The sequence below is a fragment of the Saccopteryx leptura genome, chromosome 3 (assembly GCF_036850995.1).
Source record: "Saccopteryx leptura isolate mSacLep1 chromosome 3, mSacLep1_pri_phased_curated, whole genome shotgun sequence".
In the NCBI taxonomy this organism is placed as follows: domain Eukaryota; kingdom Metazoa; phylum Chordata; class Mammalia; order Chiroptera; family Emballonuridae; genus Saccopteryx; species Saccopteryx leptura.
Window position 1 is genome coordinate 246,424,924 of NC_089505.1, and position 243,793 is coordinate 246,668,716.

Genomic DNA, 243,793 nt, shown 5'->3' on the forward strand with positions numbered 1-243,793 from the left:
TGTGTTCACTTCCCCAACCTATATAATTTTATTAACCAATGTCACCCTAATAAATTCATTTAAAAAAAGAGTTAAACATATATTGGGTACTTACTATAGAATATGGTGATCACACCCCTGGGCATTTATCCTAGAGAAACAAATCTTAGGTTCACATCAAAACCTGCACACGAACGTTCATAGCAGCTTTAGTTGTAATAGCCTTACATGGAAAAATCCCAGATGTCCTTCAGGGCGGGAGTGGTTAAGCAAACTGCAGTGTAGCTACACTATGGGACACTACAGTTTGGACAAGTCTCCAGGTCATTATGCTAAGTGAAAGACAAAACAAAACAATAACAGAAACAAAATGTCAGCCCCCAGATTCTTTACTGTATGATTTCATTTACACAACCTTATTAGAATGACAAACTTATACAGGTGGAGCAGAGACCTGCTGTTGCCAGGGGTGAGGTGAGGGAGGGTGTGACAATAAAGGGGTAGTGTGAGGAAGCTCCTTGATGGTGACAGAACGGTTCTGTGTCCTGATTGCACTGGTGGTTACATGGATCCATTAATGTGATAGAATATCATAGGACTGTATATAAAGACAAAATATAAGTGCATGCAAAACTGAGTAAAGTCTGAGGACGGGCTGTAGTCTAGTCAGTTATATTGTGCCAGTGTCAATTTCCTGAGCTTGATAACATAAATATGTAAGATGTCACCATTGGGAGAAGCAAGGTGATGGATACACAAAACCTCTCTGTACTGTTTTCACCATCTTGTCTGAAATCATTTCAAAAGTAACAGCGACAAAACATAAAGCTAGAATGATGTTCTGTCACAGAAATGGACAAATCCCTTGGTGGAAAGAATGCAATAGTGTTTCCCCCAAAGTTTCTCTGCATTTCACTTGTGGTTTTTAAGGTGATTTAAAATAACACATAAATAGTCATTTGTCATTTCAATAGTTAAGCACTTATTTTAATGTTTACGAGAAAAAAAGTTAAATCTGTGGTTTTATGTGCTTAGAATGAGGCCAACGTAGTATTTAATTTTAAAATGTACTAAGCTAAAATATTAAAAAAATAAATAGAACATGGATATAGTAGAAATGATGAAGATAGTATTCAGATGACTGGATTTTGAGAAACAATAGAATCAAAAGTACTACACAATTAGACACATGTACATATAATGATAGAGTTTATGATCAAGGGAGTATTCTAAATGAGGAAAGTTCGATCTAGTCAATAAATGGAGTTAAGTAGATTGATGTAGTTCTCTGGGGTAAAATTAAATTATATTCCTGTCTCATATAATAGATGACAATAAGTTTTAAATGAATTAGAAAGCAAATCACAGACTTTGAAATGATAAAGACACTAAAAGATATCTAGAGAATAGTTTTATAATCGTAAGCTTGAGAAGAGCTTTCTAAGCAAGATACAGAACTGGAGCTGAAAAGGAAAAACAATGGATGTATGTGACGATGGTATTAAAGCTAAAAGCTTTCACATGACAAAAGCACCAAAATCTAGATAAAATACAAAAAAAAAAACCAAAACCAGAATTGAAAAAAATACTTTTTAAAAAAGGCAACGAAGTACTATCCAGAATATATAAAATGCAATTACAGATAAATGGTTGTTTAAAGAGAGAAATAATAAAGTAGAAAAAAAATGCTTGCCTGTGGTGGTGCAGTGGATAAAGAAAGCATCAGCTCAGAATACTGAGGTTGCTGGTTCGAAACCCCGGGCTTGCCCGGTCAAGGCACATATGAGAAGCAACTATGACTTGATGCTTTGTGCTCCTCCCCCACCCTCTGCCTTTCTCTCTCTCATTCTATCTCTAAAATCAATAAATAAAATCTAAAAGATAATTTTTTAAAAAAAGAAAAAATGCTCAAGTAACTTATTTCGGTCATTCACAGAAAGATGCCAAATGGCCAACAAACATGTGGAGAGATGATCATAGCTTCACAGAAATCAGGATAATCCAAGTTCAAGCAGCAATGGAAAGTCATTTATCCCCCATAAGGTTGGAAAAACATCAAAAGATGATTAATAAGGCAGTGAAGCACCGTAGGAAAATACACACTCCCATTCACCATTGGTAGCACCATAAATTGTCACAAGGCTGCACTTGTTAAGATTAAAAATATAAAGGTGGCTATAACTTTTGTCCTGGCAAATTTATTTTAGTAGCTACTTATTCAGAAAATCACGGGTTCATGTGCTCTGAGGTATAGATAAAGATGTCTGCTGCAGCTCTGTTCAAAATATTAAAAATTTGAAAGCATCCTCAATCTTCCCTTCAAGGGAAATGGCTGAACAAGTTATGGTAAGTCATACTATAAAATGCCATGTAATTAAAAAGAATGAGGCAATATCTATATAAACTGACAGTAAGTGAAACAAAGTTATAGAGTCATATTTGTAATACAAACCATTTATTTACAACTATATATAGCCAACAATTTTACATATATTTCATAAGCACATACTCTGTCCCAAATACTATGATAAGGTCGGGGGATATAGAAATGAACAAAATAAACAAGATCTGTGTTTCCATAGACCTTGTACTGGGGAGAAAGACAGATAATATTATACATTTAAAAAACTAACATGTAGCCCTGGCCGGTTTGCTCAGTGGTAGGTAGAGCGTTGGCCTGGTGTGCGGGAGTCCCGGGTTTGATTTCCGGCCAGGGCACACAGGAGAAGCACCCATCTGCTTCTCCACCCCTCCCCCTCTCCTTCCTCTCTGTCTCTCTCTTCCCCTCCCACAGCCAAGGCTCCTTTGGAGCAAAGTTGGCCCGGGCACTGAGGATGGCTCTGTGGCCTCTGCCTCAGGCGTTAGAATGGCTCTGGTCACAGCAAAGCAACGGCCCGGATAGGCGGAGCATGCCCCCTGGTGGGCATGCCGGGTGGATCCCAGCCGGTCACATGCGGGAGTCTGTCTGACTGCCTCTCTGTTTCCAATTTCAGAAAAATACAAAAAAACAAAACAAAACAAAAACTAACAGGTAAAGCAGGGGTCGGGAAACTTTTTGGCTGAGAGAGCCATGAACGCCACATATTTTAAAATGTAATTCTATGAGAACCATAGAACGGCCCATGTACATTACGCATTATCCAATAAAAATTTGGTGTTGTCCCAGAGGACAGCTGTGATTGGCTCCAGCCACCTGCAACCATGAACATGAGCAGTAGGAAATGAATGGATTGTAATACCTGGGAATGTTTTATATTTTTAATGTTATTAATTTTTTTATTAAAGATTTGTCTGCAAGCCAGATGCAGCCATCAAAAGAGCCATATCTGGTTTGCAAGCCATAGGTTCCCAACCCCTGATGTAAAGTAATGATAAATGCTGGAAAGAAATTAAAACAAGATAAGGAGATATTTCTGAGCTTCTCCAAATAACCAAAATTCAATAGTCCTAGTGTTTATGTATGTTTGTGCATGTGCACATGTGAGTGGAGCTAGGATGATCAGAGAAGGCCATTCATCAAAGTCAAGTTAGCGGGTAAATCATGAATGCTGTTCAATGTTTCTTCCTCTTCCTGGCACATGGCAGGGTTGCACTAATTTTATGCCCTTTGAAATGAGACATGATGTGTGTCATCCAAGAGAAAAGAATGTGGGCACTTTCAGATGAGCACTTTAACAGCCGGTTTATAACATGCCACAGCCTCTTCCCACTATTGTGACGGTCCTTGAAGCAGAAGGGGAAGGAGCCTCATCAGCCTGGGTTTCTGAGTCCCAAGGTGAGGCCTTGCTCCCTTGTGATGGGCTTACCATAGGAGTGAGAAACACAATTGTGTGTTTTTTAAACCTCTGAGACTCTAGGTTGTCTCTGCAGCAAATTCTAGCCCATCCTTAGTGGCACAGCCTCCTTCCCAGAACCGTTCCCTTTCTGGGTAGAGTTTGGGGGAAGCACCAGGAAGTAGGAATAGCTTTTAATTCCAGGGCCTTTTTGCAGGTAGTTGCTTGTTAGGGTGAAATGCACCAGTCTAAATGGAACGAGTCTTGAGTTTTTCTGCCCCCCCCCCCCAGTCAACTCTCCTCAAAAAGGGGCGACCCCTGCCTATAATGGTTAACTAATGTCCTGACCACCAGGATCAATAACACCCCCTTTTGGAGCCTCTCCCAAGAGACACCCTCAAAGTCCTACCCAACATCATCCCCTAGCACCCAGGAAATTCTTTTGCATGACAAGCTGTTAATGTGTTGATTTTTAAAGTGTGACAAGGTCCTTCTTGCCTTAATCAGCAAATACAATGTGATTACTATAAAAATTCCTTATGAGAAAATTATTTTCAAGTTTATTGGGGAACATTGAAAATGAAAGAATAGTTACAAAAAAGTGTTAAAAATGAGGAGAAAATACTTGCTTATCACAGCAAAATACATTACAAATCTAAAGGCACTAAAATGATATGATGCCGGCCCAGGAGTGAAGAGTCAAATGCATGCACAGATGAGGATCTGGTATGCTCTACAGATGCCATCTCAAATTAGTGGGGGGGAATACAGAATTATTAAAGATGTGGCTTCTGGGCAATTAGCTCATTCATGGAATAAAGTAATTTGTCTCACACTGTAAACAAAAATAAACACAAGATGGATTAAAATTTTTAATGTAAAACATAAAGCTGTAAAAATTGAAAAACACTTTTAAAGAATTTTTTAAAAATGAAAGCCAATGATAGTTTTGAGTACCTAGAAATAGAAGCTGCAGGATGAGAGACAGTTAAAAGACAAATGACAGCTCGGTATAAAATATTCATGATACGTGCATAACAGAGTCTTAATTTCTAGTACACACACAGTCTCAATAGACCAATGAGTGAAGCCAAGCAGGCAGTGAGAAACTGAGCAAATGACCTGATGGGTTACTCAGAGAAGGGAAATGCAAGCAGCTAATAAATATAAAAGAAATACCCAAGCTCAGAGGGAATTGGAGAAAATGAAAGTTAGAACAACAATGAGATACAATTTTTTTTTCAGATGCCATATTTTATCTATCAGGCTGGAAAAAATGTGCTGGCACAGTTGAGGGAAAATACAGGTTCTCTCAAGCTCTGTTAGTAAGAATACAGCTTAATGCAATATGAGGGGTTTTTTTTTTGGAGGGCAATTTCACAATGTCTAGCTCAATTAAAAATGCATAAACTCTTTGTCCTGGAAATTTTATAGACATTTCTACCCCTGGGAAATATTAGTATATGTTGATAAAGACAGATCCACTGTTTGTAGCATAGATCATAAGGGGGAAAAAAAGCTAGATGTTTATCAGTAGAAATATACTGATTAAATCAGAACATAATCATGCTTTCGGCTATTATGTAGACATTAACAAGAAAGAGGTGCATCTCCATATACTGACCTGCACTTGATCTTAGCCAAAAGGCCAAGACAAGCAATCCACTGACCTGGATGAATGTCCATTATATACTTCTACATAAAAACAGCAAGTATGTATAAATCAATTTTTACAAAGAACAAAAAGTAAAACTAATAACTGTGTGTGTGAGTGTGTGTGTGTGTGTGTGTGTGTGTGTGTACTTATACCTACTTAGGATCAAGTCCAGCAGGATAAACTCTTCTTTCTTCTGTTTGCTTTGGGGAGTGGAAGCTGGTCAGGGAGAAATGATTTCTCCCTTCTTACTCTGTGTACTTCTTTATGATATGGTTTGTGGCAAAGACTGACAAAAGATAATTTTGTAACAAAAAATTTAAATCTATAACATTTAATATATAACATATACTATATAATGTTTATCTTTGGTTGGAGAAAACTTTGTAACTGAGAACTAAAATGTGGAGGCCCAAAAGGAAATGACTATTAGATATGATTACAGTTTACATTTTAAGTCAGAAAAAATTCATAGCAAAGGTGAAAAAAGAGAGAGATCTGCAAAATATCACAGAAGAAGAGATCATTTCCTTAGTATACAAACAGTGTTTACAACTATGAGGAAACAATGAGCAAACCAGTGCAGAAATGGCTAAGTTCATGAGTAGAAAATTCACAGACTGGGAAGTAAAAGTAAAGAATAAATATAGGAAAATATGCTTAACTTCACTAGTAATTTGAAATGCTAATAAAAATGAGAGTTTTTTCACTTGAAAAGATTTTACTCTAAAAGACTGGGATGGGAGGAGGTGGAGAAATGGCACATTCATACACAATTGCTGGGAGTATAAATTAGTATGTTTTTGGCATTTAGAAATATCTATCACAATTTTAAGTAAATTTCAAATTTTACTTCTAAGATTTTATCCTGTAATTATACTCATATCAGATATATGTGAAATGATGTTTACTTAAGACATTTTAGTATAAGAAATTTTAAACGTATGCAAAATTAGAGAGAATAGTATAATGAGCCCTGACGTACCTATCTCCTGACTTCAGCAATTATAAACTCAGAAACAATTGTACTTCTTCTATATCTCATAAATTTAAGCAAATCCCAGATATTGTATCATATCATCTAGAAAATTTCTATATGTATATATTTTAAAAATAAGGTTTCTTAAAATCAACAACCACAATACAATTATCACAACCCCAAAATTAACAATAATTTCTTAATATAAAATGTCCCACCTGTTTTCACATTTTTCAGATTGTCTCATAAGTATGACTTTTAACAACCATCTATTCAAATTAGGACACAAAAGTGTTCACTGAAGCATTGTTTGTAGTAGTGAATGAGTAGAACCAACCTAAATATCCATCAATAGCAAACTGTTTAAATAAATTATATTGCATCTGTATAATATAATACGGTGCAGGTGTTTTTTTTTAATGAGGCAGTTATATGTAGAAAGATTTCCACAAATGTTTATGAAATAAAAAAGCAGTTTGCAAAAAAAAAAAAAAATCCCACTTCTGTAATATATAACTTTCATATATATGTTTTTCAGTCACTAGGGAAAGTTGGGTTGGTTACAGTTTGGGAGTGGAAGTGTATTATATGAAGAAAATAAAAATCTTTAACTTTTACATGATATAGCAAAACAACATGAGGACTGGTTTTATAATTATAAAATTACTTTATACTCCAGAAAACAAAAGACATCATAAACAAAATTAAAAGACAAACTACAAACAAAAAAATTGCAACACGTATTGAAAGCAAGAAGCTACTATCCATAATACAGAGTTTCTACAAATCAATAAAGGGATATTTGAACATTAAAACTGGTCAAAGGAAATAAATCATAGATAACAGCAGAAGAAATACAACTAGACAATAAACATGAAAAGAAAACAGAGAAACTTCATTAATAATCAAAGAAATAAAAATTAAAATGCCAGTGAGCTACTACTTATCACCTATAAGATTGGTAAAGGTTATATATGTATGTCCAATGTGCAGAGCGGGCAAAGGTGGGGGTATAAATTGCTAAACTTGCTTTTTCTGAAGAACAATTTGACAATAGGTACCAAGAGATAAAGTGTAAACTGCGATAGCCAGATTTGGAGATACAGGCGCCGCTTGGGGGGAGGGGGCGTACTATCTATGGAGGGCAATTTGGCCTTGTGTAACAAATTACAAATATGGATACTCTTAGACCCTGTAATCTACTTAGAGGACTTTCTCTGACGGATAAATCTACAAAGGTGGAAAAGACCAAGGAACAAATTTATTTATTACAGCATTGTACATAACAGCAACAGATCAGAAAAAACCCACAAAAACTACATGACTGCCAGTAGGGCGTCGGTTCTACAACATACATTATGGTTCAGCCAATCCATAGAAATGGAATACTATGCATCCTGCATCAAGGAGCAGGAAATTTACATCCCAAGATATACTGGTAAGAGAAAATAGTAAGGTGCAGAAAAATATAGAGATGTTACCATATGATTAAAAAATAAAAGTAAGAAAAAAAGACTGGCTGCGCTGACTTGCTTAAGAATAACAAGTATTTGGAATGACATATTAGAACGCGTTAAAAAAAAAAAAAGGTTGCCTTTGAGTCTGGTGAAACCTGAGGGCGGCGGACAAGGCTGAGCGAGAGATTTTTCACTATGTACTTAAAACGACAACTTTTTGATGTTTGAATCATATGAGTTACTATTTTTTAATGAAACACGTTTTTAATTTTTAAAAACATTTTAGTGTGTGTAAACCTTTTCAAACAGCAATTTCACTGCTAGGAATTTATCCCTTGGAAATTCTCAAAGAAGTGCACAAAGACCCGTGGCTTGAGAATTTATTTCAGGGCTTATGTTTTGGAAAAACAACTGGAACGTCCACCGGGGGTAAGGAGAATTTAGCTTTCCTCAACCAAAGGGACAATGGGAAATGGTTGAGCCCGGCTGATGACATTTTTTAGAAAGGTAAGCTGCAAAAACCGATTATATAAAATGATTCCACTTTTGCTCATGTTTGTATATGAAAATGGGGACATCTGTAAAAACACACCTGAAACTAAAACAGGGCCCATTTGTAGAAGCCTTCTCCCCCTTAGGGTTTTACTCTTTGTTTTTTTTAATCCTCTCCACCTGTAAGCGTGGCCCTGGCCGGAGGCTGGGACCTCGGGAGTGTCCTCCACCCGCCCGGCTCCGGCTCTCCGCAGCTTCTGCGTGGACGGCGTGGGTAGCAGGAGTAGCAAAATTCAGAACAGATGCAGGCTTTATTTACCCGGTAATTTTAAGTTCGAGCGAAGGCCTGGCGGCGTGTGAACTCCGCGGGGAGGAGCGACGCGGATCGCTCTGGTTATTCTGTCGCCGCGCCGGTCGGCGTGGCCTGCGGAGCCGCGCCTTGAGCAGCCACAGAAGGCCGGAGACTCGCCGCCGATCTTGCTCTGCACCTTCTGCTCCAGCCCGCGGCCCCAGGCGGCCTTTTAGGCCCTGGAGAGCCAGCTACAGTAAAAGAACCATTTTTGAGGTTTTTCAGGTTTTAGATTTTAGTGGTTTCCGAAGTTGAGGATGGCAGAAAATTCCAAAAATATGGTGTTATCAAATTTACATTTTTAACAATTAGTCTGTGTTCTGGTATCATCGCCATTTCCTATTGGGAAGGACATTTTGATGTAAAAAAATAAGGTCATCTCAGAGCAGACGTTCCTCCCGGGGAAGGGAATTGCAGCCTTCTGCAGTACTTAGCGAAATACGCGACGTTGCTGGCCTCGACTCCTCTCACTCATATGACAAACATTCACTGAGCGCCTACTGTGTGCTAGGAACACATCTGAGCCATTGCATGGATTTAGTGAGCGCAGTGACGGCCTCCTACGAGGTCCCTGCGCCTCATCAAGGGCTCCGGGCACCTGCCCACCTCGGACTTTGCGCAGACAGGGCTCCCTGGACACCGGCTGACGCAGGAGCTGCAAGAACTCCGCGATTTCCCGCGTGCGAGTCCGTCCGTCTCGGGTTGGCAAGCCAAGCGGAGTATCCCCAGCCAGGTGCGTCTGGCTCACAGTGCCTACTCGTTAATGTTTGTGGAATGAACCAAAGAGCAAGGGGAGAACTTGGGAGAGATGGTTGGAGGGCCTTGTGCACCCAGGGAGCACCCCCACCCAGCCAGGGAGCACCCCCCCATCCCTCTCGCCTGCAGAGCCCGGCCTGCTGCTCTCGGCCTGCCCACGCCTCAACTTTGTTGGCCAGACGCAACACTGACGCTGCCACCTCTTCCAGTAGCGTCGGATGCCACGCTGTCCCCACCTTCCTCCCGGATTGGGGGAGGGCAGACCAGGCGCCTAGACCGCTCTGGGCCCAGGGTTCCTGGTGGACCAGCTCCGCCTCCGTGTCTTCTTTCCGAGTTTCTCAAACTGGAGGACGAACTCGCCCCACACACTGCCGCGGTCCCCTACAGGTCTCCCGAGCGGAGCCGGGCCAATCTTTATTTTATGTTAAGCAAACAGAAAATATTGTAGAAGGCAAAATTCATATGCTTACTCTGCTCCCACCCATTTAAAATATAAATCAGGGAAATTTGGCAAACAGAGCGGGGAGCTTAGGGCGACGAAGGCCCCAGGCTCGAGTGAAGGGTAACTGAGAGAATGGCGTAGAGCCAAGAAGATGCTCAGACGCCCTCTCTTCCTCCAGGGAAAGCGGGCGGGGGGCGCAGACTGGAATCCGGGGCAGCCGAGGCCCCGGGACACGCGTCGCCGTCACCCTCGCCACTCCCAAGTACTCACCGTCCCAGCGATCGACTCGACCTCCCGCTCTGCCGGTTCACCGGGGGTCACACCCAGAAGACCCGGTCCTGCCGGGGTGCGCGCCCGGGCACGCGGTGCAGCGGGTCCGCGGCCACCCCCGTCCGAGCGCCCGCCCGGGCCGCAGACCAGCACGGGGACGCAGAAAGCCGCCCAGGGCTCTGCACGGCTCCCTGAAATGAAAACGCTCCACACAGACAGCAGCAAGAGGACGCGTTTGGCTGCCGGTCTGCTCCTGTGTGTGTTGGGGGCGGCGGGCGGCGGGGCTGGGTGTGGGAACAACAGCGTGTATATCTGTATAAAGGGGAAAATAAGGACCAGTACGATAGGGACCCACCATAAACTCGCGTGAGAATATGCAACCTGACAAAGCGAGCAAAGCAAAAGGAGAAACAAACATAAAACAACAATCTCACGAAAATAAAGAAGAAACTTAAGACTCCCACAAACCCCCAAATGAAATAAAAATTAAAAATCTCACAGTGCAGTCTCCTGCATGAATATGTAACCCTTTCAGCCGCTGTCTGGGGCGCTGGCCCTGGGTTATCGCGGCGATTTACAAACTCAGATGTCGCGGCTGCGGTCCCGCCACGCGCCGAGGGCAGAAGAGCGCGGCTCGAACTCCCGCGCATTCCCGCACCGCACTGCGCCCGCCCTCTCGTTGCCAACGTGCCCGCCGGCTGTGCCCTTGCTGGGCTACTGCGACGGCAGGGTGAGGCTGCGAGGTCTGGGCCGAGCCCGCTGGGCCCGGTGGCGGCTGTAAGTCCGAGCAGAAGGCCAGGGGATGCCAGCAGTCTCAGCGCGAGGTCCCGCTGCTGGAGGGGGTCCGTGCGCGCAGGCCGCTCCCAGTCCGGGCCCCGCAGCCGCGGCACCTCGCAGACGGCTTCAGGCCCGCCTGTGGAGCCAGGGTCCCGCTCGGGTGTCTGACATTGTGGCGGCCAGGGTCCCGCTCGGGGGTCTGCCATTGGGGCAGCCAGGGTCCCACTCGGTGTCTGCCATTGGGGCAGCCAGGGTCCCGCTCGGGTGTCTGCCATTGTGGCGGCCAGGGTCCCGCTCGGTGTCTGCCATTGTGGCGGCCAGGGTCCCGCTCGGGTGTCTGACATTGTGGCGGCCAGGGTCCCGCTCGGTGTCTGACATTGTGGCGGCCAGGGTCCCGCTCGGGTGTCTGCCATTGGGGCAGCCAGGGTCCCGCTCGGTGTCTGCCATTGGGGCAGCCAGGGTCCCACTCGGTGTCTGCCATTGGGGCAGCCAGGGTCCCACTCGGTGTCTGCCATTGGGGCAGCCAGGGTCCCACTCGGTGTCTGCCATTGGGGCAGCCAGGGTCCCACTCGGTGTCTGCCATTGGGGCAGCCAGGGTCCCGCTCGGTGTCTGCCATTGGGGCAGCCAGGGTCCCACTCGGTGTCTGACATTGTGGCGGCCAGGGTCCCGCTCGGTGTCTGCCATTGTGCTGTCCGTAGTGTTCCGACGTGCGTGTTTCTGGAGCGCAGGTCCAGCACTGCCCCGTGGTTCTCAGGGAGGCTGGGCCCCACTAAATTCAACACTCCCTCCCTCACTCTCACAGCCACAGCGGGAGTTGTTCAGCCGCCGCCGCCAAAGGCCCTGGCCTGTTTGTGTCCTACCACGTCCCCAGATAGGAGCACATCCATCGGGGTCCCTAGTAAAGACATTCCGGCTAGCGGGCGGCGGTGTGGGGGGAGGGCGGGCCCTTCGCTCAGCCCAGGGACCCAGCACTGCGGTACCCCCGCTGCAGACGGGGTGCGGAGCCAGGCGGGAGCGCGGGTCTCAGCCGGAGGAGCGCTCCGAGGACGCGAGTCCTACCCTCGCTAGGCCCAGGTGGCCGCACGGAGACGGGGCAGAGGTTGCAGCCCGAACGGGCTTTTCAGACCCACAGAACCGAAGGACCAGTTCGGGTGAGTAAGGACGGGAACACCGCCCATTGTTTGGGCGACGCCGGCGAAGGCCGCTCCGTGCTATCCAGACATGCTGCTGAATTCGAGTCAGAACTGATCTGGGAATCATGTGGGTGCATCTGAGTGTGCTGGTGCAACGTAGATTGTGAGGTTGCAGGGAGTTTTGGGTAAAGGTTGCCCCACGTCTTGTGACCCCGGGGATCCCGGGTCCACCGAAAAGGCCTTTGCACTGCGGCTGCCCCGAGCGGTAAAGCCACGGCAGGGAGGCGGCCAGTTCCTTCCGCCATCCCAGCTCTCACAGCTGGAGGGTCGAGCGCGCAGAGGTGTGGAGAGGCCCGCCCGTGCAGGGTCTCTGAGGAAGCCTAGCTACGTCTGGGGGTGCGGGGTTCCTGCGGTGTGCACAGGCCTGTTATCCCAGCAACCTTGCCAGCCGAGTGTGGCAGAAAGCAGCCTCTGTTTGGGGGGAGGGAGGGGCAGCAAGGTCCTGCTCTCTGGTTCCCTGACCGGCATTCGCAGAGGCAGCCAGAACGAGTGATTGGGTGAGCGCGGTTCCTGAAAGGGATGGGAGGAGGCCGCAAGAGTGGTCTGCAAGGTGTCCCAGATCCTCTTCTCATCAGCCAGTTCTTGATCCTGTGGCTGTTCGCCTCCAAACCCTGTTGGGCCCAGGGCCCAAAGGAGACCCAGTGCCCAGTAGAGGGGGTGAGCTGCGGAGGCCTCTGAAGAATTAGGTCCTCTCCCACAAGTGTGGGTCACCTCGGAACTCCCACTTTTTCATTCAGTGGAATATTTTTGAAGATTCTGCTGGGTATTTGCAGAATCACTTCTGACCTGCAACACAATTCTTTGAGGTAGGAACTATGTTTTTGGTTTTTTGTTTTTGTTTTTTCTGTACAGACGAGGAAACTGAAGCATGGAGGGGCAGAGAAACTGGTTCAAGGTCAAACAGCTGTAAGACTAGTATTTCAAGCTAACTTCACTTAATTCCAGCACCCAGGCTTTCCTCTTACTTCCCTGTGCCATGGGACTACCCCAAAAGGTCTGCTACCTTGGGATCGGGCCCACAGGGGAGCAAGTGCAGAGTGGAAAAGAGGCAGAAAGAAGGGCAAAGACTCAGAGTTAATGGGATTCTTTCATAGAACCCTCACCCCCCCCCCCCCCAGCATCCTGAAGGTTAGAATGGCAAACATCTTCGTTCCACCTTTTTGTTTCTTCCAAAGATACTTAGGCTGCCTCCGCAGAGGTCAAGGGCCAATGTACTCCCTGCTTAGATTGTACTGGAGGGACATTTATCTTGGGGATAAGCACTGCTGATTGTCCTTCACCAATGCTGGGCCTTTCATTTGTCAGAGCCTCTGCCCTGAGCTCTGGTGGGGCCTGCAGTGACCCAGGTGACCTGGGCTAGGAGGGATTAGTGGTAAATGATGTCCTGAGTATTTCAGGCCTATAATAACCTCCTTGTCATTAAATGGGAAGCGATAGAGGGATTCATGAGGGCCCTGTTTACCTTGCATTTCTTTTAGGTGAGTAAATACACCTTCTGTGCTATATTTCCATTACATGTACAAATATAATGGCATCACTGTATGCACATATATACATGCATTTATAAAAGTACGCCTCCTAACAACGCACACAAGTCCACCTGGCTGTGTATTTTTCCTACCACGGGTGTCTTGCCACCCAACAAAATTCATGATTGTCAAGGAAGAGGGCAAAACCCGCCCATAGATGGGGTGTAAGGTGGTGAATGTCACAAGCAGTTGAGAGTCGTAATCTGGTAGTATGGGTTTAGCTCACTAATTTCTCCTTTTCTGTAAGCTCTGTAGATTTCCTTAACGGAACTCCAAGCTGGCTGGTAAGGCTTGTGTCCAGGACGCCCCACAGTCTATGGAACGGTATCTAACATAACCCCGCATACCCAACAGGTCCACACACCTGCTGGAATCCCTGCTGGGTGGAGACGGTTCTCCATGCTCCGTCCTGGAACTCAAGCCTGACCCTAGCGCAGCACTGGGTACCCCCTCTCCAGGTGACTAATTTGAAACCAGGAGTATTCCCCCAAGACCAGGGTCCCTGGTCTATGTCCAAGACAGTTATTAGTCAACTTCACCTGGGGCTGCCTCCATGCCCTACCCGAGCTCTGCTCCAGCCCAGCAGCTGTGGGGAGACTGTTTCGCCAGGCCGAGCTGTCTCAGTCTGTGTATGGGTAGCCCAGCTCAAATCAGGCAAACTGGGGATCCTGGCGCCGGAGCGGCCTCTAGCCAGCGTCAGGCCTGTTCCTGTTTCCCTTCCCCAGGCCTCGGCCCAGGACACTCCCGAGGACCGCAGCGGGTAGCACGGCGCTTGCGGAAGAGGAGGATGGAAAAAGGCAGCGAGAGGCAGCTGGGCGGGGAGTTGGAGGAGACCCGGGGAACGCGACGCGCGAGTGGCCTCTTCTGGGCTCTGGGTGTCCCGGTCCCGGGTTCTGGTCTCCGGGTCCGGGTTCTGGGGTGCTGGGGGAAACAGATCTCAGGCTCTGGCCGCGGCCTAGAAGCGGGGTGAGCACAGGACGCCAGAATCCCCTCTCTGCCCTCCTGTCTCTGGGCGAGACCCGGATCCAGCGAAAACAGCCCAGCGCTTCGCTTGGGGCTGGCTCGGGGGAGGGGGCAGAACAGCCTCACTCTCCAGAGGAGACGGGGGGAGCCGGGTGCTCGGGGCCCGTCCGGGGGGAGCCGGGTGCTCGGGGCCCGTCCGGGGGGAGCCGGGTGCTCGGGGCCGTCCGGGGAGAGCCGGGTGCTCGGGGCCGTCCGGGGGGAGCCGGGTGCTCGGGGCCCGTCCGGGGGGAGCCGGGTGCTCGGGGCCCGTCCGGGGGGAGCCGGGTGCTCGGGGCCGTCCGGGGAGAGCCGGGTGCTCGGGGCCGTCCGGGGGGAGCCGGGCGCACGGGGCCGTCCGGGGGCGTCGGCAGAGGGAACGCAGAGAAGCGAGCCCGACGAAGAGAAACGGTCAGGAACACAGAGAGGAGGGAGAAGGGCGAGGAAGGCGGGGAGGCGCGGAAGGCCAGGCCGGAGAAGGCCTCGCGGACAGCGGCTGGGCCGAGGCGCCGCGAGGAAGTGGGAGCCGAGAGCGAGGCGCCGGCGGGAGAGCGCCGCGCGATCCCCGCGCCCCCGTCCTCTCCCGGGCGCGTCCGGCGGGGCCCGCGTCGCTGGGAACGGGAACGAGGTGCGCGGGAGGCGGGGCGCTCCCGGCGGCGGAGCGGGAGCCCGGGCCTTCCCCGCACTGAGGTTCCGGCTCCGGTCCCGCCTCGTCCTGACCCCGCTGAGCGAAGCCTGTCTCCGAACCGGCCGCGAGGGCCGCGGGGCGGACGGCACGCCCACCTCGGCCTCCGCCGCCGCCACCCGCCGGGACGAGCCCGGAGGCTGCGAACTGTGAGACCCTGAGATGGGGGCGCTTCGGTCCCCTCGCCGCTTTGTTCTTTGCACTCAAGTCAAGGTCCAGCAAGAAATAGACGCTCAGAATATTTACTAAATGGTAACTGACCAGATACACGAATTGGGCGGTGGAGCCGGCGGGAAGGTCGGAGACCCAGCCGGGACACGGTGGGGCCCGCGGTCGGGACGCGAGCTGTGCGCTTACCTCGCACCAGGATGCGGCGGCAGTGGTCTGCCTCTCCCGCCCCGGGCTGCCCGTCGCTGTCCGCGCCGCTCTCCTTGGAGCCCGCGGGGCTGGAGGCGGAGGTCCTGGCCGCCTCGCCCGGGCTGCAGCCGCCGGCACCAGCGCTCGAGTCCTCCGCTCCGCCGCTGTCCGCGCGGCGCCCGCCTCGCGACTCCCGCCGTGCGGGGCCCCGGTCGCGCTCCGCGCCCCCATCGCCCATGCCCGCCGCCAGCACCGCCTTCGCCACCGCCTGGCCAGCCTGGGTCGGCCGAGCCGCGGGCTAGCCGGCCTCCGGCCCCCGCGGGTCTCGGGTCCTCCTCCGGCCCCGCCCGCGCCGGCCGCTCGGCCCCTCTCCGCTGATTGGGCCTGCGGCGCGGGGCTGCGACCTCCAGCCGCGAGCGGGACGGCGGCGCGCGTCCTCGGCGGGCGGAGGCGCGGGCGCCTCTCTCCTCCACGCGCAGGGGAGCCTCACTCCCTCCTGCAGACGGAGGCGGGGAGGCCCTGGGGGTGACGAGGAACGCCCTACTGCGTCTCCAGGAGTTTACCGACTCCCTCCCCCAACGCCGGCCCACGCTCCTCCCCGCTCGCCTCGTCCCCGGGGAAGCACACAGCTTCAGAGCCCCGGCTTTTCTGCTAATCAATAACCAAAACGCTCATGGAAGGCGACTCGGCGAGACCCAGCAGAAAGCTGGAGGCTGGCCGTGCTCGCGCGCTGGACGGTGGGGGCTGGGGGCTGGAGGCGGCTCCGGCCGAGAGCGCAGCCCGCTCCACTTCGCCCCCATATCCGACCCCCAGCCACACACTTCATCTCAGACCCAGGGCCCTTCCCGGCGCTCCGGGGAGAACGAGACTGAGAGGGTAGTCAGGGGGTCGGAGACAGTGAGGCGAGGAGCTGACGGAATGACCGCGCTCGCCGGAGGGGGAGGGGGTGGGTGGGCGGAACGACGGTGTGGACGGATAACCGGGTCCAGAAGCGGAGAGGGTCGAGTGAGGCCGAGAGTGATGGGCAGTAACCGCCTGGTTCCCCTGCTACTCTGAGCCCTTCACACCGGGATGGGAGCGGGGCGCCTCCTCGTGTCACGCCCCCACCGCTGACAGAACCTGGTCCCAGGTCTTTCCTTTGCGGGGCTGGGGAGCGGAGAGTGCGCCGTGAGAGCGCTGTGCAGCTGAGCAGTGGGTGTCCCTGGGCACTGTTCCGCCGTTCTAGGCGTCCAGGTTCCCGGCACTTTCTGAGGATCCGTGTTCTCCCGAGTTTAGCTTCTCCTTCGACAGCGCCAGTAGAGGCCAGATCCGGATTTCCCTTACTTTGATTCAGAAAGGAGCTTAGAAGATTGAGTCAAGCAAAGATGTGTGTGCGCAGGACGGCCCATGACCCTTTTCTCTAAAGCGCTATAAGAGCAGACGTTGTATTCCTTCTTTGGCTCTAGTTAGGGTGAGTGAAGACCCTTCTGTCCGAGGATCTGGGGCAAGGCCCATGGATGTGTGGGTCTAAATGGCTGTGGCATGGCTGAGTGCCATTGGTGGTGCTCCATGACTCTAATAAGCACGTGAGCAAGTATATGAGTGTGCGTGTGTCAATACCTTCGTGTGTGTCTGGTGTGCACGGGAGCAGTTGAGTGTATGTGTGCAATCTCAAACGTCCCGGCCTAAGGAGGGGCACACCAATTATTTAATTGAGTGACTGTGACTCAGTGCAGGGAAGGAAGGAAGGAAGGAAGGAAGGAAGGAAGGAAGGAAGGAAGGAAGGAAGGAAAGGAGGAAGAAAAGAAGGAAGGAAGGAAGGAAAGAGGGAAGGAAGAAAGAAAGGAAGGGAGGGAGGAAGGAAAGAAGGAAGGAAGAAAAGAAGGAAGGAAGGAAGGAAAGAAGGAAAGGAGGAAGAAAAGAAGGAAGGAAGGAAAGAGGGAAGGAAGAAAGAAGGGAAGGAAGAAAAGAAGGAAGGAAGGAAGGAAGGAAGGAAGGAAAGGAAGGGAGGGAGGAAGGAAAGAAGGAAGGAAGAAAAGAAGGAAGGAAGGAAGGAAGGAAGGAAGAAAAGAAGGAAGGAGGAAGAAAAGAAGGAAGGAAGGAAAGAGGGAAGGAAGAAAGGAAGGAAGGAAAGAGGGAAGGAAGAAAAGAAGGAAGGAAGAAAAGAAGGAAGGAAGGAAGGAAGGAAGGGAGGAAGGAGACTTGCCCACACAGTAATTTGTTTATTTATTATTTATTCATTTTAGAGAGGAGAGAGAGAGAAAGGGGGGAGGAGCAGGAAGCATCAACTCCCATATGTGCCTTGACCAGGCAAGCCCAGGGTTTTGAACCAGCGACCTCAGTGTTCCTAGGTCGATGCTTTATCCACTGTGCCACCACAGGTCAGGCCCACACAGTAATTTGGATATGAGACGGCAGCAAGCAGTTTTTCGCCAGGAGTTGGGGCAGAGTGTGCCAGGGTAGAGTAACCGGACACACTGCTGGTGCTGAGAGTTCGTGGCACCCGGAGTCTTGAGAGAAAGGGTGTTTAATGAAATAAGAGGACTCTTACCCTCTCCTGGGTAGTGTGACTCAGAGGGACCCAGCTTTGCTGGAAGGTTCCATGCTGCGTGTGAGTCCTGCATATGGACCCTTGGAGCCTGGCCCAGGGGGAACAACTGAACTGCTCAGCGACCTCCGCAGGAACCAGTGTGCCCTATATCCTGCCCAGCAGGACTCTGGTCTAACCTATCATCTTCACTTTGCACTTGATTCTTCTCTCTGGCTCTCTGAAGTTTATTTTTATTTCAGGCAAGACATGTCTAGTATAGAAAAATTCTTAAAGCGTCGACCTGGAACGTTGAGGTCGCCGGTTCGAAACCCTGGTCTTGCCTGGTCAAGGAACATATGGGAGTTGATGCTTCCTGCTCCTCCCCACCTTTTCTCTCTCTCCTCTCTTAAATGAATAAATAAAATCTTTTAAAAAAAAAGAAAAGAAAATTTCTAAGCAAAACACTCGACTCAAAACTTTGCAGCCCCTTCTTGCCATAGGAGAGGCAGTAGTTTCTATTCAAAGAAAATTAGAATGGCATCTGGATCCTGCTGGATTTTGTTTTCACCCTTTAAATTTTTTCAGTTCATGATTGACTTCCTTCTGTGTGGGTAACTCAGGTTTCTGTCCCGGTGTCCTCTTCTAAGTCCATGGATGGCTTTCCTGGTGGATACACACTCACTGTGAGCCGGCATTCTGCGAGGAGAGGCGAGTGGCTCCCCGCAGAGTCCCGCAGAGCCAGGATGGTACGTGGGGCTGCCTCCTCCCCTCCCTGGGCTGCGGCAGGGGGGTCCTGCAGGGAACTTCGGAAGAGACTGCAGGTCAGCCCCGCTTTACTCTTGGAAGTTGGCAGTAGTCTCCTTTCTCCTGCGCCCTTTTCTCTCTCCTCATATACTCTATGGGCTATGTGGGAATTGGCGGACTGAAGGAGTGGAGTACTGGAGCTCTCTTCACTGCAGGCCTGAGAAATGGGGCTCCGGACTCAGGAACAGTGCGCAGGGATGCAGTGAGGAGCTCAAAATTTCTGCGTGGGGAGGCGGAGAGTGGTGTGTGTGTATGTGTAGGGGTGTGTGTGTGTGTGTGTGTGTGTGTGTGTGTATTGGGGTGTTGGATCACCTCACCAAGCCCTCCATTCCTCCTCCCAGGGCACACTGTCAGGGTGACCTAGCTCTCCCCCACTCCCTGCCCCAGGAAGCAGGTCATGCGGGGCCACTGGGCTCCCACTCGTGTCCTGCTGGGCTACTTCACCTCGTATGCATGCTGGATGAAGAAGAGCGGCTGTGCCTGTACCCAGATATGGGCATGTGACAGGGATTCTGCCTTGCTGTGTGTGTGTGCACACGCATGGACAGGTTGGGAGGCCGTTTGACTCTGGGGGACCCTCCCGCCCAGGGTAACCTGGATGCAGAGCTCCAGACGGTTTGAGTTTGCCTGACACGAATTCTCTAGAATGTGGGATTTCTCACTTGGCAGCGGGTGGGAAGGCCAGAGTCATATGCCTGCTGCCTTTGCTCCCACAGTCTCACTGTCACCTGCACCCGGCCAGATCCTCAGACCTAGGATGTCCTCGGCTTCTCTATGCCCCTTTCTCTTTGTAAAGAGATTCAGGAATTTAGCCTGAGAGATGGTGGGGGATCCCAGCCTCCAGGGGGAAGTAGAAAACCTAAATTGCTTTCTCAGTGGCACATACAGGCCCCATCCCATGGGGGTTTCCCCTGCAGTTGAAGGGCACTGGGGGTTTGGGGTGAAGAGGGAAGGACACCCCTCAAAGGCTAGGCTAAGGAGTACAAGATCCAGTTGCAAAAACAATCCATGCATCACTTTTTCCCTGACCTACCTGTGCCCTCCCTCCCCGTCCTGGGCCTGGAAGACACTGTCCCACCCCCTGTAGGGAGGGATTGGCATTTTAGAACAGGTGTCCCCAAACTTTTTACACAGGGGGCCAGTTCACTGTCCCTCAGACCACTGGAGGGCTGGACTATAAAAAAACTATGAACAAATCCCTATGCACACCGCATATATCTTATTTTAAAGTAAAAAAAACAAAATGGGAACAAATACAATATTTAAAATAAAGAACAAGTAAATTTAAATCAACAAACTGACCAGTATTTCAATGGGAACTATGGGCCTGCTTTTGGCTAATGAGATGGTCAATGTGCTCCTCTCACTGACCACCAATGAAAGAGGTGCCCCTTCCAGAAGTGTGGTGGGGGCCGGATAAATGGCCTCAGGGGGCCGCATGTGGCCAGGGCTGTAGTTTGAGGACCCCTGTTTTAGAAGATAGGATCCTGTTAGAGAGGTTTTTGGTGTTTTTTACAGTGAACATTATTATTTCTGCAAATCACAATAAAATATTTATTTCTGAAAAGAGTAGCAGTGCTGAAGGAGGGCAGCGCTGACAGTGAGGCAGGTGGTTCCTTGGGGTGGCAGGAGAGGTGCTGGGGGCAGAAGGAGGCTCCTCAAATTCAGTGTTTGGGCCCCTACTAATCACCAGCTTCAGTCACCCAGTCACCTCAGTCACTGACTCATTTCAGGCCTATTTGCCAGATGCGAGTGTCTGGGAATGCTGTGGGGACAGGACCCTCCAGGCTCTAGGGGTGCCCCATCATGAGGGTGGAGGTCCCTGCTGGGGGACAGAGCAAGATGGCTGGGCTGGAGTGCCAGTGCAGGAGACAGGGGAGGCTGCCAGTCCTACGAGTTGGCATTTACCCTCTGGCATCCAGGTGCCTCCAGTTTGCTTGGGCCTCTGGGCTCAGGACAGGTAGCCTCAGCTGCCATTGAATCCTTCCCCCCACACTCACCTCAGTTCAGTTTAGTGTCCTACCGGTGGGAGCCTGGAATCCTGAAGCCACCTCCTAGGTACAGCCTGAACTCCCCTTCCCCCAGGCAGCATACCCCTCCTTGGCTTTGTCCCCTCCTCCGCTTGGACAGAGATCCTAGCCAGGCTGTGGAGCTCTAGGGCCATTAAGATCTGCCACTAGAGCCAGGTCTGTTACAACCTGCTGCTGTCTCTTGAGCCTGTGAGTCTTGGGGTCCAAAGGGGGAATGTCCAAGGGAGGCTGTAGGAGGGCCTCACTGTAATGAGGGCCACACAGAAATGACTCACCAGCAGGCCCCTGGGACCTCTCCATGGCAGTGTCCCTCCATCCCCATCCCTCATCTTCTCTCTCCTCCTCTGCCCTCACTCATACTCATACCCTTTCCCCCTCTTCTCCCAGCCCTCTTCCCATGGGGCAGGAGTGCCTGCTTTTATTTGTCTTTCTTGGGAAATTATAGTCCAATTCAGGTGTGCTGTTTAAACTAAGGGAAGGATGCTAGAGATCCAAAATCATCTAAACAATTTCCTTCTTTCTTAACAAAATTTGTTCACTCCTACCACATTTTGATTTAGATCACCCGCTGAAGTTTATTTGTTTTCTAACAAGGAATATGTGGTTAATTGCCCGAAGCCATGCAGAACTCATACACATGAAATAGTCACCATAATCCTTAGGGCAGGACTCAGCTGCCTCCTGTGCAGAGGAAGAAAGAGACCCAAGTCATACAGCTAGTTTGTGTGGAGTTAAACCCGGGCGCTGGATCACGAGTCCCAGCCAAGGCAACGATCTCTTCCTTTCCCTCTCCTTTCACTCTTAGTGTTGGGCTCCCTCCCAAATTGCAATGGATGCCCTGGCCTGGCTCTCTGTGGCAGCTCCTGGCACAGCAGCCTGGGCAGGGCTTTTGGCTTGAGAGATGCCACACCCTTTGTGGAGGGGAAGTTTCTCCATGGAGAGGGAAAGTAACCTGGTCTGAGGACCCAGGTACTCACAGAAAAGAATCTGCATTGATAGTTGCTGGGCATTGGCCTCACCTTTTAGAACTATGTATGTCTTGTTTTTGCTGTTTGATTACAGCTTTATTGAAATATAATTCATATATCATGCAACTCACCCATTTACAGTGTACAATTCAATGGTTTTTTAATATACTCATAGGTACACTAAAATATACAGCATATGCGCAGATACATTGCAACCATCACCACAGTAAATGTTAGGACACATTTATCATCTCAAAAAGAAACCTATACCCTTTGTCACCCCCCATTTCCAGTTCCTAATCAGCCCTAAGCAAGCACCAATCTACTTTCTATTTCTATAGGTTTGCCTATTTTGGCTATTTCACATAAGTGGAACCACACAATCTGCTTCTTTCACTGAGCATAACGTTTCCCAGTTTATTCATGTAGCATGTATCAGCACTTCATTCCTTTCTATGGTAAAATAACATTCATTGTAGGGTTATGCCACATTTATCTATTTAGCATTGATAGACATCTAGATTGTTTCCATCTTACCTGTCTGAGGGTGTGAGTGTGCCTCTGGTTCCGGGTGCCCCATGGGCAATTTAGCCAGAAGAGGGGAAGTTTTCTGGAAGTAGCTGGAGGAGCCTGGTGTGGTTCAGGAAAGGACAGTCCCCTGGCTGTGTGCCCCAGCTAATCGTTCACCTCTCAGAAGCCTCCTTTCTGCTTCTGTATAATGAGGAGGGGCCTTCTGGACTGGGGGCTTTTAAGAATTACAGGCTCATGAGTAAAGATTCAGAGCCTTGACTCTTAGCTAGATTGGTTACGCCTCAGCGTCTCCATCCATTAAATGGGGATAATATTGGTGCCACACTTCTAGTGTTGTTTTGAAGTTAATTTGTTTAGAGTACTTTATCTGGTATCTAGCACGTGGTGGGCGCTGAAAAAGGGAAATGTAAGCTTGTATCATTTGATTTAAAGCTGCGAGTGCACAGCTAGCACTAGTTTGTCAGGTCAGCGACCCTAAGAGGACAGGAGGCTGGCCTGTGGATTGCAAGCCTGGATTCTGGGCCCTCAACAACAGCTGCCTGGGGTGGAGTCTGGGGGTACTGAAGAAACGACTCACTGCCAAAGCCTGGAGACAGCAAATCTGCTGGTCTCCTCAACCTCCTGCTTCTCAAAAGTGGATGGACATTGAGCTCAGAGAAGACACTGAGCTGTAGGGTCCGGGTCCAACTCTGCTTCCAGTCACCCATTCAGAGCTTTCCGTGTTTAGTCCCACGCGTTCCTTTGCCCCCAAGCCAGATTCACCTGTTCCCAGTTCCAGACCCCCAGTCGCCTGCGGCCTTTCCTGAGGTCCAGGGAAGGATGACTCAGGGATGTGGACAGGCAGCAACGTGAGCCCAAGAAAGCTCCGTCCACCCCCGGGATTCCTGCGGGAGTGTCCAGGCCCGCACTTTCCTACGGGGCACCCTGGGAGCGCAGCCCCTGCCACCCCCTGCTTTGGGGAGCAGCCTACAGGCCAGCACCCGGGGCTTGTATGTTCTTTAAAACCTTTTAAATTTGTGAGGTGTCACAATTCAAATGAACCTAGTAAAATAAAATTTTAAATGTTGGAATATATTTGAAGAGGCGTTTTGTTTCGATGCTCCCACCAAGGGCTGCTGCTGGACTTTCCTCCCTGACGCTGTGCCCCAGAGAGCTTACCCAGAGACTTCCCGCGTGTACGCGGCTCCTTTCCGTCTTTGTGGCACCTACCGCAACACTGCACATTCAAGGTCACCCAGCCACTCCTGTCCTTAGTCCCCAGGGCCAGGGAACCCTCTAGTCTTGGGCCGGTTGTCCCTAGAAGTGATCAGTTGAGATCAGCATAACCGAAGGCGGGTTCCAGGCTGAGGCAGCGGAGGCAGCGCGGTGGTTGGAACTCCTCCAGCCGTCTCCCTGCCTCTAGCTCTAGGGTCTCTCCTACCTCACTTGGCTGAGGCTTTCTTTTGCTCTAGGTCAGGTTGGCCCAGATTCCAGAGTGAGGCCTCTCCATGGGTGGTCTAGGGCCAGCGGTGAAAGAAAGGAAACGTTACCCAGAAACGAAGGTTGGGTGAGCCTGGAGGAATTCTCTATCTCCTGACCTTGGAAAAAGACTTTCGAAATGGAAGGGCGAGGAGACGCAAGGCAAGCCAGTGAACGTCTCTTGGGCCTCTGTTGTGATGCTGGAAATGCCCTGACCACTAGCCAAGGCACCTTGGAGAGCTTCGTTTAAGGAGCCTATCCCCTAACCCCAGACGTAGCCAGGAATTTGTATCTACTGGATGGAAATGATTCTCCAGGAGCTGGTGGACACTTTGGAATGATCCTCACCCAACAAATATTTATTGAGCTAATACTATATGCTGGAAACCGGGCCAGGCATTGGGGGACAGTTGTGAACCAAACAGACTTAAACCCCTAAGTGGAGGAGCCTACATCGCAGGGATAGCTAGCTTCCCCTTGGAAAATGAAAAGCGACGTGGGGTCAAGGCAGGGGACCGCTGAAGTTGATCTCTCGGGCCGCTCCACCTGGTGGCTCACAGAGATGCACGCGCCAGCTGGAGACCGAGGGAAGACGCTTTCCTGGCTAGAAAACCGCCTTTGAAAATAACTCCCCTTTAAAGCGGTTTTCCCGCAGCCTCAGGGCGCTGTAATAAACGAAAAGACGAGAAGGGGAATCACAATGCTTCCTGTTCGGTTGGCTGACAAAACAATACCACAGTATAAACAAAAACTCTCAACAAACATGCAAATCCATACAATGAGTGTTTGCGGCAGGAGGGAGGGGCTTTAATTTGTAAATTCTTGTGGTGTTCACTAATTTCATTTACTTTAAAAACAATTTAGTGTTTAAAAAGGAAAACGTATCTGGGGGATAAGTTCTAAACAGCACAAAGGATTATAAAAATGACAAGTACCGTAGATGTTTCTTCAAACTCTTAGTCCTTTCCTTAGAAGCTCCAAGTTCTTGCCCCATCCCGGACGTACACACACACGCACACACACACACACACCCTTTAAAAAAGAGGAATTAAGTCATCCTGTCCCGTGGTTTCCGGCCTACCTTTTTCGCCTTCCCCAGCGTCTTGGTCTTTGGTTTATCCCTTCCGCGCCCTCACTGCGCCCTGTGCGCCCTCATTGCGTCCTGTGCGCCCTCATTGCCGGCTTCAGCACAGCGTCGCCAGCTTAGTCTGTTGTCCAAGATTTTGTTCTTCGTAAGGAAAAACAAGAGAAAGCAAGAAATGATGTTTACAGCACGGGCTGTCTGGGTCCGAGCGCTTTTGAGCGCGGGCTGGAGCGTGGCCGGGCGGTCCCAGCCCGCGCACCAGACGGCTTGGCCCTCGGAGGCCCGAAGGCCAGCCCTTCAAAGCCCGGCGGTGGAGAGCGGCCGCCGGGCAGCAGGGTCAGCGGGAATTAGCGCGCGGGGCCGAGGAGAGGGGTTGCCGCGGGCGACAGTTCGAGGCAGGATTAGCAGGTTTAAAAGCAGGTCAGGGAGGGCTAAGCGGGGAGACCGGTCTGAGGGCGAGGTCAAGGTTCTCGCGGAGGCGGGCTTCGGGCTGGGCGCGGAAACGGCGGCGGGGGTTCCGGTCGCAGGGAGGCTGGCTACGCTGGAGAGCCGAGCTCCCCGCGCGGAGGGGCCGGCAGGCTCCACAGAGAGGGCCACGTTCTCTGACCGCCTCGGGACCAGGACGCCGCCGTCTGGGTCCCGCCACGGAGAACGAGGGGGCGGCGAGTGAGCCCGGAAACTAGTCCGGGACGAACTCAATGAATAAAGAGCAAGTGTGTCTGCGCTCCGATACGCGCGCCTGTATCTGCGAAACAGGATTTACTGACTTCTTTTAGATTTTAATCCTATTTCATTTTCTTAAATAATTCTTTTTCCTTCTGGCAAGGTAGAACATTACTTAGGCAAACAGTTCAGTAAACTGCACCTAACAGTGAAAAGGCATTTCTTGTCCAGAGCCAGTGTCTTTTTCCCTTCCCGCCGCAGACAGTCACGGCCTCCGCTGCGAAACAGTCGCTGAGCGTCACACAGTTTGTGTAAAAATAATTACGACCCACACCCCACCCTCTGAGTCCTGTACTTGTGTGGAAGGAGAGCTGTAAGGACTGCTTAGCGAGAGTTCTTCCCCAAAAGAAGTGAGTTATAGCGGGGTGGGGAGGTGTCATTCTGTGAGCCCCCACCTGGTGTTTTTTCTAATAAGAATGGATCACATTTTACTTGAGTGGTCCTCCCCGCCCCGCCCCTCCCCCACACTCTTGGAGAACAAACTTGGGCAGACTGAGAAATGAGAAGTGGGCGCTCCACTCTGAGATCCAGGTCCTAGTGGACGACTCCAAAACCCCAATTTCAGACCGGCGGAGAGACGACAGACAGAGCTCGGGCCCCGCCCGGGTCCGGCTTCAGGGCCCCACCTCGGTGATTTCTGCCCCAGGGACGTGCATCGCCCTTCCCCGCCTCGGCCTCTCGCGCCCCTTCCCCGTGGGCGAGGCCGGGGACGCTCAGGCACGCGTCTTCACATCCACGAAGGACGGCCCTTCCGGAGTGGGCCGCTGGTTTTCCGCGGAGACCCCTCCGGGAGAGTGCGCTCCTTTGAGGAAAGTTTGCAAACCCTCGGGGTGACGGTGGTGGTGAGGCTGCCGGGCGGGGTGGGGCGGTGGGCGTGTGTGAGGTGGCAGAAGCGGAAGGGAAGGGGGCCTGCGCAGGGGAAACCGCGGAAGCCGGGTCTCGGGGGCCCCGAGCTGGAACTGGGGCGGTGGGGGAGGGGAGCGGGGCCGGAAACCCGGAGGCCGCGCGCGACTTCAACAAAGCCCGGCGCGTCTCCGCCGAGCGTGATCGCTTTCCCCTAATTTCTCTCGGGGTCTTTGATTTCGTCAGCAGGCCGCTAGACTCGGCGGGACTTGCAGGTTCAAAGGGGAGCCAGTGTGAAGGAACCGAGCGCCGGAAAGCTCCCCTTCACTCCACCAAACCGCCCTCAGCTCCTCCCGGCCCGGCTCGAGCGGGAGCCCGTGGCGAGTCCCAGAGTCGTGGGCGAGGGGCCCTTTCCCACCGGTTCTTCCAGGTGCAACTGGTGGCTGCAGCTTTGTTCTGGGCGACCCTGGGAATCTCACTCCGGACCCTCGTCCCCACCGGAGGGGCCCGGTCCCGGAATCCCTTCATTAGAAACGCATTCCTCTGGTTGAAAACACCTCTGTTCTCAGCTTTTAAATGGTATAAACAAGGTCAAGACTCTTCCTAACGCCGCTTCCAACCTCTGCACACTGTCCATAGGCTGGAGCAGCGACAATAGAATTGAAAGGGGGAAAACCCACTACCGGCCGTGGCTGGCTGCGCAATCGCTTGGAGCGTAGTTCCGGAGCAGCAAGGTGGAGGGTTCGATCCCCGGTGGGGACAGGAGGAGACCGTTGAATGCACAACTAGTGGTACAACGGATGAATGCTTCTCTCTTTCTCTCCTTCCCTTCCTCTCTTTAAAATCAGTCAGTTAAAACAAACAAGCAACCCAGCACCCAAGCCTAAATTCATGACTCTTTCCTTAAAAAAAAAAAAAAAGAGGCATTCTTTTTTTCCACTGCAAATTTGCATAATTTTAATCATGGTGAACATGCAGTTTGTGTTCAAACTTTTCTATTTGAGGTCTAAATATTTGCCATGCGCTATGGTCCTTATAATTATATTTTGGCCGAATAATATTCTATTATGTTACTATGTAATTTTCTTAACCATTCAATTATTAGATATTCCAGCGTGTCCAGTTTTTCAGCGTTAAAAAACAAAAATGGTCAAATATATAGCTTTCTATTTTGGAGATGATTATTTATTCTAGGTCCTTATTGAGTCAACAGGATAGGGTCATTTTCACTGCTCTTAACATACAGGGATGGGCAAACATAGGTTTACAATTGTGAGAATGCGAAACAGTTTATTCTTGTATTATTATTTATTAATTATTGTATTATTACTATTAACCTACTTTTGCTCACCCCTGTATTGCCGAACTGCTTTCCAAAGCAGTTCGGCAATACAGGGGTGGACAATTTGTACAGGCATTTATTTTAGGGCCAGTACGGGCTGGGCTTGGTACACCTGTCAGGCTCTGAAACTTCCTCACTCTCCGCGTCCCCCACCCCCGCAACCCCCCAGGCTTCCACCTCGCCTCGCCTCAGGACTCTGCTGAAACAGGTCCTGGGGCAAGACTTACTGCGCAAAGTGGTACGCCCTCTGGGAAGAGGGAAGACCAGGCAATGCGAGCACTAGGGGTGGGGGAAGGCCAGGCTTTCTTTACCCTGCCTGGAGACAGTCCAGTGAGGCTTTACAGTGGAAGTGACGCCGAACAATTTCAGACAGTGGTTTGTCAAATAGAAACCGAGATAGGGACAGGCTGGACAGCTGAGAACTTTCTAGGTTTGGAGAGGCATTAATAGCTTATACTTGGCGAGAATGTTGGTGTGGGTGGGAAAGCTGGGGACGGAAAGTCAACATTCAGTCCAAGAAAATTTGAAACTGACAACCTCACCTTTAGGGATTTGCGCCATATTAGCCCATTGTTTTGTTAAGAGAGGGAGAATTACATAATCATTTTTTTTAAAACTGTGCTTTGTCAAAGGGAGCTTACATCTTCTTATTTAAAATATTAACTGTCCTGGGGTTGCTCAGTTGGTTAGAGCATCGTCCGGATTGCCAAGGCTGCAGGTTGGATCCCTGGTCAGGGCATAACCAAGAATCAATCAATAAATGCATAAATAAATGGATCAAAAAATCGTTTTTCTCTCTCTGTCTTTCTCCTTCTCTAAAATTAATAAATAAAAAAATCAGTTTTCCTCTAAGAAACAATTCCTCCTCTTAGCTACAATAATATATATCTTAAATCATAACAGCTCTATCTCATCTTTAATAGCTGTCTAGGTAACATCATATGGATGTTCCACCATTTCCCCCCTCTATTTTAAAAGTTACATAAATAGTACATGAATGTATTTTATTTATATCATAAAACCATTCAAACAATTCCAAAATATAAAGATTAAACATGAAGCCATGGGCTTGTCTGATGTTCCCCCTCTATGTTTGCCTCTACCTACTCCTATCCCATCCCATTCCTTGGAAGTGTGAGGTGAGAAATCTGGCGGTTATTCCTCTAGCCTGCTCTCCAGTCTTTATATATATATATATATATATATAAAATTCATTTCAGAGAGGGGAAAGAAAGAGAGAAAGAAGTGTGTGTGTGTGTGTGTGGGGGGGAGCAGGAAGAATCAACTCCCATATATGCCATGACCAGGCAAGCCCAGGGTTTCGAACCTGTGACCTCAGTGTTCCAGGTCGAGGCTTTATCCATTGTGCCACCACAGGTCGGCCCCACTCTCCAGTCTTTAAACAAATTGTTTTATTTATTCTTTTTAGCCCACACATTCCCATTCAACTCCCCTGACCCAATGAGAACTACTGGGCTGTGTTCATGGTGTAAATCTTGCTGTCATAAGTTTTCACAAAGTATGCATTGTTGTTTGTGTGTGTATTTTTTATTCATGTACATTGAGTTTTATATTTCATTTTGTTTTTTACATTTTTAAAAACAATTTTACAATTATTTCAAATTTATGGAAAGGTTAAATAATAGTACAACTGACTTCAATATATCCATTTTTAGTTGCATTTGTTTCATTGTTCTCTTCCCTATGTATTTATAAAATTGTTATTGAAGCATTTGATAATTAGTGACAGACACTATGCTCTTTTACTCTTAAATACTTGAGTTTATAGTCCCTAAGAAGGCAGACCTTCACCCACATAACCAAGGTACAATGATCAAAATCAGGAAATTTAACACTGACACAATGGTATAATATAATCTTCAGGTCTTGTTCAAAATTTGCCAGTTGTTCCAATAATGTTCTTTACAGTACATGTATTTTTCCTAGTCTAGGATCTAATCCAGTGATTTTCAATCTTTTTCATCTCATGGCACATATAAACTAATTACTAAAATTCCGTGGCACATCCACATAAAAAATATTTTTTGCAGATCTGACAAAAATGGGTATAATTTTGAAGTTGTTTTTTTTTTAAAAATTTTATCTATTGATTTTATAGGGTTGGGGTTGGGGGTGGAGAATAAGAAGTAGTTGTTTCACTCTAGCTGCTCATTGGTTGTTTGTCATATGTGCCTTGACCTGGCAAGCCTAGGGTTTCCAACCAGTGACCTCAGCATTCTAGATCTGGTGCTCTATGCACTGCGCCACCACAGGCCAGGCGGTATAGATTTGATTTATTCACACTGGATGGCTATTGTTGTGTTGTCTATTGTCATTTTCAAATTTGAGAATCTAAGGGAAAAATTGTCAGGTATTGCATGTTTTAAAAATTCTTGAGCACATGGGAGAAAATAGATGATCTAATCCAATACCATTGATTGCATTTAGTTTTAAATTAATCTCCTCTAGCTAGAAACAGTTCATCAACTTTTCTTTGCCTTAAAAAAAAACCCGTTTATTGATTGATTAATTTATTGATTTTAGAGAGAGAAAGGGAGAGAGTTGGAGATATCGATTTGTTGTTCTGCTTATTTATGCATTCATTGGTTGATTCTTGTATGTGCCCTGACCAGGAATGGAGCTCATAACCTTGGTGTATCAGGACAAAGCTCTAACCAACTGAGCTATTTGGCCAGGGTTTCTCTGCCTTTTTAATACAGACATTTTTGAAGAATATGGGCCAGTTGTTTTATATTACAGAAAAGTTTTCAAGTATAAAGAACTCACCCTACTACAAACCCATTTGAGCATATCTTGTTGATATTATTACATTATTTTGTATTTCTAACAAACAAAGATATTCTCCTTCATAATTACAATGATAAAAATCATAAAATTTCTTGACCAGGTGATGGTGCAGTAGATAGAACATTGGCCTGGGATGCTGATGATCCATGTTCAAAACCCTCAGGTGGTCGCCGGCTTGAGTACAGGCTCATCTGGCTTGAGCGTGGGCTCACCCAACTTGAGTGTGGGGTCACCGACCTGAGTGTGGGATCATAGACATGACCCCATGGTTGCTGGCTTGAGCCCAAAGGTCATTGGCTTGAAGCCCAAGGTCACTAGTTGAGTCCAAGGTCACTAGTTTGAGCAAGGGGTCACTCGCTCTGCTGGAACACCTCAGTCAAGACACACATGAGAAAGCAATCAATGAACAACTAAGGCACCTGAACGAAGAATTGATGCTTCTCATCTTTCTCCCTTCCTGTCTGTCTCTCTCCCTAAAAACAAAAACAAAAACATAAAGTTAGCATTACTGCCCTCAACTACTTAGACCTCATTAAGTTGTTTCAATTGTCCTGACACTATCTCTGTGGCAAAAGAGCTCAGTTGAGATTGCATTACATTGAGTTGTCATTGTCTCTTTGGTCTCTTTCAATATGTAACAGTTTCAGCCTTTCCTTGACTTCCATGGCCAGTTATTATGTAGAATGTCCATGGTGTGAGTTTGTCTGATGTTTCCTCATGATTCAATTCAGATTATGCATCAGATTTGGCTGAAGTGATGGTGAACTCTTCTCATTCCTATTAGGTGGGGCATGATTCTGATTTATCCCATTACTGTGATGTGAACTTTAATCATTTCAGTAAGGTGGTGTCTCCTAAGTTTCTTCCTTTCAAGTTATAATTTTTCTTTTTGTTATTAATAATTATTTTGGAGAGGAACTTTTAGACTGTGTGCATTTCCTATTACTCATAAAATACTATATGAATTGTTTATATCAATACATGCAATGGATTCCTATTGTCTCAATGGGTTATTTGTTACTGTCATTATTTACTTAATTTGCAAAATGTCCCAAATGTAGTCAGTGGGAGTCCCTTCAAGCTGGCCTTAATGTAATTTCTTTCTTTCCTTTTCTATTATTTTTTTTTAGAAACAACTTTATGTAGATATAATTTATATACCGTACAATTCAACCTATTTAAAGTATACAATTCAATGGTTTATAGTATAGTCACAAAATTGTGCAGCCACTCCTACAATCAATTTGAGATCATTTTCATCACTCAAAAAGAAACCTCATAATCATTAGCTGTCTACTTGCAATGCTTCCTGCTCCAGGCCCTAGGCAACTATTAATCTATATACTTCTGTCTCTATAGCTTTGCCTATTCTGGACATTTCATATAAATAGAATTGTAAAAATAAGTACTGTCTTTTGTGACTGGTTTCTTTCAATTAGCAGTGTTTTCAAGGTTTATCCATGTTGTAGCGTGTAGCAGTACTTCATTCCTGTTTAATGTTGAATAATATCCTCTTGTGTGAACATACCACATTTTGTTGTTTCCACTTTTTGGCTGTTATAAATAATGTTGTTATAAATGTTCTTGTAAAAGTGTGGCATACAACTTCCCTTGTGTAGATGCTTGCTTTGGTGGGCCCCAACTAATAGCTTTTGGATGGAATTTTCAAGAAGAAAGAGCTAAAATATGTTTTTAAGATGCTTCCCTGTTGCTCTGTGCATATCTAATCTGTTTGCTTCAGACTGTGTATAAGACTCCGTTGTGTGACTATCTCATTTCACTTGCTTGCTTTTCCAGAGAAATTCATCCAGATGGCTCCAACTCCCCTGCCACTTCAAATAATGCCACAACAAACATTCTTGTACAGGTTTACTTAAGCATCTATAAGAATATCTTTGGGAGCTATACCCAGGAGTGGAATTTCTGGGTCACATGGAATAAAAACATCTGACTTGCCTAAACACTGCTAGTTTGCTGTTCGGAATGACTGCTCCAATCCACACTCACCAGCAGTGCACTGCAAGTTTCTGTATCCACATATCCCCTCTGCCCCAACTTTGTATTTCCCACTTTCTGGTTTTAGCCAGTTACAAGACATCAAGGGACATTTTGTTGTTTTACTTCTCATATCTCTGATTACCAATGATCTTCAGTATCTTCCCAAGTGCTTGTTGGCCTTTTGGTTTGTTCCTCTACATTTTGTTATATGTTAGTAGTATATTTTCTTTAAGCCTAAAAATGGATCTGACTGTTCATATTGTTCTCTAATTTTCTCCCCTCACTGAAAATGTACTGAATTGTTTCCTCAGGTCAGGATGCTCGGGTAGAGCAAAGCCATTGGACTCTATGGGACTGCAGCCTGGGGGTCTGAGTGGCTGATTGGAACTTAGGTCTGAGCAGTGATTGTAGGGATCTGTGTGGAACCCCCATAAGCTCATCTCAGCTCAGCTCCATGGAGTCTCGTGCGCTCCCTGAACAGCTCTTTGTCAGGGCTGCTGCTGGGCACTAGTAAATGCCAAGATGAGTTCCTGTGGTGGGTTAGCATTGGGGGAAAGCAGAGAGACGTACAGACAGGCAGTTATGATGAGATAAGCAAAGCACTAATAAGGGTTAACATTTATTAACCACTTACTTGTGTGCTTGTGAGCTCCATACTGACCAATGAAGTGGATCCTACTTACCCTCATTTAATAGATGGGGAAGCAAAGCTCAGACATGTTCAAAAACTTGCCCAAAGTCACACAGTAAACGGCGAGACTAAATTCTTTGTCTCAGGGCAAAGCCTGTTTCCTCCACCACTGCACCCCACGACCTCTTGCCATCCAACGCTTACAGTGGAGCAAGCATCTAACTACTCTGTTCCTGTCTCCAGTATCAGGGACCACGGGATGTGAGCCAGGCATGCGCACTAATGCCTCGTCCCTGTCTTTCCGCTAATTTCAACCCGAGGTTCGGCCTCCTTTCTCTCCACCAAGCGCCTTCCAACTGGTGCCAGCCCGCCCTCAGCAGTGACACCGCTAGTTTCCGGGCTGCCTCCACCGAAGCGGCCTCATGCTGCTCCCTGCTGGTCGCGACCTTACAGCGACGAAGGGGCTTGGCCCAGTGCCGACCTCCCTGCGCATGCGCCCTGGGCGAAGGGGGGCTGATGCGCTTGGTACCCCAGGCCTCTCCTTCCCGCCCAGGATCGAGGGTCGAGGTGTTATTGGGCAGGTGGGATATCTCTAACAGAGTCCAGGCTCGAGAAGTTGGTTGCGTGTCTCATTTCTCTGCTTTACCTGTCTGCTCCCAGTGCAGAAGTCCATTCTCCTAACGCGGCATCTCCGGAGGTGGTGCTGCTGGGGGGCGGGGGGGGCGGGGGGGGGGGAGCGGGGAAGCGGGCAGAGGAGGGTCCCTCTAGGGCTGAGAGCCCAGAACCAAGGGAAGTCCTAAATTCGTTCCTGAAGTACGAACTGAGTACTGAGGATACAAGATGATGGAAACACCGATCCTGATGAAGTAGTGAACACTGGCAGCCCACCCACAATAGAGCAGGGGAGCTATGACAGATATACAAATAACTAAATTATATGTAGAAGGTGGTCAGGGTTTTAAAATAATTGTCCCCAAAGTGAGCTGAGAATTTAGAGGAGAGAACAGCTTCTTATTGTGGTGCTCAGAGAAGGCTTAATCAAGGAAGTCATGTTTTTGATGGGTTGTGAAAAATGGGGAGAATTGCAACAGCCTGAGCTGACATGGACAGGGTTGTACCCATTGAGACATTAGGGTCACAGGTTGGGAGAGGTTCCCAGAACATGAAGGTAAGACACTGTGCACTGTGTGTGTGTTTGAGATGTTTATTAACTCTAAAAAATCATGTGGTTTAAAAATCAAGAATTACAAAAAAACCATAAACTTGAATTCCGTACTCTAGTCTCTAGCTACTCAAGTACGCTCCGCAGAGGCATTCAGCAGTGTTAGTTTCCTGTGTAAATTTTCGGATGTGTCCTGTACATATACAAGAAGATAGACATATACTCACACATGCCACCTTCTTCATGCAAACAGCAGCATAGTGCACTGTTCTGTACCCGGCTTTTCACTTGTCATATTTTGAAAATGGTCCTGTATCAGTTCGTGAAGAGCTTCTTTGAGCTTACTGGGGGAAACAGGGAAGCATTCCCATTGAAACCAAGAACAGGATCCTATGACTTTTTAATTTTTATTTATTTATTTTTTTTTACAGAGACAGAGAGAGAGTCAGAGAAAGGGATAGATAGGGACAGACAGACAGGAATGGAGAGAGATGAGAAGCATCAATCATTAGTTTTTCGTTGCGACATCTTAGTTGTTCATTGATTGCTTTCTCATATGTGCCTTGACCGTGGGGCTACAGCAGACTGAGTAACCCCTTGCTTGAGCCAGCGACCTTAGGTCCAAGATGGTGAGTTTTGCTCAAACCAGATGAACCCGCGCTCAAGCTGGCGACCTCGAGGTCTCAAACCTGGTTCCTTCACATCCCAGTCCGATGCTCTATCCACTGCGCCACTGCCTGGTCAGGCAGATCCTGTGATTTTTAAAATGTACCTGGAACCCTGCTATTAAAATGCTGCAAAGAGGTGGAGATGTCAGTTTAACCTTGGGAAGACTATTATTTTAATTTTGATTTGCCCACCCCATTGCTCTGGGACAACCATAGTGTGCTCTCTCAGTCTGTGAAAATGGCCCAGAATGCTTGGCCAGGTGTCCATGGGGTACTATTAGAGAAGAACACAGGCCTTGCTGGGGTATTTGGGGAAAATCACTCAGAACTGACTGGCCTTATACATTTATCATCTATTTCTCCTCCTCCACATTCCCAAGGCTGGTGAGTCACACTGCAAGGAGACCAGCTCTGCCCAGTGCTTCTTCTAGTTGAAGCCTTGACTTGAGAGGTTGTCTAGTGGGTTTGACCTGCAGGTCTGACCTGCAGTTCTGGTGCTCATACCTAGGGCTCATTTCCTTCCTTTCTGTGCTCACAGGGCTGACATGGAGAGTAAACTTGATAAATTATATTTATGGAGACAAGGGAAGATATTAGTAATATGAAGTAAGAATAAAGAATTGTAAAAAGCAATTGAGAATATTGAATGTGAATATAATATTTGAAATAAAGAATGCAAAAGATTGGATAAATAGTAGAAATGGGCACAGTTGTTAAAAAAAATTAGTAAGTTGAGCCCTGGCTTAGTTGTCTAGAGCGTTGTCCCAATATGCCAAGGTTTTGGGTTCAATCCTTGGTCAGCGGCACATATAACAATCAAACAAAGAATGCATAAATAAGTGGAACAATCAAAAAATTTAAGAAGTTAGTGAGCTTGAAGATCAAATTAAGGAAGTCTCTTAGAAGGAAGCAGCAAAGGATAAATATTTAGAATAAAAGTTAAGAGGTATGGTAGTAAATATTTAAATATCAGGATCCAGATAACAGGAATCATAAAAGTGAGAAAGTTATGTAGAAGAGGAAATCTTTGAAGAAGTAATACAGGTAAGTTTCTTCACATGTCCGAAAGGTGAACAACCTCAAATTGAAAGGATTTGCAGAATATCGAACAGGAAAGATAAGGAAAAACTAGCCCCTAGAAATGTTATAATGAAAATTAAGAATATCTAAGACAAAGAAAAATTTTAAAAGCTTCCAAAATTAAAAGTAGATCACCTCCAAAGAAAGAAGTCAGGTTTACATTAGATTTCTCTATTGTAACACTGGATGTAAACAACAATTCAGCAATATTTCTAAAATATTGAAGAGAAAGAATTTTGAAATTAGAATTTTATAACCAAGCAGATTGTTGTTCAGAAGGAGGTTATAATAAAGATTTTTCTCAATATATGTTGTGGAATTACCTATACTGAAAGCACTTTTGAGGAAAGAACTAAAAAAAGAGATAAGAAACAAACCTAGCCATATGTTACTTAATATATATTCATAAAGAATAAAGACATAGCTAAACTGAAAGTAAAAGGATAGAAAAAGATGTATCAGGCAAACACCAAATGAGTAGCTGGTGTGGCCATATTAATATCCTAACAAAGGGACTTTAAGACAAAAAGCATCATTAGGGAAGGAGAGAGACACTAGATAATGACAAAATATTCACCAAGAATATATATCTATATATCTATATCTATATATAGATATATAGATATATATATCAGTTCTAAACATGTATGCATTTAACAACATAGCTTCTAGTAATAAAGATAAAACTGATAAAATTACAGGGAGAAATGTACATATTTATCATTCTTAGTGGGGAATTTTAACACACTTCTAGATTATTGATAGGCAAAACAGAAAAAAATGTGGTATCTTCATGGCAGATCTGAAATCACAATCAGATCCCAAGCTTTATGCAAGTCAGGAATGTAGTTTCTCGCCTTCCACCCCCTGTGATATAGGAGAGAACATAGCAGACAGGGAAATGGATGCTGAAAACCAATAAATAACGTTTGGCCCATCAATTCAGTATTTATATTAGTATAAATATATAAACACTATTCATGAGTGACAAAGTATATTTTTCTTTCCAGCATAATGTTTTTTAAAAAAATTAGTAATTGCTTTCTCTTACTTGTTTGTTTAGTTTTTTATGTACATAGATAGAATTAAACCTCAAACTCTGCCAACCCTCCAAAATACCCCTTAATGCCTTCAGAAAACTCTACCAGTTTTATTGCCTAGGAGATAGTTTTCCTGGGCTGGCTGGATTCTCCAGACAAGGCCGTTGGGTTCTTTCCTGGTTCACAACCTCCTTTCTAGGATTACCATACACCAGCCATAGTTGAGCTAAGAATACTTATCCTTAATCTCAGCTCTGGTTGACTGTGACTACCTGCTGCTTTATACTGGGGACTATTTTTTTTAACCCTTTTATTTTGCATTTTAAAGCAAATACAAAAGTGGAGAGAATAGTATTGTCTCATATGTGACTTTTTATAGGTGGCTTGTTTCAATCAGCATTCAAACTCCACACATTGTGTTTGTTTGATACATCTTTATGGCTTTTAAAATCTGTTACTCTTTCTCACCCTACCTCTCTCTCTCTTATCTCCCGCTCCCTCTCCTTCTCTCCCTCTTTTCTTTCTTATTCTCTCAGGTTGTGATGTAAGGAGCCCGGTTTGACCTGTTCTGGAACAGTTACCCTGACTGCTGTGTGGGGAGTGGATAAAAGACAAGGCTGGAAGCCTGGACACCTGGACCAAGTGCCATGTGACCCAGGACATGATGGCCTTATTGTGTGGATGGAGAGGTCTGAGTGGTTCCAATGTGTTAAGCAAGGAGAATTGGTTAAGGCTGAAGGAAGAAAAGGAGTTGTGATGAGTTGAATAATGTCCTCTCCAAATGTATGTCCACCCAGAACCTCAGATTATGACTTTCTTTGGAAATAGAGTCTTTGAAAATGTAACTAAGGTAATAAACCAGATAACATTCTGGATTTAAGGTAGGCCCTAAATCCAATGAGAATATGTGTAAGAGAAAGCAACACAGGGACACAGAGAAGAAGGCTGTGAGAAGATGGGGGCAGAGACTGAAGTTGTGTTGCCACAAGCCAAGGAACACCTGAAGCCACAAGAAGCTGGAAAAGATAAGGAATGACCCTCTCCTAGATCCTTGGAAGGGAGAGGCCTTGCCAACCCCCTGATTTCAGACTTCTGGCCTCTAGAACTATGAGAGAAAAAAATTCTGTTGTTTTAAGCTACCCTCATTGTGGTACTTATTAGGAAACTAATATGGGAGACAAGGATAATACTCAAATTTCTAGCTTAGGTGGCTCTGGATATAGGGCCAGGGACAGACTTGTTGGCATGGGTGGGGATAGGAATAGTGGTGGACAGATGTTGAGGTTTGCTTCAGATTTACAAACACTGCATTTGAAGGGTCTATGTGATAAGCAAGGGAAGAGGATGTGGCAGCTGGATTCATGAGTTTGGCTGACTGATATAGAGTTAAATAGAATCAGGGAGGGAGGTGGGAAGAAGAAGATTATTCAGGGAGAGTTTGTGTGGAGAGGAGGAAGGAGCATCAAGAATAGACCTATAGCCTGACCAGGCGGTGGCACAGTGGATAGAGCGTCGGACTGGGATGCAGAAGACCCAGGTTTGAGACCCTGAGCTCACCAGTTTGAGCCCGGGCTCATCTGGTGTGAGCAAAGCTCAGCAGCTTAGACCCAAGGTCGCTGGTTACTCTGTCTGCTGAAGGCCCACGGTCAAGGCACATATGAGAAAGCAATCAATGAACAACTAAGGTGTCGCAATGAAAAAACAGATGATTGATGCTTCTCATCTCTCTCCGTTCCTGTCTATCTGTCCCTGTCTATCCCTCTCTCTAACTCTCTCTCTGTCTCTGTAAAAAAAAAAAAAAAAAAAAAAAAAAAGAATAGACCTATAGCCTGGCCTATCGTGCACAGTGGATAGGGTGTTGGCCTGGAATGCTGATGTTGCAGGTCCGAAACCCTGGGCTTGCCTGGTCAAGGCACATATGACAAAGCAAGCAATGAACTAAATGAAGCAACTATGAGTTGATACTTCTTGCTCCTCCCCCATCTGGAAAATCAATAAATAAAAATCTTGGAAAAACTGACCTGTGGTGGTGCAGTGGATAAAGCGTCGACCTGGAAATGCTGAGGTCGCCGGTTCGAAACCCTGGGCTTGCCTGGTCAAGGCACATATGGGAGGGAGTTGATGCTTCCAGCTCCTCCCCCCCTTCTCTCTCTCTGTCTCTCCTCTCTGTCTCTCTCTGTCTCTCCCTTTCCTTTCTAAAAAATGAATAAATAAAAAAAAATTAAAAAAAATTAAAAAAAAAATCTTGGAAAAAAAGAAAAAAGGCCGTGGCTGTTGGCTCAGTGATAGAGCATAAGCCTGGCACATGGATATCCTGGTTCGATTTCCAGTCAGGGCACACAGGGAAAGTGCCCATCTGGTTTCTCCACCCCTCCCCCTCTTGCTTCTCTCTCTCTCTCTCTCTCTCTCTCTCTTCTCCTCCTGCAGCCATGGCTTGATTGGAGTGAGTTGGCCCCAGGTGCTGAGGATGGCTCCATAGCCCCTGCCTCAGGCGCCTCAGGAGCAATGAAGCAACACCCCAGATGGGCAGAGCATCACCCCCTAGTGGGCTTGCAGAGTGGATCCTGGTTGGAGTGCATGTGGGAGTCTGTCTCTCTGCCTCCCTTCCTCTCACTGAATAAAACAAACAAACAAATAAACAAATAAAGTGCTCACTTCTCTTAAAAAAAAAAAGGAATATATCTGCAAGGAAGACCAACACCAGAGAACAGGGGAAAAGAGGAACTCATGAAGGTTTCTGAGTGGGAGCAGTTAGACAAATAGAAAACCAGGAGCATGTGGGGCCACAAAAGCCAAGGGCATAGGGAGTTTCAAGGGAGTGGGGGTGGGAAGGAATGCTGCAAAAAGTTAAAAAAAGACAAAGGAGGAAAGTGCCTGCTGGATTTGGAAACTGCCATAGTTTGGGCTTCTATAATAAAATACAACAAACATTTATTTCTCACAGTTCTGTAGGCTGGAAGTCATAGGTCAGGGTGCCTGCGTGGTTGAGCTCTGGCAAAGGCCCTCTGACTGGTTTACAGGAAGCTATCCTTTTTGTATTTGTCCTCCCATGGTGGAGAGGGAAACCATCTCTCTTATATTTCTTCTTATAAGGACTCCACCCTCATGACCTAAACACCATTCCAAAGGCCCCACACCTAATACCATTCCATAGTATTTCAACATATGATTTTTTTTTTTTTTTTTTTTTTTTTTGTGGGAGAAAGAGAAAGAGAAAGAGAGAGAGAGATAGACAGGAAGGGAGAAAGATGAGAAGCATCAATTCTTTGTTGCGGCACCTTAGTTGTTCATTGGTTGCTTTTTCATGTGTACCTTGATTGGAGGGCTATAGCCGAGTCAGAGACCTCTTGATCAAGCCAGTGACCTTAGGCTCAAGCCAGCGACCATGGGGTCATGTCTATGACCCCATGCTCAAGCCAGTGACCCCGTGCTCAAGCTGGTGAGCCTGTACTCAACCCAGATAAGCCCACACTCAAGTCAGCAACCTCAGGGTTCTGGACCTGGGTCCTCAGCATCCCAGGCCAATGCTATGTCCACTGTGCAACTGCCTGGTCAGGCAACATATGAATTTTGGGGGATATAGACATTCATACCAGAAACAAAAAGCTCATTTCACCATGACCTTGTCAAGACCAGCCATGGTGGAGATGGACACATGGAGCTGTACTACTGCCTGACTCCTGTTTTGGGGATCTCCTCATATCAGGGAACCCTGGCATTTCTAGAGGTTATAGACTCTCAGGACTAAACTTGTCAGGGTTTGGTATATTGATCACTTACCAGCTGGTGGGAGAGAGGCCACTTCCACTCCGCCTAGGTCCTGAAGCCCAAGACTGATCGTCTGTGTCAGCTCCTTGGGGATAAGGCCCCCAGTAGTCTGCCTTCCATGAAGCCATTGCCTGTCTCTGTTCAGAGAATCTGGCAACTTCATACATTTTCTGGTCTCATGGGCCCTGGCCCAGGGATTGAGGGATAGGGATGAGATTACTAGGATGACTAGCTTCATTTATCGAGAGCATCTGGAGTCTCTGGAACCCAGGATTCTATTATAACTATCACCCAGTCCTACAGATTTCAAGGAGGACCAGACTCACACACATAGTAAAAACATTAAGCCATGGAAGGTCTGTGCCCAGCCAGGGGAAATGGTGCCATCTATGGGTCACCGAAGGAGAGAGCATGGGTGCCAGTGTGGTAACAGCAGCGACAGGGCTTTCAGGAAAGGGATCCATGCTTTTCTTGTTGCTTAATGAGAAGTGAACTTGATCTTTGTTTAATGACCAGGTATTTGAAAGTAACCCGAGAGAGATGGATGGACCAATGTGTGAGCCTGGCTGTGAATTAGGAGGGGGAAGATCAAGTATGCAAAGATGTCTGTGTCCCACAGAAGCAGTGCTAAAGGCTTCCTTTCTGGAATGGGACAAAATGAGTGGAGGTGCGGGGCTATGTGTTTGTGTGGGGAGGGGCAGTGGATCACAGCTTGGAGACAAACTTAGGGCTTCATGCAATTAAATATAGTTTGGAAAATTAAGTCTGTGTTTATATTTATTTATTAATTTAATAAGTATATAAATTTTACTTATTAATGCTTAATACTTGCTTACCAGGTGCCAGACATTCTCCTAAGCAATTCAAAACACTCATTAGTCATCACAAGGTAGAGACTTAGCCCCCATTTTGTATGTAAGGGCACCAAGGCACAGGGAGGTTAGGTAACTTGCCCAAGGGCATACAGCATGTGGAAACCAAGACTGCAACTCAGGCAGTCTGGCTCGAGGCCAGGTCTGAACCACTGCACTGTCCTGCTTCTGTGACACCAGCTGCCAACATCAACACCTCCTTCTAAAATGCATGACACGTCCCCTGCCTTTTAAATGGAGCATGAGGAACATAAATAAACATTTACTACTGGTTATGATGAAAGTGTTCATCGCCCCTGACCACACTGACCCAGGCTCAACTATACTTTTAGTAGACTTTACTCCACAGGGGATGGAAAGCTCTGGAAACATTTTAAGCAGGGAAGAGACATGGCTCAATTTAGGTTTTACTCATTTTAGAGAGAAGAGAGAGAGAGAAGGGGGGAGGAGCAGGAAGCATCAACTCCCATATGTTTCTTGACCAGGCAAGCCCAGGGTTTGGAACTGATGACCTCAGCATTCCAGGTCGACACTTTATCCACTGCGCCATCACAAGTCAGACTGATTTAGGTTTTAGAAACTGATTTAGGTCTTCTCCAAGGGTAATGGACATGGAGACCTGGCAATGACCCCACCACTGTGGTCTCCTGGCCTGGCTCCTGGGGGCTGGTTCAGAGGGATCTGTGAGTGGGGAGGAGAGGCTTGGAAGGCCCAGGGGAGTTGGGTCAGATATCTTCTCTCCTACCCTCTGTTCTCTGCCCTCAGTGCCTCCTGAGGTGACTATATGCTCAGAAGGCAGAGCCACATGTCCTGTCCTGACCTTGGCCTTGGTTCCAGCTTGCTTCACTGGAAGAAGGGCTGAGTACGAAGCGAGGGGGGATGGGAAACTATGGTGACATCCTACTCAGTGGGACACCACATTCTGCCTGTTATCCTGGCACTGCTGACTGGAGCTGTAGGGTGGGGCTGTGCCTGCCTGATGGGGTCCTGGTGGTCCGGCTGCTGACCCTGGAGAGTGCCCTGCCTCTGAGTCCTCAGGTACTGCGCCCAGGCCTTTTAGAGAGTGCAGAGCCCCAGGCACAGAGCCCTGCTGGTTCCTCCAGCAGTCTTGGGATGAGAACTAGGACAGGGGACTCCTCAGACCAGGCCGGCCCAATGCCCAGCACCAGGGAGGGACCACCCTCGAGAGGGGGAGTCTGGTCAGGCATTGCCTCTTTCCCCTCCTTCCTTAGAGTGTTCTCAAGGCATGGTCCTCTCTTGGGGTGCCTTCTGGACACAGCTTTCCTCTCCCAGGCCCCTTTGGCTCTGGCAGTTGTCTTTAACCCTGCAGTTCTAGGAATTCCACAGGGGAGGACTTGGGCCTTGTGCTTAAGCATCTTAGTGCCTGCCCTTCTAGCACTGGGTCCAGCTGGGGATGTGGAAGAAGAGGAAGGCAGGAGTTTGAAAGAGTGCAAGGAGGGGAGGATTCACAACATACATGTTTCTATGTGTGTCTTTTTTGCTTTCTTTTGAGGTACAGTAAAGTTCCTGGGCAACAGTTAGGTCCTTGCAAACCTTGCGTTATGATTTGTGAGGCAGGTCCACAGCAGTGCCCAGTCTACGGCTAACTCTCCTCCATGGTTGAGATAATACCTATCCCTTCTCAAGTGCCTGTTTGTTTGCTTTTCCTTCTTTTCCAAGTGAGAGGAGGGGAGATAAGGAGGCCGACTCCCACATCCATTCTGACTGGAATCTACCTAGCAACTCTCTTCTGGGACTGATGCTCTGCCCATCTGGGACCATGCTTGCAACTGAGCTATTTTTATCATCTGAGATGGAGGCTCCACAGAGCCATCCTCAGCACCTGGGCCAATGCGCTAAAATCAATCAAGCCATGGTTGCAGGAGGGGAAGAGAGGGGGAGAGAGAGAGTGAGAGAGAGAAGAGGGAGGGGGAGGGGTGGAAAAGCAGATGGTCACTCCTCCTGTGTGCCCGGACTGGCATTCGAACCCAGGACATCCACATGCCAGGCGGATGCTCTACCACTGAGCCAAATGGCCAGGGCTCCACTGCCTTGTTAGTTACACATGTTTCTGGCCTGGCAATTAGGAATAGGGCCCATTCTCAGCTTCATATGAGCGCCAGCCACTGTTCCTCCTGATCCCTCACACACGTACACCATCAGTACTCTGCTGGGGCCTTGAGGGGATCTTCTGCAGATCTCTGGGGTTCTGCATTGGGCAGCTCTCTCCTCCTGGGGCTCTGTCCTGCTCCCTCTATCTGCCTCAGTCTCCCTAGACTCTCAGCTCTGTTTCCTCAACTCAGGGAATCTGCCTGGATCTGCCTGTCCTTTCAACCTTCACAGTAGGAACTCCCCAGATAGTAAGCTGGGGCAGTGGCAGCGCATACCTCACTGTTTCCTTGGTTTCAGGAAGCATGCCCTTCATTGTCTGACGTTCAGTGTCTTAAGGACCATTATTTCCAGAATGTTATCTTTGTTTCCTCTCTGCATGGAGGTAAACATGGTTTTCATTACTTCATCTTGGCCAGAAGTGGAAGTCTTAATTTGACCACTTTAATGTTAAATTACTAGGCCAAGCCAAATTTACTGATATTTTGTGAGTGTGTGTGTGTGTGTACATATACATGCGTGTATGTATGTGTTTCTTTGGAGAAACCACCAGGGCAGTCTGCATGCATCTCAGTAGATTTGGGCCCAGGCCCTGTTCACAGGGTTTACATAGCAAATGCATTGCTGGTCCTCACACCTGCTGTGTGTGGTTGGTATCAGAGGTGTGTGATGTATCTGATTCCATGGTCCCATAGTGAAGTGCTCAGGGATATATTTTGAACACTGGCAAGAAATAGTCTACCTGCCTAGTGGGGCATCTTCTTGTCCTTGTTCAGGAGACCCTGGGATATGGGTTTCTGAGTGGTTACTTCCAAGTTTCTTTGTTTTTCACCAAGACATGTTTGCCCCAAGAGTTCAGGTATCGTTGTCAGAAGGCAACAAACGCTTAGTCTTAGGAGCTCCAGAGCACCTGCTGGCCCAGGAAGTTCTTTATTATGGTTCCAACTGGGGAGGGCTTAAGACCTGAGCAGCATCAGGGCTGTGGCACCCAGGGGACACGGGAGCCAGGCTGGGCCATGGTTGGTGCATACCTGCTGGGTTCCCCGCTTAGTCACTACTCCATCCCAGACCACAAGGGGCCATCAAGTTGTACTAACAGTACTTTCTTTTTTTTCTTTTTAAAAATTTTTTTTTACAAGGACAGAGAGAGAGTCAGATAGAGGGATAGATAGGGACAGACAGACAGGAATGAAGAGAGATGAGAAGCATCAATCATCAGTTTTTCGTTGCGACACCGTGGTTGTTCATTGATTGCTTTCTCATATGTGCCATGACCACGGGCCTTCAGCAGACTGAGTAACCCTTTGCTCGAGCCAGTGACCTTGGGTCCATGCTAGTGAGCTTTTTTTGCTGAACCCAGATGAGTCCGTGCTCAAGCTGGCAACCCCGGGGTCTCGAAACTGGGTCCTTCCGCATCCCAGTCCGACGCTCTATCCACTGCACCACCACCTGGTCAGGCAGTATTTTCTTTTTTAAAAATAAAAACGTAACTTGAGTGTAATCCTGAGGAAGCATTCAGATGAATCCAGAACTGGGAGCGTTCTACAACTGGCCTGGACTCTCTAAAATGTCAGTGAGGTGTGCGTGGTAGTGATGGTGGAGGAGGTAAGGCTGTTCTAGGTTATAGGACACTATGGAGTCATGCCAGTCAAATGCAATGTACACATTTTAATTAGATCCTAGAGTCAGGAAACACCTATCCCAAATACAAGGGACTTTTTTTTTAGACATTTATATAAAGTTTAGAAACTGTATCCACATTAAATTTCTTGGGTGTTGTAATGGTGTGATTATGGAGGAGAATGTCCTTGCTTTTAGGAGGTAAATGCAGAAATATCAAATAATCAACTATGCTACAATTTACTTTCAAATGGTTCAGCAATAAAAAATAGGTCTATGTACATACATATATATGAATACATATATACATTTGCAAGTGCTAAGAGCCGGAGAAAGAAACAGGCTTGGCATATTTCCAAATGTAAAGAAAGCCAGTGAGAAGGAGTGTGGTGATAGACGGGAATGCATAGATAGGCGGCTGCCAGACCCCAAAGAGTTTATTATAGATGACAAATGTTTTTATTTTCTTTTAAGAGTAATGAGAATCCTTTGAAACAAGGGACTGACATGATCAGGTGTTTGGTTTAACATCCCATTATGCATCTCATTTCTTCCCATGTACCCAGGAAATGTCCTTAGGCCCCTGGAGTTGCCACACCCATGGAAAACCTTTTTGTTCCTTGTAAACGTGTTGCTGTTTCCCCCACTCATCTCTCTGGTGGCCAAACATGGGGACTTTGTGGTTCTGGTGGTTGCGGCTCCAGGGAAAGCACCCAGGAGCAGAAGCCACCAGGGGGATTCCCGGTCAGGTCCTCTACTCTGAGTAAGTGCCAATAATACCACATCCAGGAAAAGGAGCCATGCTCACGTCAGAGAGTTGTGGCTTTGGGGGCAGCCAGGCCTTTTGTGGCCAGGGAAGAGGAACAGTTCATTCTGAAACTTACAGAGTAAACTTAAAGCAAGCAATGTTGTTGGTGAAAACTGGTGGAAATGGACAAATAAGTTCTCCAAACGAAGAATCCCCAGGAGAGGTGAAGGTTCTTTCCTTCCATTTTATACTGGTCTTTTCAACTTTTCCCCACTCTGGGTCTTCCAATAGCATTTAACAGTCCCCCCGTCTCTCCATCTCAAACCTGCAGCCTCCTTTCCTTCCTGGAGTGCCAGGCTGGAGAAAAGCCACACGATTGGATAGATTGGGTCCAAAGCAGGGAAACATTGCTGGCCCCTTAGTGGTGGGCAGAAACTGGCACTTTCAATCTCTCAATTCTGCACTCAATGACCTCATATTGGTAACTTAATGGCCATGATGGGAATATTTACACAAGGTTAATGGCATATTACAAAACAGGGTTTCCTCTCTAGGACTCCAGGGCCAGTTGTTTCCACTGTATATTCCACTTGTTTAAGATTCTCTTCTACCCTTTGTGCACCATATTGAAGTTTCTTAGGACTATTCTTTTCTTCTGGACTAATAGGCTTAACCTTGAGAATAGGCTTCAACCTTGAGCATGGCGTTCATAAAAAGGATCTTAGAAACATAAGGAGAAAATGTTTTCTGTCACCAAACTATAGGAAAGCAGACTGTTTAAAGTGAATTCTGATAAAGAGTTGTATTGAGATATTTACAAAGAGCATCATTTTACTCTCCTGCTCAGTGGGAAGACTTGTTGAAAGTGTATAATCCTGTTCTGTTTTCATATAACAAAGGAGTCTTTTAAGATGCCTAGACTTCAAAGATTGATGTTATGTACTGTGAAGTGTAACCTTTAACCCTTAAAAGTCCCATATTCTTATTAATTTTTTTTCAGTAAGTTGAAGCCCTGATAACAATATTTACATTGAAAATATATATATATTTTCCACCCTGAGGGAATAATTTGCAAGGTTTTAAGTTAGTCCAGAAAAGGAGCTTTGGCATTTCCTGTGCCCACTTCCATGGATACTTATTCAAAGGGTCTGAGAGCCTTTGAAAGGTATAGGGCCACTCTGAATTACAGGGCCACTGCGTGGTCTTGGAGGTGCCTGTCCATTTCTTTGTCTTTGGTGAGTTTCCTCTTCCTTTCTCCTCTACCATTGTTCTGTATCTTCACTCTTCTTTCCAGTACGCAACTCCAGACGATTGTTCCTCCTACTACATCAAACAACCGGAAATGGGGGAGGGGAAACAGTCACACAAACCTCACAGGCAGATTTCTGGGAATAATGGTAAGTAAGGTAGGAGCTGACTAGCTAACCAAATCCAGTTCCAACCACCTGAAAAAAAAAAAAGAAAAAAAAATGAATCAAAGACACCCCAGCAGTGCTAAAATTAGGAATGTCAAAAACTTGGAAAAGTGTCAGCTCTTCTAGAGGCAGAAATTTGGACTTTAACATTGAAATGAGATTATATAATCCAACACGGTTCTTCTGGAGAGTGATGGTGGGGCAAAAGGAGGCCACCCAAAATTCTGTCAGATTTAATTGATAGTGCCGCCTCAACATATTCTACCACAACCGTCACCAAGTCCTGCTAACTCTGTGCTTAAAGATATCTGGAATCCTCCCAACTTCTCTGCATAGCCATATTTCTAATGGTTATTTTTGGTATATGGAAAAGTTATTCATGGGGGTTATTTTTGTTCATATGATTAATTATTAAACTCTCTTATCAATCTAAATGACACTTCTAGATATCTTTTCAGATTTTACAGATAAAAATTAATATCTACAAATAACAATAACTTTGTCTTCTTTACTTAAAAAAAAGGGTTGGGAGTTACATGAAAAAAATAAAAAATGTTACTGACAGATATAAAAAAAGAAGACATCATGTGTATCTAGGTAGACAGACTGTTTTAAGGACATCAAATCTTCCTAAATTATTTTACAGCTTTACTGAAATTACTAGAATTAAGCTTTAAAGAAAACTAGATAAAAGGTGACGGAGGACAATCTGACTTTGAGTGATGGGTATGCAACATAATTGAATGACAAGATAATCTGGACATGTTTTCTTTGAATATATGTACCCTGATTTATTGATGTCACCCCATTAACATTAAAAAAATAAAATCTCAATAAGACTTTTGTTTTTGTAACTTGTCAGAAGATAATTTAAAAGCACAGGCTAAGAAAATTTTAATTAAATAAAAAGGTTAAAACGGTGACCTGTCATATTTTAAGATGTTTTGTAAAGCAATTATTACATTGGTAATATTAAAAAAATTTAAAGATCAAAGAAACAGAATAAACACACCTTTATCAGATGCCAGAATAAAACACTTTATTAATGTCAAGGTAAGCATCTGAAATTAATGGGGAAAGTACAGATTACTCAGCAGAATGGTGCTGATGTTCTGCGGGAAGAATGGACACACTCAAAGGGGTGATGATTCTTTGTGTGATTCAGCGGGGGAAGCGGCAAGACCTCATAGAGTAAACGGGAACTTGGGGGAAGTGGCAGTCTTTCTCTGAATTCTTTTTTTGTTTCAAGCCAGTGTTACTCAGAGGGAGAAGTGTCATTCATTAAGTAAGCATAAAAGAAAAATGGTAAAGGAAACTCTGGTATAAACAATGTTAAACAGATTCTCTCAATACAGGACTTCGCAGACTCTTTAATATGGCTATAGTTTCCATGAACCTGTAAAAAAGGCATACAGCATTGAGCATTCACCAAACTTACTTAATCTTGGAACTGTTTTGGGCAGAGCATATTTCTGGACTAGTGTGCCATGCAACAGACACACTTTGGCTAAACTGGGTAAGTCTAAATAGGAAAGGAGATTCCTTGGTGGGTACATCATTCAGGGTTCTTGATTAGAAACAAGCCCGTGTCTGTATAATTTAAGCACCAAAGGAACTCATTGAGAAGGTAACCACTAGCTCTCAGATTCAATGAGAAGGTTTAGAAAATGGGCAGGACCAAGGAAGGGTGGGCATCAGAGAGGACTCCCAAGATGTCCCTTGAAGAATCTTGGGTATCTTCAACATTGTATTTTTATCGCAATCACACAGGTGGTGGCATCTGATCGCCTGAGCCTGGGTAATATGCCTAAGAATCACCTGCCAGGGAGTTGGGAAGAAAAAATGTTTGATCCTCCCTTTGTCTTTTGACTTGGAATTGGGATCCTGTCTACCACTGATTTTGAGATTTCCTTTTATTAAGAAGGGTATACATATTCTGGACAGCCAAAAAAGCTGACTATCTCTACAGCCCAACACCCGTATATACTCTTTTCCTCATACTGACACTTCCCCAAATTTCTGTCGCCTGAGCTAGTGCAGCTATATCTTATCCAACTGAAACACACACTCTTTACAAGGATAACCCACTGCCATAAATTACTGCACCCAGCTCCAAATGCAGGGTTACTGTGCAGTGCATTTCCCTCGTTAACTCTTTCATAATCCCATCTGGATATTGGACAGTTGCATCCAATAGTAAGTGAGAGGAAGAAGGAAAAATGAATTGAAATTTAAAAATATAAAAATACACATGACACAGCAAAGAGGGTATATAAATAGTGGCTTTAATCTTTGTTCCTACTATGCTCATGAGTCCTTATGACTTCCTTCCATAACCATTTATTCTGTTTTCCTTTTCCTTTTAACAAGCACATTAACTGCCTGTATGTTTTACTTGGTGGAATGAACCAAACCTGACTATCATGTTGCTCACCAAGTTTGTCAAGAGTTCCAGAAGAACTCCAAATTTTATAGTACTAGAAGATACCCAGGTATCTATTCTTGGGCTCCAGTCATAATCTTCCCTGTCCTATATTAGTCATCTATTTCTGTGTAATGAATTACCACAAAATTTAGTGACTTTAACAACAAACATTTATCATCCACAGGTTTGAGGGCCAGGAATCCAGACATGGTTTAGCTGTGCACCTGTGGCTCAAGGTCTCTCATGAGGTTGCAGTCAAGGTGCTGGCTGGCACTGTGGTTTCACATGAAGAATCAACTGGTGGGGTGGGTCATACTTCCTAACTCTCAAGGGAATAATACCAGGAGGCAGATCACTGTGGGGCAGGGTGGGGGCATCTTAGATGCTACCTATGGGAGTCCATTTGTGTGTCAGTAGACCTTCTTCCCTTAATTGTCAGAGTCAATCATCCTATGTGATTCATATGGATATACAATTCCCAGATCTCCCTTCAAAAAAGAACCTGTTGTCTCAGCTGTTGGAAGGGTTGTCAGCCAATGGTCTCCAGCTGTCAGCTCCTCGAGGAGCCTCAGTTACAGAGATCCCTGCACCCAAGGGTGTGTCTTTCCCTGGGTGGCCTATGTCCAATGAAACATTGAGCCAAGGCTAATCCTAGCTATTCTGGCCCAACATAGGACAAGTCTGGTAGGTCATATATATACTCCAGAGCTCCTCATGGTGCTGATCATGATTCCACAATAAAGTACCCATATGATACTGTTTTGAATGAGGATTTCAAGGCCACTGGGCAGCTGGGAAGGTGTTCCCCTGCCCAAGCACTTTTAAAAAAATGTCTTCAGACCTAACATAATAAAATCATTTGTTAGAATTACTTTTTCCTCTAGAGTGTGACCTTAGCCATATATTACCACATAAACAACAGGTGTGTTTTAAAACCTGTCTTGTTATTCTATCTAATAAATTTATAAGATACCAAATTTTATGTTAGGTAATAACTAGAGACATAATTGGAGTGAGCTATACAGTGCTTCTATTACATTATTGAAGTGAATTATTTGTGTTTATTTTATATTTTTTTAAAAAATTGATTTTAGAGAGAGGAAAGAGAGAGAGAGAGTGGAGTGGAGGAGTGGAAAGCATCAACTCGTAGTAGTTGCTTCTCACAGATGCCTTGAGCAGGCAAGCCCAGGGTTTCAAACCTGCCAACCTCAGCGTTCCAGGCTGACTCTTTATTCACTGTGCCACCACAGGTCAGGGCATGAATTATTTGTTTTTGTCTAAGAATTCTTAATGCTTAAGTTATTGAGGATTCCAAAAGTATTTGTTTATGATTATATTGATATTTACTGTATTAGAAATTAAAATAGAAAATTTAAAAATAAGTCCATTCTATGCTAAAACAGGGTTTTTACTGAAATTTTGAACAAGATAATTCTTGGTAGTGGTGAACTGCCTTGTGCATTACAGGGTATTGAGCAGCATTCCTGGCCTCTACTTACTAGATGCCAATAGACCCTCTCCCCCTCCCACACTGTCACAACAACAAATGCCTCCAATCATGGCCAGATGTCCCCTGGGGGACAAAATCACCCCTGACTGAAAACCATAGTATTAACATAATTTTTGTGAAAAAATAATTATTTTCCACAACAGAAAAGTTGAAAAAATAGTGTGTCATTTATTTACAATTTTGCACATCTCTTTAACGTCTGGCTTACGAGGAGACAGCTGGTTCTCATGTATACTTGCAGTTCAATCATTTCAACTCTTTGTTTCAAAGATACAGTATAAAGAGGACTCAGTCTCATGTAGCTATATCGCTAAACACAAATGGATTTCAAAAGCCTTCAGATGATTGTAGATATTCTTTTTTTGTTTGTTTGTTTTTTGTATTTTTTTGAAGTGAGAAGCAGGGAGGCAGAGAGACAGACTCCCATATGCTCCTGACCGGGATCCACCTGGCAAGCCTGCTAGGGGGTGATGCTCTACCGGTTGCAACTGGAGCCATTCTAGTGCCTGAAGCAGAGGCCATGGAGCCATCCTCAGCGCCCAGACCAACTTTGCTCCAATGGAGCCTTGGCTGTGGGAGGGGAAGAGAGAGATAGAAAGAAGGGAGACAGGGAGGGGTGGAGAAGCAGATGGGCACTTCTTCTGTGTGCCCTGGCCAGGAATCAAACCCAGGACTTCCACATGCCGAGCCAACACTCTACCAGTGAGCCAACCGGCCAGCGCCTGTAGATATTCTTTAATACTGTACCAAAAGTCCACAAGTGCTGATTTCTTAAATTAGTTACAATGAACTTTTAAATCATATCCATGAACTTGTAGTAAGTACTCTGTTAATACCACTGATCTATCTTGTACTCTGAATCTTTTATGATAATATTATGCATCAATCATTTGGAAAGTATTGGTTCACATTTCTTTATACAGTCTCAAAAGCTCACTTTTGTGAGTATCACTACCAATCCTACCAGAAAATCTTTAAGTATTGAAAAGCTGTCAATACTCGAAGGTACACATTTTCCCAAATCCTGATTGTTAGCTTAATAGCTTGAATTATGTCTTTGGTAACAAATATACATTCTATTTTCTTTGCAGTGACAAGCTCACTTTTTTTTTGAGAGAGTGACAGTTGTGCTACCCAATAAAAATGTTACTCAATGAAAAAATTGGCTTGTTCAGCTTACAACTAAGTCACAAGTGCTTTTCCTTAGCACGACCACGCTTCTGGGTATAGAAGTGCTTCCTGCAGACTTTCCATTTATTCAGAATGTAAAAGGCAGGACCCAAGTTTAATACCACGATTAATTTTTACTGCTTTATCAAAGATGTTAAATAAAGCAGAGTTTCTTTATCAGCCGCAAGTGGCAGTGAAGAACAGAACGCTTGCTAGTGCAGTTTGTGCCTCGGCCTTGATGCAGGCACAGAAACCAGGTTTACTCACTTTTGCTTTTACACGATCATTGCAAATGTCAGGGTAAAAGCAGGCAATGCCTTAATATCCCTAACACTAGGACACTTGACTTCTGCTAGAGACGTTCCAAACTGCAGCCTGGTGACTGAGCCCACACTTATCTGATTCTATGTGACGTCTGGCTTGAAACCGCGCTTCACCTAATAAAATATGACATTGAAATAAGCGATTCTAACTTGATAGATAATAAAGACACTCAGATTATAAAGTGCTACATCAAAATGATAAGGGTGAGACAAAGTTGAATGTAGTTTTTCTAATTTTAGGAGCAACGGCAAGTGAAATCAGCATGATGAACAAGTTTGTTGATGTTATAGACATTGTTTAATTATTTAGCCAGGGGTCACCTAATGAACTACAATTTAATGAGGAAGTTATTTACAGGGTTTGATATGATTTCCAAAGTCAAATATGGCTCAGAGGGCATTTGTTTAGCCACAGATAACCATGAAAGTTAAATATTACACCAACATTTTAAAATGATGTGGAAAGTCTTAGGAATAATTTGTTGAATGACTTGTTCTACAGTTTTATTAATAGTTAGATAAAAACTAAGATTTTATAGAACCAAAAGATGTGGGTATTGTAATTTATATCTTGAATTAAATATGAATTTATGTTATGATAGGAGTTGCTATTTTTAAAAATTATCACTCTTGATTGAAATTCTTTCATCTGAGAAGCAATTTTATTGAAAATGATTTAAAATTTATATCTGCTTATGTAATATGCAATTCTGTGATTAATATAAGAATAAAGAAAATGCAGAAAATATAAAAGCAGCTATGATGCAATGGTCAGACAAGTCCCCAGTGCTGGGCAGGGCCCTGCAGGACCCCACAGCACAATGGGGATGAGGCACCTGGAACCCCAGTGCCAAGGAGCTGACCAGGCTGCCTCCCGGGACCATGGGGTAGGCTAGAAGAGGGGGTGGCACCCATGGGACCTGGTCAGGAGGATGCCTGGCACTGCTGCCACTGCTGGGCTCTGGCTTCTGGCGCTGAGCTCACTGCAGGCACTGTGGGGGGGGGGGCAGGCTCTTGCTCTGCAGACCAAGCTGTCAGAATCCTGGACCCCAAAGACCCAATCGCACAGCGCCAGCCTGGCAGGGAAGAGTGATAAATTTAATTTAAAACTATATCATGGTGTTTTTATCTTCTAAACCTGATTCATGAGTTCTACTTGCTAAAATCACATGACAAATTAGGAAGTTCCCTTGATTTTATTGTATTTTATTTACCGTATTTCCCCATGTACAAGATGCACACTTTTTCAAAAAATTTGGGGTCTAAAAACTGGGTGCATCTTATACAGTGGTTGTCAAGTCATTTAAGAAGTGTGGCATTTCAGATGCCATAGATAGAACTGAATACAAGGCAATATATGAAGACAGTGATTCATCATCAGACAGATGAGAACAAGCTAATAGATGGGAGTTTTGACAGTGATGAGTTTTATGAATTTTATGATGAATAAAACTTGAGTTAATAACTTTATGTAATACATTTTCTTCAAATTTTGGGCCCCAAAATTAAGGTGCGTCTTATACATGGGAGCGTCATATACATGAGGAAATATGGTAAATGGATTCACAGAGTGGAACAGCAAAGGACATATTAGTAAGCTGAAACTAATTTCAAAATAAAATATTCATCACTTGTTCATGAAGGTATGTCAAACATGGTAATCATCTGTTTAGAGATGAGAAAAACTAGAAAGGCATATTAAAATATTATAGATAAGCCTTGGGCCAAGCTGTGGCACCACTGGAAAGGAGCAGTTCCAAAATTTTAACCTTACCTTCTTCACTGTGTCTATATATGTGTTCCCCTCTATCTAAAACATAATGCAATATTTACCCATAAACAATTCTGAGCCCAAAGGAAATAATACGGGATGCTGTGAATTCAATGTTTAAGCCAGGGGTCCCCAAACTTTTTACAAAGGGGGCCAGTTCACTGCCCCTCAGACCATTGGAGGGCCAGCTATAAAAAAAAAACTATGAACAAATCCCTATGCACACTGCACATATCTTATTTTAAAGTAAAAAAAACAAATCAGGAACAAATACAATATTTAAAGTAAAGAACAAGTAAATTTAAATCAATAAACTGACCAGTATTTCAATGGGAACTACTGGCCTGCTTTTGGCTAATGAGATGGTCAATGTCCGGTTCCATATTTGTCACTGCTAGATGTAACAAGTGATATGACGTGCTTCTGGAGCCGTGAGGCGTGCATCCCACGTCACTGGAAGTAGTACTGTATGTGAGCGATGCCATGCTTTGCGTCTCTCACTGACCACAATGAAAGAGATACCCCTTCTGGAAGCGTGGCGGGGGCCAGATAAATGGCCTCAGGGGGCCGCATGTGGCCCGTGGGCCGTAGTTTGGGGACCCCTGGTTTAAGCCCTCGTAAATTGATTATTTTGCAAATTAATTCTTGCTGTAATATTCGATGAGAAAGGTGTTGAAAGAAGAGCAAGAGGGGTGACGGGGATGTCACGATGACGAATATAACTGGCGTTACTGTGTGCTATGTATGGATATTGAATCCTAAATATGCTGTCCACCTGAACTATTTAAAATCTCAGAGATGCATATTATCATAATAATAATCAATCAGTATACTAACACACTACACGAGAGAGTAAAGTATAGAGCAGGAGAAATGCTTCTAGACCAATGGTTTTCAACCAGTGTGCCGTGAGACATGGTCAGGTGTGCCATGGGGAAATTAAGCATGGGTCCCCAAACTATGGCCCGCGAAGCCTATTTATCCAGCCCGCTGCCAGCCGCCTCCATCCGAACATAAACATTCCCCTCACAATCCCTCCAGCTATCAGCAACAGGAGAGTGGAGGCACAGGGAACGCTCACTGACCAATCACCTTCTAGGATTCATCCCGACCACTAGCGATGAACCAATAGTAGGCCACCTCTCATCCACACCCAGGAAGGTCCCCACTCGGGCTGCCACGCACTCGTCATTGTGTGGCCGCAGCCAGTAGTTGAAGCTGCTACTCCTCCCCATGGTCCCGATTTCTAATCCTGGTCAGGACTGGAGGTAAATGTTGCCACCACTAGATGAAGCCTCAGCCTCAGCTGGTTATGTCTATCCTGATGGTGTATATAGATATTTGACCTTTTTTTTTTTTAAAAGAGGCCCCCGCAGAGGGTGATATACAATGCATCATAATGCATCACAATGTTATCTAACTTTAAAGCTAAAGTTTGCTGATCTTCCTTTGGACAGTTTTTGGTTATCTGTTGCCAAGGAGTTCCCCATTCTGGCCAATAAAGCTATTTTGACATTGCTACTGTTTTCAACCACATATCTATGTGAGCTGAGCTTCTCAAGCTTGACTGCGATAAAAACTAAAAACAGAGAGAGACTGAGAACTGTTGAGGAAGAGCTTCGTGTGTGTCTTTCTACCATTCCTGCCAGGATATCCCTTTTGTGTTCATCGAAACAGGCCCAGGTTTCACACTAAGTGAGTATAAATACATTTAGGAACTATATTATTAACTGTATGTATAATATGTACTGTGTTAGAGTGTCATTTTGTGTCATTTTGGTAGGTGGTGTGCCCCAGGATTTTGTAAATGTAAAAAATGTGCCGCGGCTCAAAAGGTTGAAAATCACTGTTTTAGACAATAAAATGTTCTATACTCATTATTTGGGACAAGCTGGAAAAGTGGCAGGAAAGCCCCTTCCTCATACTACAGAGCTCTGGATAGGTAACTTATCCCTCCGGTGTGCCTGACCTCAACTTGTCCTGAAGCCCTGGCAGTGCTTCCTCCTCCCGAGGAAAGGAAGCTCTTGTCATCCCTATGGATTCTGCACTCTGCTGGTTCTGACTTGTGCAGGCTGTACTGGTTCTAGGAATGACAGGCTGTGCGCCCCTGATGGCCATGCAGTGCATTGTGGGAAGCTCAAATCTGAGTTGTTTTCTAATTGTGGCTGATTTTTTTTTCAAATTGAGAAAAATTAATTTACTTTATTTAAGTATAGTTGATGTACAATAGTATATTAGTTTCATAAACACAATACAGTATTCCTATATTTACACACCTTATAATGGGATCACCACACCAAGTCTAGTAATCAACTGTTACCTTGCCAACATGGACACAATTATTGCCTGGATTCCCCTTTACCTTCATCACTGGTACCCCTACCTGCCCCACACAAACAAATATTTACAGATCTCTGGGGACCAAAATATATGAAAAACTCCTGAATGTGAGGTAAGAAAAACAAATTAACTGAGATGTATTTCTTGTAAGTGATCAAAAGACATATTGTTAAATAGTCAATTCTTTTAAAAGTTTTATAAAGGTCCTGTGAAAACCCAATAAAAATATCACCAAGCTATTTTATAGATATCAAAAAACTGATTTTAAACCTTGAGTAGTGTAGACAAGACTGTTGAAGAATATGGTGAGGGACTCACAATTTTCCAGTTCAAAATGAATTACAAGACTAAAATCATCAAGAGAGCATGGTATTGGAAAACAAACAGACATACAGATAAATGGAACACAATAGGGAGTCCACACATAGACCTAAGAAGATATAGACAACTGCCCTTGGTCACAGGCATAGAAACACTTCAGATAAAACTGTGGATAAAGCGTCGACCTGGAAATGCTGAGGTCGCCGGTTCGAAACCCTGGGCTTGCCTGGCAAGGCACATATGGGAGTTGATGCTTCCAGCTCCTCCCCCTTCTCTCTCTCTGTCTCTCTCTCCTCTCTCTCCCTCTCTGTCTCTCTCCTCTCTAAAAAAAAAAAAAAAGAAAGAAAAAAAAAGAAACACTTCAGCACAGAAAGAAGTTTTGTAGTCTTTAGTCATTACTGACAAATGTGATGGTACACATGCTTATTTGATGCAAATTATCAAATGTCTCTTATGCATCTTAGAAATAATAAGTCTAAAGAAAAATTTTTATTTTTATCCCATGCTGAAAACTCTTCCTACTTTAGTTCTTTCCATTATAATAAATGTCACTGTATTAGTGTCCTATGGCTAGCTGTAACAATTACCACAAACTTGGAGGTTCAACAGAGTAGAAATGTATTCTCTCACAGTTCTGGAAGCTATATCAGTTTCAATGAATCAAAATTCAAGGTGGCTGCCAAGTCATGCTCTCTCTGGAGGCTCTCAGGGAATATCTGTTCCTTGCCCCTTCTAGCTTCTGGTGAGCACCAGCATTCTTTTGCTTGTGACCACATCATTCCAATATCTGTCTCCCTAGTGTCATTGCTTTTACCTCTATTTCTGTGTTCAAACCTCCCTTTTCTTACTTCTCATAAGGATACATGCTGATTGCATTTCAGGTCCACTTGGATAATCTAGGACAATCCCCCCATCTCAAGATTCTTAATTTAGTCAGAGCTGCCAAACTATTTATTTATTTGCCATATAAAGTAGTATTCTAGGTTCCAGCAATTCAGACATGGATATCCCTTTTTCCTTCAAGAACCCTTTTAGAAAAATTGTGGTAAAATACACATAAAGGTTACCATCTATGACGTATAAAGTTCATTGACATCGAGTACATTCTTCTCTTTATTATGCAACCACCAGCACCACTGTCCATATCCAGAAGTCTTTTTGTCCTACAAAACTGAAACTTTATACACATTAACAATAACTTCCCATTCTCCCCTTCTCCCACCCCTTGCCAACCACCATTTTACTTTCTAGCTCTATGAATTTTACCCTCTACATACCTCAGATTCATATAGTAACTGGAATCATATAGTATCTGCCCTTTTGTGACTGACCTATATTACTTACAATAATGTCCCCAAAGTTTATCCATGCTGTAACATGTGTCAAAATTTTCTTCATTTTTTTTTTCTTTTTTCTTTTTTTTTCCTGAAGCTGGAAATGGGGAGAGACAGTCAGACAGACTCCCACATGCGCCCGACCGGGATCCACCCGGCACGCCCACCAGGGGCGACCCTCTGCCCACCAGGGGGCGATGCTCTGCCCCTCCGGGGCGTCGCTCTGCCGCGACCAGAGCCACTCTAGCGCCTGGGGCAGAGGCCAAGGAGCCATCCCCAGTGCCCGGGCCATCCTTGCTCCAATGGAGCCTTGGCTGCGGGAGGGGAAGAGAGAGACAGAGAGGAAGGAGGGGGGGGGTGGAGAAGCAAATAGGCGCCTCTCCTATGTGCCCTGGCCAGGAATCGAACCCGGGTCCCCTGCACACCAGGCCGACCCTCCACCGCTGAGCCAACCGGCCAGGGCCAAAATTTTCTTCATTTTTAAGTCTGACTAATAGTCTATTGTTTGTATGTATCACATTTTGCTTATCTATTCCTTCATCTAACACAGACTGCCCCTCTTGGAATAATTATTTGAGACTTTCCCACCCTCAAAATACACTCACTCTTGCCCTAGACACCCAATCAGACTATCAAGCTCAGAATCTCGTATTCTACATCAGATATGGACACATCTCCTCTTCTGCTGGAGACTTGTGGAACAAAGGGGAAACTGTGCCCCTTCCCTCCAACATGATCCCCAACCTGTAGAACAGGGAAAGGGTCACCCAACAAACAGTCTCGTTCAAAAAGAGAGCAGGAGACCCCAAATAGCCACTGTTGCCATAAAAGTTTAAAATACTTAGAAACAAACTTACCAAAGATGTAAAAGACCCATACACTGAAAACTACAAGATATTGTTGAAAGAAATTGAAGAAGACACCAAGAAATGAATGATATTCAGTGTTCATGGACTGGAAGAATCAATATAGCTAAATGGCTATAATATCTAAAGCATCATACTAATTTTTTTCTGTATTTTTCTGAAGTTGGAAACAGGGAGGCAGTCAGACAGACTCCCGCATGCGCCTGACCGGGATCTACCCGGCACACCCACCAGGGGGCGATGCTCTGTTCATCTGGGGCATTGCTTTGTTGCAACCAGGGCCATTCTAGCGCCTGAGGCAGAGGCCATGGAGCCATCCTCAGTGCCCGGGCCAACTTTGCTCCAATGGAGCCTTGGCTGCGGGAGGGGAAGAGAGAGACAGAGAGGAAAGAGATGGGGAGGGGTGGAGAAGCAGATGGGCACTTCTCCTGTGTGCCCTGTCCGGGAATCAAACCTGGGACTTCTGCACGCCAGGCAGACGCTCTACCACTGAGCCAACTGGCCAGGGCCGCACCATACTAATTTAATGAAATACCCTTTCTCCTTTTTCCTGGGGCACACATCCAGAGTGTGGCATGAAATCTTTTACTTATCAGGGGATGCTGGCCAAATCTCCATCACATTATATGCAGGAGTCCTCTCTGAGATCTGTGCACCTGCCTGGCCAGCTGTATAGGCTCCTTTCACATAGTTATTCTTCCCTCTCTTCTTGGACCCTCCCCACCTACTCCCTGGTTTGTTATCCACTCCAGTTGCTTGGTGTCTTTTTCACTCCCATTGACTATGTCCGTGGTCCACCTTGGTGGGTCCCAACCAGAGAGGGGGGAAAGTGGCCAAACTGCTTCCTTCCTCCACCCTTACCGAGAGAAGGTCTTAGAACCTCAGGAGCATGGCCAGTGGGGAAACAGAAAAATGAGCATGGACTTTCCTTTCTCTCCTTACAGCAGTGATCTTTGGCCAGTCCCGGTCAGTTTGAAAGGGCTGACATCTCCTGAGTGTCCAGAAGAACTGTCCATGTGGCTGGCTGGCAAGCATGGCTGAGGCACCTGTCTTCTGCTGTCTTTCCTTCTTCCAGGCTGTCAGGTCAGGGGCCAAGTAGAGCACCCAGCGGGCCACACAGGAGAGGTGCTTGTGATCTGGGAACACCTGCGGATGAGCATAGTCATAGGAAATAGCATGTGACTCACTCTTGCCCTGCAAGTGGGAAATGAAACTCCGTACGGGACTTTACACCCACAGTCCCTGAAATCCCATAGGGCCCACAGACCAGGATTCCGGTTGCTTCATGTTTAACTTCCTCATGCTGGATCAGCCTTTTGTCCAGTGATCAGTAGAATAGCTATCTGAGGTCTCCATGTCTATCATTTGGATAAATGCTCCCCGACCCCAGCCCCTTCTTCCACAGTGGATGCCAGGATGTGAAGCTTCTGGATCCTTTTTGGGACCACTCAGAGGATATCCGAATGTTCCATGAATGGCTCCTGCTACCAACCAGCAGAGGTTTGGGAAAAGCCAACTTATTGACAGGGAAGGAAAGGGCCCGATGCTCCCAAGATGTGTTGTGTGTCAACTTCTCTTCCTCAAATGTCTCAGGAGGAGACCTGGATCCCAAGGGCACCTTCTACCAGGTTCTTGAGCACCTGGGGTTCTTTTCCACCCTGGATGACCCTGTACTATGACAGGTTGTGAATGTGGGGCCAGGATTCAGGAGCAGAAGGGCTGTCCTGACTCTGAGGTTAGACTGAGTGCCATGCATGAGAGTTCAGGAGCAGAACATTCTAACCGAGGCTCTGCAGCTAGATGAGAAACCTGAAGATAATGGGTATGGTTGTAAGTGTTCAGAGACAGGTGGTGAGCTAAAGTGAGGCCTTCAGTTTGTGCAGTTAGCTAATGTCAAAGGGTAGAACGGGTAGCAGTTCTGAAAGCTATAGACAGAATGTGGGCTGGAAGGAGACAAGAAAGGATGAAGGGGACACCATCCTGTGACACAGCTTCCTTCCCAGCATTTGGGAAGTGTGGTGTGGAGTTCCCTCCTCCAGTCGGAGAAGCAACTCCAGTCTGAGGCCTAGTCAACCAGACAGAGAGCGGCAAGCGGCCTGTAAGAACAATGAACTGGCCAGACAAGACTGGGCTGAGCAGGGAGGTAGCATCCTCTCAAATATCCCTTGAAAGTGGAGGTAGCTCTTTCCTTGGCCCTGCTAATTTAGCTTCCAACCCTGGTCCCTGACCCACTCTGTTGTCCAGCTCCATTGGCTCACCTCAGCAAGGCTTTCTAGTCCTACGGTGAGAGGTTTTTCGCATTTTGGAAAAGGTGTCAGCCACACTTGCCTTGTGGCTTTGCTGTGGAAATGAATGAGGACTTCCAGAGGCAGTGGGAAGAAGCAGTACCTCTGGAAGACAGATCCCAGTCCACAGACTATAGATTTCAGACTTGAGGAACGATCATTTATCAATTCTTTCATTCATTTATCTTTCATGTACCCATCATTGATCGGTATATAATCATTGGATGGATATATCCATCCATCCACACATTCATCTACCCATTGATCATCCGTCTATAATCTATTAATTCATTAGTCATCCATCTATCCACGCATCCAGCCAGCCAATTATTTGAACTGACTTTTCTTTTTTATTCCCTCTCTCCCTTCTTCTCTTCCCTTATCTCTTTCCTATCTTCCAAGAAATATTTGTTTCAAATCTGTTATATATAAAGTTTCTCAGATTTGACTGACTTCTTCAAAACACGAGAAGCTGCGCCAGGAGAAACCTTAGTTCTTCGCTGAGCCGGAAATGAGCTCCTCTCTGTGCCGAGGAACCCCTACATATGAGAGGACAGTTCCTGTCTGATGTTGCTGAGCCGCCCCAGCTGGAGAAGCTCACCAGTGCAGGAAGCAGGGAGGAAAACCCAAGTCTCACATCTACATTTTGCATCTCCAAGCCCCATTTCATAAAGAAATACTCTATCGTTTAAGATGTCTTAATAACAGAAACTAGAATATTTTATTGTGGTGGCTTCCTTACTGATCTCTCTGCTTCCAGGCTTGTCACACCCTAATTTATGCTTCTCACCATGACCAGAGTGGTCTTACTACAATGTCCCTGTCCTCTCTCTCCTGCCTGAAGTTTTTCATTGGCCCCATAACACCCATAAGCCAGAATTCAAGCTTCTTAACATGATGGAGAAAGATCTTCATGATCTGACCCCTGACCTCCTGCTCCTGTCATATGCCTCACACTCCAACACCACTGAACTACTCACAGTTTGCTTGGCATTCCAAGCTGTCCTGTGCCCCTATATTTCCCCCTTTTTTTGTTGAATTTATGGGGGTGACACTGGTTAACAAAATTATACAGGTTTTACATGCACAATTCCACAACAGCCCCTACACATTTAAGATATGCTTATCTCTGTACCTGGAACTTTTGATCATTAGTCCATTCTCTGTGCTTCCTTACCACTGTACATATTCTTCTATTGTTAGAACCATCTCCCTGTATTCGCATTTGTTTGCCTGGGTCTGTCTTTCCTCCCAGACTGTGAGGAGTTTGAGCGCAAAGACTCTGAGTTACTCATCCTTGTGTCCTGGTCCTAGTGCAGCGCCTGGTGCACAGAAGGCAGTCAGTATGTATTTGTGGGATGAACAGATGGGTGGATGAATGATGGGCGAGGGGATTAAAGAAGTAGGTTAGCCTTGGGACAAGATGGTTAAAGTGTCACTGTGACACCTCTCCCTTCCCCCAGAGGAAGGGGACAAATGGCTCTTCCTGAGAGCTCAGGTCTTTGAGGAGAGCATGGAGTTGTGGCATAGGCCAGGCAAGGTGTCTAAGTCAGGCATGGGGAACTTGAGGATTACATGTGACCTTTGTGGAACTTGCTTCCCCTTTCCTCTAGATAAAAGTCCCTGGGAGACAAGCAGCCAGAAGCACCTGTGCCGCAGGGCGAGTGTGCAGGATGAAGGCTGCAGAGACCGAGGCCCCTGATGCGCACTTCACTGTAGATAAACAGAACATCTCCCTCTGGCCCCGAGGTAAAGACCAGTCCCAGCTCAGAACCTGCTCAGTGCTCTGGGCCCAAACCCGCCACCTGCGGGTCCTTCAGCAAACGTTTCTCTTCTTCCAACAGAGCCTCCTCCCCAGATGGGTCCCTCTCCTGTTCTGAGGAAAACGTGCACAGCCCGTGCTGCAGCGGTCATCCTGATGCTGGTCCTGCTCGCCTCCGTCCTGCTGCAGGCCATTCTCTGTGAGTCCTCTGGCTTGGTCATCTGGGCCTGTCCTTCTCCAGGGCAGTCAGCCTCCTCTACATGCAGACCCTCTCCTTCCGGCTCATGGTGGTCTCTGCCGCCGATGCCTTCTTCATTTGCCTCATTTCATTTGCCTTCTCTCATGTGCAGTCACAGGGTTCCTGTCCTCGGTAAAGTGAGCTGCTGCTCTTTCCTTCTCAGTTCCGGGGAGATTCTTCTGAATGGGGTTAGCACTTGCATGCTTGTGCGCAAAGATACACTCTCCTGTTCCCAGGAAACGTTCACCTGTTTCTTTATCCTGTGTCATTTTTCTCCTCCCCTCTGAGCTCTGTGTCCCTTCGATCCACAGCCTTGTGGGAAGCCCCCGACAGTGAGTGAGATGTTTCCTGACCCAACAAGGGATAGAGTCCCAACTGTATTTTCAGCCCCAGTAGACTAGATGGAGAATGTGACCAACAAGCCAGCAAATCTCATGGCTCCTCCCCTCACCAGGACCCCTTTGCACTCTCTTCTTCTGTTCCCATGAAGATCATATCAAGGGAGCCTTCCTACTTCTCCATTAGATGTGTGGCTGATCTTTCTTCTCCTCCCAGCTTTGCTGGGGCCCAGGCCTCTGCTACTGGCAGAGCCTTCATCTCCCTCCGGGTCTACAGAAAGCAGAGGGAGGGAATGTCTTTCTTCTTTCTTCATGGCTTTGGCACATATTTGATCCCAGACTTGGAGCAGAGTCTCCCTGCTTGGAGTCTTCTTGGTTTACTTTTTTTTTTTCTGGCTCCAAACATGAGGCCTGATCAGAGTGTGATGGTGAGAGGGACAAAGGAAGGGGAGAAATGGGTCTATAATTCTCCCTTCCCACGTTCTGTGGAGAAGTCACTTCCAGATAAAATGTCTGCATGGCTGGCTCCCACCATGGTCACGAAGTGCCTGTGGACAGATGTGGGTGGATGGTGCTGCCCTTGCTGATGGTCACTGCAGGAGTCTTTGAAAGGAGAGGGCTGGGAATCAAGTGATATGGCACAGAGGGATGTGGGAGGGTGCCAAAGGGGTGGTTAAAGGCATCCCTTCACCAAATGTGCCCTGAAAACTCAAAATATAGGATCCTTTCCCTTTTTTTTTTCCTTTAAGTGAGAGGAGGAGAGATAGAGAGACAGACTCCTGCATGCGTCCTGACCAAGATCCACCTGGCAACCCCTGCCTGGGGTCAATACTCGAATCAATCGAGCTTTTGTCAGTGCCAGAGCCAATGCTCAGAGCAATCGAACCACTGGCTGCAGGAGGGAAAGAGGGAGAGAAAAGGAAGAAGGAGGGGAAGAGAAGCTGATGGTCTATGCTCATGTGTGATGGTCTATTCTCTGACTGGGGGTAGAACTTGGGGTGTTCACATGCTGGACACTCTGTCCACTGAGCCAACTGGCCAGGGCCAAAATTTAGGATTCTAATCCCTGCTTCTGTTTGCCCGTGAGGTCCTCTAATAGAGAACCTGCATTTGTCCATCTTTGCATTACTTGCACCTACCAGAGCTTCTGACATATTGTACATGCCATCAACATCTGTTGAATACCTAGATTATGAATGAATGTAAGGTAAGCAACAGCTCCTTGGGTTGGGCCCTTGGAAAGCTGGAGCCTGCCCCTTCTCTTTCTTTCCCTTCCCTTCCCTTTCTTTCCTTTTATCATGCTGATAACACCCCTACTCCTTTTGATTGCCCTCTTGACTTTCTTAAATCCAGATCCCTGGTTTATGGGCACACTATCAGATGTAAAGACCAATGCCCAGTTGCTGAAAGGTCGTGTGGACAACATCAGCACCCTGAGTTCTGAAATTAAGAGGAACAGAGGCGATGTGGAAGCAGCTGGTATTCAGGTCCAGATGGTGAATGCTAGCCTAGATCATGTGCATTCTCAGATCCGGAAGTTGGAAATTGGTGTAAAGGAAGCCAATGCACAGATCCAGATGTTAACAAGCAGCTGGGGAGAAGTCTATAATTTAGAAGCCCAAATCCCAGAGTTAAAAAGAGATTTGGATAAAGCCAGTGCTTTAAATGCAAAAGTCCAGGGACTCCAGAGTGGATTGGAGAATATCAGCAAGCTGCTCAAAAAGCAAAGTAAGTGACTCAGAAAAGAATGTTGCAAGCTGATCATTGGCCCATGGGACCTTGTCGGTCTCAGACATGAGGCCATTGGGCTGGTGCATGTGGAGGAAAATTGAAGAGGGGTAGCATGGCTGAAAAACTAAGAAGAGAGGGCCCAGCATTGGGGTTGGAGAGGACTTAGGGGCTTTTCAGAAGAAAAGGGATGAGGAACCAGTTTGGGCCCTCACACAAAGGCATAGAATATAAAAGCATTGGGGAAACTCTGTCCTGGCCCAAACCTAGCCACTTCCCGTTAAGTTCCTTACCTAGAACCCAGGGTCTCAGCCACCTGTGATGGCCAGTGGGGAATGGCTTCTCACTCATGGGAGACCGATTCTTGATCCATCATCTCTCACTCTCCCCTCTCTGAGCCCAGAGACTCTACTAATCTCAGTCACATTTTCAGGATCTGGGAGTGTCCCCCAAACCCTACACAAAAGCCCAAGGACCCCAGAGCCCAGCCCAGTTCACTTTTGTCTCTGGGGTCCCATTCAAATGTCCCCACCTAGCCAGCACCCAGAGAAAACAGAAACACCAGTGTTTACTTTTCACCCTGTTCTCCAGATGACATTCTACAGACAGTTTCTCAAGGCTGGAAGTACTTCGGGGGGAATTTCTATTACTTTTCTCGCATCTCAAAGACCTGGTACAGTGCCCAGCAGTTCTGTGTGTCCAGGAATTCACACTTGACCTCAGTGACCTCAGAGAGCGAACAGGTGAGTGTTTTCCTATGGGATCTAGGAAGGAGGTATATTATTAGTAGCTGTATTAGGCAGGATGGGCAAGATTATGCTGCAGTGACAAAAATCCCCAAATATCAATGACTTAACAATGAAAGACTTCTTCTCACTTGCACTACATGTCCAACAACAGCCAATAAGGGTTTTTGCTCTTTGTGGTTACTCAAAGATCTAGGCCAAAGAAGACTTCATCTCATGTCTGTTTCCACAATTGCTGAGGCAGGAACAGGAAACATAAATTGTGTGTTGTTTCTTCCTGGAAATAACAGATACCTCCTCTACTTACATTTCATTTGCAAAGCAAATGATGTAATACTCCTGGCTTCAAAAAGAGCATCTTCCTAGGTGCCCAGAAAACAGAAATACAGTGGTCCCTCGTATATCGCTGTGATTAGATTCCAGAACCCCCCTGCCCCGCAATAGGTGAAAATCTGTGAAGTAGGGACCTTATGTTTATTTTATTATTTATCTATAGAGAGCACAGAGCTCTGGTTAGTCACCTCCCATCCATCAGCCAATAGTGTGCCATGTACGATCTCAGTGGGCAAACTAGCTAAAGCGGAAGCGGCCCTAGCTGCGTTTTCCATATGTACAAGTCTTTGTCTACTCTTCTGCTGCACGCTATGTATTTTATTTCAATTTAATATGCTTTTCATATATTTTAATTAATATTTTATGTCGTTTTCATTTTTTTAGGCTAGAAAATGCTTATTTTACTGTAAAAATAATTAAAATAATAAATATATAAAAATACTTGTTTACCACAAAATCCCGCGATATAGGGAAAAATCCATGATACAAAATTAGGTATATACAATTTAAAAATTCACAATACAGTGAGACCACGAAAAGAGAACCAGGATATGGCAAGGGACGATTGTATTAAATAGAAATAAGATAAGTAGCCTACAGCAGATGAGTAGACAAAGACTCACGAATGAAAAACGCAGTTACGGCCGCTTCCGTTTTAGCTAGTTTGCCCACGTGAGATCGTACATGGCACACTATTGGCTGATGGATGGGAGGCGACAAGCCAGAACACTGTGTTCTATATATATATATAAATAATAAAATAAATATTAGGTCACTACCTCGAGGATTTTCGCCTATCGCGGGAGGGGGTTTCAGGAACCTAACTCCCGTGATAGAGAGGGGACACTGTACATAATACCTTGTACATATTAAGTGCTCACTAAGTTGAGATATTATTATCGGGGCCAGCCAGGCTCCTGGCGTCTCTGCTCTGGGGTTTAGCAGATTCTTTCTTGTGCTCCAGCCCCTGCTTCCTGAGGGGCAGAAGCCCCTGAGTCTGTGAGTTGCAGGCCAAAGTCAAATCAGAATTTGGAAGATGGACTCTGGGCGCTGAGCAGGGACAGGACGAAGCTTGAGAAAGGTCAACGTGCATGGTGTGTCTGTGGGGTTAGAGCTCTCGCTGAGGACAGGTGAAGAACACCCAGAGAGACAGATGCTCCGCTGAGTGAGGCAGCGTTTCAGCTCATTCTGTCTCCCTGCAGGAGTTTCTGTACAAGACAGCAGGAGGACTTCCCCACTGGATCGGCCTGACCAAAGCAGGGAGTGAGGGGAACTGGCACTGGGTAGATGACACTCCATTCAACAAGGTCCAGAGTTTAAGGTGAGGCCCCAGAACCCTCCTTCCCAGCCTGCGTTTTTTGGCTCAGGGTCAAGGTCAGGGAAGAAAGGTGGGGTGATATTTTCCCCTGACTACAAGGTTTGTGATTCTTCCCTGTCCATGGGTGGCAGGAGCACTGAACCAAGACCTAGCTCACGTCTGCCACTGATTCGCTGTGGGATCAGTGACCAGTCTGTGGCCTCTTTGTACTCTCTGGGTTATGACTGCATGGCTGTCCAGCTAGCCTTGGCAGGGGGGCCAGTCTAAGTCCAGGTGTCAGGACTGTGGCTGTGTATAGAATATTAAGAAAGGGGGGCTGGTTTGGTCCTAATTTGGGGTAATTACAGGCTTAGAGGTTGACGGTTCACAAACTCCCTTTTTCTCAGGCTTGGGTGCAAAAATTTGTGACGGTATCACCTTGGACCAAAGCTGAGATGGAAGTTATTCATTTCTTCATTGGAAATAAGTTTTTCTTTATTTTTTTACCTTGGTAGGTTCTGGATTCCAGGTGAGCCCAACAATACTGGGAACAATGAACACTGTGTCACTTTAAGGGTGTCCTCACTTCAGTCATGGAATGATGCCTCCTGTGACAGAGCAGTGCTTTTCATCTGTAAACGTCCTTACATCCCATCAGAACCATGACAGAACTGGCCCCCAAACTGGCATTTTGAGCTGCAGTGTTTGTCGAACTCAAGGATGTGCCACTTCATCCTCCACTCTCCAGAGTGACTTTGCACCTTAATTGTCCTGGCTTCAAAATGGCCCCAGAGGCGCCTGGAGTCCGGCTGCCTTGGCCGGAACCCCTGCGATCCCACGGAGGCAGCGGGATGGAAAGAAGATCTTGGGTTAAAGTGAGAGGGGGAGCTGGAGAGGATTTAGAAGTTCAAACTGCCTCACTAAGATGGGTCAGGATCCATAATTTGGGGCAACATTCTGGGCTTTTGCCAACATCAGGGTACTGCTGCTATTGGCGTGTTGTTGCTTCTTTTTGGCTGAGCAATCTAAGTAATATGTGTGTGCTTACCTGAAAAGACCATTATGCCTACAATATGGTGATAGACTTGAGTGAGCTCAGACTAAAGGCAAGGAGAAGACCAATGGTGTCCCTTCAAAGAAGCCTCAGGTTCAACATATGAAGGTTGCTTTAGACACCCAAACAATTCTACTGAAAATCCTGATACTGATACTCAGTGCTTCTCTGATTGGTCCCCCTCCCTTCCCCCATTCCCAGTTGCCTGCTGAGATGGCCATGTTGTCTGGGAAGAACTCTGCTTTTGTTGACCCTGTCCATGCCATGCCCCCATCTTCCTCTTCCTCCACATCCTCTGAGGTCTGGACCTCCTCTTCCCTGGAACAGGCTCAACTGGGTCAGATCAGGGGCTGACATGGAACCATGTTTCCTTTAGAGCTGGGCCGGCATCTGCTGGTCTCTCCCTCCCCCTCACTCGTTAAGCTCTGAGGCCCAACCACTCTGCCTCTCCGTCCTGTGCCTCCTTTTTCTTCTGCATCTCCTCTCTTCCCGGGCCCAGTGGAGAGGAAGTGGCCCTTCGTGCCTGACGAGTTCACCTCCAAGTGTTGTTAGAATAAAGAACCGTCTGGGAAAAGGCCTCCCTCTGTGTGCAGATTCATTCCCAGTTGTACAGGTGTGTGTGTGCAGGAAAGGCCATGCACTTTGCTAGACGTGAAGTTCTGGGATGTCCTCAGGAACCAGATGGGGGTTCAAAATTAATAAGAAGTAGGAAAATTCCAGCTCCAGAAGTGCTACAAAACGTTATCAGTGCTTACCCTGGTTTTATCAAAATGAAGGAGAGTGAGGTCTGCAGTGTAATGACCCTCTTGGTAGTCCCTTTTCTCAGATGTTCACTGGAATGTCTACCGTTCCCTGGCTTTATTCCAAAGAGGGAGACACCTCAGGTTTCCCACTTTTTACAGAGACCCTGTTCACAAGAATCGAGTTCAGATTCCAGTCCAATGGCTCAGGCCAGAATCCAGGCAGCACTAGACAGGAGGAAAGCGGAGCGTGAGCACAGGGGCAGGCTCAGCAGAGTGGCCCAGCCCTTCGTAGGATCCAACAGAGGGGACATTTTTTTTCAATGCAATGGGCTGTCTTCTAGGTTGTAGACTTCTTATTGTGTCCTCACCTGGTGGCAGGGGCAAGCAAGTTCTCTGGGGCCCTTTTTATAAGGATACTAATCCCCTTCATGAGACCACCACCCTCATGACCTCATCATCACCTCCCAAAGGTCTCACTTCCAAATACTATCAAGTTGAGGGTTAGGATTTCAGCGTATGAACTTGGACGGGGACACAAACATTCAGACCGTAGCAGTCGCTGTGTGCAGCCCACACTTAAGGAGTGAGAGTTGTGTTCAACATTTCTGAGAATGAAATATCTACAGAAATTACTTGGAATTTTTCTGCATGGGAGATTTCTCTATTTGTTTATTCAAACATTTATTTATATCAACATGAATTCATAGGTTTTATACTTTGGGTTATAATCCCATATTACTTTGTATATTTCCTTGATCAAGTTGTTCCTGTTTTGGCCATTGGGAGTTCTTTCATTTGGTTCTTCTGTACTGTTGACATATTTTCATCATTTTAAAAAAGCATCTCTTTACTTTTTGACAGTACTAGTAACTCCAGGCTCATTTTGTAGAGTTCTTGCTCCAGTCATAGAATCAGAAATTTCTCCAAAAGCCTTTCCTCTCTTTTTTGAGAATGGTGTTAGAAACAAGATGTGGGTGTGGGGTATAAAGTCGGGACATTTTGTGCAGCTGGGTGCAGGTGCTCACATCAGACCACAGGGCAGCCTCTCCCCCGCCCTGCCTCTGGGTTGGCTTTAGTACCAGCCAGACTCCCCAGGGTGGCCTTGGTCACTCTGAGCCTACAGCCTCACAGCTCTGCAACTTCAAAGGAAAGAACGTCCCTTTTCCGACAGTTCCAACAAAAACCCAGCACTGGGTCACATGCTCACCCTGAAGTAATAATGGAGGTCAGGGAGATCGTTATATTGTTGGAGCCCCAAGCTCATCCCTGGGGCTGAGAATTGGGTATGGGCTCAACCTCATCCCTACAGGACAGCCTGAGCATGAGAAGGGTGAGAGAAGGGTGGCTCTCCGCTCCAGTCCCAGGAGGGATACCTGAGGAAGGGAGACTGTCCGGCTCTCAGCTGCTCCGGGCTGCTGCTTGCCAGCTGTGGGCCTCCGCTTCCCATCAAAACTGCTGGATCTAGCCTCTGGAAGACAGTGACCACCCTGTGTTGTAGGGGTTGATACAATGACTGGAAAACTTCGGGAGTGACTAAGGTTAGGGTCCACATCTCTAGGAGCATGGCCCTGTACCCTTTGGTAGGGACAGGAACATCCAATGTATAAGAGTTCCCGGGTGATGAGTGGTTTTGATATTAATGTATAAAATGTCCATTTGATTTTTTCTGACCAGAGAACAGATATACCTCTTGGCAAGGATGCAGCAGCCTCCTGTCATCTTTCCTGCTGGCAGGTGATGCTCTCGTGGGGAGCTAGGAGTTGGGTGGGATGGGAGCAGGGAAGAGGGGCTGGAAGAGTCCTGCTGATCACACTTCTGAGGTCACCATGTCTGGAGGATTCTGCCTCTCTCCTGGCCAGGCTCTGCCTTTTCAGCTGAGCAAGGGATTCCCCAAGTTCTGTTTTGAGGCTCCCTCAGCTTCTCAGGCCCTAGGAGGAAGCAGCTCCTAAGTGGACCTAACCTTCCTACAAGTGTGGGGAAATAGAAACAAAGCATGCCCTTTCTTCTCTGTCACTACCCCCTGCACCTCTTATGACCTCTGGGGAGTTACCTCCGGCAGCTCCCCTCCCGTGCAGAGGGAAAGGGGCGTGGCCGACGCTCTGGGCTCTCAGGCAGAGCTGTTGACTGCTCCAGCAATGGGTGCCTTCACATTCCTCCTGTGTCCTTTCCTCTCAGGTCAGCTTTAATGCACCAGAGGTGACTGGTCAATGGATGGTGGCTCTGCAATCTACCTGCACATACACACACAACACACACACAAACACACACAATCAAAGCCATGGCATCATAAACGGAGTATAGGCAACCACTCCCTTCCTCACCCTGCAGACCAACCGTGTACTTGACTAGTTGCTGGCTGAGGTGGCGGTGGCCAGCCGGACACTGGCTTCCGGAGTGCAGCTGCCCTTCTGGCCCAGCGTCAGGGGGACACACTTTCAGTATGGCTTCTCCACTGCTGGGGTGGGCTGCAGGCTTCTCGGGTAGCTCTCAGGAGACTGAGGGAAGGCTGTCTCCAGGGTTCGAGAAAAAGCTCTGGGAATAGGATATAGGAACTGAAAGTGAAAATAAGAAAAAACAGTACAATATGAATAGAGCAAACCATTTGCAAAGTTGTAACTGGCATCTTATAAGTCGGTTGCTGGTGAAATGGGGGACAAATATGCAATTAGGTTTTTATGAGTTAAAGAAAATGTGATCTATGTTGATAAGATTGTAATGATTCGATGTAATGGGGGACCAAGGAACAAGAATTTGCTATATCCTCAGAACTGACTTTGGGAGAGGTGCCTTGACCAGTCAGTGGGAATAGTGATTCTGTTTAGCTGATTAGCGCCCCCCCGGGGGATGGGGACTTCAGGCTCACACAGCTCCTGTGGGATGCCTCACTTCCCTGTCTCCTTGGTCTAGGTCCACAAGCAGCAGGAAGCAGTATTTGTTCCTCCTGGAAGCTCTAGATCTCAATGAAACCAGCACATTGGTTTATCCATCAGTTCCTTTTGAGTTTGGCTGAATCTGACAAATGCAGAAGCTCACGAAGCCAATCAAGGTGGATCTTATTTGGTGTTTTCTGGCATCACTTCTGACACAAATCATGTGCTGTTATCTGACACCAGCCAGTTCTCTGACACTAGCTGTGTGTCCTACAGTTCGATTTGATTCTGACTCTAACTCCAGGAGCTCGTGCAGACCTCACAGGTTAAGGGCTCAGTCACACAAGACTGGCCTAACTTCAGATGCCACGTGCATATTGGGTCTCTACGAGACCCACACTTCTGCCTGGATGACTGCAAATATGGGGGCTCTCATGACTCCTCTCAGGTTCAATAAGTCATTAGAAAGACTCACAGAACTCTGGAAAACACTGTTGTTACGATTATAATTTACAATAAAGGATAAAACAGACACAGAGGTGCAGAGGGCATGTTCAGGTGTGTCTACAGCACAGAAGCCGTGGACCTGGAGAGCAATACTCTCCTGGCACATGATGTGCTCACCAACCTGGACACAGTCCTTGAAAGCTCCTCGAATCTCTCTCATTATGAGCTTTTATAACTCAGTCCTCAGGCCCTTCTCCTACCTGGAGGCTGGAGGCAGGGCTGGGGTTGGAGAGGTGGGAGTTTGGTCTTTCTGGGACCAACTCCCATCTTGAAGCCAGGTAGGGGTCCACTCTGTGTCACCTCATTAGCATAAACTCAAGTGTAGTTGAAAGGGGCTTGTGATGAATAACAAAAAACACTCCTATTTCTCAGGACATTTCATGGGTTTTAGAAGCTCTGTTCCATAAATTGGGACAGAGACCAATGTATTTTTTATTCTACCACAGACCCTTTCTTGTGATGCAGTTGTGAGGTCCTGAGTGGGAGTGAGACCCTGGAAGGTCTGGGGCTAGGATTAAGTCAGCCATGGGTCGTAGGACTTTTTTGGCAATGCTGACATGGATCCTCTGACTTCTTTGTCTCGAGTTGCTGGTGAAAGGTATTCGCGATTTGGGGGCAGAGGCTGGTGTTTGGGGGCTATGCTGGAGTGCAGGTGTTGGCGTGATGAGCCTGAGGGGAGGGCGAGGGCTGGCGTTCATGGGAAGAGGAAGAGGATAGGGCCCAGGCAGCCTGGCGCCTGGGTGTGCTGGGGGGAGGGCCGCACTAGGGTGCTTCTGCAGAGTCAGCAGGGGAGGGAGGCAGAGCTTAAGTGTGGCCAGGACTCACTCAGAGCATAAAAGTCCAGAGTACCTCAGCCTCTGCCCCACCACGGCTGGCCCACAGCGCAACCTTCAGGGGCCAAGCGCGAGGAGCAGCATTGGAAGATGAAGGAAGCAGAGATGAATGGTGACAAGGCCCACTTCTCCACAGACAACCAAACTGTCTTCCTACAGCCCCAAGGTGAGAAAACTGGGGGTTCAGGCCATCCTCCGTCAGGACCTGGCCTGCCGGGCTCCCAGCCTCCCACCATTCTTCTCAGGCCGCCCTTAGCAGGCCAGAGCTCACTGGGCTCATTGCTGTCCCAGCCTCCAGAACAAACAGGCAAGGGCAGAAGGTGGGTTGGGCGAAGACAGAGAGCCTGGGCGTACCCCCAGTCTCTGCATAAAATGTCCCCAGACCCTTTTCTTGAGGATGGCAACCTGGAAAGAGAAAGGGTGAACGTTGAATTCAAAGGGACCTGGTTTTGAATTCCATTTCCATCCACTGGGCTGATTCCAGGAGCCTCAGACACTCCAGGCTGACGTCTCTCCACCTTTGAATGGACTTCCCTGTACACTCTTTATCTCAGCCGCACCCTCAGGCTTCCAGGCACAGCTCTTCCTAGGACACCGACAGGGGACCTTCTGACCCCAGCAGAGGGAGTCTCCAGGACTGACCCATGTCAGCTTGTGGAAGGGGCAGCCGCCCCAAAGTGCTGTGGGTCTTGCTCTGGTCAGGACTCATGAGCAAAACTGGCCCTGGGACTCCAAAGCCAGCCCTGCTCTGTCCCTCCTTCTGTCCCCCCCCTTCCTCTCCTCTCTCTTCTTTCATTCAAACCACACTTCTGTTGCCCCCTTGTCTAGGCCAGGCTCTATGTATCTTCTTCAGCCTTTGTGTTGCTACCATGTCTCCCCACTCAAAGGGCTTCATTTCCTTTTTCTGTGGTGAGTGTGGCAGGTGTTCTCATCTCCGTCAAACAAGCCAGGAGGCTGAGCCCAACAGGAGGACTCTGTCTAGCCTGTACTCTCCTGCTCACCGGTCTCTCCATCTCTCCCCCACAGGCCTGGACTCCTCGGCAGCAGTCCCCACAGCCCCCAAGACACCGAGGCTTGTTCAGGCCACCCTGGCATTGTCAGTTGTGACCTTTGTCATCTCTCTTACAGCTCTCTGTGTTGCAGGTAAGGTCCTAGGTAATCTGAATCCCACCCACTCGCTCTTTTCCTGCATAAAAGCCACTGACCAAGGGGAGCTTCCCAAGAGCAGAGGCCCATGAGGGAAACTCGGAGGGACCCTTGGTGCCATCTCCCTCCCCTGACCTCTGACTCAGCATGGGGCTGCCTGTCCCCTAGGCTCAATGCTGAGGGATTGTGCTGACCCAGAAATGGGGTATCTCAGTTCTACAGAACCGAAGACCTACATGGGAGGCCCAACCCTACTTCCAAGAATTTCTGGGAGACAACGCTCCTGGGCAACCTGTGGAACCTGACAGTGAGTAGGCACAGTGAAGTGGGTGGGTGGGAGGGAGCCGGGGCAGCTGGGGGCCCAGACCGAGGATGAGCCTCTCCCCTAACGCTCCCGTGCCCTTGAATGAGTTCCACCATCCTCACACAAAGGCATGATTTTTAAAAGAAAACAGCTTATTGAGTATAACTGACACGTAATAAAGTACACATATTTAAAGTGTATAATCAAATAACATTTTATTTTTTTATTTTTGAAGAGTCAGAGAGAGGCACAGATAGGGACAGACAGACAGGAGGGAGAGAGATGAGAAGCATCAATTCTTCATTGCAGGTCCTTAGTTGTTCACTGATTACTTTCTCATATGTGTCTTGACGGGGTGGCTACAGCAGAGCAAGTGATGCCTTGCTCAAGCCAGAGACCTTGGGCTCAAGCCAGCGACCTGCGCTCAAGCTGGTGAGCCTGTGCTCAAGCCGGAGACCTCGGGGTTTCAAACCTGGGTCCTCCAGTCTGACACTCTATCCACTGCCCCACCACCTGGTCAGGTTCTGATAACTTTTGACATATGTATATACCCATGAAACTATCACTACAATCAAGATAATGAACATATTCATCATTTCCCCCCAAAGTTTACTTGTGCCCTTTGACATCCTTCCCTCTTCCCTCCTCCTTTCATTCCCAGGCAACTCCTGACCACTTGCTGTCATGTAGATCACTTGGCTTTTTCTAGAGTTTTACATGTAAAGGATCATAAATGAGTATGTATTCTTTTTTGTCCTTTCTTTGTCATATGATTTCTAATTATTTTCTCTCAGTCCATGACTTGTCTTTTTATCTCTTAACAAAATTTGAATTTTAATAAAGCCTAGTTTATCAATATTTTACTTTTATAGGTCATGCCTTTTGTCTCGTATCTGAGAAATCTTTGCCTATCTCCAGGTCACAAGGACATTCTTCTATGTACCCTTTGGGACATTTTATAGTTTTGGGTTCTACATTTAGGTCTATGATGCATTTGCTTTTATTTAGGTATTCTACATTTAGGTATATTGCACCATTTGTTGAAAAGATTATTCTTTTTCTATGAATTACCTTTGTATCTTCATTGAAATCAATTGTTAATATGTGTGTGGTTTTATTTTTGTATTCTGTTCCATTAATCTCTTTGTCTATCTTTATAAGGCAGAATATTTGACTTGCCACACCTCCAAAGGCCACCTGGCCCCACCTGACCTTACTTTAGCACAGTGGCCAAGGCCTCATACACCCACACAGGGAGGGCATGAAGAATAGAGCAGGACTCTTCCAGAAATGGTCCCTCCCTACTTGGAGTCTTCTTTCTTTTCCTGAGGGGAAGCTGGAATCAGGAGCTGTAGACCATAAATATCTGAGATTAGATCTTAGCTCAGGAGGTGAAAAAAGGGGGCTAGTAGACCAGAGGCAGCTGCAGGTGGGTCTGGTGGGAAATACTACCAGGAGGCTACAGAGTTTTCTTGAATGACCCAGCAACCAAGGCCTTATACTCAGGTTTCTAGTAGCTTCAAACTGTTCTGCACAGACCCTTGTCCTATGTAATATTGAGCATGCCAGCCCCCCCCTTAAATGGCTTTTTAGAGGTACCTGAAGAGAGAGAGATAGAGAGGGAGAGAGAAAGAGAGAGAGAGAGAGGGAGAAACATCAATTTGTTGTTCTACTTATTCATGCCATCGTTGGTTGATTCTTGTATGTGCCCTGACCTGGGATCAAATCTGCAACCTTGGCATGTTAGAATGAAGCTTTAACCAACGAGTTACCCAGCCAGGGCTGTGTGCCAGCTCTTTAAAAGGCCATTTTAGTTCTAGGTTCCACCTGGAAGGCCACCAATATAGCCCTGTGGCTTGAACAGAGTGCTTCCTTCTCAGGCATCATTTTTTCTTTTGGTTTGGTTTCTGTTTTGTCCTCCCCCCCCCCATGGAATTTGTAATCAGCAAATTTCTGTTTGTGGCCTCCATGGCTTTTAGGAAGTAACAACCGTAAGTCAAGAGGTCTCATGCTTGATGTACTAAGCATGAGAGAGAGAGAGAGAGGTGTGGGGGGACATCCGACAGGACGGGAGAGAGATGAGAAACATCAACTCATAGTTGTGGGGCTTTAGTTGTTTATTGATTGCTTCTCATATGTGCTTTGACTGGGGGGCTTCAGCCTAGACAGTGACCCCTGCCTCAAGCCAGCAACCTTGGACTTCAAGCCAGTAATCATGGGATCATGTCAATGATCCCACGCTCAAGCTGGTGAGCCTGCATTCAAGCCTGATGAGCCCTCACTCAAGCAGGTGACCTCAGGCTTTCAAACCTGGGACCTCAGCAACCCAGGTCAACATTTTGTCCATTTTACCCCCATTGGTCAGACTTAATAGTAAAATTTTAATGAAATTAAACTTCAACAGCTTTGAATGACATAATCAGTTACTTTCAAGTTCAATTACAACGGTAAAACAACCCAAGCTTAACCAGCATGACTCTCGACGGTAGCTAGATTACAGTAGCCATATATTTCAATCCCTCTCCCCCGCTGTTCATGTGTGATAGGCCTTTATATATTTCATTTTTGGGCCCACATTCTCAGGTGGCCCAAATCCTGGGTCTCTGTGGCTGCAGTGAGCGGCAGGTTGCTTGAGAAGCACTCAGAGATGTGTAATAGACATTCCCTTTTGGAATTTTAAGAACACTTTGGTTGACTCATATAATTAATGTTTCCCTATGTAATGGACCTCTTCAACTGCCTGCTCCATCTCCTCCCTCCAGATTCCTACCACTTTGACAGGGCATCAGAGTTGCAAGAGACTATCCAGATGTTTAAAGACCATGTGGAGAATTCAAGCACCTGGAACGTGGAGATCCAGATGCTGATGCACAGCGTGAACAATGTCAGTTCTCAGATCCAGATGCTCAGCAGTCATCTGAAAAGTGCCAGTACTGACATCCAGATGGTAAAAGGTGTTCTAAAGGATGTCAATACCTTGAGTTCCCAGACACAGATTTTAAAAAGTTCCTTGGAGGGGGCTAGTGCTGAGATCCAGAGACAAAAGAGAGATCTAGAAAAAGCAAATGCTTTAAATTCCCAGACCCAGAGTTTCTTAAAAACCAGTTTAAAAAACACCAGCTTTGAGCTCCAGATGTTAAGCACAGGCTTAGAAAATACCAACACTGAAATTCAGGTATTGAAGGCAGGGTTGGAAATGGCAAATGCCCAGGCTCAGTTGGCAAACAGTAGTTTAAGGGATGCTAATGATCAGATCCTTGTTTTAAGAGGCGGTCTGGATAGTGTCAGTGATTTAAAGGCCCAAAATCAGGGTTTAAGAAATAGTTTGGAAGGTACCAATTCTGAGATTCAGAAGCTAAAGAGAAGCCTGCAAAATGCAAATGATTTAAATTCCCAGACCCAGACCCTTGTAAAAGGCAGTTTAGACAACACCAGTGCTGAGATCCAGTCATTAAGAAGTCATTTGGAAAGGGCTGGCAATGAGATTCATTTGTTAAAAAGAGATGTGGAAACAGCCACTGCCCAGATCCAAAGAGCAAACGGTCGCCTGGAGCAGACAAATGCTCAGATCCAAGGAGTAAAAACAGAGCTGGAAAAGACCAATGCCTTAAACTCTAATATTCAAGTGTTACATGATCATTTGAGAAATGTCAGCGGAGATATACAGATCCTAAAAGGAGGAATGAAGGATACCGCAGCCTTAAAATCCAAGACCCAGGTATTAGAAAACAATCTGCAGGCGGTCAAGGCTGAGGTCCAGAGGTTAAAAGGGGATTTAAGGAACACTGAAACACTACGTGCCAAAGTCCAGGAGCAGCAGAGTAGCCTGGAGGCCCTCCGTGCAGCCTCTGATTCGAAGGAACAGCAATGGAGGTCCCTAAGTAAGTGGGAAGGGAGGGTTGGCCTGGGGATGGCACGGTCTCTTGGGAGGGCGGAGTCTCTTGTCTCTTGGGCCTTTTGCTTACTTCACCCTGCATCCCTCTGGGAAGGAGTGTAGGTGCTGGAAAGGGGCCAAATACAAGCAAATAGGCTCAATGTGCCTAGGCAGTGGTGGAGGTGGCACAGGCTGTATAATCCCTGCCCTCAAGTTGCTTATTATCTGGCCAGAGTGACACTTGGGAAACAAACTATATATGGTGATAGTGTGTATCAGGACAGTGTGCTAGTGGGGCGAGACTCTTTTTTTTTTTTTTGTATTGTTCTGAAGTGAGAAGGGGGGAGGCAGACAGACAGATTCCCACATGCACCCGACTGGGATCCACATGGCATGCCCACTAGGGGGCGGTGCTCTGCCCATCTGGGCCACTGCTCCTTTGCAACTGGAACCATTCTAGCACCTTGAGGCAGAGGCCATGGAGCCATTCTCAGCGCCCGGGCCAACTTTGCTCCAATGGAGCCTTGGCTGTGGGAGGGGAAGAGAGAGACAGAGAGGAAGGAGAGGGGGAAGGGTGGAGAAGCAGATGGGCACTTCTGTGTGCCCTGGCCAGGAATCGAACCTGGGACTTCCACACGCCGGGCCAACGCTCTACCACTGAGGCAACCGGCCAGGGCCAACACTCTTATTTTTTACTTCATGCTATCACAAATGCCGTGATTTTGATCAAGTTGCTTATCTTCACTTTTCTCATCTCCAAAGTGGGGACAGTAATATTTGCTTCACAGCAAGGATCAAATGAGTTCATATGTATAAAGCACTAAACACAGCACCCAGCATTCATCTGACAAAAATGTTTGAGGCCCTGTTATGTGTCAGGGGCATAAAGATGAATAAGGTGCAATGCCGGCCCTTGAAGCTTACAGGCTAGGAGAGCAGCCTTGCATGAAAGGCATGTGGAGAGGTCGAGAGGAGAGAAGGTAAGAGAGGTTACGTTAGGAGCAGGTTAAGGAACTGCAGGTGGGTGGGAGGAAAAGAAGAGAAAGAAGAAATCTTCTGGGGGTCCATACCTTCTGGTATAGAGAAGGAATCTTTTGGGGCAGGGGATAGCTTTTGGGGAAAGAAAAGTTCAAAAGATGCTTTGTTGAGAAGATGGTCCTTGAACTAAGTCTTGGGAGACTAGAAGGTGTTTGTCAAGCAAATAGGGCAAGAAAGCCACAGCTTCCCAGGCGTGAAGATGTAAAACCCTGAGGTTCAGGAAACTTCAAGCAGTTCTGTCTGACTGGACTGTGGCCAAGAGGGCAGTTGGTAAGGTGCAGACTGAAAGGATGTGGGCGGGGGCCAGAATGGTAGCTTTCAGACTTTTTACAATGCAACGATGGCATGAATTCATTTTACATTGTGACCAGTATAATTACGTGTGTCATACACACACACTCACACACATTTCAAAACACAAAACTTTTACTGCATAGATGCACTCTTCTATTTTATAATTTATTCTTAAAAAACAAAGAACACCTTGACACAACCCACTAATGAGTTGATTAATGTAGTTTGAAAAACACTATGTTAGAAAGGCAGGCATACCTGGAGAGATACTGTCTAGACATGAAACTCCCAGGAGCTGGGGTTTTATCCTTCAGGAAATGAGTATCAACCTAAGGGCTTCAGGGAGGCTGCCTAGATGGGCCTCCCGCTGAGATAGGGCATCAAATAGGCAGAAGAGCAGCAGGATTAGGACATGCCGAGTCAGAGATGCTGTATTCAAGGGGATGTCACCTGCAGGCCACCTGAAGCACAGGAGAGAGGCCTCGGCTGCAGACATCAATGGGGGAGCCTTGGGCATGTTGGCTTGGGTTATGACAATGAAAGTGGAGGTGGGGGTGCATGAGATGAAATGCTTCATGAGAAGAAAGTTGAGGGTGGAAATAGGAAGTCAACCTTCATGTGTCAAGGAAAGAAAGAGGTCTGGAGAAGACAGTCTTAGAGGGAGGAGGAGAACCAGGAGAGGTTTAGTTAGAAGCTGAGGAAGGACAAAATTTCAAGAAGGGAGTGGCTTGTCCTGGAAAATGCCTTAGGCCAGGTAAAATAATCAACGAACTTCCACCAATTCTGGCCAGTTAGTAAGTTCATGGAATGGAGTTTCAGTGGAGAGTTGTATGTGGCCTGGAGGCCAGACCATGGTCAGTGGGTCAGAGTGTCATGGCGGCAAGGGCTGAGAGAGCCGAGATGATTCCTGGAGTGATGGAGCCAGGTGTTCTGGGCTGCAGCTTCCTGGCATATTGGGTAGTAGGCTGGGTGTGCAGCCTCTGGGCCTTACCCCTGGGGCATTGGGCAACAAGCACTGCATGGGCTTGTGACTTTCAGTGGTCAGTTCCTGGAGAGGATGGCAAGGCCAGCCCTAGGACATCCACTACCAGCCCCGGTTCTCTCTCTCCAACCTTTGCTCTAGGAAATTTTTTCCAGCTGACCCTACAAGGCTGGAAGGTCTATGGCAGAAACTTGTACTACTTTTCTCGTGAAAAGAAGTTTTGGCAAGATGCTGAGCAGTCCTGTGTATCCCAGGGAGCCCACCTGGCCTCGGTGACTTCTGCAGAGGAGCAGGTAGAGCTTTGGGCTTGAAGTGGTGCTGATGGGGTGGGTGTGGGATAAGGGACTTTGTATTTTTTTATTAACTGAGAGGAGGGGAGGCAGAGAGACAGACTTCTGCATGTGCCCCAACCAGGATCCACCTGGCAAGCCCACTAGGGGACAATGCTCTGCCCATCTGGGGCCACAGCTCCGTTGCTTGGCAACAGAGCTATTTTAGTGCCTGAAGCTGAGGCCGTGGAGCCATCCTCAGCAGCTGGGGCCAACTTTGCTCAAATCATTTGAGCCATGACTGCAGGAGGGGTAGAGAGAGAGAGAGAGAGAGAGAGAGAGAGAGAGAGAGAAGGAGAGAAAGAAATGGGGAGAGGGGGAGAGAAGCAGATGGTTGCTTCTCCTGTGTGCCCTGACCGGAAATTGAACTCGGGACTTTCACATACCAGGCTGATGCTCTACCACTGAACCAACTAGCAACTAGCCAGGGCTGGGATAAGGGACTTTGATGCTTTGGCTTTCCCTTTTCAGAACGGGCATGGCAGAAACTTTTATGTCACTTCTGCCAGTTAGGGAGCAAATATTTATTGAGTTCCAATAAGCATCTTGCTGTGGAGGTAGAAGCGCTGACAGCAAACTCCAATGTCCTCAGTGCATAGGAGCAACACCTAGAGGCCCACAGACATCAGCAGTGAGGAAGGGCAAAAGGAGGTGGCACCAGGTGATTGCCCGTAAAGTGTTGGAAACATACTTCTCTCCACATTACCTCATTAAGCCACTTAGCCTCCTCTCTGGTTATCAATCATGATTTTAACATCAATTAACCCAGTGGCTATGCGGGTGTGTGTGCATGAACAGGAGGCCCAGGCTTTTTGGCAAGGTGAGAAACACACAGGAGTTTGAGGACCACTGAAAGTATTATAGTCTCTGGGTGGCGCATCTGCCAAAGGTACTTATCACAATTTACTAGGGTTATTGACAAAGGACCACAGTAGGTTTGACCCAATTTAACTGATAAAACTGCCCATCCTGTAGTTCTTCTGAAACTGTTCTGGTATGTCTGTCAAAGGACATCAATATTTTGTAAAAAGATCTTTCTAATAAACTGTGGGCAGATCTTTTTGGCTCCGTAAAGCCACACTCCTCATCAAATCAACATGAGAAGCTGAACTTCCCTTGAGGGGACCTGGCTGCTGCTCTCAATCCTGGACAAATGATGGGAGGTTCAGGGAGGGACCCAGCTCCTTCAGATGAGTGGCTGCATGCTCCAGGACGAGGAGGGGACGCCCTGGACTCCTCTCCTACATGGCTGGGAGAACCAGCTCCTCACTCAGGGTCAAACAACACTGCTTTTTCTTTATAGGCGTTTCTGGTGGAGTTCACACGTAACACATACTACTGGATCGGACTCAATGATAGGGTTAATGAGGGCCATTGGCAATGGACTGATGGGACATCATTCAATTTTCAGCGGAGCAGATCGTGAGTTCAGCCACTGGCTGGTGTTGTCCCAGAAGCTGTCTTGGGCAAGCCTGGGTAGAGATTCCCTGTCCTGTGTGTACACCTGCCCAGTGTTAGTGCTATGCATGTGATATGTGTGTGATGTGTGTATGATGTACGCAATGTATATGTATAGCGTGTGTATAACTGTTTACGATATGTGTTTACAGTGTATGTAGATGATTGTATGTGGTGTGTTTGTACATGTGTGATGTGTACAATGTGTATGCTATGTGTTTGTGTGCCATATTTGTACACACGGGCATATGTGTGATCTTTGCCTGGACTCCTCCACAAAACAGGTCTTGGGGTTGGCAGGAGGCTTCTGAATGGATCTTCCTGTTTTTTGTTTGTTTGTTTGTTTGTTTTTGTCTGTCTATATCCTATATAGTCCTGGTCCCAAGAAGACTTGCCCCCATCACCAGGTGTCTGAAGATGAATTCTGGGGTGGAGGCTTATAGCTGTAGACACCCTTTCTGTCCCTTGATCTTCAATAGCTAAGGACTACCTCAGCAGAGACTCTGGACCCAGTTTTGTTCCCATCCTGCAACCACCAGGGGATTAGGGATCCATGGCACTTCAGCTCCTTTACCACAGTGGTGGGGGGGGGACCCTTCTAGCAAAATAAAGCCTTCTTCTTTCTAGGTTTTGGTTCGAAAATCAGCCAGACAACTGGAATAATGAAGATTGTATTCAAACTCAGCAGAAGTGGAATGACATAAAATGTAACACCCTCCATCAGTGGATCTGCAAGAAGCCCATCAATCAGGTGTGGCCTGAAGTAGTCCCAAGCTGAGAGGTCACTGCCACTGCCAGCTCTGGATCCTGTCCACCATGATGTCCTGTGAGCCTCTGAACTTGACTTGTTCTCTGGGCCTTCTATTTGGCCTTTTGTGTTTCCTGTTCTCTCCTTTTATTCAACCCTTCAGACATACTTATCTCGTGTGACCCTATGGGACCAATGGTTCCTCAAGAGAAGAACCTTGCTGTGCTTCTGTAACCCCTCATCAGTCCGCACAGGCCTGCCAGACAGTGGTCTTGAATAAAGGCTCTTCGGATGAACAAAGGCTTTGTACTTGCCTCTGGGACAGCCACCTCTCTTGGACTGGTCCCCCTTTCTCCGTGTCCCTTCTGTCCTGAAACAAGGATGGTTTTATAGCTAGAAACATTTAGTTAGTTTGTTGAAGAAACAGCAGAGGTTTAGGACAAATAACAGGGACACCACAGAAAGTCCAAGTTACCAGGAAGTCATAGCCTCCGGGTGTCCCTGCATTTCCTTTGTTGCAGATGGGGCTGGAGCTGGACTTTCCAGGCCATCAAACCATTCCAAAAATGTATTTCTCTCCTGTGGCTGGCCTCATCTCGTCTTCAGACTGTCAATTCTTAGAGCCGAATATCTCTGGCTTTGGTCTCGTCTTGTGACCCCATTCACCCTTCCAGGGACTCAGCTTTCTGCCAGCTCTTTAGAGTAAGAATTTCTAGAGCAGTTCTTTGCCCCACTTTGTGGAGTCTCCGCCTGTGCATGCACAGGGAACCTTAAGATTCCTGGAGCTCTTCCACTGCACAGCTCCCTCCGCTTCATACTCATTCCCAAATTCAAGCACTCTCTTTCTCCCCAGACTCCCATCTTCCTCTCTCCAGCTTAGTGAGACTGTCATGCCCCATGTGAGCCCTCTTCCCTGCATTGTGGTCTGAAAAGAGCCTCCAGGAAGAAAACCAGGAGGGCTGTGGGCTCATCCGGTCTGCTTCCCTATCCAGGAGCTTGAATCACAGTTTTGTTCTGCCTATTGTTCAGCATCTGAAAAGTATTGTTTCATATACTTTGTCTAGTTTTCTAGTTGCTTACAATGAAAGGGCTGGTCCAGCTACTCTGTTATGGTCAGAAGTGGAAATCTGTTCTATCTTTTGTGATATCATTGGCTGAACAAGACTTTAATATGTCCGTATTCATATTTTCTTTTGGGTTTTCCTTTGGCCTTTCTTTCCATGGATTATTAGCTTTTATTAATCTTAGAAACTTCTCTTCTCCCACCCAAGTACTAACCAGACCCAACCCTGCTTAGCTTCCGAGATCAGACGAGATCGGGCGCATTCAGGGTGGTATGGCCGTAGATTTAGAAACTCCTCTTCTATCCCAGGATTAAAACAACATTTTTCTATATTTCTTCTAGTACTTTTATTTATTTTTTTTATTTATTTTTTTTTTTTCATTTTTCTGAAGCTGGAAACAGGGAGAGACAGTCAGACAGACTCCCGCATGCGCCCGACCGGGATCCACCCGGCACACCCACCAGGGGCGGTGCTCTGCCCCCCAGGGGGCGATGCTCTGCCCATCCTGGGCGTCGCCATATTGCGACCAGAGCCACTCTAGCGCCTGAGGCAGAGGCCACAGAGCCATGCCCAGCGCCCGGGCCATCTTTGCTCCATTGGAGCCTTGGCTGCGGGAGGGGAAGAGAGAGACAGAGAGGAAAGCGCGGCGGAGGGGTGGAGAAGCAAATGGGCGCTTCTCCTATGTGCCCTGGCCGGGAATCGAACCCGGGTCCTCCGCACGCTAGGCCGACGCTCTACCGCTGAGCCAACTGGCCAGGGCTATTTATTTTTTAAAATATTTTTCTGAAGTAAGAAGTGGGGAGGCAGAGAGAGAGAGAGAGAGAGAGAGAGAGAGGGAGGGAGGGAGGGAGAGAGAGACTCCTGCATGTGCTCAACTGGGGTCCACTCAGTATGCCCACCAGGGGGTGATGCTTGCCCATCTGAGGTGTTGCTCTGTTGTGACTGAAGCCATTCTAGTGCCTGAGGCGGAGGCCATGGAGCCATCCTCAGTACCCGGGCCAACTTTGCTCCAATGGAGCCTTGCTGTGGTAGGGGAAGAGAGAGACAGAGAGGAAGGAGAGGGGAAAGGAGATGGGCGCTTCTCCTGCATGCCCTGGCTGGGAATCGAACGCAGGACTTTCACATGCCGAGCTGATGCTCCACAGCTGAGCCATCTGGCCAGGGCATCTTCTAGTACTTTCATATAGCTTTATTTTTAATATTTACATTAGTAAGCCTTCTGGAATTTTCTCAAGTAGCATTAAATCGTAGCATACTCTTTTTCACTCACTTGAAAAGCTAACTTTTTCAAACACTAAATTCATGAGTTCATTTCTGGACTACTGACTGCATTCTAATGAGTTCCCTTTTCTTTTACTGGAAACGCATTGTTTTAATCATTGCAGTTTCATATGTTTGGTTTCATAATATGTTTGTTTATCCAAGAGGGAAAGGTCCTTTTTTAAAAAAATATTTTTTTCTTTATTAGTTGTTGTTCTTTTTAAAGAATTGAATATATTGGGTGACATTGGTTCACAAAACCATACAGATTTCAAATGTACAACTCAATAAAACATCATCTACACACTGCACTGTGTGCCCATCACCCCAATAAAGTCTCTTCCCACCCCCACTTTCCTCCTCTTTGCCCTCCTCCGTCTGCCCCACCCCCTTTCTTCTGGCCAGCACCACTCTGTTGTCTGTGTCTATGTGTTATCTATATTTTTTGGCTAATCCCTTTGCCTTCTTTCATCCAGTCCCCCAGCACCCCCTTCCTCTGACAGCTGTCAATCTGATCTACGTATCCATGCCTCTGTTTCTCTTTTATTTATCAGTTTATTTTATTCATTAAATTTCACCTATAAGTGAGATCATATGGTATCTATCTTTCTCTGACTGGTTTATTTCACTTAGTTTAATAATCTCCAGGTTAATTCATGTTGTTGCAAAAGGTAAGATTTCCTTCTTTTTTATGGCTGAGTAGTATTCCATTGTGTAAATGTACCACAGCTTTTTAATCCTCTCATCTACTGATGGGCACTTGGGCTGTTTCCAGACCCGGGCTATTGTAAATAATGCTGCAATGAACATAGAGGTGCATAAATTCTTTTGAATTAGAGTTTGAGGTTTCATAGGATATACTCCCAGAAGTGGGATCACTGGGTGAAAAGGCAGTTCCATTTTTAATTTTTTGAGGGAACTCCATACTGTTTTTCACAGTGGCTGCACCAGTCTGCATTCCCACCAGCAGTGCAGGAGGCTCCCTTTTCTCCACATCCTTGCCAACATTTGTTTGTTGATTTATTGATGATAGCTATTTTGGCAGGTATGAGGTGATATCTCATTGGGTTTTAATTTGCATCTCTTTGATGATTAGTGACATGAGTATTTTTTATATGTCTACTGGTCATCTATATATATATATTTTTTATTATTCATTTTAAAGAGGAGAGAGAGAGGGAGAGAGAGAGACAGAGACAGAGAGGAGAGAGAGACAGGGGGGAGGAGCTGGAAGCATCAACTCCCATATGTGCCTTGACCAGGCAAGCCCAGGGTTTCGAACCGGCGACCTCAGCATTTCCAGGTCGATGCTTTATCCACTGCGCCACCACAGGTCTATATGTTTTTTTTGAAGAACAAACAGTTCAAAAGTTTATATGGAACCGAAAAAGACCCCAAATAGCTTCAGCAGGTCATTTGCCTATTTTTTTATTGTGTTGTTTGTTTTCCTGGTTATAAGTTGTATAAGTCCTTTATATATTTTGGAAATTAACCCCCTATCCAATATATTATTGGAAAATATGTTCTTCCATTCAGTGGGTTCCCGTTTCATTTTGTTGTTGGTATCTTTTGCTGTGAAAAAGCTTTTCAGTTTTATGTAGACCCATTTCTTTATTTTTTTCTTTGTTTCCTTTGCCCAAGGAAATATATCAGCAAAAAATCTATATGAGAGCTATCTGAGATTTCACTACCTATGTTTTCTTCTAGGATTTTTATTGTTTTGCAACTTACATTTAAGTCTTTTATCCATTTTGAGTTTATTCTTGTGTATGGTGTAATTTGTAATCTAGTTTCATTTTCTTTTTGCATGTACTTCTCCAATTTCCCCAATACTATTTATTGAAGAGATTGTCTTTACTCTGTTGTATGCTCTTGCCTCCTTTGTGTAATAATAATTGACCATATAGGCATGGGTTTATGTCTGAGCTCTCTGTTCTCTGTTCTTATGCCAGTACCAGGCTGTTTTGATTACTATGACCTTGTAGTATAATTTGACATCAGGTACTGTAATACCTCCAACTTTGTTCTTCTTTGTCAAGATTGCTGAAGCTATTTGGGGTCTTTTTTGGTTCCATATAAATTTTTGAAATGTTTGTTCTAGATCTGTGAAATTTGACATTGGTATTTTAATAGAAATTACATTGAATCTATAGATTGTTTTGTGTAATAAAGTAATTTTAATGATATCAAGCACATAGTATATGCTTCCACTTATTTGTATTTTCCTCAATTTCTTCCTTCAGTGTCCTGTAATTTTCCAAGTACAAGTCTTTAACCTCCTTGGTTAAATTTATTCAATAGGGGTATTGGCCTATAATTTTCTTTCTTTGTAGTATTTTTACCTGGTTTTGGAATTAGGATAATGTTGGCCTCATAAAATGATCTTGGGAGTCTTCCCTCCTCTTGAATTTTTTGGAATAGTTTGAGAAGGATAGGAGTTAGCTCTTCTATGAATGCTTGGTAAAATTTGCCTGTGAAGCCATCTGGCCCAGGACTTTTGTTAGCTGGGAGTTTTTGATTACTGCTTCAATTTCATTAGTTGTAATTGGTCTATTCAAGTTTTATGATTCTCCCTGATTCAGCTTTGGAAGATATACTTCTAGGAATTGATCTGTTTCATCCAGGTTGTTTAATTTGTTGGCATATCACTGTTCAGAATATTTTCTTATAATCCTTTGTATTTCTGTGATGTCAGTTGTTATTTCTCCTCTTCCATTTCTGACTTTATTTATTGTGATCCTCTTTTTTTCATCCTTGATGAGTCTGGTTAAAGGTTCATCAATCTTGTTTTTCTTTTCAAAGAACCAGTTCTCAGTTTCTTTGAGCTTTTGTATTTTTTTAGACTATTTCATTTGTTTCTGCTATGATTTCTTTATTTCTTTCCTTCTACTTACTCTTGGCTTTGTTTGTTATTCTTCTTCTAGTTCTTGTAGGTGTAGTTTAGATTATTTATTTGAGATTTTTCTTACTTTTAAGGTATGCCTGTGAAGCTATGAACTTACTTCTCAGGACCACTTTTGCTATGTCCTGTAGATTTTGGGTTGTTGTCTTCATTTTCATTTGTTTCTAGATAATTTTTTATTTCTTCTTTCATCTTATGTTAACCCATTCATTGTTTAATAACACATTATTTAGCCTCCCCATATGTTTGAATGTTTGTCAGTTTTGTTTTTTTTATTAAGTGAGAAGCGGGGAGGCAGAGAGGCAGAGAAACAGACTTCTGCATGTGCCGCAACTGGGATTCACCTGGCACGCCCCCTATAGGGCAATGTCCTGCCCATCTGGGGCTACTGCTCCATTGCTTGGCAACCAAGCTATTTCAGCACCTGAGGCAAGGCCATGGAGCCACCCTCAGTTCCCGGGGCCAACTTACTCAAGCCATTCAAGCCATGGCAGCAGGAGGGGAAGAGAGAGAGAGAGAGAGACAGAGAAAGAGAAATAGAGAGAGAGAAAGGGAAGGTAGAGGGGTAGATAAACAGAGGGTCACTTCTCCTGTGTGCCCTGCCTGGGAATCAAACCTAGGACTTCCACATGCTGGATCGATGCTCTACCACTGAGCAAACCAAACAGGGACTATTGGTTTTTAAAAAAAATTATAAAAGCTTAGCAAAGTGGAGCCATTGGGCTCAGGATGTTGGATAAAAGGAGTCCTGTTGGGGGTGATGCTGGCCACAGGAGGGGGCCAGACACTTTATCCCAGTCCTTGACAACAGCCTCTGAGGGATTCACACTCTGAATATCCAAGCTCTGAGCAGCAATCCCTTTCCCCTGCGGACTGAGCTAAGTGGGGTGCGGTATCCAGGACTTGGAGGGGCAGATCCAGTCTCCCAGTGTGGGTGGTGCCCATAAGCCTGTAGGAGAGGGTGGGTACTTCTTCCCCTTCCTGGGGTAGCATGAGCTGAGCTCACAGGGAAGATAGGAGTGCCCCCCACAATGTAGCCACACAACCCAACATCTGCCTGTCTGATTCCCGGACAAAGCTCCCTGGGAGACATGCTCCAAAAGACCCAGCTCTGTATGGCATTCTGGTCCCCTTGCATGGCTGTGCTCAACAGGATGGGGCTGACCAAGGGTATGTATAGGGGTGGCACTGGCTGTGTGCTCAAGGTGGGGGAGACCAGTCCCCTTTCCAATGCCACACAATTTAGTCACTGTCTGAGTCTCTGCCAAGAGCTTCCCCAGAAAAAGAGAACCCCAAAGGTCACTGCCAATATGGCCAGCAGACTCCTCAGTAGGACACGGTATGGCAGGGTGGCTGCAACAGCAGGCAGCTACTGGGCATTGCACGCCCCAGGCCGGTGCTGTAGTAACAGTAGGAGTGCTCGTCCCTGGGAAGGTGGTATCTGGGTCTATAGTGGACTCCCTTGTCTCCCAGGCAGACTGAATCCCCACTGATTTTCACCATCAGATGCGATGCAGGCTCTTCTTCCTGTCTCTGTTACTCTGGGGTGGGGAATCTCTGTGGGGAGGGAGTTTAGCAGCTGAGGCATCCCTCAGACTTCTCCGCCTTTGCACCTGGTGCAGGGGCTAGCCCTTTCCTGTCTCTGTCCTTCCTACCAGTCTTTATGTGGCAACAGGGACAAATAAACAATGAAGAACTCTTTCTTGCTTACACTCCAGGGTCAATTCTCATGCCCTGGCTGGCCCTTTGTCTCCTCGGGAGGAGGTTCCGAAAGCTGCAATTTCCCTAAGAAGGTTTCAGAAGGGCAGAGGAATTACTGTTGTCTACAGATAGAGTGGAGCCATCTGAGGAGACAGAGTGGAGTCCTCAGATGTCCTGGGGGTGGGGGTGGGGTGGTCAGCTTGTCACCCTGGAGAGCCTGCCCCACCCTGTCTCTGCTGCGGAAACCTTGTACAGCTGACCCTCTTGGTGACCATTGATTGTGTTGGTGGCAGTAGCAGGCTGTGACAGACAACTGTCACCACATGGGGTGTGCTCTTGGCACCTTGATGTTCATAGCCTTTTGTCCCAGAGCCATGGTTTCCAGTCTTTCTGGAGATGAGGGCCCAACCTGACAGAGGCTGGGGTCTACGCTGGCTTTAGGGGAGAGCCTGACTCTAGTGTAGGGAGAGGAAAGCACAGTCTTCTTTGTTGTCACGAAACGACCTCCCAGGCCTGGTTTTCTAGGGGCAGGGGACAATTTCTTAGTCAGGAGAGTTAACATATTCTGAAAGAAGATGACACATCATTTTGAGGATAACGAAAGTCACTAGTTTAGAGAAAACTGTATTGATGCTCACAGTCAGCAACTCTGAGTATCCTCTCCTAACGCCCAGCCCTTCATGTTCCTGATTTCTTACAACACTGGCTTCCATATACTGTACCCACATCTGGGCCCGGGCCAGGGCCCAATCCCCCCAGTATGCTTACACTGTGCCTACAGAAAGCCCCTCTCCTTTTGTATTGCTCTCACTTCTAAGGGCCACTTATAAGTGGTTCAACCTCTATTTGCTGCTAGCTATTCCTGCAGCTCAAAACCAGCCAACCCCAAGGACCCCTGCATCAACGAAAGCCCCTGGCCCTAGGGAATTTCACAGAAGAGCAAGGAAGCCTTGATTGCTCTTGGGAAGGGTGATTTAGGATAGAAAAGGGACATGCCACCTGAGTCTCAATAAGCTTCCTCCTTCAAGACAAGGGCCCATGCAGCAGGGTACTCACAGTACAGATGTGCCTCTTAGCTCCCATTATCCAATCCAAAGCAGCCTGTACCCTACTTCTTTTTGAATCTCACCTACACCCCTGCTTTTGTTGTAATCTTACCTTTCTTATTATGTCTGACAAGCACTTCCCATTCCCAGCTATCAGCTATCCCAATCCCAGGACTGGGATTCTAGGCCCTCTTCAAGGTGGCCCCAGAGCTTTCCTTAATAAATCTGCTACCAGGTTGTGGGGACTGAGCCCCGTCCCCCAGTGTCCTCTCAACTGGCTCCGACTGCAGCTTTTGCACTGTTGCTCAGGACATCCCTCTTTACGAGTCACTTAGGATGTGTCTGCACAATAGCCGAGTTTCTGGATATTCTATCTGGTTTGTAAATCGTCTCTGCTATCTAGCCATCCTTACAGTATAGTGGGGGTTACACGAGGCAGGAGAGATCAGTGATTCTAGACCCAGGCTCTGTGGCCAAACTGTCTGGGCCCAATTCCAGTTTTGCCCCTTCCTAGCTGTGAAAAACAGTTACCTGATTTTGTGTCTCATTTCTCCTTCTGTGAAAAAATTAGAGTACCTTCCTCTTGAGGGCATTGTGTGGCTTAATAAAGTTATTGCATATAACAAGGTTAGAATGGTGTGTGGCACACAGATCCCTCTAGACAAGTGTTAGCTGTTACTCTTATGCCAATAGCCTGACTCCTCACTACAACTCCAAGGAAGGTTCTACTATAATCTCCACTTTACAGATGGTAAGATGAGGCCTAGAGTCCGAATGACTTGCCCAAAGTTTCCATGAACCCTTGTGCTATAGAAGTTCCTCCCTCTGACTCACAACTAACCATGGGACCTTGTCTAAGTCTCAGCTTTTCTGGGAGACTCATAGTCCATGGGGCTCTAAGTTTCCACCTACCCCTTCGTGAGGCTGCCAGGCACCTTTCAGCATTGAAACACGGTGGCATACACTAGAAGGAGTTGAGCTGAGGGTCCCTGTGAGGAAATGACCTTTCTAGCTTCCTGGGGACAAAGCCTGGGGGTCTGTTCCTCTTCTCTCCTCTAAGCCAAGAAGCACTTCTGACCCACTGTTAATCCTGCTGGTGATGTGGCCAGGATTGACCCCAGCTCGTGTCCAGTGGGGGTGGGGGAGGAAGAGCCTCAAGGGAAGTGAGGCACGGGACATGGCAAGGAGAACCTTGAGAGAGAAGCCGGGTCTGTGCTCCAGGGGACCGGGTCAACCGGAAGTGTGGGGCCGAGCCCAGTGTCCTAAGGAGGGAGTGCACTCAGACCTTGAGAGAAAAGAACTACAGTGGAGACAGCAAACCTGAGTTCTGGGCTTGGCTCTGCCACTGACCAGCAGCATGATCCTGGCTAGTCACTCAACTTCTCTGGCACCAATGTTCTCATCTGTACAATGGGAGTTAAAGCTAATTCCCAGAAATATAGTGAGATAAAATACTCATACTGTGTAATAAGTCATTTATAATAATAATACTACAAATTTATGTGAATATGAATAATAGTACTGCCAAGCTAATTTTGATAGGAGTTCTGGGCAGTACAGACATGTCTCTTTGAAGTCTTTGATCCCTTTTAAAAATGTCATTTCTTTCATTCTCTTACAAAAGCTGTTGTTTAGCAACTCTTCTGTGTCTTGACTGAGCTAAGGAGAGGAAAGGAGCCTGAGCCTCAATCTGGTTGGTGTGATGGAGGGCTGCCGAGCGCACCCAGGATGGCAGATGTAGGAGGGAGCGCTCCTCCAGTGGGACCTCAGGGTAAGGAACAGGCAAAGGTTTATGAAGTGAACCTACTGGGGTGTGAGATGGAGCAAGGAGCAATTTCTCTGTGTCTCAGGGTGGAAGATAACATGGATTGGCTCTCCCAACCTCCATCCCTGCTCCTTTATTCCATGGTGCCTTTCTGCGTTGCAGAGGCCCAGGCTTCTGGATGCCAATTAAGGTGAATTAAATAGAAACAGTTGTGTGAGGTGGCTATTTGGAAGTGAGGCAGAGCACACCTTTCTGTCCTCTTGTCTATTTCCTATGGACAAGCCAGGAGGTGGGAGCTTTCTCTGCAGCGCTGTTCCAGGGCCCCTTCCCAGCTTTGCAGGGCTGAGTGGCAGCTGCAGGAGCATTGGGTCCTTGCTCTCTGGTCTGCAGGTTTGGTGGTGTGTTCTTGACCTCAGAGCTCCCCTGTTCCTCCAGTCCTCCCAATGCTTGTGTAAGCTCCTAAATCTCAGAACTAAATTCTTTGGCATCTACATGGTATACCTAGAAGAGTTTCTGATCCTGCTCCAAGGTCTAGGGTGAATGGTCTTGTTGCTGCCAAGACTTGGACCCTCCTGGACACCAGCTCCATTTTTGGAAATGATACCGGGAACAATGATGGAGGAGCATGATTTGGAAAGAAGCTATGTCCCTAAGAGACCATGAGGGGCAGAGTTGCAATGCTGACTTACGCCATTCACTCTGTTAGAGGAAGGAGAAATAAGCTTTTTTGTTCGTTACACCATTGAATTTTTGGGTGATGGCAAGGTATTGGCACGAAATCCCTATCAGATGTAACAACTCACTTCCAACTCCTTCAGAACAGATAGTTCAATGGAGGAATCTAACAGCCAAAAGTTATAGTTGGAGTTGATGGAGGGAAGCAAATCTGAAAGAATAAAGTCTGAAGTTTTCACCCTAGGTTCCTGATGCACACCAGCTGGTCCACTCAAGTGTTTGGCAATAAAACAGAATAATGTTAATAATGTTCTTTTTGATTCTTAAGGAAAGTTAAGTAAATGAGTAAATGATTTCCATTTTTAGCTTCAGTCCTACACATTAGGCTCCTGTTGCCTTCCCTCTTCTTCCCAACAGACAATACCAAAATAGCTTAGAGCAAACAAAAATACATTTTAAAGTGGACTTTAAAACTATATAAGATATACAGTATATTAAAATAAAATATCCATCTTAAAAACCAATACATTTAGTAAAACTATATATTTATATTTCATAAAGTATAGATGTGACTCATGCCTGATATGAAAAATGCAAGCAATATAGTAGAAGGGGTGTGTGGACCACCCCTCGCATTCCCAGGCCCGCCATGACGCCATGATGCAGAGGCGGTGCCATGATGCACGGTGGGGGCTGAGGAGGAGGGGATAGGGGCCAAGCAGGTGGCTGATGTGGCTAGGAAATAGTTTATGTAATGAAATTCAGCAAGTATATAAGTAAACAGAGGATACTCAAAGTCAGGTTTCTCACTATTAGAGAGGGAGTTACAAATAAGGAAAGGGGGAAACTAGGGAGAAACTAGTGTTGGACTGGAATTGGAAGTATTAGTGTGAACTCACACTTTTTACATACATCTACCTATCTATAGACACAGAGAGATAGATACAGCTGTATGTGTATGTATGCTTTTGTGAATATGTTTTTGTTTGTTGTTGTTTTTTTTTTTTTGGTCTGCAAAATAACTTAGAAGCAATGGCTTCCCAAAAGGAGTAAACAAGCAAGCATCCAATCTTGGTTTTTAAATCCTATATTCCAGTAAATGGAGAATTGACTATTTCCAGGCTGGGGCTAAAAAAACTCAGGAAGTGTCTGGCACGAGTAAAAAAGTGCTCAGAGAGTGGTGGGGTCATGTCAAAAGGGCCGAGGAGCCAGCCTGAAGGGCCTCCCACAGGCCAAATCTGTGACAATTTAAGCATTAAAATAAGTAATAATATGAATGCATTACAGTTTATTGAATAAAATAGAAATCCATGAGACCATGCTGATGAATTCAAAATGAATAAATGGGAAGAATGGAAAGCTCTCCCCAACAGTAAGATGCTAACCATTTGGCAATTATCAGAATGGTGGTTAATTAGGCAGGAGTCAGCAATGTATGCTAAGGAACCTGCCTCACAAAATATTTATCCTATCAATTTAAAGGAAAAGTATTTAATTTATGGTGACAGAACCCAGCAGGCACCACCTTAACCAGGTGATCAAGGTAACATTACCAGTGGTGGGACATCATGCCACCATCATGTATGCCCTGATATGATGTGCTGAGAAAAGCCCACCATCTTTTCTGTGGAGTTCTTGCCAAGAGGGCACAATCTGGGTCTGGACATGAGTAAACATTGTCCCTCATGTTGAGGGGCAGCCTACAGAATGAAAGGCTTCTATTCTTTTTTTCCCCTCCCATTGACTTGAGAGAGAGAGAGACAGAAAAGAAGGAGGAGGAGGAGGTGGAAGAGAACAGAAAAGGGGAGGAGGAGGGAGAGTGGCAGGGGGAGGAGGAGAACGAGAGAGAGAGAGAGAGAGAGAGAGAGAGAAGCATCAACTGGTCATTCCACTTAGTTGTTCCATTAGTTGTATGCTCATGGTTGCTTCTGATACATGCTCTGACTTGGAATGAAAGCCATGACCTTATCACGCCTGAAAGACGATTTAACCATTGAGCAACCCAGTCAGGGACTGAAAGGCTTCTATTCTTCGCCACTGTCAAGGTCATTAACACAGGGCAAGACAGAGAAAATGCTCTAGGGAAAGAATAATGCAAATAGGAATGTTTGTAGAGAGAAAGGGTAGAAAGAGGGTAATGGAATTATCAAAGAGATTCTAGGGGACCTCTTCATTACTGCTCTTGCAACTTTTACTTCCTAATGAAGTTTTTAAAACTTTTATGTGTAGCCACGAATTTTTTCTCGTAAATGTTGTAAGGCAGGTGGCAGAGGCCAGGTAGGTCCACATTGGATTGGGGAGACAGTAAAAAAACTGCGGAGCCAGAAAGGTTTGAGCCATTCCGTTTAATAAAGTCTCATAACAGAGGGCAAGCACACAGGCAGGGGGAAACCCTCTCTTAGGCACACAAACAGCAAAATGGTCCCTCACAATGGCGGGCAGGGAATCGCGCGCATCTGCAATCCCCCACCTCTCTGAGCGCAAGCACCCATAGCCTAATATAGGCGGTACAGACCTGGCGCTGCTACGCACCCATTCCCCAATCAGGAAAAGTGCTTACAGCCCGTAACTCTCTGAGCCAGCCTAACACAGCTGCCCCACAAAGGTACACTGCTCACAAAAATTAAGGGATCAGGGAATGTGCAGATGCTCCAGTACTTTCAGCCTTTTGTACAGTTCATTTTCATCAATGAAATAAAAGTTGGTTTTTATCTCATTTGCATAATCGAACTTTCTTTGACTTGTTTGCTTTTCTGATGTTCTTGTTTAATAAAAAAAATCAAATGCTTCTTTTTTTATCGCTTCATATTCATTTTGAGATATCCTCTAATTTTTGTGAGCAGTATATATGTATATATGTGCATTACATACATGTGAATGCATTTATTAGAGCTCAGGTCCCAACCCAAGCAAGTGGATTAAAACAAGCAAGTAAGCAAACAAACAAAACTAAGTAGGCGATTCCAGAGTGCAGCTAAATTTGAGAACCTGTAATCCACTGCATAACATAATCACCGGTGCAGCTTGTTACCGGCTTCCAGAGAGCGGGACCGGTTTGTAGTGAGTGAGCGGAACGGGCGCAGGTGGTCCAGGCCCCGCCCCCACGGCCTCGCGGCCTCGTGTGGCCCCAGGTGCCCCCGATGAAAGGCCCGCGAGGCTCCTGGGCCCGCTGCACCGCCATGGACGCCGTGCCCAGCTCCCTCGCCACCCCGGCGGCCGAAGTGCTGGAGGACGTGCTGCGGGAGCAGTTCGGGCCACTGCCGCAGCTGGCCGCTATTTGCCGGCTCAAGCGCCTGCCCTCCGGCCGCTACTCGTCTACCGAGGACCTCCAGTTGGTGCTGGAGCGGCGGCGCGTGGCCAACGCCAAGGAGCGCGAGCGGGTGAGCGCCCTGTCCCGCGCGGGTCCCCAAGGCCACGTGGCTCGGCCCCACGACCTCGCATCTGGACGGGAATGACTTCCTCCCCACTCCTACCATACAGGCTACCCACCTCCGAATTTCTGGTCAGGCCCCGGGGCACCCACTCGCCGCCCACCCTCAGGCCCGGAGGCGACTTTGGTCTCCTGAGGGCCGGCTGGTGTCTTGCTACTCTCCACCCTGTGGCTCCTGGGATGGGCACCTAACCTACCTGGATTTGCACTTGCGCAATAACACGTCTGGGGAGAGCTGAGGGGCTCCTGACAACTTAGAAAAGGTCCCGCCTTGGCAAGTGCTTTTAAAAGCTTATATAGAGCACGGGAATTGAGCTTAAATCTCACAACCAAGCATGCTGGGTGGGTGCTTGGGGCGCAGGGCTCTCACCACTCCTTTCCCCTGTGCTCTGCATCTCTGCCTCGAAGCACAAATGGGGTGAGCGGGCCTAATGGAAGTTACTCTTTACTTTAAGCAAACAAACAAAAACAACGCCCCAGTGTGCATCCAGATTCCCAGTCGACCCCCTGCCGAGAGAGAAAAGGTGCCCATTTCCCCAGTCGGGCTGGGCTCCGGCTAAATCGCCAACGCGAATGGTCTGTGGGCCTTAGTAGGAGCGGCATCTGCTGGTAGTTTTTAGTATTTCTAACTAGGCTCAGGCCCCAAACTTGTCAGATCTGGTCTCCTCTGGTTCCTTTGCAGTCTTTGAATTGGGTTGCAGCAGAGGAGAATCCCAGAGAGGGGAGGGAAGTGGTGTAAAAGTCAGGGGCTTACATTTAGGCTGGTATTTGAGGAGGAAGTTTTGCTGGGACCTGTTCCTCCACACCTGGCCCCTTGGAAGTGTACCCCCCTTGAATCAACTAGGAGCTTAGTGCAGGAAAGGGTGTGTTAAGAATGGACCAAGGGAGAGTAGACTTAAGGGAAAGTTGGGAAAATTGCCAGAGTGGAGAAGCATGATTTTACCAGGCACTAGACTCTTCATGAAAATAACCCTGTGATCTGATGTGATGGTGTGGCCCTTAAACAAGATTCTGAACCAGTATTTTGCATTTTATGTGGGCCTTCCTACCAGGAAGGAATCACTTTCTGCAGAGAATTGGTCCTGATGTTATCCACTATTTTAAAACTAATGACCTTTATTTTTTATAATGATACAATTCATACACCCAGAAAATATAGAAATGACTAAATAGGGAACAGAAATACCCAGAACACAAATCTAATGACTGTGAACAATCATTCTTATGTATATGCTCCTAGTCTTTTCTCTAGTTATGTGTGTGTATATATAATTTTACAAAATTGTGATCATCTAGTACATATCTTTTTTTTTTTTTTCACTTAACATTATCAAAAGCATTTCCTCATATTCTTAAACGTTCTTTCAAAGAGCAGTTTTTGACTGCATAGACTGACTTAGAAATGGACCATACCTTGTCCAGTCTTCCATTGTGGGGCATGTATGCTTTCTGCAGTTTCTTACCGGTACATAAATCTATGTGCGTGTCTGTTCATTGCTTTAGGATAAAATGCTAGATGTAGAATTATGGTGATATATACAACCTCAACTTTTGATTCAAGTTGTCCAACTGCAATAACTTCTAGAGAAGTTACTTATTTTATCCCATTTTTTATCCTCCATACTGGGTAACAGCAACAAAACAAAACAAATGTTACCAGCTTGGTACAAGAAAAAATGGTATCTAATTTTTGTTATAATTTGTATTTTTTTGATTACTAAAGTTCAGTATTTTCATATGTTTCTTGGTCATTGTATTCTGCTGTGAATAGGCTATGTCCATAGTCCACTTTGATGTGGGGTGGAAGAGGGCTTGCTACATAAGTGAGTATATTGGCTTTAGGGTATAGTGGGAGCCAGGTCTTTCAGGGGTGTCCCCTACAGGGTGATCATCAGAGTTTTGGGCTTTGGAGCTAAAGAATTAGAGCCTGCAGATTAAAAAAAAAAAAGGCATCTCATTTTACCATTCAAGTATCACCATCATGCAGACTTTCCTATGGACTCTTAACACTCTAAATCAACAACTCAGCCGGGCAAGAAGTTGAAAAGTAATAACAAAAAAGCTACAGGTGGATATTTTTCACTGTGCATAAAAACAAGCCAAGGCTCGGTGATATGAAGTATCCTACATACTCTTGTAAAGCTAAATGGTAGCACCAGGCTTTAAATCTCCCTGTATTGACTCAGAGCTTTTGGCCACGCCCCCTAGTGCCTATATGACAGTGCAGTGGGTATGTTCTCAGAGGAAGAGGAGGAGATCAAGTGAACACAGACATCCCTTCCAGCCTGTTCACTCACAGTGTTGAGTTTATGTCATTCCCTCTCCTCTTTGCCAGGGACTACTGCCAAGGAGCTGTGACTCTGGCATGGGCCTACTTAGCTTCCCTACTGGACAAGCTGTGGAAATGAGTCTTCAAAACCTTCTGTGGTTTTGGGGGATGTCTGTACAAATTAGCTCCCCTGTGCCTCACTGTGCCTTTTTGTTTTCCAGATAAAAAATCTCAACCGAGGTTTTGCCAAACTGAAGGCACTGGTGCCATTTCTTCCTCAAAGCAGGAAGCCTAGCAAAGTTGATATCCTTAAAGGTGCAACTGAATACATACAAGTTCTCAGTGATGTTTTGGAAGGAGCCAAAGACTCTGAGGTAAAGGTTTATGAAGTTAGAACAAGGATATCCATCATTTACTTGAGCCCTTTGTATATGCCAGGCAATTTATATGTTCTAGTTAGTTTATAACAATCTTCTGAGTTATTTGTGGTCTTTATTTTACCGATGAAGAAAACAAAGTATAGTTAAAGGCCACACAGTTAAGAAATGTCAGGAGTAGGGATGGAGTCCGGTGTATGTGAGATTTGCAGCCAAGTTCCTGACCATCTGTGTACTTACCTCCTGTTACTGTCCAGGGCCCTGAGCTGAGTCTTTAATAGGACCTTGACAGCTGGGTCATGATAAGCGGTTCTGTAATCTACAGTATGGTAGTGGCTTCTCTTCAGCAGGAAAAACATCAGACAGGACACAGGAAGAGGCATTTCTGTCCATAAAGGCCCTACCTGAGGGACAACCCTGCTGGAGAACACAGCAATAGCACGGTGATACCCATCTTGTGGGATGTTCTGATCATTCAGTGGAATGACATAAATGAACCTTCTCTGCAAACTGAAGCAACATAGTATCACCACTGTTATCAGGGTACCTAGCTCAGGAGTGTCCCTTACAGCTGGAGGCACAGGCTGGTTTTATGGGCTGGTCCCATGGAGAGGCATAGTCATCAGAGTAGGTAAATATGAAGAGTGGAAAGGCCTTAGAAGTGAGCCCTAGGTAACATCAGTGATAGGAGGAAGGAGGAGCTATCCGAGAGAATGTGGCAGAAAAGTAGTGGAGAAGCCAGATAGGTCCTAAAGTCAGGGAAGGAGGGAATCTTGAAAATCTGGGGTAGGAGGTAGTGGGAGAAGCTACGGAGAGGCCGGGAAAGGCAGCCCCGCCCAGCATTAGAAATGTGGAAGAGGAGTGGGCTGAACGCCGGCTGGTAGGGGGTTGAGGGTGTGTTATTGCTAAAAATCTGGAGTCTAAGCAGAGGGAAGTGGCAAACTTCCAAGTCCATTCAACCTGGAAGTCTGAGACTGGAAAGAAAGATTTAAAAAATAGGAAGAAGGAAAGCTGTTAGAGCCAGTAAAGGTCTTTTTCAAGTAGCAGTGGGACCATGGTTAGGGACAGAAGAGGACATATACTAGAAGAGAAACACTCATTCTAGAAACTTAGGGCAGAAATAGCCAGGTGAATAATTATACTTTAGGGGTTTTTTTTTCCTTGTCTACTAGTCCTACTTAGGTGACTACTGAAGGGTCCATTCTGCAGTGGTGGGAATGGATTGTCCTATTAGACAAATTGGATGGTTGGGTTGTAACATGGTCATAGTGTTTGCAAATGTGCAGGTGGCTGCCTTAGTTTTTTCTTCCATGTTTATTGTGTAACGGAAGTGTTTTGTTTTGTAGTCATTAACATACAAGATCTGTTCCATAATATTTTTAATGCAGTTGCCCATTGCACAACATTTTAAGGTTATAGAAGAACAAAATAGTCTACTGAGCAATGATTTTTATCTCCATAGTAACTTCAGTGTTGCCCTTATCATTTAAGTGAAACTTGATCCATTAAAACTTTGAAATATATTGATTTAAATCTTCAAAACCTGACTGTCATACTGTTTGACAACTAAATATGATTTCTAGAAACAAGACCCAGCTCATCAGAACTATATCAACAATACTTCTGAACCACATATATCCTTGGCTAAAGAGCTATTGAGAAACAACACCCAGCATGCTAGCTGTGTGGGCTTGAAGAATGAGGAGGAAGGGCCCTGGGCAGATGGTGGCCGCGGTGAGTCGGCATACGCTTATTGCCAGTGCGTGATGGCTACAATTGGAGTTATCTCCCCAACCAGGAGTCTGGTAAAGTGTTTCTTCTTAAATTGCAATATACATGTCAAAACACTCAAAATGTTTCCCTTGACGTGTGTGGTGTTTTCCACACTGAACTGTGATTGGAACAGGATCATTTTGTAAAAGCTCCTAGGCGGGACGTGGAGCTTGTTCGTTTGAAAGCTCTATTATTATGTCCCCAAATTAACTGGTAAGCAGCTCAAGGGGAAAGCAGCTCCTCCAGAATCAGTTAATGGAGGCCTAAGCTTATTTTTATGACCCTAATTAGTATACCAAAAGGTTTTCTAGATCCTGAGGTCTCTAGAAAAAGAAAGAAATACTAGATTGCCATACATAAAGCTGCATGGTGATAGCATAAACAAACGTGTACACACATATATCACTTGTGTGTGCATGCACACACACTTAAAATAATTGGCCCTGTTAGAAGGCAGCCTTTTATATATACCAGGTCTACCGGAAAGTTCTGTCTGTTTCTATCACAAGTTTCGACACGTAAGCACGTTTATTTGGTGCATGTGTGCCTCTCTATTTTTATCATTTAATGTATACATACTGATGTAGCAAATTAACTAAAAGTTGATTCATGTTAGTCTTATGTGTGAAGCGATAGTGTACCCATGGCTACTGATAAAGTTTATTTACGCCACTGTAATTTTTATGAATTTCAACAAGGAAGAAATGCTACAGAAGCATGTAGAAATTTATTGAAAGTGTTTGGTGAAGATACAGTTTCTGATAGGACATGCAGAAGATGGTTTGAAAAATTCGAAACAGGTGTTTTTGACCTTTCTGATAAGCCACGTTCTGGGCGACCATCTTTGATCGATGATGATGTTGTTAAGACCATGTTGGAGCAAGATCCTTTTCTGACAACATCGGAGATCGTAGAAAGACTTAATTCAGCTCAGCAAACCATTTCGGATCATATTCGGAAGATTGGATTGGTGTGGAAATATTCAAGATGGGTGCCACATGAATTAAGTCAGAAGAATTTGGATGATCAAGTCGTCATATGCACATCTCTGCTTGCTCGGAACAAAATCAAGCCCTTCTTGAACCGGATAACGGGATGAAAAGTGGATTACCTACGAAAACAGCATAAGGAAAAGGGCATATTGTGAACCTGGAAAACCTAGCCCTTCCACCTCTAAACCAAATTTGATTCTGAATAAGAGAATGTTGTGTATATGGTGGGACATTTGAGGACCAATACGTTATGAGCTTTTAAAACTGAATGAAAAGCTCAATTCAGAGAAGTATTGTCAGCAACTGGATAATTTAAAGACAGCAGTCCAAGAAAAGAGGCTGGCGATGTTCAATAGGAAGAACACCATACTGCATTATGATAATGCCAGGCCACATGCTACTTTGGGGTCTCGTCAAAAAATTGCAGAACTAGGCTGGGAAATTCTGTCCCATCCACCATATTCCCTGGACTTAGCACCTTCCGACTATCACTTGTTTTTGTCCTTACAAAAAATTTTTTTGATTAATTTTAATGGGGTGACATTGATAAATCAGGGTACATATGTTCAGAGAAAACATCTCTAGGTTATTTTGACATTTGATTATGCTGCATTCCCATCACCTAAAGTCCAATTGTCTTCTGTCACCTTCTAACTGGTTTTCTTTGTGCCCCTCCTCTCCCCCAACCCTATCCCTCTCCTTCCCCCCACCCTGCAACCCCCACACTCTTGTCCATGTCTCTGAGTCTCATTTTTATGTCCCACCTATGTATGGAACATAAAAGTTCTTAGTTTTTTCTGATTTACTTATTTCACTCAGTATAATGTTATCAAGGTCCATCCATGTTGTTGTAAATGATCCGATGTCACCATTTCTTATGGCTGAGTAGTATTTCATAGTATATATGTACCAAAGCTTTTTAATCCACTCGTCCACTGACGGACACTTGGGCTGTTTCCAGATCTTCACATTGTGGACAATGCTGCCATAAACATAGGGATGCATTTCTTCTTTTCAAACAGTGCTATGGTATTCTTGGGATATATTCCTAACAGTGGTATAGCTGAGTCAAAAGACAGTTCGATTTTTAATTTCTTGAGGAATCTTCATACTGTTTTCCACAGTGGCTGTACCAATCTGCATTCCCACCAGCAGTGCAGGACGGTTCCCTTTTCTCCACATCCTCGCCAGCACTTAGTGTGTGTTGTTTTATGATGAATGCCATTCTGACTGGTGTGAGGTGATATCTCATTGTGATTTTAATTTGCATTTCTCTAATGATAAGTGATATTGAGCATTTTTTCATATGCCTATTGGCCATCTGTATGTCCTCTTTGGAGAAGTATTTATTCACTTCTTTTGCCCATTTTTGGATTGGATTGTTTGTCTTCCTGGTATTAAGTTTTATAAGTTCTTTATAAATTTTGGTTATTAACCCCTTATCAGACGTATTGTCAAATATATTCTCCCATTGTGTAGTTTGTCTTTTTATTCTGTTCTTATTGTCGTGAGCTGTGCAGAAGCTTTTTAGTTTGATAAAGTCCCATTTGTTTATCCTGTCTTTTATTTCACTTGGCTGTGGAGACAAAACAGCAAATATATTGCTGCGAGAGATGTCAGAGAGCTTACTGCCTATGTTTTTTCTAAGATGCTTATGATTTCATGGCTTACATTTAAGTCTTTTATACATTTTGAGTTTATTTTTGTGAATGGTGTAAGTTGGTGGTCTAGTTTCATTTTTTTGCAGGTAGCTGTCCAATTTTCCCACCACCATTTGTTGAAGAGGCTGTCTTTACTCCAATGTATGCTCTTACCTCCTTTGTCAAATATCAGTTGTCCATAAAAGTGTGGGTTTATTTCTGGGTTCTCTGTTCTGTTCCATTGATCTATATGCCTGTTCTTATGCCAGTACCAGGCTGTTTTGAGTACAATGGACTTGTAGTATAACTTGATATCAGGAAGTGTGATACCTCCCACTTTATTCTTCCTTTTCAAGATTGCTAAGGCTATTCGTGTTCTCTTTTGGTTCCATATAAATGTTTGGAATATGTGTTCTATATCTTTGAAGTAAGTCATTGGTATTTTAATTGGTATTGCATTGAATTTATAAATTGCTCAGGGTAATATAGACATTTTAATGATGTTTATTCTTCTTAACCATGAGCACAATATATGCTTCCACTTGTTTGTATCTTCCCTGATTTCTTTTATCAATGTTTTATAATTTTCTGAGTACAAGTCTTTAATCTCCCTGGTTAAATTTATTCCTAGGTACTTTATTTTTTTGGTTGCAGTGGTGAAGGGGATTGCTTCCTTAATTTCTCTTTCTGACAGTTCATTGTTAGTGTATAAAAATGCCTCTGATTTCTGAGTATTAATTTTATATCCTGCCACCTTGCTGAATTCATTTATCAGGTCTAGTAGTTTTTTGACTGCAACTTTAGGGTTTTCTATATACGATATCATATCATATGCAAATAATGATAGTTTTACTTCTTCTTTTCCAATTTGGATGCCTTTTATTTCTTTTTCTTGTCTGATTGCTGTGGCTAGGACTTCCAGAACTATGTTGAATAAGAGTGGTGATAGGGGGCACCCCTGCCTTGTTCCTGATCTTAAGGGAATTGCTTTTAATTTTTGCCCATTGAGTATGATGTTGGCTGTGGGTTTGTCATAGATGGCCTTTATCATGTTGAGGTATGTTCCCTGTATTCACACTTTGCTGAGAGATTTGATCATGAATGGGTGCTGGATTTTATCAAATGCTTTTTCTGCATCTATTGATATTATCATGTGGTTTTTCTCCTTCCTTTTGTTTATGTGATGAATCACATTGATTGATTTGTGAATATTGTTCTAGCCTTGCCTCCCAAGAATAAATCCCACTTGATCATGGTGTATGATTTTTTTCATGTATTGCTGGATCCGGTTTGCTAATATTTTGTTGAGGATTTTAGCATCTAAATTCATCAGGGATATTGGCCTATAATTTTCTTTCTTTGTGTTGTCATTGCCTGGTTTTGGAATCAGAATTATGTTTGCCTCATAAAAGGAGGTTGGAAGTCTTCCTTCCTCTTGAATTTTTTGAAATAGCTTGAGAAGGATAGGAGTTAGTTCTTCTTTGAATATTTGGTAGAATTCACTTGTGAAGCCATCAGGCCCAGGACTTTTCTTTTTTGGGAGTTTTTTGATAACTGTTTCAATCTCATTTGTTGTAATTGGTCTGTTTAGGTTTTCTGATTCTCCCAGATTAATTTTTGGAAGATTATATGTTTCAAGGAATTTTTCCATTTCATCTAGATTGTCTAGTTTTTTGGCGTACAGTTCTTCCTAGTATTTTCTTACAATATTTTGTATTTCTGTTGTGTCAGTTGTTATTTCTCCACTCTCGTTTCTAATTTTATTTATTTGAGTCCTCTCTCTTTTTTTCGTCGTGAGTCTGGTGACAGGTTCATCGATCTTGTTTACCTTTTCAAAGAACCAGCTCTGCATTTCATTGATCCTCTGTATTATTTCTTTAGCCTCTATGTCATTTATTTCTGCTCTGATCTTTATTATTTCCTTCCTTCTACTAGCTCTGGGCTTTACTTGCTGTTCTTTTTCTAGTTCTTTTAGATGCAGAGTCAAGTTGTTTATTTGAGCTTTTTTAGCTTTTTGAGGTATGCCTGTAATGCTATGGACTTCCCTCTCAGGACTACTTTTGCTGTGTCCCATAAATTTTGAGTTGGTGTATGCTCATTATCGTTTGTTTCTAGGAATTTTTAAATTTCTTCTTTCATCTCATTGTTTACCCATTCGTTATTTAATAACATGCTATTTAGTTTCCAAGTGTTTGAGTATTTTTCAGTTTTTCTGTTGTGGTTGATTTCTAGTTTCATGCCATTGTGATCAGAGAAAGTGCTCGATATGATTTCAATCTTCTTAAATTTGTTAAGACCGCTTTTGTGCCCTAACATATGGTCTATTCTAGAGAATGTACCATGAGCACTTGAAAAGAATGTCTATTCTGCTGCCTTAGGGTGAAAGGTTCTGAAGATATATATTAAATCAAGTTGATCTAGTATGTCCTTTAAGTCTGCTGTTTCTTTGTTAAGTTTCTTTCTTGAGGATCTATCTAGCGATGTTAGTGGGGTATTGAAATGCCCTACTATTATAGTATTGCTGTTGATCTTGCCCTTTAAATCCATCAAAGTCTGTTTTATATATTTAGGTGCTCCTATATTAGGTGCGTAGATATTTATAATGGTTATATCTTCCTGTTGGATTGCTCCCTTTATCATTATGTAGTGACCTTCTTTATCTCTAACTATAGTCTTTGTTTTAAAGTCCATTTTGTCTGATATAAGTATTGCTACCCCAGCTTTTTCATTTCCATTTGCGTGAAATATTTTTTTCCATCCCTTTATCTTCAGTCTATGTACATCTTTTGTTTTAAGGTGTGTCTCTTGTAGACAGCATATGTATGGGTCCTGTTTTCTTATCCATGCAGCTACCCTATGTCTTTTGATCAGATCATTTAATCCATTTACATTTAAGGTTATTATTGATATGTAATTGTTTATTGCCATTTTATTCTTTAAAACTGTATTCCTCTTTTGCTATATTCTTTTTCTCCTTTGATGTGTTTACAACAGGCCCCTTAGCATTTCTTGCAGCCTTGGTTTGGTTATAGTGAATTCCTTGAGTTTTTTTTTTTGTCTGGAAAGCTTTTTATTTCTCCTTCAATTTTAAACGATAGCCTTGCTGGATAAAGTAGTCTTGGTTGTAGGCTCTTGTTCTGCATTACTTTGAATATTTCTTGCCATTCCCTTCTGGCCTCAAGTTTTTCTGTTGAGAAGTCGGAAGTCATCCTTATGGGGGCTCCTTTGTAGAAGATAGTCCTTTTTTCTCTAGCAGCTTTTAATATTTTCTCTTTATCACTTAGCTTTGGTATTTTAATTATGATGTGTCTTGGTGTTGATTTCTTTGGGTTTCTCTTTAATGGAGTTTTCTGTGCTTCCTGAACATGTAAGATGTTTTCCTGCCTTAATTAAGGGAAGTTTTCAGCTATGATATGCTTGAACAAAGTCTCTATCCCTTGTTCTTTTTCTTCTTCTTCAGGAACCCATATGATGCCAATGTTATTTCTCTTCATGTTGTCACAGAGCTCTCTTAGAGTTTCCTCAGACTTTTTGAGTCTCTTTTCTTTTTTCTGCTCTGCTTCCATGCCTTTATTTATCTTGTCCTCTAACTTGCTGATTCGATTCTCAGCTTCATCCATCCTGCTTTTAATTCCTTCCATTGTGTTCTTCATTTATGATATTGTATTTGTCATTTCTGACTGATTCTTTTTTATTATTTCAATGTCCTTTTTTATATTTGCTATATCTTTATTTAGGTGTTCATATGACTATCTATTGTTGTTCTAATATGTTTGAGCATCCTAACAATCATTATTTTAAACTCTGCATCTGGTAATTTGGTTGTATCTGATTCATTCAGGTCCTTTTCTGGGGATTTCTCTTGATTCCTTTGTGTTGCACATCTCTGCCTTCTCATTTTCTCTGTGTAAAGGAAGATTTTGGCCACTGGAGTCCACTGGGTGTGGCCTTTGTTTCCTAGGTATGGTCTGTCTTTAGGCCTGCCACCCCCTCTTCTGTTGCTGCCTAGGGCATTTGGGTTTCGGCGTTGCCGGTGCCTGCCCACTGGGGCTGTTGCTGTGGTTTCTGCCTCTCCTTCACGGGAATGGCTGTAATCACGTGCTTGGGTGTACAAGCCTTGGTGGCCTTGGCCTTTGCCCCGCCCCTTTGGGTGGCGTTATGCTCGGCCCTGAGGGCAGGGGTGAGCACCTTTGCTCAGCTGCTGGTCTCCAACTGTTTCTGGGCTTTTGCCCCACCCTTGCAGGAGGAGCCTGCCTGTGGGATGGCTGCAAGCCTTGGCTCCACAGGCCAGGTGGGACTGCGTGCCCATGGTCAGTAGCAGGACTCCGCCTGTTCTGGGTTTTTGGCTCCACCCCCGTGGGAGGGGCTGGCTCCCAAGTCAGGCTATAAGCCTTGATTCCGCGGGTGGCCCAAGGCTGTGCTCCTGAGCCCTTGCTCAAGGGCTGGTCTCCACCACTTCCAGGGTTCCCACCCTCCCCCCCCACAGGCTGTATTGCAGGCTGCCCACAGTTGGGCTTGACCACTTTTGCACGCCCCCTCCTCCCCTACCAGGCAAGACTGAGCTCACACCTGGGCTCAGTGGTGGCCACCCGGCTTCCACCCTTGCCGACAGAACCGTGCTTCTGCGTCCCTCCGCCGCTCACTCTCTGGCGAGGCCTCAGAGATGGGGATGGGGGCGCTGCAGCTCAGACCCTAACACTCACTACTGTAGTCCCGAAAGCTCCCTCCTTCTAAGCTCTGAGTGCCGCAGGAGAGCTTGTTTGGCTGGTGTCCTGCTTCCCTTTGCTGGTATTGCTATTTCCAGGGGAAATATTCACTTCAGATTTGGGGAGTGACTCGTCCCAGGGGTTAGGGTGGCTGTCTCCCAAAATGTTTCTCCCTGTGCCTCCTAGTTTACACTTTCTTCCTGCTACTTCAGTCCTCTCCTCTCTCCCCATTCCCTGGAGCCCCGGGTGAGTGGTTGTGAGAGAGGTGTTCTGCGCAGTCCCTTTAAGAAGAATCCTGGTTCTGAGAAATCGGTCTCTTTCTCACAAACAGTATCCTGACTTGTTTCTAGCTAAATACTGTCCATACGCCTCTTCTAGGCTCTGGGGCTGCAGGCTGGGGCTTTGTTCCTGGGATTCAGGACCCTCCCCTCTCTGCTAAACTCACTTCCTGCCACGCGAGTCTCTCCTGGCTGCTGTTCACTCCGGGGAGCTGGGCAGCCCTCTTCGCGTTTCTGCTTTTCCTACCAGTCTCGGTGTAGCTTCTTCGGTGTTCCTTGGTTGAAAAGTCCTCTTAGTTTAGTCCAAAGTTGGTTTTTCCAGATGATAGTTCTTAAAATTAGTTTGTAATTCACTTTGGTTCTGGGAGGTGGGTGTTGGTACGTCCGCCTACTCCAGTGACATCTTGTCTTCCCCTTACAAAATTTTTTGAAGGGCAAAAAATTCAAAAATGAAGAAGATATCAAACAAGCACTGGTTAAATTTTTCACATCAAAAGATAAAACATTTTTCAAAAATGGGATATAGAAATTGCCCTCATGCTTGCAAGAAATCATTTATAATAATGGCAATTATATTATTTAATAAAGTTTATTGATGGTAAGAAAAATTTGTATTTTGTTTTATTCCAAAAACAGACAGAACTTTCCGGTAGACCGTATAGTAACAAAGGAGTTTATTGTAACAGTTCTTATTTCTCTGCCAAGCCAATGAAGCCACTCAAAGTAGCAGCCTGCTCCCCCAAGTCTAGAAAGTGGACTTTTGGCCCTTGCTGTATCTCAGTGTTACACAAACGAGACTCCTTTCTCCACCCTACAACATGATTGCTATTGAAATAAACACTTGTCAGAATCTGGAACTCAAGGAGCTGTAATAAGCAAGTTGCTTAGTCTAATGTAAGGGACAGTGGGGGCTGTGGAGTCACAAATGATGGTTGGTGGGGGGACAGTTTCGAATAGCAGCTGAGTGCAGGTTTTGGAGATAGAATGCTGAGGTTCAAACCCAGGTTCTACCACTGGCTAGCTGTGTGACCTTGGGTGAGCTACTTAATCTGAATCTCTCCAGTGCTTAGCTTCCTTGTCTGCAGAATGGGAATGGTAATTTTACTTACCCTGTACATAAGATAACTGTGAGGTGCGGATGACATCCTGTCAGTGAAGCATCTAGTACAGTATTGTCATGTCAGTGTTCAATCGGACATACATTATTAAGTCTGCTTGACTCACCGTGAGCAATCAGTATTGATTGGTGATCAATCAACAGTGAGCCACAGGCACTCTGACTCTGTAGCAAGTATTTGCATTTTCTCACTTGGCTCTGGTTGGAGGTCTCACAGGCTTCCTGCTGACTGGCTGGCCTTGGTTACCATTTCTGATTTGATTACTCTTTTCTAAGGATTCCATTTGTGCACATGATCCATCTAGATCTGCAAATTCTGGGCCATTTGAGACATAAACCTTGCTTGCCAGTCAGCCCTTAGGAGATAGAATTCCCGTTGCTACTACAGGAGATGACAGTATATGACTGAAGACAAAAGAAAAGAGTGCAGATACAACCTGAACTGAAACTTGAACTTGGCTATCTAAGTCAATAACAGTAATGTTGTTACAAATGTAAGTTTTAAATATGTACTAGGTATTAAGGCAAGAATCTCACCGTGCGTGTTTAATCCCCACTGATCCTTATCAGGTAGGCATCACCATGTCATTCCTAGGGGGGAGCTACCAGCTGTTCATTTCTGCCAGTCAGCGGAGCAAGCCTGCACTGGCAACACCAGTAGCAAGGATCCATTGGAGACCTATATTCTCCAGGGATAGGTGATCCTGGAAATAGGTCATTTGTAGTAAATTGATTAAAAGTGGGGATTAACATTTTCTAGTAGGGAAACAAAAGTTGATTGGAAATTCCTTTTAAAAAGGGAATGGGACACTTAACTTTTAGTCTTTTAGCTAACCAAGTTTAAGTTGTTAATTGGAAGAGTGTGTTAGTTCTTAGAACAAACAAAGAATTAATCAATACATTTGAGATTTTAAAAAATATATGCATGTAATTTCTGTCAAGTGTGCCTTGGAAGGCCTGAATGTAAAGAGTGTCATTTTTATTTATTTATTTTTTTTTGCAGAGGTATTATACTATTTCACCAGCTGTGCCAAGGGTTTCTTATTTTTTGATATTTGAATCATTTTTTTAAAATAAAAACATTTATTCTGAAACAATAATCCACTTGTAGAAAGGTTGCCAGTGCAGTACAAAGAACTTTTTTCCTGACCCATTTGAGAGTAAATTGCCAACCTGATGCCCCATTTACCCCTTCTTCTGGCCCTTGCAGAGGACCTGAAGAGTGCGATCCTGGCACTGGCAGAGATGGTCATATTTGGGGATCTGGGATTGGGGTAAAAAATGGGCTGTGTAGAGTCAGCAACATTCCTGAGTGGCTAAATCCCAAACGCAGTCCACAAGAATCTGCTGATGACAGGGATGGAGATTAACTTCTCAGCGGGAGTAGGTTCACTTGTGGACTGAATCAGCGAGAATGTGTGTGGATGGAGAGGGCGGTGGCCCATGGGAAGCCACAGCCTCTGGCTTTGGTGGGGATAGAGATTAATGCCAAGGTCCAGGCGAGGCTCATTTAGAATTGGACTTTAGGCATAAGATTTTGCTCTTTTGGGATTGGGCATTGGTGGGTGGCAAGATGTTCAATAACCCACCATTGTTTACTTCTATTTGTCACCCGTGGCTATGGCTTGGGCATTTCACATCACACATGACTCTAAATTCTGTTCCGAATATCCTGTGATCCTGTGGAGGCTGTGTCTCTGAGCAAAGACCACTCTCAGTGTTGGAGTGAGGTGCCAATTGTGCTGGATTAGAGGGGCTCTGGAAAGAGATACACAGATGGACATACTGTCTATTACGAGGCCAGGGAGTGTCGCCACCATACACTCCTGAATTTTGGCTTGTCCTGGCAGTGTTCCTTGGAAAGAGTTTCTGAGAGAAGGAGTCTTTGTGGGTGGTAGATTTCTAGTCACTCCTCTGCAGGTTGTGGTAATCTCTGTGACATTAATCTAATGGCATTTTAAACTCTGAAATGAGATGGTCTGGCTAGGTGGGATGAATTTATAAGCACCCAAGGAAAGCCCGGAACCATCTATCTCTATCTTCCCTCTCACATTTCTCCCAGGTAATGGTAATGTGTTTTAGCAAAACTTCCACAGCAGTGGGTGGGTCTAGGCTTGTCCTTGGGGAGCACTTTGGTCTGCCTTAGTGTTCACTGGTCACTTAGGGGCCACATTCTGATAGGTTTAGCCAGCACAGTGTTTTTAAAACTTGAACTTCCCTTTTTATGATAGGGTGGGCGTTCTCTGGTTTGCCAGTCCCACCACCCCTTATTACCTCACCAGTTTAGGCATTTAACTTTGCAGCCCCAGACCAAGGGCACTGAGGCTCAGAGGGAATGTTCCTGTGATTGCATTTGGCTCTGAGACATTATGGTGACTTCTAAACTGAGGGTTTATGCTTTGTAACTGTGATGACATGGATGCTCGTTGTCCTCTCTGGAACTTTAGAAGGGTGAGGTCTGGGACATGCAGGGCAGGACCCATTCACTCTGGAGTGATGCCACCTCCGATGGAGGATTCCCCAGGCTGCAGCTACTCAGGAAGGGATCCAATTAGCCCCCAAGGAAGACTCTTAAGGCCAAATCTGATTAAGATTAAAAAAAAAAAAACACAAAAAAACACACAAAAAAAAACAAGGCCTGACCTATGGTGGAGCAGTGGATAAAGCGTGGACCTGGAACCCTGAGGTCACCAGTTTGAAACCCCTGGCTTGATGGGTCAAGGTACATATGGGAGTGGATGCTTCCTGCTCCTCCCCCCTTTCTCTCTCTCTCTGTCTTCCTTTCCCTCTCTCTCTCCCTCTCCCCCTCAAAATGAATAAATAGATAAAAATTAAAACTAGATTGTCATTTAAAAAAATGTTCAAGGAAAGACAGATTTCTATTTCTCTGTGAAATAGGAGAGGGAGAGTTCTTTTGTTGGAACTTTAATTTTCCTGGGGGGACAGAAGGTCAAATCAATCATGGAAGTGGGTTTTCATGTGTTGTGTGTACATGTGTGAAGTTTGGTGTGTTTGGCAAGCTCTCTACCTGGTTTGTGCTCCTACCCCTGTCACTGAGCATAATTTGAGAACGCCAATAATTTCTATTTCTCTGACATATAATGGACCTGATGGTTACATTAACTGAAGTAAGTCCTCATCTATTCTAGTGGACTTCTTGAAGAACTTATGTTTGAGTTTTAGAAAAGGCTCCATATGCATATAGAGGAGAATGGCAAGAATTGGATAGAAGGTGCCCTCAAGGGTGGGGCAGGACTTTACTGATGTGCTGCTGACCTTCCTTGGGCAGACAGCTCTTTGGGTTCATGGAAAAACCTAATGTGAGGTCCACCACTCATGCTAGCCCCTGAGGGAGGTCAGTGTGTCTTTCCAACCTCCACCCTCCACCTTCCACCCTCCACTTTTCCTTTCATTCTAACCTGGGGTTGTCCAGAAAGATCAGGGATGAAATGGATTCCAAAGATACAGTATTAAGGGTAGATCTTCTAATGGAAGGGCAAAGGGATTTAAATACAACTCAATTATTTTTAGGAACTCTTCTGATCCTCTTTAATCACTCTCTTCCTTTTGGAAGATTTTTCCTTCCAGGAATGTGTCCTTCCAACAATTCTGTTGTAGAAGACGAGTTGGGGCACCTGCCTCATGGGGCGGGGGGCTCCAAGATGAGAGGAACCAAGTTCCCCTGCATCATGTAATTTGGACTGATCCCCAAGGGAAGAGACGGACTACATGGGGCTTGGTGGCCAAAGCCTAGCCCATTATAAAGGAGCTCAGTTTGCTGAAAGATGATCTGAATGGCTCTTCCTCCAGACATGAGATGGCGAGATTGTGTCCACAATGCTGGGCTCTGATCTCTGGGTCCTGGCTGGACTTTCACACCCTAAGGATGAACTGACATTTATGAGCACAATTTAGGTGGGAAGAAATGTAACTTCACTTTCTACAATGTACTCCACTTGTTCTTGAGAACCCAGTAAGACAGTTATGACTCAGGTGGTGGGAAAACTTTATCTTGTCCCATAAAGGTCCATCTTCTTTGAGTAAATACAGAATTAGTTCAAGGTTAAGAATACCTCTGGGGGCTCTTTGCTTCTTAAGTGAGGAGGAATTTTCCAGGTAACTCTTAAGATAAAAACAAACTAAGACAATGATCTATAATATACTAGACTATAGGCTGATAAGATGAAATTATCCTTTAACCTAGGGGTCGGGAACTGTTTTGGCTGAGAGAGCCATGAACGCCACATATTTTAAAATGTAATTTCGTGAGAGCAATACAATATGTTTAACACTAAATACAAGTAAATGTGTGCATTTTATGTAAGACCAACACTTTTAAAGTACAATAAGTCTCTGAATTCTTTTTAATAACGTTGTTATGCTGTTGCTAACCAATGATAAATAAAGTACTTCTTTTTTTTTTTTTATTTTTTTTAATTTTTATTTTATTTTATTTTATTTTTTTTTAAATAAATTTTTATTAATGGTAATGGGATGACATTAATAAATCAGGGTACATATATTCAAAGAAAACATGTCTAGGTTATTTTGTCATTAAATTATGTTGCATACCCCTCGCCCAAAGTCAGATTGTCCTTCGCCACCCTCTATCTAGTTCTCTGTGCCCCTCCCCCTCCCCCTAACTCTCCCCCTGTCTTCCCTCCCCCCACCCCTGGTAACCACCACACTCTTGTCCATGTCTCTTAGTCTCATTTTTATGTTCCACCAATGTATGGAATCATGTAGTTCTTGTTTTTTTCTGATTTACTTATTTCACTCCTTATAATGTTATCAAGATCCCACCATTTTGCTGTAAATGATCTGATGTCATCGTTTCTTATGGCTGAGTAGTATTCCATAGTGTATATGTGCCACATCTTCTTTATCCAGTCTTCTATTGAAGGGCTTTTTGGTTGTTTCCATGTCTTGGCCACTGTGAACAGTGCTGCAATGAACATGGGGCTACATGTGTCTTCACGTATCAATGTTTCTGAGGTTTTGGGGTATATACCCAGTAGAGGGATTGCTGGGTCATAAGGTAGTTCTATTTGCAGTTTTTTGAGGAACCACCATACTTTCCTCCATAATGGTTGTACTACTTTACAGTCCCACCAACAGTGAATGAGGGTTCCTTTTTCTCCACAGCCTCTCCAACATTTGCTATTACCCGTCTTGTTGATCATAGCTAATCTAACAGGGGTGAGGTGGTATCTCATTGTAGTTTTGATTTGCATTTCCCTAATAACTAATGAAGCTGAGCATTTTTTCATATATCTGTTGGCCATTTGTATCTCTTCCTGGGAGAAGTGTCTATTCATGTCTTCTTCCCATTTTTTTATTGGATTGTTTGTTTGTTTGTTGTTGAATTTTATGAGTTCTTTGTAAATTTTGGAAATTAGGCCCTTATCTGAGCTGTTGTTTGAAAATATCATTTCCCATTTAGTTGGCTGTCTGTTTATTTTTATATCAGTTTCTCTTGCTGAGCAAAAACTTTTTATTCTGATGTAGTCCCATTCATTTATCTTTGCCTTCACTTCTCTTGCCATTGGAGTCAAGTTCATAAAATGTTCTTTAAAACCCAGGTCCATGAGTTTAGTACCTATGTCTTCTTCTATGTACTAAATAAAGTACTTCTTACCATTAACGCAACTTCTGGTGCTGCATGGTTTTGCTGATGGCTTTGTAGTCAGGTTGATATGTGGTGAGGTTAAGCTTCATGCAGGTGTTGAGACTTCCTTCTGTTAAACGTGATTGTAGGTTGGTTTTAACGTTCTTTAGACATGAAAAAGACTGCTCACATGCATATGTTGAGCCAAACATTGTCAGTATAGCAATACTCACACGCTGCAGTGTGTGGTATGTGACGGGAAGCACGTTCCAAGTTTTGACAATCAGCTGGTCCATGGGTTGAAGGTTTTTAATTTCTCCTCACTTGTGTTTGCTCGCCAACTCTGCTTGCTGTAGTGCAAGTCTTTCCAAATCTTCATTCAGTGACTTGAACTTATTCACTCACATGTCTGAGGCCTTCAGGTCAGCAGCTTGTAGCTCAAAATCTCTGACAGAGACACCGGGGATGTAACTCAGGTCCACGCTGTCCACTGCACACTCGTGTGGATGGGTGATGAACTTAAAAAGACAAGTGCGCTCACGAAATTCTCCAAAGCGTGCTTTGGATGACTGCAGGAGATTAGATGTGAAGCCCGCTAGCTGCTGGAGATCAAGATGTTGAGCAGGGTCACTTGCTGTGCATGCATCTTTAAACCCTCCCAGTTTTTCAAAGTGTAGTAAATGACTTGTTTCAGTGTCGGAGATGAAGAGTTCTAGCTTGTTTTCAAATGCAAACACTGTTCGTTGAAGGGATAAGACTGTATTTCCAATGCCTTGCATTTCCACATTGAGCTGGTTCAGATGTTCAGTCATGTCCACGAGATAGTAGAACTTCAGGAGCCACTCAGTGTTAGCTAACTCAGGATACTTGACATTTTTCATTTCAAGAAAAGTCCGGATTTCGCTCAGACAAGCCACGAAATGGCTGAGCACCTTCCCTCTTGACAACCAACGCATATTGCTGTGCAGAAGCAGACCAGGATAATTATTCCCAACTTCATCCAGCAGTGTTTTAAACTGGCGATCATTTAAAGCTCAGGCAACAATAAAGTTGGCCACTCAAATGACCAGAGACATCACCTCACCTCACCAAGCTGCTTGCCACACATATGAGCACAAAGCACTCTTGATGTAGGATGCAGTAAAAACTTAGGATGAGTCTCTTTTCATGTTCATGAAGAAGCACTACGAATCCTCTATTTTCCCCCACCATGCACGGAGCACTATCAATACACACGGAAATAAGTTTATCCATCGGTAGATTTTTTTCTTTAGTGAACTCAGTGAAAGACTTGAATAAAACCTCCCCTCTTGTTGTCTCTTTCATAGGCAAAACAGCAAGACTTTCCTCACTTAGTGTATCACTGACAGCATACCTTGCAATCACACTGAACTGGGATAAATGGATTACGTCTGTTTACTCATCCAAAGCTAGAGAAAAGAACAGTGCTGCATTTATGTCCTTCACTTGTGTTGCCTCAATTTGATTTGCCATCCTGATAGTACGATCGTGAACAGTTCTTGCTGACAGAGGCATGTCTTTTATTCATTTGATTATCTTGTCTTTATTTGAAAAGTTGTCAAAAAGTTTATTGGCAACATCAAGCATGAATGTTTTGGCATACTCCCCATCTGTGAATGGCTTTCCGTTTCTCACAATTGTGAAAGCACCAGCAAAGCTAGCCAAATTCCACTTACCTTGTTGGGTCCAAACACGGAGTTGCTGCTGACTAGCTTGCACTCTGCACAGTAGCTCTTGACATGCTTTCTTCCTGCTGTCCCCCGCTGGATATTTTGATGCAAATGTAGTATGTGTGTGTCGAAGTGCCGCTTTGTATTTGACCGTTTCATCGATGCAATTTTATTATTTCATATTAGACACTGCAGAACCTGCTCTCTCCACAAAGGCAAATTCCTCTGTCCATTCCTGCTGAAAAGTACGATACTCCTCATCTTTTTTTCTTTTAGCCATCTTTGTCAAAAGGGTTTCTGCAATTAGCTAGCTGACTACTTGATTAAAAGGAGGGAAGTTTACTTCCTGACTTCACAATGACCTGTGTACTTTACGCACTATCCAATAAAAAGTTGATGTCCTGGAGGACAGCTGTGATTGGCTCCAGCTACCCGCAACCATGAACATGAGCAGTAGGAAATGAATGGATTGTAATACATGAGAATGTTTTATATTTTTAATGTTATTATTTTTTTATTAAAGATTTGTCTGCGAGCCAGATGCAGCCACCAAAAGAGCCACATCTGGCTCACGAGCCCTAGGTTCCCGACCCCTGCTTTAACCTTTCAGTAAACACAGCAATACATGAATTTGTCTCTTAAGTTTGAAGCATTCTAGATATGTTAAAATGTTTAAAAACTTTTAAACATAAAATGTCTAAAGCTCAATTTGAGCTAAGAAAAGAAAGCTTGATCGCATATATAGTGAAAAGGCTTGATCAAGATCAGGGAAAAGAAATTATTGATACTTATGTTGTGCCAGGCACTGTTCCTGGCAGATTGTCCCTATTAATGTATTAGTTTTTATAACCAGCCAATGATATACAATTATATCCATTTTACATATCAGAAAACTAAGGAACAGAAATTTAAGTAACTTGCCCCATATACAGTGAATCAATGGGATGTGGGTAATAGTGTAAAATCCTTTAACTGCCCTTCATTTTAACAAAACTCACCCTGGAAATGTGAGTGAGTGAGGGCTAGCAAATACATAACTTCTTTTTTGTTGTTTAAGTGAGAAGAGCGGAGATAGAGAGACAACATCCCAAATGTGCCCCCATCAGGATCCACCCAGCAACCCCTGTCTGTGGTTGATGCTTGAATAAACTGAGCCACTGGCTATGGGGTGAAGAGTGAAAGAAGCAGATGGTCCCTTCTCTTATGTGCCCTGACCAGGAATCAAACTCAGGACGTCCATATGCTGGGCCAACACTCCATCCACTGAGCCAACCGGCCAGGGCCCATAAAAAACACTAAATTAAAGCATTTGGTATTTTATTATCTTTGGTGATATACATGTGGGTTCCATTATATAAACTTCTGGACCATGATTTGAGTGTTTTTATTTTTTAGTCATGCATTTGGTTTTTTCTTCAAGTTGAGATTTCAGAAAATTGAGAAAATACAAAATGATCTTAGGGAAACCACTTATGGAAATACTAAAATGCTTCTAAATATTTTTTCTACACAACTAAATTAGGAAATTAGCATGAGGTCGATACCGTTGTGTGTTCTGTTTTTTCTTATTCTATCATTGGCATGTTTAGAGGTTAATATATAGTCTTTATAGCAAGTTTTAATGGCCCATTAAATGGGACAGTTTTCTAATTGTTGGACATTAAATTGTTTTCAGGATTTTGTTCTCATAAACATGGTTAATAACCAGGTGTGTTTCTCTTTCTGTATTTTTCTTTTTGAAGGATAGATTCCCAGAAGTAGAACTCCTGAGTCCACGGTAGGTACAATCTATGACTTGATGCATGGTGCTAATTTATAATACTGTCAGGTATGTGAGAGTGCTGGTTTCATCAAATCCTTGCCAACAGTGAGATCAAGTAAAATGATAGGATTTTAGTGGGTAAAAAATAGTGTCTTTAAATTCAAACATCTTTGACTACTAATGAAATCAGTGACTTTTTAGATATTTCTTTTGTTAACTGTCTGTTCTTACCTTTAGCCATTTATAATAAATTCTCTTCTATGTTTCAGGCTCCCCCAAGTATGAAAAGTGAAAAAGCTGGTCCAGGTCTATATTCTAGAAAAAAAATAAATGTAGTTTTTGAAGTTTTGGAGTCTTAAAAAAAATTTTTTTTTTGGTGATAACTCCAAGTCTACGATTACCCTTTAAACAGCCTTGCTTGTTACAAGTACACTCAACTCTACTTCCTTCTTAATTTCATGCTTTGAAGAGAAATAGATGTCTGGGCCCTCAGCCGTCACTCTTGTTTCTCAACCCCTCTGGGGGGTTTTGTCTTCATCTGCTCAGTTCATATACCTAACATCTTTCATTCCATCTTGTTTTCATCACTTGAGCAATAAGTGACTGTTACCCTTCCTGGAGAAATTAAGCTTTAAGAGGAATACAAATTAAAGCTAGAAGAATGTGGAGTTGTAACTTTTGGCCCAAGGAAGTGAGAATTTTCAGAGTTATCTCAATACCTAGCTAAGGCCATAGGGCACCTTTGTGCAAGTTAGACACCCAGGCACCTTGAGCAGAGACAGCATTCATCTTTATAACAGTTGCAACAAGACACAGCACTTAATATATGCTGGGCTCTGTTCTCCATATTTTACTTATGTCAACTTTTCTCACAGCTATAGATAGCCATGATTATCCCTGTTTTACCAATGGGGAAACAGAGGCACAAAAGATGTATTAATCATCTTGGGCTGCCATAAAAATACCAAAGCCTGAGTGGCTTAAACAACAGAAATCTATTTCTTGAAGTTCTGAGCCTGGGAAGTCAAAGATCAAGGCTGTCTTCTCCCAGTGTCTTTTTTTTATTTTTATTTTAAATTTATTTATTAGAATGAGAGGAGGGGAGGCAGCAACAGACTCCTGCATGCTTCCCTCCTGGGATCCACCTGGCAAGCCCAGTAGGGGGCGATGCTCTGCCCATCTGGGGCCCTTGCTCCATTGCAACTGGAATCACTTTTTAGCACCTGAGGTGGAGGCCATGATGTCATCCTCAGAGTCCTAGGCCAACTCTTTCCAATTGAGCCATGGCTTCAGGAGGGGAGAAGAGAGGGTGAGAGAAGTGAGAGGGAGAGGGGTGGAGAAACAGATGGGTGCTTCTCCTGTGTGCCCTGACCGGGAATCGAACCTGGGACATCCACAAGCCAGGGTGATGCTCTGCCACTGGGCCAACTGGCCAGGACCTCTCCCAGTGTCTTTACATGGTCTTCCCTTTGTGCCAGTTGGTGTCCACATTTCCTCCTCTTATTATATAAAGACACCCATTCTATTGAATTAGGGCCCAATTTTTAAAATTTCTAAATTATCTCATTAATTATATCTCTGAAGACTCTACCTCCAAATAACGTCACATTTTGAGGTACTAGGGGTTCAGACTTCAACATAGAGATTGTGGGGGGATTCGATTCAGCTCATAATAGAAGGTAAGCACTTTTGCCTTAGCTTTACAGCTGGGAAGTGAGACCTCAGGGTCAGTGTCTTTGCTGAGGCCACACAGTCACTGGCACAGACCACAGCCCCAGGCCTTGGACTTCCTGTTCTCTTTCCCTAGCAGGCCTCCACCCCAGGGTTGGCTGAACTTCCACTTGTTGGGAGAGTGCGGTCTTCAGGAGATCTAGACTTAGAATTTATCATTGGTCTTGCTTTGAAAGCACTGTGTTTCCCCATCTCCTGTCTTAAATTGGAGTCCCCTAAAAGGAGGCCATCGTTTGTAGTCTACTTGAGGAAAGGAAACACTAACAGGGGAGTGGGAAAAGGGATGCAGGGAAGAAGGCAGCCTTGGAAGATGCACGACTGAGCTGGTTACTGCTGCAGGCAGCGGGGCTCGGGCCTGCCGAGGCATGCTGGGAGACTACGACATGCCACAGAGGTGTCCTCCCAACACCTTGGATGAGGGACCCAGACTGTTTATCCACTAACTCCTGATGGTCATGGGTGAGAGCTGCTTCCTTGGAGTGTCGATTCCTCCAGCACCCCCTCCCCTCGCCCAGCACACCCTGGGGAAGGCCGTGATCAATATGCCTGGGCCTGGAGTGATAAGGCACTCTATTATCTACTGCTGTGTAACACATTACTACAAATTTAGCAACTTAATACATTTATTACCTCACAGTTTCTATGGGGCAGGAGTTGAGCTGAGTAGGGTTTAGTTGGGTCCTCTGCTTCAAGGTCTCTTCAAGGCAGAAATCAAAGTGACGGTCTGGGCTGGGGTCTCAGCTGAAAGCTTGGTCAGGAAAGGATCTGGTCAGTTGTTGCCCTTAGTTCCTTGACACCTAAGTTTTCCTAACATGATATATGCTTACTCAAAGCATTCAACCCAAGAATGCAGTCAAGAGAGTCAGCGAGCATGGTAAAGAATTTTATGTAATGAAATCACAGAAATGACCTCCTATCTCCTTTGCTGTATTCTATTAGTTAGGAGCAAGTCCCAGTTCCTGCCAGCATGTAAGAGAAGGGAATTACATAGGTCATGAACTGTGGGTGTCTGTTACACTGCCATTTGCTCTCTTTACAAATTAGTGCTGACCAGAAACATTTTTGTCAAGAGATTTAGAGGTTAGAAATAATTTTATTGCAAATCAGTCAGAAAATCTAATTTTAAACTGGCCACTGGCCAAATGTGATTTTCTGGATCTGACCTGGAGTCTCCTATGCTTTCTGGCCCCCAGTTAAGGGCCAGGTATCTCGGACTTCCTGCAGTGAGGACTCGGAATCCTGAGGCTCTTCACAGCACAGCCTGTGGGCCAACTACAGTGATGATTACTTTCCTTGGATTTCAAAGTAACTTTGGACTTGAACGAGAGAGAACTTCAGGAACTTGAGCTAAAACTCCATTTAGGCTATTAATATGAAAATTAAGACAATAAAGTCTTGTTTTCTTCTAGTATTTGAACAATTCCTAAAGCCACAGGATGGTGCTACTCTTATCAGCACTCAGAATATTCAGATGTCACTTTCAGATCGCATCTGGGAGAAGCTGGAGCGATTTTTAAAAAAAGACTAATGGCTGGACAAGCAGAACAATATATTAGCTGTATCAACTTTTTCAGTGCTTTGAGCTAGTTCTGCCTTTTAAAGTCAGTATTTTGTCTCCTCAGAGATGCCATGTGCAGGGTAGTGGTTAGGGTCCACAAGCTCTGAAGCCATAGTACTTGAGTTTGAATCCTGGCTCAGTTACCTGCTAGCTGTGCAATCTTAAGCAAGTTACCAAACCTCTCAGTGCTGTAGCCTCTTCACCTGTAAAACTGGGTAACAATAGTATCACCCTCACAGAGTTCTTGTGAAGATTAAATGAATAAAATGCATGTAAAGCTCTCAGAACAGTGGCAGGAGCCAATAAGAACTTGCTATTATTTGACTGAGAAAGCTAAAAAATACACAAGGAAAAGAAATTTTTGAGTGATGGAAATAACCAAGGGAATTTATGAAACCTGCTTTTTTTTTTTAGAGAAAGAGAGAAGCATCAACTTGCAGTTGCAGCGCCTTAGTTGTTCATTGATTGCTTTCTCATACATGCCTTGGTTGGGGAGGGGGCGTTCCAGCTGAGCCAGTGACCCCTTGCTCAAGCCAGCTATCTTTGGGATTTCAAACCTGGGTCCTCGGCATCCCAGGTTGATGCTCTTTCTGCTGCGCCACCACCTGGTCAGGTGAAACCTGTTTCTGGAGTAAACAGAAACCCTCTACTCCCTTGTTGGGTTCTATATCAGAAGAGCATCTACCATACCTGTGATTTCAGGGCTCTGTAGAAGGTGTTCCCAACTTTCCAGATATTATCAGCCCATAATGATAATGCACAGATCTGTTTCTGGCCAGACAGACCTAGGGTCCTGGTAGTTGAGCTGCTTGTAATTCTAGCAGGTTTTGACATGAGAATGGGGGGAGAGCTTGAGGACTCCGTGATTCTAAAGGTGAAATGAGAAGGAATGAGAAGCTCTGTAGAGATGGGGGGTGTTGGTGGTGAAGGGATAGAAGGAGCTAGAGTAGAAAGACACAATTGATTCTGGCATTTGGAATGGGATGCCTGCCAGTTCTAGAGTTGCTGCGCTGGCCATTTTCTCTCTCTTTTTTCCATCAGTAGTAGCTTGCACAGAGTGGCGTTTCTTAAATGTTAGCATGCAAAGAAGTCCCTAGGGATGCTTGTCACTAATACCAATTTCTGGGCTCACTTCCAGAGATTCTGATTCTGCAGCAGCACTGTGATGGGGTCTGGTTTTTATGGGGGTGTCCAAGGCTGTGGTGCCCCAGAACCTAAAAGGAACAGAGGGGCCGTAATCTTGTTGGGGGGCAATGACCAGGGGCTTTTCTAGAAGTTATACTTGCTCTGAAATCATATTTTTAGAAACACTTGAAGTGAATGTTGATTTAGGGGAGCTTTGGGGAGCTAGTGGAGATATTTGGGGTCTAAAGTCCCAAGCTGCTGCTTGATGTCCGTGTTCTCTGAGAAACACTGCCAGCGAGTATTAGATATGGGAGGCGCCTTACGTGCTGTCATTTTACAGAGGAAGATATTAAGGCTCAGAGAAGTTAAGTGACTTCATCAAAGTCACAGAGATAGTTAATGGTTGGTTTGAGACTGTGACCAAGTATTTTGGTTCTCCATCCAGTTCTCCACTCACTAAACACCTGTTCCCTCTGGGGTGGGGAGGAGACAGGGGTGAGAAGCGGAGGTAGTGAGGATGAGAGGGAGCTGCACCCATAGCCCCACAGAGGGTAGGACAACAACAAAAATGTTCTGTTTGAAAATGGAGTCAGAAATAGTATAGGGGTAATTTTGGCTTGGAATTCAAATGGTCAGACAAATGCTGTTAAAATCACTAATAGAGTTACAGTATCTTCTAAACACAAGATATCTCTCCCAGACAAGAAGTATTCCGAATGTAAGACTTTTTTTCTTTTTCTCCCCCCCTCCCCCCAATCCCAGGGAGATATCTTCTAAGGGAGCTCACGTTTCAGATTTCCTTCCTAGTAACAAAAGCCTCAACCTGGCTCTTGGCAGTTCTGGCAGTTTGTGGTGCGGGTGTAGACGTGGGCAGAGGCCCGGGGTGGCGGGACTGCGGCAGCGCGGGTGGCGGGCACTGCGGGCGGGGGCACTGCAGCATCGCGGCCCCGGGCGGCCCGGCAGCTGCCCGCTGGAGGGGGCGCTGTGGGCACCGCCAAGCGTCCTTTTGTCAGCGCGCAACGCCAGGAGAGCTCTCATTTCCTGCCAGCCTCGTGCGGGAAATGGATTTAATTCTGACGGCAGGGCTGTAAGGGACTAGCGGGAACGAACGCCTTTTGTCAAGGAGTGGCAGCCTCTGTTGTCTGTAATCACCAGTGACGCCAGAAGCTGCATTGCTGGTGGGATTCCAGGCAGCTCTGACAAGTGCAGGGCTGCAGGATGGGGAGAAAACATTGCTCTGCAGATTAGCTGGGTGCATTTATCAAGCAGATCCAAAAAGGAAAAAAAATCAACTAAACAAATCAGAAAACAACAACAGTCGACACTGGAAGCCCAGAGATGGAAAAAAAGCCGTGCATAAGGTAAGCTCGTCTCGGGAATGGGCACCGTGGGCGTGCCTTGGTTTTGTTTATTTTAATGGAATTTAAGACTCGTACAGCATCCTTTCACCGTGCCGAACCTGGCCGTCTAGATCCATGAACGTCTGCTAGTGAGTGCGTCTGCGATGCAGCCCGTCAGCGGGCTGTGTTTTAAGCCTAAAGGTTTCTGTTGATGATGTAACAAGGGAGGTATTTTGAAAAGCGGGACTGTGGAGTGCTGGCCTCTGCGAGGGGACGGTAGGACCTGCTTGTCCTGAGCGCAACGCCTGACAGGTGGGGCTTTCTCCTACGCTGGGCGGGCGGGTGCCAGCCTTGATTTGCGAGCCATCCCCCCTCCTTTTCCGGCTCAGCCGCCGCCCTCGGTAGCCGTGCGTGCGGGGCGCACACAGCGAAGCTGGGCGCGCTCCCCGGGCCTCGCCATCTCCCGGGCGCCTCGCTCCGCCTCGCTCTGCCGCAGCTGCGGAGAGAGCAGGTGGGGCGTCGGTAGCCACCTGCATTTGGAGCAGGGAAGCTGGCAAGTGAGCAGGCCCGGGTAGGCTGGGATTTTTGTGCTACTCCATCACTTTGGAGCGGAAAAGGCTTCTGTCCCCAAGGAGGTCTTGCCAGCCCATTCATCTCTTAGCTTCCATTTTCCTTACCCACTCTTCCCCTGCCTCCCCTCCCCTCCTGCACCCCGGGTGGAGGCCATCGTCTGCTTGTTTTGAAATCGCGACCACAGCCTACCTGGTGCTGGGGGAAGGGTGGGAGGGGCAGACTGCTTTAGGATGCTGGTCAGGCGCTCCGTCTAGCCTATTGTCTTGCCTTGACTCCCCCTTTCTTTTCTTCTCCAATCTCCACCCCTGCCTCTCTCCTCCAAAAAAGGAGGGGGAGGAGGAAGAAAAAAGCTCCAGCCCACACCCTATCAAATTCTGTTAAAAATTGTCATTATTCTGTGACACATGATTATTACCGGTCTGTTTCTTTACACCCACTCTTCCCTCCTTTTGCAGTTTGTCATCCAAAATTCAACTGACTCAAATGGGCCTTTAAAAAAAAAACAAACCAAATCTCAGTTTCCGAAATGGACATTTTATGTTTTGTGAATAACTTCAAAGGAGGGGAGCAGATGACTGGAGAGGGACGGACTCCTGTTCTTTCACCTCTGTGTGAGGGTCCAGCTGGGCTGCATGAGATGTTGAACTTGGGCAGTGAGGGGTGGCCTTATGAATGGGATTAGAAAATGATGTTTTAATCATTTTAAGAGAAAAATAGTTGATCAACATATGAAGTGAAAGTGCTTTAAATAAAGTTTCAGACTTGCAAGCCATCCACTCACTAGCATATGAATAATAAATGTTAGTTTTTAAAAGGTGGTCAGACCATTTAATATGTTCACTTTATAATGTACCTTCATTCTGCAATGTGATCAAACATTTCTCAATGCCTATGAACCAGGATCTTGCCAAAAGCCCCAACCCCAATAGGGCACAGTGAAAGCACATTTTTCAGTCTTAATATGCTGTCAATACATTTTGGAGCACCACTGCCTTTATTCTGATCCAGAGGGACAGCAGTCAGAGGGAAGGGGGATGAGGAAATGGGACCAGAGAAGGTGAAGGGATTAGTGAAACTATAGATACATAACACAGAGATACAGATACCTGTAACAGGACAGGAAATCCCAGAGGGAAGAGGGGAGGGCGGTAGGGGGAGGGGGGCAGAGGGGGTATAAAAAGAGACATGGGTGGGGGTGAGGGAGTTATATTCAGTGGTACACTTGAATCCATGTAAACACAATAAATTAAAAATATACAATAGAAATGATAAAAAAATAAAACCATTTTGGAGCACCACTAACAAGAAATCATCTTTTGATCCCAAACCCATAACATTTCTGTAGCAAGCTCTATGTTTTTTCTTGTTCACCAAATTGCTTAGCCCCTGTTAAAAATGTACTTGTCACATACACACTACACAGTGCTGCCTGAAATGACACACCACATGTAGTTTCTAGGCTTGGGCTGAATTTGCTTTAAATATTAGTATAATGCTGGAATTAGCAAGCCTCAGCTGTTCTTAAGAGTTTACAGGTAATTTTTTGGCAGAGAGTTAAGATTTATATGTATATATAGGTTTTGATAAAATTTTTTATTATCTACCTTGTTCCACAAGGGATTTAAGACAGTTTACAGGAATTCATAAAATATAGCAAGGCAGACCAACTAAGAAGTAGATGGGAAAGAAATAAAGGAACCTAAAGATAGAGATGTAAATGGTATTAAGAATGAGACTAATATAAAAATACAAGTATAATATCTTCAATACCTTTGATGGGGGGAGGGATCCAGCTCTCAACTTTCTAGTAACTCATGTAAAAACAGAAATTGACCAGTTATATTTGTTGACTCATTCACTCGTTCACTCAACATTCACTGAAGACCTACTATGTGCCATGTTTTGTGAGACACAGACACGGTCTCTGTCCTGATGGCATTTATAGGCAAAAACAAGAAACATATTCATGAAGCAGTCTGTCCAATGAATATATAATTATAAAATTATGTTAAGAGCTATGCAGGAAAAGCACAAACACAAAACATCACATGTTCAGAACATAAAAAAACAAAAAATTTAAGGGAAGCACAACAATTTTTAACTCTAAGAGCAGAAAGGAATTATTTTCAAATATGATACAGTGTTTGGAATGATGTCTTCAGTCACATCCTCATCACACAAGGCTGGGTTGCTTTCTGCTGTTTTTTATAGTGTCCCTCATATGAACTTGTAATATCCTACCACAGGTCTCTCGGACTCCTAGGGTTCTGAGGATATTTGTCTTTAGAGGGATCTGTGTTGTCTCTAAAAATTAGTGGTTTCATTTCAATGATAATTTCAAATAATGAATAATAAAAATGTGTTTGCCCTGGCCAGCTAGCTTAATTTGTTAGAGCATCACCCTATATGCCAATGTTGGAGATTTGATCCCCAGTCAGCGCACATATGGGAACAGATTGATGTTTCTGTCTCTCTTTCTCTCCCCCTTCCTCTCTCTCTAAAATCAATCGATCAAAAAAATAAAAATATGTTCTGGTTAATCTTGATGGTCATCCCCAAACCAATGCTGGTCCTAACCTTTTGTCTCATTCTATGTGAGCCAGGGGCAGGTCTGGTGGCTCTGGTCACAGCACAAATGAAGGGAGAGGAATCAAAATGGGGGATGTGGAGAGAGGTGAGCCCATATAGGGCACAGGCTTGCCAAACTCAAAAGAACAGCTCCTGGAGACCACTGCTGCATTGCAAGGAATATAGCTCTCGTGACAGATCTACCCACATATATGGACCAAGTCTCAGCAGTTTTTCATTGGTAGGAGTTGCAGTGAAAATTCAATGAAAAAGCTGCTGTTGTTGGTTTGAGCAGGAATTAGACTAGATCTCTTTTGAATGCAGTTAGAAGTCTCTGATAACTACGCTATGTCCAAAGCAATGACTTAGGTAAGTTTGGTGCAAAGATTAAGTGGAGTCAGTCTGTTTGACTTCAAATCCACTTTTTACTTACTAGCTATGAGTCTTTGGGCAAGTTAGTCGACCTCTCTGTTCCTCAATTTCCCCTTCTGATAATATGTGGATAAATATGTGGTATTGATTTCATAGAGTGTTACATATGAAAGCCTTGGAGCAGATAGTAAGGTTCAAGAATGTTAGAGATTATTTTTATTAGTATGAAATGGCCCCTCATTTATGTAGGCACTCCAGGATGCTTCTGATAGTAGATTCTTACATCAGACACATTTTTGATGTTATTAATATTGCTTTGCATAGCATGCTTGATGCATTGTCTGCATTCTGATCATTGAAGTCAAAATTCACAAAATGATAACGTAGAGTAAATAGACCCAAGGCTACATCTTTCTATTGTTAAACCCCAAATGGTGTTTTAGTTTCAGCAAAACAAAATGTTGCAGTAAATTCATTTTATAAATTGACATTTTAAAATTTGATAGTTGTATTTATTTGTATCTTTGTATTGGCATTTTAGCTATGTGAAAGCTATAGTGTAAGTGATTAGAATGGGCTTTTATCAGTGTTAATATTTAAGTTATATTTTAATAAAAGTGACTTAGGTCAACCCTGGGTCCATGAGAAATTCTTTTCTTTCAAAAGGGATTTCTGTGCTGTTTTTGCATTTTGAACTGTGTACGAGGACACACCCAAGATCCTTGGAATAGAATTTTGAATCTCTAGGAGAAAAGCTGCAGCCACAATAATTGAGTCCATATACCTTAACTGCCATAGCTTTAGCCTAAAAGAATTATAAGGCAGATACCAAAAACTGCCTCTGTCTTCAACAGATAAACTGCACATAAAAGTTTAGCCAGTGTTATGAAAAGAGGTAAAAAGAAAAGTCTATTTTCTATGGAATACAATGTTTAATTGTATGGATTAAAACACGTTTATTGATTATATTGTTCAAATCTATTTAAAAATTTTCTTTGTACCTAAGTGCTCTAAGATTATAAGAAATATCATACATTAGTCTCCCATTATAATCATGGTTTTGGTAGCTTTCCTTTTGATATATATGTATCATAGACATATACATAAGTATATCACACACACACACACACACACACACACACACACACACACACACACACAGAGTTATATTTGATGCTGAGTTAATGGGGCCCTGACTGCCCAGGACTGATAGGTTTCCTAGAGTGAGGGACTTTCAGGGCTAAAACCAAAACAGTGCCAGGCAAAGCAAAACCATGACAGAGCCATTTTAGTTTTCAAGAACAGGGAGAGAACTATGGGCCCAGATTATTATTATTATTATTATTTTTTGAGAGAGAGAGAGACGGGGACATTGAACTGCTCCTGTATGTGCCCTGACCTGGGAATGGAATCGGCAACCTCTGCACTTGGAGACAACACTACAATCAGCTGAGCTATCCAGCTAGGGCTTAATTTTTTGTTGAGTTTTAGAGAGAGAGAGGAAGGGAGAGAGAGGGGAGGGGAAAGGAAGCATTTGTTCTTTCACTCAGTCATGCATTTTTTGGTTGCTTCCTGTGTGTGCCCTGATTGGGGAGCAAACCCGCAACATTGTTGTTTTGAAAAGACACTCTTCACCAACTGAGCTAACTGGCCAGGTCTGGGCCCAGATTCTTTAAGGACTCTCTAGAAGATATGGTACACATGGTGCCAACCACATCAGCCAGCCCATGACTGGATAACGGTTCCTCCTGGGAAAAAGCAAGAATGTTTTCCTGGTCGAGTCCTAGAATATTCCTCAGGCTCACTGCACCAGGCCTGGACGGTTGTGCATGGTTGGGGAGAAGGGGACGGGGGCGGGGCGGGGGGGAGGGCTCTAGGAACTCTGTCAGCAGCTTCCGCCTTGAGTATCTGAACCCCAACTCTGGACATGTACTGAGGGAGCCCCCAGGAAAGTGGGGCTTGAGCATAGCTGTTAAGCCTAATCCGGAGGGACTCGAAACATTGAAGACACAAACAAAATCCATCGATCCCACACCAAAGCTTTATTGTCTAGCTTGGCCAAGCGGCGGCAACTCGGACAGAAATCTGAGGGAGAGCACGCTGGCCCTTTGTTCTACCTAGTTTTTATAGTATTGTAAGTGGGAAGTATAGAAGCAAAAATTGCAGTTAGGTGCCCTTTACCATTATTGGTTATAGTCATATGCCCTTTAACATGATAGGACCATGTTCAATTTGCAAGCCATACATCATTTTGGAGAAAACAAAATTTACAAGTCAACACAATGATAGAAAGATGTCTCTTTACATATTAAAAGACATTCCTATATTTTCTAGTGTTTATCTGCCATCTCTCTGTCCAGAGTCACACACATTAACTATATGCATTCATATGGGAGAGGTAGTTTCCATGGGGACAAATGCCCGCAAATGGCTCATTACTATAAGAAAAGGTTTATTTTGGCTTTTCTCTTCCTGCACCTGGCCAGCCATTCACCCCTTTCCCCACAGGCATGGTGGAATGTCAGGGAATCCATGTTTTCCTTCCCTTTGCATTTACAATACAATGCCAAGGGCCATCCTGGTTTTATGCCAATCATACAGTACAGAAATTATTCACAAAATTTCTCTGCACACCTTAACCCAAATTAATAAAATGTTCTTTCAGCTTCTTAAAATATTAGTATCGATTCTGCAGCTTTTGGTACGTTACAACACCTGCGGGTGAGGTGGCGCAGTGGCTCCTCAGGGCTCCTCATAGCCAGCTTCAAGCCAGGCCAGCTCTGATCACCCCAACCATTGCAATTACAAGTAAAGACACATAAATACACAAATAAGTGCCACTTGGCCCAGCAGTAAATGTTCCTAATATATTTGATGAGGGACTTTCCCCCACAAGCAACCCAAGCAGGATCAAGGAGCCAGGGAGTTTAGGATGTGGTTGTCAGACAACAGATTTCAGTACCCAGCTGGTATTTGAGATGGCCTTCCCTAGGCCCAGCCTTGAAGTGAAAACCCCAAGACAAGTAGCAAATCCCTTTGGTTTCTATGAGTGGCGGTTCTAAGGACCATTTGACATCCTCCACCCCATCCCCACACATACTGACAGCTGACTGGAACAAGCATGGACCTGTGAGGACTTGGAATTTCAGGGCTGGTGGCCATATTAGACCGAACAGGGAAGGGGAACAGGGTAAGGAGACCAAACAACAGAAGAACAAAACCTAAACCAGAAAACAGACATAAGGGAAAACTCAGGACAAAGCCCAAACTCCTTACCGACCTCTAAGCTCACATCATCTTTCTTCACAGTCCACCCCGAGGTAGACTGAACCACCATCTTCCGGTCATTAGTTACCGCTCATCCCCCGCCCGCTTCCATGCCTCTCATGGGCTCTTCATCTCATATGCCCTCCCCTGCTTTTTGTCTGGCAAGTTGCTTCTTTGAGAAAGCCAACTAAATAGACAAACTGCTAGGAAGCCAAAATAAAATTTCAAAAACTTAACAGTACTAGAAATATGTAGGACAAAGGGGAGAAAAAGAGATTTGAAATCATAAGAACACTGCATTATCATATCCTAACATATGTGAAAATCTTGATGAAATGGACAATTTTCGCAGAAAACATGACCTACCAATGCTTACCAATGCCAGAAATCAAATGTCATGTTCCTGGATGGGAAGGATTGATGTTGCAGAGCTGTCGACTCCTCACAGACCCTGCGCATGGATGGCAGCTTTCCTGGCCACCAGCAGTGATGCAAATTTGTTTTTATTTTTCTGTTCCTTTGGTAATCTTCTGTGGAACTGTTGAAAGGGGTAGTTAAATGCTTGTGCTAAATTGTGAATCAGTTAATTGAAGGGAAAGTCAATACATGTGCACTTGAATGTCACTTGTAAATTGTTTTTTTATCAAAGAACAAATGACATTATTAAATTTTGGAATGCATGGGGCCTTAATGAAGATAGCATTTCATTTAACAACGGATATGATTTTCCGCCCATGTTATATTATTGGGTATGAATTTCATCGTGGGTGCTTTTTTTGCTTAGCATGGACTCTATATAAGAATCTCTTGACTTTTACTTTTAAAAATCTGTGGTGAAAAGACACCAGTAAAGTGAGGGTGGTGGTGGTTCAGTTCTTTCCTCCTCTACTTGTGTCAGATGGCAGAGCATCCAAACTGTTTATCTTAGCATTCCTGTATTTAGAACTTATTCTCCTTCCCTCTTAGCACTACGTTCTCTTAGAACCTTCCAACACCCTCATTTGTGCCCTAAATTAGCTACATCTGTTACCAGAGTTATGCAGTATCCAGCTTAACCCATTCCACGCTGTTCCAGTGGTACTGTGCATGAGACTTCCTTTCTCGTGTTTCATTAAACCATTATTTTGCTTTATTCTTCTCCTGCTCCCAATCTGTATTCTTTTAAAGGCAATATATATGCATAGCTAATAATGCACATAGGAAGAAGGGCTGCTAACAAAAAGTAACAATTCCTACCCCACCCCAAATCCTTTACCACAGAAAACCACTTTTATCGGAGGAGTTTTCTATTAGGCTATTGTTCCCCTCTGTATCTCAAAATAATATGCAGATACTATTGCTGTTGTGAATTTATCACCTTTGATCATCATCTAGGGACTTTTCTGCCATGAAAGTCAAGGATGTAGCTTATTTATACCTCTCTTACGTCTCCTCACTACCTCCTATCCCTGCTACTCCAGACAATGTGTTTATTAAAACCAGATTTTCCGCTCTGTTGATTGGGTCATCTAACTCTCAACTCTGTAAGATAGGGTTATTATCACCACCTCTCCTTGCCTTCTTCCTCCTCCCCTTTAGCTGAAAATTTACTTTTGCATTATCAAAGTTGATAAAAGATTCATTCCATCCCATAGCCGTAGTGGTTTTAATGATTTGTCTGTAAGCTAAATCTAAAAACTGAAAACTCCTACAATGTTCATTATCTGACGGGATTGATATTTGTTTACTGCATGATAAGTAACAGACCAGGATTTTATATCCTTCTCAGGGGCTTCACTATCTCATCCCTTGGGCACTCGATGAAAAATAATCCTGGAGGAAGTTCAAAGGGGTTCTGTTTCACTGGGGGCACCCGCATCATCACAGCTGTTCCCGTTCACCCTTATAATGTGTGTAGCTGCCCTAAGGGGACCCATCCAGTGGTCAAGTTGATAAATTCAGAACCAGCTCATTGGAGATGCAGATACAGAGGTAATGGCATCTGAGTGCTTGGCTGTGGAGCACTGTATGTGGAGGTGGGAGAGCGAGTGGGAAGGTTCTACTGCCCCATAGAGAGACCTGCATTAGTGCCCTTATGTTCAGTCTTTTTGTTCCCTGTCCTCCACAGTACCTGCCATCTCGGAGTCTGGGACATTGTTAGGGCTCTGTCGGAAAGATCATCTGCCTTCTTGGCTCCCACATCCTCTGCCTAAAATCTAGGCTGAGGCTTCAAGTGTTAGTCACCAGCTCCTCATCTGCTTTCTGTCCTTCAGGAACATGTTGAAATCTCCCTCCTTTGGTAATGAACTACTTTAATTTGTTATTGTGGGATTATATATTTGTATTCTCTTATCAATTTCATGGGGCTTACAGAGAGTTAAGGATAGGTGAAGTAGGCCTGTCATCTTGAATTAGACGCCAAGGGCATTACGTTTCAATCAAGCCTAGCACAGTAGTGATAAAACAAACTGCTTGCATGGCCATGATTTAAATTCAAACCCCTTTCTTATGAAAATGGCTTCAACTTGCTGCAGTAACTATCAACCCAAGTGCAATATCTTCTCCTAGCCAGAGAAGTCCAGGATCTTTGAAACATTCTTCTACCCCACTCAGAGATGTGGACTTTTTAATTTACATACAGTTCCGACAAGCTCCGTAGTGTCTCTTTGGAGACTCCAGAGAAGTGGAAGGGGCAAGTTAGAAGGAAGAGTTTGGGATAAAAATGAGGATTAAGGGAAGATAAAAACTGCTCCTAGGGACCTGGGTCACCATTGTTGCCCAAATCCTATGGATGATCATTTGTCAGAGTTGCCACTATTTGATTTAGGCCTAGAAAATAAGAACCTAACAGAGAAAGTAAGTGAACTAACAGAGTGTGTGCTCACAGGGGAAGGACTGCTGGCTTCATTTCCTTGGATGAGAAGGAGGGATAGGAGGGGGCTACAGGCCCTTGGTTCAGAAAGTAAATCTGCACAAGAAATCTCATTTGCCTCTGTGTTTCCATCTAATTTGGAGATTATTGCTTCATTTTTCAGTGTTAACAATCACCAAAACTGAAAACAGTTTTGGGAACCTGCTATATATATCTTTAACTCTGTTAAAATCTCAGGCTGAAAAACTGTTGTCAGCTTTGAAGCCTGTACTTGCTATATTTAGTTCTGAACTGGAGATCTGTCAAAATTAAAGGTATCAAAGAATTTAAAAAATATCCTTTTAAAAGTCTATTATATTTATGGATGAAGTGATAGAATGGTGTAGGATTTATCTCAAAATCATCTGTTTTTAAATTAAGGGATAAGTAGGGTTAGAGGTGAATTAAGATAAGACCATAAATTGATAATTATTGAGGATGGGTATTATCTGTCATTGAAACTGGCACTTTTCAGAGTGAAAGGAGATGCAGTGAACTAGTACACTAGAACGAGAGGCATAACCTAGACTCTCTCGGCAAACTGCAGTCTATTCTGGAGCTGGGTCCTTAGGGTCCATTCTAGTGTGCTCTCTAATTTTGCATACTTTCAAATTTTTCCGTAGTTAAGAAATGTCTTCTGTTTTGTTCTGTTTACTGTTTGATTAATTTTGGAGGTTTTCATCTTAATCATGATGTTAAACATTAGTCAACTTCAAACCCCAAATGAAAATACCCTAGAGAATATTGTCAAAGGACAAATCTATTAGGTTGATTTATAATAATACGACAAAAATTCATATTTTCTGCAACTGGGACATCCAGGAAGCAATACTTCTTTAAATCGACAGTGTTATAAAGCAGATAGATCCCTAGCTGTACTTTTGCAAAGAAACCTTGTTTTTATCGTTGTGAATTGGGATCCTCAGGAGTTCACCGATGGGCAGATGCAGCCCCAGGAAGACCACGTCTGCTGGGAAATGAGGAGAGGCCAAGAGCGGGGCTTCTACTGGCGCAGCCAGTCCCCACGCTGATCTGAAACCACGTGGGTGTCTCTGCTATTTGAAACTCCCCGTTTCTTTTTCCCTGCTCAGATATTCTTTCAGCTAGTCAGATTTTGAAGAGAAGGTCTCCATTCCCACGTTGTAGTTCCTGTCGTCAGTCCTTGCACAGTTTAGTGATGTTTATGCCAGCCGTACCTGTGTGGTGTGGGCAAGGATCTCAGACAAGGCAGCAAGGGTGGGCTCTTCCTTTCAGGATGTCAGTCATTCTGATTCTGCCAGTCAGAGGGCTCAGGTGGCTGTGGATTTGGAGTAAGGTCCTTTGCGCCCTGTTCCAGGAGGCGCTGAGATGGATGGCCGCCCAGTTCCGAGATGGCATCTTGAAAGGAGCCTGGGTTCACCAGGCAGGGTACTGAATTGTACCTGGGGTCTTTTAAGGCTAGAATGCTACTGCAGGATCAGAAACCAGGTTTTTAAAAAGGATTTATTCTCAATACAATACCCTCAAACCCCCGCATCAGTGTTATATTGAGTGGGACACTTGAAACCATGTTAACAGAATAAATTAAAGATTATAAAATAAAATAAAAATGATTTATTCTTATGCTCTTTGTGTTGCTGCTATATTTACTATTGTGTTTCCCCCAGTATTATGCAGAAGGGCATTCTTTTTGAACAGCCTTGTATAAAAACTATGCGGTGACCATAGCTGGAGCTGGGTCCTCTACACAGAGACTCTGGTGTGGGTCTGGAAGGTCATTTTAAAATTTATTTATTGTGGTTTTCTTTAAAGTCAAAGTTATTGAGATATAATATACATATAGTAAAATTCACCTTTATTAGATGTATATAGTTCTGTGAATCCTGACAGATATATATAGTCGTGTAACCTCCACCACAATCAAGATAGAAAAAGTTCCCTCATGCCCCTTTTTAGTAAACCTCCTCCATTCATCTCCAACCCCTGAAAACTACCCATCTGTCTTTGGTTTTGCTTTTTCTAGAATGTCATATAAATGTGATCATACAGTGTAGGCTTTTGTGTCTGACTTCTTTCAGATCACGTAATGTTTTGAGATTTGTCCATGTTGTTATAATACTACTAGTTCATTTCTTTTGCTTGCTGAGTAATATTCCTTTGGATGGCTGTACCACAGTTTGTTTAACTAGTCATCCATTAAATCTAGGACATCTAGGTTGTTTACAGTTTTGACAGTTATGAGTAAAGGCACTGTATATACTGGCATGCAGGTTTTTGTGTAAACACAGGATTACAATTCTCTTCCTTGTATATGCTTAACTTTATAAGGAACTGCCAAATGGTTTCCAAAATGACCGTTTTTGCATTTCCACCAGCCCTGGATGAGCGTCATAATTGCTCTGCATGTGGGATTGCTTGTTTTAATTTTTAAAAATTTTAACCATTATGATAGGTGTGGGGTATTATCTCATTGTGGTTTTAATTTACATCTCCCCAATGATCAATGACACTGATCATCTTTTCATGTGCTTGAATGTCACAGTATCTTTTCTTTGGTTGTTTCTTTTCTCTTCAATGTCAGGAAGGGTCTGCCAGTCTAAGGCAAACAGCCGAAGCATGTTTTATTAGTCTCAAAGGCGGAGCCAAGGCGTAACAGAGGGTAGGGAGGGAGAGCAGAAGGAAGGGGTGTGTGGAGAGATGCCCAGAGGAAGGTGATGTCAGAAGGGGTAGAGTCAGGAGCTGGGGGATCTGATCCTTCCCTCCCGCACGGGCTGCTTCTGGATTTGTCTCTGGAGGATTTTGTGGTTTGTATTGTAAGAGGCTTCTCCTTAGGGAGGGAGGGAGGGAGGGAGGAAGACAGCTGTAATTTTGATTCGGTTATTTTTTATTTGCTTACACCAAGTTCTGGTCTTTATACTTTTAGTTCAGTAATATCTATTTTTAATAGATAAATTTGGCCACGATAGCAGCTTTACTGGTAATTTTTTGAGGGGTGGGGGAGTGAAAGGGAGTGTAAATAAAAGATGTTTTAAAAAATGTATATTTAAATTTGACGTAGGGAATTGCATTGATGAGATATTTGTACAGCCATATTAACAGCAGCACTAGTCACAATAGTTAAAACAGGGGTCCCCAAACTTTTTACACAGGGGCTAGTTCACTGTCCCTCAGACCGTTGGAGGGCCGGACTATAAAAAAAACTAGGAACAAATCCCTATGCACACTGCACATATCTTATTTTAAAGTAAAAAAACAAAACGGGAACAAATACAATATTTAAAATAAAGAACAAGTAAATTTAAATCAACAAACTGACCAGTATTTCAATGGAACAATGGGCCTGCTTTTGGCTAATGAGATGGTCAATGTCTGGTACCATAATTGTCACTGCTAGCCGTAACTAACAGCTTCCGGAGCTGTGAGGCATGTGTCCTGCGTCACCGGAAGTAGTGCTGTATGTGAGTGATGCTGACCACCAATGAAAGAGATGCCCCTTCAGGAAGTGCAGCAGGGGCCGGATAAATGGCCCCAGGGGGCTGCATGTGGCCCGCGGGCTGTAGTTTGGGGACCCCTGAGTTAAAACATGGAAGGAGCTCAGGTGCGGAAAAGGAAAATGTGGTGGTATACATACAAAGGATTATCATTCAGGATTAAGAAGGAAGGAAATTCTGACATATACTACAGCCTGAATGAACCTTGAGGACATGCACTATGGGAAATAAATCAGTCACAGAAAGATAAATACTGTATGATTCCACTAATATGAGATCCTTCAAGTAGTCAAATTCATAGGACAGAAAGAATGGTGGTGGCAGGGGTTGGGGTGGGGTGCATGTGGAATTATGTTTAATAGGTGTAGGACTTCAGTTTTACGAATGAAAAGAGCTATGGAGATGGATGGAGATGATGGTTGGACAGATTATGATTGTATTTAATATTACTAAACTGTACACAGAGAAAAGGATTAAAATGATAAATTTTATGCTATGTGTATTTTACAGCAATAAAAAATTTAAAAATATGATTGAGATGTATGTACTAGCAATGATGAGTATTTTATCACAGTGACAGTTAAATTTGTAAGGTTTGACTATGCACATCAGTCAGTTAGTCAGACAACAAGTGTTTACTAACACCCTCTCTGAGCAGCTGCTGTTCCAGGTGTTGGGGATGCCATGGTGAAGCAGGAGGTCATGGTCTCGTAAGAAGAGAAGATGCCAAACATGCAAACAAACAGTGCCAGGCACTAATACTTGTTATGCAAAAGGAAAGTTCAGGTAACAAGAGGGAGAGTGACCAGAGGAGGCTGCTTTAGCCAGAGGGGCCAGGGAAGTCTTCTCTGGGGAAGTGACCTACAGCTGACACAGGTGGGCTAGTGGAACTGGGTCGGAGGATGAGCTAGTGCTGGCTGATCTCGGCATTTCATTACACCATTTGAGACAACATCATTAGCAGAGAGTTGGGGTGAGCGGTGTGTGGGCGATTTGAGGAGAGATGAGAAGGTGGGAACTGATCTTCTTGAAGACTCTATACCAAGAAAAGGCTGATTGCCTGGTAATGGTAAGAAATCATTTGAAAGATGTGCAGTGAATTTTGAAATGAGTCCTGTCTGCACAGTTGTGTTCAGGGGTCAGCTGCTTAGATGCTCACACAGCTGGAGCAAGGTCACGTAGCATTTAATCAAAGGTGGGGGCTCGGTGAGGTGAAAACATGGAGGGTCCAAGGAGTCAGCGGTGTTTTGCAAAGGAATGGTTACCCAGTGGGACTGGTTAATTTAAGCTAGAAATGTGAAGAGTAAAGTTTGGAGGTAGAGTAGGTGGGCTGGAAGGGGATGGTCAAGGAATAGGACCTGTGAAATTCAGATGTTGGAAGTAGTGATCTTACAGATAGCGTCAAAATCTAGGGTACATGTCCAGGGAGTGGGTGGCTAAGGCTGGGGCAAATGGAGAGATGATTGGTGCTAGAAGCCAAGGAAATGTGCGACTGGTGTTGGGTGGATCACTGTGTGGGTGTGTATTTCAGGTCATCAGGAATGAGAAAGGATAGTGATGGAGGGGAAGATGGTGGAGTCATCAGTGCATGAGCTGAGTGCCGGGAGAGGGGTACAGGAGCCACAGGGGGAGGGGGTGATAGGAAATCTATCTTGGAAGATGCGTGCTCCCAAGACAATGAAGTTTTTGAAGCAGTGGAAATAGATGGAGGTGGACAGAGGGCAGAAGGAGGCTGTCTATGCTGCACCCCGGCCCTGAGTGTGTGGGATGTGTGCTGCGAGAGAACAGTGCACTCAGGGGAGAGTCAGGCTTCAGATTTTTGATTTGGGGATCACAGAAATGAGCTTTCTATATTGGGATCAGGTAATGCTGTGAAGAATCATGTGATTATTCAATGACATTGGTTTCTAAACCAGAAAGAAGGTAACCCAGGAGGCATTATTGACTTTGGGTTTCCTCAAAACTCACTGAAAGGCAATTAACAGTATGTGGTGTTGTTTATCCAAGTACTTGTCTCACAAGAGACCTCCTAACAGTTCTTGTGAATTGTGAGAAGAGAAGGAAAAACTTCCTCTCTTGAGACATTTTGTGTTTTCATGTCATTAAAAGTCCTGCATCACCCCAGTCATAAATCTCATGGAGGTGACAAAAGGCGTTGTCCCTTTGTACCACCCTCTGGCTGTGGTCTGCAGTGGCTCCCTTGTCTAGCCTCTAACACAGGGGTCCCCAAACTTTTTACACAGGGGGCCAGTTCACTGTCCCTCAGACCATTGGAGGGCCGGACTATAAAAAAAAACTATGAACAAATCCCTATGCACACTGCACATATCTTATTTTAAAGTAAAAATAACAAAATGGAAACCAATACAATATTTAAAATAAAGAACAAGTAAATTTAAATCAACAAACTGACCAGTATTCCAATGGGAACTATGCTCCTCTCAATGACCACCAATGAAAGAGGTACCCCTTCCAGAAGTGCGGCAGGGGCCGGATAAACGGCCTCAGGAGGCCACATGCGGCCCATGGGCCGTAGTTTGGGGACCCCTGCTCTAACATAATAACTGTACAGGGAGAGTGAGGATTGATGGAGAAGATGCACTTTCTCACAATTCATGGCGCAGGCCTTAGAACAGGGCTTTTTGGAGAAATGAAGTATGTGACGGGGAAGCCTGGGGTTTCTCAAATGCTGGGCAAAAAATCTCAAGAAAGTACCATATACTACCTGTCAATCCTTAGGTGTTTACTTTCCCACACTCAACTCTTTCTATAAATCTTCTTCTCTCCCCACCAACACCCACCGTGCTGCTGCCTTGTACTCACTGAGGAACAGAAGCAATGAGCCGAGTGGGCTCCACTTCCATCAGGGGTTGCCCTTTGGTTTCCGGGCCCCCTTCCTTCTTATCTTCTCAAAAACTCCTCTTCAGCAATGCACTTTCTCTGTTTCGGTCTTTTTTTTGCATCGTCAGTCTCTCTCTTCTCTCTCTTCCTCTCTCTCTTTTTTGAACTCCCTCTCTCAACTACAACATTCCCATTGCATTCAGGCATGCACCAGTCTCCTCCCTAAGCATCTCAGGTACTACCTACCCCATTTCTCTCTGTTCAGAGCAAAACTCCTTGCCAGAGTTGCCTCTGCTCACACTCTCACGTCTTCTTCCCCGCCCACTACACTTGATCTTCACTTTCTATGCTGCTGAGACTGCTCTCGTCAAGGTCATTGATGATTTCCATGTTGTCACATCTGATGGTCTCTTCTCTGTTCCTTTTTTTTTTTTTTTTAAATTCAGTGAGAGGAGAGGAGGCAGAGAGAGACTCCAGCATGCCCCCCACCCAAGATCCACAAAGTAAGACCATTAGTGGGCGATGCTCTGCTCATCTGGGGCATTGCTCCATTGCTCAGTAACTGAGCTCTTAGTGCCTGAGGTGGAAGCCACGCAGCCATCCTCAGCACCAATGGCCCAACTCGCTCCAATCCAGTTGAGCCATGACTGCGGGAGGGGAAGAGAGAGAGAGAGAAAGAGAGAGAGAAGCGAGAGGAGGAGGGGTGGAGAAGCAGATGGTTGCTCCTCCTGTGTGCCCTGACCAGAGTCAAACCTGGGACTTCCACAGACCAAACCAAGGCTCTATCACTGAGCCAACCGGCCAAGGCCTCTTTTCTCTGTTCTTATTTTAATTAACCCATCAGCAGCATTTATCACAGGAATGGTGGGGGAGGGGCGGTGTCACTTTTTGAAACATTCTCTCACCTGGCTTCTGGGACCCTTCACTCTCCTGCTTTTTCCTTTGCTTCACTGGATGTTCCTTTTCTTCCTCTGTGGGGCTCCCTTTCCTCAATCAGACCTGTATATGTGGGAGACCCCACCCCATGACTCCGCCCTGGGCCACATCCTCTCCCTGGGGGGACTCATCCAGGCCTAAGCTTTAACTTCATTTATATGCTGAGGAGTATAACGCCTCTATGTCCCCAGAACTCTAGCTTAGTGCTTCTCAAACTTGAACTTGCAAACAGATCACATGGGGGCCTTGTTAGGATACAGATTTTGATTCCATTGGTCTGTGGTGGAGTCTAAGAGTCTGCGTTTCCGACAAGTTTCTTGGTGACACTGCTGCTGCTGATCTTGGGATCTTACTCTGAGCAGTGTTGGGTGGTTAGGCTGCAGACTTGTCTCCCCACCTGTCTCGACGTTACCACGTGTATGTTTTACAGGGACCTCTGACCAAACCTACCATGACCCTATTAGAGTTCTTGACTTTCTTTCTTCGAACCCACTTTCCTCTGCATTACATCATCCTCCCTGTTGCTCCACCAAAAATCTTGGAATTGCCTTTGGTTTCCCTCTTTCCTTTGCTTTCCCATGCAACCCATCAATGAAGTCTATTGGCTCAGTCCTCCCAAATATATCCCAAATCTTTCTGCTTCTCTCCATAATGATAGTAGTCCCCAACATTTACTACATGTCAGACTGTGTTAATGATTGCTATAGACTGAATGTTTGTATCCCCCCAAATTCATATCTTGAAACCTGTCCCCATTGTGATGGTATTTGGAATTAGTGCCTGTTGGGCAAATAAGTTTGTAAAATCTGTGTTATTTGATTTTTCTTACTTTTATTGTTAAAAATGGTCACTGCCCACGTGATGATGCTGTCAGGTGATATTGCTAATTACCTTCCTGCTTGGGAAGGGGCTTGGCTATGCTGTTTGCTGAGGGAGGGAAGAAAAGACCATGTTGTTGCAGGGAAGAAGCAGCCAAGATGGTGGGGTGCTGAAGGAGAAGCCAGTTTGTGCAGAACTTGTGCAGAGACGAGAAGGGAGATAAGGAACAGAGGTGAGGGGCTTTGTGAGCTCCACTGGACCTAGTGGGGGCCTTTGATTCTAGGAAACCCTGGATGTGTCAGTAGCTTTGTGAGCACTGAATGAGTGGGTTTTGGTGCCCTGTGTGTTTTTTTTTACTTGCCTGCCGGGTGCAAGGCTAGAATAAAAGACATGGCCCACCATTTCTTGGCTCTGCAGTTTTATTACTGTCTATCTGAATCTAATGGGAACCTGCACCTGCCTGGCCAGCTGTGGTGGCCGCGACTACTGGCCATACAGTGCCCTGCTAAGAGGCCTCAGGAGCTCCCTGCAGTGAGGACGCAGTGAGAAGATGGCTTTCTATGAAGCCAGCCTCACCAGACACTGCATCGGTCAGCTCCTCGACCTTGGATCTTCAGCTGCCAGAACTGTGGAAAATAAATTTCTGTTGTTTGTAAGCCGGAAATGTAGTTTGTTATAGCAGCCCAAGCTGATTAAGACTATAATGTACATTTGTATATTATGTATTTAAAGTCTAAATATTACATCAACCCTATAAGATAGATGATATTGATTTAACTTTTGGGATTAGAAAAGTGGTCACATAATAGGCAATAAATAAATTTTTGTGGCTCAAGTAAACAAACTTTATAACATAACCCTATGTAGCTTATGTCTTTAAAAAAATCTAATTCATTCTTTTGGCTTGTTTTTCTCCTTTGTTTTAAATATAATAGTCAATAGTGCTATTGATATACATAGAGAACTAGAGAGATAGTATCTTCTTTTAAGGTCCCTGTGTTCTTGTAGAGCACTAATTACTTGAGAATGTCCTCAGGGTGTGCATATAACAGAATTTATAGACTCTTGGGCTTCCTCAAAGCACCTTTGACAAGGCGTATAAGCATTTAAAAGGTTAGAGTTACTTGTGTCTGATAATTACAACATTGTGATGTACTTTATAAAGACATTGTGTCCACCATGTCCTTACAAAAAGCAGGGATGCTTTTATTTCTCATTATATCCCTGCATTTCCTGCAACCTGCGGGAGATGTTGAGATAATGACATTTAAGCTCCATGGTATATTCCTTTCCTAGGCTTCCTTTGTGTGCGTTGATTTTGAGAGTATGTGCTCTGTGTTAGACATCACACTCACAAAGTACGCTGAAAGGAGACTGGGGTTCAGGAAAAAGCCACCTACATGGTCAGGTCGGTGGATGCTAGTTCATACAAAGACGTCTGAAGGAACTGGGTTGTTTAGATTGGAGAAGAGCAGGTTAAGCCACGAGTTTGCTATGTTATTTACATTAAAGTAAATCTTTTGTGATGTGAGTAATTGACTTATAGTTTTATAAGTATGAGTTTCTCTTAAGGATGGGAAGGGGAGACACACATTTATTATCATCCTCCTGATTTCCAGTACAGAATTCTCTTAAAATCAGTTGTCTCGCCTGACCAGGCTGTGGCGCAGTGGATAGAGCATTGGACTGGGATGCAGGGCCACCCTCACTCTGAAGGCTCTCGGGAAGAACCCTGCCTGGCCCCGGCCTGCCTCCTGGGGCTCCGGCAAGCCTTGGTGTTCCCTGGCTTGCAGCGGCACCACTCCAGTCGGCCTCCATCATCACCAGCCTTCTCCCCCATGCCTGTGTGTCCTCTGTGCCTGCATGTCTCCGAGTCTCCTTCACCTTATAAGGACTGTTGCCACTGGATTTAGGGCCCATCCCAATCTACTATAACTTCATCTTAACTTTCTGCAAAGACCCTGTTTCTAAATAAGGTCATGTTTCACAGGTTCCAATTGGACGTGAATTTTTGGGAGACACTATTCAGCACAGTATGCAAAGTTACAATGATTTTATATTGTGACTTTTGCTAAGAATTTATACTTGTATATGCTAGAAAGGCATGTTGTTTCCTGGGTCCGAGAGAGAGAGAAAGAGACAGAGAGAGAGAGAGAGAAAGAAAGAGATGCTTCCCAAAGTATGTTTGGCAGAACACTATTCTCAAGGGATGTAACATGAAATAGAAGGTTCTGAGGTCAATAGGATTTGGGAGACACTTATCCATCTTCCTCTTGAAGCATCATCAAGCAGCTATAATATAAAAGGTCCTGTAACGGGACCTATGTTTACCCTACCAATTCCAAAGTTTATTGACAGGGAGCTCTTGCTTTGTTAACACTCTATATTGATTAAGAATTGCCTCCAGCTTCATGAAACAGAAACCCAGTCACAGTAGCTTAGTCCAATAGGAGTTTATTTTCCTATTTTCACCTAGAAAGTTCAGCGGTCAGCAGTCCGGGGCTGGTCATGATGGCAACAATGTGCTAGGCTCTTTCTGTCTCTCTGCTCTACTATGCTTAGCAGGTTGTGTTCTTTGTCTTGAAAGACCAGCTACTTCATTTTCAATCTCCAACTCCCTTCTAGACAGAGAGAAGGAGAGGATGTGGTAAAGGAGAATGGATAGCATTTCTATCAGGAAATTAGACTTTCCCAGAAATTCCCAAAAGATTTCTGCTTACACATTACTGCCTAGGACTGTATCAAATGGTTCTTCTAACTCCAGGGAAGGCTGCAAAATCCAGGGTTGTTTGTTGTTGTTGGGCACATTATACCTGGGACAAAACTGAGGTTCTTTTAGGAAGAAGATTATTGTCCAGGTTGCTAGCAGTGACTGCCACACACGTAATTTCCCATAGCATTTAGTGATGGGGAGATCACCCGTGTTAAAAATTTGTTCCAATTGTCCTTCACAAGAGTGCTTCCTCTAGAATTGCAGGTGTTTAGCATTAGCCTCTAAGTTTAATGCTGCCAAGCACTTTAGCTCAGTATGCCCCAAGCAGTTTGAGTGTCCGTACTTGTATGGCACCATACTACACTAAGTGCCCTTTAAATGATTTAATGACTTACTGTGTGTTTGCACTCCTAAGCTAATTTCATTTTCTTTAATGTGCTCTAATGGAGTTTGGAGCTTCCCTCTCTACAACACCAATTCCTTAAATATAGTGTTGCCATGTTTACAGTAATACACTCAGAATGCATTGTAGAAGCATCCCTGTTTCTTCTGGCCAACATGTAAAGCAATAAAAAGGCAGAGGCTTCCACCGTCTCAGAGACGATAGGCGGTGCCGGTGGCTCCGGAGGCCTTGTCAGTGGAGGGGTCTTCAGTGATCACTGCTGTGGTCACACATTCTAATCACCAGGGGAGCCAAAGCATATGTCTCTGTTTCCTGGCGAGGACCTGCAGTGAGGCCCCTATTGTAGGAGAAGGGGCCCAAAAGGTCTCCTTCTCTTTTTGGCTCTCCCTCTTTTACTTTGTTTGGTCAGGGAGAGCACAGAAGCTGGGAGAAAGGAGGCTAGTTAGTCAGTGCAGCACAACACGAGCTTCGTCTGACAAACACAGCAGACAGTAATGTCAAAGGAACGGAGATGTATGACATATTCCAAAAAAGTTTTCCTTTTGATCTTCGCTTGAATTATGTGACATTGCTAATCTTACCACTGGAGATGGGTGAGGAGGAGGAGGAAAGGACCCACGTGATAAGGCAATCGGGTCATCAAACCCGAGGACAGGAATGTTCTTCACACGTGAGGGCCTAGTGGCCTGGGCCCTGGGAGAAGGACAGTCATGGAGATGGTGCCATTCGCCACTCTCTGCTCTGAATGTGAGCTCTTTCCTTAGTTCTGAGTGGAGGTAACCAACCCAGGATGTCAAAACACCTGTTTTTCCTATCAGCAATGCATGTTGGTATTTTTGGGGGGAAAACCATTATAAGTTTCTAAGGAAGCATAGGTCACACTGGCCTCACACCCAAAGGCAGCAGCTGAAAGGAGCAGATGTCTTGGTATCATTTTGATAGTTGACCTGCTGTACAAAGCAAAATTGAATTCCAAATTGTAATCCCCCTCATTGTAAAGGAAATGATCTGTCACTGAGTGATGTTTCAGAAAGGTCAGTACGAAATTGTAAGTGGTTCCCAACCCACTGACCCGTAAAGAGATGCTGTCCCTGGAACACAAAATATATGCAGGAAGTGTAAGGCAAAGGATAATGAAGCAGAAGACAAGCTTCCCTTACCCAAGTGACTGTGTTGTGGCGTGACGGGAGAGCATGTGGCATGATGGGAGGGCTCGTTCATAGAGCTACGGATTGTCATCTCCAGACTTGGCTTCCTAGATTGAACCTGTTATTGGACTCTTCATTCACTAGGGTGCAGGGACCATTTGCTAAATCTTTGCTGTCTCTAAGCCCATACCCCAGTTCTCCATTCAGTCTTTACATGCTATAACATCAGTAGAGACATCAGGAATGATGCCCAAGTAAATCCAGCCAAAGACATTTATCTCATCAAAAACATTTGACTCAAATGCTAATCCCCCAGCCTCAGCAGTGGTCAGTGGTATGAAGCCCAGCCCAGCCAGGGGACAGTTGTTGTCTTGCAAGTGATTGTGGATGAGACCCGGAACTCTGGGATCACAGGGAAATCCCAGAGGCCAGGGGGCTCAGTGAGTATTCTAAGGCTACAGCTAGCAATCTGCCAAGTCAGTACTTGACCCCAGGTATTTTGACTCCCAGGCCAGTGACTTCCCATCTCACCCGAACTGGGAGATGGCAGAGTCAGACTGCCTGAAGTAGAATGCTGACAGTGCCCACTTACTAGCAATGTGACCATGGACACATCTCTTTGCCTCTCTTGCTCAGTTTCCTCCTCTTGGTGGTCCCTACCTTAGTAAGGCATGGTGAGGATGAAAGGAATGAGTGCATGGAGTTACTGTCTGGCCCCATGAATTTTTCCATAAGTGTTAGCAGCTGCTACCTCTATAACAATGGACACTTTTCATATTTGCATCTTCCTTAAGGCCCCAGAATGGGAAGGAAGAGAAGCAGTGTGCTAGGTGCTGAAATTGACAAAACCATCAGAGAGACCCAGGATGATAAATAATTCCACTACCCTCCACTCAGTACTGTGAGGGCTCAGAGGACAGGCCTATTAATTCAGTCTGAGAGATCAGAGAAAACTTTACAAAGGGGCTGACATTTCAGTGGGGCTTTACAAAGCAACTTGGAATATTCCTGCTTAATTTGATTCCTTCTTGAAAGAATCCTTTTAAGCACAACAGCTTTAAAAAAAAATTATTGGGTGCTACTCTATAAGTGCTAATCACAGTTGCAGGCTCACTAGCTCATTATGTGACTCCTGTCAAGGAGATATGTATTATTTACAACTTTTCCCCACCGTTTACATAACCTGTCGGTTTAAATTTTTTTTGTTTGTTTGTTTCATGGTGAATTTAGATGAAAATAGTCCTTGTTTTGGCAGTCATCTGCATGGAGAGATATTTTTGTAATATATATAAAATCAGTCTGTTTCTCTATCAGCTACAGGGGTTGGACTCAATTTATCTCCTCTCTGCAGTGCCTTTTGTTGTCCTTGGATACTCACCTCACATATGTCCCTGAGAATATGCAACTGATTAATCATAAAAATGATGACATTCCTTGGAGTAATTGGGCATTATGGAAGAGCATCTGCTGTTTTCTCAGGAGGGTGGGGCAGGCGATCCTCCAGCCCGCGGACAGCTGCTCTTCCTGGGGGTGGGTTTTGAGGCCAGTCTGGCTGTGGAAGGGGACCTGGCACCCAGCACATGACACTTTTTCCCTGCTTTGTGCTGGGACCTTAGAAACCCATGTCAGAGATGTAGCCTGTGTCCCAGGAGGTGACCAACCCCCTTTACGCCTAAGTGCCATTTCCACACGCCCACGGCCTCCCCTGGCTTTGTCTCTGGTTCTGTATTTTGAGGCATTGTCTGGAAAAGGGGTGTGGGCATAAGAAGCAAAACAAAACACAAACCTTCAGCAAGGAGGGGGTTGGATAATTCACCTTGAAATCTTAGGTTCAGTTCCATTAACTGATCAAAGCTTGAAAGGAGAGAGCCAGAGGCATATTCAAGTCACCACCAAGTTCTATTTCATTTTTTGTCGCCTAAACATCCTCAAACCATGCACTTTCACCATCTCCCTCATTCCCTGAATCCAAGCCCCATCACCCCCATCAGGACATCTGCATTGGCCTCTAATTGGTCTCCCCCCACCCACTTGTGCCCCACCCCCTGCCCTTTTGTTTAAGCTGCAGCCAATGTAGGTTTTCAATATGCAAACTGGACCTAGCTATCCTCCTTTTTAAAACTGATTATTTCTTCCTGTTATTCTTAGGAAAAAGGCAAAATTCCTCTCTGCTCAAATCTCATATACCTGCTTCCTTGTCCACTGAGCTTCAGCCACACTGGACTTCTTTCTGCTCTTTATACCCACCAAATGTTTTCTAGCCCCAGGCCCTTTGCACTCACAGTTCCTCTACCTAAACTGCCCTTTCTTGTCATTTGTAGCTCAACCTAAGTATTACTTCTTCAGAGGGTATTTTTCTCTCTCTCTCTCTTTTTCTCTCAATATATATATATTTTTTGCATTCATAATATAGATACGTAATATACATCTAACACACACATATATAATTTGTGTGTGTGTGTATTTTTCTGAAGTTGGAAACGGGGAGGCAGTCAGACAGACTCCCGCATGCGCCCGACCGGGATCCACCCGGCATGCCCACCAGGGGGCAATGCTCTGCCCATCTGGGGCATTGCTCTGTTGCAACCAGGGCCATTCTAACGCCTGAGGCAGAGGCCATAGAGCCATTCTCAGTGCCCGGGCCAACTTTGCTCCAATGGAGCCTCGGCTGTGGGAAGGGAAGAGAGAGACAGAAAGGAAGGAGAGGGGGAGGGGGTAGAGAAGCAGATGGGCGCTTCTCCTGTGTGCCCTGGCCAGGAATCGAACCCAGGACTCCTGCAGGCCAGGCTGACACTCTACCACTAAGCCAACCGGCCAGGGCCTGTTTGAGGGTAGAGTACAGACATAATGCTGCCCATTTCCCCCTAAATACTCTAGTGTTTCCTAAAAACAAAGGTATTCTCTTACATGACCAAATATTAATGATCATAGCGAGACAATTAACATTAGTACAACACAATTATCTAATCTAGTTCATTCAAAGTTTGCTAGTTGTTCCACTAATATTCTCTATAGCAAAATAGAACAATTTTTTTTCTGGTCCAGTTTATTTATCCAGAATCATGTTTTTGGATTCTTTTAGTCTGGAACTGTTCCTCAGTTTTCTTTCATAACCTTGACATTTTAAAAGGATCCAGGCCTGTTATTTTGCTGCATGTTCTTCTGTTTGGATTTGTCTGATGTGTTCTCATGACTAGGTTCGGACTGTGCATTCTTGGCAGGAATACCAGAGTGGAGACGCTGTGTTCTCCATGTGTCCTTTCAGGTGGCGCACGCTGACTTCACTTCTTTAAGATGGTGTCTGAGAAGTTACTGTTTATCTCGTAATTACTAAGTATCTTGTGGGGACACACTTTGAGACTGCGTAAACATCCTGTTTCTCTTCCTAGTTTTGCCCAATAGTTTTAGCATCCAATGATGTCTCTTGCTTGAAATAATTATTAGTAAGTCGTTTGCCAAATGGTGAATTTATTGTGGGAAAATGCACATGACACACCATCTTAACCATTTTTTAAGTGTACAGTGTAGTGCTTACCCTTTTAAAATTCTCTTCATAGCTCCTATGAACTCTGAATTTTTATTTATTTATTTATTTTTTAGCTAGAGGCGGGGAGCGACAGACAGACAGGGAGAGAGATGAGAAGCATCAAGTCATTGTTGCGTCACTTTTAGTTGTTCATTGATTGCTTTCTCATATGTGCCTTGGCCGGGGGGCTCCAGCCAAGCCAGTGATTCCTTGCTTAAGCCAGCAACCTTGGGCTCAAGCCAGTAACCTTTGGTCCCAAGCCAGGGCCCATGGGGTCATGTCTGTGATCCCACGCTCAAGCCAAGGAACCCATGCTTAAGCTGGTGAGCCTATGCTCAAGCCAGTGACCTCAGGGTTTTGAATCTGGGACTTCAGCATCCCACATCGATGTTCTATCCACTGTGCTACCATCTGGTCAAGCTCAACTCTAAGTTCTTAAAAGTATGTTATTTATTATCCATCTAGGATGCAAACCCCATAAAAACAGGATCTTTACCTATCTTGTTCACTCTTCTATCTCTGCTGGTACCTGGAGCAATATCTGACACATAGAGGACTCCCATCTTAGTAAATGTTTGACTAATGAATGAGTGAGTAATAGCTGAATGGATGAATAGGACCCAGCACTGATTGGCTCCCACGTGTCACTCCCACTGGTTACTCTAGGCTTCTCAGCACTGCTCTGGCCACACTGGTCTTCCTTTGATTCCTCTTGCTCACCATGCTCTGCTGTACCACTGTGCCTTTGTACATGCTAGTACCCTGGCCTGGAACACTTTCTCTTTCCTGCTTCATGTTGACACTTACTCTTCCCTACAATGTCAGCTCAAATGTCACTTCCTCAAGAAAGCTGTTTCTGACCTGCTTTACCAAGAGCCCAAATTCTCCAGCTATAGCCATACGCTGTTTTCTCGTGCTTTGCTTTATTGCATTTCACAGATGTTGCATTCTTTTACAAATTGAAGGCATGGCTTTCCATCAGCGAAAGGATTACTAACTTTATGGCAGTCCTCATTTTATTGTGGCCGTCTGGAACTGAACCCACAGTATCTTCGAGGTCTGCCTATATAGGTAGGTATTCTTGGCATAGGGCTGTGATCACAGGGACAAGTACAACAATTTTTGTGATGATTGGTCTATGCTTGCTTCCTGTACCAAACTGTAGCTTCCATGCTTGCTGGCATGTTGCCTGGTTTTTCTTACATTTTACATTCTACATAGCATTTGTCAGCATTTGCCAAATGCTTTTCTTCCTCAGTTGAACCACTGGCAAGATCTAACAACAGCATTTGTTTCTTTTCTTCATCCAAATTGAACAACTGGATGAAGCTGATTGAAATGAGCAACTCAGCAATTTAAATCTTCAATGTTTGGTAGAAAATTATTCTCAATGTGTTTTTAGTTCTACAAAATGTTGAACAGTGCCATTAAATTTTTCTATAGCCATTATTTCTCTCAGATTTTACTGAGTTTTAAAATTGTCAAGTGCATTTTGTTTGAAATGTTAAGTCCAAATGCTTGCATCTTCAATTTTGAATGATTTGTAAGCAGGTAATATTGTGATCCTAAGTTGCTAAATTGAGCTCACTTTGACTTATTAAAAATATTAACATGAGGAGAAGACAAGATGGCGATGGAGTAGGCGGACATACCAACTTCCATCTCCCAGAACCAAAGTGAACTACAAACTAATTTTAAGAACCATCATCTGGAAAGACCAACTTTGGACTAAACTAAGAGGACTCTTCAACCAAGGAACACTGAAGAAGTCCCAGTGAGACTGGTAGGAAAAGCGGAAATGTGGAGAGGGCTGCCCAGCTCCCTGGAGCGGAGCGAATGGCAGCCAGGAGAGACCCCCATGGTGGGAAGTGAATTTAGCAGAGAGGGGAGGGTCCTGAGTCCCAGGAAAAAAAGCCCCAGCCTGCAGCCCCAGAACCTAGAAGAGGCGTATGGACAATATTTAGCTGGAAAAAAGACAGCATACTGTTTGTGAGAAAGACACTGATTTCTCAGACCCATGATTCTTCTGAAAGGGACCGCGCAGGAAACCTCTCTCACAATCACTCACCCAGAGCTCCGGAGGACGGGGAGAGAGGAGAGGACTGGAGCAGCAGGAGGAGAGTGTAATCTAGGAGACACAGGGAGAAACATTTTGAGAGACAGCCACCCTAACCCCTGGGACGAGTCACTCCCCAAATCTGAAGTGAATATTTCCTCTGGAAACAGCAATACCAGCAAAGGGAAGCAGGGCATCAGCCAAACAAGCTTCCCCTGGCACTCAGAGCAGAGTCGCTTAGAAGGAGGGAGCTTTCGGGACTACAGTAGTGAGTGTTAGGGTCTGAGCTGCAGCGCCCCCACCCACACACCTAAGGGCTCACCTGAGGGCGGGTGGCTGAATGCGGAAGCGCGGTTCTGTCGGCAAGGGCAGAAGCCAGCTGGCCACCACTGAGGCCCAGGTGTGAGCTCAGTCTTGACTGACTGGGGAGGAGAGGACGTGCAAAAGTGGTCAAGCCCAGCTGCAGGCTGCCTTCAGTCCAGCCTGCAGGAGAAGGGCAGGAGCCCTGGAAGGGGCGGAGACCCGCCCCTGAGCAAGGGTGCAGGAGTGCAGCCTTGCCCCCCAGGGGCAGAACCCAGGCTTGTGGCCTGACTTGGGAGCTGGCTCCTCCCACGAGGGTGGAGCCAAAAGCCCAGAACAGGTGGAGTTCCGCAACTGAGTGTGGGCACACAGTCCCGCCTGGCCTGTGGAGCCACGGCTTGCAGCCGCCCCACAAGCAGGCTACTCCTGCAGGGGCAGGGTGAAAGCCCGGAATCAGGTGGAGAACCGCAGCTGACAAAGGTGCTCACCCCTGCCCTCAGGGTGGAACTTAACACCACCATGGGGGCGGGCAAAGGCCAAGGCCGCCGAGGCTTGTCCACCTGAGCATGTGATCAGAGCCCCTCTGGTGAAGGAGAGGCAGAAACCACAGCAACAGCCCCAGTGGGCAGGCACTGGCAACGCCCAAACCCAAATGCCCTAGGCAGCAACAGCAGAGGGGGTGGCGGGCCTGCAGACAGACCATACCTAGGGAACAGAGGCCACACCCAGTGGATTCCAGTGGCCAAAATCTTCCTTTACACAGAGAAAATGAGAAGGCAGAGATGTGCAACACAAATGAATCAAGAGAAATCCCCAGAAAAGGACCTGAATGAATCAGATACAACCAAATTACCAGATGCAGAGTTTAAAATAATGATTGGTAGGATGCTCAAAGATATTAGGACAACAATAGATGGTCATATGAACACCTAAATAAAGAGATAGCAAATATAAAAAAGGACATTGAAATAATAAAAAAGAATTATTAGTCAGAAATGACAAATACAATATCAGAAATGAAGAACACAATGGAAGGAATTAATAGCAGAATGGATGAAGCTGAGAATCAAATCAACGAGTTAGAGGACAAGATAAATGAAGGCACAGAAACAGAACAGAAAAAAAAAGAGACTCAAAAAGTCTGAGGAAACTCTAAGAGAGCTCTGTGACAACATGAAGAGAAATAACATCTGCATTATAGGGGTTCCTGAAGAAGAAGAGAAAGAACAAGGGATAGAGACTTTGTTCACACATATCATAGCTGAAAACTTCCCCCAATTAAGGCAGGAAAACGTCTCACAAGTTCAAGAAGCACAGAGAACTCCATTAAAGAGAAACCCAAAGAAATCAACACCAAGATACATCATAATTAAAATACCAAAGCTAAGTGATAAAGAGAAAATATTAAAAGCTGCTAGAGAAAAAAAGACTATCACCTACAAAGGAGCCCCCATAGGATGACTTCCGACTTCTCAACAGAAACACTTGAGGCCAGAAGGAAATGGCAAGAAATATTCAAAGTAATGCAGAACAAGAGCCTACAACCAAGACTACTTTATCCAGCAAGGCTATCATTTAAAATTGAAGGAGAAATTAAAAGCTTTCCAGACAAAAAAAGAACCTCAAGAAATTCACTACAACCAAACCAATGCTGCAAGAAATGCTAAGGGGCCTGTTGTAAACAGATCAAAGGAGAAAAAGAATATAGCAAAAGAGAAATACAGTTTTAAAGAATAAAATGGCAATAAACAACTACATATCAATAATAACCTTAAATGTAAATGGATTAAATATCCAATCAAAAGACACAGGATAGCTGCGTGGATATGAGAACAGGACCCATACATATACTGTCTACAAGAGACACACCTTAAAACAAAAGATGCACACAGACTGAAGATAAAAGGATGAAAAAAAATACTTCATGCAAATGGAAATGAAAAAAAAGGTGGGGTAGCAATACTTATATCAGACAAAATGGACTTTAAAACAAAGGCTATAGTAAGAGATAAAGAAGGTCACTACATAATGATAAAGGGAGCAATCCAACAGGAAGATATAACTGTTATAAATATCTATGTACCTCTTATAAGAGCACCTAAATATATAAAGCAGACTTTGATGGATTTAAAGGGCGAGATCAACAGTAATAGTATAATAGTAGGGGATTTCAATACCCCACTAACATCACTAGATAGATACTCAAGAAAGAAACTTAACAAAGAAACAGCAAACTTAAAGGACATACTATATCAACTCGACTTAATAGATATCTTTAGAACCTTTCACCCTAAAACAGCAGAATATACATTCCTTTCAAGTGCTCATGGTACATTCTTTAGAATAGACCACATGTTGGGGCACAAAAGCAGTCTCAACAAATTTAAGAAGATTGAAACCATATCGAGCACTTTCTCTGATCACAATGGCATGAAACTAGAAATCAACCACAACAGAAAAACTGAAAAATACTCAAACACTTGGAAACTAAATAGCATGTTATTAAATAATGAATGGGTTAACAATGATATCAAAGAAGAAATAAAAAAATTCCTAGAAACGAACGATAACAGCATACATCAACTCAAAATTTATGGGACACAGCAAAAGCAGTCCTGAGAGGAAAGTTCATAGCATTACAAGCATACCTCAAGAAGCTAGAAAAAGCTCAAATAAACAACTTGACCCTGCATCTAAAAGAACTAGAAAAAGAACAGCAAGTAAAGCCGAGAGCTAGTAGAAAGAAGGAAATAATAAAGATCAGAGCAGAAATAAATGACATAGAGGCTAAAGAAACAATACAGAGGATCAATGAAACCAGGAGCTGGTTCTTTGAAAAGGCAAACAAGATCGATGAACCAAGAAAAAAAGAGAGAGGACTCAAATAAATAAAATTAGAAATGAGAGTGGTGAAATAACAACTGACACAACAGAAATACAAAATATTGTAAGAAAATACTATGAAGAACTGTACGCCAAAAAACTAGACAACCCTGTACGCCAAAAAACTAGACAACCTAGATGAAATGGACAAATTCCTTGAAACATATAATCCTCCAAATATTAATCTGGAAGAATCAGAAAACCTAAACAGACCAATTACAACAAATGAGATTGAAACAGTTATCAAAAAACTCCGAAAAAAGAAAAGTCCTGGGCCTGATGACTTCACAAGTGAATTTTACCAAATATTCAAAGAAGAACTAACTCATATCCTTCTCAAGCTATTTCAAAAACTTCAAGAGGAAGGAAGACTTCCAAGCTCCTTTTATAAGAGACGAGTATAATTCTGATTCCAAAACCAGGCAAAGACAACACAAAGAAAGAAAATTATAGGCCAATATCCCTGATGAATTTAGATGCTAAAATCCTCAACAAAATATTAGCAAACCGGATCCAGCAATACATGAAAAAAATCATACACCATGATCAAGTGGGATTTCTTCTTGGGAGGCAGGCTGGTACAATATTCACAAATCAATCAATGTGATTCATCACATAAACAAAAGGAAAGAGAAAAACCACATGATAATTTCAATAGATGCAGAAAAAGTATTTGATAAAATCCAGCACCCATTCATAATCAAAACTCTCAGCAAAGTGGGAATACAGGGAACATACCTCAACATGATAAAGGCCATCTATGACAAACCCACAGCCAACATTATACTCAATGGCAAAAATTAAAAGCAATCCCCTTAAGATCAGGAACAAGGCAGGGGTGCCCCCTATCACCACTCTTATTCAACATAGTTCTGGAAGTCCTAGCCACAGCAATCAGACAAGAAAAAGAAATAAAAGGCATCCAAATTGGAAAAGAATAAGTAAAACTATCCTTATTTGCAGATGATATGATATTGTATATAGAAAACCCTAAAGTCTCAGTCATAAAAGTACTGGACCAGATACATGAATTCAGCAAGGTGGCAGGATATAAAATCAATACTCAGAAATCAGAGGCATTTTTATACACTAACAATGAACTGTCAGAAAGAGAAATTAAGGAAGCAATCCCCTTCACCATTGCAACCAAAAAAATAAAGTACCTAGGAATAAATTTAACCAGGGAGATTAAAGACTTGTACTCGGAAAATTATAAAACATTGATAAAAGAAATTAGGGAAGATAAAAACAAGTGGAAGCATATACCGTGCTCATGGTTAGGAAGAATAAACATCATTAAAATGTCTATATTACCCAAAGCAATTTATAAATTCAATACAATACTGATTTAAAAATCGCCTGACCTGTGATGGCGCAGTGGATAAACGTCGACCTGGAATGCTGAGGTTGCCGGTTCAAAACCCTGGCCTTGCCCGGTCAAGGCACATATGGGAGTTGAAGCTTCCTGCTCCTCCTCCCCTTCTCTCTCTCTCTCTCTCTCTCCCCTCTAAAATGAATAAATAAATAAATAATTTAAAAAAATCAATGACTTACTTCAAAGATATAGAACACATATTCCAAACATTTATATGGAACCAAAAGAGAACACGAATAGCCTCAACAATCTTGAAAAGGAAGAATAAAGTCGGAGGTATCACACTTCAGGATATCAAGTTATACTACAAGTCCATTGTACTCAAAACAGCCTGGTACTGGCATAAGAACAGGCATATAGATCAGTGGAACAGAACTGACAACCCAGAAATAAACCCATACTTTTATGGACAACTGATATTTGACAAAGGAGGTAAGAGCATACATTGGAGTAAAGACAGCCTCTTCAACAAATGGTGTTGGGGAAATTGGACAGCTATCTGCAAAAAAATGAAACTGGACCACCAACTTACACCATTCACAAAAATAAACTCAAAATGGATAAAAGACTTAAATGTAAGCTGTAAAACCATAAGCATCTTAGAAGAAAACATAGGCAGTAAGCTCTCCGACATTTCTCGCAGCAATATATTTGTCGATTTATCTCCACGGGCAAGTGAAATAAAAGACAGGATAAACAAATGGGACTTTATCAAACTAAAAAGCTTTTGCACAGCTAAAGACAATAAGAACAGAATAAAAAGACAAACTACACAATGGGAGAATATATTTGACAGTACGTCTGATAAGGGGTTAATAACCAAAATTTATAAAGAACTTGTAAAACTCAATACCAGGAAGACAATCCAATAAAAAAATGAGTGAAAGAAATGAATAGACACTTCTTTAAAGAGGACATACAAATGGCCAATAGGCATATGAAAAAATGCTCAACATCACTAATCATTAGAGAAATGCAAATTAAAACCACAATGAGATACCACCTCACACCAGTCAGAATGGCGCTCATCAACAAAACAACACAGAATAAGTGCTGGCGAGGATGTGGAGAAAAGGGAACCCTCCTGCACTGCTGGTGGAAATGCAGACTGGTGCAGCCACTGTGGAAAACAGTATAGAGATTCCTCAAGAAATTGAAAATCGAACTGCCTTTTGACCCAGGTATACCACTTTTAGGACTATATCCCAAGAACAGCATAACACTGTTTGAAAAGAAGAAATGCAACCCCATGTTTAAGGCAGCATTGTTCACAATAGCGAAGATCTGGAAACAGCCCAAGTGTCTGTCATAGGACGGGTGGATTAAAAAGCTTTGGTACATATATACTATGGAATACTACTCAGCCATAAGAAATGATGACATCGGATCATTTACAACAACATGGGTGGACCTTAATAACATTATACTGAGCGAAATAAGTAAATCAGAAAAAACTAAGAACTATATGATTCCATACATAGGTGGGACATAAAAATGAGACTCAGAGACATGGACAAGAGTGTGGGGGTTACGGGGTGGGAGGGGAGGAGAGGGAGGAGGTTGAGGGAAGGGAGGGGCACAAAGAAAACCAGTTAGAAGGTGACAGAAGATGATTGGACTTTGGGTGATGGGAATGCAGCATAATCAAATGTCAAAATAACCTAGAGATGTTTTCTCTGAACATATGTATCCTGATTTATCAATGTCACCCCATTAAAATTAATTTTAAAAATATTAACATGATATGCAAGCTAGGTGCTCACGTTGTGTTTTTGAGGTATTTAGCTAAGTTTCTTACCAGAAAAATAAACTCAAATTAATTTCCACTTCATTTGATATATTTATACCAGCCCCTTGCCTTGGAACAGGCAATAAACTTTGTAATAAAACAGAATATTCTGAAATTCAATGCCCCCAAAGTATTACCGGTAATTCTGAGATAGGAGTATTTAAAGACAATGTCTTAATTTGCTTGGCAAATTAAAACCTTGCTTTGAAAGGTGTTGTCCCCTTCTTAATAGCCCGTGCCTGCCTTTGCCACATACAGGGATGGTTTAAATACATTCAAACCATGGCTTCCGGGACACCTCTGCTCCTGGTTTGTTTGTCTTTTTTAACCAGGTTAATTAAAAAAAAAAAGTCTGACAAGTCATTAAGAATTTTACAAACTTATTTGTAATAAAAATTTGAGACTTTACACACTTATTAAGAAGAAAATATACAACAGCATTTTTTTTGCTCTTGCTATACGTGCATTGAGTTTTGGGGGGACCCTGTCCTGTGTCTTCCTCACTCAGAGGCTGTGACTGATGGAGTTGCTACCATCTGGAAAATGCTAGTGGCTGCAGCAGCAGGAAGGGTTGTAAGATGCTTTTTCCCGGGTGAACTCCTGTTCGTATTTCATTGATCACATAAGGATACATGGTGATGCTGAACTGGAAGAGGGTGCAAAGTTATCATCCTCTTCTATCCCCAAATGTAGACTCCAGGCAGATACTGGTGAACAATGGCGTCCCATGTACTCGACAGCTTGCCTCCCAGAGGAGCTGCCCTCTGTTAATACATTTGCCCTCACTCAACACTGTCCTTCCTCCTTTATTCTCCCAAAGCACCACTAACACAGGGCTCTTCTGCACGTCCACCTTTTAATCAAAGGATTAGGCAAGCAGAAGGTATTAATAGTGTAGTGCCAGAAACAACTTTTAAATTCGACGTCAGATGTCAAGTATTCTCAAAGTGGATTGGTCAGTCTCTCCATTCCTGGAGATTTCTCACTGGCTGTTTCTTCAGCCCGGGCGCCCCTGCCTGTCCTAGCACCCCCCATCTTTCCCCATTGCTGTCGGTGCCCCACTTTGGATTTGTTGTTCCTGCCTCTGCAGGGCAATTTATCCCTTTGTTTCACCCTCCTTTCTACAGCAAGGCTTGTGAGGATTGGCAAGTAAAGGGAAAACACGTTTTATTTATTCTACTCAATGTTTCTGATGCAAATGTGTGGATTATTTTTCATACCAACCAGTTCTGTAACACTGGCTACTATCTGGGCACTCTATAGTTAGAGTTTGCATCAGATCCTATAAGTTTAAGGCTCAGTCCCACAAGACTGCCCTCACCTCAGATACCATTGGCAAGTCTGGGCTTCCCATGCTTCTGACTGGCCGTGAATTGGTGATTCCCACAATCCCCTCCTTGGGTTCAATAATTTGCTAGGACAGCTCACTGAACTCAGGGAATCCACTGAGTTATTATTAATAAAGAATGGTTTAAAAACTATAGATGAACAGCTGATGAAAAGGTACTTGAATACAGAGTGAGGTCCAGAGTAGCCTCAAGCACCAGGACGTCTGTCCCCCTGGAGTTAAGGTGTGCTACCCTCCTGACACCAACCTGAAAGTACTTCAAACCCTGTACTTGAAGGATTTTTATGAAGACCTCATCACATGAGATGATCAGTGAACTCAATCTCCAGCTCTTCTCTAGAAGATGGGGTTGCAACAGAAAGTTCTAAGCTTCTAATCATAGCTGGGTCTTTCTGGTGACTATCCCCCATCCAGGATCCCAAGAGTTACCTCATTTGAACAAAAGATGCTCCTATAACTCAGGAAACTCCAAGGGATTTAGGAACTCTGTGATAATGCTCCTCTCACCCCCATCACTCCAGAAACTATAAGGGTTTTAGGAGCTCTGTGTCAGGAGCAATGTGGGTCAGAGACCAAATATTAGACAAAAAACATTCTTAGAACTCCTATTATGCAGGCAATTAGAAGGGTATTAGGAGTTCTGAGTCGGGAACTGGGGACAGAGACTAATATATATATTAGTTATATATATATATAATTCTTTGTATTTCACACAAGGGAGGCAGAAATTCACACACACACAATGCCACTATCTCCCTCAGGATAAATGATGCTTTTCTTAGAATAAAGAAATGTGGTGCTGAAGTGTTAAATTGGCATTTTACCCTGCTTTTGATGCTTGCAATGAAATTACTTTCTATAATGTAAATGTTTAATATACATCATGCCACCCAAATCTATCTGGTTCTTGAATTTGTCCTGTGAGAATAAATAGCAAGGGATGCCTTTCAGTCTAATTAATCAACTTATCTAGGTTCTTTATATTCTCCTTCATCATTTCTTCTTCTTTATTTTTTTAGTTTTTCCATTGATTTGAAAGAGAGAGAAAGTAGGTGGGGGGGTGTAGGAGAGAGAGAGAGAGAGAGACAAGCATCAACTTATTGTTCCCTTTAGTTGTACACTCATTGGTTGTTCCTTGCATATGCCCTGACTGGGGATTGAACCCACGACCTTCACGCTCTGGGATGATGCTTTATTCACTAAACTGCCTGGCCAGGGCCCCTCCTCTTTTACCCTCTTTAATTTGTATGTTCTGAGAAGCAAGTTAATGCCATTCTTTATTATTGGGATCCTGTTATTTTCTCACCAATTCTCAATAGTATTTTTCTTTATATATACAGTCCACTACTATGTTATTTGATGCATGATTGCTCAATATATTTTCTATGTAGTAATTACTCTTTTCAAATATAAAAATAATTGAATCATCTAGAGGTTTTTAATCTTGAATTTTACTGTTTTGATATAAACATTGTAACTTATAGTTTGTTTACATTTATTTTCTCCCGGTACATATTTATCCAGCTAATAATTTTTAATCATGTTGCATGCCTTCATCTTAGATATATCTCTTTATAAGTAGCCTAGAGGTGGAAGTGTCTCACTCCCACACCTGTCCTGTCACAGCCACTCTACAGTGGCCTCAACTTTCTGGCTGCAACATAGCATTGGAATCTCTGTCTGTCCCTGGCCATGCTGCACGGCTGTCACGGTGACCTTGGTGCAGTGGTAGCACGAGAGGTACCTGCGGGCGGATGTATGTGTGCAATGACCTGGCCACTCAGCAGCGGCTTCCATGTCAATGGGATGGCTGCTGAATGTTCTGGAGGGTACAGAGCCTGAGCCAGGACACAGGCAGAGGGGAGCAATAAGGCCTCTCTTTCCAGCTGATGAGTGACAAAGACATGTGCCTGTGTCAGTCACTATTTGTGCCTCTCCTTTCGATCTCCTGTGTCTTATGATGAGTGAATGCTTACTTATTCTGGCTCTGGTCTAATTTACAGTCTTCATTTCTGGAGCTCTTATGAGTTATGATCTGATTTTGTCTGTGAGTTGACATTGGTTTATGGTGAAAAGTTGGGGGAGGGGGAGTTATAAATTGCTAGCCCGACTCTGTCCTGAACTACAATTTCTTATGATATTTGTAATCATTTAAAAAGTTCTGGTCATTACTTTCTGGATTTTGGTTTTCATTTTAAATAAGTCTCTCAAGTTTATTTTTTTTTTTAATCTACAAGCTACAGAAACAACTGTAGGCCTCATAGTACACTGGACTTTGGAATCAGATGAACCCAGGTTCAGTGTTCAGTTCTGCCACTTATTAGCTCTGTATTCCAAGCAAGTTACTTAACCTCTCTGGGCCTCAGTTCCCTTTTCTGTAAAATGGGGGTAATAATTTTCACTCTGAGGAATATAAGTGAAGATCAGAGGCAGTCTGTGGTGTATTTGCCAGGCTTGCTCCCTTTTGGCCTCACGTGGATGTGAGAAGCTGAATCCCAATCTGATTTCTGAGGCTCTGGCTAGCTGGCTCAGTGGATAGAGCATTGGCCCAGCATGTGGTTGTCCTGGGTTCAATCCCCAGTCAGGGCACTCAGGAGAAGCAACTATCTGCTTCTCTTCCTCTCTCTCTCCCCCTTCTCTTCCTCTTCCCCTCTTGTAGCCAGTGGCTTGGTTGGTCCCAGCGACGGCCTCAGGCACTGAGGATAGCTCAAATGATTTGAGCATTGGTCCCAGATGGGGGTTGCTGGGTGAATTCTGGTTGGGATTCTTTCTGTCTCCTCTTCTTTCAAAAAAAAGAAAAAGGGGAAAAAAAAGAATTCTGAGGAACATGGAATCTGAACAGGGGACTTGATGAATTGAATATTTCAAAACAGTAGCAAGCCTGAAGAATTCTTTTCATAATAAGTATGGTCTCCCTCTCTCCTGAATTGTGCTTTAATGAGCATCCTGGGTGGACTAATGATTCTGCCTCCCAAGCTGATAGTATTTAGGTATCCATTCAACAGTTTTTTTTTTTAATTTTTAAAAAGCAGGAGTAGGAAGAAATAGATTCTCTTTGTGTTCAAAGAAAGGAAAACAGTAATAAGATTTTCTGAACTAGGCCGCTTCTTGAAAGGCATGTGAAAAGTTCTAGAAGTTATATAATATCTTCAGCTAAATAACTGATCTCGGTACTATACATAGAGCACTTATTTGGTTTAGAAATTTCAACTGAATGTGATGGCAGACTTCAGGGGACAGCTATGCATATACCATAAAACCTAGAGGGGCATTTTGTAAAGATGCATAAAAATTGTAGGTCAGCACAGTTAAGGAGCTGTCATAGGTTTCTGTCTACTCAATGGGAGCAGAACCAGTTTGAATTTTATCATAATGTGAGGGGTTATGTACGGAAACCTGAGTTAACTCATGCTGATTCTATGGAAACCTGGTTAACTGATACTGTATGTCTACTTAAACGAGTTAATTTGTGCGGTGATCATTTAATGCTGCCCGATGACGTGGGCTCCGGACATCGGCCCAGCTAGCCCACCCTTTTACCCAGCTCTGACCCACCCACTGCCCCATGACTCTCTCCTTTATGCCTTCGTGCCTGTCCAATTCTCCTTCCTCCTGACAGTCTTTCCTCAGATGATGGGCTGAAAGTCATTACCACCCCCCTGATTGTTCTCAGCCTTTCTGCGCCCCTGGTTTTGTGTACATGGCTTCTTCCCTTGCCATGTTGTACCCTCCTGAGGGGAAGAGGGCTAGGATGTGGCTGCCTCCTCAGGCTTCCGGGATGAAAGGGGGAGGGAGATAGAGACAGGACTTAGGAGGAGAGGTGGGCAGGGTGGGTAAAGGAAAGACAAATTGCGTGAACTTTTAAGTTTGCATAATCAAGTTGAGTCTGTCTGGGAAAGACTGAGAGGAAGGGAGGGACTAGGGCAGTAGGAGGCAGGCAGAGGGGGTTTCCGAAAGGCAGGGCGTGTGGGGGCCGTGTGTGTGTGTGTGTGTGTGTGTGTGTGTGTGTGTGTGTGTGAGAGAGAGAGAGAGAGAGAGAGAGAGAGAGAGAGAGAGAGAGAGAGAGATGGATCTGAAAGGAAAAGGAGGGTTTTAAGAAGCATGCTCGAGACTGTTTTTCATCGTGTTGGAGAACCTCAAAGCAAAGGATGTGAGCTATTTTAAACTGTGTCACATGAATTACGTCCCCAGGATCGTGACACCCTCCAGGACTGACCCAGGTGTGTGATGAAGTTTTGTCGTGCTGTTATACTCTCAGATTAAAGTCTAGTCCGATGGCCAAGGGGTGATTTCTCTTTTAGTTAATCATGATGTAAATCTCTTGGGGTTCAGTTCAGAGGACACTCTTAATTCCCCCATGTTTCTGTTCAGCCTCCCTATGCTGACAAAAATCAATGCCATCCCTAATGATGATAATAACAATGACTGAGACAGTCGGATAAAGCACCGCTAAAAGCGAAAACCCAACCAACACTGAATTCTAGTGATAGAAATCCTAAAATTCTTTCTCACAATAACATAAAAATTGTGAGTACTTTTTGTAGGTAATTTCACAATGTCTAGAATAAGAATTCAGTCATTCAGGAGAACATGGCCGACCCTCCTCGGTCCTGGTATGTGCAAGCTGATCTTCCAGGGCTGTGGAGGGTAGAGAGGTGAGTCTGAAAGGGACCCCCTGGGGCCCCTGGTTTAAAGGGACAGATGAGACAGGTAACTGAATAGGTATAACGCGAGGTCGAGGGGGCTCACGCACCCTGCCAGATGGGGACTGACACAACGTGGGCTGAGGCAGCTCGCAGGGTCAAGCACATGGACTGTTTGAGTGAGACTGTCCTTAACCGGGTCACCTCAGGGCCCATTAATTTATCCCCATCTTGGTTTTCACAGAGCGTATCCCTGAAGATGCGGTGTCCTCTCGCCTCTCCTGCCTGCAGCCAGACCGCTCATTTGTCTTCCCTGTCTCTTTTCCATCTCCGACAGTGGCAGTATTGAGGTTCTCGCCCTCCTCCCAGAGCTGGTCTTACCCCTAACTTTCCAAATGCCCCTACCCACCTGGGAGCACTTTCCTCAGGCTCTTTACCCCCAAATGCTTACCTGGGCCCACTCCTGTCTCAGGAAGAGCACCAGGCTTGAAGTGTTGGCAGATGCCAGTGGGCTAACTCTCCTCCCATTTAGGAACGTGAGGGCGGACATTTTAGAGGGAAAGGTGCCAGGCGGGCATTGGCTGGTCAGTGCTCCTTCCCTAAGCCATTCCTGGGACATAGGTCAATCACTTGGCACTTATCCCAGGCCCCTGACAACTGTCCTTTCCCTTTTCATGTGGATAAACTAATTTTTTCCATGGACTCGTTCATGTAGCCTATGCACCTGCCCACTGGCTGGTTGGGGCTGTGGATGGAACTCCTGCTCCACTGGTCAATGCTAGCAGTTTGTGAGTAGGTCTCCAGTGTTCCTGGTGGGAAAGAAATGGCAGGCTCCGTCAGGAGATGTGGGCAGAAGGCACTGCTGAGGCCGGGCCAAGGCTTTCCAATTCTAGAGCTAAGAACAGACTGGTTTCCTTGGCAACAGAGATGAAGTCTGCTCATCTGCTCCTGGGGGTGGGCTTTGTGTGTCTGTGGAAAGCACAGGGACTCGGGGACAAGAAAGACGATCCTTTCGCTTTTTTTAAATTTTATTTTTATATATCAGTGCAACAACTCATTTCTGAAAACTCACCAGCTCTTACTGTATTATTAACAATATTAAAAACATCCAAGGCGGCACAGTGACATCAGTTATGTAATCTGCACATTGGGAGCCTGGATGTAGAATCTTCCTTTCCTTTCCACTTGCGTTGCCTCTGGCCCTTGGTGTATTTTACCAGACCTGCAACACCTGTTTTGATAACATGTTTTAAGATGTCAGTCAAATATATACTCACCCCTAGCACTCTTGAAGGCTTAATGAAAAGCCTTTCTTCCTTCCTAGCAGCCTGGCTGGGAGGAAATGAAAATCGGCACTTGACAAGCTGATGTTGGCTCGAGCCTGCACTTGTCAGATGGCATCCTCAGAACAGACTGTGGGAACCAAACCCTCATTTTTGATGCAAACCAGGAGACTCAAAGCTCATCCATTTGCTTTGCCCACCAGACCTGATTTCAAGGTGGCACGTCTGAGCAGTGGCTTGGAGTTTAATTCATGTACCGCCCTTCCCTTCCTATGCATTATTAAAACCTCCTTAAAAAGCGGCCTACAGATCAGATCGGATCACAGGGGAGCAACGTGCCACCAGTGATTTCAAGTCTCCTGCAAGGAGCAACATCTGCTGCTGGAAAAACTCCCCAAAAAAGATCCTGAAAAACCATGACCTATTGTATATCCAGTAAAGAAGGTCCTTGGGTCATGAGCTTATTAAAACAGCTAATTTGTTCAAAGGCATCTTATTTTATATGTGTCTATGTCAGTGCCCAGAATTCTTTTTTTTTTTTTTTTTAACAGAGACAGAGCAAGAGTCAGAGGGATAGATAGGGACAGACAGACAGGAACAGAGAGAGATGACAAGCATCAATCATTAGTTTTTCGTTGTGGCACCTTAGTTGTTCCTTGATTGCTTTCTCATATGTGCCTTGACCGGGGGCCTTCAGCAGACCGAGTAACCCCTTGCTGGAGCCAGCGACCTTGGGTCCAAGCTGGTGAACTTTGCTCTAACCAGATGAGCCCGTGCTCAAAGTGACAAGCTCGGGGTCTCGAACCTGGGTCCTCTGAATCCCAGTTTGATGCTCTAGCCACTGCGCCACTGCCCAGTCAGGGCAGTGCCCGGAATTCTTGAATGCTAGGTAATATAGATGGGAAATGGTCAGGGGGACTCACGTACCAAGAGTGACTGTGATGAGAGGGAATTAGCAGGTGAAGGGGACTCTGACATCTATGAACAGACAGATGGAGGCCAGAACCCAGTACCTTTTCATGAGACATTTCAGTGACTTTCCTCTGGTGAAGATCATGGCACTGTGACTCAAATTCAGCTCCTGCATGGCCCCTTCCTTCAGTAACCAGGGGTGAGCTGTGGCAATCTAAAACCCTCCACAACTTCCTCCGTTTCTCTGCCTTTCCAAAAGAAAGATACTGACTTCTCCAGGCAAATAGTGGGCTCCCTTTGAGGAGGCTGAGTTCTTTGTTCAGGGGTTAACTTCCCTGCTCCTGGACCGTGGCACTCTGCCTCTAGATGGGCCAGGGTCCTTCTGTCCATCCTCCCCTCCCACCTCCCGGAGGGCCATTTGAGCATGCTGTGTCCCACACGGACCAGGCAGAGGTACCACTGGAGCGGTTCAAATCACAGACTCACAAAGAGGGCCTCTGACCTGGGAGGAACTTCAGATGCTGCCTGGTCTGGCCCTGTATTTCACAAATGAGGAAACAGAAGCCCAGAGAGGTTAAGTGGCTTGCTGTTGGTCACAGGGCAAGTCAGCTGGAGATTCAGTTAGCTGACCTCTGGAGTCTGTCCAGGATTCTTTCCCCATGACGCTCCACTGGAAAGACCCTGTCGGGCCCTGATTTCTCTGTATGGTTTCTGGTTCAGACACCATAATTAGGGATCAGGAAAGCTTTCTGTCTTGTACATATAGGATCTTCATTGGTCCTGAGACAGATGGCATTAAAATGTTTCTCAACTGGAAAGAAATTAATTGAGGAATTCCTGGGAGCCTAGCCTTGTGCTCCTGTGTGGGACTGGACTTTTGTAGATGAGTTTTAGGAACTGGCTAAATCCAGTGCTGTTTTTGATTGGTTGGTAAAATGGTTTTGCAAACTATAAAGGTGCACAGGCCTCATATTACATATTTTTCTACTGCTTTTTAGTTATTTACAAAACGCTAACTTGTTCTACCTTCTACAAAGTCATGGCTAGATTTTCACCTGCTCCCTGTGCCACTTAATCCTCTGAACTCAATGAAAGGGGAGAGGAAGATTGAGAATACGGCCACAAACATCACCTCGGGGCATTGGGTCCAACAGAATATCAGCAGTTCCATTTTGTCTGTGGTGCCTTGGAAACGAAGGGTGGCAATACCTCTGCTGCTTGTTGAATGACAGGTTTGGTCGAGGAAAATTTAAGGTTGGATCTACTTCCTGTAATGGGCATCATTAAGGAAGATGTCTGGACTGTCTGATGTGACATGTGGGCTGGCCGTTTACCAGATGCTGCCTAATGCAGGCAGCGACCCAGGGGAATAGCAGAAAGCCAGCAGAGCTCAATGTACATCTCTCCAGGGGTCTACAAAGGGGTTTGCCTTTTCCCCAGAGGCCTGTCCACAACTCCAGCAAGAGATTGTATAAGCCCAGATGTCATTGGTCCTTCAGGAATGACTCCGTTAGAAGGGCCCTGAGGTGTCATCTCGTTGCACGTTGGTCTGAATCCTCTTCTTCAGTTCTTCCTGTGCCCTGCCTATTTTTCAGGCACGACTTCAGGGGCCGGGGATACAGTAATGAGCAAAATCAGACAAGACCCTTCCCCTTAGAACTTCCAGTCTAATTTTTGTTTTTACAATTTTGTGAAAGCCAGCAGATTTCACTCAGTAAGCTTTTCCCCAACCACTCTCAGCCTTTCCTGTTATTTCTCCTGACCGGCAGCCTTTTGCTCAGCCCCTCCACCCCCACCCCCCAGGAAGCAGCATCCTGAGGCTGTAGAAGTGTTCATAGTGGGAGCCTGTCATCCATGCTTGTCCTAGGCCAGCAGTTCTCAACCTGTGGGTCGCGACCCCGGCAGAGATTGAACGACCCCCGCCAGGGTCGCGACCCACAGGTTGAGAACCGCTGTCCTAGGCTGATGTTCCCACTTTCCTTCCTCCTCGGTGCCCCTAAGTGAGCCTCTAAGTGGCCCTTTCCCCCACTCCCAGGTGTCCAGGGTCCGCGATTACTAAAAGGTCAGGCAGCCTGTCTCCTCACAGTTTATATCCTATAGTGCTCTATGTTCTCTTCAGTTCCCTGACCCACCAACCCCTGATGTCTGCAACGCTCCAGGGAAAAATCTTTCTCATTAGGTCATACTGATGTAGATAGGATTAGCACATATCTGCTCAACTCTCCCAGCAGTGCTGGCCTTTAAGAAGAGGAGACATAGAAGCCAAATGGACCTCTAAGTGAGAAGTGGGGTGAGGGTGTGTGGGCCGCCTGGTGGGACGGAGGGCAGAGTGGGCCAGCCCCTACTCTGCTCCAGGGGCTTGGTTGGCCTTGCCGTTCAGGCCCACACACACTCAGGTCACTTTACTACTAACTGGCTTTTTCTTACAAGCGCTGTGTGAGCATACATGCGTGCACTATGTCCATGTCTTCCACTTGAAGTGCCTGAGCTGGTGCCATGCTCACACATCCCGTCCTCCAGCCCCCGGGGAGTCACACCGTTCTCCCACTTCTCCATTTACACAATCTGGGAGAAAAGGATGCCTCACATGTATTATTCAACGGCTGCAATTTGGGAAAAAAATAGGATTCATTTTCTTGATGGTATCTTTCGGTACAAATTGTAACAATTGCCTGTGGGACTCTTGAGAAATTATGAAGTGTTAATTAGCAGAAGCACTGTGTATTTAAAATATATGGCATACTTAAATAACTATTAAATTAAAGCTACTTTTCAGAGTTGAGAAACCATCTGGTCCAAAAATCTGAGGAGTTGAATTTGTTGCATATTTTAAGAAAAATGTTTAAATGCTTCTAGACATGGTAATTTTGTGTCACTTTTATTTCCTTAGATATGGGAACTGGGGCACAGAAGCAGGTAGTGACCTGGCTATGGTCACAACCTTGGCTACTCTAACTGATGTGCCTTCATCTCTCAGAGAGGTTTAATTTCCTCCTCATGCCCAGAGGGCATGTTTAGATTGTGAAAGGACTGTTTCTAGGACTGTGGTTTTCCTTAGAAGTCATGTATTTCAACCTTGTTGATCCCAATGACTTGCAACTCTCTTGGCCGAAAAGTGCAAAGCAAGCATTATAGCCGTTTTCTGCAGAGACCAGGAAGACAGAACCAGGAAACCCAGTCCCGTCTCTGACCGTGGAGTATCAGCGTCTTTCTTTGGACAAATCACAGACCCTCTTGGTTTCAGTTTCCTCATAGGTTTAATAAAGGGGTGAACTGTGTATCAGTCATGGTCCAAGAAGGAAAATAGGAACTCATTCAAGTATCCCAGTAGAGGTCATGTAGTGCAGGACATGTGCAGGGGTCGTGGAGGAGCTGAATGACGGCATGCAGAGGCAGCCCAGAAGCTAGCTCCAGTGGGAAGTCACTTCCACTTTGAGGCTGGAAGGAGAAGGGGTGGAGGTAATGTGATCCCAGCCCAGGGGCCAAGGTCACTGTGGGAGCGGGAATATGGTGGGCCTGTCTGACAGGAGCTTTGGCAGTGGAAGGGATGTCATTTGAGGCATACAGTGAGGGAGGAGATGCCTCATGTTCTTCCGTGGTTGGTCAGTGCCTCCTGTTGTCCCCAAGCCAGCAGGAAACCAGCGACATGGACCCTGCAGGGGTCATCAGGGAAGGCTAAGGAGTGGTGGGCTAAGGGCCGTTCAGGTTGCCTTTCAAGTTCTCTGTAGTCTTGACAATCAATGAAAGCGAGAAGTTCAATGTGTCCTTGAGGGTTTCCCAGGGGGAAATCCGGCCAACAAGGCCAGAGTGGTCTTTAATGAGACTCTCCTACTCCCACTGTCAGAAACAAACATTCCTAAGGTGCACTTACCTTTTTCTGCAGTGGGCTTGGCTCTGCGTGGGGAAGACAGATGAGCCTGCAGGGATGGTGTCTGTTGTTGAGGGAAGAGGAGATTTTACAAGGAAGGACAATGAGATAGAGGAGACAGGACAGAGGGCTTCCTGTGGGTGGAGGGCTAAACCCAAAGGCAAAGCGGTCAGAGGGCTTCACCATGACCAGAGGTGGCTACTGTCTGTGTAAGGATGCTTTTCACCATAAATAGTTCACAACAGGGCGGTGTCCATAGCAGGCTTTCCTAGAATGTTTAACATTTTTACACAAAGTGTCTTCAATCAATACCTGTCAGACTGAATTGGCTGAGACCCCCGCACCTAAGGTAATCCGTCCTGAAGGAGGGCAGTGGTATTAGCTTCACACTCAGTTAGCCCCAGGCAGACTTCTCACACAGGCAGGCACTTCAGCTGCAGTAGAATTTGAGGTGCTAATGGACCCTCTTCTCTGGCTTCAGGCTCTTTATCTGCAAAGTGAGGGGGTTGGGTGTGTTTTCAAGGCCTTCCCAGCTCTGCCTGGCGGGGCCGCCCAGACCCTGGCAGACAGGTGCAGAAGATGGCTCTTGAAGCCGCGCCAGGGAGAGAGTGTGTGCGGTATAGATGGGACACTTACACGGCCATGGACCCTGTGGTCCAGTCTGAGTGTGAGGCTTTGGCATCAAGGATGGACTTAAGTAACCAGAGGATCTTTGTAGTGACTCGAGGTCCTGCATTCTTGGACTGTGAGTGGGGAGTATCTAAACCACAGCAACATTTCTTCTAAATCCATTTTCTCAGCCACTGCTGCCCTCACACCCCACATAACTGCTCGTGTTTTAATACCTCTCAACACGAGGTATTAAAAACCCACTGGCTTCCTGGAAGGTCCCACCCTCTTGTTCTCTTCCCATCTCCCTTCCCTGTCAGTTCTGCATTATGAAGTCCCAAAAAGCCAATGCCGTGAGGAGGGCTCTTCTTGGAGAAGCTGGGAACACTCACGCACTCACCATTTCTGTCCTGACTCACAAACAGAAAGGAGTAATGGCAGAAAAAAGATGCCAGTTTGGTGACAAATGGGAGTCACTGAAGCTGAGAAGAGAGCACAAGTTAGACACTGGAGAATGGAAAGACCTTGGCCAGGGGATGAGGAGAGGTCTGGCCTGAGCCAGGCAACTGTGGAGTTGGGGGCTGGATGGGTGGAGAGTGTCTGCATCCCTGGGGTAGGCGTTTCACGTATCGGGAGAGCGGGATGGCACCTCAGTGCTACCCCGAGGAGCTTAAAAGCCAAGATGACTGTATCCTGTTGTCCAGAGAGAAATGGCATGGTGCCACGCCCGTCCCCGAGCCCACGGCGCACCCTGGAAATCAGTCCCCATGTTCTGTCTGAGTGCGGAGGAGGATGCCAGCGCTCCCAGGGCATCGCCAGCCAGCCATGGAGTCGGTACAGGATAGGCCTGTCCCCTTCTTGGCTATAGATGACAGGAAGGTGTGGGTGGCTTTTGTGAAGCACTTTACAGATTAACCATGTGTGTGGATGGATTGGAGGAGAGGTGTTGAAGAAAGAAATCGGTGGGTAAATGAAGGTAGTGAGTATTCAGGTCAAGGGATATCTGTATGTTCTGCCCATTCCTACATTGGACTTAGTGGACCAGCTTTAAATTTTTTTAAAATTTTTATTTATTGATTGATTTTTAGAGAGAGAGAAAGAAACATTGATTTATTTTTCTACTTATTTATGCATTCATTGGTTGATTCTTGTATGTGCCCTGACCAAGGATGAAGCCCACAACCTTGGACGATGCTCTGACCAACTGAACTACCCAGCCGGATTAAATTTTTTTTTTTTTTTTAAAGAGAAAGGAAGAATCAGAGAGAGGGAGAGATAGGGACAGACAGACAGGAATGAAGAGAGATGAGAAGCATCAATCATTAGTTTTTTGTTGCGACACCTTAGTTGTTCATTGATTGCTTTCTCATATGTGCCTTGCCCATGGGCCTTCAACAGACCAAGTAACCCCTTGCTCAAGCCAGCGACCTTGGGTGCAAGCTGGTGAGCTTTGCTCAAACCAAATGAGCCCGTGCTCAAAGTGACGAGCTCGGGGTCTCGAACCTGGGTCCTCCGCATTCCAGTCCAATGCTCTATCCACTGCGCCACCGCCTGGTCAGGCTAAAAATTTTTTTAAACTTGGATTCTTTTAGTGGGTAAAGCTCACCCACTCCCACCCTTATTCTGGGACACTTGTACCAGTGGCCTCTCCTCTCATCTCTACTCCCAGTCATGTAAGAGCCCAGGCTACGTTACAAGCACATCTTGTCTTCTCTTTGGACCAAGTGTTTTTCACTCCATTAAAACATTGGGGAAAAAATACTGATTTATAAGTCTCCTTCCTGTTTACTGAAATTAGGAAACTGGGATTCTGTCATTTTTCATTCTCCTAGGAATTTTTCTGAGCCAAGGATGAAGAAACCTTTTTTCCCTCTTTTTCCCCTCTTCTAAAAGGATGAGACCACTTCTTGGTTGACCCTGTTAGAGAGTGATGACTGGAGCAGTCAGAAGCCATTAGCATCGCCCGTGAGCTGCTGTTCAATTCATCAGCATCGACTGAATCCAGGGAGATGGGCAACCAGAGGTCAATGACTTGCATTCAGTCTATCCCACAGCTGAAAGCTGGGCTCCTCCATTGTCACAGGGGCCCAGCGTGGTGGCTGATTAGATCTACAATTTTCTCATCTTGTTCCAGGGGTTTCCTTTGTCACCATGGTGCTGCAGCTGAAAATATGCTTTAAAAATTCCTGCTACCATCAGCATCAGCATCACCTAGAACATTTTTTTGAGGGGCCACCATTCTGTTGGCAGCAAAATGTTACCAGGCATTAGACTGGACTCAGCAACTTGGTTACTCAAGTTCTGGCTAAGAAAGAATTCAGAGTTGAGACTCAAACTAGAAGAGAAAGTTTATTTAGAAAATCAGAGAGGTGCAGAGGCCCTTGAAGCTTAGGAAAGAGGGAGAGAGAGGGAGAGAGAGGGGGAGGAAGGGGGAGGGGGGGAGGGGGAGGGAGAGGAAGGGAAGAAGGGAGGAAGAAAAGAGAGAGAGAGAAAGATATCTGCCTTGGGAGACAGAGGAGGAAAGGCACAGGTGTGCTCCAGAAAAAGGGAGAGAGAGTGTGGGCTGGGTTTCTGTCTTAAGGGTATTTATCTGGAGGCCCGGTGGGGGGAGGACCTAGTAGAATTTTATCAGCTTTCCAGGTGTGCCCCCTCAGGGCTGTGTTCTCCACTGGTTGGTTGGCACTGGGAGGGTCATTAGTCAATGCAGCTGGTCCTGATGTCAGCCATGGTGTTGCTCCATCTGATTTTGCTGCTTCACTGGGCTTGGAGCTGAAACACAGCTGAGGCCTAGATGTCACCTCCAGGGGTTGATGCTTAAGGGAGTGGTCACCTAAGGGCTTGTAGTTTTGCCTGTTGCTAGGCACCTGGCCTATTGTTCCTATTCTGCTCCTGCCTACCTCACTATCTACTACAATTCAATCCACTACAGGCTCTGTGGGAACATCCCATACAACGTTCTTCTGAGACACCTGCCAGTGCTCACCCGTCTCAGCTGCCCGCTTGGTGTCCTGATTTACCCAGACTGCTGGAAACTGCCAAATAACACCAGAATTACTGTTGCCTCCTCTTTGACATTGTCTTCTGTGTTTGGCACAGATGAATCCATTTGATTGCAACAACCCATGGGGTTGCTCCCACTTTACTGATAAGGAAACTGAAGCGTGGGGTAGTTTAGTAATTCACAGGTCTCACAGCTAGTAGAGGGGAGCGGGATACCAGCCAGGCAGTCTGCACCAGAATTGGCACTTTTCTCCATAGGTAATAATGCTGCTGTAATTATGGAGGGTTCAAAAGGTAGAGAAGATGGCACCAGGGCCCTTTAGAGTACTTTCCTGGGAGGCTGTGCACACAGAAGGCCAAGGAGGAGTGCGAGCAGCTGTCCTGCCTCACAGTGCAGGGAGGCTGGGGGACTACCCCTCAGCGGTTATTTATTCCACCCCAAACCTTTGTCACTTAATACTGCATAGGCGCATTCTTCCATGAGACAGGTTGTTATGGCTAAATGCTTTGTCGGTGGGGGGAGGGTTGTTATCAAAGGAGATCTTTGGATGGATGTGTAGAAGGGCATATACACTTTTAGTCAGATCACGCCTTGGGCTAACACATTTCATTTATTTACCCACCAGTATATGAAACCTCATTTAATTTATTTTAAATCCCCTTGTTTTGAGAGGTGAGAAGTGGGATCACTCCTTGTATATACCCTTCATGATTTTGATTTGCAGTCCTTTGCCACCTTCATTTCCCTCGGACTGGAAATCTCATGCCTTTCTCTTGAATTCCAAACTTGACTGCCAAGAATGGTCAGTGTGGGGCAGCCGTGTTTGGCTTGCTCGCGGGGTTACTGCTGCAAGCCCTTTGCCTGATTGTTGCATGAGTGCGTAGCTGCATCATGGGTGTATGGCCTATCTATGTAAGGCTATGGGTGCTTGCGCTCAGGGGGATTGCGAATGTATGGATTGCCTGCCCGCCACTGTGAGGGGCCATTTTGCTGTTTGTTTGCCTGAGAGGCAGTTTCCCCTGCCTGTGTGCTTGCCCACTGTTGTGAGACTTTATTATACGGAATGGTCCAACCCTTTCCGGCTCCGCAGTTTTTCTACCGTCTGCCCAAATTCAGTGTGAACCTGTCTCGCCTCGGCCACCGGTATTACAATCAGAAGCCCTTCCCAAGGCACAAGCGTGTCAGATATAATGAATGGCCAGGTCAAGGGAGTCAGGGAATTAGTTGGAAAAACCTGCATCCCAGTCTAGGCATTTTCACTAGAGCTGCAATTAGTATTGTGACCAGCACTGGAAGCTCCAGATCACCTGCTCAGATGAAAAAACAAGCAAACAAAGAAAACCCCCCACCATTTAAACCTGCATATTAGTCAAAAATCTACCTGTGTCTTTAATCCAGAAATTCAGCAGCAACCATAGCCTGCCTAATTTTATTAAAGTCAGCTTTACAGATTCATTGAAATTCCCTTGAGAACACTTGCTGAGGCAGTCGGCCCAGAGGTAGCCTTGCTGGCAAGATGGAAGCCAGACTGTGATTTAAAAAATTCAATTGCAACTATGTCAATAGACCACACAAAGAATGATTTAATAATAGCACCTAACATTTATTGAGCCCTTATTATTTCATCAGGCCTGTGCCTTTGTGTAGTATTACTTCATAATCCTCTGAGGAGGTAGTTTCTCTTTCCATTGTACAGATGAAGAAACTGAGGTCTAGATAAATTAAGTAACTTTCCCAAGGTCACCCAGCTAAAAAGATACGGAGCTGGGATTCTACCCTGGGCTCTTAATGGTCTCCAGAGCCTGGATTCTTAGCCACAATAGTGTATTCTGGTGCCGACTCCCTGGGCCCTACTGTCCTGAGGTAGCTTTGGATTCCTGTTGAGTTATGTATCACCCCCAGCCCTGCCCTCCACAGTAGTTCTTAATTTTCCCTTTGCTTTCCTCTCATCTATTTACTCCCAACATTGGGACAATGTAGGGCAGGTCTGGATGGCAGATATGGGAGGGTTCCCGGAGAGACGGGATGGGAACCAGCAGTGGTTAAGCACTTACTACGTGCTAGTCCTTCTAGTGAACACCTCTAGCCATGGGAGTTTTCATCAACCCAGCAGATCAGAAATCCAGGTAATGAATCATCTTCACTTTCATCTCATCTTGTTGCCTTTTAAGCTCTGGCCTTCTCATCCTAGTCTGCTCTTGCCTTACAACACTGTGCTCCTGAGAGACCTTTTGGAAGCTGGGCATATCAGTCTGTCTTCCTCCACAGATTTCAGGACACTGTGCCTAAAAGAAACAAGATGGACAGCCTACAAACCTGTCTTCTGAGAAACCCTGAGTGAGGGAGTCATGGGGCTCTCCTAAAGCCTGTGGCTCCGGTCTCACCCCTTAGCATCCTGACCCAGAGGGTGACCTACTACCCTCCCTGTGCTGTGAAGGGAAGTCCCAAAGTTGGTAACTCTAACTTCTAAGTTGGGTTCTCATACTTCACTAATTCTAAGGTACACATTTTCCCCCACATGTCAACATCTCTGGAAATGGAATGTGTTCCTCAATTAATGACTTATAACTATACTCATCCGGGGTTCTCCTTTCTTAGTGTTGATGTGAGAAACATCCAAACCTGTAGAGAATTTTAAGGAGAGGATGCGAGGAAGATTGGACAAGATTCTGTGCTCTCTTGAGGGTTAAAACCCTTTTCAGGGGGTTATTACTTCTGGCATTTCAAATGTGTGTTAACCTAGATGCATAAGACCAATGGTCAGGGCAGGCTTAAAATCTTTCACTAAAGAAGTTGTCAGCCTGGGGCGTGACTACCCACCATGACCTGCCCAGTTAGGAATTTATGATCAGATCATCCTGTGACATCACTTTCCATAGAACCCCCCCCTTTTTTATCACACTAGTAATATTTAAAATAAGGCCAGGTGGTTCAATGGATAGAAAGTTGTCCCACTGGGCCAAAGTCATGAGTTTGATTCCTTGGTCAGGGCACATTTCAGAAGTAACCAATGAATGTTCAACTAAGTGGAACGAGTTGATTCTTCTCTCTCTCTTAAATCGATGGAAAAAAATTTTAAATGATGTATCAATCAATCAATGATGCCTTAGATTTAAGGTACAGTGATGCCAATGTTTACTTTTCACCTTATTATCATTCGATACTTGGGCTGACATCTCTCTGATTTCACTCTTGAGACCTTTGTCAGAAGTCTTCCTTTCGCACCTCCCCTGTCATTTCTTCAAGCTGTAGGTGCCCGGGAAGCAAGGTTGACTGAGTCTCCAGGATCTGATAGCCCTTGAATTATTACCATGATGTTTATCATGCATTCCCTTGTTTCTAAATTTTTTTCAAGAGTTTAATGGAATCTCAGGAAGTTATAAAGCAGAGGGTCATATTTTAATATTTGTGGGCTCACCAAAGTATTTATTTCCTTGAGTCTGATGTTAATAGACTAATTTCCCCACCATCTAGAAATCAGTTTGGTTGAACTTCAATAAGTTTTCTGTAAAAGAAGCACCTATTTTATAACCTGGATGTGGGATCCAACTGGTTTCCTTGGTAGTTGTCAAGGAAAGTGATCTTATGTGGACTGATTATTAAAGTAATTGCTATGGCTAGGTTAGGGCACAGATTGCCTGGAGGTATTAAAAGTCACCATTCATTATGTGTGGACCACATCTGATTTCCAGAGGCCATGTGGTTTCCTGGTCACTTTTTTGCTAGAAGCTATTTTCCCTGTAGGTTGTATCTGAGGATACTTGATTTCACATTATTTGAGAATAAAGGAAAAGAAAAACAATTAGAAGTGTCTTGAGGAAAAAAACTTCATAAGAAGATAAATGATCTGAAAGACTCAAAAGAAGCCTTTGCTTCTTATGATAATCTGCTTTAGGAACCAGAAGAAAAATGTCAGAAAACTATTTGATATCCTTAATATAGTTTAAAAAGACACAGCTTCTAAGAAGTAGAAGGTCAGCCATAGGAAAGAACAGACTAAGATGAAAAGGTCTGAAGTGAAAATGGAGATAAAATAAGGAAAGTATGCAAAAGAGAAAATGTTCAATATCATAATTAAAATCAGTGATGTTGAAAATAACATTGACAGTCAGAATGTAAGGAAAATGTATCAATAATAAAACTAATGAGAGGACCAGAAATAATATTGTATATCAACTGTAATTAAAAAATAAAAAACTAATGCGAGGAAAAATGGAAAAAAATTAGAGAATGGAGATTCAACATATGGATAATTGGTGATCCTGAAGAAGACACTGGAATGAGTGGAATGAAAAAAACAACTATAGAGTTAATAGAAGACTTACCTTGAACTAAAGAAAAGGTATGCATAGTTTTCAGGGTAGGATACTTGCTGTAACAGCAACTTTAATTGATGGGCTGCCTTCAGTGACACCTCGCCTCTTCCATTTGGTGTTTATTACATCCCAAGGGTTTCAAGCATTTCCACTGAAGCCTCTGCAGCCAGCAGGGAGGCAAAAAAGGAAAAAATGTGGAGAAAGCACCTGTGCTCTTAGTGACCTTGGCTACAAGTGATGCACATCACTTCTGCTGGCATTCCATTGGCTTACATTTCCTGTGGCCTTATCCAGATGGGAGGCGGGATGGGATACACGGACGCCCAGGAAGAACAGGAAGGGAGTTTGGTGAGCACATGGCATTGTCTCTGACACCTGGATATGCACACACACATAGGGAGGCATAGAGAGAGATGTTGAAATATATAGTTCTTTCTTTGGCATCTTCATGATAAAATCCAAACCAGGAGAGGTCATAGGGAAGATCATAGAGAGGAGTAGAAAGTAAAACAACATGCTTTCTGTCTTCTCCGTCTCGTTCCTGACACTCTGACGGTGTGAGCCTCACTTGTTAGGCTTTTGGAATGTCTTCACACAGATGTTCCAGAGGCCAGCTGGGTTCCCCATGTGAGTCTTTGGACGCCCCTGCCCTTTCATCTATTTTCTCCAGTTCCCACCTCTGGCCTTCCTGGCCTCCTGACTCACTTCCTCCCCCAAGTCAGCTAGTCCCAGGTCTCATTGGAGTTGTAAATTTTTAAAGCTTTCTTAGTCCAGAAAGAGGAGGGATGGCGTCACATCCTCCTCCAGACCTAGATGCAAGGTGTTCTTCCAGTTTTCTCTTGTGCTCAATTAGTGAGAAAAAATCCCCCAACAAAACCAATTTAAGAAAACCAGCAAAACAATTTTGACCTTAATGTGCTAAAAGAACATTTATTTCTACCTCTCTGGCTAGGGTATGGTTTATTCTATTAGACAGAAAAGACCACATGATTCAATAGCCGTTTCCAGGCTTTCTTGGCTGGGATAGGGATGGGGACAAGGGTAGTCCTGCCACTTGATTCAGTGTATTATAGTTCACTTTCCTACTGAAGGGTATAGGTTAACAAATCAGGCCAAAAAGCAGAATCAACTGTTTTGTTTTTGAACTTGAGCAAGGTGAAAATTGTCAGATTGTAGCTGCATTGGCTTTTGGTATTGTCTGCCTGAAGGCAAGAGGTAGATACGATGACCCCTTAAAAGTATCTGTGAGATTCTAGGACAGCCTCAGGTGTGGAACAGTGAATTAGAGGACATGTCAGTTCAATTAGACAACCTTTCTGATGAGCTTTTATCCACATAGTGTGCAAGTTGGGCTGACCTCACTGAAGGGACTATTTGAAGGTTAAGCCCAGCCATTCTGCTAGTTCAGCGTTGTCTTTGCATCACCAGGGCTCCTGAATCCCCTTTTCTTTCCCTTTCATCGAAGGCCTGAAGTCCGCATGGTTTTGTGATTGGTGGCAGAAACTCAATGCTGGAGCCTAAGGTTGAGATCTCCATGGAACCCATCATTCATGAGCCTCTATGAAGCACTGGTCCCCCATATTGCAATGATCTCTCTATGAACTCCCCCTGCCCCAACTCCATCATGGGCCTTTTTTTTTTTTTTTGTATTTTTCTGAAGCTGGAAACCGGGAGAGACAGTCAGACAGACTCCCGCATGCGCCTGACCGGGATCCACCCGGCACGCCCACCAGGGGCGATGCTCTGCCCACCAGGGGGCGATGCTCTGCCCCTCCGGGGCGTCGCTCTGCCACGACCAGAGCCACTCTAGTGCCTGGAGCAGAGACCACAGAGCCATCCCCAGAGCCCTGGCCATCTTTGCTCCAATGGAGCCTTGGCTGCGGGAGGGGAAGAGAGAGACAGAGAGGAAGGAGGGGGGTGGAGTGGAGAAGCAAATGGGCGCTTCTCCTATGTGCCCTGGCCGGGAATCGAACCTGGGTCCCCCGCACGCCAGGCTGATGCTCTACCGCTGAGCCAACCGGCCAGGGCCCATCATGGGCCTTTTGACAGCAGGGCTTTGTGAATTACATCTTTTGGTGTCCCTGTGCCAGAAATAAGACCCAGAATTATTGTTTAAGGTGCTGACTAAATCCTCGGAGCTTCTTCCAGGAATATGGTGCCCGGGCCCTGGGCTCTGGCCCTTTGTTGTTTTGCACTCCCCATCTGGCTCCCAGGCTCCTGGCATCTGCTCACCTTCATTTGGATGAGGGGAGGAAAGTGTGGGGAAGTAAAAGAACAAAACAGGTCCTGGAACCAGGTGGTGTCAAACCAGACACTGCTCTTCACCAGTTCTCTGACCCTGCTCAAGTCCCTCCATTTTCTGGAGCCTCAGTTTTCTCCCCTGAAAACCAGGCAGATGGGCCCTTCCTCCACTGCTGCGCTGATGAGAAGGGCCCAGCTCAGCACCAACCCCTGTTTGGGTTCAACAGCTCAGACATTATTCATTGATTGAATAATGTCTTCATTAAGGGTCTAAGGACCATCGCCCTCATAAATGTGGTTCCAAGGTGCCCAGTCTCCTGTTCTAAAGGACACTGAACATTTTTATTTATTTTCAGTTTCCTGCATTATATTGAACTTAACAGTTAATTATATATATTAACTGAAAATGAATGTGAGAGGGGGGTTTGAAATGAATGTGTTCAGTGCTTGTTGGAAATATATATAGTTTTCATCTTAACAGACTGTGGGACTATAGCAAGCAGGGTCCAACTCTCCTTCCTTTTGGGAATCTTCCTTGTGCCCAATTCTATAGTAGTTCTTACTCCCAGGCAACAGTAGATACTTGACACAACTGTGCTTGGCCAGCAAGGGGGAATGGAGCTGAGCGGTGCAATTCCCGGATAACAGAAGAATGGAAAAAATCGCCTACCAACCATCAGAGTTTGAGTCCTTTGCTAGAAGCTTTTAAAATTCACTGGACTTCCCTGGGAAAGTATGCGTCTGTGATGCTCAGAATTGAGTGCTTCTTAGGCCTACAGCAGCCAGGGGATTAAAGATTCTTCTAGCCAAGGGGGTTTCCAGAGATGGGGAGAGGGAGGCTTGATCATCTCTCTTATTCTTCCTTTCTTCTTTTAAACTTCTAAATGGTTACAGCAGTTAATACCTGATGTAGAACTTTGAAAAACTCAGCAGCCTGTGAAGAAGCTGATGATAAGCTCCACCCATAATCCCACCGCCCAGAGGTGCAGGCTTCCTCTTTATCTGAACAGACCAAGCAGGGTGTGGTCCAGTCCCTTACTCAACGTCTCCATTACTCCGCTAGTCACAGCAGCAAGGCAGAGACCAGCTCCTCCCTCACATCTGGAAGTGTCATTCAGGGATCGGTGAGTTTGGTCTCTGACTTTCAGAGTAAAGCTGGGAACGAATCCTGCGCTGCCCTTGGCTGGGGCTGACCCATGGGACTGGGGACCAGGGCTTTCAGAGGCTGGCACCGCCTCAGGGGTGGCGATGCCCAGGGCAGTGGGGGGAGCAGCTGGGACCCAGCATGCCTGGGACAGACCGTCTGCTCGTGTCTGGACACCTCCCGCTGCAGTGGCGGGAGATGGCACCGCCTCTTGGTGCTCACAGGTTTAAACAGATTTTAACAAAAAGTCAGACAACTTGGGCATCTGTTATTCCCCTTCTAGACCTTCTGCTTCTTTTATCACTGTAAGGAATGATGCGTAGAAATGCGATTTCTTACTCCAGTGATTCCATGTACCATCGTCTTCAGAGGGACAGGGAAGAAAATGACCTGTGACAGGGAGCGTCTTTCACGAATTGCAGTCCCCAGCTGCTCTCTTAGGATGGTGAATCCTGAACAGAGTCCTTGCTGAGTAGGGTCAAGAGTGTGAAAATCAACCGGGAGATGCTGAGAGGGAGCTCCCGGGCTTCCCTGAGCAGAGAGCGAGGGTCCTGGGGTGGGGGGCTGGAGGGGAGAAGCGATAGGGACAGAGAAAGGGCAGGGCTGACGTGGGGAGCCAAGGGGGCTGTGGCACACGATGTATGGTGCATAATGTTACCTTCTCTTGTCTCCCCATAATCAGCGTTGTGCAGCTGGATCTGGTAGTTTGAGAGTTGTAATCAATTGCTGGAATTCTGTTTCAAAATAGACAAGAGGAATGGTTGCTGGAAGGGCCCAGCATTGGGTTATATAACAAAAGAATGTTGTGTTTTAGAGGAGGCGATATAGGCCCTGGCGCACCGGCCATGTGGCCTCCATGAACACTCATCACCTTACCCAGAATGGGCTCGTTAGGGGCTGTCTCCCCACACTGTACCAGGAGCTCCCCTGGGGCCCTTCTCACATCTGGGACCCCAGGGCCTCGCAGTGCTGCTTTGCTGAGCGGGCCTAACTCCTCCCAATTCATTGTCAAGTGTCAGTTGGACTTATATTTATTTAAGACCTACCTGGGACCAAGTTCTATGGCAACATGGGGAAGAGAGAAATGCTGAAGACGCAGGCTTTGCCCACTCGGAGCTCACAGTAATAGATTGCTTCTGTGGAACTGTAAGCGGAATGAAAGAGGGGAGTGACCGTGACTTGAGAGCCTAAGGGACGGTGTGTGTGGTGGGGAGGCTTCTGGGAGAGAACAATCTGAGCAGAAGGGAGAAGACAGAGGAAAGAGTGCTGCAGGTAGAGACCGGCATGGACCACCCACCAGGTGGGAACCAGCCCTGAAGCACCAATGACAGGCAGGGAGGGGGGGGCACTGAGAGGCCCATGGGCTTTGTGTGCCAGCTAAGAGCTCGGATCTCATTCTACAGGGTGGTGGTAGTCCTCAAGAGAAAGGGGGTGGCCAGAGCAAGAGAGCAGAGCCTCTAGTCCCTGGCCAGGATGGGTGGGTTTGAATTTTCAACATGGAGCCTGTGTTTGGCTTGGAAAAGTGAATTCAGAATTAAAATTTTATATTTGATAGATGTAAAAAGAATATCTGTCACTTTTGTAATGCAATCTAAATTAGATCAAACTTTGGCTAGAGGTGTAGGACTCAGAGGAAAAAATGGTAAAGGAATATTGCCCCAAGCGATGGGAGCCACTGATAGTGTTTAGTAGGGCACTGACAGGCATGGGCCATATTTGCATTCTTATTTTTTTATTTATTGATTTTAGAAAGAAAGAGAAAGGAAGAGAGAGAGAGAGAGAAACATTGATTTGTTGTTCCTCTTATTTATTCATTCATTGGTTGATTATTGCATATGCCCTAACCTGGACTCAAACGGCAAACTTGGCATATCGGAATGACACTCCAACCAGCTGAGCTGCCTGGCCAGGACCCATATTAGCATTTTTAGAGCAGCGACTCTAGCTACTGATTGGATGAGGATATGAGAGAAGAAAGACTGGGCAGAGACTATGAAAGGGATGGAGAGATGTGGGCTTGATTCAGGGTGTCTCTCTGGACAGGGAGATATTTAGGACACAAAACCAGAGAACCCAGTGATGGTGAGTGTGCTGGGTGAGAAGAGGGAGGAGTCAAGGCTGACTTCAGGGACCCTAGGTTGGGTGATTGGCGGAGTGGTGGGCAGAGAGGAGGAGCTGGCTAGGGAAGGGTGGCTCTGGGGTGGGGTTGGCCACAGGCTGATTTCAAGGTGGCCGTGAGACATCCAGGTGAGCAAAGGCCCCTAAGCCTGTGACTTATCCAGGTTTATAGTCTAGTGGATAGCAACTAGAATTGGAACCCCATACTCTAACTCTTCCACCTCCCAGCCCCACTGAGAGCAGGGAGCCGGCAGAGGAGCCTTGCCTTCCGGGAGGTGTCAGGCGCCCTGGCGGCTGATGTGGTTGTTCTCACTGTATGGAGTGCCCTCCCCTTGCTTCTCAGCTCTGCCACAGGGCCTGGTGGCTGGAAGCTGGCACAAGCTAGGTTCTGGAAGCACATGCTGGGGAAACCAAAGGCTAATGGGGAGTGATGCTGGCTTCGATACCACAGCAGGTGCAGGATCAGAGGGATGACAGGCCAGAGTCCCCAGAGGCTCACCTAGGGTGGCAGCTTTGTCTGTGTTGCTGGACCATCCCGAGTGGCCCTGGTATCAGGCCTCTTTCTTGTCCTTCCCCACATTAAGACTTGCTGATCCGGTGCCTGTCCTGATACTGCTCAGCTTGACTCTGCAAGCAGAGATTTGGTACTGCAGGAGAATGTTTCACAAATAACACATTTGCCTTCAATAGCTCTTGGGCTGTTTTCATTTTAATCGGGATAACCCCATAAGCCAAGGAATGAAGCTCTAACAGTGGAATTTGAACACTGAGGAGATTGGGATGGGAATTGTTGTGTACTGTGTGTACTTACCTGAGGGTATGATGTCTATCTTCTTACATGAGTGGTACAAGTCACTTCTGGGGGCAGAGGTGAATTCTTTCAGCGGATCTAAGAAATAGCTCAGACTCTGAAAATTCAAACTGTAGCAAGTTAAGGGACAAACCTCACACCTCTGTGGCAAGGGCTATTGGGAAAGGGAGGAAGCTGGTGCTTCAGGTAAAACACCTTACCTGGCTGTAGGATTGTTCCTAGGTAGAATCAGCGACCACCCATCCAAAGAATAGCATCCAGAGGTATGTCAGCAAACCCCACCCTGGAGGCAGCCAGCCCTGGAAAGGAGGGCTCCCATGTTGGTGGGCATTGAATAGACATAGCATTAAGTGGTGTCTGTGACCCTGTTCTAACTAAAAATAAAACCAACAAAACAAGAGCTGCAGCTGCCGCTGACATGCAGAGCATGGAGAATAGCTTTTGGAGATCTCTAAGTCCCTAACAAGAGGCGTGAGCGTCAGGAATGGCTTCAGGGGCCACCGAGGCACTGACATGCTGAGCCCTGGGTGCCTCAGGCACACATATCTACCAAGACAATTCTCCTTGCCCCTCACTGGTTGGATAAGCCTTTCCAGATGCTCTGCCCTGGGCAGCAGTGGGTCAGGGATGCCTGACGGTAGGCAGGACAGGCAGGCCTGGCCCCCACGCCATGGTGGGGGTGAGGACGGGCCAGAGGGGCTGTAGCCCTGGATGAGACAAACATCTATGGTCAGAACAATAGTGTCCCAAGTGAAAATGCACAACAATCACTTGCCTTTAAAATTTTTTTTTTCCAATGATCAACACTTTGAAGACTTGGATTCCCAGGAGTTTTGGAGCAGTAAGTCGACCTTGTTTTTTAGATACAGCAACTTACTATTCCTCCTTCAGTAGTACTTTATAACCTGCTATGCAGGTGTTAGCTGGGATCCTTTCTTCCCCGTGCATTGTACAGGAAATCGTTTTTAAATCTACCAATTCCTGGCCTGGGCAACACCAAAACCCTCCCACTTGCCTGGGGTATGATATTCTTCAGGCTTCTTTTGTCTCTTGGGCTGCATCCAAAAATCACTCGCAGGCATGTGTGAGTTTGGTGGCTGTCAGGGAAGTACTGGGTGGGTGTGAGGAAGGCTCATCTCCCTCTGGTCCAGCAGCCGCCAGCCCCTCTGCGCTCGCATTCCCCTCCAGCCCCTCTGGGCCTCCCTGGAAATCCCAGCTAAGGGCTTTTCCACTTCCTCTCTCTGAAGGGAATTTTGATCTCAATTATAAGGATAATAAAGCCTTTTAAAAAACCATTTTATAGACATAATTTGCTTTTAAAATATAATTTATTTCAAGTTCATTATAAAGAATTTCTCAGCAGTCCTTAAAATAAATCCATACCTAATGGTGCAAAGTAGGGTGCAAGCATCATGGTGGTGCAGACCAGGCCCTGATGGTTGTCATCTTTGTGTTTTCCAGTTTCCGCCCAGATGTTTGAAATCCCGTAGATGTGGATGGTGTCCCCGAGAGCGGAGCAGGGTACACAGGCTGAGCACTGAAAAGAGGCAGCTGGACACCAGGCTGGTCCCGTTTCCTGGTAATCAGTCGGTGGCTTTGGGTGGTGATGAGGGTGGGGCACACTTTTTAGTGGGATCTATTTCACCAGCATGGGCTTTCAGACACTCAAGTCATTGTAAGAACTCCCCCAATCATGCTCACTCAAGAGCTGCCCTGGAGTCTGATGGACCTTAGGGGTCACTGTCCAACCCTCTAGCCAGGGCGGAAGCCCCTCTACAGCTTTCAGAGTCACCCAGAGAAGAGAGAGCTCACCACCGAGAAGGCATCCTGTCTGATCTTCCCGTAACCAGGCACTTCCGGCTGGTGGCAAGTTCGCCCTCGCCCTCAGCTAGAGTCTGCTTGCCTGCAGCAACCACTGGCTTTCTGGTTCTGGCTCCTGAGGCTCTAAGGAATCAGCCTAACCCCTTTTCCACACAGAAGCCCAACAGATATTTGGGGACGGCTGGGGTGGAGGAGTGCTGGTTCTGGAGCCAGAGACAGTCCTGGTTGAAATCCAGGCTCCACGATTATCTCTGTGATCTTGGACAATTTAGTGAATCTCTCTGATTCAGTTTCTTGATCTGTAAAACTGGTAACGTCTGTCTCAGATTGGTCCTGGAAATGAAAATAAATCATGAATAGAAGTTGCCTGGTGCTGTTTTGTCACCAATTCTCTGACACCCACCATGTGTCCTACAATTCAGTTCAGTTCTGACACTACCCAGAGTCAAAAGGCACATGCTGCTCTCCTCTGAGCCTCGGCCTCCTGCTCACGCTTTCCTATGATCTCCAGGTTGCCGTGTTCTCACTGGTTGGAGAACGAGGCATCCCCATCAGTCTTTTCTACATGCTCTTCTTTTTGTTCATATAGCTCAAGACTGAATTATTTGTTGGACTAAAACATATAATTACAGTTATTTAGTGTGCACCTGTTTACAATTGAATCATAAGCCTCTCATTACTCGAGTTCTTAATGGTAAGATGATTCTAGCCTCTAAATGACACATAATAAGAGTAAATGCTTAATAGCACTCGCTATGCACCAGGCACTGTTTCAAGTGTGTACGTCATATACATTAACTAATCTACTCCTCAGATCAACATGAAGAAGTAGTCAAGAGTTGCAATCTCTATTTTATATGTGGGGAAATTGAAACACAAACAGGTTAGATAATTTGCCCAAGATCACACAGCTTGTAACTGACACAGCTGAAATTTGAACTCATTGTCTTGCTCGAGAGTCCGTGTTTTTAACCACTAGGCCGCTCTGCACACAACTTCGATCGCCTAGGGAACATTTTGAAAAGGGAAGGAAGGAGCATAAAAGGATGGCTTCTGTTGTCATGGTGAGAGAGTCAGGCTTTCTTCTGGTGCTGAGCTCTAAGAAGCGAAGGCAGGCTTGGGGGGACATGGTGATGTGGACTCCTGTCCATCAGGCCCAGAAACTCTTTGTACCCGGTGCTCAGGAGGTGGAGAGCTGCTTCAGAGCCTTCTCAGACCCATTCCTTGGAAGTGCAGCCACTCCAAAAGGAAGCCAAGAAAATCATCCTTTTCCTGCCTGGATGGAAAGGATTCAGACCAAGAAGGCTCAGTACCAGACTGTGCTGATCAAAAACCCTAGTTCTGGAGAAGCTGAGATTTCAGGCTGTTATGGAGCTTGTGGGACTTGGAGTCATAAGGAACACAGGGATCTCCAGGCTCACATCCAATGTACCCATTGGTGGAGTGGGGGAGGAGTTGCTTGTTGCTATTTCAAAAAGGATTTGAGGCTGTGAAAGTGTCGAGGAGTACTAAAAGGGGTGGGGTGCAGTGGCCGAGCTTCTGGAAGAATTTTGGTCTGCAGCACTGTCTGCCCAGAAGAATTGATTGGGTGATGACTGCATGTTTGCATGGCTCTGATGCATTCCTATTATGTTTGACCTTGCAATCTCTCTCTCTCTCTTTAAACTTAAGAGAGGAAGGGAGATAGACAGACTCTGACATGCACTCCGACTGGGATCCACCTAGCGACCCCCACCTGGGGCCAATGCTCTGCACATATGGGGCCATGCATCCAACCAGGCTGTTTTTAACACCTGAGGGGGAAGCTCCATGGAGCCATCCTCAGCACCCGGGGCTGATGTGCTAAAACCAGTTGAGCCATGCCTGTAGGAGGGGAAGAGAGAGAAGGGGAGGGGAGGAGTGAAGAAGTAGAAGCAGATGGTGGCTTCTGCTGTGTAACCTGACTGGGAATTGAGCCTGGGACATCCACACACTGGGCCAACAGTCTACCACTGAGCCAACCAGCCAGGGCACAATCTCTTCTTATTCCCCAAGTTTCAGGGTTGAGGCTAGGTGGGAGTATAATGGAATTGAAGGATTCTTAACTTACCCCATAACTTGGGGTTGACTTGAACCCAAAAGGAAACTGTCAGTAGGTCATTTGTGTTCTTGGCAGATGTTTCTCTTCTGGTATTTGGCTTGAGGGACAGGCACTGGGAGCAGGGGAATTCAGGAAGGAGGTCCCTGGCTCCAGGAAACCTGCATCCTCCATCGTTCTGTCTTTTCTACATGAATTGGTCTCTCTCTATATAGTGTCAGAGCTAGAAAGGGCCCCAGAGGTCATTTTGTTCACATCCTCATTTAGGGATGGACGAAGTGAGATCCAAAGAGGGAAATAACTTGCCCAAGTTCATGCTGCTAGAGAATGACAGAATCAGGGCAAAATTGCAGACTCTGCCTGCTAGTCCTGAGCTAAATCCACCTGCAACATTTCTGGTGGACTCATTTACTCTTTCTTCACTTAGCTGAAGAATCTGGCTTTAAATGTTAAGGAGTACAGCCTCAACCATTCTAGCAACCTGACAATTACGTTTCAACATATTTCTTTAGAGAACAGTTTTGTTTGATTTTGGCTGCTGCTTCCAGTCTCCCTCCTTCCTCCTCCATCCCGTGGACATGACTGGTAAGGGTGGTGCTGGTAAGGGGATATCTGATGAGGGCTTTCGTAAGGAGATGACTAATTAGTGAAAGAATTAAGATCAGAGGTCATGGTTTGGTAAACTTGCAAAGTGGGATTTAGTGGTATTGGAGTACTCCTCCTGTTCCAGGTCAAGTGTATGAAGGCAGGTGGTGGGTGGTGTGGGAGGAGGAGTCCCAAACAACCACAGGAAGGGCCACCCGGAACTAGTGTTAGAAACATGAGGCTTTGTGCCATCTTCAGCAGGCTTGCTAGAAATGGCCAATACCTGGAATGCACAACTACCATTACACACTACCACCATTAACATCTAACTAGTAGTATTTCAACCCTGGCTCACCTATTAGAATCTTTATGTCCAGGTCACACCCCAGACCAATAACATTAAAATATTTTATGTCAGTTTTTAAAGTTCCCTAGGTGGTTCCAATGTGCAGTCAAGGTTAGGACCAATGCTCTAGGCCAAAGGTGCAGGCCGTCAGCTGATTTTTGAGAGACCCTGTGCATGTACCTTCCCCTGAACTTGCTATATGCCCTTCCCCAAAAGGGAAGAATGAAGGCTAAGGTGTGGGCTGACGGAATCAGGCAGAGGGATAGGACAGATCAGGAGCACCAGGCAGGAGCAGTCGTGTTCAGAGAGCACTCTACCTCCTCGTGGAAGGGGAGTCCTTGGAAGTGAACTGAGGGAGGGGCAGGTTAAGGATGAAAGCCAGGTGTCCCAGTCTCATGGAGTGCTCTTTTGTTAGGATCTCCCTACTGCTGTTCAAAAGCTAATTACTGTTCAACAAGACACTTGCCTTCCTGTGCTGAGAAGGTGATCAGCCAACAAGGAGAAGGCTAGAGCCCTGTAAGGCCCCCCGCTGGGTGTAGAAGGGGGTAACCCAGATTTGAGGGCCCAGCAGTGCTGACACAGAGGGAGTCTGGCCCCGTGGCCCCAGCCCCACAGCTGGGAAGTAGAGGTTGGAACTGCAGCCTGGTTCCTCTGGATCCAGTGTGGCAACAGGAAACATTCCCTCATCCATCGCTCAGGCATTTTAAAAAGGGTGTTTGAGTAGAAAAAATGTGTCTTTTCCCCCCTGCCCAACTTTCCAAAGGCGGCCCCCGTCTTCACTCAGGGACCAGGTCTGGATGGGTGGGACCCTGGGCCCCCGGGTGCCCTTCAAACAGTGTTTACTCTTTTGTTCTCTCTCAATAGTGACTTATTATGACTTCAGAGAGACTAATTTTTCATTAACGAAAGTTGCAGACCTTTTTTAAATTTGGAATTAGAATCCGATTCTGCATTGTAACACATTGGATAGGCTCAGGATCACCAGTCATTCCCTTACAGAGGCCAGAGCAAGTCAGAGTTGTGCAGAAAAGCATTGTGCAAAGCGTTCCCACCTTTTTTGCATTCCCGCTCTCTTTTCAGGTTCCTTTTGTGAATTTGCCACTAAAGTTTGTTTTAGGAGGCTTCTTAGAGGCTTGACGTGTTAGATGCAGTACGAATTCCCAGTAAGTAGCTTTATTCTGTGTAAGATATGCACACAGAAATCCTCAAAAAGGTCTGCGGGTCATGCTGGCCCTGGGGGAATTGTCCACTTCTACCAGAGGGTGGCCTGGCGGGTTAGTCAGTAAGGGGTGGTGGACAACTGAGCCAGTGCCATATTTTTCATTTAGTCCGATGATGCATTAGCGCCCCCTATAGGTCCGCAGCTGTTGGCGCCCTGCCCTTGAACCCACAGCTCCTCTTATCACCTCCAGGAGTAGCCTCATCCCCCTGTGAATATACAATCTCTCTGCTTTGGGACACGTGTACCCCGACTGGGAGCTCCAACCTGTCCACCCCCTCATCCCTTCTCTGCAGGGCTCCAGGAGTGGATTGTAAATCCACCAGAACAATGAGTGAGGAGACTGTCCCCGATGCGGCCTCCCCACCGCCCCCACAGGCGCAGCAGTACTTGGACCGCTTCTCTGAGGACGACCCTGAATATTTGCGCCTTCGCAACCGCGCAGCGGACCTGAGGCAGGACTTCAACCTGATGGAGCAGAAGAAGCGCGTCACCATGATCCTGCAAAGCCCAGTGAGTGGTGTCTGACCCAGGCGGGGACAGAAGGGGACAGAAGGGGTTGCGCTGATTCTTCTGGGTGAACCTGCAAGATGACTCCCCTTTCGCTTGCTCAGGATCCTAGCAATTTTAAGCCAGCTCAACGAGGCAAGGGTGTTTGATTTACTCTAGTCACTTGGTGGTTGGCAAAATTTGGTTTATGTGCAGGTAGTATGGCCTGGTGGTGGAAGCAGGTGGGTCTGAGAGACAAGAGCCCCACTTCAGTTTCCAGTGACCCTTTTGAGCCTCAGTTTCCATCCAGTCTTCCTTCTTCACCAAAAGCTGTTAACAATGAACAAATTTGTGTAAACCAGAGGCCAGCAGAGGGTGCCACATGGAAGGTTTGGAAGTCCCTTTCCTGAACACCAGAAAGAACTCACTGTTGGAGCAGTAAGGCTGGCATGCATGGGGCAGGGGTGAAGAGACCCTCCCTGGAAGCCCCAGGAAGTGGGGGGGGCGAGTGGAGGGTTCAGGGGGTTATGGGCCAGAGGCCAGGAAAGGGAGAGCAAGTCAGGATCACCCTACCAAAGCTCTAGACAAGGTTAGTTGGTGCCAGCCTGGCATGGACACACAGCTCATTCTTGAGTTGAGGACCGAATGTGAGCCTAATGGCTCACTGAAGTAGGAGGGTGGTGTATGCCTTTGGGCAGGGCGGAGGAAGAGCAAGGGAGCCTGAGGACAGTAGAGCTGAGGGGTCCTCAAGAAACAGTGCACCGTTCTAAGGGCTGGGAAGCTCAGGGATGGAGCCGGTATCTCCAGGTGCTTGCCAGGATGGGCTCTGCCTCAGCCCCCGCTGTGGTTTGGGAGCCAGAGTGCCACATGGGTCACATGTGACCCTAGCTGAGAGCACACAGCGAATGCTCAGGCTTCACAGAGGAGCGCTGAGGGAGAGCCTGAGGTCTTGGTGACAGGTGACACTGTGTTGGGGAGCCGAAGGAATATGGCAGGTGCTAAAAGCATAACCGTGATGGAAAAAACGCCAGAGTGTGACTTGGAGGGATGGCAAGTGTGGGAAAAGAAGTGGCAGAGTTAGTACCAACCCAAGTTTCCGGCCTGAAAGTATGGGACTTCTCAGGCAGCAGATGGCGATGGGAGGAGTTAGTTCAGGCTGCTCTTCTTTTATAGATGCACCAGCATCTAAGCAGCTCTGTTTCCTCCTGAGTACTCCCTACTGCCACCTGGTGGACAGGCATGTTTTGTATATTCATAGCCTGATGGTCTGAAAAGCCAGGCTTAGAATAATGGGGCATCAAAAGTGGAGGAGACCACAGAGGTCATCAAATCCTTCTGAAACTGAGGAAACTGAGGCCAAGAAGAGCCATTGGCACGGCTAGTGGACAGGGAAGATGGCATACTTTTAAAATTCAGTTCTGCGTTTTAAAATGTCTCAATGACTAAAGTGATGTCCTGCCGTGTCTGATGAGGGAGGGGTCTTGACTATCGCTTAGTCACAGAAAGGACCTAGAATCCTGAGTACTGACAACAGGGCAAAGGGAGCAGGATCCAGTCCCAGCATCCCCTTGTTGCTCCCCATAGCAGTTTGGAGAGGCTCCTAAAATCCCAGTGGAATTACCCAATGTCCTCTGGGGCCCACGGATCCAAAATGTGGCCCTGGCTTAGCTGACCTGGGGTGGAGTAGACACTTGGAAGAGGGGCCCTTGGGCTCCTGCATGAGATGCACTGGGGGGACCAGGGCCTCTGGGCCTGCTTTTAGTCTTTCAGGGAGGAGCTGGAAGGCCTCATCCAGGAGCAGATGAAGAAGGGGAACAATTCTTCCAACATCTGGGCCCTGCGGCAGATTGCGGACTTCATGGCCAGCACCTCCCACGCAGTCTTCCCAACATCTTCCATGAGTATGTAGGGAGCTGGGGAGCTGCCAGGAGCAGAGGGTGGGGGAATTGGGGTGGAAAAGAGAGGACGGAGTAGCGAGAAGCAGATTGGTTGCCAGGCTACGGGTAAGAGCTGCAGTTGCATTAGTAGACCTGGGGAAGCTGAGCAGCAGCCAGAGCGGTACCTGGCTCTGCTTCAGATGCTGCCATGATTTAAAGATCCACAGGAGAATCATTCCTGATGTCCAGAAATAGGAGGGAAAGGAGTTGTGGTGACTCAAAGGAGAACCTGTTTCTGGTTCTGCTGGGGGAAGGTACAGGATAACAGCTGCTCTAAGAGTCAGGGCAGCCTATATAGGAATCTCCCCTTCCCCCCACCTCATCAGTGGGTTAATGTGAAGAGAAGAGCTTTGAAACTAAGGTTCCTTGCACGGCCTTTGCGTGAAGGCCCAGGAGTGGAGAGTGAGGATTCTGCTCCCCGATAACTTTAGTTCTGTGTACAGAACCGAAGAAACATCTTTCTGTGCTAGCAGCATCCCCTGCCTCTGGCTGCTCCTCCCTTAATCCCCTAGAGTCACTGCCTGGGAGATGAAGGGGGGATGGGAGGAGCCACCGAAGCCAGTGTCTCCAGGTCCTAACAGAATCCAGCCTGACTATAGACTGGGGCCCACAGCCCCCAGGGCTGGGCATGAACCCGTCTTCCTGGGCTCAGAAACTCTGCCTACAACCTTTAAGAAACAAACATCAAAAACACTTCCCCTCTACAAGATGAATAATACATGGAAAAATTTGAAAATATTCAAGAAAGGGAAGTTGCTGTACTGTGTTCTTACAACAAAGAAACTACTATTATCACTATTTGATATGTATCATTTCAGCATTTTTCTCTTCATGTATATAGATTATGCGAACAAAAATTACATTATCCATACACATTTAATAGCCTTAACATGTGTTGACTAATTTTCACAAAATAAGTTATGTTTTATAATATAATTTTGAGTAGATGTATGCTATTCTATGGCATATCTAAATATGCCATCATTTAATCAATTTTTCATTTTTTGGGATGTTTATATTTCCAACTTTTTGCTTTTATGAGCAACAATATAATAAACTACCTTATAAATAAATCCGATTACATCTGTGATTATTTTCTTTTTCTTTTTCTTTTTTAATTTTTCCAATGTTAGAAGCAGGGAGGCAGTCAGACTCCCGCATGCGCTGACTGGGATCCACCTGGCATGCCCACCAGGTGGCGATGCTCTGCCCATCTGGGGCGTTACTCCATTGTGGCTAGTTGTTGCTGGAGCCATTCTAGCACCTTAGGCAGAGACTATGGAGCCATCTTCATTGCCTGGGCCAACTTTGCTCCAATGGAGCCTTGGCTGCAGGAGAGGAAGAGAAAGAGAGAGAGAGAGAGAGAGAGAGAGAGAGAGAGAGAGGGAGGGAGGGAGAGAGGAGAGAGGAGAGAGGAGAGGGGGAAGAGGGGAGAGGGAGATGGGCGCTTTTCCTGTGTGCCCTGGCTGGGAATTGAACCCTGGACTTCCACATGCCGGGCCTATGCTCTACCACTGAGCCAACTGGCCAGAGCCTGTGACTATTTTCTTAACATAAATTACTAGAAGTAGAATTGCTAGATTGAAGTATGTGCCTGTTTTATAGACTTTAATGTATAATGTCAAATTACCCCGGAGAGAGATGGGACCAATTTACACTCCCAGCAGCCGTGCACTAGAGTGCCCATTTAATGTACCCTGATGCATAGTGTGTATTACGATTTGTTTAATCCTTGTGATTTGATAGGTGATGAAAAGTGCTTTATTTGTGTTTTAATGTGCAGTTACTAATGAGGTTGGATATAGTTTTATATACATATTGGACATGATTTTCTTTCTGTAGTAAATTCTATTATGAGTAACAATATAATCCTTTGCCAGTTTTTCTACTTGTGTATTCTTTTCTCATAGGTTTGCAAATCTTTATACAAAGTAAGACTATTTCTCTATTATCTGTCAAATATATTGGAGTTTTTGCCAATGTCCTGTTAGCTTTTTAATTTTGTTCATAATGTTTTTCTCTTGTTGAACACTTTAATTTTCACATAGTAGACTCCATTGTTATTTTTCATTGTTTTCTGCTTTTGATTGCAGGCTTAGAAACACCTTCCCTGTGGTTTATCACCTGATAAGATATCCTTATTTATTCATTTGCCAATTTTTTCAACTATTTGTACAAGTTGATTCTTTTTTTTTCTTCTTCTTGTTCTTTTCCAAGTGAGAGGAGGGGAGATAGAGAGACAGACTCCCACCTGCGTCCCAACAGGGATCCACCTGGCAACCCCCATCTGGGGCTATGGTCATGACTTAGCTATGTTTAGCATCTGGGGGGAGGTTCAACAGAGCCATCCTCATAGCCTGGGGCCAATGCACTCCAAACAGTGGAACCATGGCTGTGGGAGGGGAAGAGAGAGAGAGAGAGAAGAAGGAGGGGGAGGAGTGGAGAAACATGCGTGCTTCTCATGTGTGACTTGATCAGAAATCGAAACCAGGACATCCACAAGCCAGCTGACACTCTACCACTGAGCCAACTGGCCAGGGCCTACAAGTTGATTCTTTAAAATACCTTCAAAAGTATTTTGCCAAGTCTCCCCTTCACCTCAAAAAGTTCCTCTTGGGATTTTGATTGGGATTACATTAAGTGGATAGATTGAATTGGTGGAGAATTTTTAAAATCACAATTTTATATGAGAATGTAAAATCCACAGGGGAAAAGTTATTTTTATGTTGTGTTCCATGCTATATCCTAGAATAGTGTCCTGGACTTAGAAGAGTGTCTGGAACATAGTAAGTGCTTAAATAATATTTGCATGAATGAATTTTAAATCTTTTCAGAAATGATGTGTGTCTTCTATTTAATTTCTTCCTGGCTTTTGCTGCAATCGAGGGAAATCATTGGATTTCCAGGGAATATATTTATGCTTAAACTAGTCCTTTATCAGACTCTTAAATTTAGTATCTTCTCATTTAATTCTTTTGGGTTTTGTATATAGAAAAATCACATAACTTGCAAATACTGGTCATTTTGCATCCTTCACTCCAACATCTACTCTTTGGTTTATATTTCCAGTTGTTTCATTGTATCTGTTAGAACTCTCAGAAGATATTCAATAATAGGTTAGAGAGTAATCATCTTGGTCTTTTTTCTGACTTTAATGGACATTCTTTTACCATGAGAGCTTGAGATGGTTGTTCTTATGTTAAGGAAATTATTTTTTTGTTTTAGTTCGATATGAGTTTTTCTCAGCAATGTATAATGAATTTTATAAAATGCATTTTGGGCATTTATTGATTTTTCTTTCCTTGAACTATTGATGAGATGAATTATATCAATAGATTTCTGAATATTGAACTCTTTCTTCATTCCTAAAATAAATCATTCTGTTCTTCATGAATCTTTTAAAAATACCCTTCTGGATTTGATTTGCTAGACTTTTGCATCCATATTTACACATGAGATTGGTCAGCAGTTCACTTTGGGGGGCAATCTTTATTTATTTATTTGTCCTAATGCAATTTAAAGAAGATAAGAAGTCTCTGTTATTTGAAGATTTATTATTCACTTTGAAAGCCATCTAGATCTGGAGTAATTTGGATACACTTTTTTTTCCCCTCAGTTTTATCTAGGACTTAAAAAAATTATTTGCCCTGGCCGGTTGGCTCAGTGGTAGAGCGTTGGCCTGGCATGCGGAAGTCCCAGGTTTGATTCCCGGCCAGGGCACACAGGAGAAGCACCCATCTGCTTCTCCACCCCTCCCCCTCTCCTTCCTCTCTGTCTCTCTCTTCCCCTCCCGCAGCCAAGGCTCCATTGGAGCAAAGATGGCCCGGGTGCTGAGGATGGCTCTGTGGCCTCTGCCTCAGGCGCTAGACTGGCTCTGGTCGCAACAGAGCCACGCCCCGAATGGGTAGAGTATCGCCCCCTGGTGGGCGTGCCGGGTGGATCCCAGTCAGGCGCATGTGGGAGTCTGTCTGACTGCCTCCCTGTTTCCAGCTTCAGAAAAATACAGAAAAAAAAATTATTTTGTTGTTTGTTGAGAAAATATTGGTTATATATTCTGAATATATAAACCATTTTTTGGAGCTTTCCAAAATTACTAGGATGATTTACACTAGCGTTTTTTTCATTTAAACTTTCTGCTGTGAATGAGATGACCTCTTTTTCCCATTCCTTGTGGTGTATTCCCACTTTCTCTTCATGGGCCAGTTCAGAGGTTGGCTTGTTCATAGATCTTCTCACATAAGCCAGTTCTTGGAATTTATATTGGTTCTACTGATTTTCTCATTCCCAATTTATTGCTTTTGCTTTTATATTAATTAATTCTTTGTCATAACTTTTTTTTGGTTTATTTTGTTGTTTTGTTTATATTTTTCTAGAGAAGAATAAAATGGATGATTTCTTTTCATATTCAATTCAATAATAAAGATGTTAAAGGCTATGGGTTTTTTTTCTCTAAGAATAAGTTTGGTCTAGGTAGAAGAGTTCTATTTTAATCTTATTTTTATTCTAAGAGCTATCTGGGAGTATATTTTCTCATTTTCAAATGATTGAATTTGCATTATTTTAAATATTTGTTGATAATGTCTGATTTTATTGCACTATGTTTAGAAAATGTGGCTTATTTAATGTCTTGTTGGGGACTTATTGAGATTTTTCTTGTGGCCTAATAATATCATTTAACAATGGTATATGGGTATGGATGCTCCCGGGCAGGGGTCCCCAAACTTTTTACACAGGGGGCCAGTTCACTGTCCCTCAGACTGTTGGGAGGCCGCCACATACAGTGCTCCTCTCACTGACCACCAGTGAAAGAGGTGCCCCTTTCCGGAAGTGCGGCGGGAGCTGTATAAATGGTTTCAGGTGGCCACATGCGGCCCGCGGGCCGTAGTTTGGGGATGCCTGGTAGGGTTTAGTATTTAAACTAAATCTTTATTTGGTTTTTGATTTTGTAATAAATGAGAGTTGCATTAAGGATTCCACTGTACGTATTTGAATTTTGTTCATTTCTATTTGTTTTTATGATAGCTTTCTCTTTGGATATCTTGATGGAATGTTATTGAAAGCATAAGTGTTCCTTTTAGCTATGGCTTCATTTCGGATTAACCCTTTAATCCATGTTAAATGATCTACCAAAAGGGCCTCTGTCAAAAGAATACTGTCTTCCCTGACTTCTACTTTGATAATATTATGACCTCTGTTTAATTTTTGTTTATTTGCCTGGCATACTTTTGATGATTCTTGTATTTTAACGAGTTTTATGTCACTTTATTTTAGTGTTTGTTGTTTGGAAACTTCCTATATAGCATTGTCTCCTGCATTTATTGCTATAGTAGGGAAATATGAAACCACCTGTTTTTTGTTCTTTTGTAGGTAACCAAATATTTTTTCTAGATGTTTGTAGATTTTCCCCCTTATCCTTGTATTTCAGAAATGTTGTCAGGAAACATAATTGTAGATATTTTCTTTTTATGAATTCCTCCCCACTTCCCCAGAATTCAGTAATTTGTATACATAGGTCTTTATTCAGTCCAGAAGTTTTTTTTTTCTATTAGATCCATTCTGATTATCTATATGCAGGCTCTCTGGCATTTGTCTCCCATATCTATCATATTCTCCCTCATCGCTTTCATGTCTCTGTCCTTACACTCTTCCACTTGAAAGAGAAACAGAGCTGACCAGCATTCCTGTTGCCACACTGACCAGCATCTGTTAGGAAGACAGTTGTATGACTGCAGATTTGATTAGTGCACACCCAGGGTACCTGAGTCAGATGTACAGAGGGAAGGTCAAAATGTCATGTCACGAGTTCAAGACCAGAGAGCTTGTTCTTTGTCCAGCTCCATTTGCCTTAGAATTTTTTTTCAATAGTGTGTCCTTTAGTCTTAGCTTTCAGGGGCTTTGGTGGGTTTTCATCTTTCTCTGTGTTTTCTTAACTAAATTGACTAAATAGCTCAGTTAGATCTGAGTCATAGGGCTGGTGCTCAGCGGCCCAACCTCTGTCAGGCTGGTCAGAATAAGCATGATTTTTAATAAGACCCTGAGAGCAGCAGCAGCGGATGGGGACTCCTGGGAGCCCTCTGTTCCCTTCTCCCGCCCTCAGGCCTGGGAGGGGTCATCCTCGCAGAGTGGGAGGGGGCCTTCGATACAGGATGCAGAGGATATGATAGGGGGTTTAACGACCTATTCTGACCTCCTGGGCATCACTGGGTAAGCACACTTATTTGTAAGAGAAGGGTTCAAAGAATTCTGGACCTGAGGACTGTCCTCTCCCCACCTTGCTTTGTCTGGGGCCTTATACTTTCAATAGACCTTCTTCTTACTGCCTGGAGTGAGCAAATAGTTAATTTCTTGTCAGGGTGATAAACAGAGAGGAAGAAGGGGCCCCAGACTGGTCTGCTTGAGTTAGAATTTGACTTTGGAGTTTTGCTATTGCTCTTTTTGCCTGTTGAGCTGGGTCTTTGGGTCACTTTTGTCGCTGCCAGCCACGTTTACTGGACACATGTCCTGGGGTTTACCACCCCGGTAAACACAGGCCCTTTGGCTGCATTTTCTGACATGAAGTGTTCGAGGCTTGCTCTGCTTGCTTCCTGTTGGGCCGACAGCACCCAGGCCACCCCCATCTTCACACACCATCTCATTATTTCAACTAACGGCAAACCTGGTCCAGGACATGTATCACATTGTGTAGCAGCAAGGTTTATAGAGATGGCGGAAGTTTCCAAAGAGCATTTTAATCCATTATAGTTTTTAATGTGATGCTGGGAGAAGCAGCATTAGGAGGCTCCCAGCCAGATGTCATTTTATGCCGGAACACTTTTCTATTGATTCTTCAGCGATTCCTAGAGGCTGACAAATTGGAGTGCTGGGGCTCAGACGCCCTCTTCTGCCTTCTTGAGGCCTGTAGGCCGCTGTCATCATGGTTAATGGAACAGACTGAACATCAACTCCTAGACCCTTTAGGTGATCTGAGGACCAGATAGGTCCATTTCCAAACCCCTCCCACAGCCCCCAAAATTCCCAAAGAGAAATCATAAGGAACTAAGGGTCTGCTATCTGGAGAGGAGCCAACGCGGCCTGCTGAGACCTGACGCCCTTCAGCCAGCCACAGCCACACTGCCTTCTGGAAGTTTATGACTTGTCAGAAAAAGTTGACAAATTTACCTCTTGGCTGACTTAGTGTTCTATTTGTCCAGTTTCCAAAATCAGAGAAAATGTTATAGCACATGGTATACTTAAAACAGCCTGATAATAGCTGGTCTAGTGATCATTAACTTCTTCATGAAAACTAACTGATGAAATATAACCATATTTGAACTCAGAAACTTATTCTTACTTCTATTTAATGTCCATCTTTAGGATTTATGGTAAGCTTGGCTTTCTGATAACTCTTTATTATTCTGCGGTCTTAAGCCTTGTCATGATTTTTTACCAAAAGCAATGCCATTCTTACCCAAATAAGCAGAGGACTTTTGGATTTCCTCCCCCTGGGTAAAGGTGAAAGAATGTGCAGCTCCCTGCCTGCTGAGGTCCCTCGCGCAGTTGTAGTGCCACTGAGAAGTCAGAGAGGACTAGTTCAGGAAGGGGGGCCGGTGGGAGCCCCTGACCCTGAGAACGGCCTCCCCTCCCCATCCCCCTGCAGACTTCTCCATGATGACGCCCATCAATGACCTCCACACCGCCGACTCCTTGAACCTGGCCAAGGGGGAGCGGCTCATGCGGTGCAAGATCAGCAGCGTCTACCGCCTCCTGGACCTCTACGGCTGGGCCCAGCTGAGCGACACCTACGTCACGGTGAGGGGGGTGCCTTGGAGTGGGGTAGGGCACGCTGTGTGGCCTCCGCCAAATCCAGAGGGAGAGCTCCTGACTGTTGGCATTGCCATGGTACTGAGGGTGGCCTTTGGACAAAATGCCGAGCCCTTCTTTGGTTTTTAACCACTGTGGTCACCTGAAGTAACCTGGCCAGTGGACATTTCTCTGGATGAGGAGCTGGAAACTCCTGGATCCTATTTCTAGGGCTTCCTTTGACCATCAAGAGATTCATCTTGTAGCTCCATTTCCATAGTTGCAAGTAAAGGCCAAGTTCTCTTCATCTCTCATGGGTTGGGGTGGGGATGGGGGAGATGAATGTTCTTGAGAGGAAGATTTGGGTGTGATGGGTTCAGGGGAAGCGGGGGCTCAAGCAGAATGTCCTTGGAAAAGACCCCCTTTCTTCTTGCCACTGAGAACATGTGTTTTTCCTCCAGCTGAGAGTCAGCAAGGAGCAGGACCACTTCCTGATCAGCCCTAAGGGCGTCTCTTGCAGCGAAGTCACGGCATCCAGCCTGGTGAGTACTGTTTGGTGTCCTGCTGCTTGTTTCTTATTGAAATAACAGCACCTCTGTGCTTCTACAGTGAAAGGTCATCTCCATATTATCCACTGCTGTTCTGTCCCTGTGGAGCTTACAGTCTGGTGGGACAAGAAGAAACATGGTCACCAAAACATACTGAGTGCTCAGAGCATGATGGGAACAAACGTGAGGAGTGGACGGCAAGCGCAGTAGGAGGAAGGAGAGAGAGGCCTGGTCGCCTGAGCCTAGGATTGTACCACGGAGGCTGGGAATGGGGAGGCCTTTTTGGATGGAAAATACATTACAATGGCAGCCAGTGCTTCATGCCAAAGCAACGCAAGAGTTGTCTTGTGCTGGTGCCATTAGACATAGTTCCTGGGACCCGTTTCAGTTCTCCTGGTCCTTAAGTATGGTAGGGAGATACTGCCAGAGGCTGGTTTCAATCAAGGAAGGTTTCTGGGTGTGAGGAGGAAAGTAGAAAGGACTGTCTTAGAAGCAGAAGCGGCCGGTGTTTCTTAGGTGTGTGGGCTACAGCTGCTGTACCAGCCGCTGCTCCTGGGAGAGGAGGGTGCCAGCTCGGGATCCCCGCCACGCTTGAGACACACTCAGATGCTGAGTTCAGGTAACCAGTCTAAAGAGCAGGCTGACAAAGTCACGGAATATCTGGGCGGGGCTGGGCCTCGAGGACTGCCAAGGCCACTGTACAGGCAGGAGAGGATACTGGTATCTAGCTAGGGTTAATGACCTGTAGAGCGCCACCCTCAGAGGTCATGGAAGGGTCAGACAGGGGCCACAGACCCAAAGACGGCACAGGCTCTGTGTTTAAGGCATACGGTCAGATGGGGGTGAGGGGAGGCAATCAGTGATTAAACTCAGACTGAAGAGTGCTCTGATGGAGACAAAGGAGGTTGGGAGCCTTGGGAAGGGGCACTGAGCTCAGCGGTGCCGTAGGAGGTAGAGGGGGCACAGCGGGAGCTGCTGGGATGAAATGGTGCTGAAGGAGAGGAGTCCTCAGGAGCTCACTGTGGATAAGTAGACTTAGACCGGGGCAGCAGAGAAAGACTGGGCAGAGGTGATCGTGTCCTCAGCAGGAGGGAAGCATGCACCAAGCCCAAATGTATGCCAGTCCCAGTTCACTTGGGAGGACAGGTGATTGGATAAGTCTGGCTCCCAGAGTGTCTCGAGGTGAGGCTGGGAAGGTGATAGGGACCCGATGATAAATGGCACTGAAGGCTTATTATGGTGCTTTGGCTTTATTCTGTTGGACATGGAGAACTTCTGAAACATTCAGTAGACGAACGATGCAATAAGGTTTCCATTGTAGAAATTGCCTTCTGACAACTGTGTGGAGGCAACTACTGACTACCGGCTGGGGCTATTGAAATGAGCCCGGAAGGAAATTCGGGGCCAGCAGCCTTAGTGGGCCTGGTGCACAGTTGGGTTGAGGGTGTGGATTGAGTTTGAAGAGTGAAAGAAGTCAGTTGGCATTGATTACCCTAGAACAGATATGACCTAGAGCTACAGGTTTAAGTCGTGGGTGTGAGACGTTCAGGGTGTGTACATAGACTTACTGCTGTTGTGTATGGTTGTGCAGCCTATGCACTGCACACAAGAGCCTGGCTGGCGAGGGAGAGGGACGAGGGTGAAAGTCAACCTGTGCGCCACGCACTACACATGCCCTGGCACTGGGCCTGGTTTTCAAATTTGCTCAATGGAAGTGTCCATGCACCAAGCCCTGTGCCCCTGGTGCTGTCCTCAGGGCTGTTCTCACTTGGACAAGGCACTATATAGGGGATAGCGGCTGTCCTGTTAGGCCCTAGGAATTCTTAAGAGATCACACATCCAAGGCTGAGATAAGGATTGCGTGAGATTGGAGAGAGGCTCCCAGAGAGGGACCTCTGTGCAGGCCGCACGTCAGAGGAAGTGGGGGAGTTGGGCTGAAGGGAAATGAGGGGTCAGCATTGCACACTTGTAGGTCTAAGGTTCTGAGACGGGGCACTTGCTGCCACCTGCAGCAGTCAGCCACTTTGAATTCATGTTCTTTCTGTAAATTCACTTAACATAGAAATTTGTAACGGGATTTGTTAAACATCTTCCTGATGTTTCTGCTTAAACAAATAATGTCAATATGCATGGCTCTTTTCTACACAGATCTGTCCTTTCCTTTGGTACCAGCCTGTCTGCTGGACTTTCTAGAATGGGGGTGGTGGGCAATTTTTGGAACTGCCCAGTGTGCTGCATTCAGAGTGTCATGGTGGTATAATTTTAGGGGCCAAAATTGTCGAGATTTTTAAAAGCTAAACTAGCTTGTTAATAATGCCAGGGAACACCTGTCATCAAGGGTTGGGTTAACTACCAGCTGCAGGGAGGTTGCGCCCCAGGGACCAGGGGGAGTGTTCAGCAAGAAGGTGTTCAGAGGGGACTTGTCTCAGGATTTGGGTTTGTGTTCGGTGATTTGGGGAGTGTTGTAAGAAGAAGGCATTGCCCTGGCTAGTACACTGTCAGCTGCAGGGGCTATTCTGAAGCGGGGGAGGGCCCGGGATTAGGGGGGTGGAGCGAGGCTGGAGCTGCGGGGTAAAGAGGCTGCAGGGTCTCCTGTTAGTCAGTGGGGAGGGGTTGGTCATTTCTGTGCTGTGCAGCATTGTTTCTGTCTGTGTTTAGACATGGTTAAGGAGCGGCTGTTTTGCCTTGCTGTGTCACAGTCAAAAGTGACCTTCTCTGATGGGGGTGTTCTGTGAGATTGTTTATGTTAAGCAGGAGACACCACAGCCTAACTGTGTGATGGCCAACCAGAGCCACCAGCACTGTGTGCACATGTGTGGGGGTACACACACACACACACACACATACACACACACACACTCACACTCACACATGAGCGTGTGATTTTTAGCCAAGATACTGACTTGGAGTCAAAAGCAGATTATGAAACCAGTGACTACTTTCTACTTGTCAGTTAAGACCTTTTGGGTCATTGACAGTGCTGGGATTCAAATAATTTAACAAACGATTCTCTGTTCTAATGACCGTTTTAAGTATAAAAAAAATCTACCAAAAGGTAATTTATTATTTCATGTATTTAATACTTAAATAAGAACAATAAACCTGACCAGGTGGTGGCACAGTGAATAGAGCATCAGACTAGGATGCGGAGGACCCAGGTTCGAAACCCCAAGGTCACCAGCTTGAGCATGGGCTCATCTGGTTTGAGAAATGCTCACCAGCTTGAGCCCAAGGTCTCTGGCTTGAGCAAGGGGTCACTCGTTCTGCTGTAGCCCCCTGGTTAAGGCACATATGAGAAAGCAATCAATGAACAAATAAGGTGCCACATTGAAGAGCTGATGCTTCTCATCTCTCTCTTCCTGTCTGTCTGTCCCTATCTGTCCTTCTCTCTGTCTCTGTCACAAGAAAATTAAAATAAATAAATAAAAAGTAAAAACAATAAAAGAGGTACACAAAACTAGATTATGTTATAAGAAAGAGTTTTAAAATATTAATAAAAATATTAAATAACACCTGACAAAAACCATAAAACTGTTATTTGAGATATTTCTGTATTGCTTCTTGATTGGCATCTTTACTTGCGATTTTTTTTCACCTACGGACGGAATGAACATTAATTACTACAAGTACTTAGAATACTCTATTTCACAGATGAATGTTAAAAAAGAGTAAGGAATGTAAATTTGTGATTTCCACACTGAGCAGCTGCCCAGCTCCCAGCTTAGAGAGAACCCTGATTACAAGTGCCATTTTAACAACCAGTTCGCCAAACTCAACCAAAAATTAGGTATCTGTTCTGCCAAACTGGTTCAAACTGGCTGAATCCTACCACTGGTCATTGGTAAATAGGTGTTTACTATACTATTTACCTTTGTATATGATTTTTTTAATTCAAAAGAAAGAGTAAACAAAAGAAAGAGAAGGTGCAGCTGAGACATTATTGCCCTGGGAAGGCTGCTCTGACTCCCCATTTCACCAAAGACGCCACCGTCTGCTTTTAGAGAATCCTTCGAATGACTGCTCCAGCACCCTGCGCTCAGAGTGTTGTCTGTGGCCCAGAAGCCTGGGTGTCATTGGGAACCAGTTAAAAATGCAGGCTCCCAGGCCCTGTTCTTGGCCTGCTGAGTTAGAATCTGCATTTTGACAGGATCTGCAGGTGATTCCTGTGCACGGTAGTCTGAGGAACTCCGCTGTAGCATTCTTCGTGCTTAATTATAACTCCCTGTGTCCCCATTAGCCTGGGAGTTCACCGAGGACAGGAGCTGGGTCTCTCTCTCCCCGAACAGCAAGCACAACCATTGCCCATGCATGAACCCCTGTGGGGAGGCGGGGAAGGGCCTCTGCCTGTGCTGTGGCTGTAAGCCTCTCTCTTCCTCCCTGGCCCAGATCAAGGTGAACATCCTGGGAGAGGTGGTGGAGAAGGGCAGCAGCTGCTTCCCAGTGGACACCACGGGCTTCTGCCTGCACTCGGCCATCTATGCGGCCAGACCAGACGTGCGCTGCGTCATCCACCTGCACACGCCAGCCACGGCTGCGGTGAGCGTCGGCCCTCGGCAGCATTTTGCTCCCTGAGGCCAGCAGCAACCCCCTGTTACCTGCTTCTCTGGGTTTCCCCCTGAAGAAAGGCATGAGACCGCCTAGCTAGTGACAGTCTCATCATTTAAACAGTTCTGGGAAGTTTTCCTGGAACTCATGCCAAAGTGAGGAGAAGGAACACCCAATGTGGGGGCCCAAAATTCTCTCCACTTTTCTAACTACAGACTGGTTTGGGGAGAATGTAAGGGTGTGTGATGTCTGCCCCACTGTACTCCCGCCCTGCCACCTCCGCAAACTGGCACCGCTCACCCAGGGGCAGCCCCTCTTCTGTTTCTCTGCTCGGGACAGTCCCGCGGGGCCCAGGGCTGGCGTCTGCCCCCAGCCCCCAGCCCCCAGCCCAGGCTCTGCTGAGGAGAGATCTTGATAGAAGATAAACATTGGGAACCTAGGCTTGCCCACTTTTCAAAGCCCAGGTAGGCTGAGGTCTGGGGATGGGGGCAAAGAAAACTGGAGAAAGTAAACACCCCCAAGGAGCAGGGCGTCCCCTCGAGGTCTCTGGAAATTTCTCCTTGTATGTCTCAGACACTGCAGCATCACTTGAAAAGACAGCTGTTGGAGTTGTCTCAACCTTTACCCCATCCTTCTGCCCCCCAGGCCACACCTACAGGGGCGGAGCAGACTTGCCACCGGCCCTTGGTTTTCTCAGCAAAGCACGTTCATCTCGAGCACTGAGACCTTCCAGAATTTGGGCCACAACTGGATGATGTCTTTGTGCCAAGTTTGCAGAGCCTGGGCTTACTTATGGGGCAAAATGAGTGAAGGAGGCCAAAGGGCTCCTCTAAGCCTCTCCTTGCTTTTAATAAATGGCAGAGCATGGTATTGGGCTACAACAGGGTTTTAACTCTGTTCCCTGGCACTCTTACTGTCTCATTGCTAGTAAAACAGGGCTTCACAAAGGGCTTCCTGTTAGTGAGGAGTCATTGCTGTTTCTGCACTGACCTCAGGGCCGAGAGTCTTCACCAACCCTTCCTAGATGACCCATGACCCTGCTTTTCCCTAGCCTTGTGCCTGCTCCACCCCACCCCCCCCAGAGTCCCAGGACGAGAGCAAAGCAGGGGCTGGCAGCAGCAATGCTTTCTCGAGTGCATTCTTTGCAGCAGTTTTGGAAGGTGATATGTTGGCATGGCTGCTGTGAAAACTGACAGAAAGACATTAGAGGAAGCAGCCAGAAAGCAAGACCCCAGCCAGGTGTAGAAGAGCCAGAGGAGTGCCTCTCTCCCGTGCTTGTCCCCACACCCATGGCCAGAGCGGAACTTGACTGTGCCACTCTGAGGAAAGGCGCTGGGGGAGCTCCAGGTGCTAACCATTTCGTCATCTCCCTGAAGGTGTCAGCCATGAAGTGGGGCCTCCTGCCTGTCTCCCACAATGCCCTGCTGGTGGGGGACATGGCCTATTACGACTTTAATGGTGAAATGGAGCAGGAAGCGGATCGGATCAACCTGCAGAAGTGCCTTGGACCCACCTGCAAGGTTTGGCTGAGCTGTTCTGGGGACATTTCAGGGTTGGATTGTCAACAGCTGACGGGACAAGTGATACATGTTCATTGGGCAACGTTTAGAAATCATGCATACGATAATGAAATATAGTTCTATCGTACCACACAGTGATTTGGGTGCACACCCCAAATATATTCTTTTTTCCCTCAGCAGTCAACACCTTTGTATGTTATTAAATATTTTCTACATCACTATTTTAAATAACTAAATTGTATCTCATTGTATGAATGGCTGTGCCACCATTTATCTGAACCGTCCTTTATGACTGGACATTGGAAAGGTTTCTTTCCCCCACATTTTCTGTTGATAGAAACGGCACTGCGGTGAAAACCCTTTCAGCTAAATCTCTGTATATGCTTGAGTTGATATCCTTAGGGTAAAATTCTGTGGGTGTACATTTAAAAATTCTTACACCACATTGCCAAATTATTCTCTCTGCCCCGCCACATCTGAAGTATATGAGAATGCTGCTTCTCTGTGGTCTCCCCAAATTTGAGTGCTAGCACATTTTTTTTCTAACTTGATAGAGAAAAACAGAATCTCATTATTGTTTGGTTAAAGTCTAAAGACCTATTTTATAACAGTACATAATTGGGGTGATCCACTTAGTATCTCAAGTGTAGGAGCCGAACCTGGGCTGATGGACGCCTGCTCCTGTCCTCGGAAGGAATTCAGTGTCCTTTCCCATCTGAGAGTCACTGGCCCCCATCTCTGACACAGAGGAGAAATCCCTGCCACTCTCTTCTAACATTCCTCTCTAGAGCCTCATGAGCGGTGCCTGGGAAGGGTGAGATGTTCACCTCTATGAGCTGCTACAAGAAGTTGAAAGATGGGGCATTTGTTCTCTGCAGAATATTTTGTGGGCCAGAGTCATCATCTCTTCCCATTTTTCTGGCACCTGAGAGGGAAAACCTCCAGTTGTTTTCAGTAAGAGAGGATGGGATGATTAGGCCTCACCCCAGGTCTACAGGGACAGATCCCACACATGGGTCTATGTCCCAGTTCCCAGGTGAGCCTCAGCTGGGTTCAGAGACTTCTTGAGGATAAAAACAACCAAGAGGAATTTTTAGTACCTGGACCTTGGGAAGTCAAGCTCTGGGGATGAATTCATTTCTGGGTTTTCCCTCCTTTTATCAGCCTATCCCTGGCTGTCAGAAACATTGCATCAGCAGTAAGAATGCCTGTGTTCCAGTTCCCATTCTGCCCCTGAATAGCTGGGAAACTTTCCATTTCTTTAGGCTTCCTCTACTGTAAAAGCGGTGGGTTAGATTAGAAGGTTACTGTGGCCTCTTTCATGAAACTGTAGGGTCTTAGAACTGCCCGGGCCTCACTGAGTTTATGGAAAGGAAAGCCAATGTCACACGGCCTCCCTGGACATTGCCTGCCTTTCCATAAACTCAGTGAGGCCTCCTGGGTGACTCCCAGGTTGACGAACTCACAGGGGCAAGAAGTTGCTTTTGAGGTTGGATCCTTATACCGGACATCAAATAATTTCTCTCACTTTAACACAAACTAGTTTTTCAGACTTCTAAGCTCTCCAAAGCCTAAAATACCTAGACATTGCCCAAAGAAATCCACCAAAACCATTTCATTTCAGTATTAAAAAAGTCTTCTATTTCTTAAGGTTAAGAGCACACGTGATTTTACACGGGGTACATTGTGGTGTTTGTGTAGGGGGAGGAATAAGGAGCTGGGAGGGGTGCTCTGAGATCGGATATGGAAATTGAGCTGAATAAAATAAAACTCTCTCCCTCTTAATTAAAGTTGAGAGGGCTTAAAGTTTTAATTGACCATTTGTTCTACAGATCCTGGTGCTAAGAAACCATGGTGTGGTTGCTCTGGGTGACACTGTGGAGGAGGCGTTTTATAAGATCTTCCACCTGCAGGCTGCCTGTGAGATCCAGGTGAGCGAGCTCTCGGGGCACTCTGGGGAGGGGCTCTGACAGTGGCCTGTGGGCAAAGGCTCGCCATCTAAAAGCCTAGCCCTGTCTCTCTGCCTTGGCACTGCCTTATTTGTCTAAACTTTTACACTTAGAAGCAGTTTTGTAGCTTAAAAAATGTATCACCACTCACAACCAACACACAACTCTTGGGAGTCAGTGCCCAGAAGGGGGAGCTGTCTGGGCTCATCCATTGGACAGCAGAAGAAACTATAGTAGGGCGGATAAAAGTTCTTACCATGTTTATATATTGCCTGGGGTCTACCTTTTTCATCTGGCTGTGCCCAAGAGACACCACACATGTAGGTTTTCCTTCCTTCCTTCCTTCCTTCCTTCCTTCCTTCCTTCCTTCCTTCCTTCCTTCCTTCCTTCCTTCCTTCCTTCCTTCCTTCTCCCTCCCTCCCTCCCTCCCTCCCTCCCTCCCTCCCTCCCTCCCTACCTCCCTCCCTCCCTCCCTCCCACCTTCCCTCCCTTCTTTTCTTCTTTTGAGGGGGCTAGTTTGCAAAGACCATGAATGTGGTCCAAGTGCAGAAAGAAAAGTGGAGCGCAGGCCAGATGGAGTGATGACATGGCGGTTAAAGACCAGGAACCCCCAAGGTGATGGCAGGGAGCCCACCATGAAGTCCTCCTAACCAGTGAGAGATAGGGAGGAAAGTGGATGGGGAGTGTCAATGGTCATGGGACCCCCCCTATAAGGTTTGGTGAAGAAGCAATAAGAAAACAGACACAAATCCTATAGCTTTATCAGGCCAGTGACAGTAGATAAGCCAAGGACGTGCTCCTTTCAATGTGGCAAGGTGTGAGGGGTGCGTAGGGGGCCCTGCACAGCTGGCTGGGCTCCATCCTTCCCTGCTCTGGGCAGCGTGCCCTTGGGTCAGGGACTTGCCCTCTGTGAGCCTCTGTTTTTGCAATTGCAGATGTGGGACCTGTATGGGTCTTCTGAGGACAGCCGTTCAGATGAAGGAGAGGAGTTGCTGATGGTATTTTGGGGGGCCCAGTTGACAGAAGGGGAGTCTGGCTGCTCCAGGATGAGTCAGCTCTTTGCAGAGGGCTCATCTGGCCTCTCGTTTGCCCTCTCCTGGCTGGTCTGGGCAGAGCAGCACCCCAGGAAGAAAGCCTGCCTCTCTCCTGGGAGTTATGGGAAAGGGGATTATATTCCAGAGGCATCACTAATGAACAAGTGAAGGCTCTATAAGTGGTTCCTTTCTCAATGGTTTTTAAAGGAATATGAGAGGATAGTTGTTAAGGCAGTGATGAAGAGGTGTTAGAGGAAGTGGTGTGAGACTATCTCCCTACCCTCCAGCCAGAACAAAAACAAAAAAAACGCAGCAGTGGTCAGAACAGGAGAAGGTGGACTAGGACCTTTCTGATGTGGTGGCCTTCCTGCTCCCTAACCGGTGATGGTGGCCCGGAGCTCTGACCCCTGCCTGGTGTTAGAATCTGGCAGAGCCTCTGATAAGCCCACTTTCTCTATCCCACATCTGAGATCTTCAAGAGTTCCCTATCTTCCCTCTGAAGAAGAGGCTTCCATGAGAAACAGTTCTTACCTCTGCAAAGACAGCGCAGCCCTAAGAATGAATTGAGAGAGATGCTGCTGTACCTCCCGTGGTGAAGTGTGTCTCTCTCGGGCTCCGGACGCTCAGAAATGGGCACTGTGCAATGAGACCAAAGGCAGGAGGGACATCTAGAAAACACAGATGAAAGGGTGGATCTGACTGCCTGTGGCTGCTTCTCTGGGCTCTGCCGGCTGTCAGTTTCTTTTCAGTTAAGACTGGTTTGATGTGACTTTGTTAAAATGGCATCAGGCAATGATGGTTATCAGCCGATAACCCCCAGAAAAGTTCCAGTGGCTTCTTTTTGCTGGTGAAGCAAGGAAGCTTCTAGAAGGAGAAACAAAGCTGGGAGATGTGGAAGGAAACCTGCAAGGTCAGACCAGAAGCTTAAGGCATGAAAGAGCCCAGGCACTGGCAGTTTGCAGATGCTTTTGCAGTCCCAGCATCTGGCTGGGCGATTTCTGGTTGAATGACCAGCACTGAAATTCTCTTTCCATCGTGGGTCTAGTTTTCTCCCTTGGTGACTCTGATCATTTTAGTGGTTCTAAGCTAAGAGCTTATTTTGTTCTCTTGGGACAGTGTTCTCTTTGCTCTCCATCAGTTTGGGGTTCCAGGAAACTGGGTCATCCCCAGATGAGAGAGACAGCTCCCTGCTCTGCGTACAGGCAGATGGGAAGACACTCAGGTGGTTCTCCACCTGCTGCCTATCACCATGGAAACCGATGGAGGAAGAGGGAGGTGAGAGGAGGCAGTTCTTACAAGGATGTGGGTAGTTCTGTCCTCTTCCATGAATGACCAGGACCCAGGGGATATTGTTTCTCAACCTTTCATGGTAAAACATCATAATTTATTTGTCATAAATATTTATATGGTGCTCCACATGTACCCAGTGCTATTCTAAGTGCTTTACAAATATTATCTTCAATAATCCTCATGAGGTAGGTAGTATTGTTTTCATTTTACAGATGAGAAACGGAGGCACAGATTGAGTAAATCACTGTCCAAAGTTACACATTAAATAAGGGCAAAACCAGGATTCAAACCCAGGCAACCTGGTGCCTGAGTCTGTGTTCTTAGGCACTATAGAACTGCCTAAGACCTGCACTGTAGAACTGCAGCAAGCATTGCATGCTTGTTGGGGCAGTAAGGTTGGTAGAAACGCTTGGCTGACAGGCCAAGACCTCTCTTCATGGGGTTGGCACTTCAAGTCAAGGTTTCAGGTTCCAGACTGAAGTCCTTCCTGGGAAAGATGGGGGTCCACGATGAACTAGGCAAATTGATCAGCCAAGTGGAATTCACCACCCCTAAGAGTGCATTCCATGCGCACAGCCTCATACTGGGTGCAGGGACTTTAGAATTAGAGAACGTGCCAGCAGAGGGCAGAACTGGGACCCAGAAATTAAAACTCACTGTAATCTATGTTAGCTCGCTGTGACCCCCTAGTCACTTTGGCAGCCATACAAAAGGCTGACTCTCCAAGCACAGAGCTGATCACCTTCTAGGGAAATTAGACAAAGACTCTTACTGTCAGCACGAGGATGGAATAAATGACCACTAAGGTCCCTATCTTTGCCAGGGTATGGCATCATCTTTTTAAGTTAAAAATAAAGGTTCCCAGGAGAAGCGCCCATCTGCTTCTCCACCCCTCCCCCTCTTCTTCCTCTTTGTCTCTCTCTTCCCCTCCCGCAGCCAAGGCTCCATTGGAGCAAAGTTTGCCGGGGCACTGAGGATGGCTCTGTGGCCTCTGCCTCAGGTGCTAGAATGGCTCTGGATGCAACAGAGCGACCCCCAGAGGGGCAGAGCATCGCCCCCTCGTGGGCATGCCGGGTGGATCCCGGTCGGGCGCATGCAGGAGTCTGTCTGACTGCCTCCCCGTTTCCAGCTTCGGAAAAATGCAATAAATAAATAAATAAATAAAAATAAAGGTTCCTATTGGACGCATGTCTTGAATAAAAGGGGTGTGGAGAATTAGAATTCTAGTTTCCTCCTCCTCACAGGGTGATGAGGTCACTTCTGGAAGGCAATCTGGTTGACTTCCAAGTAGTCTCATAGGGGCCATTTGTTGCACTGATGAATTTAACACATTCGAAGGTGTGTGCCAGATCCTCATGAGATCATAGACCCGTATTCACCAACAAACTAAAATGTATCCTTTCATTTTCAGTAAAAACAACTGTCACACAAAAACTGAAACACCAAGGGCTAGTACAGCAGGAGCTGTTCCCTGTAATAAGCAGGCTGACATGGAATATCAAATATTAATTACAATGCTAGTTATCAGATGCACAGCACAAAACTCCTTCCTGTAGCTGAACTTGCCCAGGAAGCCAAATCATAACCAATTATATATGAGTGGCAGATATGAGGAATAAATAGAATGTACTATCAGATGAACATGGGATTAGAAAATAAGGAAATTATTTAGATTAATGAATGTGCTGTACACACATACCTCTTGTACACACATACTCAAGACCTTCTGCCCGCTATCACCTGTGTCGTCCCCTCCCTCTGGACCCTTGACAGCGGGACAAGCACTCTCAGTCCTTTGGTGAAAGCTGCCTCACCCTGCACAGTGTCCAGCTGGGCCATCGGCATCTCATGTGTCTCCTGGGTTTCCGTGATTAACTAACCCCATCCTGGAGGACACATTCTTCCTTCAGACCTGTTAGTTCGGCCCATCCAGCTGCATTCCTATTTCACCAGCCAAGAAGCCAGCCTATTGCTCGCAAGTGACCTTTTTTTTTAATGTGAGATATTTCATAAACACAGAGAATATTCAGATATGTAGAGAATAATATAATAGTATATAACCACTACCGACAACTCAGATTTAACAAATATTAACAGCATTTTAACAAATATTAACAGACCTTCTCCTCTTAAAGAAATAAAATACTGCAGACCAGACATTCAGTCACCTTTGGAGCCCCGTTCAATCCCATTCTTTCACCTTTCCCAGAAATAATCTCAATTTGAAGTTGGTCAGTAACCCAAGTAACTTTCAGTGCTCTGAGTTGCATTATTCTTAAGGTTGAATACTTGTCCTCTATAGTCTCTTCTTAAGAAGTGACATTAAGAAAGAAACTGCTAATAGCTCTTTTCAAGGGTGCAAGAACAATGAATTTGGGGTGGCTTTTCCTTGTGGGGGGGACAGAGCCAAAGCTAACTTGGTTTTCCAGCCCATTTCAGTTTCTAATCTTCCTCTGTCCCTACTCTGTTACACTCATGAGCTTAGGTGAGTGCACACCTGTGTGTGTGTGACCATGAGCATGAGTGCACAGAAGTGAGAGCTGTCTGCTCTTTGCCTCAGGTGTCCGCTCTGTCCAGCGCCGGGGGCCTGGAGAACCTCATCCTCCTAGAGCAGGAGAAGCACCGGCCCCACGAGGTGGGCTCCGTGCAGTGGGCGGGGAGCACCTTCGGGCCAATGCAGAAGAGCCGGCTGGGCGAACACGAGTTTGAGGCCCTCATGAGGATGCTGGACAACCTGGTGAGTCTCCTGCCATTGTCGTTCGAGGCCAGTCTGTTGAGACATAGCCCCAGGACTAGTCAGTATGTGGCATTTGGTGGGTATCAGAGTTACCAACATCACTGTTACAATGTTAAAGCCTCATTGATTGGCAACTTGATGTAGAATCTGTAGTCATCATAACAGTAGTTAAGATGGCCTTGGCCACCCCTTTCTCAGGGCTGCGGATGTCGTCATACCTGTAGAGTGCTCTTTGGAGGAGGAGTAAGAAGATACTGGTTAGTAAAAGAAGTAGTAATCCAGTAAGAGTCAGAACCACAGAGCTTCTCTTGTGTGATTCAGTTTATTTTGTCATTAGTTCTGCTTTCTTATCTTATCTCATGACTATAACGCAGAAAACACATAATACCATACATTTCCTTGTTCCTGGTGAGCGGCATTATAACAGTATCCTGTTGTTATGACCAAATGAATCAGTCATTAAAGCAGCTAGGAGTGGGACTTAAAGGATATAAAAGAATTTTAAGACATTCTTCCTTCTTCTAGGGACAACAATTTAGTTGATGACATGATATGTAAATAGACAATTCAAGAACAAGAGGAAAACCAATACCATGAGGAGCTAATTGCAGGAAGAGACTCTAACTCCTTAGATTGCTCAGAGTAGTGAAAGATGAGACCTATCTTTATTGCATTTTATATCTGATTCCCCCCCCCCCACTGCTACTGTCTGAGACTCTCTTTATTGTGTCTAGATCACAGCAATAATTAATACTTTCCTCTTTGCCTTCAGTTCCTTCTAGTCATCTCCTCCACCATATTACCAGGCTGACCCTAAGGGTCTCTTTATAATGATGAAAGGTACAATCCACAATGAAAATACAACTAGTATTTATTTGTGTGCTGAATAATCCATGCTGAAATAAAGCCCCAGAACCGGGTGGCTTCATACAGGAGTTGTTTCAAAAATCTCTAAGAAACAGACGATTCTTAAGCTATTTCAAGGAAGAGTGAAAGAAGGACTCCTTAATAATTACAACAAAGTCAGATCATTCTTAGTCAAGTTGATGTAAAATGCTGCATAAAAAGTAGCAGATAGTATCCAGCACGAAATCAGAATAATAATACACAGTAACCAAGTGAGGGTTCATTCCTAGTATTCGAGTATGTGTTAATATTATAAATCTTCTGAATATATTTCATGATATTACTGAGTTTAAGGGTAAAAACCGTTTAATCATTTTAATAAATATCAAAAGGCAGTTGATAAAAATTTAGTTTCAGTTTATAAAAATAATAACTTAAGTAGGATGCTTATTTAACATGATTAAAATAATTTTTTTCTCAAAACATAAGCCAAGATCATGGGAAAATACTGGAAATATTTCTGTTAAATTTTATATGTGGCCTTAGTCAAGAGGCCGAGAAGTGATCTATTAAAAAGTTTGAAACAAAACGATTCCTGCTCTCAGCACCGTTATTTAATACTATTCTGGAATAATACTGAAACTTAATCCAAAGCAGTAAGGCATAAAAATAAGAGATATAAATTTAACAAAGGAAACAAAATTACTATTCTTTGTAGATAATATGGTTACATGACTATAAAGTCCAAAAGTCAACTGAGAAAAATATTAGAAATAATGAGTGCATTTTAAAGTGGTCACTTAGGAAAATACATACAAATTTTAGTAGCTTTTTTCTATCTTAACATATAATATATTTGAAAATATATATAAGAATGGGAAAAAATAATCCTGTTTGCAAATGCAGTGAAATCATAAAACATTAAGCAGACCCATTTAAAGAAAAACATGTTTAACCAATAGACATCAGGGAAAACCTGAGATCAATAAAGAATGATGATTTTTTTTTCTTTATTTTTTTTATGACTTGATTATTTTTTAGAACAGTGTGAGGTTCACAGCAAAATTGATAGGATTGTATAGAGATTCTCCATATGCCCTCTGACCCTACTACACAGCCTCCCCTATTATTAACATTCCAGAGCAGAGCGGTACATTTCTTATAACCAATGAACCTATACTGACACATCTTTATAACCCAAAGCCCATACTTTATATTAGGGTTCACTGGTGGTGGTTGTATATTCTATGGGTTTCGACAAGTGTGTAATGACATGTATCTATCATATAGTATCATACACGGTATTTTCACCCCCCTAAAGTCTCTGTGTTGTGCCTATGCATCTCTCCTCCCTGACCTCCCACCCCTGATGACCGCTGATCTTTTTACTATCTCCGTGGTTATTGCCTTTCTTGGAATGTCATATTGTAAGAATCATGTAGTATGGATACTTTCCAGATTGACTTCTTTCCCTTAGTCATATCTTTCATGACTTGATAGCTCATTTATTTATTTATTTTTAAAATTAATTTTAATGGGGTAACATTGATAAATCAGGGTACATATGTTCAGAGAAAAATCTCCAGGTTATTTTGACATTTGATTATGCTGCATTCCCATCACCCTAAGTCCAATTGTCTTCCGTTACCTTCTAACTGGTGTTCTTTGTGCCCCTCCCCTCCCCCAACCCTTTCCCTCTCCTTCCCCCCACCCCGTAACCCCCACACTCTTGTCCATGTCTCTGAGTCTCATTTTTATGTCCCACCTATGTATGGAATCATATAGTTCTTAGTTTTTTCTGATTTACTTATTTCGCTCAGTATAATGTTATCAAGGTCCATTCATGTTGTTGTAAATGATCCGATGTCATCATTTCTTATGGCTGAGTAGTATTCCATAGTATATATGTACCATAGCTTTTTAATCCACTCGTCCACTGACGGACACTTGGGCTGTATCCAGATCTTCGCTATTGTGAACAATGCTGCCATAAACATGGGGGTGCATTTCTTCTTTTCAAACAGTGCTATGGTGTTCTTGGGGTATATTCCTAAAAGTGGTATAGCTGAGTCAAAAGGCAGTTTGATTTTTAATTTCTTGAGGAATCTCCATACTGTTTTCCACAGTGGCTGCACCAGTCTGCATTCCCACCAGCAGTGCAGGAGGGTTCCCTTTCTCCACATCCTCACCAGCACTTATTCTGTGTTGTTTTGTTGATGAGCACCCTTCTGACTGGTGTGAGGTGATATCTCATTGTGGTTTTAATTTGCATTTCTCTAATGATTAGTGATGTTGAGCATTTTTTCATATGCCTATTGGCCATCTGTATGTCCTCTTTGGAGAAGTGTCTATTCATTTCTTTCGCCCATTTTTTGATTGGATTGTTTGTCTTCCTGGTATTGAGTTTTACAAGTTCTTTATAAATTTTGGTTATTAACCCCTTATCAGACGCAATGTCAAATATATTCTCCCATTGTGTAGTTTGTCTTTTTATTCTGTTCTTATTGTCTTTCACTGTGCAAAAGCTTTTTAGTTTGATATAGTACCATTTGTTTATCCTGTCTTTTATTTCACTTGCCCGTGGAGATAAATCTGCAAATATATTGCTGCGAGAGATGTCAGAGAGCTTACTGCCTATGTTTTCTTCTAAGATGCTTATGGTTTTACAGCTTACATTTAAGTCTTTTATCCATTTTGAGTTTATTTTTGTGAATGGTATAAGATGGTGGTCTAGTTTCATTTTTTTGCAGGTAGTTGTCCAATTTTCCCAACACCATTTGTTGAAGAGGCTGTCTTTACTCCAATGTATGCTCTTACCTCGTTTGTCAAATATCAGTTGTCCATAAAAGTGTGGGTTTATTTCTGGGCTCTCAGTTCTGTTCCATTGATCTATATGCCTGTTCTTATGCCAGTACCAGGCTGTTTTGAGTACAATGGCCTTGTAGTATAACTTAATATCTGGAAGTGTGATACCTCCCACTTTATTCTTCTTTTTCAAGATTGTTGAGGCTATTCGTGTTCTCTTTTGGTTCCATATAAATTTTTGTAATATGTGTTCTATATCTTTGAAGTAAGTCATTGGTATTTTAATTGGTATTGCATTGAATTTATAAATTGCTTTGGGGAATATAGACATTTTAATGATGTTTATTCTTCCTAACCATGAGCATGGTATATGCTTCCACTTGTTTGTATCTTCCCTGATTTCTTTTATCAATGTTTTATAATTTTCTGAGTACAAGTCTTTAATCTCCCTGGTAAAATTTATTCCTAGGTACTTTATTTTTTTGGTTGCAATGGTGAAGGGGATTGCTTCCTTAATTTCTCTTTCTGACAGTTCATTGTTAGTGTATAAAAATGCCTCTGATTTCTGAGTATTAATTTTATATCCTGCCACCTTGCTGAATTCATGTATCAGGTCCAGTAGTTTTTTGACTGAGACTTTAGGTTTCTCTATATACAATATCATATCATCTGTAAATAATGATAGTTTTAGTTCTTCTTTTCCAATTTGGATGCCTTTTATTTCTTTTTCTTGTCTGATTGCTATGGCTAGGACTTCCAGAACTATGTTGAATAAGAGTGGTGATAGGGGGCACCCCTACCTTGTTCCTGATCTTAAGGGGATTGCTTTTAATTTTTGCCCATTGAGTATGATGTTGGCTGTGGGTTTGTCATAGATGGCCTTTATCATGTTGAGGTATGTTCTCTGTATTCCCACTTTGCTGAGAGTTTGGATCATGAATGAGTGCTGGATTTCATCAAATGCTTTTTCTGCATCTATTGAAATTATCATGTGGTTTTTCTCCTTCCTTTTGTTTATGTGATGAATCACATTGATTGATTTGCGAATATTGTACCAGCCTTGCCTCCCAAGAAGAAATCCCACTTGATCATGGTGTATGATTTTTTTCATGTATTGCTGGATCCGGTTTGCTAATATTTTGTTGAGGATTTTAGCATCTAAATTCATCAGGGATATTGGCCTATAATTTTCTTTCTTTGTGTTGTCTTTGCCTGGTTTTGGAATCAGAATTATACTTGCCTCATAAAAGGAGGTTGGAAGTCTTCCTTCCTCTTAAATTTTTTGAAATAGCTTGAGAAGGATAGGAGTTAGTTCTTCTTTGAATATTTGGTAGAATTCACTTGTGAAGCCATCAGGCCCAGGACTTTTCTTTTTTGGGAGGTTTTTGATAACTATTTCAATCTCATTTGTTGTAATTGGTCTGTTTAGGTTTTCTGATTCTTCCAGATTAATTTTTGGAGGATTATATGTTTCAAGGAATTTTTCCATTTCATCTAGGTTGTCTAGTTTTTTGGCGTACAGTTCTTCATAGTATTTTCTTACAATATTTTGTATTTCTGTTGTGTGAGTTGTTATTTCTCCACTCTCATTTCTAATTTTATTTATTTGAGTCCTGTCTCTTTTTTTTTAGTGAGTCTGGTTAAAGGTTCATTGATCTTGTTTCCCTTTTCAAAGAACCAGCCCCTGGTTTCTTTGATCCTCTGTATTGTTTCTTTAGCCTCTATGTCATTTATTTCTGCTCTGATCTTTATTATTTCCTTATTTCTACTACCTCTGGACTTTACTTGCTGTTCTTTTTCTAGTTCTTTTAGATGCAGGGTCAAGTTGTTTATTTGAGCTTTTTCTAGCTGTTGAGGTAGGCCTGTAATGCTATGAACTTCCCTCTCAGGACTGCTTTTGCTGTGTCTCATAAATTTTGAGTTGATGTATGCTCGTTATGATTTGTTTCTAGAAATTCTTTTATTTCTTCTTTGATCTCATTGTTAACCCATTCATTATTTAATAACATGCTATTTTGTTTCCAAATGTTTGAGTATTTTTCAGTTTTTCTGTTGTTGTTGATTTCTAGTTTCATGGCATTGTAAACAGAGAAAGTGCTCGATATGATTTCAATCTTCTTAAATTTGTTGAGACCGCTTTTGTGCCCTAACATGTGGTCTATCTTAAAGAATGTACCATGAGCACTTGAAAAGAATGTATATTCTGCTGCTTTAGGGTGAAAAGTTCTGAAGATATCTATTAAATCGAGTTGATCTAGTATGTCCTTTAAGTTTGCTGTTTCTTTGTTAAGTTTTTTTCTTGAGGATCTATCTAGTGATGTTAGTGGGGTATTGAAATCCCCTACTATTATAGTATTGCTATTGATCTCACCCTTTAAATCCATCAAAGTCTGCTTTATATATTTAGGTGCTCCTATATTAGGTGCGTAGATATTTATAACGGTTATATCTTCCTGTTGGATTGCTCCCTTTATCATTATGTAGTAACCTTCTTTTTTTTTTTTAAGATTTTATTTATTCATTATAAAGAGGGGGGAGAGAGAGAGAGAGAAGGGGGAGGAGCAGAAAGCATCAACTCCCATATGTGCCTTGACCAGGCAAGCCCAGGGTTTTGAACCGGCAACCTCAGTGTTTCCAAGTTGATGCTTTATCCATTGCGCCACCACAGGTCAGGCATTGTAGTAACCTTCTTTATCTCCTACTATAGCCTTTGTTTTAAAGTCCATTTTGTCTGATACAAGTATTGCTACCCTATCTTTTTTTAAATTTCCATTTGCATGAAATATTTTTTTCCATCCTTTTATCTTCAGTCTATGTGCATCTTTTGTTTTAAGGTGTGTCTCTTGTAGACAGCATATGTACGGGTCCTGTTTTCTTATCCATGCAGCTTCCCTATGTCTTTTGATCAGATCATTTAATCTATTTACATTTAAAGTTATTATTGATATGTAGTTGTTTATTGCCATTTTATTCTTTAAAACGTATTTCTCTTTTGCTATATTCTTTTTCTCCTTTGATCTGTTTACAACAGGCCCCTTAGCATTTCTTGCAGCATTGGTTTGGTTGTAGTGAATTCCTTGAGTTTTTTTGTCTGGAAAGCTTTTTATTTCTCCTTCAATTTTAAATGATAGCCTTGCTGGATAAAGTAGTCTTGGTTGTAGGCTCTTGTTCTGCATTACTTTACATATTTCTTGCCATTCCCTCTGACCTCAAGTGTTTCTTTTGAGAAGTTGGAGGTCATCCTTATGGGGGCTCCTTTGTAGATGATAGTCTTTTTTTCTTTAGCAGCTTTTAATATTTTCTCTTTATCACTTAGCTTTGGTATTTTAATTATGATGTGTCTTGGTGTAGATTTCTTTGGGTTTCTCTTTAATGGAGTTCTCTGTGCTTCTTGAACTTGTGAGGTGTTTTCCTTAATTGAGGGAAGTTTTCAGCTATGATATGTTTGAACAAAGTCTCTATCCCTTGTTCTTTCTCTTCTTCTTCAGAAACCCCTATGATGCGGATGTTATTTCTCTTCATGTTGTCACAGAGCTCTCTTAGAGTTTCCTCAGACTTTTTGAGTGTCTTTTCTTTTTTCTGCTCTGTTTCCATGCCTTAATTTATCTTGTCATCTAACTCACTGATTTGATTCTCAGCTTCATCCATCCTGCTTCTAATTCCTTCCATTGTGTTCTTTATTTCTGATATTGTATTTGTCATTTCTGACTGATTCTTTTTTATTATTTCAATGTCCTTTTTTATATTTGCTATCTCTTTATTTAGGTGTTCGTGATGATTTATTTTTTGTTATAAAGAGTCCATAGGGTAAAGAAGTCACTGTTTCAAGTTAATTAATTAACTCAATGTAATTCCTTTAAAAATGAGGGAAGGTGTAAGGACCTAGTGAAATGTTCTTCCAGGTGAAGTTCAGAATGTCTAGGAAGGTACTATAAAAAGAAAAGTAGATAGGCATATCTGTCCCATCACATGGTAAAGTGTAATCAGTGCAACAGTTTAGAGAATTAGAAATAGACCCCAAGGACCTGAGAACTTAATGCCGGCCAGACAAGTGCCTTAGAAAGCAGCGGGAAAGAGACTACCAGCCATTTGGAGAATAAAGCTCAGGTGGATTGCGACCACATTCCTTTCAACAAGATACATTCCTGATTTATCAAAAATTGACACATGAAAATAATCTTGTACAGGTATTTAAAAAAACAGGCTAACATTTTCGATGTTTTTATGCTAGGGCACAACTTGTCAAGAGTAGCAGGATAGCCTGAAATGATGAGGACCAATATCGGCAGCTATGATTACATTAAAATTTAAACTTTGCATTTTTCTAAACCACTCTGCCCCCACCACCATAAACAAAGCTGAAAGACAAACTAAACTATGGGGGAAGATATATATTTGCAACACCTGTGACAGTCAAAATACTGGAAAGAGATATTACAAGTCAATGTGAAAGAGAAAAACATATCTGCAGAAAAAATGAACCGAGAACACTGTACAAAGGAAGAGATTCAAGTGGCCATTAAATGTACTTTAAAATGTCCAACTTCAGTAGTCACCCCAAAATGAGCAAAACAGAATTAGAGAATGGACAGAGCTAAGAATCGTTTGTTAGCTGCCCAGATTCTCAAATTCATTCTTACCACGCGGTAATCAGCTTTGCCTTTGTGGGATGTTGTCTTGCTTAGGAGACGGGAATGTTCTTGAGTCAGATTTCGGAGTTCTGAGAAGGAAATAGTTAAATCTCAGAGTGGAGGAAGGGAGGGCTAACTGTTGGATTCAGCCCAAACTATACCTCCATCCAATGAAATGGGCAGGTAGAGGAGGGCCCAGGCATCGGCACTGTTGAAGCTCCCGTATGGTTCCAATGTGCAGCCGGGGCTGGGAACCACTGCACCTGGTGAAGAGCTGGAGCTCTGTCAAGTTCACAAGGTTCTAGGGGTTTTCTCAGCCCCGATCAGAGGAATTGTTCAGATGGAGGAAGGGAGGGGTTGGGGCACCACAAAAGGAAGAATTCCAAAACACACCAGGGATGCAGGAAGGTCCGGGTTGTACTGTGGAGATGTGGGTTTAAACTGAATCATCAGAAGTGGGTGGCATGCATGCATGGGTGTGTGGGTGGGCACACAGGTGCATACAGACCACTTTCCCCATGGTAAGTGGTTCTCTTTGTGTCATTTGTAGGGCTACAGAACAGGCTACACATACCGCTACCCCTTAGTTCAAGAGAAAACCAAACACAAAAGTGAGGTGGAGATTCCGGCCACGGTCACAGCCTTTGTGTTCGAGGATGATGGCACCCCGGTGCCCGTCCTGCGGCAGCACGCCCAGAAGCAGCAAAAGGAGAAGACCCGCTGGCTCAACACACCCAACACCTACCTGCGAGTCAACGTGGCTGACGAGGTCCAGAGGAGCATGGGCAGCCCCCGGCCCAAGACCACAGTAAGGCGGTCTAGGGGCTCTGCTGGGGAGTCCGTGCTGGGGGAAGAGTGCCTGGTGACGTGTGTGGGTTAAGCAGCTTTAAAAGAGAGGAAGAGAACAAGTCTCCCCTGGATGTGTGTTCAGGACCCCCTTAGGGCTTCCTGTCAGGCGCCTGGGAACAGCTGTTGGTATCCATGGAGGCTCTGATCACCTGTTTCTTGCACCTTGCCCCTGAGTTGGGGACCAGAGGATGACCAGGCCAGGTCACCCCCAGCAACATGAAAGTGAGAAGCAACTGATTTTTGCTTCTTGCTCCCCCATCCGCAGGGGAATTCTGGGACGTTCAAGGAGGGGTATCCAACATCTGGACTGCACATCTGAGGCAACCCCCAGAGGTGGGCGGGATATTCATTTCTATGACATTGTCCTCTCCACCACACACGCACCCTGACTCTTCTTTTGATTTTTCGTGAACATTAAAGTAGTTGACAGCCAAACAGAATAGCTCTTCATTAGAGAGAGAAAAAAAAAATGAAGCCCTGTAAGTTAACATGGAGTTATCTAACACTTAAGCTCAAGCTGCCTGTCTGTCAACGCTGGTTACCAAGGTTCTGACCCTTTCTCTTAAGTGTTTTCCATGGCTGTTGACCTGGGGCCTTCTTTGGCAGCTGGGTCATTTGTTGCCCTCCTGCTCTGGTAGACAGGCATCACAGAGGAGAGACATGTTCAGGCTTGCTGACCTTCCATGTAGGCCAGTGGGCCCAGATCGCACGGGTTGGGTCACTGGGGTGGACGCATGGGTTTTACTCTGTTGCCTTACCCACCTGCCCTTGTGTGTGTTCAGTGGATGAAGGCGGACGAGGTGGAGAAATCCAGCAGTGGCATGCCCATACGGATCGAAAACCCAAACCAATTTGTGCCTCTCTACACCGACCCCCAAGAAGTGCTGGACATGAGGAACAAGGTAGGGAGGTAGCTAACTGTCTCACTATCTCTTCTTTGTCAAGAGTACTGGGGGGGGGGGGGGTTTGGGGGCAGGGGCGGGATGAACCTGTCCAATCAATACCCCTGATGCCTCTCTTGGGAAAGGAACTGCTGTTATTGGCTCTTTTCTGGGCACTGTGCTGAGTGCTATACTTCTGTGGTCCTATAGGACCCTCATACATAGAGGCTTGTGTTAGACATTAGATGTGTTTATGAGACCTGCCCACACATTGAATTTTTATGAATTTTATGCTATTTATGTTCTTATCCTTTTGGCCAAGATTTCAACATCCTCTATATTCCTTTCTCCACCTTTGCTTTACAGTTCACTTACATTTCTAAAGTTGCTTTAAAAACTCAGGCTGTAGCAGACCACCTCCAGGCCAGATACACTACCAGAGCTGGGTTTCAATGTGTGGTGCCTCTGCAGTGCTTGTTTCACATGCAGATTCCTGGGTCTCCTCCCTGTCAAAGGATTTAGATTCCGACCAGAGGGGTGGGCCCAGGAGTCTGCATTTTAAACAAACCCCTCAGGGGCTTCACAGGAATATTAAACTCGGAGGCTCTCCCTCAAGGACCGACTGTGCCTCCTTTTACTCTCCACCTCCTCCAGTTACCTTCTCTGAGTCAGCGAGGCCCTGTGTGGTGTATAAACTGTTTAGTCACTCTGAAACAAACGTGGAGACTGTGTCAGCATGGATGGACTGTGTTAGAAATAGAGGAGACAGGGTCCTACGCCGCTGGGAAACCTTATTAGGCCCAAGTCACAGACCGCACTGGACACCAGTATGCCCTGGGAATGCCCCTCCCACTCTCCACGGCCTGACACTGCACACTGGCTTACTCTCCGCCTCCCTTTCCACCTAGATTCGAGAACAAAACCGACAAGATGTGAAGTCGGCGGGGCCCCAGTCCCAGCTCCTGGCGAGTGTCATCGCTGAGAAGAGCCGAAGCCCGGTACAGCAGAGGCGGCCCCTGTCTGGAGGGGAAGCGAGTTTGCCTTCTGGGTCTTCAGTGCCTGGGGTTGGGCAGTAGGACCCCTGAGTCCTTGTGCCCACCTCCCCTCTGGTCTTGGGTGCTGGTGCTCTTGCTGCGAAACAAATGTTGTGAGAACCAGGGACAGTGTCTAAGAGCTCCCTGTGGGCTCTGGGTGGGCAGCAGCTGCCCACGTGCCCATGGGTGTGAGGCCGACCTCCATGTTTCCCCCATGAAACTTCAGTCTTCCCTCTGTTAGTATCTTGCAAAGTGGGGGAAGGCAGAAACGTGGCTGGCAGCTCCCAGCTGCTCCCAACCAGCCTGCCCCGAGCATGTCTGGCCTCTGCATGGATGTGGCATCATGACATTGTAGCATTGGGACAACGCTCACACGTTCTCAGAGGGGAGGCATGTATATAAGGACTGGTGCTCCTGCCGCCGGGAGGGGCAGGTAGTTGCTCACACACACCCACATAGAGTTAGAAAGTATCAAGTCGTTCCCATGCTTGAGATAGAACAGTGTTTGTCTAGTGTTTAGCAAAAGGGGTGAAGGTCAGAATTCTGGCTCATGTTGGAAATAATTGCTGCTCATTGCAAACTAGCAGTGGGCACAGCCTCTTCCTTTGAGTAAGAAAGAGGGGAAGAGAGGAGCCATTCCTCTCTGCTGAGCGAGCTGGGGCAGAGCAGTGATTTCCGACTGGGCTGCAGCCCACGGGATGCGTGCCCATTGGCAGGAGAAGTGTGAAGGTTACCCATCTCCACCCCACCGCAACTCAGCCAAGATGAGGAACACCAAATGTGCCCCTGGGTCGAGGATAGGAATACCGCATGATAATGGGAGGTGAGAGTTCAAGACAATGAGCAAAACTGTTAAAGACTCAGACATTTATCCCAATATATGAATACCATTTATTTTGGAGTCCTTCTTCTTGGAATCTCGATGTTAGACTCTCTTTTGAACTCCACAATTCCTTGAGGTAGGCCCAGTGCTGCCCCCTTTTGGGAGGAGCCCACGGGAGAGGAGGACTGGGGCAGGGTGGGCCCGCTGCTCAGGGCCGCCTCCCCAGGCCAGGCCGTGCTGTCTTGGGCTCCTCCTCAGCGTCAGAGCACTGCAGGCACAGGGGCCAAGGTGGGGATGCTGCCTTAGGAACCAGGACTGTGCAGTGTGAACTTCGGTCCCTGTCTTGAGCTAGAGGGGTCAAAGGACTCCTGAAGCTCCCACAAGCTTACCCAGCTGTGAGCTCCCCAGAGGTGGTGAAACAGCCATTTTGCCAACGTCCCCACAGGGGACAGGCGAGTGAAGACCCAAGATTCAGGGCTTTGGTCCCCTTGTAATTTATGACTGTGTAAAAGGACTAACAGTGTGGACTGAGAACGCAGAAGCAACTGTGTTTTGCTGCTGTGTGCTGTAGCTTGTGCTGCTTTGGAGGGGCGGGAAGGGGGGGTGCAGTGGGCATGAGTTTGGGGAGCCACCGCTTTGCTGGCTGGATGTTGCTGACTGACTTTGGGCCGCTGACTATATTTGCACAGTGATGGCTTGCAAGCATCCACAGGAAGGACTGCAATAAAGGTGTGTCTTCCTTCTGCTTGGGAACATCCTTTGATTTTATTTCTGGGGCAGAGGGTAGGACCCCTGCATTCATCTAGGCAGTTGCAGAGGATCTGGGTCTGGGGTGAGGTAGCCACAGGGAGGAGTGAACAGGCCCTACCTTGAGGCCTGTGCTGTTTCCAAGGAGCTGCATGTCACGCTGTCCTTAGCACGACCACTGGCAGCCACATGAGTCTGAAAGGAATCTCGGGCCTGGGCCCCAGCCCCGGCGTTCAGAGAGCAACACACAGTCTGTGGTTAACTTTCAGTCTACAGACAGCCAGCTGATGGCCAAGGGCGACACGGACACCAAAGATGAGTCCGAGGAGACGGTGCCCAACCCCTTCAGCCAACTCACTGACCAGGAGCTGGAGGAATACAAGAAAGAGGTGGAGAGGAAGAAACTAGAACTTGAAGGTAAAGAGCCCCAGCGCTCCAGGGTCTCCCAGGGTGGAGGGGAGAGCGTGGGGGAGTCCAGAGAGAGCGCGGAGCAGCCTCTGGCACGGCCCTCGGGCTCGGTCTAGCCTCTGCTTTCATATTTAGCCACCTGCTTCTCTGTCTTCTCATCATATCCTCAATTTGATCTTCTGCCAATCACCAAATAATATTCTTATTAGCATAATCCTATCAGTCACAATAATGACCCTCGTTATGCAAGGCCTAACAGTTCCCCGTGTCTTGAGGACCTCCCCCAACCCTCTCAACTGAGTATAGAGTTAATCCTTGGAGAGTGCTTAGAATAGTGCCTGTAGATGTGGCGTAGGGCAGTAAACACCAGATAAATTAGTTATAATAGTGGTAGTTAGTAATTATCTTTCAGAGCTGGTGTAAACTTTTTAGACAATCAGAACTCTCCACTAGCTGACTTCTTTTTTTTCTTACCTCTCCTTTATTTCAGAGTTAAGCCCATCCTTCCCTGTTGACTCACAGATCGATACTCACACTCAGTGATGGTTTATGTGCCCTTGTCCCTTCCTGGCATGGCTTCACTTCTGGGCCAGCCTGATTCAGAGTCATCTACATGTCAGGCTCCATCTCAAACCCCCTCCTGCTAAGCCTGTGCAGTCTCTCCTCACCCCCCACATTGAGCTGTCCCTTCTCTTTGCTTCAGGAGCACCTGAGGTCTGAGATCCAGAACTCAGCTCCTGGTGTTGTCCAGCAGGCTGGGCTTCTACTCCTCAGGGCAGGCTCTCCCTCCACGATGCCCCTCCCCACCTAGGGTCAGACACCATCCTCGGTGCCAAGCACGCACTGGGAAAACCTTGCTGGCTTGCTCAGAGTTCTGATGGGTCAATTGAAAAAGTAGGTGGAAAAATATGGTGATTTTTATCCCTAGGCATTGTTTGCACTGAACATGTAAATGAGATAAATGAAAATGAGTTATATGACACCAAGTCATGCGTGGGACCTGTCCTGCAGACTTGCTGCCTACCTCAGGGATAGCATCCACAGGTGGATGTGCTCTGTTGGAGGGACCAGAACATGGCTGTGACTTCTCCCACTGGCCTCCCCCAGGATGTCACAGAATTAATAAAAGGATAGGGGAGCACCTAACTCCAGCCAGGAGAAATGAGGACAGAGGAGGAGAAAGCAGTTTCTATAGCGTTCTCTTTCTGTCTACCTCTCATCTGCTTGACCTTTATACTGGGGTGGTTTTCTGTACTTTCAGGGGAGAAAGAAACCACTGCAGAGGAGCCTGGCTCACCTGTAAAGTCAGCACCTGCTTCCCCTGCACAGAGTCCAGTGAAGTCAGAGACAAAGAGCCCCGTGGTCTCTCCCGCCAAGTTGTTAGACGGTGAGTGGAGCAGAGCGGCCAGGCCAGGAGGGAGGGAAGTGTGTCCACAGGCTGAGGAAGGGGCCTGCCTGGGAGGCGGGGCCTGCCTTTCAACAGGTGTCACCACCCCCCACCCGGAAAGGTTTGCCCTCCACCGTATCTAGGGAATCTGAAATAGAGTTTACTAACTTAGGCTCGTTCCATTCACTAGCTGTGACCACACACCTTCCGTTCATGACTCATAGCTTTCTCACGTCTGACTCTGACTGGGTTGGCTAATGGGCCTTTCTAGATGCAGCAGCCCAGGGCTCAGACCTTAATGTGCCCAGGGGTCACCTAGGGATCTTTTAAAAATGAAGATTTTGGTGCAGCCAGTCTGGGGTAGGACCTGAGACTCTGCATTTCCAGCAAGCTCTCAGGTGAGAGCTTGTTCTCAACCTTGACTGCACTTGGGAATCGAGGGGGCTGGGCCGGGCAGAAGGGCTTTAGCAACCCTGACGCCTGCTTGGGCCCCATCCCCAGTGGTTCTGATTGAAATGATTTGGGGGTGAGGGAGGGAAGGAGTGAAGCCTGGAGGGGTTTTTTTTGTTTTTGTTTTGGGTTTTGTTTTTTTTTGTATTTTTCTTGAAGCTGGAAACGGGGAGAGACAGTCAGACAGACTCCCACATGCGCCCGACCAGGATCCACCCAGCACGCCCACCAGGGGCGACGCTCTGCCCACCAGGGGGCGATGCTCTGCCCCTCCGGGGCGCCGCCCTGCTGCAACCAGAGCCACTCCAGCGCCTGGGGCAGAAGCCAAGGAGCCATCCCCAGCGCCCGGGCCATCCCTGCTCCAATGGAGCCCCGGCTGCAGGAGGGGGAGAGAGAGACAGAGAGGAAGGATGGGGGGGGGGTGGAGGAGCAAATGGGCGCTTCTCCTATGTGCCCTGGTCGGGAATCGAACCCAGGTCCCCCGCACGCCAGGCCAACGCTCTACCGCTGAGCCAACCGGCCAGGTGAAGCCTGGAGTTTTAAGATCCCCCAGGTTATTCTAATGTGTAGCCCAGGTCAAGAACCACTTACTAGCTACTAGTTTAGAGGACTGAGTTCTAGGCCCAACTCAGCTGCTAGTAATAGTTCAACTGCTAATTTTAGAAAATCAGATAATCTCTGTGCCTCAGTCTCTTTGTCTGTCAAATGGGACTACTATTTTCCCTTTTTAGGGTTCTGATATGTGTAAGGAAAGTTGTAAATGAAAAATGCTTTGAAAGAGTAAAAGCATGATTTAAATGTAAGAGATAATTATGGCTGTGGTCAATAATATATATTATATATATATATATATATATGACAGATAATAATAGTATTATAGTCCATACCATCTAAATCATAAAAGTGTCTTCAGTGAGCTCCTGAAATTACTTCTGACCCCCACTCTTCCTGCCCCCCAGGGCCCTCACCACAGGGTTTATACCACCAGGTAGGGAGCAAAGGTTTGGTGGCCTGCTGGGATCTTCTCCCTCCTGGCTAGAATGGCCACATTTGTGGAAGTTGCTAGAATCCCCCAACCCCTAGTGCCCTCTAAAGGCAAAATGCTGCCTCCAGGGCAGGCCAAGTGTTGCGGAGGAAACCCATCTGCTTGAGGCCAGAGCCCCGAGTGGCTGTCCCTGACTGCTTGTGTTTGTGTTCGTTGTGTCTCATCGTAGTGTTGTCGACCTGTCTCCACAATGTCTTCCTTTCTCTTCCCATTGTGCCTTCATCAAAGGAGTTTCCTCCGATTCTGAATACTTGTCTCTGTAGTAAGTATAGAGAGGCTGTTTACTAACCCACCCCAACATTCGCAAAGGGAGACGGAGGACTTTTTCAAAAGAAATATATCCCCCCTCCCCTTTTTGCAACTCACAACCCTGCCTTCAGGAGGTTTCCTGGCTATAAAACTCATGACCGATTCCATATGTGCTATGCATGGACAAGATTTCCCTGAACGATATACACACATATGATACGCTCATGCAAAGACACACTGATACTCGCACAGCGCATGCCACCCAGAAGAAACAAGCCCCTCACAGGGAATGCGCAGTGGGGCCAGCCCCTGGGCACTCCCAGTAGTAGAGTGCTTATGGCCCTTGGGAGTACATCTACATACCGGTTTTGAATGCATGGACACCTCTAAGGAGCCAGTGACCTCTTCCCGGGCTGTGGCCAGAGCCTGAATAACCTTGGGACCAAATACCTTGTAGGGATGCATAGAGCACCTGGCTTGAGTGCTGTCTTCAGTGTCCCTCAGGGCATGCACACCTACTGCACAGGGAATCCAGACTGGAGAGGAGGCTCACGTCAGGAGTGGGGGAGGGCTGGCAATTTCATATTAGCTCCTGGGAGCCCCTTGGAGTGAGGTCTGCTGCTCGGTGGGACAAAGGGCAGGAGGAAGGCTGTGTTGGGTGGGTAACTGCTTCCCTACCCCTGACATTGTCCCCACTGCAGCAGGATTCCTGCTTTCTCTCTTGTACACTATATGCCCCAGTGGAAAGCACACCGAAGCCGAGTTCTAGAAAAGGGAAGGTCTCCCTTGAAGACTCTTCCTGTAATGCAGACAGAGCTGGGAAGTGTAGGCCTCCTTGGAGCAGACCCCACGTGATGGGGCATAAGCTGTAGTGGGTGACCAGTATGACATGGTGCTGGTGGCCCTGACCAGTTGTCCAGTGGCGTGCCCAACTCCTCAGGGCAGACGGGGCTGACCCTCCGAGCAGCAGCTGCAGTTTTACATTTAGCTCACTCATCAGGTCAGGCTTTGTCATCAGGTGTCACCATGCTCTCAGGTCCTCTTGTGCTGAGTCACCTCACTGTCACTCCTCATCTGTCTCCCTGCCTCCTACCCCATCAGCCTCTCTGAACAAAAGTCTTTCAAATCTGGCCATCTTTGTCTTTGTCTTCTGACTGACCAGCTCCTGATTTTCCTGCCCCTGCTAACTCCATCCTCCAGGGACCCTCCAGGCGCACCGCTATGCCTTAAAGAAATAGCCCTGCATTTAACATCAGATCAGCTCTGCCACGGACTAATTTAGACATCCCCAATAAGTTACTTAAGAACACTTCATAAGAGAGGGATACCATGAATCCAGCTCACAGCATTGTTATCAGGATAAAGTGATAGAGATAGGTGATAAGAGGACCATCTAATGTGCTCAGACAAATTGGGTTCTCACTGGGTACTATGTCCTTGGGATTGTGAAAGAGAATATAGCACTTGTTTTAAGCTACTTATGGTAGCTTTGGGGTTGTTATATAGCAATAGATAATTAGTAAATCTCAGTGTATAATAAAAACTGATTTTATGGAAATTAGTTCTTCTGTGGGTTGACTGGGCTCAGGAGGATGGTTCTTCTGCTCCACTGATATCAGCTGGGCCTGCAGTCATCTGGGAGCTTCACTCAACTGGAACTTCTAAGATGGTGCGCTCGCATGTCAGGTGCCCTGGCAGGGGCAGCTGGAAGGCTCAGTTCTGCCAGGACACTGGGGTGGTGTCTGTTTCTCTGTCTCTGTTTCTCTCCTCATGGTTGTAGGACCTCTCCACGTGTGTTTCCATCAGGGTAGTTGGACTTTACACATGCTGTCTCAGGGCTTCGCAAATTATAAAAGCAGAAGCTGCTATGCTTTCTAAACTCTGGCCTGAGGCTGGCTCAGCGGCACTTCCTCTATATTCTGTTTGTTACTGTATCCACGGGGCCAGCCCATATTCAGTGTGAGAGAGCACCACATCCAAATTTGAGCTCTTACAAAATGATAAATGGCTTGACCAGGTGGTGGTGCAGTGGACAGAGCGTCAGACTGGGATGCAGAGGACCCAGGTTCAAAACCCCAAGGTTGCCGGTTGCTGGCTTGAGCGTGGGCTCACCAGCTTGAGTGCAGAGTCTCTGGCTTGAGTGTGGGATCATAGACATGACCCCATGGTCGCTGACTTGAGTCCAAAGGTTGCTGGCTTAAAGCCCAGGGTTGCTGGCTTGAGCCCAAGGTCACTGGCTTGAGCCCAAGGTCACTGGCTTGAGCAAGGGGTCACTCGCTCTGCTGTAGTCCGCTGGTCAAGGCACGTATGAGAAAGCAATCAATGAACAACTAAGGAGCTGCAATGAAGAACTGATGCTTCTCATTGCTCTCCTTCCTCTCTGTCTGTCCCTATCTGTCCCTCTCTCTATCTCTCTCTGTCTCTGTAAAAAAAAAAAAAAAAAAAAAAAGATAAATGACACATGCAAATATAGAATGAATATATTGGCAGTAGTTTTAGAGAAGGGCAAGATCATTGTCAAATGTCAAGGGAGGCTTGAGTCAGACCATGGGGCGATATATACTTGCACTGGCCAACAGTAGAGTGGGTTATTCAATGGTGGTGGCCAGGAAGTGGGAGGAGTAAAAATACTGGAAAGGACACTGGAAGATCAACGAACAATGAGTAGTTTGAGGCTGAGGGATGGTTATAAATCAAGTCTGAGAGATGAAATGTCTCCTTACCCCTCCATCCTCTGCAAGCCTTTTGGCCTTTTGTCGACCTGTTCACAGGGGTCTGGATGTGAGCCCTGGCTGCCAAGTTTAATCTTGCTCCAAATTACCACTCTGAATCCCTCCTTCCCCTCCGTCTGGCCACCATTCCTGAGAAAGCCCCCAGTTTTCAGCCTCTGCTGCACCCCACCCACCCCCACATCTGTCCTCTACTCCCAGAGCTCTCAGTACCCCAGCGGAGAGAAAGCCAGTGTGCTCCTAGGGGTGCTGGAAGACAAGCTCCCCTCTGCCCCTAGCTCCTGGGCTTTTTCTCAACTGCTGAAGACCAGTTGAGAGCTCCATGTAGTTCCAGCCTTTACTCTCTTGGGATGTAAACAGAGGAGAGTCAGGCTCTCAGACCTGGTCCTTGATACTTTCCAGGAGCCCAACAAATGCTTATTTCTGGAGCCCTGACTTATCACCCTTTCTCTTGGCCAGTCAAACTCTCCAGTGGTCTCTGCCGCTGAGGGACAGACCTCAATTTGGAGCCTGGCTCCTCCTAGCCTCACTGGGCCTCCAGTAGCCCCACTTTCATTACTGCTCCTCCACCAAACAACTGATAGTGTGGGAGCTCTGAGATTCTCGTGGGTGTACTCAGTGTGGCCTTGTTCACTGAGGAGTGAGAAGTTGGAGTGCCACTCTGCTAAACCAAGACACGCACCAGGAGCTGAGGCTGTAGATGAGGCAGAGAGCAAGGTGGGTATGAGTGAAGGGCACGGTTGGAGCAAAGATCCTCATCTGCCAGGACAGGAAAGGACACATGGAATGAAAGTAGGAGCCTGTCTTGCCCACAGTTATCTTTATGGAGCTAGAAGGCAAGGACTAAAATCATCTGGGAGGGTCGGGCTTGAGAAGCGTGTCTTACGGGGCCATCCAACAGAGCAGCCGGCAGGGAGAGTCTGGAGCGAGGCTGCAGAACGAGGGAAGGGCACGAGCCCAGGAGGATGAGTGGGGACAGGGGACTGGGCCCAGGAGACAAAGGCCAGCACTCAGCGATGCTGCTTGTGTACATGGCTGGGCCGGGTCAGCTCGGAAGACTCAGGCTAGGACAGACAGGAAAGAAGATGAGGTGAGGCGTTGGCTTGGCTAGGACAAAACCAGTCACACCTTCATCCATTTGCTCACGCATTTGACCGTTCGTGGGTTCCGCATTTTTTGTGTACCTTCTGTGAGCTAGTTACATAGATAATTTAGGTACAGTCCTGCCCTAATTATTTCAGTTCTGAGGGGGAGACAGGCATAAACAAGGAAGTTTGGTTGTTTTACCGTGTCCATGGTGGAAGTTTATATAGTGGGGGCAGAAAGGGGTGAGTGATCAATTCTACTTGGAAGTAGGGAGGGGTCAGGAAAGACTTGAAGGAAGAAGTGGCAGTCCCGCTGACTCATTGTATGGGGTAAAGGTTGGGAATGCAGGAGAGAGAAGGGCCTTCCAGACAGAGGGAAACAGGCTGGGTGACAGGGAGGGGTCAAAGGGCCAGAGATTGATAAAGCCAGATAGCAGGTGAACTGAGGAGAGTACACAGGGAGAAGGCTGTGTCTGCTCATTTCCTGCATTCAAGAATACTGCCAGGTAATGGCCACAGGAACACACGGCAGCAGGCAAGCAGGGGCTCTGGGAGTCGAGCATTGAGGAGCTTGGTAGTTAGATGATCACAGAACGCGGGCTGGACAGGAGGAATGGGAGCCTGTGGCCGAGGCCTTTGGTTCTGAGAGAGAGGCAGTCCTCAGAAGTCGCCTGTGGGAGAGCTTCGACTTGCCCAGCCTATTTCAGAAGTCACGAAAGACCTTATCCAGATAGTTAAACCAGTCCATTCTAACCGTCCCCCAACTGACCCTGTCCGTCCCATCTTCCATGTAACTGTACATTTTCTTAGTCATCAACCCTGTCAAGAACCCTAGCCTTTTCCTAAAGCTCATTTTCACCCACTCTCTCTGCGACACCAGCCTTACCTGTCCCCATTACATTCCTGTGCAGCCCGGCACGCCAGGGTCCTTCCGTGACATGTGTCTCTGCCACACTCACACTCTCACACATGCCCCAGTCTCCCACAGTGAGAAGGGCACTGAGCTGGCTGTCAGCATACCGGAGTCCCCTCCTCCTCAACTGTTTACTCAGTTTCCATAGCTGCAAACTGGGGAGCAGGTGAGACTGACGATCTTTACAATCCTTTCTACTTTTCAAAGTCAACGGTTTTGTAATTGTTCCTCCTCCCTCCTCATCCAGGCATTCCAAAGCTCAAGTGGAAGCAGGTTGGAGTGAGAGTGGGAGGGTAGAGAAAGGGCCGCAGGAAGGTGTTGGTCCTGGGGGCCTAGTGGTTCGGGCTTTGAAGATGGTGCCAATCCTGGCAGGTCCCTCCAGGCGGGATCAAGGCCTGGGTGTGGCACGGGGTGGTAGCAGCCAGGATGGCCCGACCAGGGATATTCCCCTGTTGGTTAATCCTTATCTTACAAACACGGGGTCCAGGTCACTCAGGGATGAGAACATCATTTTCATACATTTACTGGTGAAACTGAACCAGTTACAACCCTTAGATGCTTCCACTAAGTTGTCCATGACACTGCTCTCCCCGCTCCTACAGCCTCTGTCCCCACCTGTGTCTGTTCCTTCATTCTGTGCCTAGAAAGGCTCCTATCTGGGCCCTAGCTGGGCCTTCACCATTACCTGTTTCATTTGCAGACAAGAGCCCAGACTTACTGACCTGCCAGGGCTCGTTCCCAGGGCAGGCTGCGTGGAAGGGGGCAGGTCTGGGTGAGAGCCCTGCCCGCCGACGTCAGCCTGCCCCCACCACTCTATGCTCACCTCGTAGAATTGCCTAGAAGTGGTTCTGGCAGAAGCTCTCACCTGAATGAGGTCTTATGGGTCGTGTCTTCTGATCTTTTTCCAGAAGGTGCTAAGAAGACAGAAACAAGCAAAGCCACCACGGAGCCTGAAACAACACAGCCAGAAGGGGTGGTGGTCAATGGGAGGGAGGACGAGCACACCGCTGAGGAGATTCTCAGCAAAGGCTTGAGCCAGATGACCACCAACGCTGACACAGATGTTGACACCTCTAAGGACAAAACTGAGTCGGTCACCAGTGGCCCCATGTCCCCAGAGGGCTCACCTTCCAAATCTCCCTCAAAGAAGAAAAAGAAATTCCGAACCCCATCCTTCCTGAAAAAGAGCAAAAAGAAGGAGAAAGTGGAGTCCTGATCCGTGGCACCCTGAGGCTCCCATCCGCACCCTCTCCCCACCTTTCCTTCTCCCCCCTTTGTCCCTGGAAGCACAGGGCTGAGGAGAGAGAGAGTAGGACCCTGGACCACACTCTGATGGGGAACAGAGAGATTGCCCCACCAACCCCTCATTGACAATTGCCCCAGAGAAATCAGGTGACTTTTCCAAGGTCACCCAACTAGTTAGTGGCAGAGCCTACGCTGGAATTCAGGTCTCCTGGCTCCCAGTCCAGTGCTCTTACCACTACACAACACTGCCTAGTTGTGGGCTGCCTTTGTGAGGATGCTGCCCACTGAGCTGAGCCCCGGGCAAGAGGGCCAGAGTGGGCCACATGCTCTCACAGCCTCCAACTAAATCAGGTTGAGGCTTCCCCTGAACAAGGTCCTTTTCCTCGCGGGAACCCAATCTCCTGCTGATAGAGCCATCACTATGTTTAGAAATCTCTCTTCTCTTTTTCATAGGGCCCCTGCCTTGCTGCTCGCAGTAACCAGACAGATTGACCTGTACCCTTCACCTGAAGTTAGTCTTTGTTCCCAAGGGCTGATGGCTTAGCTTGCGCCTCCCCAACCGGTAACCCCGAGCTTTCTTCTTGGAACCTCCTGAATTACGGATGGAAGAGTTGTAAGAGTTGGCAGACATAGGGCAAGCCAAGACAGCCATAGAATGGGAGATAACTTAGTCAATATAAGAAGCCAGGAGCTTGACCTATTCAAATTGTGTATCTCAGGAGCTTCAAAAGTAAAACCAAATTTAGCTTAGAAAACAATTGTCTCATGCTCAGGGCTGAAACAGGGGGAAATTTAGGTCGTCTGTTGGCTGTGGGTCATGTGAGGGTGTTCAAAGCAGCACAGGAGATGCTATGCCTTTCTAGCCTTGCACGGCACGTGGAGCTCTGCCCGTCTCACTCCTGGCAGCAGTGAGGTGTCCCCTGACCTTCCCTCAAACCCGGAAGCACTGGTTCATTGACTAGAACTGGCATCTCCCCTTGGCACCTTGACCTTGATTCCTTTGGGTTCCAACTCAGTCATTCTGGGTCCAGCAGAGGAGAATGAGGTGAACTTTTCAGGATTAATCAGAGAAATGCTTACGTGTCCCCTGTCACTACCTGTCCATCCTGGGGCCTGGTAACAACCGTAGCTGTTTTAAATGCCAGCACTATCTTTCCATATTATTCCATGGAGTATCGATTAATGAGTATTCTTGGCTCCTAAAAAATAGACAATCCTTTCTCTTTAAAGCACAGTGTCTTCAAAGGGTATTTTCCCCTTTGGTCCTGATTATTGTAAGAGTATTTTTGAAAGTTCTTGATCATAGTTTCCATGTTTGAGCACTTACTATATAGAGACACTGTGTAAGCTTTCTATATATTATATCCTTTAACCCTCACAAGAATCCTGTAATGTTGGTAAGATTATTCCCATTTTATGGGTAAGGAAACTGAGCCCCCAAAAGGATAATTCATTGTTCCAGGTGACTTAGCTAGAAAGATCCAGAACCTAGATTTAAATTCAGTTCAGCCTGAGGCCAGAGCCTTTGCTCTTAATAGCTATGGAGACCAGAAATCTTTAACCCTTGAGGGTGGTGGTTTTAGTCTAGGACCCATTTCTGTGACTGGATTCCACTGCACATAATGTCAGTACTTGAAATGAAGGTGGTGAATCCCCGGTGTTCTCCCTCATCAGTGCACGTTAAGTTCCTGGTTAACGTGGACTGTGGCAAGGCCAGCGTGGACCTCTGACAGAGGAGACGCACGGGCCTTCTGGCTGAGGCAGGAAGTACATCCGCAGTGGGGCTATTTCTTGAGGAGGAAGGAAATTGACACGTCACCAAGGAAAACCCAAGGCCATGTCTCTTTAATGCAGATTCCCAACCGCTATCCCAGCCCCCTCCCTGACACCACCACGCACCCCTCCCCCATTCTATGTTGTGACTGGGTTTTGTGATAGACAACCCAACGATCGGAGGCATTGATGCCTCAGAAAAGTCTGTGATGTAAGAAATGCCTTTAAAAGCCAATCCTTTGATGCCTTCTTTAAAAAAGTAGATTTCACATTTACTCATTCATCCCCTCACAATACCCATTCAGCACCCACAGAATGTCGGGTATTATGCTGACATTAAAAGAGAACAATCATTGGGACTAGAAGAATCAGTGGCAAGCAATGTAGAGAAATGGGTGGACACAACCATTTTTGCCACTTTTTGTGTTTGGGTTGTTGTAGCTCAGAGATACGTTGATTGACTCTTCATTCCCTTTACAACAGTGAGGCCTCATTTAGATGAATATACCAGAGCTTTCTGGAATTTGAGCATTGTCCTTGGAATTTATGCTGTGGGTCCATCTCATATTCATCCATTTGTTCCTTCCTTGTACATTCAAAAATCACGTATGAGCTTGGACCATGGGCCAGGCCTGAAGGCAGGACTCAGTAGAGGAGGCACGTAGATAAGGTACACATGGGTAAGTGTGCAGAGGCGGCGTTAGGAAGCAATGATTTACTTTCTGGGCCTGAGAAACCTTCCTGAAAGGAGTGATGGTTGAGTTAGATTTTTCAAAACAAAGAGGAATTTTCTAGGAGAACGAAAGGTTTGGCAGGACATCCCATGATGAGGGAAGAGCATGTGCAAAGGCATGGAAGCACAGGACTCCATGATGTGAGCCCGGAGCATTCGGCACAGCCAGAGCCTATGGGGTAAGGTGGGGCGAGGGTGGGCGGCTCGCTCCACAGGTGGGCAGGGCTGGATCATAAAGAAATGCACAGAAAGTATGGAGGAGCTAGACTCCATCATGTAAGAGGTTTGGAGCCACTGAAGACTGACAATCAGGGTGGAGGCACGACCAGCCCTGGGTGTTTGGAGTGGAGAATGGAGTAGAGAGGAGAGGGCTATGGGCGTGCGTGGAAGATCTCACAGTGAGGCCTTTCTGAAACGTCAGTACTAATCCATGTTTGGTGGCCTGCCTTACACTCCGTTTTCCCTTATAGCAAAAAAGTGAGCTTACAACACTGAATTCATTGCCATCAAATTATTTGGATAAGACATCTTAAGAGAGATTTTTGACAAAAAGAGGGAAATATTCAAAGAGCTAATGCTAAGCACAGTTTCCAGTTCTATTTTGGCTTCTGGTTGCTGGGAGAGCTGTGGAGTCGTTTTGCCAGTTTCTTCTTCCCTCGGTAGTACAAAGTGTGGCCCGCTCAGCTCCAGGCTGGAGGCTGTGCACTGGCCGAAACCGATGCGGGGTCCAAACAGAACCGCAGGCTTTTATGGGGACAGGAGGGACATTGTCTTTGGCTCTGATTAAAAGCTGGCTGGAAACTTGGACCAGTATCTACCTGGAGAAAATATCTATATGGAGAGCTCAGAATTGGTAGGCAATAGTTCATTTCAAGCTTGGATGTGCCACAGAAAGGGAATGAGGAAATGGAACTAATCTACTGAGCTGGGAAGCGGAGAGCTTTCTGAGGCTGTTTCCATTGGGAAATGGGCAGGGCTGGGAGGCAAAGAGGGATGATTGAAGAGATACACGCAGCCCCAGTGACTCTGTGCACTGGTGGCTGGCACCCAGCAGAGGTGTGGGAGAACCAGCCACACTGTGTGACCTTTCTTCAGTGTTTCCAAAAAGTGCTGCCAGGATACAACCCCCAGCTCAGATATGGGCTCCCTAAGAGCCTCCTGGCCTGCAGGTGACACAAGCAACTGTCCCACTTCGGCCTGGTTCTGAACAGATCAGAATGAGCTTCCTCAGCACTCCTATAACAAAAATGGGGTTCTTCTTAAAGGACTGAGTGTGTTCAGATGAACCCACTGGAAAACATTGCCCTTATACCACTGACTAAAGTGCAGGCCGTGTCTTGAATCCTGCTCCCTGTGTCTAGCACTGTGTCCACTCAGTTCGGAATGTGGCAATACAGTCACTCAGATGTTGTCTTGTCAGTGTCCTAACAGAGCTACTGCTTCTGTAGCTTGGGGACAACTGCTAGAAAGCCACTTCTCTGATTGCATGGATTTAAAAGAGCCATTTGCCCAAGAGCTTAATTTACTCTTGAAAGTCTGAAAGATGAAAAAGAAGTGTGACTTTTTTTCATGCAGTTGTGCACAGGGCTGGTGGACACACAACCCACCATCGGCCCATCTGCCGTCTTTTGCACAAGTGTAATGTTTATGTGCTAGCTCCAGGCTGAGAGTATTTTGTTTCTGGCTGTTGAACAAGTGAGAAAATGCAGAGCACTTTCTCGCCTCTTTCCTGCAGTCAGCAGCAGCCCTGGAACTGGCAGGCGCAGTTGCAGTTGACTTTGAGCATAGAGGAAACAGGTCTTACATTTCTCCCCACTGGAGCCCAAGCAAAGTGTCTAAGACACCAGCATTCAAAGAGCCTGAAAAGGAATGACAGGGGAGATAAATCCACGCCCTGCACCCCCACAGAAAGGACAGGGCACCTCACGGGGCACCGCACAGCACTTAACCTGATGGGACATCTTCCTGCCAGCGGCCCACACCTATTGCAGTGTAACACAAGAAGTCAGAGGCCTTAACCTGACTCTGATGAAATGTGCTCGTTGGCTGTTTATCTGCACAGGTCCACAACGCAAAAAAGCATACAGAGTAGAGCGATTATTTCCAAATGCCCTGCCCAACCAACCTCCGGCCACTTGGGTGAGGCATTTTTTCTTTGCCAGAAATCAGAGCACACACAGGGATCCCTGTCACCAAAGCACAGCCGACCCTCTGGAGCCTCTCCCAGTGAGAAGCCACTGTCTCCTGGGAATCATTGTGGGGCTTCCAGGTGGGAAGTCCTTCAGTGGAGACAGCTCCTTTGACCATATTTATCTAGACAGGCTTCTCTTTCTAGGAGCAATCAGGAGGAGCCCCCCTGGGGGTGTTCTCAAAAATAGGGA

General features: G+C 45.5%; 5 protein-coding genes and 2 long non-coding RNA genes across 9 annotated transcripts in view; 4 read left to right on the forward strand and 3 right to left on the reverse strand.

Moving 5' to 3' along the window:
* The window catches only part of VAX2 (ventral anterior homeobox 2), a 31,966-nt gene extending 16,036 nt beyond the window's left edge, over positions 1 to 15,930 (reverse strand). Inside the window, exon 1 of the mRNA XM_066378036.1 lies at positions 15,693 to 15,930. Within this exon, the coding sequence (XP_066234133.1) occupies positions 15,693 to 15,930 (238 nt within the window). The remainder of the gene's footprint in view (positions 1 to 15,692) is intronic.
* Positions 15,931 to 18,647: 2,717 nt separating this feature from the next.
* LOC136397888 (uncharacterized) lies at positions 18,648 to 23,242 on the reverse strand. The gene is made up of 3 exons (XR_010749929.1): positions 22,541 to 23,242; positions 20,039 to 20,086; positions 18,648 to 19,004 (listed from the first exon to the last, which is right to left on the reverse strand). It is a non-coding gene; the product is annotated as an uncharacterized lncRNA (long non-coding RNA).
* A 1,078-nt stretch (positions 23,243 to 24,320) lies between these two features.
* On the reverse strand, positions 24,321 to 25,404 carry LOC136397889 (uncharacterized). Its single transcript, XR_010749930.1, has 2 exons — positions 25,074 to 25,404; positions 24,321 to 24,657 (listed from the first exon to the last, which is right to left on the reverse strand). It is a non-coding gene; the product is annotated as an uncharacterized lncRNA (long non-coding RNA).
* Positions 25,405 to 63,921: 38,517 nt separating this feature from the next.
* On the forward strand, positions 63,922 to 69,356 carry CD207 (CD207 molecule). The gene is made up of 6 exons (XM_066372373.1): positions 63,922 to 63,997; positions 64,093 to 64,209; positions 65,940 to 66,314; positions 66,906 to 67,057; positions 68,596 to 68,714; positions 69,206 to 69,356. Exons 1-6 carry the CDS (start codon positions 63,922 to 63,924, stop codon positions 69,354 to 69,356), a joined length of 990 nt encoding a protein of 329 aa, XP_066228470.1.
* Positions 69,357 to 74,674: 5,318 nt separating this feature from the next.
* Positions 74,675 to 85,238, forward strand: CLEC4F (C-type lectin domain family 4 member F). Of its 2 annotated transcripts, none has more exons than XM_066378037.1 (7): positions 74,675 to 74,863; positions 75,724 to 75,840; positions 76,058 to 76,150; positions 78,910 to 80,028; positions 82,477 to 82,628; positions 83,968 to 84,086; positions 84,750 to 85,238. In XM_066378037.1, exons 1-7 carry the CDS (start codon positions 74,788 to 74,790, stop codon positions 84,898 to 84,900), a joined length of 1,827 nt encoding a protein of 608 aa, XP_066234134.1. In that variant the 5' UTR covers positions 74,675 to 74,787; the 3' UTR covers positions 84,901 to 85,238. The 2 variants fall into 2 exon arrangements, with proteins under 2 accessions (XP_066234134.1, XP_066234135.1); XM_066378038.1 differs by having other exon boundaries at positions 83,968 to 84,074; positions 84,750 to 85,237.
* A 13,224-nt stretch (positions 85,239 to 98,462) lies between these two features.
* FIGLA (folliculogenesis specific bHLH transcription factor) lies at positions 98,463 to 103,278 on the forward strand. The gene is made up of 3 exons (XM_066372712.1): positions 98,463 to 98,663; positions 101,204 to 101,356; positions 102,943 to 103,278. Exons 1-3 carry the CDS (start codon positions 98,463 to 98,465, stop codon positions 103,276 to 103,278), a joined length of 690 nt encoding a protein of 229 aa, XP_066228809.1.
* A 23,058-nt stretch (positions 103,279 to 126,336) lies between these two features.
* ADD2 (adducin 2) lies at positions 126,337 to 241,166 on the forward strand. Of its 2 annotated transcripts, none has more exons than XM_066378039.1 (16): positions 126,337 to 126,701; positions 188,365 to 188,482; positions 193,248 to 193,464; positions 195,203 to 195,341; positions 203,014 to 203,165; positions 203,618 to 203,698; positions 208,091 to 208,240; positions 209,626 to 209,769; positions 211,602 to 211,700; positions 216,603 to 216,779; positions 225,612 to 225,869; positions 226,693 to 226,812; positions 227,700 to 227,789; positions 229,665 to 229,812; positions 231,065 to 231,190; positions 238,570 to 241,166. In XM_066378039.1, the coding sequence occupies exons 3-16, from the start codon at positions 193,282 to 193,284 to the stop codon at positions 238,875 to 238,877; spliced, it is 2,175 nt and encodes a 724-aa protein (XP_066234136.1). In that variant the 5' UTR covers positions 126,337 to 126,701; positions 188,365 to 188,482; positions 193,248 to 193,281; the 3' UTR covers positions 238,878 to 241,166. The 2 variants fall into 2 exon arrangements, with proteins under 2 accessions (XP_066234136.1, XP_066234137.1); XM_066378040.1 differs by lacking the exon at positions 126,337 to 126,701 and adding an exon at positions 183,934 to 183,954.
* The last annotated feature ends 2,627 nt before the right edge of the window (positions 241,167 to 243,793 follow it).

Coding starts and splice junctions, on each gene's coding strand:
- CD207 (XM_066372373.1), top strand. CDS start 63,922: ATGAAGGCTGCAGAGACCGAGGCCCCTGATGCGCACTTCACTGTAGAT. Junction 63,998..64,092: donor CATCTCCCTCTGGCCCCGAG/GTAAAGACCAGT, acceptor TTCTTCCAACAG/AGCCTCCTCCCCAGATGGGT. Junction 66,315..66,905: donor CAAGCTGCTCAAAAAGCAAA/GTAAGTGACTCA, acceptor CCTGTTCTCCAG/ATGACATTCTACAGACAGTT.
- CLEC4F (XM_066378037.1), top strand. CDS start 74,788: ATGAAGGAAGCAGAGATGAATGGTGACAAGGCCCACTTCTCCACAGAC. Junction 80,029..82,476: donor ACAGCAATGGAGGTCCCTAA/GTAAGTGGGAAG, acceptor CCTTTGCTCTAG/GAAATTTTTTCCAGCTGACC. Junction 84,087..84,749: donor AATTTTCAGCGGAGCAGATC/GTGAGTTCAGCC, acceptor TCTTCTTTCTAG/GTTTTGGTTCGAAAATCAGC.
- FIGLA (XM_066372712.1), top strand. CDS start 98,463: ATGGACGCCGTGCCCAGCTCCCTCGCCACCCCGGCGGCCGAAGTGCTG. Junction 98,664..101,203: donor ACGCCAAGGAGCGCGAGCGG/GTGAGCGCCCTG, acceptor TTTGTTTTCCAG/ATAAAAAATCTCAACCGAGG. Junction 101,357..102,942: donor AAGGAGCCAAAGACTCTGAG/GTAAAGGTTTAT, acceptor TATGATTTCTAG/AAACAAGACCCAGCTCATCA.
- ADD2 (XM_066378039.1), top strand. CDS start 193,282: ATGAGTGAGGAGACTGTCCCCGATGCGGCCTCCCCACCGCCCCCACAG. Junction 208,241..209,625: donor ACACGCCAGCCACGGCTGCG/GTGAGCGTCGGC, acceptor ATCTCCCTGAAG/GTGTCAGCCATGAAGTGGGG. Junction 211,701..216,602: donor AGGCTGCCTGTGAGATCCAG/GTGAGCGAGCTC, acceptor TCTTTGCCTCAG/GTGTCCGCTCTGTCCAGCGC.